General features: G+C 42.1%; 5 protein-coding genes and 1 long non-coding RNA gene across 7 annotated transcripts in view; 2 read left to right on the top strand and 4 right to left on the bottom strand.

Annotated features, from left to right (window-relative positions):
- Positions 1–787: 787 nt before the first annotated feature.
- LOC117383849 (inactive phospholipase C-like protein 2) lies at positions 788–60,793 on the bottom strand. Of its 2 annotated transcripts, XM_033981088.2 has the most exons (6): positions 60,264–60,793; positions 35,530–38,016; positions 32,426–32,629; positions 18,119–18,194; positions 4,823–4,932; positions 788–4,507 (listed from the first exon to the last, which is right to left on the bottom strand). In XM_033981088.2, exons 1-6 carry the CDS (start codon positions 60,471–60,473, stop codon positions 4,292–4,294), a joined length of 3,303 nt encoding a protein of 1,100 aa, XP_033836979.1. In that variant the 5' UTR covers positions 60,474–60,793; the 3' UTR covers positions 788–4,291. The 2 variants fall into 2 exon arrangements, 1 of the variants encoding a protein (XP_033836979.1); XR_008649011.1 differs by lacking the exon at positions 18,119–18,194 and having other exon boundaries at positions 4,386–4,507; positions 60,264–60,726.
- On the bottom strand, positions 41,295–41,964 carry LOC129456968 (uncharacterized). The gene is made up of 3 exons (XR_008649012.1): positions 41,841–41,964; positions 41,588–41,686; positions 41,295–41,418 (listed from the first exon to the last, which is right to left on the bottom strand). It is a non-coding gene; the product is annotated as an uncharacterized LOC129456968 (long non-coding RNA).
- Positions 60,794–78,897: 18,104 nt separating the features above from the next.
- LOC117384114 (cysteine-rich venom protein) lies at positions 78,898–90,101 on the bottom strand. Its single transcript, XM_055227759.1, has 7 exons — positions 90,050–90,101; positions 88,223–88,323; positions 87,578–87,668; positions 86,250–86,392; positions 80,189–80,286; positions 80,027–80,109; positions 78,898–79,037 (listed from the first exon to the last, which is right to left on the bottom strand). Exons 1-7 carry the CDS (start codon positions 90,099–90,101, stop codon positions 78,898–78,900), a joined length of 708 nt encoding a protein of 235 aa, XP_055083734.1.
- Positions 90,102–112,286: 22,185 nt separating this feature from the next.
- LOC117384111 (raftlin) lies at positions 112,287–243,733 on the top strand. The gene is made up of 11 exons (XM_055228109.1): positions 112,287–112,429; positions 143,019–143,187; positions 189,616–189,793; positions 216,091–216,199; positions 217,865–218,052; positions 219,125–219,303; positions 226,075–226,281; positions 231,351–231,463; positions 233,748–233,851; positions 236,485–236,560; positions 237,548–243,733. The coding sequence occupies exons 2-11, from the start codon at positions 143,040–143,042 to the stop codon at positions 237,968–237,970; spliced, it is 1,725 nt and encodes a 574-aa protein (XP_055084084.1). The 5' UTR covers positions 112,287–112,429; positions 143,019–143,039; the 3' UTR covers positions 237,971–243,733.
- A 3,436-nt stretch (positions 243,734–247,169) lies between these two features.
- On the top strand, positions 247,170–251,279 carry LOC117383337 (vitelline membrane outer layer protein 1 homolog). Its single transcript, XM_033980490.2, has 4 exons — positions 247,170–247,403; positions 248,464–248,576; positions 250,676–250,982; positions 251,206–251,279. Exons 1-4 carry the CDS (start codon positions 247,182–247,184, stop codon positions 251,206–251,208), a joined length of 645 nt encoding a protein of 214 aa, XP_033836381.1. The 5' UTR covers positions 247,170–247,181; the 3' UTR covers positions 251,209–251,279.
- A 1,182-nt stretch (positions 251,280–252,461) lies between these two features.
- Positions 252,462–256,917, bottom strand: part of brd2b (bromodomain containing 2b) — an 11,704-nt gene continuing 7,248 nt past the window's right edge. Inside the window, exons 10-12 of the mRNA XM_033980488.2 lie at positions 255,983–256,305; positions 254,163–254,288; positions 252,462–253,603 (exon numbers count right to left, since the gene is read on the bottom strand). Of these exons, the coding sequence (XP_033836379.1) occupies positions 253,479–253,603; positions 254,163–254,288; positions 255,983–256,305 (574 nt within the window). The 3' untranslated portion in view covers positions 252,462–253,478. The remainder of the gene's footprint in view (positions 253,604–254,162; positions 254,289–255,982; positions 256,306–256,917) is intronic.

Raw genomic sequence — 256,917 nt, 5'->3', positions numbered from 1 at the left:
TTCTGTAGCATTTCAGAAGCATCACATGATAGCGTAGTGAGGTGTCTGGTAGCCTACTTTACTTGGTTTTGACTCACACAGTGGATGCAGTCCTGGAGAAGGCTTCAAACAGTAGGGGGCGTAAGCGTCCGCTACTCTCTGACTGCTGAAATATGCAAAACAGGAAACAGGTAAAGCAAAGCAGAAACATGTAAAGCATTTAAGCAAACGTTCCTGTCTAACAAAAAGAAACACTAATTCTAAATTTCAAACTGAAGACAGAATGAATCTTTAAATGGTCTTGGTCTGGAGCCTCTGAGCCACCACACAGTCTGCACCTTCACAACAGAACTGTCCTTCAGTGGAACAAAGAAAAAAATATATGTATATTTTTTTGTCAGTTTTTTTTCTGTATCAAATATCTTGTATGCCCAGAGGTTATGAGTTAAACTAAAATATGAGATATTGTCAAAAGCCAAACACCTGTTTGTGCCTTAGTGCTAGTTCTGCTAGGACTAAACTGAAAAGAATATTACCACAAGATAAAAATACCAAAGACGGATAACTTCATGTAAATGAGGAAACTAAGAGGGAAATTGGAACATTCAAACCAATTAGTAAAACACTGAAAGATCCATTAAACTTACAACTTACAAAAACACCTGAGTTCAATTCATTATTACGAAAATATAGTGTAGTAATCATAAATATTACTTTTGAAATGATTGTTTATGCTCATTTATACTAACTCTGAAACCCCACCCACCCAGTGAAACCCCACCCAGTACAAACAACTCAGACGCCAGAATCAGGGAATTTCTTTTAGTTTTTGCACAGACATAAAATTCATAAAACATTTCTCATTTTCAAGATTACAATACCAAAAAGATGCACTGCTCTGAAAACAGAATATATACCACTTTTTACAGCTCCTATCCTCTCTGTACACGCCACACGCCTGTAAAACTGCATCTAGATACATTCAAGCTCTCATCTTCAACAATACGAAAGATAATTGTGCTTTGGAGAAATCTCTTATGACAGTCCAGCCTTGGTCCTGCTCCAGAGCCATGTAAGGTCCCCCATGAAGAGTGGACAGTCTGCTTAGTCCTGGTTTAGTTCTGTTTCAAACCTGGTTTAGTCTTATTTTTGCCCTGACTTGCACAGATAAACTGGGGGACAAGTGATTTTTGTTTTGATCAGATGCCAAGTAATGCTATGGCAACACAACACAATATTGATTTGATGCTGATCATAATGAGTTTTGTAATAAAAAGCATTAAAACTTCTCTTAAAGCTCGGCGTATAGAGTGTGTCATTATTTTTGCTCCACACCAGCTGATCAAAGCATTAAATACATTTGCACATAAAATAAAATATGAACCATGTATTTCTAAACTAATCATTATTTATTTTTGAGAAATTTGTAATCATTTTTTAATCTGGTTTATATGAACTGTATTTAGCCTGTGCTCTTACAGTTTTAACAAAGGTGCTACAATCCCAACTGAACATGTGTGTCTAGAGCCTTAACCTGCAGATAAAGACACACACACGTTTGTCTCATTCTCAGTTTATGGACGGGCCTCATGTGAAAGAACCTCCAGAATTCACTCACTGAGCTGCAGAGGCTGCACTAGCACTGATTCATAATTGTCTGCAGGTGCTGGAATTTAGGTAGTGACCATTCAGATCAGAGAGAGGCATTTTAGGTCTAAACCAACTGGATTTCAGCATTAAAACTGGCAACACAAAACATCTAAATATCAAATAACACAAACATCAAATATCAACTTGTCCATCACGTCCAATGTTTTTGTTATTAAGAATAAATCAACATTAAAATTGTTATTTTAAACTGTATTCCATGTGGAGACACAGATCATGTCTGATTAAGGACTTTAAATCTAAACCTTACATACAGTTGCTTTATTAATTATGCTTTAGTTCTGTTTTGAATCTGGTTCTAGTCTCGGTTTAATCCCGCTCTAAAGACGAGTTTGAATCTTGATTAGTTCCTATTTTAGACCTTACCTAGTTCAGTTTACCTCTTAAAATCCTCTTTATTCTCGATTCATCTCGTCTGTGGTCTGTACACATTCTGTTAAACATTTTCATAGCAATAATCAAGTTACATTTGTGTCTGTGGCCCTTTCTGACAATGAGTAAGAAGCAGTTTAAATGAGGCTAAAACAGTAGCTGCATTGGAGCTGGATGTGAATGTGAAGCAAAAAAAAACAATTAACAGTTTTTTTTTATACTGAAAGTAGTTTTAAAATAATTTCAGCAAAAATTTATCAAAATAATACCCAAAACAGATAACAGCCATCATTTTTTTATGGCAATGTTTCATCTCTTTGTTCTTATGACAAACAGACGTAAATCCAATCAGTGCTATTTTTACTCTACACAGCAGCTGGCTCTGGTTTGTGCCGTCGTAAACTCAAGACAAGTATGTTGACTTTGCATTAAACACAGAGATTTAAGCTGTCTGAATGTAGCAAATGTCTTTTTCTTTTTCCGTTCTAATTCATGACAGGTGGAACAAAGCTCTGGGTGATTTAAACTGGGGGAAAGCATCAAATTCTGTCCAGTGTGGTGTGTTACATTCAAAGAACTCATTCAGGACAACAAAAACTTGACAAAACTTAACAAATATGCACTGGAATGAATCAGAAGTTGTACACTTAGAACACATATTACACAAAATGTACTTTTTATTTATAGTTTTTAACCATGTCATGCTGTTGTCCCCTCATCAAAACGTACCTGAAGTTATAGTTTTGATTAATTTTCTTTGCAATAATGGGGAGGTTTTTTTGGCAGTTTAGTAGTTTCAATATTATCATTTATCATTATATTTCTGTAGCAGTATATCATGCTTCGAAATTTTCTATTACGATCCATCTTGTTTGTATTTTGCCAGTTTTATGGCGTCATAGGTAAAACTCCAGACTTCTTGTATACAGTTTTTAAGTCCATAAACTCGTGCAAATTGTTCTGCGGTCAAATTGTCACAGGATTTGTTTATTTCCTGATTGTTCATTCCCACTGTTGACAGTAGAGGGAGCTCCAGCACCTAAATACCTCACTGGAAACGTCCAACGTAGACATTATTTTAAGTTGGAAAATGTGAAATACTGATCCCAGGGTGACCGAAAGCAAGTTTAAAAGGGAATTAAAGCTACAAGAATGCATGATATGTGTTCTTTAAAAGACAGAGGAGTTCTTAGCTAGAATAAATGAAACAAACACTAATCCAAATGTGGTTTTGAGGTGTCACGGTTAAACGTTTCCTTCTAGATAGTTATCGAAAACCTAAGACAACATTATAGGTGTTGTAAGAAAAAGATTAAACAAAAATGAAATTGAATGATGTGATATTTGTTCTGATCAGAAGGCAGTTAAGTTTGAGTTTGTGGGACCAGGTCAAACTAGAGCAGGACCATTCTTCAACAGCAGGTTCAGAGGTCGTCCACACTCCTCCTCCATCGGCTTCAGCAGGTTCAAAGATCTTCCTCGCTCCAGAGGTTCTTCTTCAAAAGGTTCAGAAGGTTGATAGATCTTCCTCATTTAGGGCATCTCCACGGGAAGAGTCAAACATCACCTTTTATTCTGAATGTTCACAACTTAGATGTTCCCCAGAAGGTTGAGTAAGTTTTGAGGTTTTCATTGATCATTCCATCTCTAGAAGGTCCAGGACTTTCCCTGACTTAATTGTAGAAGGATCAAACAATTTTGTCACTTACACTACCACTAGTTAAAAGTTTGGACACATCTTTTCATTCATTTTTTTATTTATTTATATATTTTTTTAAATATTTGCTACTTTCTACTTTTCAGATAAATACAGAATACATCAAATATATGAAGCAAGATGTATGGAATTATGTAGCAAAAGGTAAAAAATAAATCTAAATATTTTTAATCAACTACTAAACACACTTTTTTCTATTCAAATCCTCAGAGTATCCACACTTTGCTTTATCGACAGCGCTGCACACCCTTGGCCTTCTCTCGATGAGCTTCATGATGAAATGACCTTCACAGCTGTGCCTTGTCTGATACGAGCTAAAGGTGGCTATTTAAAAAAATCTAATATCTAAAACAAGTTTGGAGTTATTTTGCGCTTACATATGAGCTCATTCACAGTTTTGATGTCTTCAGTGAGGATCTACAATGTAAGTAATAAAGAAACAAAGTGTGTCCAAACTTTTGACTGGTAGTGTAGGCTGGTTAAAAGCTCTTCCTCACTTATGTCATCTCCAAAAGAAGGTTCAGACCATGTGCTAGCTCAGATGTCCTCCGGGGTTCAGTAGGCTGATAGGTCTTCATCACTCAGTTCCTCCTCAGCAGTTGCCTTCTCGGGAATGGCCTCCAGACTTCGACGGCCCTTGTTGTCTCCGGACTGTGAGCCTCCTCCGTCGTGTCGTCCTTTGGTCAGGCTGCAGGTCAGAGCTGCGTAGTGGATCTGCTTTAAGTTCTCCTGGACCTCACTCTTGGCATGTTTCAGAAGGTCTGCCTGGCCCTGGGGGAACACACAAGGACGGGTAAATCACAAGGACATCAAATGAGAACATAAATATTACACAAGATTAATGATTTTGTGATATTTGACTACAGTACGTTCACATTTATGAAATCTTTTAAATAAGAGTAAAGTTAAATTTCTGCACTTTCGTCATGAACTTACAGTCCATTTAAGTTCTGAACAATATTTGGGCCTCAACCTAGTCATTCACAGGCACATTTACACATAATATTGGTTTGGATACATGTAAATGCCTTTTATTTAGTGTCAAAAATAGAACACATTTTCAGAGTCATGGGATTATCTCCTGACCTTGAGGATGGTGATGTTCCAGGTGAAGCTCTCCACAGCCTTGTGCAGCTTGCGTCCCTTCAGCCCCTCCTTCACCGCCAGCTCATGGAGGTTCTCGTGGAACTGCATGGCTGAGGACACAAACCACACATTTTATTATTAACCACGATATCAATAAATCACAAGCGTTTTCTCCACAGACCACATCCATCTCCAAATTCAATCTTTCTCAAACTGTGGTGCAGATTCCACTGACTGGATATTGATACTCTGCAGCTGATGGTATCAACACTCCCCAGGGGTGTGATGCTAACTGAAACCACTGCTCTGTCTGACGTTAGACTTTATATGAGCTTTATTTTCGCACAATCTGATCGTAAAGAACTGAACTACACCAGGTGAACTGATTTATGCTGTTAAACAAGTCTCTCCGACGTAAAATTACAGTCACAAGTAGCTAGCGTTAACCGACAGTTTGTCCATAAGTGACTCTCACCTTTTTTGTTCATCAATGTTTACACCTACCACAGTAAATCTTAAAACTTTTTTGGTAATTATTGCTAAAGCTGCTGGACATGTTATTGCTTCGCCAAGAAAGTTCCACAGTATGACGTTAAGCTTACCTAACTCCATAAAGTCGGTGACACAGATAGGCCACACTACTTTACACAATGCTAATCCATGTTTTTGTGTCTTTTTGACCGATAAAAACATGTGTAACTGAATGAATGCAACACAGACTTTGCTTTTGAACAATTCTACACATCCAACACGTCCTAACGTCCTTTCGGTCCTGAGGTTGCGCTGCCGTAGTGTTTGGTTTGTGAGCAGCACATCAGAGTGTGACGCACGCTTCGCTACATCTCCCATTCTCTCAGATTCTCCTCACAAAGATCAGAGCGGCTCAGTTCTGATAGGATCCATCTCCAGCTCATCCGTCAGGGCGCTGCAGCTGTCAGACCAGGAACACGCTTTGTTGTTCTAACACCACTCGACCTGCGCTAAATCAGACTACGCGCTGCTTATGCTTATATACCGTGAAATATTAACAGTAGATGTGCCTGTTGGTTTTATTTAGCGCAAGAACGAAGATTTAGACTGCCTTAAAACTTATAGAAACTTCCAAAACGTTCGTTAAGTGATGCTAACAGCTCTTTATTAACTGCCCTGCACTGGATTTTTTCTGTCTGAAAAACATGAAAAACAAACGTAGTTCATTTTAAGTGGTTCGCAGTGGTTCAAAGTTATTCCTCATTTACCTTATGCACTCTGAACATCCTAATTATTCACCACAATGAGTTTATAACTTCTCAAAACTCTCAGAGACCAGAGTGGAGTCATCTCAAGAGCTGCATGACACAATTTGCTCAAATACAAGTAAAAATGGTGCACGGTGTCTTTAAAGATGCCCCCTGTACGCTGAGTTCTTTGATCTCGACGTGGGCCTGTCAAAGTATACTCGTGGTGACAGTACTGAAGAAACCTCCCCGTCAACGCCTGATCTCGTCAGATGTCAGAAGCTGAGCAGGACTGGGCCTGGTTAGAGCTCGGATGGGACACCGCTGTGAGTACCAGGTGGAGCGACAACGGCAAAAACTGTTGTTATGTCCTTAGGTAAGACACTTCACCCACAGTGCCTAGTATGAAAGCTGTGTGTGCATGAGCGTTGGTATTGGTGGTGGTGGTGGGAGGGGCTGAAGTCAGTCTGTCCCAGGGCAGCTGTGGCTACAATAGTACTTTACCAGCTCTGAGTGTGGAGTTAATGAAGAATGGATTTAGCTACAGAATACTGAATACCTGCATTATAATGTATTCTGATCATAGACTGTATGTATAACGGGCATAGCTAACACGCTAGCCGCCACGTTCCAAACAGGAAGTGATCAAGGGCGGCTCCATCGAAAAACTGTGGCCCCTCTCTCTGTATTTGCTGCTGTCAGACTCGTCATTTTGGTCTTAAATGTTCGTATTAACCCGCTGTACATGATCCTGTTGATTTTATTTCACTATTGTCTCCGTAAATAAAGATATGAACATTAATAACAGACAAATCAGGCACCTTCTTTCTCCGAGGTCATTCCCGCTAGCGTTAGCAACAGGTTTGATTGACAGCGTTGCTAAGCTGCCGCTTCCTGCTAAACCAGCGGTGCGGGAAAGGGCGTTTCCTTGAACTACCTCGATCCGGATTGGCTCTTTGGTCGCTATGATACTCGCGGTCAGAATTCCAAATATGTAACTCTGCTCCAAATGCAAAAAATATAAAGACTTTGAGCATCTGGAAAAGTTTTGTATACGAGTAATGCGGTATTATTATTATTATTATTAGTAGTAGTAGTAGTAGTAGTAGTATTAGTATTATTAAAAAGAATAGAGACATGAGCACAACAACCTCCTGGATACACAGAATATTTGAACTAAAACTCTCCCCTCCTCAGTCCACTAAACATGGATAAAAACATAAGCACAAATGTACATGGACATAGAGGCTGAGAGCATGACTCAGAGGAAGAGTTAAGAAGAGAACTGTTGAGACAGTGCTCCCCCCTTTCGTTCCTTTCCCCTCTCTCTTTCTCAGTCTCTCTTTCCTTAAGAGAGAAAGAAAGGGAGGGAGAAAACCCTCTCCCTTTCTTAATTCCCCTTCTCTCTATTTGTCTCTCTACCATGTTCACCTTGCTCACTTGTTTGTCTCTCTCTCTCTTTTCTCACCACCTTCTAACTCCCTCTTTCTCTTCCCTATTCTCTCCTCCCTAGGGCTCTCTTTCACTTTCTCCCTCTTTGACCTCTCTACCCTGTTCTCCTCTCTCCCCTCTCTTGATCTACCCTTCTCATCTTCTCTTTCTTCTCCGGCTTCTCTTTCTTCTCTGCTTTTACCCCCATTCTTCCTCTCCTTCTCTTCCCTCTTTCTCTCCCCTTCTCTATTTCTCATCCTCTTCTCTCCCCCTTTTGCTCTCTCTCCCTGCATCCTTTCTCCAATGCTACCTCATCCCTCTTTTCACCTCTTCCCCCGCCTTTCTCTCTCTAACTTCCCTTCTCTTTCATCTCTCCCCATTTCTTTCTCTCTGTTTTTGCCCTCTCTCTTTCTCTTCCCTCTCTTTTTCTCATCCTCTTCTCTCACCCTTTTGCTCTCTCCTTGCTCCCTTTCTCCAACACTATCTCTTCCCTCTTCCTCTCTTCTAACCTCTTCACCCCCTTTCTTTCTCTTCTTTTGTCTTTCTCTCTCCCCTCCGTCTCATTCCCTCCTGTCTTTTACTCCTCCCACCTCCCTTTTTCTGTCTCTCACCATCTCTTCCTTATTCCTCTTCATCCTCTTTCGCCTACCTTCTCTCCTTTTTCTTTGTCATTCTCTCTCTCCCCATGTTGCCCCCTCTCTTTCTCCTCCCTGTGTCTCTTTCCCCTCCCTGTGTCTCTTTCTCCTCCCCGTGTCTCTTTCTCCTCCCCGTGTCTCTTTCTCCTCCCCGTGTCTCTTTCTCCTCCCCGTGTCTCTTTCTCCTCCCCGTGTCTCTTTCTCCTCCCCGTGTCTCTTTCTCCTCCCTGTTTCTCTTTCTCCTCCCCGTGTCTCTTTCTCCTCCCCGTGTCTCTTTCTCTCTCCCTGTGTCTCTTTCTCCTTCCCGTGTCTCTTTCTCCTCCCCGTGTCTCTTTCTCTCTCCCTGTGTCTCTTTCTCCTCCCTGTTTCTCTTTCTCCACCCCGTGTCTCTTTCTACTCCCCGTGTCTCTTTCTACTCCCCGTGTCTCTTTCTCCTCCCCGTGTCTCTTTCCCCTCCCCGTGTCTCTTTCTCCTCCCTGTTTCTCTTTCTCCTCCCCGTGTCTCTTTCTCCTCCCCGTGTCTCTTTCTCTCTCCCTGTGTCTCTTTCTCCTCCCCGTGTCTCTTTCTCCTCCCCGTGTCTCTTTCTCCTCCCCGTGTCTCTTTCTCTCTCCCTGTGTCTCTTTCCCCTCCCCGTGTCTCTTTCTCCTCCCCGCGTCTCTTTCTCCTCCCCGTGTCTCTTTCTCCTCCATGTGTCTCTTTCCCCTCTCCGTGTCTCTTTCTCCTCCCTGTATCTCTTTCTCCTCCCCGTGTCTCTTTCCCCTCCCCGTGTCTCTTTCTCCTCCCCGTGTCTCTTTCTCCTCCCCGTGTCTCTTTCTCCTCCCCGTCTCTTTCCCCTCCCCGTGTCTCTTTCTCCTCCCCACGTCTCTTTCTCCTCCCCACGTCTCTTTCTCCTCCCCGCGTCTTTCTCCTCCCCGCGTCTTTCCCCTCCCCGCGTCTTTCTCCTCCCCGCGTCTTTCTCCTCCCCGCGTCTCGTTCTCCTCCCCGTGTCTCTTTCCCCTCCCCGTGTCTCTTTCTCCTCCCTGTTTCTCTTTCCCCTCCCCGTGTCTCTTTCCCCTCCCCGTGTCTCTTTCTCCTCCCCGTGTCTCTTTCTCCTCCCCGTGTCTCTTTCTCCTCCCCGTGTCTCTTTCTCCTCCCCGTGTCTCTTTCTCCTCCCCGTATCTCTTTTTCCCCTCCCTGTATCTCTTTTTCCCCTCCCTGTATCTCTTTTTCCCCTCCCTGTGTCTCTTTCTCCTCCCCGTGTCTCTTTCTCCTCCCTGTGTCTCTTTCCCCTCCCCGTGTCTCTTTCTCCTCCCCGTGTCTCTTTCTCTTCCCCGTGTCTCTTTCTCCTCCCCGTGTCTCTTTCTCCTCCCCGTGTCTCTTTCTCCTCCCCACGTCTCTTTCTCCTCCCCGCGTCTTTCTCCTCCCCGCGTCTTTCTCCTCCCCGCGTCTTTCTCCTCCCCGCGTCTCGTTCTCCTCCCCGCGTCTCGTTCTCCTCCCCGTGTCTCTTTCTCCTCCCCGTTTCTCTTTCTCCTCCCCGTGTCTCTTTCTCCTCCCCGTGTCTCTTTCCCCTCCCCGTGTCTCTTTCTCCTCCCCGTATCTCTTTCTCCTCCCTGTATCTCTTTTTCCCCTCCCTGTGTCTCTTTCTCCTCCATGTGTCTCTTTCCCCTCCCCGCGTCTCGTTCTCCTCCCCGCGTCTCGTTCTCCTCCCCGTGTCTCTTTCTCCTCCCCGTTTCTCTTTCTCCTCCCCGTGTCTCTTTCTCCTCCCCGTGTCTCTTTCCCCTCCCCGTGTCTCTTTCTCCTCCCCGTGTCTCTTTCTCCTCCCCGTATCTCTTTCTCCTCCCTGTATCTCTTTTTCCCCTCCCTGTGTCTCTTTCTCCTCCATGTGTCTCTTTCCCCTCCCTGTGTCTCTTTCTCCTCCCCGTGTCTCTTTCTCCTCCCCGTGTCTCTTTCTCCTCCCCGTGTCTCTTTCTCCTCCCCGTGTCTCTTTCTCCTCCCCGTGTCTCTTTCTCCTCCCAGTGTCTCTTTCTCCTCCCAGTGTCTCTTTCCCCTCCCCGTGTCTCTTTCCCCTCCCCGTGTCTCTTTCTCCCCCCCGCGTCTCTTTCTCCTCCCCGTGTCTCTTTCTCCTCCCTGTGTCTCTTTCTCTCTCTCTCTGTGTTGTGATCCTGTGACTTGGCAGTAACCACATCCTCTCTTCTTCTTCTTCTTCTTCTGCTGTTGCTGTCGCCGTGCTGTGCCGTCGCCATGGAAACACGTGCAGACTCCAGATGCCCTGCAGGTGAAGCGGCCCTGATCAGAAGTGACTCAGAGCGCTGCTGCTGACAAGTGCGCATAACACCGGAGACTAGAGACTCTGTGCTGTCTCCACACACAGCGCTATCTAAAGGCACAGCGCCGTCTAAAGCCACTGCCTCCTACCAGCACATCCTGAATAAGTCACACATAACGGGCTCTCCTGGTTTTCCTACGCACATACTATCATATCGCTAATGTATACAAGGAACGACAAAGCCCTACGACGGGGTATTTTACTTCTATGGGGTATTAACCGCTAACACGTGACATATTTAGATCACCATGGTACTTTTTATTGTTTTAAAAATGCTAGAATCGCCAAAAACAACGTATTAACAACAAACAACAAGTGTCACGCCCCCTTCATATCGCTATCACAACACAATCATCCCACATCCCGCTAATGAAACTACTGCGCATCGGATCAGGTTTGTGAAGTTGTAGTGTATTGTTTTGTATGACGTTTTTGTATATTTATGAAGAATAATTGTGTAGGAGCATGGTTGACGTAGGTTTGTGGGTGGAGCTTTGGACAGAATCTTACAGTAAGGAGGGTTTAAATAGAGAATAGAGATCACTAGATTACTCAGACATGCATGGATGACATCTAAAACCTCTTCAGACATGTTTTTGATGAGGAAATAACATTATAACATGGAAGAAAGCGATAAAAAAGTACATTTTGCATAATAACCCCTCTTTAAGAAACTGTTTAAGTGTTTGATTTTGATTTACATAAACATGACCTATGACCCCAGATACGTATGAGGTAACATGTTCAAATCAAATATAGCTCTTACTGATAACAATTTTAAGCTGATTTAATTGTTAATTACAAAAAACATTGGACATGACGGACAAGTTGCGTGCTATAATTTGATGCTTAGGTTCTCAAGACGATTATCCAATCAGAAAACAGAATGAGCCTCACATGCGTCTCTCGTTAGCGTTGCCTGCATCCTTCGACAATCGATTGGTCGACGAAAAAGGGGGCGTGGCAAAAGCTCTCAAAGCTATTACGTATATCTATGTAGCTGACCCAAACTGCACTTACAAAACTACACCTGCAGGGGGAGTTTGCAAAAAAACCAACTATTTATGCAGAAAAAAGTGCTAAGAAACAATGCATTTTTATAAATCATGAGTTAAATCTGACTTTTTACACCAAACAGTACCAAATCTTCAGCTAACACTCGTTCACTCACTCTCTTCTCCTTTCTGCTGTGGTCCCATATAAATCCTTCTAAACTAAATTAAATGATTAGTTGACTAAGACTCACGCTCATTGCTATCTAGAGGCACACCGCTGTCTAAAGGGTCCAGCCTGAATGAGTCACACACAATGGGCTCGCCCCGTTTCCTACACAGAATGTTCTAGTATTTTTCAGAAAGCAAAACTGTGACTGCGATCTCTACAAATCTACAAGGAAGGAAACGCAAACGTGCAGCCACTTCAAAAGCCAGTACCCATTTTTTGATCATGCAATTAAAACCACAGCACGAAACCTTTTTTGTAGCCAACGAACAAGCAAACGAACAAAATTAAATCATCTTTTTTCATTATGGATGGTTTATTGTTGTTATTGTGAGCGGGCTTGCATATCCACAAACCTGACTCTTATCTGGCATGGAGATATCAAAAAAATGTATCTGTTTGCATGGAGATGTTCCGAAATATGGCTTTAAGTTTCTGTTTCAATGGAATCGTGCAGGTGATGTGCATCCGCCTCCAGAAAATGACAAAAAACTGAGCAGAGAGACAGATTTGTAACGTCATAATCTGGCAACTTGACATGTACCGTAAATTTCGGATTATAAGCCGCTACTTTTTTTCCCCGCTTTGAACCCTGCGGCTTGTACAGCAGTGCGGCTTATTTATGGATTTTTTACTGGATAACGGCCCCTGGGTTTTATTTTCACGGACAAGCCTTCTACACGTGGCAGATAAATATGGCAAAAACAACTTAAGTGCATTAAAAAAATACAACTCACCAAACCGCTGCATCAGAGGGAGCCCTGCGCTGATTATGTGATTATGTCTACTCTGCTCCGCAGTTTCTTTCAAAAACTCTAAAGGCGTATCGTTTAATCCCAGGTGCTTATTCTCCATGTGCCAAAGCAGTTTTGAAGGTTTCATTGCCTTATTTGCTTTTCCCGTATGTTACGTAGAGCGGACTGTGCGCGTGAGTCACCTGCAGCGACAAACCCAGGTTTTAAGTAGGCATTGTCTGTTAAATTTATCTTTCTTTTTCTTGGAGGTCGTAGTCTCCTCTTCTGGCTCCTCAGTTGTCCTTTTCCCCTTTGTTAAAAGCTCTCCAAAGACTTTTGTTTTGGCTCATTTTCACTCGCTTGTGGCTCTACTTTTGTGCGACATGTCTGATGTGTTATATGTGAAACGTCACCGCGGAGACAAGAGCAGATAATAAACTTGCTACTACATCAAATAGATTTCTGTGGCGATTTCCAGCAGGATTTCCATGATACATCTATGGACGAGCTTATTAGTGTGTCATTAGGGACGGGCCAAAGTTGCTCCTGACCCCTGTGCGCACAACGTCTGAAAATCAGGGCTCTTTACGCAGGACAGTGAGCTGTGTCTGTGTCTGTGTCTGTGAGACGTGAGCGGTGTTTGTTTTGAACATTGTTCCGAGTGTGACGCTTATTTTGAGCAACGAAAAATAAGAAAATATAATTTTATTTTAAGATCATAATAATCTTCCAATTTAAACTACAACAAAAAAGAGCTAACACAAATAAAATACACTTCAGCCACGCAGAGCCGCAGTATAAGGCTGAAAGAGGCGCATACGGCTCCGGAGCCGCGGGTTGCCGACCCCTGAAATAGAGCCACTGCACGTAAGCTCGACATCAATGAATCCAACTTGGTCAATGTAAAAAGACGACAAAAGTTTTCAGAGGAAATAAAAGCAGATTTTCCGTGTTGGTGCAGCTTTATTTTATAAACCTGCAGATGTGTTCATCCCGTGTTGTTGTCGTGTTGGTGCCAATTTTCAGGCACAGTTTAAAAAAAAGCGTGTCAGTGCACCGTCTTTCTGTGTAAATATCTCATGTTACAATATGAAAACCTGCGGCTTTTATTCAGGTGCGGCTTATATATGTACAAAATTGATTTTCTCTTCAAATTTAGCTGGTGCGGCTTTTAATCAGGTGCGCTCTGTAGTCCGAAATTTACGGTATTTTAATGTTATATCAACATTTTTCAAGAGTTTTTGCAGATTAGATCACAGTTAGATAAGAAAACATGAGTCCTATTATTCTAAAAATGCAGAAAAGCACAGGAGTTTGAGCAGAAATGAGCTGGAGAGGTGCTGGAGTGATGTTGGTTTTGTGACACTGTTAAATAATAAATACATTTTAAAATATGAAGACGTGCCTCCTTCTGCTTTTTGGCCCAACCATTATGAGCTCTCAAGAGGAACTGTATAAATATGCAACACAGTTACGCAACACAAGTCCAGGTACGTTTTTGAACAGAAAACTGCATCATTATCTGGTTGTACCCAATGTAAAAAAAATAAATAAAAAAATGAGATTAGCATAGCGTTGCCTTTAATAAGACTTCCTGACAAAAGAACAGTAGTGTTAGCTCTGAGCAGGCCTGACAGCTTTTGTGAGTAACAGAAGCTCGTGTGCAGGATTCCCCGCTCTGACACCTCCGCCGCGCACATGACTGGCACAATTAAATACACTGTTACTGTTCCCATGGCAACGGACTGTCGAGAGCCCAAACAGCCAGAGACGTCTCACTTGGATACCCGCGAGTGAGGCCGCCAGACGGGAACATACGTGCACGCCCCACGCTCTCATGCGCTCTCCTCAGGCTTTACTGAAGTCTGAGGGCACGTGCACGCTCTCATGCACACTCCTCACTCGGTACTGGAGTGAGGGGGCACGTGCACGCTCCTCACACTGTACTAAAGTCTGGGGGCACGTGCACACTCCTCACACTGTACTGGAGTGAGGGGCCACGTGCACGCTCTCATGCACAGTCCTCACACTGTAATAGAGAAGTGAAGAGGCACGTGCACAGTCGTCATGCACTCTCCTCACATTGTACTAGAGTGAGGGGCCACGTGCACGCTCTCATGCACACTCCTCACACTGTAATAGAGAAGTGAGAGGGCCCATGCACACTCTCATGCACACTCCTCACATTGTACTAGAGGAGTGAGGGGGGCACGTGCACTCTCCTCACACACACTCCTCACACTGTATTGGAGTGAGGGGGGCACGTGCACACTCCTCACACACACTCCTCACACTGTACTGGAGTGAGGGGGGCACGTGCACACTCCTCACACACACTCCTCACACTGTACTGGAGTGAGGGGGGCACGTGCACACTCCCCACACACACTCCTCACACTGTACTGGAGTGAGGGGGGCACGTGCACACTCCCCACACACACTCCTCACACTGTACTGGAGTGAGGGGGGCACGTGCACTCTCCCCACACACACTCCTCACACTGTACTCGAGTGAGGGGTTTGTGCCCAATAGAATCCCTGTTATTATTCTATTATTCTAAAAATATCCAAAAATATAAAACAACACAGCAAGCACAAACAAATATAATAATTTTGAAAGGAAAACTGAAAAAACAAAAACATTCCAAGCCTTCAGTACTATGGTTGCCGTGGTAGCCAAGGCCACACCCAGGGAGACACAGGATTCCCCGCTCTGACACCTCCACAGCACACATGACTCGCACAATTAAACACACTGTTCCCATAGCAACGTGTCCTTAATCTCGCACAAACCTTGAATAAATAATGAATGGGTGAAACAAAAGCAAACAGAGCGTTCTGCACCGGCATCAGAGGTGGGGACCTGCTTGTCTCCATGGAGATGTTATCGCAGAAATGTTCCACACATTTAAAAGGCCCATATTATGCTATTTTCTGATCTAGGTTATAATGTTGTTTCCTTATCAAAAACACACCTGGGGCTGTGTTTTGTTTCATTCACACACGTTTAACCCCCAAATCCTGCTATTTAAGCTGAGTTATTCTCTCTAAACGAAAACACTCTGTTCCACCTTGTGATGTCATGTGGTAATACAGGAAGCGCTCCACTGTGTTTTTAAGCTCCATACACCATCACTAGAATTATTTGGATAATTTCAGCCCTGGAATTGCCAACTTCTATTGAACTAAAGGTAAAAGTAGCTGTTAACTTGAAAACTACCACTTCATGACATCACAAGGTGGAACAGAGCATTTTGAGCTTTGGAGAGGTTGTGTAGTACATATGTTTATCTTGCATTATTCTTATTGTGAGTGTTATGAAGTAGTTTAATGGAATTACTGGATTACCCCTGCTCGATCCTCCCTGGTCTCGTTCCCGGTCCTGTTTTGCTCCGGCCCTGGCTGTCTCCGTGCCCGCTCTGGACTACCCCTGCTCGGCTTGCCCTGGTCCCGTTCCCGTTCCCGTCCTCGTTCCGGTCCTGGCTTTCCCTGCTCCCGCTCTACACTACCGCCTGGTTTGCCTCCTGCTCCTCGCTCCTTGTGTGTTTTTAATGAACTATTGACTATTGTTTCTGCACGAACTGTAAATAAACACCGTAAATCTGCCCCGAGTCTGCACTCCTTGGTCCGCACCTGCACCTGCCGTTACGACAAGGGGCGAATTTGAAGCCAAGTTCTGTACTAGGAATTCTGACTACAAGTATCAGAGAAACCAAAGAGCCAATCCGGAGCAAGAGTGTTGAAGGTAATGCCCCTTTCCGCCCACACCGCTGGTTTAGCTGAGACAGGCGCTTAGCAATGCTGTCTATTAACGTGTTGCAAATGCTAGCACCTGATTTGCCTGTTATTAATATTCATATCTTGATTTATGGACAAAATAGCTAGATAAAAATACCAGGATCATGTAAAACGAACATTTTAAGCCCATAATAAAAAGCCTGGCAGCAGCAGTTACAGAGAGAGGAGTGATGATTTTTCCGTAGAAAGTGAATTGGAGCCAAAGCCAACGGAGCCAAATCACACCCATGCTCACTTCTTATTTGGAACGCGGCGGCTAGCGGGTTAGCTATGTCCATTTATAAATACAGTCCATGCTCCCAGCCCACCCTCTCTCTCCCGTGTACCGCTGATTCTGCTGGAGCCTCATGCTAACTGTTCTGACCCACTTTAGCTCAGAACCGCGCTCACGTAACATGCTCCTCTGGGACTGTGCAGTGTCCATAGAAACAGATCAATCCTTGCGTCCATCAGCCCGCCATCTGCCACAGCCTGCTTCCACATGGGGCTTTCACATGGAGCTTCTGAACCTTCTCCAACCCACCGTGCAGAACAAGTCTGTCTAATAAACACGAGGCAGCTGACCAGAACGGCATCGAGGGGATATATCATAGGAACGCAAGATTAATCGCACTCAAATCGAAATATGAACAGACGTAATTAGCAAATTGCAAAGGCTGCAGTTTTGGAAGTGTAAAAATTTCCTCCACAAACACAATGTCCTGCCTTATTCTGTATAAAAACTGCTAATTAGTAGTTTAGATCTGTACAAATAAACTGTAAAATCACAGTACTTTCTTTTATATTACCATGTGGCCTTATATCTGTGTAATCACTCAGAGTCCAGGTCGGTTCCACAGTGGTCCATGGGCGTATTATTCTAAAGATATGGAGCTCAACAGTGACCCTGGTTCTGGAAGTAAATTTCCCATTCATTTTTCTCATAGACTTTCCAAAAAAATGACCACAAGACCTATAATTTTATGTATACAGTTGTCCCTCACTATATCGTGGTTCACCTTTCCCGGTCTCACTGTTTCGTCGATTTGTTTAGTGCAGTTTTCCATGATTTTTTTCCAGCGTACGATCGTGCATTGTGTCCTGCGTCCTGATTGGCTGAGGGACTGTAGACCATTGTCCATCAGTCTCCTCCGTGCCGTGTCTCCTGTACAGTACAGAATGTGTTCAGACAAATTCACATAAACGTTGGATCGCAGTGTGACTCTGAAGTGCTGTATGTTTTGCAATTTGTTTTCTCCTCGACCAAACCCACAATGTCGATGAAACGTTCTGCACCGACAAAGACGCCTACGAAGGTTTGAACTTTGAGAGAGTTTAAACAAGAGAGAAACGTGAGAAACTGTTAATGCCTGTGTGAGAAAAGTGTATAAAGTGTGTGGTGAGGGGGTTTTACAGCTGCAAAACATATAGAATAATTGTAAAAAATAAAGCTAACTACTTTGCGGGTTATTTTTAGAACGTAACCCCCGCGACAAACAAGGGGCCACTGTACATTAGACTTAAAATAACCAACTTATAGATAGAGTTAGACCAATATATGGGTTATATATTGGGCTGATAGTTTAATTTTGAACACTTAGACAAGAAAACATAAAGCAATACAACATATCTACACGACTCTTCTATAGATTTGTGGTTAAAAGGGCTGTGGGGGAGTTTGTAGTAAATATATAATAAAAAGAAATATATATATTGGGGAAAATAATCATAATCGGCCCTATATATCACCACTTATCTCCATTGGGTTCTCTGGATTCTAAACAATCAGAATCAAAACCTAGTGCCTTCAAACTGAATGAAAAATGAATGGAAAACTGATTTACAGAACTGGAGCGGACTTTGAAGTGGGCGGGACTGTTCAGATCTATGTCCATGTCACCACTATGTGAGCTAATACATGGTTTCCCCCAACTAATACACCGCATTTGAAGTAACTTTCCCGGGCGTGACCATACCTGTTTTCTGTATGTGCAGTATTCTGTCGTACACTGCCTCTGCGCTCTCTATCACCGCCCTGCTGGTCTGGATCATCTGTGAACAGCACAAAAAAACAAAACGCACATTTTATTCATCAACTCTCCATCAGATGAACTGGTTACCCACGATGCATCTGGAGCCCGGTGCCCTCAACCGCAAGGACAACGTGTCATTAGAGTGGGTGGGTCCAAATGACAGAGAGGAGCACGGCAATTACAGAGCAGGGTTGGATCTTTGCCTCTGAACGGGGGGAGAAAAAAAAAAAAACATGTCCGCCAAGGTGCTTAGGTTTAATTGTGCCTAAAAATAGTGTGACCCCCGCGGAGGAGCAGAGGCGAGCTGCTCCTTTGGGCTGTGGAGAGGTAGAGGAGGGAAGGACGAGTGCGGAGAGGAGCAAGGACAAACGCAAACACTCCGGTTATTCCAATGTAGTTATGCACCACACAGATACAAACAGAATAGTTTCAAGATTGCATTTCAAGAGTTAGTTCTCAGAGCAGATTGTGAACATGTCAAGAACTTTAACCCTAAAGCGTCGAATGCTATCACCGCCGATAGACTCGAGGTTGCGGACTTTCCATTACCGTAACGCCGCAACCAATTGTGTTGTTATGTAAATTCAAACGGCATCTCAAAGCAGAGGCATTGGGCTCTAAGAACTGTGCACGTTATAAACTTTTTTTTATTTTTTTAGCCATAAAAATCATGTTAAAGGAAGTATCAGCATGTACGTTTACCTTTTTTCACACAACTACCTCTATTTTACACCTCTATCCATCCTTATTTTTCCTTTTAGGCATCAAATAACTGGATGGGAGAATCTCGGCGCCCTGATTCGTCGTCTTCGAGGGAGAACGTAAGCACATTAGCGTAATGACAGTAACATATTTAAAGAGCCTCATGCCTCTGCTTTGAGATGCCGTTTGAATTTACATGAGAGCGCAGTTGGTTGCGGAGTTACGGTAATGGAAAGTCCGCAACCGCGAGTCTTTCAGCGACGATAGCATCCGACGCGCTATCAACTCCCTCCTAAAATAACGTCCAAAGCATAGACTGTATATATATAAACGGACATAGTTATGGGTGACATCGCACTCACTTAGTCCACTTCTTTATACAGTCTATGCTCCTAAGTCATTTATTCACGTTTTTCAGGAAAGACAAAAAAAAAAGACCAACGGAAAACTGTACAGCACGTGACAATCGCACAAAAAGATAAAACTAACACACGAGACATGATAAACAAACACTTATGTCAGTCGACTGTGTAACACAAAGACACAAAATGACACACGCTATTTTCTACGGCACATGTGATACTCGTAAACAGTCTGTTTTCATTTCCAGCGATATATATATTGCTGAATTAAATATAGGCGATTAACGATGACATTGAAACCAAACCATAAAGCCAAATTATGCCCAAAAAACAATTCTAAATCTACAAAGTTGTTAAAAAATATGAGCTGCAATAAATCAACAGCCAAATGCAACACTTAAGTAGTTAGTTTGTGTCTATAATGAGTCATACACGTTTATAATTCAATCTTCTACAGCTCAAAACTCATCGTAGAACAGAAAAATAAGGAAAATGTTCTACTAGTACAAGGAAAATGTCACCACGATGAATACTGATGGGCCCCAGACGTGTCCCAGACTCAAATAAACTTAGATTGAAATTGTATTGGGCTAAATAACTATTTGCAAACAGATGGCGCTATCAGACCAAGACACAGGTCAGATCTACGGACAGGCGATCCCGCTCACAGTAAGAACGCACATTTTTTAAGGTATTTTGTAGCAATAAAAACACCTGTAATTGAGTAAACGCAAAAGACTTTTAATGAATTGCATCATTCTATAAAACATTACAGCAAAAACATGTACATCTCCGTGGAGACAGAGGGAACCCTGCACCAGAAAAGTGACATAATGCACCTTTAAGATTTAATTACAGATGTTTCAGTCGGGTGCTCATTGTCCAGATTCAATTATGCGCTGAATAGATTGTTTATACTCGGAAGGGCCATCGAGCCTGTCTTCCTCTACAGAACAATTTCATTATAAATATCGTCACTTGCTCGTCTCTATGGAGATACACGAGTTTAAAGCAGGCGTATTCTGCAAAAATCGACTTTTCAGAGCTTTTAACTGTGTTATAGTTGTTTCCTCTTCTCATTTACCCTCGAAGTTGTATTTGGAGTGATTCGCGTTTGATCTTTTCCTTAATCGCTTATTTTCACGACGCCTTTTTGCCGATCTGCCCCCGTTTCCACTGCCACCTGTGCACACCCACTGTGACGTACGCACTTCGTTATCAAGTTTTATTTTCTTAATCTGTCGTACACATAGGATTCAGAAGCGTTGTACTCATTTTGGTACAAATGAAAAGAAAAAAATCTGCGGCTCGGTAGTTTGTTGCGGCGTCAGGTCCCCAGTTTTCTAAAACAAACGTCAGCAAACTTGTTTCTTTTATCATTTAAAAACACAGTGGGGCACTTCCTGTAGTACTACCGTTTCACAAAAGAACAAAAATATACAGGTTTTTTGTGTTAAACATGTGTGAATGAAACCAAACACAAGTCTTTACATTTCCTCTTAGCATAAATCTCTCGTCTGCGAGCCCTGCCACTTGCACCCTTTAGAGCGACACGGGGCTCTTGACAGTCTGGAGCATATGGCGTGTGTAAACATATGACTAATTAAGAAAAATCTATACATACGTGTAATTCATCAGCACAGGCTTCACATGTGCGCCCTCAGCTCCCACACAAAACATGCCATGTGTTCACTCTACAGCTGCCAATATTTTAAACGTTTAAATGTCTGTTCTGTTGGCACAAAGTAAAATCTAATTAAAGAGTATTTTATATTATGATTGTGGTATCAGAATCGGTATCGTGCATCGAGTCTATTCCTTAATATCAAAATCGAGTTAGAAATTTCAGTAAGGCAACATCCTACTTATTAACTTTGGATGTCACGATGAAGATTAAGACTTAAAGGTTTTCCAGTCCCGATACTGATTTCAATACTTATTTTAAGCATCAATCGATACCTTATATGAATCAATACCAGTGCTGAGATAGAAAACAGCATTTATTTCCCTTAAACCAGAAGTCTCAAACACGCGGCCTAGGGGCAAATTGCGGCCCGCGAGATGATATTTTGTGGCCCGCAGGACAATATGAAAGTTTAATGTCAGTGTGGCATTACCATTACCTCACCCAGACTCTGCCTCCTGTGGCCCCAAGCTGATTTGAGTTTGAGACCCCTGCCTTAAAAAAATATATAAAATAAGACAAAACTGATCCAAATGTGTCATGTATCGGTTATTTATCCATCTAGCGACCACAGAACATCTTTGTATAAGTAAAAATTCTGAACATTATGAGACTTTCTGGGTCAATTCTGAACAGGAAATAGTCTTATAATATCCATTTATTTATTTGTAAAGTAAAGTATGCTAAAGTTAAGAAATAATAACAGAGGGAGTGGGATTAAATAAGTTTTCTTCTTCCCACTCCTTTATGGGCAATCAGAGGTACTCTTTTTTTTGTGTGTTTTGCTTGTCTGTTTTTGTTTATTTTTCCTTGTCTCTTGTATCATTGTGTTGATTGATATTGATTGTGGCTGCCTAGGCTATGCAAAGAGAAAAGATGTCCATTTGCCCAAGACAAATAATAAAAAAAAAAAAATGTTTTATTTATTCAACCAATATTTGATCTAGCAAATGTTTCAGTATTGTCCCCCATATCCGATATCAGTATCAGATCAACACATCCCTCTTTTGTTTTTGTTTGTTTTCACCCACGTCTAACACAAAACAACTCCTCCATACGTCTGCGTTTGCTGGGTGAATAGTATCGTCATGTTTGCCGCATTAGTGTTCCTGTAGGACAATAGAGTATAGTGTTGGTGCTTCCTGAGGAGAGTTGTCCTGTCCGCGTCCCTCTGCCCCGGTACTGACCTCCCCCTCCAATCTACACAGACACACACACACACAAACGCACACACAACCACATAACCTCCTGTTCCATACCTCTTCCCCCACAGCCGTCCTGCCTGAAGCTGCATTATTCCTCTATTTTTCCCCTTACGTAATCACGGGATGTTCTGTATCTATGTGGATGTACTCATAGACGCAACCGCAATGCCCCAATAACACGTACTGGATTAAAATACAGCAATAAACAAGATCACTTTATGAGTTTTATTATGAATGAAAAAGTAAACATCAGCTGGAATTGAGGGTTCGTGGTTTATCCAACGAAATGTCGCTAAAGACTTAAAGGGCCCATATTACACTATTGTCTGATTTATGTTATAATGTTGTTTCCTCATCACAAACAGACCTGGAGTTGTGTTTTGTTTCATTTATACATGTTTAACACACAAACCCTCCATATTTAGGCTGAGATCTTGAAACTGAAAACACTCTGTTCCACCTTGTGATGTCATGTGGTGATACAGGAAGTGTGTATTTAAACTTCATACACCTTCACTAGAATCATTTGGATGATTTCAGCCCTGGATTTGGTAATCTCTACTGAACAAAAAACAAAAGGAGCTGTTAATTTGAAAACTACCACTTCATGACATCACAAGGTGGAACAGAGCATTTTGAGCTTTGGAGATGTTACAGACTAATAATAAAGTGTGACTCAAACATGTGTGAATGAACCGAAACACAACTCCAGTAAGTTTTTGAGGAAGTAACAGCATTATAACACGGGTTAAAGCTCACGAGAGTCAGTTTTGTGTAATACAGAGCCTTTAACTGACTGAAACGACTCTGTCAAAACGACTCCACAGTTCGCTTCACTGCAGGAATAGTGGCTTAATCTCATAGACGAGACTCTGACCTGTCGCTGCCCCCTCTGCTCCGCTCACTCTTGCACTGCATTGTGGTCAGTTAACCATCTATTGACCGCTAAGAGCTCCAACCACAGACTGGATTAACTGGTGAGATGGCATCTGCACAATAAGCCGAACCCGCGCCCGAAAACACAGAACGATCCACAGAAACGGGAAACGCCACTGCGCCTCCTCACAAGGCTTAAAGAGCGCACGGCAGGTTATGATGATTCGCTAATCTCGATTTAATTTGGTGGGATAAAACCTGTTGTACATATAAATTATAGTTGTACACAGATCAAGAAGCAAAAATAAGTAGTTATATTTGAGAATGTTCTATATCGATGAGATTAACACAACAGTAAGGAGAATTCTATCCAAAAGTTTACACAAGTTTTCTGAGACTTTAAACATGATTTCAATGAATTAAAGGTGTTTACTCGTATTTTTATTTGTCGCATCATAATCTCTGTATACGTTAGAGGAGTTTTGGCACTCTGTAAAACATGGTTGCTAGGTTACCGTTATGGAAGTCCCTAGTGTGATCTCACGATTTCCAACCAGGAAGTAAAATCAGATGAACCAGATCATTATTTTTTTTTTTATCAGATTTTGAATTTTAAATGCACTTTCCATTTTTTAAACTCCATGTATACTTTTTCAATGTGTTTAAAAATAAATAAATAAATAAAATGTATTAAATAAATATATAAATAAATAAATATTCAGCACAAATATGTTCACACCTGAAATTCAAATTCACAGTGAAAAATCTCGCAGCAAAGTCCCAAGACGCCAAGACATAAGCAATCGACTGTGACTGCGGAGGACAGAGGCAGGCTGTTTCCTATTGGCTGTTTTCTTGTGTGGGCGGGGCTAATAGCTAATGAATCAAAGAGATGAGGTTTTGATTAGGCTAATTCTGAACAATCAGATTGGTTCTCTGCAGCATTTCCTGGTTATTACTAAAGTAGATCCACTTACTCAGGATCGATTGCTTATGTCTTGGCATCTTGGATTTTTGCGACGAAACATTTCACTGCAAATTTTACCCTCTGAGTTTAGACTGTTGAATGTGAGGGTTTGGAAATATGTGTGTTGAAGATTTAAACAGTAATTTTGAAAACACATTGAAAAAGTATACTTAAAAACATGTTTTTTTCTGTTTCAATCCGATGGCATTTAAAACGATCTTCCAAAGGTGACCGATGAACTCTTCCGCTCCTTCGAGATGCGATGGAGACCAGACTGATATCCCTCTATATAAAAACTAAAACAGAGAGTTATCAGTCTGGACTTGGCAGGTACAACAATTATTATCATTACCTCTCACCTCAAAGTGTCACATAGTCCTACAAATGGCTCCTCTTAAGTCAGTGTTGTTTTATTCTTACAGCAATTCATCCATCAGTTTTCTTTATCGTGGAATTGCATCGTAGTAATAATGGAACCCTAACCTTTTACTTTGTACACAATAGCATTGCATACATACCACGTTTAGCATGTGAGCACAGTGTGTACAGAACTGTGTGTACATGAGCAGTGAGCTGGAAGGGTCAGACTGAGGTCCATGCAGCTGATCCTTCCCAGGATGCACCTGCTCCAGCTCCACAGGTTTGTTCACACTAGAGGAGCCAACTGTGATGTGGAGAGTCTGAACTGGAGAAGGTTTACCCGGGATAAGGGACCTCATCAGCCCAGGGAAACGTACAGCCCAATGTCACAATACAAACATGTCAAAGTCAATTTTAACACTAAGGAACATTTTTGAGACTCGATACCAGTTTTGATGTGGTGTTCTGTAGTAAATAATATAGTTAAGATCACTATTAGGAAAGGTCCGTTTGTCTTATTTAGTATATTTGTCAAATGGAACTGCAGATGGAAAGTAGAAGTAGCAAAATGTAGTATAAATCATCTTAAATAATGACTGATTGATTATTGCATTTGTGCACGGTCCCTGACAAATACAGGAGGAACTAAACTAAACAAAATTAATACTTTGTTTTGATGCTAGTTTAAGTATTGGTTATTGATTGTAGATTTTTTCTTCTTCTATCTTTCTAAAAAAAAAAAATAATACATATAAAAAAATACAAATTAAAAAACAAACAAAAAACATCCAATCTGGTGCTAATCAATAATAAAACTATACAGAAACTAGATACATATTTGCGCAGGTATCGATACTTAAAAAGTCCCATACACAGAACAAAAATTAACCTTTTCTGAATAGATTTAGAATGATTGAGCTGTATCTTTCACAAGTATAAGACACATAGACTAGTATACACCCGTGGACCACTATGAACCTCCTGGACACTGAGGGATTACACAGATATAAGGCCACATGAGAATATAAACAAAACTACTGCCATTTAACGCTGAACATCACATTCAATTGTCTAAAGAAAGAGTGTTGTTTATTATAATCAACAATCACCAAGGCTATTCACGGCACATTCACAGTTCCACACACACACACACACACTAGATCAGGACTAACTCAAGACTTAAACCGAGTCTTAATCAGGACCAAACCGAGCTCCAACGTCATATAATACTTGACCCTCTCCATAAAGGATAGTATTGTTTATTGTCCCAGAAGTATCATGAATACACAGAGAGAAATCACATTTGTCTTGCCTGAAAATACCCCCTGAAACTGTTCTTCCCCTATTATATAACTAGGCCATGTACTGTATGTATTATCATATATTTATCCGCTCATCGCATTCAGTTTAATTGCTGTGTTTGCCAGAGCCAGAGGAATCGGCCAATGACCTCCGCTGAGACGATGCTGCTTTCAAGTGCAGTTAGAAAACCAGAGCTACAGAGCCAGCCTCTGTTCTGCTCGAGCCAGGAGGACCTACTTTCTGCGTGGCCCACCCCGCTCTGGGTCCCTGCAGTACCCGACCCGGGGTAGACCAAGCCTGGGGTGCGGACCTACTAATGAGACGCTAATTGTCTCTGCATACGTGATAGGGTTGGATCAGATTTTGAATATGGATTTTGTGCAAAGAAGAACTTACTAAAAGACTGAAATATGACAAATCAATGCAAGAATCACATTTCAGAGCATGTTTGTAGAGATCTAAAGTACAGGGTTAGCAGTTTTTACGCAGAATAAGACCACATGGAGACACAGGGAGGGCATCTGACACACAGAGACATTTCAGAACATGTTTGTACAGATCTAAAGTACAGGGTTAGCGTTTTTTATGCAGAATAAGACAGGAAATTTTGTTGTTTGTTGAGGAAACAATGGCAAAAAATGCTAATTTGCTAATTTTGTCCGTTCAAACTGCGATTCTGATTCAATTATGGTTAATCATGCAGCAATACATGATTTTCTCTGCACTGGAACCATAAGAACTGGAAGCTTAACGTTCATGCAGTTGAAAAATGATGACATCAACTGCATCAAAATACTAGGACCAAAGACCCAAACCTGGTCTAAACTCAGACTACGCCACTTCTAAAATAGGCAAGTCAGGAGCAAGTGAGTTTATTTGTATTGCCCAATTTGTGCATTAAGAATTTCAAAGTGTTTTCCAGAATAAGAAAGATATCAAAATCACAATACAACAATTCAAAACATAATTAAACGCAAATAATCATCATAAAAAGAGTGTAGAATAAAAACCTTCCTGTCATATGCAGCTAAAGAGAACCTGGAGCTTGGATTTAAACATTGTCAAAGTAGAGGCCTGTCTCACGTCTTCAGGAGGACGCTGCATAAAACTGAAATGCAGCAGGAGCGGGTCCCTGAAGTCCTCAGAGAGCGAGATGGTTCATACGGCACTAACATGTCAGAGATGGAGAGACTTGGAGATCATGGAGAGACTTGTTCACCAGCAGAGTAGCAGCGTCATTGAATCATATTAAATCATGTTGAGATCAGATTCTTAACTTGGTCTAAACCAGTAAAAATTTGATCAACACTAGGGTTGCAAGATTAATCTCAAATAGAAAATTGCAAAGGTACCAGACCGTGTAGTTTAGATCTGCACAAACGTGTTCTGAAATGTGATTCTTGTATTAGTTTGTTAGTTCACATTTCAGTATTTTTGTCAGTTCTTCTGGATGTGTTTCAAATGTGAACTTTGAACCGAATCCTATTCACCAAATCATTCACCTTAAGTCAACGTCAAGGTCTGAAACTGAGCTGAAGTAGGTTTAAATCAGGACTAAACCAGGACTAAGGCCAGTGAGGAAAGGTCAGATTCCATCCTGCTTATACACAGTAGATTTTTGATAACCCTAGTTTGTCAAATCACAGGTTGAGCTGCGCAATAAAAGGCAACATGCTAACTCGCTCACTGTGTCTAAACGCTAACAGTCACTTTTATTTAAAAAAAATAAAAATAAATAAATAAAATTAAAAAATAAATAAATAAATAAATAAAAAATAAAAATAAATAACTAAATAAATAAATAAAAAAAACAGTCACTTTTATTAAAATTGGAAAACATATCATAAATTTTATAAACTGCTATTTTCTTTCCCACGCTTTGAACCCTGCAGTCTATACAAGATTTTTACTGGCAAATGGCAAACTCTAAGTAAATGCAAACGTGAGACAGACGTGGGGAAAGGTTATGCGCTGAAGAACACACTAGTTTTGATTTTGAACTGTCATTTTCCACATCATGCACACGCCCTCATCATGGAACACACACGAAAAAATGTATATAATACAGTTTTAAGTTAAAGGCAATGGATCTGGCATCAAAGAAGGAAATAGAGCCACTGCATGTAGGTTTGGCATCAACGAATCAATGGTGTGACGTTGGAGGCAGCAGCGGGAAGAACTTAGTCAATGTAAAAAGACGATAAAAGCTTTCAGAAGTGATAAAAGCAGATGGCTCGTGTTGGTGCTGTTTTATTTTCTTAAACATGCAGGTACGTTCATTCCGTGTTGATGGCGTTCTGGTGCCGTACTGCCGATTTTCAGGCACAGTTTAAATAAAAGCATTCAAAAAACTTCCGTGTACCGTCTTTCTGTGTAAATATCTCATGTTACAACATATTTGTAACATGCAGCTTATATTCAAATGCGCTCTATAGTCTGAAATTTACGTCAAAATAAACACATTTCGTTTATTTAATTAGAACAAAGACTACCAAATTATCTTTATATGTAGGATACTTCAGTTTGTGGCTTTCTTTTAATATTCATTATGCCTCGAAATCACCATTAGCGTTAGCACTGAGACACAAACATCCCTCTTTCTAAACACAAAAGTGACATCCACCCGCAGCTCCTTGTCTACTGCCTGATCTTTAAATATTTATTCATTTTAGCCTGACTCGGCAAAGACCTCGTAGAGATACAACTGGACAGGAAGTAGTGACGCTAACAGTGAGAGTTTTGGCGCTATTGTGCATACAACCCATCACAAAGACTGCAATTGTTTAGATAATATAATAACTCTAAACAACAAACATGTTCTGAAATGCTTGCGATTCCTAAACTAGTCCATCTGTTAATATTCCTGTCTTTTCTCAAACGTTAGCGCTTCTCAGGATGTGTTTGAAATGAGCACTTTGAACAGAATCTTACAATTAAAACATAAATTGCAAATCTAATCTTCATCTCAATTAGATTTCTGTGTAAACTTGCGCAGCGCTAATCTGGTCCATCTGGATGTGACGGGCTGGTCTCCATCGGGCCTGATTACCGCCTCCTCTGATGGGATGGAGCGGGGGGACGGGGTCAGCTTAACCCCGTGCAGGCTGGGGCTCTCGCTTGATACGTTTACGTTCACGCCAGGAAAAACGGACAACTGGCCTAATCCAATTTAAACTGATTTAACAAAATGCATGTAAACCAGGGAACTACGATTGAGGTGTGAGTCTCCCAGGTCCCAATAGGTCCTTTTTTTACTATCGATACTTGCTAAAATGAGTCTCCAGTTTCGATACTAGTTTTATTATCAATTAGTACAGTTGTCCTTCACTATATCACGGTTTATCTTCCGTGGTCTCACTGTTTCTCGGATCTTTTTAGTGCAGTTGTACATGCTTTTTTTTTTACAGAGAATGAACGTGCATTGTGTTGTGCGCCCTGATTGGCTGTTGGACTGTAGACCATTGTCCATCAGTCTCCTCCGTGCCGTGTCTCCTGTTCAGTACAGAATGTGTTCAGACAAATTTACATAAATGTTGGATCGCAGTGTGACTCTGAAGTGCTGTATGTTTGCACTCAGAAAAAGTCACCTGCATCAAGGGCTTCAGCGGCGCCAGGATGAAGAGGCGAGGCCAGAGGAAGTGTGACATACACATGAGTCACTATTAATCATTTCTTATGTTGTCCAACCTTATAGGTTGAGCAATTAAATTTGTTGCAATATTTCTAAAAGCTGTCATTTTTATTTACAGTCCAAGAAAACATTTATATTTTTATTTCTCAAACAAATATTTAGGCCTGAAAACAGGCCTTGATCTTTGGTTTCATTCTATAACACTGTACTTTTTTTTTTTTTTTTTTTATCTATAATCTTTTTTTTTTTTTTATCTTTTTTTAATCTATTATATCTACAAAGGTTTGAACTTTGAGAGTGTTTAAAGAAAAGAGAAATGTGAGAAAATGTTAATGCCTGTGTGAGAAAAGTGTATAAAGTGTGTGGTGAGGGGGTTTACAGCCAAAAACATATAGAATAAATGTAAAAAATAAAGCTGATACTTAGCGGATTTCGCCTATAGGGAAAACTGTATTGATTTTCGATATTTTTGACAACCCTAATGTAGCTATGATTTACATTAGGCTCAGACAAGAAGAGGCATTCAACTGCACAAGGTAAGTAACAGTCAGGAAAATGTCAGACATGTGTCTGGATGTGTACCTTGACTATTCACGGAGCAAGTGTTGTTTTGTTTAGGTTCCTCACACTAAAGTCAAAACTACCAGAGCTTCAGTGTGTTTATTTGTGCTGCAGAGAGCACATAACTTGTGAGTGACGCAGCTCCTTATCTGCTTATCTTATTTCTGCAAAAAGGTGGTCAAATGGTCACATATTTAGAAAATGGCACTTTACATGAAGGAGCCACTCACACACCAGTGTACAAAGACACAATAACAGCATTCATTTGCAGAAACTGGAATTGCCCCACCGACCTGTGGGTCAGTGGATCTGACAGGTCAACCTTTGATGTTCATGTCGAGAGAGGGATTTGAACGGTCGGCCTTCGCATCAGTGGAGAAACGTTCTACCAACTGAGCTACAGACGCCGGTTATATGTGTGATAGCCGTTTTTTTATTAGCGGTTATAGCTGCAACATTTTAGTGCCAATGCTAACTTACTCAGGGCTCCTAAACGTCTCATGGCCCCCTGTTTACACCTGTTGACTTCTTTGAGCTGCTGTGGACTGGGACGAGAGTGGTCTGACAGGTTTTGGGGCGAAGACGGTTTGAATGTGGATGTTTAGCGTACTTGGAGTTCCCTGTGCACGTAAACAAAGTGAGTGAGACAATACAACACTACAGGTTATGAAACTCACAAATGTGTTACTAGATTTACTGAATTTATCGGGAGGTCAGTGTTAGTCATATTTACAATAAAGAATAAAACAAATGGTGTGATGGATTTCATAAAAAAAAAAATCTGAAATAAATAAAAATATCAAAATTCAATAGTCCATTTAATAAAAATAACATGTTTTTTTTTTACCCAAATTTTTTGGATTATTTTCTCATGCTTTTTAAAAATGTTAAAATTAATATTGAAAGAAAAGTCCATAAAAATTATTTCTACTGTCTTAAAAACGTGAAAAGCATCCTAATTACTCACCATGATGAGTTTATAAGCACTTTTTACAACTTTCAGAGGTCAGAGTGGAGATTTGCTATGACGGTGAAGCTAACAACAACTAACATGCTGACGCACACCTCCTGATTCTTGGACAATATAATATAACAGAATTAGATGCAAACAGTCCACAGCTGATTATTTTGACCTGAAGAGCTGCTAACGTAATAAATCTGTACTGAGGCAAGACACATTTTGCTCAAATACATGTGAAGAATCATGTACAGGGCCTATAATTATTCTAAATATTCATATTAGAGCATCTCTGCTTCAAATAGGCCATCGATTCAGTCACTCAATGTCCAAGCCACACAAAGCCTCTGAATATTGATGAAAATGGTGAGTTATTTTGGGATTTATTTGACTTGAAACTTGTTTGTTTTGGTTGGCGAATTCTGTCCCTGTCACGGTAACGTTCGGGACATTTAAGTCAATTTGAAATGGATTTTGTTAGCAGACTGTGTGCTCTGCTGTGCACAACAAGATATGTCTAATGAACGCCACAACTGTCAGAGATCATAACTGAGAGTTTGTACAGCTTCAGTCACAGACAAAACACGGTATTGATGAGAGGGTTGGTGACGGAGAAAGGAGTCTGCTTGTTCTTGTATTTACTGGAATGATGAGGTAATAAAATGTACTATTGCCAACAGTTCAGACGTCTACACATGCCCTAATATTTGTGTTTTTTGGATGAATTCATAAGTTCAGATTTGAATCCCGGTTTAAAATGCGCACCCTGAACAGAATCATGACTTTTTAACTTGTTTATATCCATGGGGAAAAGCAAGACGGCCCCCAATAGGCCGAGTAGCAGGTCACTGACTGTAACAAAACATGTTTCCCAAGAAGATATGAAGAGTTCATTTACAAAAACAGACAGTGCCATTTTTAAAAGTCAGCAGATGCTTGTAGTTTACTCTTAGCAAAGTAATATTCTCAAAAGCCAAAATCAAAAAAGTATTCCATGCCTTCTTGATAAAATCCACTATACATTATTATCACGGCTAATATCGTTAGAAGAAATAAAACGATAATGCCATACCGTGGAACACATTAGGCACAGTAACAACAGATCTATTCCATTCCGACTGACAGATTTTGTTTAATGGAGACACGCATCCATTCATCTATCCATTTTCTTCCACTTATCCAGGGCCCGGGTCATGGGGGCCACTGTCTATGGAACTACGGAACGTTTATGCTAGTGATATGCAACTGCAGCATAAAAGTTCCATAGTGCACCTTTATTTAAATCTCATCACAATCACACACTGGTCAGAAAAACTGAAATTAGACTCTTGACTCTGCAATGACCAACGGGAGGTGTGGACAGGGGAAAGTAGACATGCTTTTTTCTCTAATTCAACTTTCACAGTTTTCAAGCAAATAATTCCATCCTGATTTGAAGGTTTTAGCTCGGTCCTTTCCCCATTCAAACAACATCATATTTTGATTTTATTTGCTTAATTGTCATGTTCCCAGAAGATCGCTGACATAGCTTCCAACCCACGAATCATCACATTACTCTGCCTTATCCAAACAACTTTGACGCACACATGAATCATGAGTGCACAGAGATCGTGTTAGCTGTGTGGGTAGAGGACAGACTGACCATTTCGTAAGAGCTGACCACCTTCCGGAGCACGTCGGGCAGCAGGCCCTGAGGCTCCAGGCTGGGGTACTGGTCCGACAGGTTGAAGAGGAGCAGGGGCGTTCCGTCGGGCCCGGTGAGGCGCGGGCACAGGGCTAACAGGCACTGCTTCAGGTTAGCCACCGCCGACAGCCCACACAGCTCTTTGAAGGAGACCAAGGCGTTCTGCGGCAGGAGACAGCAGTGTTAGTCTGAAGAATCGTTTCATATATCTGAGCCTGATGTCTGTCCCGTGGATATGAGGTCTGGAAATTGATACTTTGCAGCTGCTGTCGTCAACTTTCCCCTGGGGGTGTGATGCTAGCTGGATGCACTGCTCTGTCTGAAGCTCTGTGACTCAAATTAGACTTTAATTTGAGCTTTGTTTTAACACAATCCAACCATAAACAAGTGACCTAGAAGGAATTATGACAAAATAGCTGATTTGTGCTGTTAAACAGGTCCCTCTCACATAACACAAGCTAGCTAGCATTAGCCAGCATTTTTTCCAGTGAGTCACTCTCATCTTTTTGTTGGAAATCAAACATCTAAACAGAACCATGCATGCTCATATTGATCACAGGCTCCTGAAAATATGCTATTTAAATCATTTTTTCAGACATTTTTTTGGCAGTGTTCTCTAACGTCTGCATTGTGTCACCATGGTAACTGCTGAACATTCGCCCATAAACATAAATACAGAACACTCCCAGCATGATGTCACTGCAAAGTATCAGCTGGTGGTTTTCGGATTCTACAATGTGAAGTCATGATCCCAACTTTCCTCCCAGCTGATTACTTTGTACTTTGCCATGAAATATTCAAAAGTTAAATGTACAAGTGTTGAAGCTGACAAGTTCTACAATCGACTAAACCGAAGAACTTTATTACAACAACAATCTGCAGTTTAGCAATAATAATAATAACTGCCTCCATCAGTATTAAATATTATTGGCCTATAGAATGTTGTGATCTCATCTGAAAACCATATTTTTTCAATAAACACATGATACTGTGCTCCATTACAAATCTGCTAAATGTGTGTGTAAAACAAAATATGTGTGATTAAAGAAATATATTGATAGTTTAAGCTTCTAAAGTCACATCTTTGCTTCGGGAGTGGGTGAAGTCATTCCATTCATACTTACAAACAAGCTGAGCAAAGATGAGATAACTCCTGTGTAAAATACCTTCAGGGCTGTACTTCAAAGTTGTAATTTATCAAAATAATACAACACATAGATACTACAAAACACCCCAAAGACATATGACATTAAATTATGATTTTACTGCAATAGTGTTCATTTTAAAATTAAATTGTATAGTTTATATTTGAGGTTCATTCATACCAAAAGTTGTAACTCTTTGTGATTGCATTATGTCACTACAGTCCAGTGTACACAGGATGCACGCTTTACAATTTGTACAGTTATTGCACAGTAAACTTTATCGCTAGTTTCTTAGTCAGTTAGCAAGAAATGAGATGTCGATAGAGGTCAGAGGTTGATAATGTAATGGGAACAACTGACATTAAAAAAAAGCTAAAGAATGTACACTCAATTATGTACTTTAATGAATACTTTCTAATAAAAAAGTTGGCGTATGGATTTTATATAAAAGAATGTGAACATTTCAAAGTAGAAATAAGTGAATGTTTTTGTCTCTTCTAATGCTCTTTGAATTTTACACTCCAGTTTTCCAGCTCAATTTTTTTTTTTTTTTCTATTCAATTAAAAAATAAAAAATAATAATATGCTAACATGCTAATTTTCAGTATGTAACTTTTCTGGACCTCCACCACCTGCTTGTCTGCATAAAGGAGTTATATCTTAGCCTGCGGTGCCACAGTATGATGTATGTGTAATCCCTCAGTCGTCCAGGTATGATCCACGACGAAAGAAAAATTCAATTCTGTCAGCGTTTTAGAGTGAAGATGTTTCGCCGCTAATCCAAGAGACTTCTTCAGTTCTGGTCAGATCACTGGTGGACACTGCCTTATATCTGTCTGAAGGGAGGCGCTAACTACACTGAAACTAACGCACCAATTTGTTTACAGTTTGTTTGTTTGCTCGGTCTAATGAACTACACGAAGCGGGACTGTGTCTGAATCATAATAGGTGTAAGAGCAACCCTTAACGATTATGCAAAATAGGACTCAGGCACAGAGACAAACAGGTGTGTTAGTCTCAGTGTAGTTACTTCAGACAGATATAACGCAGTGTCCACCAGTAATCTGACCAGAACTGAACTGAGCGGCGAAACGTCTTCACTCTAAAACTTTAGTCCAGTCGACAGAATTGAATTTTTCTTTTTGCTATAGGCCACAGTACGACATTAAACTCATCTAGCTTTAATTTATCTACTGATGTCCACACTAATCTGACCCGTAACTTGGCCTTGTCTCCATAGAGATCACTTTAATGCCATATATAGTGGTGCATTCTAGGCAAATCAATAACATCAATCAACACACGCAGGTGGTATGGTCTCCTCTAGAAAAGCTATAAAAAGCACCTTTAAACAAACAAACACAAAAATATTCTATGTTTCATCTGGCTGAGCTGTGTTGTGCTTAAAGAGGAGGTATTTTACTTCTATGGCGTATTAGCTGCTAACACAAAAAATAACATAATATTTAAATCATCACGTTAACTTTTATTGTTCTGAAAACGCTATGTTGACTAAAGCAATGTATTAAAATGTCAGTTTTGTTTTTGGCTCTGAGTTCCCCCTCCCTTTCCTCTCCACGCCCCCTTCAGAGCGTTATCACGACACGATCAGATGCATAGCGCTGATGAAACTACTACTACTACTACTACTACTACTACTACTACTACTACTCGTTGCATCAGGTTTATCATCCTGTTATGCACAGTTTTGTATCGTGCTTTTGTATATTTATGGAGAATTGTCGTGTTGGGAGCATGGATGATGTACGTTTGTGGGTTGTGCACGGGACAGAATCTTATTGCTAACCGTAAAGAATGTGAATTTTTCCTGGGAGAGATCACTAAATTACTGAATCATGCACGGAGGACATCTTTTTGAATAATACCCCCCCATTTAAGCAGTACTTCGTTTCTCACCTGCATGTTTTCCCGCAGATCGGTCGCCTCCCTCAGCGACAGCAGGGCCGTTTTGAACACATCGTCTATGGTCTTGATGAGCAGTACTCTCATGCTGGCGTACTCCCTGCTCTTCTTCCCCTTCCGCACCGACAGCCCCCTCTTGTGCGGCTTCCCACCTCCTCGCCGGTTTGTTATCGCCACGTGGACGAACAACTGCGTGTGTGGTAGCATCTCCCCCGTTAGCGACTGCAACGGCACGTGGCGAAATCCGGGCTGCAGGCATTCGAACGGTATAGTGTACTGCCCGATAAACTCGTCCCCGATATAGTCGTCATCCAGCACCACGAAACGCACCATGGCTAACTCCGGAAGGTTTATCTGGAACTCGAAGCTCTCGTCAAATAAAGGGTTGTCGCCGTTTTGGTGCACCGTCCTGGTTCGTTGCTCGGCGCAGTCGGCAGGGATTCCATGGATCTCCACGTAGACGTAAGGGTCCACCACGTCTCCCTTAGCGCCCGAGCCTTTTGGTTTGGGGAAGTTCTGCCCACTGATGATCTTAATGTGGAGGAGCTGTGGAGAAACCCCTGGCACAGAATCTTTGGTGTTGGCACTAAAGTACGACACTTGCTCTCTCATGATAGCAGGTCGGAGGACATACCCACAGTTGCCGTTCTGGCGAAACCAACCGATGTTCAGATCCATCATGAGACCTGGAGTTTGGTAGTTCATGGCTACGATTTGGCACCCGCACTTCCAGAAATCTTGCGGATTCATATTGCTGGAGTCAATTCTCATCGGACTGGGGTAGATGCGAGCTAAAAACTTCTTGTTGTAGTTGACAAAATCACCTGGAAAGTCGTTGGCACATCGGCTGGCGAAGACCTCATTGAAAGAACACAACTCCCATGGTTTCTGGCTCTGAAAAGACGTGGGGAAGTCTTTAAACTCCACGGACTGGCACATCGTCACCAAATCAGAAAGATCCTTGGAAAGCTGGAATTTTTTGTGTATAATGGCGGGTGGTTGTTCCGTCGACTCGATACTCAAACGTTGGGACATTTCGGCTCCTTCGTCTTCGTCCGTTACCTCTCCTTCTGTCGCTATGCAGTTCATACTCAATTTTTTACCTTTCAACAAAATTTTCCCCTTTAGCAATGCCGGGGAAGGTAGGTAGGGGTCTTCCGGTTTGGGCGAATCTAAATACATTTTATCCCCAAGAATCTTCTTCAAATGCTGGTACATAACTCGTTGCTGCTTTAACGAACAATGGTTTTCCAAACAAAGTATTAATGGGAATTCTGAAGCTACGAATGCGTACTTATTAATGACGTCAATAACATTCCGGAAAACAATCTGGGATGTCATCGTATGTCCAGTGTAAATGACCGGTTCATTGTCTGGGCCGTCCCAAACATCCAATTCCACGCTTCTGCAGCCCATTTTCAAAGCGCGGATATATCCCGTAACATCCGACGGTCCCCTGAATTGGTCTTCTATTAGATACGTGTTGTGCGATGAATTGATGAAATAATGGGACAAAGGTTGGTTCATATCTTGGCAAACTGTTTTATGTTCGGGATCAAAAATATGACACTCCGGTGACATAAGGTAGTTGGTGAAACCGTCCAAAGAAAGCCAATTGTTAACTTGCCCCTCTTTTGACGGTTCATACTTGTGGATAACCTCTAAGCTAGTTTCTTCGCTAACTTGCGGCATACCCTGTTCCGCTTCGAGAAATATCATCAAGTCCTTGGTATCTAAAAATTCCTTGTTACTAGAAAACTGTACAAATAGGAAATAGATCTCTGGCCTGGTACACAAATCGTGGTAAACTTCGATGAACTCGTCTCTCGTCACGTCAGAACCAACTCTGTCCTTTGCTTTGAGCAGTTCCTTAAATTTCAATTCCGTTTTGACATTTTTGAGTCCAGGGTTTAGCTCTTTGATTAGCTGAACCGCAGTACATATGCTAATATGTTTGCTGTTGCTACTGTCCGCTTTATCAAAAAGTTGGCTCAACCAGGATGAGCGCATATTGTTCTGACTGCTCTCAATCATATTTAACGAATGCTTTCCGTAAGATATCAAATACCTCAATCCGGTTACCCATATGTTAGCGACATCCGCAGTGTTAGCCACCAAATCCAATGACTCATAATTGTCCCCGAAGATTATGGAAAAAGCGCAGTCCTCTGAGATCTGTTCGTATGTTCCGTTGGTTCTAAAGGTGTCTGTATTTTTCCCAGTCCGTACTTCTTTGATGGATTTCACGTCGATTTTGGCCTTGTCCGATTCCTTCTTGGAGGGCTCCCATCTGAGTGACTGCATGTCTGCGTCTAGGAGGAAATATCGGTGGTAGACCCGGGAGTTGGATCGGACCTTCTTGAGCTCCGTGCCCTCCACCATGGCACTGAGGCAGTCACTGGCACTGCTGATCTTCTTCTCCGTGGGCATGCTGCTGAATGACACTGTCTTCTTACGTTCTTTGCGTTGCCTGGAACCATCCTGAAACACAGAATTACAACAAGTTAGAGCTGAATTATCCACGTTTTCAACAATAAAATTCGCAGCATAGATCAGATTTTCTGTGAAGTACGCTCTGTGAATTTGTTTATAATGTATTACTTGATGGTTTGGGTTTATAGTTAAGAGATTCACATTTTCCTGTATTTTCTCATTGAAGAGGGAGTGGCTTAAGAGATGATTTAATTAAGAACTGATAAAGATTTGATGTTATTCCTTTATAATTAGTCTTTGGTACCAACAGATCATGTAATGAATGACGTTGGGGACCTTTATTGCAGCGCTATGGAACTGTAAATACAAATAAAAAAAAAGAAATATGTGGTAGATCATACACTTTCTGTAAATCATGGAATTTGCTAATTCACTAATTCATTTGTTCACTCCATACTCTGTAGCCACAGCTGCCCTACGGAACACTGAAAGAAGCGAAACTGCCAAACTGCACCATCAGCCCTCCAACTCCACCAACACTCCCTCACACGCCACATTCGTACTATTTTTCCCCTCTTAAGGAGTGTTGCAAAAGCAGAACTTTGTGACAATAATCAGACCGTTACACACTTTCGTCATCTTATTATGAATCATTTTATCGATTGCAAATTTGTAAGAAAGAGCCATGACGCACAGGGAGGGGAGCTCGTTGGCTGTGTTCCATCTGTTAAAAAAAAAAAAAAAATGCATTTGAATACTAACAATGCACCAAACGGTTTGTGAGATCTAGGAACAAGTAAAGCGTTCTCCTTTCTTAAAAAAGAAGGACCTGATTTTCTATGTAAAAATCAGATCCTCCAACTTTAAGGTTTGTAAGGTTCGTGTAAATAATCTGTATTTCCCTTCTTATCCCTAATATTGTGGGGAAAGCCTTGTATTGTTTGTGATTCCTTCATTATCTACTGTATTAAAAGTACGTACGTTCCACCACACGGCTAGTCGTATTGGTCAGCCCCTGTGTGAGTGAATTTAACCAATCACAGTGAAGTATTAACTCTCAGACGCAGCAGACAGCTTTAGTTACCTCCAAAAGTCATCCACGCTTTATAAGATTGTGGTATGAACTTTTTGGCATATGGCCCATCTCCACTGCAAACAACATGTTATAACAGGAACAGGAATGGCTGGAAGAAGAGTAAATATTATCTTTATTATTTGACTGCTCCCTTTCGTTTGATTGATTTCAGACGCTGCAACTTTGGCTTTCGGGTGGGCAATGTATAGGCAAAGTCTGTTTTAAGTTAAAGAAGGTCTAAACGCTAAACTTTTATTAACTTAAAAACGGAGTGTGTGGCTATTGCAATTTCAAGTACTACCTGACACCACACGAGACTTCCCACATCCTGTTTCTGGCTGCAGGATGTGGTTAGACCAATCACACTGCTCTTTATACCTCCAGACCCCGCCCCCTTCTCCACTCTCACTGTAGCAGCTCTATTTGCAATGTCATTTAGGTGTTTCGTCCCACTTTGATGTTTTTTTTTGGTTTTTTTTAACAGAATCACACAGAATTCTTCACTGTCAGCGACTAAACGAGGACAGGCTCATGTACGGAGGACCAACGAGACCGTATCCTGACATTTCTTAAAGATGGAATAGAGGATTTTCCGGCAATTTCAGAAACCTAAGTCCTGTTGGTCACTTTTCAAAAAACATGCATGTGCAAAATGGCTCCTCTACGTCTCTGCTCTTCTGAAGTAGACGCCGACCAGACATCAGGCACGACACGACGCGACATTTGTAGCCACAACAACATGAATAATTCTTCAAGATACCTTTTAAGACTTTCATCACGTCAGACTCTCCACCAGATAGTCACAACCAATTTTATACACAGAAACGATATGTACATTTGTGCAAAAAATCAGTTTAATTTTTTTTAAATACTGCACTTGACAGAAACTAAATAAATATGATGAACAGGAAGCATAAATAAATGTTTGATTTGTGTTCTGATAGAAGATAGAAGTGGGACTTGATACGTTTCTTCTTTCTACTCCTTTACGAGCTTGTATAAGAACAGATTGTGAGATGTGCTGTACCTGTGCTTGAAATAAATAAACAAATGAAAATGAATGAAAATATGATTGCGATTGTATCAAAACTTCTATAGAACATAAACAGTTTTCAGAATATTGTAATGTTTGCAGTTCCAGGTGCCAGGGAATGAAGCAGAGTCTGTTTTTGAGACTGCGTGCGACTAATAAAGACACAGTTTACATTTGCCATCACTACGCTATGGTAAATCTACACTGACTGAGTATTTAGCGCATTATCACTACTGTTTAGAGCACATAACATGCTTATCTCATTGATTTTGTATTGATGAAATGTTTAATTAAAATATCTAACTTCCAACAAAGTCCAAACGTGACTTTGTCTTTATAGGCTAGAATCCAAAGGCTGCACCTGGAGAAGTGTCAGCAGCTGTTGTAAAGGTGCTTCACTAATGAGCCCAGTCTCATCTCACCTCATGGATCTCACCCCTGATCCACCTCAACCAGAACCACCAAACCCACAGGCGCCTGGCTGCTGTGTCTGTGGGAACTGTAAAAACATGCCCACGCTACACAAGTGCTGTCCAAAAACTGCATTTCAACACTGCCACTGTACACGGGACAGTACATTCTGCAGGTAGGGGCGCTAAGACCTGCCAGGCGCATCTGGAGTGACACAAGGGCTGAGAGGGACGTCCAGGAGAGTGGAGACAGACACAGACAGTTCCATCTAGACCTCCTCTAGACAATATGTCGTGTGGCAACATGGTGCGCTGGGCCCTGGAAATAGGATTGTGATCCCCAGTTGTTGCTTTTGGAAGATTCAGGAACACTTCCCGGATCCTAATGGTAATTATGTTGGTTTTATTCCAGCCCGTGTCTAAGCCCTTACTTGTCCTAATAAAACATGTCTCAAGTTATGTTGTTTTCATAGCTTCGATTTAGGAGGTTGTTTGAGTTATGATTTAGAAAATTCCACACATTACTTATGACAAACAGCAATGTAAATATCATCTGTGAAGCACATAGTTAGAATACCCAGAAAAAAAATACTTTCAAAGAATTATAGATTTATTTGTTATTTTACATATCAACAGTAACATGACAGTAAACCACAGAATGATAAAAGGAAGGTACATGGCTGGGTCAGGCTTGAGCTGGTTGCCCTGTGGGGAAATGAATAAAACAACAAGCAAGTTATTTATGAACAATATTTTATTCACCAAATGTATTTGTTATAAAAACAAAAGTGACAACCACCAGGCTGGCTCTGCTGGCTCTTTGTTGCTACTGTTCCTCTATTGTTGGTGCTGGACCAGACAAGAGCCCAGGCCTCTGTGGATCTTCTGAGGCTTCACTGTGGGTCTGGGATGTACTGGTACTACGTCTTTGTCTGTTTGAAAGATACATTAAAATCAGCAAATAATAATCAATCCAAATGGGTAACTCTAATATTTGCATTATATTTACTTTTGTATACAGTGTTACTGGTTCTACCAAAAAATATAATATATTTTTAAATGAATCTCCCTTTAAAATAGCTAAATGTAAACAGAATTTACCAATCAGAGCGTGTCCTTCATAGTAGTTACACATAACGGGGCTGCGGTCTGGCCCATTGTGCGTGTGTTAGGGGAGTGGATGTCACAGAACTATAATAACTGTAAAAGATTGAAATGATAAACTACAAGTCAATTTTCTTTCAACCTAAACTGTACACAGATAGTTTGGCTTGATAATAAATAGAACAACTGTCAATTGAAAAGTAACCAGTCCACAGATATATGTTATACAAATTAAAAGATAAACATTTACCTGTCCAGGAGAAAGACCATATTGAGTTTCCAGCTCACGCCGTCGAGTAAATGATTCCCACAGAATCACTTCAGTTTTGTTTCTCTCCACTTCAGACTTTTGCTTCTTCTGAGCCACTTGAAGATCGTCTTCTGCCTTCGTCCCTCAGCCATTTTTGAACATCACAGAAATACAGAAACACACGCTACAGTGAAGGATCCAGCTGCTAACCGGGCTACAGAAACATGCTGGCCAAACGATTATGCACGGCCAGGAAATGCACCACTAGCATGTGCCGAGCACTAGTGCGCAAACAATGATTGACAAGTGGGAGGGCCAATCATTAACAGTCACACACACTGAAACGTTTGACTGTTCAACCCTTAAGTCAAGCCTCACTCTGACTCTTTGAGATAACTTAATGATTTTAGAAAGAAAAACATATATGAAATTGTAATTTTTCTGACAAGCATTACGATTAGATTTGCAATTTATGTTTTTAATTAAAATGTACACAGAGTTTTTGTGATTTGATAATTGCAACAATTCAAATTATTACCATTCAATTACAGTGTGTTACTGTGTAGTCCTACGTATAATGGTATGTATGTAAGGTTAAAGGTTTAACTTTTAGGTTTTTTTAATGCCCATTACCAACTGAAATTAGGATGGGCCAATCTGGATTTCACACATGTATCACAAGTTGAAGAAAGATCACAAATGAACTCTTCTAAAAATTATAACAAAATATATTTTCTGGTATATAAAATAATTTGGTACAGGTAACATAAGTCTTATATTTCAATTTTTACATGAAAAAGACAAATCTGATGCACTGAGGACAATACTAATATTGATCGATATCAGCTGGTACCGATACTGGAAATGATTCGACCATCGACCATCCCTGTACACTGTCCCTGTACACTGTCCCTGTACACTGTCCCTGTACACTATCCCTGTACACTGTCCCTGTACACTGTCCCTGTACACTGTCCCTGTACACTGTCCCTGTACACTGTCCCTGTACACTGTCCCTGTACACTATCCCTGTACACTATCCCTGTACACTGTCCCTGTACACTATCCCTGTACACTGTCCCTGTACACTATCCCTGTACACTGTCCCTGTACACTGTCCCTGTACACTATCCCTGTACACTATCCCTGTACACTATCCCTGTACACTATCCCTGTACACTGTCCCTGTACACTATCCCTGTACACTGTCCCTGTACACTGTCCCTGTACACTATCCCTGTACACTGTCCCTGTACACTGTCCCTGTACACTATCCCTGTACACTGTCCCTGTACACTGTCCCTGTACACTGTCCCTGTACACTGTCCCTGTACACTATCCCTGTACACTGTCCCAGGCTGTAAAAGCACGAAACATTTGACAAACATCAAAGGACAATGGAGGATGTACATAATGTGCACAAGAGTGAGCATCATCCAAACATGTTCTTAAAGCTTAAATGACAAGGAAACACGGAGCTAATTCTATTCCTTTACAGTCTGATGGATTGGACACAGCACAGAGGAGTTTTGCTCTGAAAGCCCCACTGAACATAATCCCAATAATCTGTACAAGAATGTTCCACAGGTGTTGCCCTGGGGATGGTCTTCTGTCTCATCTTGGAGTGTACTGTCTGATCATAAATGAAATGTTGCTAAAAGCAAAGACATGGAAATAGATTTTAGACGTGGTACTTCTCACAGTGTTAGTGTCATCCACAGTGAAGATGTTGAAATAGTCGACAGCTACAAATATCTGGGCACCGTGAGTGACAATAGATTGACCTAAATACTGAAACCATTGTGAAGCAAGGACAGCAAAGAACACACCTAGAATTCTCAACAACTTTTATTGGGTTTTTTTGTATTTTTTTTTTACTGAAAGTCTGCCTACTTTTTCTTTCATCTGCTGGTTTCAAACCTTGTCCTTGAAGGACAAAAACAAACTGCAGAGCATTGTTGAAACTGTTTTTTAAATCACAGGTGTCAAACAGAGAGCTGAGTCTCTGTGGGAGGAGCAGGTGTGAGCCATGAGTCTCGTGGCTCAGCCTGTCCATCCTCTGGCTCCTGAGTTTGTCATGATGCCTTCAGGGCGGTGGTTTTATGCGCCTGTAAGAAAAACAAATGGCTTTTCTAACTCTTCTGTGCCTTGTGCTATTAAATCGCTCAGTTCTGATGGTAGTGGTTTATGAAGTTATTGCATTGTAATCGAGTGTTGTATTGTCAGATCTACTTGATGAGTTCCTCTTGTAAACTGTGACACACCGACACACTGTGTGTGTGTGTGTGTGTGTGTGTGTGTGTGTGTGTGTGTGTGTGTGTGTGTGTGTGTGTGTGTGTGTGTGAACTGCTCTGAGGCTGTAAATGAACTGTCCTCTGGAACCTATACAGTTTTCTGTATCTGCATCTAACTACTGTGTAATACTCACAAAACTAATACTGTGTAATACTCACAAATCTAATACTGCAAAATACTCATAAAAATAATACCGTGTAGTAGTCATAAAACTAATACTTTGTAGTAGTCATAAAACTAATACTGTGTAGTACTCATAAAACGTGCACAGTATTTATCGGTCCATTTGTCTTTGTGCACTGGACTCATGGACTTGTGCTTATTCAACAGGTAGAACTGCACCTGTATGTGTCAGATTCAGAAACAAATAGTTTTTGCTTGAGTCATTTAATTAGTACTTAGTAGTACTTAACAGAATGCTTTTGGTTTGCTTTATTAATTTTACTACTTTCAATAAATAATTAAATATTCTATTTGAAGACAATTTATTGTGCCATTTTCTGCTCCACTGACAGAAAAAAATCCTCTCAAACAAATTAATACATGTTTAACTACTCCAGTCAACATTTAAAGTGCACTGTGTCACTTTTCTAGTAGAGGGTGTGGAGGCTGCTGGTCTCTGCTGTGATGGGCAACAGAACTTCAATGGTTAATAGTATGTTGGATGAGTGATGGGTGGTGGTGGGCGGGGCTATAGAAGCCTAGAATTTCTCAGAATATGGCATTAAAGATATCCATGTACATGGAAACTAAAAGGTGGTGCCAATAGAACAAGTGAATAGCACTAGTACTTCAATAAATGTTAGAAACATTAATTCCATAATGTGGAACATTACAAAAGCATTACCGTAAATTTCGGATTATAAGCCGCTACTTTTTTTCCACGCTTTGAGCCCTGCGGCTTTTACAGCAGTGCGGCTTATATATGGAATTTTACTGGATAACGGCCCGGGGGGGGCGCTCTCTAGCTGTAAACGTAAAAGTGAGACAGACGTGGGGAAAGATTCTGCTCTGAAGAATTCACTAGTTTTGATTTTGAACGATCATTTTGCGCATCATGAAATGGATATGATGCAGTTTTTAAGATAAAGAAACAGAAAGGAAACAGAGCAGGGGTCGGCCTTTAACACGCAAAGAGCCATTTGGACCCACTTTCCACGTAAAATAAAACACTGGGAGCCGCAAATACTTTTTGACATCTAAAATGAAGATAACACTGTGTATAATAATAATAATGTAACAGAATAATGTAGGTTTTACTTTCACGGACAAGCCTTCTACACGTGGCAGATAAATATGGCAAAAACAACTTAAGTGCATAAAAAAATACAACTCACCAAACGGCTGCATCATGCATCGCACTGATTATGTGATTATGTCTACTCTGCTCCGCAGTTTCTTTAAAAAAACAACAACAAAAAAACTCGTAGCGTATCGTTTAATCCCAGGTGCTTATTCTCCATGTGCCAAAGCAGTTTTGAAGGTTTCATTGCCTTATTTGCTTTTCCCGTATGTTACGTAGAGCGGACTCTGTGCGTGAGTCACCTGCAGCGACAAACCCAGATTTTAATTTCTGTTAAATTTATCTTTCTTTTTCTTGGAGGTCGTAGTCTCCTCTTCTGGCTCCTCAGTTGTCCTTTTCCCCTTTGTTAAAAAGATCTCCAAAGACTTTCATTTTGGCTCATTTTCACTCGCTTGTGGCTCTACTTTTGTGCGTCGTGTCTGATGTGTTATACGTGATACGTCACCGCGGAGACAAGAGCAGATAATATACTTGCTACTACATCAAATAGATTTCTGTGGCGATTTCCAGCAGGATTTTCATGATACATCTACGGACGAGCTTATTAGTGTGTCATTAGGGACGGGCAAAAGTTGCTCCTGACCCCTGTGCGCACAACGTCTGAAAATCAGGGCTCTTTACGCAGGACTGTGAGCTGTGTCAGTGTCAGTTCCCAAGCCACGCAGAGCCGCAGTATAAGGCTGAAAGAGGCGCATTCGGTTCCGGAGCCGCGGGTTGCCGACCCCTGAAATAGAGCCACTGCACGTAAGCTCGACATCAATGAATCCAACTTGGTCAATGTAAAAAGACGACAAAAGTTTTCAGAGGAAATAAAAGCAGATTTTCCGTGTTGGTGCAGCTTTATTTTCTAAACCTGCAGATGTGTTCATCCCGTGTTGATGTCGTGTTGGTGCCAATTTTCAGGCACAGTTTAAAAAAAAGCGTGTCGGTGCACCGTCTTTCTGTGTAAATGTCTCATGTTACAATATGAAAACCTGCGGCTTACATTCAGGTGCGGCTTATATATGTACAAAATTGATTTTCTCTTCAAATTTAGCTGGTGCGGCTTATATCAAGGTGCGCTCTGTAGTCCGAAATTTACGGTAAATCCATGGAGAGAAGCAGGTGGCGGACTCTAGACACTACACTAGAAAACTTGTGTGTATTTAATATTTTAAATTTAACAAATTTTAACTCTAGACTTTATTTTTGTAGAGAGTGAAATGATATTGTTGCATTGCCAGAGTGTTTTTTCCTCTCAGAATGCAGCTGATTGCAGTAGATTTAAAGCGGCCCACGCACTGATCCCAGGGGAACCCCAGAGCTCCAGGGGCCATTATCTGAACTGTTCTGGCTCACTGAAGCAGGCCTGGACTCAGCCTCCTGATTCCAACACAGAAGGGGTCACCTTCAAACCAAACAAACTACTTCACTGGTCAAACTCGAATATCTGTGTGTTCAGGCGTCACGCAGAGCTGCCCATCACGCCATAAATAAACAAAGTGCCGTAAATAAGTATAAATAAGTATAAATAAGTTACAATTATCCATTGCATACTGTCTTGCAAAGAATATAATCTCAAAGTCACGTTAGCGCGTCCTCACGTTAGCGCGTCCTCACGTTAGCGCGCCCTCACGTTAGCGCGCCCTCACGTTAGCGCGCCCTCACGTTAGCGCGCCCTCACGTTAGCGCGCCCTCACGTTAGCGCGCCTTCACGTTAGCACGTCCTCATTAGCCTGTGCAGGAGGGCTCACATCACAGTCAGATCAGTTGCAGAGGAGCTGGTCCTGACCCAGAGCTCAGGCCTCTGCAGCTGATCAATGCTTCTCATGTGAGACGTGTTTGAGCTGCACTCACTAGACCACACCATGCAAAAAATACTATTTATGCAGAAAAAGTACTAGCAAACTGCATATTTATACAACAACAGATTCAGTGTGTGAATCATGAGTTTAATCTGCCTTTTCACATTTAAATACCACATCTTCATCTCTCTTCTCTTTTCTGCTGCTGTCTCATATAAACACTTTTAATCTAAATAAAATGATTAATCCATTAATACTAGTTTTGGTCGACTAAGACTCCATCAACTGAAGCATTAAAGTTATCTCCACTGAGACAAGCAAGTGGTGCCACCAAGCTGAGTTACAGATTTGATCAGTGGGGACGCAAGCACACGCACAGTAAGAATACATGTAATAATATGCAAGAATGCATATGCAATAATATACAAGATGCATAAGCTCAAGAATCCATGGAGACAAGCAGGTGATGCCGGTCTGGTGTTTTCCACCAGAAAAATGACATAATGCAGCATTAATTGCAGGCTTTGCAGTTTTCTAATTGTGACATTAGAGTCTGTGGACAGGATCCTTGTGTGACTTTAACATAATCGGCTTAAACTGCACTTTTCGGCCGTGCTGGGCGTTATTGCATAAGTGTTTTGTAATGGAGCTGAGAGCAGAGAGAAAGAGGAAGTGAGCCCCGCATATGACAGGAAGCGGCAGGCTGAGCTCGGATGTGACAACAGGACCACCCTACAGAACACACTGCTATTTACAACAACTACACACTCAGCAGTGCTTCATCAGAACATACTATCTCCTGTGTTGTGATCACAAACAGGGCTCCACAGTTCATCGCTGCGGAATCAAGATCGCAATTTGACTTGGTGCAATTAGCAAATGACAAACGCTGCAATTGTTTAGATAAAATATCTTGGAATGTTTACAGAAAGAATCCTGCTGAACCTGTAGTTTAGATCTGTACAAACGTGCTCTGAAATGCATGGGATTCTTGTATTAGTTTATGGGTTTATTCAGTCTTATCTCTGATGTTAACACTCCCGGAGTCGTTAATAAAGTGGAGTTTTTTAAGCATATATCGCAAATCTAATCGCAAATTTATAATTTTATTTTTTTTTAACCAAGATCGTGCAGCCCTACATGCTCCTCACTATCTCTCACTCTTAATCTGATTCTTCACAAAATTGTTCAGCCCGAATTCTGACATGTTTCACACACTTTATTTTCTGTTAGGTCATTTTTTTTTCTTATTTTAAGCAAATTTGCAATTAAATAGTACCATATTTTCTGGAGTTAAGTACATAATAATAAAGAAAAAAACATATATTTCACATATAAATTGTATCTGAGTATAAGTCGCACCAGCCAAAAAATGCATAATAATGAAGGAAAAAAAAAAAAATTTCACATATAAATCGCATCTGAGTATAAGTCGCACCCTCAGAAAAAATATATATTAAAGACCTATTGAGTTAGAAAACTGCGGTGCACAACGGGACCCGACGTCGCAGTAAATATCTTCATATGTGGATAGCTGCACATCACACTGGCGAGTACTATCACACACGTATCACCGGTTAAGAAAATAAAATTGGAAAACGAAGTACAGATCAGTGAGCGTACGCCAGTGGACGTGAAAACAGGGGTTGATTGACAAAATGGCGTCTTGCAAATCACATTTATGTTAATATGTCTTCTATATATCCTCAATCATTCATATAAAACCACATGGGAATATCAAAGTACGTACCGTATTTTCCGGACAGTAAGTCACACTTTTTTTAATAGTTTGGCCAGGGGTGCGACTTATACTCAGACGCGAATTATACGTGAAATATATTTAATTTTTCTTCATTATTATGTATTTTTTGGCTGGTCCGACTTATACTCCAGAAAATACAGTACTATTTTTTGTGTTAAAATTCATTGTATTGTTTTTTTTATTCTCTTTGTGGTGTTAAGTATTAAGTCCATTCACATCAAATTGAAATGTGAGTCTCCTGGCGCTCGTGCAGGTGTTGTGTAGGTGTTGGCGAGCGTTTTGGGACACTTCTGCGATTATTAAGAGGATTTTTGCTGTCAATCATCAGAGAGTGTGTGGTGTTCCTCACATTCAGAATGAAGAGCACAGTTTAGAGGATATTACCCAACTGAATTTAATGTGAGGAACTGACTTGTGACATGTTCAGACGTTGAGTCATACGTGAGATTAGAATTGGGAAATCTACAGAGACTTTGCGATATCTCCAGTTCTGTGATAAAGTTTTGGTCTCCATGGAGATGTGACTGCTCTGCCTAGAATGTTCCACAGTGGGTTTAAATGTATTCATCTTTTTACCGTAGGTCCCCCTTTCTACAGATCTTACCTGTAACTTCCCCTGGTGGTAATATCTCCGTGGAGTTTTAAACTATACTTTGTGAAACATTACTGGCAAAACAATAACATCTCCATGGCGACACGCAGGCCCTGCACCAGAAAAGTTACACAGTGCACCTTCCTCTGCACAATTCTGTGTATTTGTTGAACTTTACTTGAATACACTTTACCGCTACTTTCATTTTTAGTCACTGCAAATTCCCACAGCGGCAGGGTGGAGTATAAGCAAGAAGGTTCCAGGTTCATATCCCAGGCTGAAGAGCTTTTGTGTGAAGTTTTGTTTAATGCAGAGATCTACAGTCAATCCTCTGTCAGTAAAAACATGTGGTTTGGAGCAGAAGGAAGAAATTAGATTTTCTTTTTGTTCCAAATGATTATTTTGAAACCTGTCTCATTTATGTTCAGAAATGTTAAATTGAAAGCCACTTTTATTCTTTGTAATAAGTTTGTTTGTGATAAACTGGATTGTATTGTGATCACAATTAGATTCAATTTATTTTATGTTAATAGGATTCTGTTCAATTCTGTTCACATTTTAAACATGTCCAGAAGAACTGACAAAAGACTGAAATCTGAACTGACAAACTAATACAAGATTCACATCAACATGTTTGTACAGATGTAAACAACAGAGTTAGCATCTTTTTTTATGCAGAATACGACCACATGGAGACACAGAGAGGGCATCTGACACACAGGGACATGTTTGTACAGATCTAAACTACAGGAGTAACAGTTTGTATTCACAACAAGCCAGAATAGTTTGTTGTTTGCAGAGGAAATTATGGCACTTACAGTCTGCTAATTGTGCCTCTTCAAATTATGACTTTGATTTGATTAATCTCTCAGCCCTAGAAGACAGGGCGGGTGAAATGTCTTGCCTAACGACACATCCCCAGCCCTGTCTCTTTCCTCTGGAGGCTGGGCTGGCTGGACACATCCTGCTGCTGTAAATCTCCTGTAAACAGCTCTGAGTGTGAACAGGGAGATTAGTGCCAAATGTGCACGTCTCCTGTCAATGACACGTCCATCAGCACAGACACAAGGACAGGCCTCGTCCAGCACACACTCACTACGTTTATACACACAACTCACAGTCACACTCAAATCATCTTAGGGTTGTCAAAAACATACAAAATGTGATACTAATCCAGACATGAGAAAACTACGGCCCGGGGGCCTCACACGGCCCTTTGAGGTTATTAATCCGGCCCGCCAAATGTGACCAAATTATATTAACATAGGTAAGGGTAAACCTTGTTCAAAGTTTTTCTTAATTTATTTAACTGAAATTTAATAAATGAATTATTAATTTAATTAATGCATTTGGAAAACAATTTGCACAATGAGCCTTGCATATTTATTTGCTACATGTTACAGGCAAAATCTCTAATGAAATATATATATATGAAATATATATATATATATGAAATATATATATATATATATATATATATATATATATATATATATATATATATATTAATCGATGCTAAAACTAGACTCTTTCTTTCTTCTGTATTTGTCAGGGACCATGTACAAATTCCATAATCTTACAAAAGAAAAGATTTAGCTACTGCTACTTTCCATGTGCAGTCCCTGGGCAGGTGAACACATATTAAAATATACATTTCATTACATTACATGATCTATCAGTTCATCATTAACATAAGGAGCTAAATAAAATAAAATTCCCATCTCTAATACATGATGTTTCCAACAGTCCAAACCAATAAAAAATGTGCAAGTTTTTACAGTAAAACTGAACAGTACAAATTAACTAAACTGATGTGGGCACAATTGATTATCTAAAATGTACTTTTTAAAATTTCTAGTGAAATTATTCAAATCTACAGACAATTTCAGAGTCTGGAGCTGATTCCACTGTCTGATAGACTAAAATAAAAAGGCAGACTGAGAAAACGCCGAGGATCTTTTTGGAATTGTGCACTTTCGGTTCCCAGAGACCAAGTGGATTGGGGAGTGGTCCCTCGTTTATCTCGGGGGATTCGTTCTAAAAATATCCCGCAATAGGCAAAATCTGCAAAGTAGTCAGCTTTATTTTTGACAATTATTCTATGTTTTTGTCTGTAAAACCCCTCACCACACACTTTATACACTTTTCTCACACAGGCATTAACATTTTCTCACATTTCTCTCTCATTTAAACACTCTCAAAGTTCAAACCTTCGTAGGCGCCTTTGTCGTCATTTCATCGACATCGTGGGTTTTGTCGGGGAGAAAACTTGCAAACACACAGCACTTCAGAGTCACACTGCGATCCAACATTTACATGACAAGTCTATGTGTCTTATACTTGTTCTGATGTAGCTCAAAATCACTCTAAAGATATTCAGGAAAGATTCATTTCTGTCCCGTGAATGTCACTTTTTTAGTATCGATACCTGCTCAAATGACTATCTAGTTTTAGTTTTGATTAGTGTTTGAGTTTTAAAACTTCTGACAATCCTGCTCATGTTGTTATTACTATTATTACTGTGAATTATTGTGGACAAAAAAAGAAAAAAACTCGTCTGAGCCCGACAGAACACTGTGCTCTGCTGATTACGGAGATGGTCCGTGGAGAGGCTCATCACTTGATTATAATCAGGTAAAACCTCTTTGTGTCCAGGCTGCTGTGTCACGCTCAAATGCGTCCCCCGCCACCTCCGCTCTGCACACATCACTCACACTAATATCGTTAATAGTAAATCAATAAGAGGTGGTATGTTAGAACAGCTCGGCCTATTCAAATCAATCAAATAAACTCCAGTATAGATTGATCTTTATTGTACTGGGAAAAAAAGCACTTCCGAGAGGAGGATCAGACACGAGAATGTTCCACAGTATACCATTAAATATATGTACCATGTATTTCATTACAGTGTTTTTCTTTCCCAGAATTACCTTGAAAATCAGGCCTTTCTTACTATGAGCGTGGCTGCGTCTCCACAGATCTGACCTGGCTGTAACTGCTTGTCTCCATGGAGATAGCTGATCATTCCAGTGCCGGCCCGAGTTTTTTTGGTGCCCTAAAGGTTAGATTCCTGATGGCGCTCCCTGACCCCACTCGCAGTAATAATTAGTCAAAAAAACTGATACTTTTACCAAGTCCTTTTTAGTCATTAGTCCATTAACTTGGGGGGAGCTCAATTAGTTTTGCATTGATTTTGCAGCAGCTTATTTTAAAAGCAGTGGGGTCTGGTGTCTCCTGGGAAATTTCTGAACAAAACAGAAGGAATTTCCTGTCATCTGGGGTAAATTAGATCAACTAATACAATTTTACACTAGTTAATTCCTGTCTATTAGTTATACATTCATAATAAGGACACTTGTGGCACAGTTGGGGCTGACCTGTATTTTACGCTCATGTTCTGTCAAAATCATATGTCCGTGTTTCAGTGACTCCGCCCCTGTTCTCAGCAAACTGTCCTCATGTTTTATGCTCAGCAGAAGTTTGGAAAGAAATGCGTTATGCTGGTTCACGCTATTGAACCTATAGACTGGAGCACATGTGTCAAACTCAAATGTGGCCCTCCACGTCATTTTATGTGGCCCTCGACAGGGTAAATTAAAAGGTATGATGGTCTTAACGTCATTTTTTCAAGAGATATGCAGTTACACAACCATATTCTTACATCTATGCAATTGAATATGCAATATTTGTAACTTGAATAAGTAATAAATGCAGAAACGGTTAATTAAAAGTTAAAAAAGTAGTTACATTTATTTTACATCTGGCCCTTTGAGGACAGCTATTTTGCTGATGTGACCCCCGGGACTAGAGACTTGGTTGGCTGATAAATCGGGTCGGCATCTGGCCTTTTAAGCATATCAGCGATTGGCCTTATATCTCCAGCATAGGCCGATATTTTCTTTTGGTCAGTCTCCTGCTTACAAAAGTACAAACAAAGCTTTATATTAACACCTTAGTATGAAGAGATAGCTACACAATTTGGGGGAAAAAATGCAAATCTGCCCAAAATATCAACCCAAAAATATCGTCAGAACTTATCGGTCATCGGTTGCTCTGGATTCAGCATCAGTCGCGAAAAACCTCATATCGCTCGATCTCTACCACAGACACGTAAATTCATCAGCTGTTTGTGCTCGTGACTCTGTGAATAAGAGGTAAATTGACCAAAAATAAAGACTAACTAAAAGCTTGTGAGATGTAAAACACTATTTCAGACTCCAAACTGTTTCCATCGTCTTTGATTTGGCGCTGTACGATGTTAACGATCCGGCTCATTCTGCTGCATTACGTCATCGAGCACACCCCCTCCCATCAGCGGACGCTTCTTTTAAAAGTTATTCTATGTAACATTTCAGGCAAAGCATTGACATCTTCATGAACACGAGTCGCGAACGCACCACCAGAAAACGTCATATTCGTCAACTGTTTAGTACTGCAATATTACTATAACTTAATACGCGTTTGACATGATATGTGCAGTTCAATAAAAACAAAATGTGTGAAAAAAAAGTAAATAAATTGTGAAACAGCTTATAAACTCATTGTGGTGAATCATTAGGATGCTCTGAGTGAATAACGTTGGACCACTGCAAACCGTTTAAAATGAGCTAGTTCTGTTTTTCATGGTTTTAACTCATAAAAAATCAGGAACAGCGCCGTTAAATCCTAACTGCCGTCATGATTTTTTTAAACGACTGTTTGCTTACAGAGAAGGCGGGACATCACTGCGTCTAAAATACAGAGTACAAACAGATGTCATGAAAGCGGATGAACTACTCTACAAATCGAAGGCTACAAATGGTGAGCCAATTTTACGCGCAAGGAAACATATATGTGCACAAAAGTGAAAGTTAAATAGGGGGTATTTTAGTTCTATGGGGTATTTACCGCTAACGCATAACATATTTAGACAACCATGTTACCTTTTATTGTTTTGAAAGTGCTATATTTGCCAAAAACTACATGTGTGCTGTAACCAAAGAACGAAATATTAGCACGTGTGACCTTTTTTTTATTGGTGGCGACTTTTTTTTGGCAGTGTATTGACATGTTTTTTAAGTTTCATTTCCGTTTTTTACGCCGCTCTTTGCTCTCCGTGCTAAGTGACCAACAGAGAGCTAGCACCAACACAATCAGCGTCCATCCCGCTAATTAAACTACCGCACATCACATCAAGTTTGTGAAGGTCCCGTGTACAGTTTTGTATCATGTTTTTGTACATTTACTGAGAACTGTCTTGTGGAACGATGGCTGACGTTGGCTTGTGGGCGGAGCTTTGTACAGAATCTTACAGATAACAGTAAGGAAGGTTCAAATAGGGCCCGGGAGAGATCGTTAAAATACTCATGAATGATTAGACCTGGGAATAACAGTGTACCTTAAGAGCTATAAGATGAATCGCAGTCGAATCAACGCCACAATTTGAACACAATTAGCGAATCGCAAAGACAGCGATTTTTGAAGTACCATTATTTCCTCCACAAACAACAAACTATTCTGGGTTATTCTACATTAAAATCTGCTAACCCTCTAGTTTAGATCTGTACAAACGTGTTCTGAAATGTCCCTGTGTGTCAGATGCCCTTATTGCGTCTCCATGGGGGGGTTTATTCTGCACAAAAACTGCTAACCCTGTAGTTCAGATCTGTACAAACATGTCCTGAAACGTGATTCTTGTTATTTGTTGTCAGTTCATATCTCAGTCCCATTATTAAAACATAAATCACTAATCTAATCACAACGCTTGTCAAAAAAATTTGAATTTGTTGTTTTTTGCCCAGCCCTACTTATTGTTCAATACCACACACATTTTACGACGTAATTACTGAAAATCAAGGCTGTCCAATGAATCACATTTTAATAAAGCTAAAGATACAGTAAATTTCTAACTGTCGATGATCACGTCTGTTCAGGAAATTAATACTGAAAGCATTTATTTTATTTGTTTGTTTTTTTTTTTTTTTCTCCTATAGACTGGTCATGATCTTGATGGATTTCGATATTAATTTCCACACCATAAGGGCTTTTAATCATCGCCATTTAACACAAAACTGCGCCAAACCTCATGCTTTTTCCGACAGACGACTGGCTGTGGGTCGCTCCGTAAAAAGACACAACATCACTGACTATTAGACGCGACTGAATCTCGATTTTGACCGTAAAGCTTCGAAGAAAGGTCATTAGATCTCCCTTTTCCCAAATTCTCATCCAAACTCATATCTTACACACGAATCTATCATTACATTATAACATGAGGAATACGTGACCGCTGATAAAGTGACGTCTCTCTACTGATACAGAGTGATTAATGGGTTGCGTTCACGTGGCATCAGGACATTCTAGTATCCCCTGTAGTTTAAACGGAGCTGGAGGACAAGGACGGAGCTGCTGTCTTATTAAAACCGGGAAAACATAAAATAAACAACCTATTAAAATTCAAATGACCCAATTATTTTTATATGTATAATACTTGAGTTTGTGGCGTTGTTTTGATACTTGTCCTCTGGTGAAGTGTTCGTTTTATTTGTGTAGTTTTTATCACGTTGTCACAAACATCCACCCGCAGCTCCCGTTCCACTGTCTTATCTTTAAATATTTATTCGTTTTAGCGTGACTCTGCAAAAAAACCCACATTGGACAGGAATTTGCTGGGGAGTTTTTGCTGTAGGCCTGCTCAATAAATCAAAAAAAAAATACAGAAAAGGAAATAATGGCTAATTCGATAATGATTTTTGCGATAACTTCAAGGTCCATCTGGTAGAAAACTTTCTTTATTTAAATGAAAATGTAAAAAAAACATTCTCGTAATTTTCCTTAAATCTTAATTAGCTTTGATTTAGTCTCTGTTAAAGTCTGACCAACGCACTAAGACAAACTTTTCTCATTAAAGGCCACAAATAAAAACACAGAAAAAGCTGAGGACCATAGACTGATCGCCAATACAGAGAATACTTCAAATCTGCGTTATTTTTACAAGTTAGACTGAATCACTAGACCTTTATTCATGTTTACATCCTCAATTACAGTTGATTAAAGTAGATTTGTTTAAGGTAATAATTGGCCAATTCATCTGGAAGCTTGAGGGCCAAGAAAAATTAGTCTGCGGGCCGAATTTAGCCCCCGGGCCACAGTTTGGGCATGCCTGCACTAAGACATACATTTGTGTTTTGAACTGAAATTATGAAGTCAAACATAAATCAGAGTGTCGCAATAAAACTGTTATGACAGCACTTAAGAGCCATAGCACACATCAGAGTCATTGGCAGCCAGCCCTAGTTTACTTTATAAAAATGTTAAATGTTAAATGGCCACATTTTTATACAGCGCTCATCTATTCACACACACACACACACACACACACACACACTGAGGAGAGGTGGGTTAAGTGTCTTGCTAAAGAACAAAACAGCAGTATTGACGTGTGGGAGCTGGAGTCGCACCACCACCCGATCCGTTCAACCAATGCTATTTACGGGAGAGCGGGATCCGAGTCGCTAAACTTCTGATTACTTAACAAACGCTCAAACAAACTGAGCTATTCCCGCCCTCGTTAACCTCGTTTATGGCTAATATCTCTGTAATGACTTGGCCTATCCTCTCGAAACAAACACGTAGGCGCTTTATTGACAATACGAAGGACTACGAGATTAATATGGCCAGTTTGTGAAGCCACTCCCAGACAAATAACGATAAGGTTCAACAAAGCAGGGGATCTCAAACAGAGTCGCACAGGCCCCTTGCCCTTCATCTGAAACCGTGACATCATCAAAGTCTAGAAGATGAACGCGCAAGTCGATATCAAAACAGAAGTACGTGCGGCGTTGGGGCCATCGCTCGGTCTGTTTGTGGCATGTTAGAAAATGACAGTATAATAACAGAGATAGTGATTTACCACAGCACTCTATATGTAAATGCTGTGGTCAGGAAGCAGCGCGTTTCGCTCTGACACGGAGGCAGGAGATCCACGGTAATCTTGGTTTAGATACACTGTAGGTTTTACTCACGGTTTAGTCCGACTTAAAGGTCCTATATTACGCAAAATTTACTCTTGTGACATTAAAGCCATGTTAGAATGTTGTTACCGTCTCAAAAATAGACCTGGAGTTGTTTTTTGTTTCATTCACACATTAGTCTGTTACATCTCCAAAGCTCAAAACGCTCTGTTCCACCTTGTGATGTCATGAAGTGGTAGTTTTCAAGTTAACATCTACTTTTACCTTTAGTTCAGTGGAGATTGGCAATTCCAGGGCTGAGATTATCCAAATGATTCTAGTGAAGTTGTGTGAAGTTTAAAAACACAGCGGAGCACTTCCTGTATCACCACATGATGACATCACAAGGTGGAACAGGGTGTTTTCTGTTTGAGAGAACTCTGTCTCTCCGTCTGAATATGCAGGGTTTGTGTGTTATGCATGTGTGAATGAAACAAAACACAACTCCAGGTCTGTTTGTGATGAGGAAATGAGATCATGACAGATTAGAAAATAGCGTAATTTAAGGTTTGGCTTGATCCTGGTTTGGTCCGAGCACAGACCTGGTTTTGAATCCTGAAGCAGTTCTGGTTTAGTCCTTGCACAGATGTGGTTTCGTGCATGTTTGGATTTGGTTTAGTCCAAGTTTAGACCTGGTTCAGTTTTGGCCAGGCCTTGTTCAGTGTTGGATTTTTGGCTTTGGTTTGGTCCAGGTTTGGGTGGGTTCACATTTGTGCATAGACCACATCAAAATTGGGAATAAATTGGGAACATTTTTTTAACTAGACCAAGACTAGAACAGGACCAAAATAAACTCTGATCTAGGCTAGGCCCTAACAAAGACAACTGTGAACGCACCCTTAGACCTGGTTTAGACCTGATTTAGGGTTCATTCAAACATTTATCCTGGTTTGGTCCTGGTTAGAGCTCAGTTCCAGACTGAAGTAGACTTGGTTTGGTCCTGTTATAGTCCTGGTCTTTTCCAGGTTTAGTTTCTGATTTAGTCCTAGTTTTGATGTGGTATGTGGCGTTTAAATCCTGACATGGCTACTGGTTCAGTCGGTTAATCCTGGTTAAGAGCATCTGATTAGAATTTGGTTTAGTCTTAGTCTGGAATGGCCTGGTAAAGTCTGTGTTTACATCATAGTTTAGTCCTTGTTTACACTTGAGCTAAGCTACTAATTTAAGACCTGATTAAGGTACTGGTTAACTGCTGTTATTTGTGTTTACGACATGTTTATAGACTATGGAATTTAAATTTGGTTTAGTCCTGGTTCATGGAATGGCCTGGTATAGTCTGGGTTTATACTGAACCGTAGTTTAGTCCTGGTTTAGACCTGATTTGGGCTAATGGTTGAAGTTCTGGTTTTGGTGCTGGTTAAATCCTAGATTATTCAGGACATGTTTATTATATAGACTGTCTGCTTTGAATGTGGTTTTATTCTAGTTTGGAATAGTAAGGTATGGCCTGGATTTACACTGAATCATAGTTTAGTTCCAGCATAGTCTACGCTACTAATTTAATTAAGCCCTGCTACTGGTCAATTGGTTAAATCCTCGGTTATCCGCTCCCTAAAGTGAACCACACCGTCCCATTTGAGGGTCTGATCTGGGACGGTACTAGCGGCCGGCGGGGGTTAGCACGGTACGGATCGCTTCAGCTAAGGCGTGGCTACACAAGGAAAGGAGATGATTGGACAAGAGAGAACGCACACTCAAAAAGGCAAAAAAGCAGATGTAAACGTAAAACAATAATCCGTCACCAAACACTCACTTGATCTTGTGATAAACTGCCGCGTTTACAGTTATGACAACCTAAATGTTGAGTCGAAATGCACCGCAAAACAAAGCAGAAACGCAACAGCTGTTTCCTGTTTATGGAGGCACGGCGCTCGCGTATAAAGATTGAAGATATGATATTTCCAGTGCATAACGCATCTAACCTGAGCCAAACCCACTTCATCACAGAGACGCTAAAAAAAATTGTGAAATAAAAGCAGAAAAACCTGACGATAAACCAGAAGTAGTATTGTGTTGTGGTTTTAGCCTCACCTCACAGCGCCACAAACATGTAATTACAAAGCCAATTTCAGCAATTCACAAAAAGACATCTAGTAATTCAGAGTATGATTCAAATATGACTTAGATTTGATTTATAAAGAGCACATTCGTAACGTTCGGGTGACGTCAAGTGTTTCACGAAGCAGAGCCCTGTCCCTGGACCGGGAGCTGTGCCCAGAGCGTGGAAACACAACCCGCACCAAACCGACCTGTGCCAAGGCGGCCCAAAGCGAACCGTGCCAGTGGAAGAGAGGCTTATTTAAATATGGTTTGATCTTGGTTTACTGAATAACCTGGAGTAGTCTGGGTTTACACTGAGTCACGGTTTAGTCCTGGTTTAGACCTGACGAGGGGGGTACCACTTTAAGTCCTTGGGTACAGGTAATCCCCCTGATTAAGACCTCTTTATAGACCTGATTTGAATTTAGTTTTAGTCCTGGTTTGGAAGAGCCAGGTAGCTCGATGTGTTTATAGTGAATCGTGGGGTAGTCCTGGTTTGGACCTCAGCTAGGTTAAGTTTAAGTCCTGGTTTATACACTCTAAAATCGGTTAAGTCCTTGTTTTATGGAATAAGCTGATATTTGCATTGAATCCCAGTTGAACCCTGGTTTCCTCTGTACAGTGACAGTGCTGTGGTGCATGGTGGAGCCTCTCACCTTAATAATGCTGCTCCTCCGCGGCAGCTCGGCTTTGGCATCCCCGCTGCCGTTGGCACCCTCCGCCACTGTGTTCTCGGTTATCCCGCAGTCTCCGTTCACCAGCGGCGCCTGGATCTGCCTCCTGCCGCCTCCCTCTTCGCTCGCCACGGCCGTATCCCCAACACCATCGCCCGGAGAAATCCTACCGTTCTCCCCCAGTTCCGCCATGGGTGCCCGTTTAGCGCATACCTCGACGCATGCACGGCTTCAGAGCGGGGTCTCCCTCTCGGCTGGACGGTCCATTTGCACGAAATAACTCCGTATCACCTCCCGGAGCTCGGTGCTGTTATAAAACGGGGTGCTGGAGCGGCGCATTGGGCTCTGGGAAAAGAAGGCACGTCAGAAAGCATTAGAATACATGCCACTCTTAACACGCGCCATGTATCCGTGTAGAGGAGCAGAGCGGAGCAGGCGTTCACTCCGCGTGCGCACGGAAAGCGGATGTTAACTCGCAATCACACGCGCACGGTCATAAATTGCAGGCTGACAGCACACGGAGGAAGTGCGCTTCAAACACGGCCCTTCGCCGCTCTTTTCTCACACAAACTGCATCTACAGTCCACTCCGCGGTCCCTTCTCCGCCCTTTACAGCGGAGGGACGTTAGTGCGGCTCAATAAACGCGCACTCAGTGAGAAAGCGCTGAGTTACCGCCGCGCAAACTCCCGTCATACAGTAGTAGTTACGCATGCGTTGTGCGGTTACAGTCTGAGAGATACTTGCCTTTCGTGGCGCCGCTCGGGTCCATGGTGGGATGGGGGGGATGCTCCCCGCTCCCGGTGATCCTCTGCAGATCTGGGGGCTGCCTTTGCTCCGCGCACCGCTGTGGATGTGCGCGCGGGGCTAGTGAGGCTAACTACAGCTAGCCGGCTAAGTTCAGCAACAGTCAATGAGCTGAAGTGAAGTTGTCTCGTGCCTCAGTCGGAGCGCACAGAGTCAGTGGCGCAGGGAGAGAGCGAGGAAACACTGATCTGTCCCACTGTAAGAGTGAAGCGCACGGGCTCAGACAAACTCCAGGCGCGGCTTCAAACAAAGCGCGTAAAGTCCGTGTCCACAGGGCTCTGCGCACACTGCGCTGTCAATCATGCGTAAAAGTGTTACCGCTGAGAGACGCCCACTGTTCAGCCCCTACAGTCCACACACGCACGCGCGCATAGGCACACGGGCATGCGCGTGCCCGGAGGGGCGTGCACCTTGTGAAACTGTGGTTGAGTCTAGTGTCATAGTGTCATAGGTGACCTACTTAATACCTCTGTAATTACATGGGGATGGTTAAATGTGCTACTATGTACTACTATGTGCTCCTTATGAGACACCAGAGCAGAGTCAGGTCTCACATCAGACACAGACTGGAGCCTCTGAGTGTGAGGCCAAACAGGAGAAACATGTGGTTTGATCTATGAATAAGTCACATAATCACAGATGCTTTGTTTAAGATACGTTAAGAATATTTCAATTTCTTAAAGGTGCACTAGGTCACTTTAATAGTGGGAATCTGTCACCTGTTTCATGGAGATGTTGCTTTGCCCGAAATGTTCCAGAGTATAGCATTAAATGCATTTAATCAATTGCAGGTGTTTTCTTTGTTTGTTTTTTTAAGGTTCTATATTACCCAAAGTGGATTTATATGAGCTTCAAGACACATTCACACATGTTTGAGTGACCCTTTATTATTAATGTCCAATCTCCAAAGCTCAAAATGCTCTGTTCCACCTTGTGATGTCATGAAGTGATAGTTCAATTTAACCTTTAGTTCAGTAGAGATCGACAATTCTGAAATGATCCAAATTATTCTAATGAAGGTGTGTGGAGTTAAAAAAACAAAAAACAGTGGAGCACTTCCTGTATTACCACATGATGACATCACAAGGTGGAACAGACTGTTTTCTGTTAAATATATATAGTGTACACACACACACGCACACACCCCCACCCACCCACACACACACACACACACACACACACACACACACACCCACACACACACACACACACACACACACACACACACACACACACACACACATATATATATATATATATATATATATATCAATAATAATAACAATATTAAAAATCTCAACTATTTAATGACTATTCGTATGTATTGTTTTTTTTTCTCTCATTTAATTTAACAGCTCAAAGATTACAAGATTGTAAAGTGAAAATCTATTGTAATGTCATGTGATGCTGCCATCTCCTGGTGACTGCAACATACTGCAAAGTTTAAGAGCAACTTTGTCTCTTGCACATGGTGTTAATTGGAATTTCATATGGAGCAGAAGATGCAGAGGAGAGGGCCAGAGAAGCAGAGGATGAAGAGGAGCGGTCCAGAGAAGCAGAGGATGAAGAGCAGAGGGGCAGATCTCATAATAGTAAAAGAACATGTTAGGCCAATACAACAAATGGTCAACAAGGATCTTTCTAAATAAATGAACATATGAAATAACTTAAGAGCCATTTTATTTGTGATTAAAACACTGATGTATTTGTAATTTCCATGTACGATACTGACCAGAACTCCTAAGAACAAAAAAGCTTTGTAGAGCCTCTTTAAAGCCCTGCTCATATTGGTAAAATCAGCCTATACAAGGGCTGTGTCTCAATTCGCCAAATGCACAGTTCGAAGATACACTTCGAAGTACTCCCCTAAGTACCGATCGAAGTACCCGGTCGAAAATGTGTACTCCTCAGTGTAGTGTATCTTGTCGAAATGGGACATGCCCACGGACCATACTTCCATCAGTCTCTTTGCGCGTACGTTACATGCATTACGTACGTTATTTTTTATTTTTTATTATTTCGTCGCAGCCGTTTCTTTCTGTTTAGATTGAATATCAATAGGGAAATATAACGTTCAAGGTGATTTTTTTCTCAATTGTAGCTACTTTAAACTTTAACAAAATATACCTTGTGAAAACGTAATAACAGAGACAGAGGTAACAGTATCATTTTTACATTCATAGTCTATAAACCAGAGAACACTGATTAGTTGTACATAAAGTGGGATATTGCAGTTTAACGATTCGGTATTTGCGCAGATTTCATTTGATCTGTGGCTGAACCACTTTAATACCAGTGGCGTGCGCTGTTTACCTTCTATGCCGTGCCAGTTTATTTCATTTTATTTTTGTAAGGTATTTTCTAGCAGTACAGCAAAGTAAATGACACATGTCACCAGGGGGCGCACACCTATGGAATGCACCTGAACTCATGAAGATGTTGTGCAGACCTCCCACCCACACACACACACCCACACCCCCAAACAAACACACACACACACACACACACAGGGGGGACTATGGAAACTATGGAATTACTATTAACTAGTCACCTGGCAAATCCATGTATTTTTAAACAGGATATCGGCCTCTACCTGGCACCACTCCCTTGTTATGTCTCGAGCCAAACAGTAGGCTACTGTGCAATCAGATTTGTTTATTTTAGTGATGCTTGAAACAAAGTTGCTCATTGGTCACCTATCAATTTGAACACAAGGAAAATTCTCTCACCTCAAAGTTTAGTGTGTTGCTCATTGAAATCCACCAAGACACAGGCAGAAACATGCAAACTCCACACATAAAAGCTCTATGTGCAGTGTACACAAATGCTACAATAGTGACCTCTTAATCATGAAAACCAGGTACTGGAAGTTAATGTATTATTAGTTTGTAACTGTTATATATATTTCACAAGAACTATTCCACTGAACAAAGTGCATTGAACACAAAGGACAAAAACACTCATTTGACAAGAATCACAAAAACAACATGTATGCTTTAAGAATATTATATTATTTGAAAGATGTTTTAGTTCATGTTTTAGTTGATGGGGGAAACCGGAGTACCCGGAGGAAACCCATCCAGACACGGGGAGAAACATGAAAAACTCCTCACAGGCTTTCCTGTGAGGCATGAGAGTTGCCACCGTGCTGCCCAAACACAAAAACACAAAAACAGAGAAGAGGGGTTGGTCTGGTTTGCTGCAGGAGGAGCCCTCGTCACCACCCGCTCTGTGGGAACAAACACAAGACGCAAGAAGAGGGGGAGCAGAAAACAAAACATCTTATACCTAACATTTTATTTATGTTTTTTGTTTTATTGCTTCACACTAAAACACAAGAAGTAAACACACACTATTTACATGCTATTTACAACATAAATCACAGAATGATCACTAAAACACACAACACTATACTTAATTTAACATCAGGCATATTTTTGCAGATTTCTTAAGTTTTTTTATTTTATTTTTTTTTTATTTTTTTTTTTGTTTCACACGAAAACACAAGAATCACACTATTTACAACAAAACACCTATGTACATTATGATACAGTCATAGTTAGTCAGTCATATGTCATAGTTGGCATCTGTGGAGTGCCAGGTCAGAAATGATAGAATACGGGACATGAATGATCTGAGGGTCCCTGCAATAGCAGCCGAAAGCGTAGCAAAGGGAGCAAGGAGAGCCTTAGCACGAGGAGCAGAGAGGGCCTTAGCAGGAGGAGCAGAGAGGGCTTTGGTAGGAGGAGCAGAGAGGGCCTTAGCAGGAGGAGCTGAGAGGGCTTTGGTAGGAGGAGCAGAGAGGGCTTTAGCAGGAGGAGCAGAGAGGGCTTTGGTAGGAGGCGCAGAGAGGGCCTTAGCACGAGGAGCAACGCGGGGCTTAGCAAAAAGAACATGGCGGGTGTCAACAAGGCGAATAGGGAAGGGCTTAGCGGGGGGAGCGGTGCGGGGGTTGGCAGGGGGAGCAGGGAGGGGCTTAGCAGGGGGAGCAGGGCGGAGCTTGGCAGGAGGAGCAGAGCAGGGCTTGGCGGGAGGAGCAGGGGGGGGCTTTGGACGAGGGGCGAGAGAGGCAAGGGGTCTCATAGGAAGACGATCCAGGAGAGGCTTAGGGGGAGGAGGCTGGAGCTTAGCCGGAGAGGCCGGTGGGAGCCTGAGCCCCCAACGAGGAGCATGGGGCATGGCGGGAGTGGCAAGGAGGGGCATAGCAGGAGGAGCAACAAAATGCTTGACAAAGGGAACAGGCCGGGCCTTAGCAAGACGAATAGGGAGGAGCTTAGCAAGAGGAGCCGTGCGGGGCTGAGCTATGGGAGCGGAGGGGGGGGTGGCAGGGGCAGCGGCGATGGGCATGGTGGGGGCAGCGGGGAGGGTTGTGGCGGGGGCAGCGGGGAGGGGGATGGCAAGGGCAGCAGCATTTGGCATGGAAGGGGAGGTAGGTAAGGAAATAGCGGGAGTGGCGGTGAGGGGCATGGTGAGAGGAGTAGGGAAGGGTATGGGGGGAGCAGCAGAGGTGGGCATGGCGGGGATGGCGGGAAGGGGCAAGGCGGGAGTGGTGGGGAGGGGCATGGCACGGGCAGCAGGGAGGGGCATAGCCAGAGAGACGGGGAGTAGCATGGCCGGGCCGGCGGAAGTGGGCATAGTGGGGGACGCGGGGAGGGGCATGGCGGGAGTGGCGGGGAGGGGCACTGTGGGGGTAGGCATGGCGGGGGTAGCAGGGTAGGGCATAGCACGAGGAGCAGAGAGGACCTTAGCAGGAGGAGCAATACGGGGTTTAACATAAGGAACAGGGTGGGCCTTAGCAAGACGAATACGGAGGGGCTTAGTGGGAGGAGCAGGGAGGGGCATGGCGGGGAGGGGCATGGTGGGAGCAGCGGGGAGGGGCATGGCGGTAGCAGTAGGGAGGGTTATGGTGGCGGTGGCAGGGAGGGTCATGGTGGGGACAGCGGGGAGGGGCATGGCGGGAATAGCGGAGGTGGGCATGGCGGGAAGAGCAGAGGTGGGCATGGCGGGAAGAGCGGAGGTGGGCATGGCGGGAGCAGCGGAGGTGGGCATGGCGGGATTGACGGGGAGGGGCACGGTGGGGGTAGGCATGGCGGGGGTAGCAGGGTAGGGCATAGCACGAGGAGCAGAGAGGACCTTAGCAGGAGGAGCAATACGGGGTTTAACATAAGGAACAGGGTGGGCCTTAGCAAGACGAATACGGAGGGGCTTAGTGGGAGGAGCAGGGAGGGGCATGGCGGGGAGGGGCATGGTGGGAGCAGCGGGGAGGGGCATGGCGGTAGCAGTAGGGAGGGTTATGGTGGCGGTGGCAGGGAGGGTCATGGTGGGGACAGCGGGGAGGGGCATGGCGGGAATAGCGGAGGTGGGCATGGCGGGAAGAGCAGAGGTGGGCATGGCGGGAAGAGCGGAGGTGGGCATGGCGGGAGCAGCGGAGGTGGGCATGGCGGGATTGACGGGGAGGGGCACGGTGGGGGTAGGCATGGCGGGGGTAGCAGGGTAGGGCATAGCACGAGGAGCAGAGAGGACCTTAGCAGGAGGAGCAACGCGGGCCTCAGCAAGACGCATACGGCGCAGCTTAGCAATAGGGAGGTGCATAGCATGAGCAGCACGGAGCGGCATAGTGGGAGTGGCAGGAAGAGGCATAGCAAGAGCTGCAGGGTTGGGCATAGTGGGAGCGGAGGGGGTGGGCATGGCGGGGGTGGCGGGGGCAGTGGGGGTGGGCATGGCGGGAGTGGAGGGGGTGGGCACGGCAGGGGTTGTGGGGAGGGGCATAGCCTGAACGGTGGGGAGGGGCATGGTGGGAGCGGAAGGGGTGGGCAAGGCGGTGGTGGCGGGGAGGGGCATAGCATGACTAGCGGGGAGGGGCATGGCACGAGCACCAGGAAGGGACATAGCGGGAGGTGCAGGGAGGACTTTGGAAGGAGCAACACGGGGTTTAACATAAGGAACAGGGCGGGCCTTAGCAAGACGAATACGGAGGGGCTTAGCGGGAGGAGCAGGGAGGGGCATGGCGGGGAGGGGCATGGTGGGAGCAGCGGGGAGGGGCATGGCGGTTGCAGTAGGGAGGGTTATGGTGGCGGTGGCAGGGAGGGTCATGGTGGGGACAGCGGGGAGGGGCATGGCGGGAAGAGCGGAGGTGGGCATGGCGGGAAGAGCGGAGGTGGGCATGGCGGGAAGAGCGGAGGTGGGCATGGCGGGAAGAGCAGAGGTGGGCATGGCGGGAGCAGCGGAGGTGGGCATGGCGGGAGCAGCGGAGGTGGGCATGGCGGGATTGACGGGGAGGGGCACGGTGGGGGTAGGCATGGCGGGGGTAGCAGGGTAGGGCATAGCACGAGGAGCAGAGAGGACCTTAGCAGGAGGAGCAACGCGGGCCTTACCAAGACGAATATGGAGCAGCTTAGCAAGACCAGCAGGGAGGGGGATAGCAGAAGCAGCAGAGGTGGGCATAGTAGTAGCAGAACTGTGGATCTTAGAATGTGGAGCAACGCGGGCCTCAGCAAGACGCATACGGCGCAGCTTAGCAAGAGTAGGGAGGCGCATAGCATGAGCAGCACGGAGGGGCATAGTGGGAGTGGCGGGAAGGGGCATAGCAAGAGCTGCAGGGGTGGGCATAGAGGGAGCGGAGGGGGTGGGCATGGCAGGGGTGGCGGGGAGGGGCATGGCGGGGGCAGTGGGGGTGGACACGGCAGGGGTTGTGGGGAGGGGCATGGCAGGGACGGGCCTGGCAGGGGCAGCAGGGAAGGGCATAGCTGGAACGGTGGCGAGGGGCATGTCAGAGGCAGCGGGGAGGGGCATAGCCGGAGCGGCCGGGAGGGGCATGGCGGGGGTGGGCATGGCAGGAGCGGAGGGGGTAGGCATGGTGGGGAGGGGCATGGCGGGGACAGCTGGGGTGAGCATGGCGGGAGCGGAGGGGGTGGGCATGGCGGGAGCAGAGGGGGTGGGCATGGCAGGAGTGGCGGGGAGGGGCACGGTGGGGGTAGGCATGGCGGGGGCTGCACGGAGAGGCGTGGCAGTGGCAGCGGGGAGGGGCATAGCGGGGGTAGCAGAGTAGGGCATAGCACAAGGAGCAGAGAGGACTTTAGCAGGAGGAGCAACGCGGGCCTTACCAAGACGAATACGGAGCAGCTTAGCAAGACCAGCAGGGAGGGGGATAGCAGAAGCAGCAGAGGTGGGCATAGTAGTAGCAGGACTGTGGATCTTAGAATGTGGAGCAACGCGGGCCTCAGCAAGACGCATACGGCGCAGCTTAGCAAGAGTAGGGAGGCGCATAGCATGAGCAGCACGGAGGGGCATAGTGGGAGTGGCGGGAAGGGGCATAGCAAGAGCTGCAGGGGTGAGCATAGAGGGAGCGGAGGGGGTGGCGGAGGTGGCGGGGAGGGGCATGGCAGGGGCAGCGGGAGTGGGCATGGCGGGAGCGGAAGGGGTGGGCACGGCAGGGGTTGTGGGGAGGGGCATGGCAGGGACGGGCTTGGCAGGGGCAGCGGGGAGGGGCATGGCAGGGATGGGCTTGGCAGGGGCAGCGGGGAGGGGCATAGCCAGAGCGGCCGGGAGGGGCACGGCAGGGGTGGGCATGGCAGGAGCGGAGGGGGTAGGCATGGTGGGGAGGGGCATGGCGGGGGCAGCTGGGGTGGGCATGGCGGGAGCGGAGGAAACGCGGGCTTCAGCAAGATGCATACGGCGCAGCTTAGCAAGAGTAGGGAGGCGCATGGCACGAGCAGCACGGAGGGGCATAGCCGGAGCGGCGGGAAGAGGCATGCCGGGGGCAGCAGGGGTGGGCATGGTGGGAGCGGATGGGGTGGGCATGGTGGGGGTGGTGGGGAGGGGCATGGCGGGGGCAGTGGAGGTGGGCATGGCGGGAGCAGTGGAGGTGGGCATGGCGGGAGCAGTGGAGGTGGGCATGGCGGGAGCAGTGGGGGTGGGCATGGTGGGAGCAGTGGGGAGGGGCATAGCCAGAACGGTTGGGAGGGGAGTGGTGGGAGCAGCGGGGAGGGGCATGGCAGGAGCGGAGGGGGTAGGCATGGTGGGCAGGGGCATGGCGGGAGCAGCCAGGAGGGGCATGGCGGGAGCAGCGGGGATGGGCATGGCGGGAGCAGCGGAGAGGGGCATAGCGGGAGCAGCGGGGGTGGGCATGGCGGGAGCCGTGGAGGCGGGCATGGTGGGGGTAGCGGAGGTGGGCATGGCGGGTGTGGCGGGGAGGGGCACGGCAGGGGCGGCAGGGAGGGGCACGGCAGGGGTTGTGGGGAGGGAAATGGTAGGAGTGGCAGGGAGAGGCGTGGCAGGGGCAGCGGAGAGGGGCATGGCGGGAGCAGCCGGGAGGGGCATGGCGGGAGCAGAGGAGGCGGGCATGGTGGGGGTAGCGGAGGTGGGCATGGCGGGAGTGGCGGGGAAGGGCACGGCAGGGGCGTCAGGGAGGAGCACAGCAGGGGTTGTGGGGAGGGAAATGGTGGGAGTGGCCAGGAGAGGCGTGGCAGGGAGAACCGTGGCAGGGGCAGTGGGGAGGGGCATAGCTGCAGCGGCGGCGAGGGGCATTGCGAGGGTAGCAGGGAGGGGCAGAGCAGGAGCAGCAGGGAGAAGCATAGCAGGACTAACAGGGAAGACCTCAGGAGGGGGAGCAACACGGGGTTTAGCAACATGAATACGGATCACCTGACCAACACGAGCAGGGAGGGGCGTATCAGGAGCAGCAGGGAGGGGCATAGCACATTGAGCAGCGAGGACCATATCATGATGAGCAGAGAGGACCTTAGCACAATGATCAGAGAAGACCTTAGCACGATGAGCAGGGAGGACCTTAGCAGGAGGAGCAATGGGGGCCTTAGCAAGACGATTACGGACCAGCTTAGCAAGATGACCAGGGACGGGCATCGCAGGAGCAGCAGGTAGGGGGATAGCAGAAGCAGCAGAGGTGGGCATAGCAGGAGTAGCAGGGAGAGGCATAGCAGGAGTAGCACTGTGGATCTTAGCATGTGGAGAAACGCGGGCTTCAGCAAGATGCATACGGCGCAGCTTAGCAAGAGTAGGGAGGCGCATGGCACGAGCAGCACAGAGGGGCGTAGCCGGAGCGGCGGGAAGAGGCATGCCGGGGGCAGCAGGGGTGGGCATGGTGGGAGCAGCGGAGGTGGACATGGCCATGGACATGACGGGGAGGGGCACAGCAGGGGTAGGCACGGCGGGGGCGGCAGGGAGGGGCATAGCAAGAGAAGCTATGTGAGTATGTGTGTGTGTATTTGTGTAAATGTGTATGTCTGTGTGTGCAAGAGTGTGTGAGGACTTAGCTCCTGATGTGAGGACGTGTGCAGGAGGTCTGGACGGAGTGCAGGAGTATGTGTGTGTGTATTTGTGTAAATGTGTATGTCTGTGTGTGCAAGAGTGTGTGAGGACTTAGCTCCTGATGTGAGGACGTGTGCAGGAGGTCTGGACGGAGTGCAGGAGTATGTGTGTGTGTATTTGTGTAAAAGTGTATGTCTGTGTGTGCAAGAGTGTGTGAGGACTTAGCTCCTGATGTGAGGAAGTGTGCAGGAGGTCTGGACGGAGTGCAGGAGTATGTGTGTGTGTATTTGTGTAAATGTGTATGTCTGTGTGCAAGAGTGTGTGAGGACTTAGCTCCTGATGTGAGGAAGTGTGCAGGAGGTCTGGACGGAGTGCAGGAGTATGTGTGTGTGTATTTGTGTAAATGTGTATGTCTGTGTGTGCAAGAGTGTGTGAGGACTTAGCTCCTGATGTGAGGACGTGTGCAGGAGGTCTGGATGGAGTGCCAGAGTATGTGTGTGTGTGTATTTGTGTAAATGTGTATGTCTGTGTGTGAAAGAGTGTGTGAGGACTTAGCTCCTGATGTGAGGACGTGTGCAGGAGGTCTGGACAAAGTGCAGGACTATGTGTGTGTGTATTTGTGTAAATGTGTTTGTCTGTGTGTGCAAGAGTGTGTGAGGACTTAGCTCCTGATGTGAGGACGTGTGCAGGAGGTCTGGACGAAGTGCAGGAGTATGTGTGTGTGTATTTGTGTAAATGTGTATGTCTGTGTGTGCACGAGTGTGTGAGGACTTAGCTCCTGATGTGAGGACGTGTGCAGGAGGTCTGGACGGAGTGCAGGAGTATGTGTGTGTGTATTTGTGTAAAAGTGTATGTCTGTGTGTGCAAGAGTGTGTGAGGACTTAGCTCCTGATGTGAGGAAGTGTGCAGGAGGTCTGGACGGAGTGCAGGAGTATGTGTGTGTGTATTTGTGTAAATGTGTATGTCTGTGTGCAAGAGTGTGTGAGGACTTAGCTCCTGATGTGAGGAAGTGTGCAGGAGGTCTGGACGGAGTGCAGGAGTATGTGTGTGTGTATTTGTGTAAATGTGTATGTCTGTGTGTGCAAGAGTGTGTGAGGACTTAGCTCCTGATGTGAGGACGTGTGCAGGAGGTCTGGATGGAGTGCCAGAGTATGTGTGTGTGTGTATTTGTGTAAATGTGTATGTCTGTGTGTGCACGAGTGTGTGAGGACTTAGCTCCTGATGTGAGGACGTGTGCAGGAGGTCTGGACGGAGTGCAGGAGTATGTGTGTGTGTATTTGTGTAAATGTGTATGTCTGTGTGTGAAAGAGTGTGTGAGGACCTAGCTCCGGATGTGAGGACATGTGCAGGAGGTCTGGACGAAGTGCAGGACTATGTGTGTGTGTATTTGTGAAAATGTGTATGTCTGTGTGTGCAAGAGTGTGTGAGGACTTAGCTCCTGATGTGAGGACGTGTGCAGGAGGTCTGGACGGAGTGCAGGAGTATGTGTGTGTGTATTTGTGTAAATGTGTTTGTCTGTGTGTGCAAGAGTGTGTGAGGACTTAGCTCCTGATGTGAGGACGTGTGCAGGAGGTCTGGACAAAGTGCAGGACTATGTGTGTGTATTTGTGTAAATGTGTGTCTGTGTGTGCAAGAGTGTGTGAGGACTTAGCTCCTGATGTGAGGACGTGTGCAGGAGGTCTGGACGGAGTGCAGGAGTATGTGTGTGTGTATTTGTGTAAATGTGTATGTCTGTGTGTGCAAGAGTGTGTGAGGACTTAGCTCCTGATGTGAGGACGTGTGCAAGAGGTCTGGACGGAGTGCAGGAGTATGTGTGTGTGTATTTGTGAAAATGTGTATGTCTGTGTGTGCAAGAGTGTGTGAGGACTTAGCTCCTGATGTGAGGACGTGTGCAGGAGGTCTGGACGAAGTGCAGGACTATGTGTGTGTATTTGTGTAAATGTGTATGTCTGTGTGTGCAAGAGTGTGTGAGGACTTAGCTCCTGATGTGAGGACGTGTGCAGGAGGTCTGGACGTCTGGAGCAGAGCTGGCCTTTGTCTCACACAGATCTGTGGAGAGACACATTTGTGTGAGACACTGATGCTGCAAACAGGGCTCACATTCAAGAATACAGCAAACCCAACAGAAGGGGCCTAAATGACAAAACTGTATAGAATCAGAATCAGAATCAGAAGACTTTTATTGCCATAGTCTGTGAACACAGTTCACAAAGTAGGAACTTGATACGGTGAAAAAGTGCAACATAAACACACTGAATAAATACAAATACAAATAAGGGCATGCACAAAGTTAAAAAGATATGCTTAAAAAAATCAAATGAAATACTTAAAGGGAGAAAATATGTACAATAGCAGCATCAGAACAACAGTGCAAAGTGGCTTATTAAAGTGACCGGTGTTATAAAGTGTCCAGTATAGTGCAGATATTATAAAGTGTTCATGAGACAAACAGCAGAGGGGAAGAAACTGTTCTTATGGCGAGAGGTTCTGGTCCCAATGGACCGTAGCCTCCTGCCAGAGGGAAGTGGCTCAAATAGTCCATGTCCAGGGTGAGAGGTGTCAGCTGCTATATGGCCTGCTTGCCCCAGAGTCCTGGAGACGTACAGGTCCTGTATAGATGGAAGGCTGCAGCCAATCACCTTCTCAGCAGAGGCACAATGCGCTGCAGTCTCTGTCTGTCCCTGGCAGTGGCCCCAGCGAACCACACAGTGATGGAGGAGGTGAGGATGGACTCAATGATGGAAGTGTAAAACTGCACCATCATCTGGACTGGCAGCTTGCGTTTCCTCAGCTGCCGCAGGTGGAACATCCTCTGCTGGGCTTTCTTGATGAGGGAGCTGATGGTCGGCTCCCACTTGAGATCCTGGGTGATGCAGGTGCCCAGGAAGCGGAAAGAGTCCACAGTGGTGATGGGGGAGTCCGTCAGGGTGAGGGGAGGCAGGGGGGCTGTGACTTTCCTGAAGTCCACGATCATCTCCACTGTCTTCTGGGCGTTGAGCTCCAGGTTGTTGCTGCTGCACCAGGACACCAGCCGGTCCACCTCCCTCCTGTAGGCAGACTCATCGCCGTCCGAGATGAGGGTGGTGTCATCCGCAAACTTAACCAGTTTGACGGAGTCGTGGCTGGAGGTGCAGCAGTTGGTGTACAGGGAGAAGAGCAGGGGAGAGAGTACACAGCCCTGTGGAGATCCTGTGCTGATAGTCCGAGTGTCCGAGACATTCTTCCCCAGCCGCACGCGCTGTCTCCTGTCTGTCAGGAAGTCAGTGATCCACCTGCAGGTGGAGTCAGGCACGTTGAGCTGAGCGAGCTTGTCCTGGAGCAGAGCAGGGAGGATGGTGTTGAATGCAGAGCTGAAGTCCACAAACAGGATCCTGGCATAGGTTCCCGGGGAGTCCAGATGCTGGAGGATGAAGTGAAGGGCCAGGTTAATGGCGCCGTCCACAGACCGATTGGCTCTGTAGGCAAACTGCAGAGGGTCCAGGAGGGGGGAGGTGAAGGACTTGAGGTGGTGCAGGACCAGGCGCTCAAATGACTTCATGACTACAGACGTCAGCGCCACAGGTCTGTAGTCATTAAGTCCAGTGATCCTGGGCTTCTTGGGGACGGGGACAATGGTGGACAGCTTGAAGCAGGCTGGGACGTGACATGACTCCAGGGAGGTGTTAAAAACGTCCGTGAAGACAGGAGCCAGTTCCTCAGCACAGTGTCTAAGGGTAGCACCAAATCACCAGGGCGACCGTACGTGGCGCCATCTTGGATCAGACCAAAACGCTTCTCACGTTCGTTTCTAAAATTTCAGTTTATGCCAAAAGCTGAACACAGATAGCAAAACAGCAATTGTTGAGCTCTTTTCATACATGTTAAATTAGAAGATACTGTTTTGCTATGTTTTAATAACCCCAAATGCATGTGAATGTTTTGAAATAATACATTGGTAGTTGGCCTTACCCAGTTATTTTGGCCTCTCAGTGTCTAACATGTCTGCAGTACTAGATCAACAGTGATTTTGATCAACAGTATTTTTGATTGATTTATCTAACTCTTATGTATTATCCTGAACTAATATAGTGTATTTTTCATGTTTTAGGTCAACTATATTTGCAGTGAAGACATGTTACAGTGCTTTTATGCACAGAGGTACCCAGTTAGTGAGTGCCTCTCTATTTCAACATACACATTCATCTGACACACTGTATGGACCTCTAAAGCAGGGGTCACCAACCTTTTTTAACCTGAGAGCTTTTTTATGGGCACTGAGTCATACGAAGGGCTACCAGTTTGAGACGCTCTTCTGAAATAACACATTTTCTCAGTTTGCCTTTAGTTATACATTATTAATAATGATAAATGATAATCATCTATGTGAACACACTGATCATGTTGCAAGACACTGATCACATTAATGATTTCTCAAAATAATTATCAACAATGAGCAAGGAGGGAAACAGATATCAGTATTCAGCACTTTAACTTTACTAATCTTAGTAATTGTTAAATTTCCAGATGACACTTATATCACTACATCTCATAGGAAAAGTGTCCCATTTTCACTATCCATTGACAAACCTTTTTAACAAAACATAAATAATACACATTGCACCATGTTTCATAACGTTATCAATTATGTAATGTTAAAGAAAAATAAGCTTACATATTTTTAAAGCCTGTTGTTTACCCAAAGCTGCGTTTAGCTCTGGGCTTGTTCTGCCCATAGTGTGCGTCCCCGTGGGGAGCGCTCGTCCCCGTGGGGAGCGCTCGTCCCCGTGGGGAGCGCTCGTCCCCGTGGGGAGCGCTCGTCCCCGTGGGGAGCGCTCGTCCCCGTGGGGAGCGCTCGTCCCCGTGGGGAGCGCTCGTCCCCGTGGGGAGCGCTCGTCCCCGTGGGGAGCGCTCGTCCCCGTGGGTAGTTAGTGTGGAGCTTTGTGAGACGTAGTGAAGTGTCCCTCCACATTGTGCCGCTTTGCCGTCACCACAGTCGCAGATGAGATACGCGCAGGTTATTTTTACAGTCTTAAATTGTTGTGAAAGTGATCTCTTCTCTCTCTTATTCAGCGCATCCTCACAGCGCTGGCAAGCGGAGCACTGGTTTTGTCACGTGCACAATACTGACCTTTGAACTGAGTAGGTCAGACTTCACCTTAACTTATCTAAACTTCACGTATAATGAACATAAGTTTAAGATATTGTCATTTTTAAATCTATATAAACGCAAGAGTGATTAAAAAAATAGCAACAGAATAAAATTAAATTTTAGATGCAGCTCATTAGTGAGTTGTGCTATTTTTAGAACCGGTCTGCGGGCGACTCATGTGGGGCTTGGGGGCGACATGGCGCCCGCGGGCACAGTGTTGGGGACCCCTTCTCTAAAGTGTCCTGTACAACACTGTATTCTCAGCTGCTGAAAGGCAACAATGCAAAAAGCATTGATAAAATATTGAATAATGCATAAAAAGTGGTATTTTCAAATGACAGAGCACAAAAATAGCACAACGAAATCATATCTTAAAGAGTAGTGCAAGAAACACAAATGTTCAAATAATGTAGTACTGTCAACAAAAGCTTGTAATCTTACTCACAGTGAGAAGATAAAGTAGCCAAAACTTTCACTCAAGTAAGAGTACTGTTACTTCAATAATAGGTAAAGTAAAAGTAAAAGTATGTTGCTAGAAAAGCACTGTGAAATAACTACCCCGAACTTGAACGTGGAAAGTCACAAACCTCACGTTTTTTCTCCCAGAAGTCTTGTAGTCTAGAAGTCTAGGTGAAAATGTTCAGAAGTGTAGGTGAAAATGTTCAAAAATGATGTCTCTTTCCGAAGAAAATGTCGAGTAAAGTTCGTAAAAACAGTTCTCTTGTCGCAGCCGATGTTTGCAAAGTTTGCATAGATACGCGAATGTTTGAAACGCGGGCTTGGCAACAACACGTACGCACGTACACACGTACGCACTGACGTCAGCACGCGCGCATCCTTGCGTCATCTATAACAGCCTGTAAAATATGATCTACCGATTTAGCAGTTTTTCTTTTTTTAATCAAACTAAGATTTCATTTAGTTATCACAGGATTACTGTCACTACTAACTGCTTCTAGTCCACTTTCATCTAGACTACTGCTCTTTGCTCCAGTAGGCCCTCTCCCAAAAAGAGCCAAGTGCGTTCATCCGCTGATAGCTAACAGTATATGTACCAAGCTAACAGTATATGTAGCCATGGTAACAGTACATGTGCAAAAGCCACTCCCTCTGCATTATAGCGGCTGCACCGAGAATGGATTAGCCCAAAAATTAATTCAGCTTATGAGTAAGCCAAGTACGTTTTACATTAAAACTAAATTACTCAAGTTGTTGTAAAAAATACATAAATAGTTACTCAAGTAAATATAGTATTAATATCTGCTGTATTTGACTACTGAGCACTACAGCCTCAGCCTGTACTTCCACCGCTGACTTTGAGCGTATGATACGTACATTACGTACATTATTTTTAATTATTTATTATTTAATAGTAGAAAAGTCAAGATGTCGTCGTCACAGCCGTTTCTTTCTGTTTAGATTGAATATCAATAGGCAAATATAACGTTCAAGGTGATTTTTTTTCTCAATTGTAGCTACTTTAAACTTTAACAAAATATACCTTGTGAAAACGTAATAACAGAGACAGAGGTAACAGTATCATTTTTACATTCATAGTCTATAAACCAGAGAACACTGATTAGTGGTACATATAGTGGGATGTGGTTTATATAGTGGGATATTGCAGTTTAACGGTTCGGTATTTTGGCCAGTGACTACACCACTTTAATAGATAGATAGATAGATAGATAGATAGATAGATAGATAGATAGATAGATGGATAGATGGATGGATAGATGGATAGATAGATAGATAGATAGATAGATAGATAGATAGATAGATAGATAGATAGATAGATAGATAGATAGATAGATAGATAGATAGATAGATAGATAGATGGATGGATGGATGGATGGATGGATGGATGGATGGATGGATAGATAGATAGATAAAAACTTTATTAATCTCCAAGGGAGAAATTCAGGTGTCCGGCAGCAAACACACACTTGCACAAAGTACTCGTCCTATAGAAATGACAGTTCCTATCAGGCAGATCTGTTAAACAGCCTGATAGCTGAAGGGACAACGACCTCGAAAAGTGCACTGTCCTGCAGCTCAGTGAGAGGAACCTGTTACTCCGTGAGCTTCTCTGTGCAGACATAGTGTCATGCAAGGGATGTCTGGAATTGTCCAGGATGCCCTGCATTAAAGCCCTCATCCTCTTCTCAACCACAGCTCCCACAGAGTCCACCCTCCTCCCGATCACAGATGCACACTTCTTTATCAGTCTGTCCAAACGATTGCAATCCCTTGTGGTTATACTGCCACCCCAACAGACAACACCATAGAAGACAGCACTTGCCACAACAGACTGATAGAAGAGGAACAACATGTCAGCACACACATCAAAAGACCTAAGCTTTCTTAGGAAAAACAGCCTACTCTGTCCTTTCCTATACAGAGCCTGAGCCTGCTCTGACCAGTCCAGTTTGTGGTCAAGGTGCACACCCAAGTACTTATAGGTGTCAACCACCTCGATCCTTTCTTCGTCAATGATCACTGGCTGGTGGGCGGGCTTCCAACCGAAGTCAATGATCATCTCCTTGGTCTTTGAGGTGTTCAACGTAAGACCATTTCCCTGCTCCAGGAGGTGAATCTGGTGATGAGCTAATAACAGTAGAGGGCGCTGTTTCCCTTCTATGCCGTGCCAGTTCTTTTCATCTTATTATTGTAAAGTATTTTCTAGCAGTGCAGCACTACATCAAACTAATATCTTGATTTACTAACATGAAGGTAAATGACACGTGCCCACGAGGGGGGCGCAGACCTATGGAATTTACCGGAACACATGAAGATTTTGTGCACGTCTCAGGACTCTATTCTATCCTTTCTGGAGAGTTTGTTGCTTCATTGTTCACATTACCTGTGTGGAACTCGTCTTTGACGCTTACAGTAGATATGAACATTCATACATTCTTATTGCAATAATAACTACTAATGATAATAATGTTTTCTTATTGTCTAGCAATAACTGCACATTCCTTTATTCCATATAACTCCCCTCCTTTTTAATCATCAAACACACAGCCCGTACATATCTTTATTCAGATTTAACAGTTTCATGTCGCACTGTTGTAGATGAGGTAAACCAGTACGAAAATTTGAATGTGTATTGCGCAGCAGACTTTATTTTCTTCTCTTTTTTGCGTAGTTGCGGTGCATGATGGGATATAGCAGTGCGTGAAGCGTGCATGGATGCACACTTCGGTTACGGCTGATCTCCATGGAAACGCTGGAAAGGGCAGGGCACGTTTGTCGGGCGCATTCAGTCGGGTGCATTGAAATGGGACAGCCCTTGTCCCACTGGAAATTACGTAACTGCCCTTTGATGCACACTTCCAATGGTGATTTTAAGGCCATTTTGGCGAATTGGGACACGGCCAAGGTCGAACGTGCCAGAGTGCTCAGTGGCGCATTCATCTGGCCACAGGGATGATCTGCGTGGGGCACATGCACAGGGCAGGGCAGTTCTTGGTGACATAAGTGTTACAACTGCCGATGGAGTTCTTCAGAGCGCGGCAGTTCGTGAAGACGTCTACGTACGGGCAGGGGTTAGCTGCAATCACACGGACAAAGCATGTTTAAAAAGGAAATTCTAGTTTAAACGTGTGTGATTCTGGGCCAGACTAAACCAGGTCTAAACCAGGACTAAACACAGACTAAATATGGACTAAACATCAATCAAACAAACTTTATTTGTATAGCACGTTACAACAGCAAAAACTGAACCAAAGTGCTTTTCAAGTGCATTAAAATGTAAAAACAATGACAACAAAAATTCTATATACAAAACAAACATGGACTAAACCAGGAATAAACCAAGACTAAACATGGACTAAATTGGGACTAAACACAGACTAAACACAGACTAAACATGGACTAAACATGGACTAAACCAGGACTAAACATGGAGTAAACACAGACTAAACACGGACTAAACCAGGACTAAACATGGACTAAACCAGGACTAAACATGGACTAAACCAGGACTAAATATGGACTAAACCAGGACTAAACATGGACTAAATTGGGACTAAACACGGACTAAACACAGACTAAACACAGACTAAACATGGACTAAACCAGGACTAAACATGGACTAAACCAGGACTAAACATGGACTAAATTGGGACTAAATACGGACTAAACACGGACTAAAGATGGACTAAACCGGGACTAAACATGGACTAAATTGGGACTAAACACGGACTAAATTGGGACTAAACATGGACTAAATTGGGACTAAAATTGACTAAACATGGACTAAACCAGGACTAAAAATGGACTAAACATGGATTAAAAACGGACTAAACCAAGACTAAACATGGATTAAACCAGGACTAAACATGGATTAAACCAGGACTAAACATGGACTTAATCAGGACTAAACATGGACTAAACATGGATTAAAGACAGACTAAACTAGTCCTAAACCAGGTGTAAACCAGCTCTAAACCAGGTCTAAACCAGGTTCAAACCAGGTCTAAACCAGGTCTAAACCAGATTCAAACCAGGTCTAAACCAGTCCTTCAGCGTGATACTGACTGCAGAGTTTGTTGACGCAGTGGTTGGGGCACATTCCACACGGTTTTCCCTCAGTGTAAGGCCCCCAATTTTTGAAGTTCCCTCTGTGCAGAAACAAAAACAGGTCAAATCAGTGATAATATAAGTAAAATCTGAATTAGCGGTGGTGTGTTTTGAACGTACGCGCGGTAGTAGCGGCAGCCGTAGAAGTAGAGTGGTGATCGAAAGTTGTTACATTTGGCCATGGCACATCCGACCTTGTATGAAGTGTTCCAGATCAACTGTGCACAGACAGAGCACAGTCCTGGTCAATGCAACCACAGAAAACATATTAACAACTTAGAATCAAATCAAATCAAATGTTGAGGTGTAATTATAAGCTCCGCCCCTTGTTTACAGATGTTATTCGAACGGAGAGAGTCAACATCATCTTAGACCAGGGGTGTCAAACTCATTTTCACTGAGGGCTACATCAGCAAAATGGTTGCTCTCAAAGGACCAGATGTAAATGTAAGACAGTATAAATGTAACCAAATATAATGTAAAATAAATGCAACTACTTTTCAATCTTGTTAATTAACCATTTCTGTATTTATGACTTACTCGGGTTACAAATGTTGCATATGGATTTGCATAGATATGAAAAAACGTCTGGGTAACTCTATCTCCTGACGAACTGATATTTTAAGACAGTCATACCTTTTAATTCACCTTGTCGCGGGCCACATAAAATGACATGGCGGGCCACATTTGGCTCGCAGGCCTTGAGTCTGACACGTGTCTTAGATGAACAGGTATATTTAAAAAAAAGTAAGACTAGAAACAGTAAAAAACGTCATTGCATTTCTGTTTGAGCGGTTAGTGTGTGGAATCAACTTGATGATAAATTACAAAGCTCATACACAATAGAACCATTTAAAAAGAGGTACAGTATAAAACATTACTTTTTGAAAATTACAGGACTCAGGAATGATTTACGTGAACTGCCGTGGTTCGTAGTTTTTCTTATGCTACATATTGAGTCATTTGTTGTAGAACTGATGCTGCTTTTCTTGCAATTCTTGTGCGTTATAAGTCATTTTTATTTCAGCCTAAACTCTTTCGGTCATGATAGAAATGTTATGTACAACCTCATACAAGTTGAATAAAGTTTGATTTTGAATGTAATGAACCAATAAAATACTTACTTAACCAATCATAGCCGACCGATGGGCCTGATCATAGAGCTTCACGGTCCCGCACACTTCGAAGTTAGCCCCAATTCCCCGATTAAGTCAATTTCCCATATATTTTTCCCATATACTTTTGGAAAAATTCAAATATTAAGAGTTCAAAGGCTAACCAGCTACAGTACGTGCTAACTAACATCTATAACACGGTTGTTTTAAGTCCGGAAAGCACATTTAAAACGCAAGATTCTGTGAAATGCTTCAATAACTTTGCAGTTTATAACGTTTCAGAAGCAGATTTTAAAATTTTAATACATTTTCACTTATTCATTTTACATTTACAATACATTTCCAACTTTGTACACATTTTTTTTGGAGTCTATGAGAAAAAATAATGGGAAATTTACTTGCAAAACCAAACTAATAACCAGCACATACAGTAGGTCTGTCACGATAACAAACTTTGAAGTAAATATAGATGATAAACGATAGTATTGAAACCAAACTATGAAGCAGAATTACCTCCAAAAACAATTCAAAATGTGCAATATTGTAAAAAAAAATGTGAGCAGCAATAAATATGACAGAAAGCAACACTTAAGTAGTTAGTTTGCATCTGTAAAGAGTCATAGAAGTTATTCATTCAAACTTTTACAACTCAAATCTCATCGTAGCGTAGAAAAATAACCAAAAATGTCCCAGCAGTACAAAGAAAAACACTGATCTCCCAAAATGACTGTTCCATCTAACACAGGGGTCACCAACCTTTTTTAACCTGAGAGCTACTTTATGGCACTGAGTCATACGAAGGGCTACCAGTTTGAGACGCTCTTCTGAAATAACACATTTTCTCAGTTTGCCTTTAGTTATACATTATTAATAATGATAAATGATAATCATCTATGTGAACACACTGATCATGTTGCAAGACACTGATCACATTAATGATTTCTCAAAATAATTATCAACAATGAGCAAGGAGGGAAAGAGATATCAGTATTCAGCACTTTAACTTTACTAATCTTAGTAATTGTTAAATTTCCAGATGACACTTAAATCACTACATCTCATAGGAAAAGTGTCCCATTTTCACTATCCATTGACAAACCTTTTTAACAAAACATAAATAATATACATTGCACCATGTTTCTTAAAGTTATCAATTATGTAATGTTAAAGAAAAATAAGCTTACATATTTTTAAATAAATCTTGGTTGTGTTGTGTGGCTTTTTCATCGGTGTCATGAAAAAAGTCTGTTGTTTACCCAAAGCTGCGTTTAGCTCTGGGCTTGTTCTGCCCATAGTGTGCGTCCCTGAGGGGAGTGCGCGTCCCCGTGGGTAGTTAGTGTGGAGTTTTGTGAGACGTAGTGAAGTGTCCCTCCACATTGTGCCGCTTTGCCGTCACCACAGTCGCTCGGCAGATGAGATACACGCAGGTTTCTTTTACAGTCTTAAATAGTTGTGAAAGTGATCTCTTTATTTTCTACCATGTTTTGGAGTAAGAAACTGCATTCAGCGCATCCTCACAGCGCTCGCGAGCGGAGCACTGGTTTTGTCACGCACACAATACTGACCTTTGAAGTGAGTAGGTCAAAGTTCACCTTAACTTATCTAAACTTCATGTATAATGAACATATGTTTAAGATACTGTCATTTTTAAATCTATATAAACGCAAGGGTGATTTAAAAAAAAAAAAATATATATATATATATATATATATATATATATATATATATATATATATATATATATATATATATATATATATATAGCAACAGAATAAAATTAAATTTTAGATGCCGCTCATTAGTGAGTTGTGCTATTTTTAGAACCGGTCTGCGGGCGACTCATGTGGGGCTTGGGGGCGACATGGCGCCCGCGGGCACAGGGTTGGTGACCCCTGATCTAACATTTACTGAACAAAGTCGTGTCTTACAGGCCGGAGTCTTATGCTGAAGCTGACATTGTCTCAGATTTACATAAGCCCTTTCCCTCCACACTCGTGTAGTTGTAGGATTGTTTACTTTAACTGCTGGGCGAGTCTGGTGTGTACTTTGAGCGGGTTACTTGCAGGTTGTTACACCAAAGCAGCGCTGGTTTCACTTGGGTTCACGCGGTAACACACGTCTAATTAGGGCTGTCACGATAAATACTGTATCGACTTATTGTTCGATACGTGACAGATGGGAAAATCATTTGTGGGGGTCGATATTTGCCATGGTACGTTTTCTTTGCAGTTGGTTATTTTGGTTTGGTTTCAATATCATCAATATATCTCATTTCAAAATTAGTTATAGTGACAGGCCTACGTCACATGATCTGAAAACCCGCTCCAGGTCGCTGCAGTGTGTGGGAAAAATAGACTTTGTGTGTGTTCTTTTCACAGACCTACACACACATCATCAGTTTAAAGACTTAAGTAAGTGCGAGTACAAGGCTACATGAGTTAGATATGCATTTGAGCAGGTAATGATGCTAAAAAAGTCAGATGTACAGGACAGAAATGAACCTTTCCTGAATGATCTTGCGCTGTATCGAAAAAGACCACATAGTATACGCCCATGGATCACTATGGAAGACTACAGGATTACACAGATATAAAGCCACATGAGAGTTTTGGGTCTGTTCCTGAGTATCGAAATTCAGTTCGGAGTCGGAATATGTTTTGTGGACTACCCCATTTGACTCGCACCACCATCACCAGTAGGGACTCCGCTTCCTCAGCACCACCGTCACCCCTGACCTCCAGTGAGAGCCCGCCATCAGCTCCGTCATCCAGAAGGCTCAGCAGAGAAGGTACCTCTACGTCCTGCAGCGGCTGAGGAAAGTCAAGCTGCTGGTCCAGATGATGGTGCAGTTCTGTACGTCCGTTACTAAGTCCATCCTCACCTCCTCCATCACGGTGGGGTACACTGAGGTCACAGGGACAGACACAGACTACAAAAAAGATTTGGTGGGAACGTGATCGGCTGCAGGTTTCCATCTCTCCAGGACTCGGGGTCAGATCAAAGCACATTCCCGGTTTGAGAATCTTGTTTACTGACAGTGACGACAATACTTATTCTAAGAAATTCTTGTTCTTTTTTCCCCTATAGGCGTGTACTGTCCTGTGCAGCTCACTATTCAAATTTACCCATGAGTAATAAAGATGATAGAGTTGCTTTGGGATGCACGCTGCTTAAACTGCTCTCTAAGCTCTCACCACCACCTCTCCCCCGACTCCCTGCAGACTCCCTTCAGGACCTGACAATTTTTTTTTGGCCTATATATATATATATCCATTGTATTACTATTCTACTTGATTTTAGCAAGTAAATGTACATGACAGTAAACTCAAGAATAAACATTAAGCATGTGGCCAGTGTGGACACAGTGACAGAGCTGACAGAGCTGACAGAAGCTGTAGTCAACAGTTTTAGACACTTAAACCCACACTGTAAGTCTATGTACAAATAGTCAGCCTCATGCCTATCAACACACACTTTTTCATACTCTCAACAGTGTGGACAGCAGGTCCTCTTACAGGCCAGAGTCGTATCCTGGAGAAGTCATTTTCTCATATTTGCATGAGCCTTTCTGTAGAAACACAAACATTTATTTTATGCCTGTGCACCAGACACAGCTCGGCTAAAGTGAGAGCTCTGTGCCTGCACCGTTCACTCTGCTGTTATGACACATCTCCTACTTTCCACCTATAACCTCGGACAAAACACTGGACCAAAGTTATGAAAGCTTCATCAGCTCAGGAGATCAGTGGTGTCTGCTCTTATCTGACTGAAAAAGAAATAGGAAGTGTGCTCACCAATCAGTAACACAGAAGTTTTCCATTTGTTTATAGCAACAAGAGAAGAAAGAGGAACCAGCGCACACTGCTGTGGCTCGCTCACTTTGTCAACATTTTCTCAAACTCGATTACTGTGAAATTGTATTTCTGACCCATGGCCTGTGCATGCCAAATGATTATTCATAAATGAATGTCTTATATTACTCTATATTACATTATATATTCAGATTATAAAAGTCTATTTATATATTTATTCCATCACACAGTTTGGTTTGTAAAATCAGAAGTGTCATGTATTCAGCACCAACCCTTAGGCCTCATTTTGACAGGACAATAGGACAGAGCAATGAGAACTGGGACTGGGCCTTAGTCTCAGTCTGGCACAAGGAGTAGCTGTAGTAGTAGTAACAGTAGCTGTAGTAGTAGTAACAGTAGCAGCAGTAGTAGTAGTAACAGTAGTAGTAGTAGTAGTAGTCGTCAGCATAAGGTCATAGACTAGATCTAATTATGATTAAGACCATTATAAAACACTATAAAAACTAAAACTTGGTTCTATTCATGTGCGTTTTTTCTTGGCAAATCTAGAACGATATCTCTTGTCCCCTCGGCCTTTATTATGTCTCGAGCCTGACCAAATATGATCGTCCAATCAGATTAGTTTATTTCAGTGACGTATGTGAAACAAAGGAGCTCATTGGTCACCCATAATTTACAAAAAATAAAAAATAAAATAAAATAAAAGAAGATTCTTTCAGATTAACAGTTTAGAGCTTTGCTCATTGATTCTGTAGAAATCTGCAATATTTTTCAGATATTCATTGATATTTCAGAACTAGATTTGTTTTTGATATTAGATTTAGTATCAGTTAATACAGTATTAATGATGCTTTTGACAGTCTTATTTTGATGTCCCATGTACAAATAGATCAGATCTATAATAAATGACAGGATCTAGAGTGAAGCTGTTCACATAAAACTCTGTTTTTACACATGTTGATGGCTCCAACCTCAAAGCAATAGCTGTTTGCTAATATTAAGACTGTGAAAACACGCTTTGCACTGAAGGAAAATTATCAGAGTGGAAACGTTTTCTGGAGATCAAAGTTACAGAGTCGGTGGAACAGAGTTTTTGAGAAGGACACTGACTAAATATGCAGGAGCACTCAAATAAACATGACTGAAACAGAACAAGTCCAAGTATATTTGTTCATGAAGAACATTATAACATTGTTACAGGCTCCAAATGTCAGTATAACATAGAACAGGCAGCAGTGTGTGTTTGTGCTGTACCTGGGTGTAGTGTCTCGTCTCTTTGCCGTTCGTGGAGCCGTTGGGGTACTTGAAGTTCTCGACTTCATTAAACCAGGTTGTGATGATGGAGTTCCAGTTGTTTGGCCTGGATGAGAAGTACATGTTCTCCCCAAGCCTGTATCCTGCTCCGGGGAAGAGAGGGAGCGGACTGGGTCACTGCGTCTGAAAATGTTTGTTTTATTGTTCTGTGCCTATGTGTCGTATTTTATGTACATCTGTTTTTGTTTATTCTTGTTTATGCGAAGCACTTTGGGCAGCTTAAGTTGTATTTTAAATGTGCTATATACATAAAATAAAATTGAATTGAAAATGTAACTGTACTCATCGAGTTGGTCTCAAATGACCATGTAGAGTCTGTATTAGTTTAAGTATCAAGTCGATCATGATGGATGCAGCGCTGCAGGATTAATCAAAATCACAATTTGAGTGAATGCAATGGGCAAATCTACAAATAATACAATACTTATTCTGTATTTACATAAGCAAACACTGTAGTTTAGCTTTGTACAGACATGTTCTGAATGTGATTCTTGTAATCATAATACTTGTCAGGTTTATTTTGTAGATAGATCAGATTTCTTTCCCTAAATCATCAGCTCTACCATAAAAGTATTTAGGATCATGTGTCATTATAATCCGTAATGCAACTTTTCAGCAGGATGTAGCACAGGCTCGTCTCCATGGAGATGTTTTTGCCTTGTCTGGACTCTTTCACAGTATGGTGTTACATTTTGCTACCTCCGTGGAGACGAGCAGGTCACAGCAGCAGGTGACATGACAGAGATGGAGACAGGAGCCTGTGCACCTGTGATTCTCAAGTTTTTTTTTTTTTGTAAAATGTAAATGAACAATTGTAAGATAAATATGTTTGCATGCAATTCCGTGGAACATCCTCGGCAAAACACTATAACTTCCATAGAGATAAGCAAGTGCTGGAGCCCCTAGAAAAGTTACACAGCTGCTTTAAAGGTCCTATATTACAAAAAAATGATGAAAAATGAATCTCTGAAGTTAAAAATGCTCTGCTCCACATTGTGATGTCATGAAGCGGTAGTTTTCAAATTAACAGCACCTTTTACCTTTTGTTCAGTAGAGATTGGCAGATCCAGGGCTGAAATCATCCAAATGATTCTAGTGAAGGCGTGTGGAGTTTAAAAACACATTGGAGCACTTGCTGTATTACCACTTTTAACCTGTTGCATCAACTCGAAGCAACTGGATTTAAGTTGACCTTCTTGCTGTTGTTAATCTGGCACTAGCAGGTTCTTGAAAACAACCCTCACCCCAACCGACCCTGACCTACGTACCGTCGAGTAAACGTGTGGAGGGCGCTGCGTGTCTCAGGGTACAACCATCAACCCAGGTCTGAGATCCAGCCGCTATCTCGTCACTCCAGCTCTGCTCAAAAGACACTCAGGTAAGTTCATTCACTGTCAAAGAAGCATGTCAAAGAAAGCACAGAGGTGTTTGGGCTTAATAGAGAGGGGCATTTTAATTCAAACTGTTACAACACGAGATCAGAGCACGTCCATAGAAAAATTATATGGATTTCTTCTTTTTATCCTGACTATGGGGGTCGATTGTATCCAGCACAATTCAGAAATAGTGGTTTTCAACTAGAAGGATGCACCATAATGTCATTAAGAAGGCTGTAAATCATAAGGTCAACACATACACTACTGTCCTGTCATACTTCAGGACAATCAGTGTTCAGCCGTGTGTGGTGACATTTCAGTATCTGCTCTGAATTTAAGAAGGAATTTTTTGTGTTTGTGTCTTGTGTTGTGGTGCTGTGTCTTGTGTTGCGGTGCTGTGTCTTGTGTTGCGGTGCTGTGTCTTGTGTTGCGGTGCTGTGTCTTGTGTTGCGGTGCTGTGTCTTGTGTTGCGGTGCTGTGTCTTGTGTTGCGGTGCTGTGTCTTGTGTTGTGCTGCTGTGTCTTGTGTTGGACTGACCATTTGCAGCATGTCTTGAGCGGCCGGTTGGACATTCCTCCTGAAGTGGTTGTGAAGGTCAACTATCTCATTCTGCACTTCTGTTTTGTTTGTGCAGAGATCTGGAGACAAGAGCGTGCACGTGAGGCAGTGTGCACGTGAGGCAGCTAAACATGCACGTAAGGTAAAAGTGTGCACATGTAGCTAAACGTGTGCACTTGAGACAGCTAAACGTGTGCACGTGAGACAGTTAAGCGTGTGCACGTGAGGCAGCTAAATAAATTCATGTGAGGTACCTAAATGTGTGCATGTGCAGTGTCTATGTGCACATGAGACAATGGTGTCTATATAAGGGCTGGATAGAACAAAGGTTCTGTTGCCATGGCAAAAGTGGCGGCCATCTTGTGAGTGGAGCAAGAGCAAAATTGTGATTGAAAATAATGTAAAACCAGTGTTTAAACTCCTAAGACCTGAGCTCTTGCATGACATGCTTTATTAATTTATCTTTGTTATTTTGGCTGATTGGAACTGATGAGTGTTAAAACAAAGAATGATCTTTTTACATTATGAGAAAAATAATGATAATAATAATAATAATAATACATTAATTAATAATAGAACTATGCTTGTGTGTCAATACACTATTCTGTAAAATAATAATTTATTTCCTAAAATGAAACATAAATAAACATTGCTAACATTAGTATAATAGAACATGAGCAATAGATAAAGTATAAATGCAAAATAAAAATTATCAAAATAATAAAGGTAAAATTAAAACCACATCGACTCTCTCTGGTCTCTTACATAGCTCACTGATGGAGATAGCTATACACGTGCATGAGACGTAGCTTTACTCGTGTATGTTAGTCAGGTAAATGCAGAGGTAAGCTCATAAGAACATCACAAACACAATATTAAGCCCACAGATTGTGGCATCCTGCTCTGCCTCTTTGTTGTGTTCTGGATCAGAGGTTGTAAAGGAGACTTACCCTGTAGTGAGATCAGCACAGCAGCAGCGTCGACCAGACGAAAGATTGAAAACATAAACAACAGAATGTGATAAGCTTTGGCCATAGTTCAGTATTTATATTACATTACAAAGTCTTACAGAGTAGCTTGAGTCCTCAAACTGATACTGACAATATCAAAAGTCAGTCTCCAGCCTGTTGCAGCAAAACGAGAACGTGGTCTGGTACAGTTTGACTTATGGCTCATAAAGACATTTATATTAGAGAAAAGCAGCATTAGCATAAACCAACACACGTTCTGTGTATTCCACTCCAGTGTTGGTCGGATTACCTTGCAAAACGAATCTAATTACTGACTACTGCTTGCTTCTTCTAAAAGTAATCTACTACTACTCATTTTAAATGTAATTACTATAAATTACTTTGAGAAAATGGAAACATACAGCTCAGGAGCCAACTGATAATTTCTGTTATAGCACCTCATTTTGCAGAAATGTAGTTAATGTAGTGTACAAAGTGTCCAAACTGTAGCCTGGGGGCCATATGGGGCCTTCAGAGCAGTTTTTGTCAGCGCTCAACATGACTGACATCAGGTTACATTGTGATACAGACCTAAAATAAATGCTCGACGTCTCAGTGGAGTAGTGGATCAGCTCTGGTACATGAACCGTCTGATTGAGCTACTGTATTCACCACCTGTTTGTGAATCTGTTTAGATATGTGGCCCTCAGTGAAAAGGTTTGGACACTGTTTGTATTTTTGTGTTTTAAAGTCACAGTGTGGTTTACTAGAGAGAGCCTACATTTATTATGTCTGTATTGACATAGAGTATGGTTCACACAGAAGAGAAAAGGAGGGGATGGACATACCGGGACACAGGCAGACAGGACCTGCTGCACCATGAGGAGGAACACCGCGATCACAAACATGTTCTAGAGCTACAGGAGAGCTTCAGGAGAATGCCAGGAGAACACTGAAGAACCAGGAGCACTCTGAAGAACAATGAGAACACTGAAGGACCAGGAGAACGCGGATGGACCAAGAGAAATCTGAAGAACCAGTAGAACACTGAAGGACCAGGAGAACTCAGAAGAACCAGGACCAATACATGTGGAGATCTAGAAAAGAGGCAGGTGAGTTAAATTTACTTCAAGTATCTTTTTTAAAATAGTGTTTACTAGTTTTGTTTTTGTTAAAGAATCGCTTTTATGCAAAATCAACTTTTTATAGCGTTCTACCATGTTATAACGATGTTCCTTTATCAAAATCATGCATGAAGAGGTTTTCGATGTCATCCATGCATGTTTGAGTATTTTAGCTGTTTCCATCCAAACCCTCCTTACAGCTGTAAGATTCTGTCCAATGCTCCAACCACAAGCCTGTGTCAGCCATGTTCCCCCATGACAATCCTCCATAAATATACAAAACCATAAAGCAAAACAATGCACTACACTGAAGAACATTTAATAGAGCAGAATTATATCCATGTATTTGTAATGAGTTATATTCAAAAGTACAGCACAAGTCCCAGTCTTCCCTATCAACGACCGTCTCACTCCTGTTTCTGCTTCTTTCTAAACCTGCAAACAAATCACAGCTCTGCATCTCTGGCTCTGATTGGACAGATCTCAGAGGATGTGCAGATTGTGGTTTTAAACTGTTCAATTTATATAAAGAGCTGATCTAAAATGCAGTGAAAAATCTGTGAAAAAGTAACTGGTCACTGGTACTCTGAATATATCATGTACAGTACATTTACACTAGTACAACTATGCAGTACTCTTTCCACCACTGCATAAATCTATATACTCTACGAGCTTCAGACAAATAGGAAGCCACATAATAACTTGGGATAGGTGCGTTGATATTAACACATGAAAATATAATAAATGCATAAATCAGATGGTAGTTATATCCAGACTTTTACGTTATACGATTGAAAATAGATGGATAGATATATTTAAATGATGAAATATTTAAAAGGTCAACTGAATATAAATCATTTTGTCGTACAGTCAAACCATGCTCACTCAAAAACATATATTTTACAAATCATTAGCTCAACATCAAATAATAAAAACACCAAAACAAGACAAAATTTACTCAAGATCAACATTCAATTTTCAATTTCTTGGACTGTTTCTTTGCAAATTATAATTTAACATCACCATATAATTTCTAATGCAAATGTGAGTTAAAGATTTGTGAAGAATGGAGTAATCAAAAGTTTGTAGAGGTTTGTGCCATACCTGAGCTGCTTCCGTCTGTCCAGCTACAGTGACCAGGATCCATGTCTTTATATCCCGTCATCTTCTCCTCCTCCTCCTTCAATCCATCTGTGTGCTCTCCTTCCCCTCTTTCCCCCCCCCCCCCCCCCCCCCCCCTCCGTCCTGGTTTATGTGTGTGTGTGTGTGTGTGTGTGTGTGCGGTGTGGGTACGCGGCAGGGGTGTTCTTTATTTAGGGGTATAATAATGTATAAATATTGTCATCAAGATAATGCAAAAAAAAAAAAAGAAAAAAAAAAAGAAAACACTAAGCACAGTTACAAGCTGGGCTGGCTCTAGCTTTAAGGAGGCCCTAAGCTGAATTTGTCTGTGGGGCCCCCGACAGTGGATGGCTCCTAGCTCAACTACTGGTGATTCACATTTGACAACATTATGATGTGTGTCGTAATGTTTCCTAGATTTCCTACACTCATCTGTACGAGTCATGTCAAGGCAAGGAAAGTTTATTTGTACAGCACAATTCATACACAAGGTAATTCAAGGTGCTTTAAAGAATTAAAAAAAGACATTAAAATAATAATACAACAAATTGAAACATAAATAATCACAAATAATCATCATAAGATTAACATTAAAGGAGAAAAGTGCAGAATAAAACCCTTTCAGTCGTGCCATCTTTAGTCTGTTTGATAAGATAAATCAGCATGTGGTGTGGTGTCTGACACTGGGCCTGTCTTACTGCTGATGTGAAACTATTAGAGTGTACATGGAACAAGTACAGTGTGTATGAGCCTCTGATGGTCCCAGAACAAACATGAACACGCATTTTCTTATCAAACATTCACAAACTTTTCCTTTGTCATCAAATAAACAAAAGAAACCACAATTTATTTTGAAGGCTTGGGTAAGGTGAGGAAATTGAGTCACTACCTAAACTCCAGCACCTGATACAAGCCCAGGACAACCATCATTTTGATCTTACTAAACACCTTGAGACGAGATTTGGACAAATGTAAATAACAAGAGTTAATACCTGTGACAAGCTGCACTTGTGAGATTATGTCACAAAGGATGGTAAGGACGCCAGTTTTCCTGGAGCCAACTTCAGACATGCAGCTCATCTCACTGTAAAGAGAAGTTTGTGCAAAAGATCGAAAGAATAGAGATCAGGGTTCAGACAGACAGCCTACACCCCAAATGTTGTAGTTCTGTGTCAAAAATGCATTGCCAATGTAAAATAGTTACATCTATTAGATAAGAGTTTCACTTTTGAGTCAACCTATCAGAACAAAACAGAAATTAAATATGAAGCATGATTTGCAATGCAACCATTGGAAAATAGATTTAGCACTTTATTTAAAAAAAATAGCCATTGAGGTAAAATAAAAAAATACTTAAGCCAGTTGTTTTCATTCCTTAAGAATCCTGTGTATATGGGTGCATGGACTGTTCAAGGCTCACTCTGCAGAGAGAGAATTTTCAGGAATTGTCAAAACCCATTGGATTTTCCTGATAATGACCTTTTTGAGAGGTACTCATTCTCTCGTGAGGGAGTGAGGGAGTACCTCTGTGTGCTTTTAGAGCCGTACATTGCTAATGCCAGTGTAACCCGTGTCAAATAATGTCCCACTTCCGGTGAGGAGTTGGTTGTTGCGGGACAATTTCCTTTTTTAGCGGTGACGTCAGACGCCAACATCTCTCATGCTGCTCCTGCTGTGGCTGATTGTGGCTGATTGTAGCTGTTTCTCGCTGTTTCTCGCTGTTTCTCTCGGCAATCTCATTGAAAAAATACATAAAACTACATTTGACCCGACGGATACTTACCGCTATCACTATCCGCTCTACGGTAAGTCGATCCGTTTATTTCTTTTGGTTTAATCTCTACTTTATTTACGTTTATGCGAGAACCGAACTTTTTGCCATAAAGGCTCGTGTTAAGTTAGTACTTTATTTTGATTCAATTTGACCCCTTTCGTTGCTTTTGTAACTTTTTGAACTTTGCACTAATATAGTCACGATGTTTTGAATGGAACGTTCTGATGTGATGCGCAGCATTAGAAGCTCCATGTTTTTTTTTTTGTTTTTGATTTTTTTTTTTATGAATTAGGCTGAGATGCCCATAACATTTGATTTATTGAATCAACTTTGAAAGTGCACTTTACCTGACTTTACCTTATTTTATCTTACTTTGCTTTTGAAATCAAAGCTAGTTTATTGGAATTATTATTTAATTGTTATTGACAAGTTAATTTTGATGTAACAAAGATTATTTGGTTATATATTGCTAAGATGTATGGCATGTATTTATTTATTGAATTTATAGTAATAGTGAATTACTTTAAGCAAATTTATTTTAATTGTATGCTAATTTTATTTTAGGTCAGTTTTTTCCCTCTGCACTGAATTGAACCATGACAACCTCACAATAACCTGGATGGCGAGCTACCCCTTTTCCTTCATAAACTGGTAGGAACAAACGAACCTTTTTATTTTCCCTGCTTCTTGGATTACAACACGTTTTGGATTATAAAGACATTACAAACGATTGGGATAACACAACCTTTGGAATAAATACTCGAGCCTGGAACTGGAATGGGACTTTTTTTTTTGGTTCTGTTGCATTTCATTTTGTCTGGTTTCTTTTGTATTAATTATATCTACTTAATATATAAAGTCATTTCATATATATATATATATATATATATATATATATATATATAATCCACAGTATATATTATATTATCATATACCTGCCCTGAGTAATTAATATTGAACTTAATACATATTATTTTTGACTAAGATCTTTTGTTTGTTGTGTTTATTCACACATTGGCTCCCTACCGTACCTACATCTGGTCAACAATGCCGTCAGGTCCTCATTAGCCCCTAGTTGCGTTACACCAGTAATTAAAAGACCAGTCCAAACTGTCTTTTGGCACAGAAACGTTCCTGTATTCCATTAGAGAGGCTGTGAGTCTCCATAAGAACACAATCTGTCAAACAGTGTGGTGCAATGGAGATGCATTTAATCATTTGCTGCACTGTATTTGTGGTAAATATCACAGAGGGATCTTATATCTTATAGCATTGCAGACAAGGAAATTATATGGCGATTCTCAGATATATGCATGCGCGCACACACACACACACACATACACACACACACACACCTCCTCCAATCAATCTCAATTTACCGGTCAATCTACGCTACTCTACCCCACCCTCACCTATGGTCATGAGCTCTGGGTAATGACCGAAAGAACAAGATAGTGGATACAATCGGTCGAAATGACTTTCCTCCGCAGGGTGGCTGGGCGCACCCTTAGAGACAGGGTGAGGAGCTCGGAATAGAGCCGTTCATGTTCCACTTGGCTCGGGCATGCCTCCTGGACACCTCCCTGAAGAGGTGCTGTGGACATGTCCCACTGGGAGGAGGCCCCAGGGAAGTCCCAAGACATGCTGTACGGACTATATCTCTTGGATGGAGACCTGGAGGAAGTGTCTGGGGTAAGGGAAGTCTGGGAGTCCCTGCTTAGACTGCTGCCCCCACGACCCGGCCCCGGATAAATGGAAGAAGATGGATGTTTGCCAGATGGTGATCATTATAATTACATCTGTGCAAAGTGATGTGGGTCTGTCCTTGACTCCAGAATATTCTGTGAATCGTCCTTATCTCATAAACTAAGTGAAGAAAAAAAGTTAAATAACTCCATAAAATATATATTTTAAATTATATTTTATTATAAAGCCGATTTTGACCCTGATTAAAACCAAGCTGTAACTGCTTTGCTAAGATCTGAGTTAGACGTGTAAGCTTGTTATATTATCTTTGCACAATCCAAAAAGATCTGGCCTTTCACTTATGCATAGTCAGAGTTTAAAAGTTGGTCTTGTATCTGGGTCAGCGTAGTGGGTCATTATAACAAGCAAACTCCCCCTTCAGCCGGCAGAAGACTCCACAAAAAGGCAGTAACTGAATACCTACTTTAATTGTAAGTACACTGCTAGTCAACTTTGGACACACTTTTTCATTTTTTGTTTGTTTACTTTATTTTTATGATTATTGCCTTCAGTGAGAATCTACAGTTGACATTGTAGATTCTCACTGAAGGCATCAAAACTATGAATGAAACATGCATAATGGAATATTTAAACTTTGGTTTGCACTTTTGGCATTTCTCGACTTTGACAAGGCACAGCTGTGAAGTGAAAACATAGACTGTGTATATATATATATATATATATATATATATATATATATATATATATATATATATATATAAAAATAGACATAGCAGCACGCTAGCCTCCGTGTTCCAAATAAGAAGTGAGCAGGGGTGCAAAGTGTTTCCGTCAAGCTCTGGTTGCAATTGACTTTCTTTTGAAAAGCCTCCATAACTGCTGCTGTCAGACTTGCTATTCTGACCTTAAAAAGTTCATATTAACCAGCTCTACCTGATTCTTTTATTTGGTTATTTTATCCCAACATTAAAACATGAATGTAATTTTTATTTATTTGTTTATTTTAATTGTTCAGTCATTTAACTTTTTTCCTTTACTTACAGTTTGTGACATAAAGACATACCGATCTCATCTGTGTTTTATTGGAAAAACTCACTTGGTTACGTATTTATGCTAATTGTCCCCAGTATCTTAATCAGTTAGCACCAGTAAGATCGCTGTATTCGCACTCACTGTCTCACTTTTCCAAGAAGGATGTAGATCATTTCAGTACAAGGGCCTTTCTGATTGGAATAAATTGCCCGTACCCTAAAGATCTCTAACATCTTTTAACTCATTCAAATCCTTTTTGGTTTCATACCTCAAAACTCGTATTCATGCTTTTAGTCTGTCCTTTTATTCTCATTTTGTATATCCCATTACTGTTGTGTATAGTTTATTTTATACATCATATACTGTAGCAGGATTGGTCTGTCTGTGTGTAAACTTTAAGTTTTGTGTTCTGTCCTGTGTGTAACTTACTTGTTTTGAGCCTCATCGAAAAAGAGATGGTACGTCACAAGGGGCATTCCAAAAAATTTATGAATTAAATAAATAGTGTTTTCCATTTCATTTTGCCATGTACCCAGTGCGTGTGTAGCAGAATGGGGTGTGCACATCTTGGCCAACAGATGGCGCCACTCGCTACTATAAAAAATTCCCCAAATTTCTTGCTCTTCGTCTCATACTAGCACTCCCTCTTTTGACTGTTCTGAGTTCTTTGCCAGTGTCGTGGTGCATCGTCCCTCCGCTGTGAGGTCTTTCGTGGTGGTCTGGCTGCTTGCAGTGTTGAGGTCGTCAGTGTAAAAAACTTAATATGAAACACATAATGTAACCATTTAAACAACATGCAGAATATCAGTAATGTGAAGGAAATATCTTGCCCTTTATGATGATTGGACTCTGCCTGGTAAATCCAGACTGATCTCAGTATTTTTTATACAGACTGATATCAGTCCAACCAAATGTGATCGTCCAATCAGATTTGTTTATTTCAGTGACACATGTGAAACAAAGGAGCTCATTGGTCACCTATGATTTACAAATAAAATCACATTTTTCTCACCTCAGATTAACAATTTAGTGCTTTGCTCATTGATTCTGCAGAAATCACCATGTTTTTCACTCCCCTGTGATATTTTTTTTCCTTTATTTTTATAGATGGATCATGTGTGTCCCTGATTGGCTAATCCACCTGTCAGTCACATCTAGGGAGATTCATCCGTGACCAGACTCACATCTTCGTAGAGAAGAAGTGTGTGTTCTGGATCCCAGGTATAAACAAACTCGGTTTTATAAAATTTTCTGGGTTAGACCCCAGTGGCGTCGTTGTCGTCTAATGTTAAAACTGACTTTAAACTTACTCCTCTGCATATTATATTATTAGCTGTTTCAAAGGATGGTCTTTGCATGGTTGGCTCATTCAATTTAATGACATTTTTCCATGAGAATATTATGTCCTTCTCACCCCTGAATAAACAGAGGTCATTGTTCTCTGCCCCAAAGGCCTGTGAGACTCTATCACTCTGGACAGTGTCAGTGTAGCCTCCAGCTCTAGTGTTTGAGACTTGGAGTCTTATTTGACCATGAGCTCTCATTCACAGCACATATAAACCTGAAATATCCTGCCTAAAAGTGATACTGAAAAACATATCGATGCATTTGTTACATCAAGCCTAAATTACTGTCATTTCCAACAGGCTGCGTGTCCTAAAAACTCTATAGAAAGCTTTCAACTGGTTCAAAATGCAGCAGCCAGGCTCTTAACAGGAACCAAAAGAACAGAAAACATCACTCTGGTGCGAGAAAAAAAAAAAACTGTAAATGTATCTTGCACAGGGTATAATTTGACAAAGACAACAAAAACATCAAATTTTATAATAGACTTCTTCTCCCGGACTCCCACATTTCTGTCGACGGGCCTGGCTCTATGTACAGCTGCTACAGTGGAGCACACCATCCCACAGCTCCATGTGCTCCACCTCATGCCTCTGTTTGTCCTGTTTATTTAGGATGTTAGATGTTTAGGCTGTGGTCAGTGTCAGTAACGGCTAAGGTTGCGCTTGAAAGTTAATTCTGAGTATGAGCCCACAGAAAATGAAACCGGATGAGAGCAGGTATCGAGCAGGTTATACCATATGGAATTTATTATGACGATTTAAAGTCAGGGTATGTAGGTTTTGTAATACCTGGCAACCCACAGCTAACATAGTGCCCCCTTGCAAACAAAGTGTATTTCAGTATGAGGTGTGTTTTGCACAATCCAGTCTGAAATGGGTAATTATCTACAAACATGACATGTATAATACTGTTTTTCCAGCCCAGATAAAGAGTGAACGTGAGTGTCTGTACTGCATCAGCGCCTCTCTGTGGTCACTGAGAGCAGGACTAAAGCTTCTGAGCTGCTCTGTCAAATGAATGAAAGAGCACAGACACATGACCACAGTCTGACATAGAAAACTGCATTTTGCTGAGATGAAATGTGATTTAGGAGCACTGAATCTCTGTTTGGGACCTATGTGAGCTGTTTTGCTGTTTTGTAATAGAGAAGTGTGTTAAAGTGATTGAAAAACTGTAACTGGGGATGAAAAACTTCCACCAGGGGGCATCCAGGGCACTGCTGGACAACATCATGTGTACAGTGCACTTTGGACTAGAATTTTAACTGAGGATTATGACACCCCATAATCTGAACAGCACCAGTAAAAATAAGAGGTTTTGTTGTGTAATGTAATAAAATATTTGATTACAATGAAACCACATCATGCCAACAAAGTGCTTTGGTAAAGAGCTGAAACAGCACAGCCCCAGACCAAAGATCTCTTGTTCTCTTTTCTCTGTTTTGTGTTAATAATGCCCGGACCCAGCTCCGTCTGATGAACCTGATCATATAAATACAATGTAAAATACTAAACTACTGCCTCATCTTAAGAACAGCATGATCACATCCATCAGAAGTTTTACCACTAGGTGGCGGGGTAGTTCTATGTGAACATGGTGCCTCCTTCACCTTATCTGTGTCAGACACATTGTTTTTACTGATTCAAGACTATTCTAGGGGTGTTTTGTATTACTGTTTTTATGATATTCTGCAGACGTTTGCCTGTGTTACGCAAAATCTCCTCTTGTGAGCTTTAAGCCATGAGCGGTGTTACCTCCTCAAAAACAAACCCGGGGTTGTGTTTTGTTTCATTCACACATGTTTTGAGTTTTACCTTTTAGTTCAGTAGAGATTGGCAATTCCAGGGCATGAATTATCCAACTGATTCTAGTGAAGGTGTCTGGAGTTTAAAAACACAGTGGAGCACTTCCTGTATTACCTCTGACATCTCAGTTTGAGAGAAGAACTCAGCCTAAATATGCAGGATTGTGTGTTAAACATGTGTGAATGAAACAAAACACAACTCCAGGTCTGTTTGTGATAAGGAAACATTATAACATAGATTAGACAATAGCGTGATGTGGACCTTTTAATCCTTGAATAATCCCGGTTCAGATCTGGTTAAATCCCCCCTCACCTGAAATAAAAGTGGTAAATTGCTGCTGCATTTTTTTTTAACCTCTAACAGCACTCAAATCGATTTGTATCAAGGAACCACTCACACATTCACACATTCACACACCAGCGTGGCAGGTGAAGTGTTTTGCCCAAGGACACAAAAACAGTTTTCACCTGCGGGATCTGGAATCCAACTGCCGCCCTGTTGGACGGTGTATTTGACTGTCCTACCATCTCCTGAGTGGGATTCAAACCACCAACTTTCATATCAGTGGAGACACTGTTGCCCAACATTTTGCTCCTAACAGGGATCTCAGGTGGTAAAGATATTTCAGGCTTGACAGGTGTATTCTGCCATTGTGTCCTTGGGCAAGACACTTACTTCACCCTGCTTGCCTGAGTGTAGCACAGTTGATCACTAGAGAGGATGTGACCACAGAATTCCTGCCACGTCTGTAAGTCCGCCTCAGGGCAGCTGTGGGTAAACGCACCGCACCACTAAGTGCTGAGTGAATGAACCGTTTAGCCACATAAACTGTCTTCTCTGTGATGCTAACTCCACTCTAAACCCTGAAGCAAGTCCAGTATTGATTTATGAACAGCTCTTATGGATCCACATGTCTAAAGAATAAGCTGAGACTGTGGTCTCGTGCTGCGTGCTAATGGAGAGACAGTGGGGGGCGGCTTATGCAGACAGCGCCCCACATTCACTGCTGTTTGCACCACTATTAGCATCGCTGCTAAAGTACATGTGACAGATTAGACTAATTTCACTAAAACGCATTTAACATACTCAAGATTTTATAAATGTCATAAACATGATCTTCAAACATGAACTTATTCTTAATGACAAAAGCAATGGGCACAATGTCTAATTTATTTATATTCAAGATGATGATACAGTGATAAAGCAGAATGAGCCTCATGAGTCTCATTTGAGTTGCCAGTTTCAATGCTGAAATCCAGTTGGTTTCCAGTTGACTCTCTGATCTGGTCACTACCTGAACCCCAGCACCAGCAGCCTCTGCATCTCAGTGAGTGAATTCTGGAGGTTCTGAGCTTTCACATGAGGCCTGTCCATAAACTGAGAATGAGACAAACTTGTGTCTCCATCTGCAGGTTAAGCCTCTGGACACACAGGCTCAGTTGTGCAGTAAGAGCACAGGCTGCATACAGTTCCTTTAAGCATTTTACTAAAGATTGTACTTTATTTATTTTTTATTATGGTGAAGTTCATAGTAATTTCACAATTTTTACATGGAAACAAGCCCCAAACATGTTATTATCAGACTAATGAAAATAAAGGACAATGCCTTTTGTTATTTTGTTAAATCAATATTTAATGTTTCAGAAAAATACCTTCCCTTGGTGTAAATTGTCTCTGCATTTTAGATGATTTTTGTGTTGATGACATAAGCCTCATTTCCGCTGCACCTTGAGTGTTTCCGCTGCATAAAGCTCATTCTCAGTGCTACTTCCTGTATTTTTGGACTTTTCTTCTCATCCCCCCCAACAAACTGCCACTTAACTGATATAAAACTACAATCTAAATTGACCACAGGTACTATCCCACCAAACCGAGTCATAATTAGACAAACAAACCCTGTCACATGCACTTTAACGCTGTTGTCATAATGTTAGCTCCGTTTACTTCTGTGTGGGGAGCGGGCTTAAATAAAACATGTGCAGATGCATGGGGTCGCGACCTCTACATGAAATATGCATATGGCGAGCGAGCGGAGGAGAGGGCTTTATAGTCTGTATCCATAATCAGAGAGAGGCGGTGCTGACCCCTGCCTCGTGCGCTTGTAGTGGGTGAAAGACGGTTTAGACCTGCTCCAGACCTGCTTTAGACCCACTGCTCAAAGATTGTACTGAGTGGTACTTGATATGAAATGTTTGAGAACGAACAGCCTAGAACGAATAGCTCGAGGACGACTGCTTCTTTTAAAGGTGTACTATGTCAATTTTCCGATGCTGTTGCTTTGCCAGGAATGTTCCGCAGTATGGCATTAAAGCTGTCTTATTATGATTCAGTGTAATTGTGAAGGAAGTGATTACAGACCAGGGAGAGAGTTGAAAGAAGTTTTATCTCATGAGATGAATGAAGGTACAGAGAGCAGGTACATACAAAGGAGCCATCCAGTACTTATACCCCAAGAAAAGTACTATCTGTAGAAGGGTGGTCCTTTTTACACGCTGTCTGTACAAGGTCATAAATGGATATACTGTTAGCTGTTTACATGAAGGAATACACCACTAAAAAGATAATAGTCACTGAAAAGACGTATTACCACACCTTTTGTCGACCGAAAGATGAATACCTGTCATGTAACTGAAGCAGCAGGTTCCACTGTAGACATCTTAAAATAAGTATGTGTCGCATTCTTACTGAGAAACAAGTTCACCTCAGTGTTTGTAGCACACAGTTTTCAACATAAGGTTTAAGAGTAAAGAGTAATAAAACCAAAAAAAATCATGCTTTCATTCAGTTACGTGTGTTCTGGTTGCCAAGAAAACATTGTAATGATGTGATATTTTGTGTTTAGCTCGGCGTTGACACCTTTTCTTGTTGTTATGTGTTGTTGTTGTGTGTTGTTAATGTAACTGCTTTTGTACGTGACACTCGGTTGCTACGACGACAAGTTGCTTGAAGGTTCTATTCGTGGGTTAGCGGTCTGCGTCTGTCTGTGGAGACTGGCTCTAGTGAGTTGAGACTGCTGCTGTTTTGCTCTTGTACAGTTATAGTTATAGTCTGCAGTCACAGTCAGGACGCTACAATACCTTGAAAAAAATGTGTTTTTATTGACCTGTAACGCAGCCTGGTTATGGCGGCTGCTCGTCTCCATGGAGATAGCTTGGTTTAATGCCATACTATGAAACATTAGAGCACTTTTATAGTAGTTAAGGTGGGTCAGCACTGGCAGCAGAGCTTGGTCCAAGTTGAAATCAATCCCGTGACCTTCGGGTTGGGGGACCACTGCTTTAATCACTGAACCACTGTCACCCATTGCAGTAACATAACCATAACTATACCATTAAAGATTTGTCCAGTTGACAGATTTAATTTAGTCTTTTGCTGTAGATCAGACCTGGACGACTGAGATATTACACACACATTCAAGGACGGAGCATTTTTTTTTGTTATTTTTTATTCCCTGTTTAAATGGCTTGGAAAACTACATTACAGAACAAATATAATGCATTTATTGTATAGTTATTAGTGGCGTACCTTCGCTTTAGAATTGCATGATCTATAACTTAAAAAAAGAAACCCATCATTTCATAGCCTCAGTGCTCAATGTACCTATGTAGTGCAGCTTGCCATCTAATGACAGCAGAGGGAATTACCACAACAAAAAAATAAACTAGGTAATGAGGAACATGTCTGTGATTTAACGACAGAAATGCTTAAAAACACTCAAGCGATGATTTATGGACTTAAAAACTGAGGAAGGCTTCTATCTATGATGTAACAATCCTGGGGAATTTCATTGGAGTGTTTTGTGAGGCAGAGGCAAAGGACTTTTAGAGATTATTATTGCAACCAGCGTGAATGAAGCTAAATACAACTGTAGGTTTATTTTTAATGAGGGAACAATGTTATAATATGGTTAAAACCTCAAAAAAATAAGTTAAGGTGTCCAAAAGTAGCCTGAGGATGCCATACACTTTAAAATGTGGACTCCAGGTGTCCAAGTGGCAAATCCAGCTTTTCACTTTGAAGTTACCTTGACACCAGATGTGATTTGGGTTGAAACCACCCTTTTTCTTCCTTTGTTTTTGTGGTTGATTTAATTAGAGACAGATATAAAACTGTAGCGCATCAGTCCAGTGCAGGCATCATAGTGCTTTTACTTGGACAAAGCAGCTCTTGTTTCTTGTCAGGCTTTTAACTCAAGAACACTAAAAGTACTGCAACAACAACAAACAACTATGGTCCCACTGGTGGTACACAAGCTCCTTCAGGTGGTACTCACACAGCTCTTCAGCTTGTGTTTTTAGTTCATTTTATCCACTTTTCTGTCCTCCTTTGGGTGTTTTGTTTAGAACTACACTGGAAAAGATGTAGTGCACTTTGAGACGTGGTTTAGCCCTAGATTAGACCTGGAATAGTCCTGTTATAGACCTGGTTTAGATCTGGTTTAGACCTGGTTTGGATCTGGTAGAACTCAGAAAGCCAAATCTTTAATGTGATGGTACTTGATGTGAAAAGTTTGAGAGTCACTGTATTAAATTAGTGATTCTTGAGATTTGGAACAAAACGGGTTTTGAAAATGACATTTTTCAATACCGTTCTACAATTATGAGAGTTATATATCTGTTATAGGTCTGAGCTGTGCAGAAACACAAAGAAACAAGTTCTGAACAAAAAAAAATCTTAAAAATGCCATATTTCCCCATATAATTCAATTAATATCAACTCTGCAAGACACACAAAAACACATTCAATTAGATTTATTATAATCCAACTAAAATCTGAACTTGTGATCTCTGTTATAAGGGTCATTTGTGGCATTTCAGGGCATTGTGTCAAATGAAAGTATATCTGAAAACTTCAGTGGAAATTGCAGAGGTTTATGAACATTTGAGTTTTAAACATTTCTATTACGAAAAATATTTTGCTATTTCAATATTCTAAAATACATTTTATATAAATAATGGACACACATGGATCAGACTGTGCATTTCAAAGCCCTTCACAACTTAAACAAACTATAGTCAAACAAATAATAAACACATCTGTCAAATGCATGGATGTGACAGAGTTGACAAAAAACTGAACACTGCTGAAAACTGATCAAATATGTTTAAATCCAGATGAAACAGGTGCTCCAGTGACAATTATTTCACTTTCAATCATCAAACTGACTATAGCAGAGGAAAGTCCGCTCCCCTCCTTCCTTGACCCCCTGTCTCTGTCTGCATCCCTCCTTGTCCTCCTTCTCCAGTGTTTCCATGTCCCTCTCTCTCTCCTCTGTCCCTCCAGTTTTATTCAGATATCAGGGATTTTACATGTTTTACTTTGCATTAGACCCTTTGAAACACTAGTGTCACAACATGATCGGTCTATAGCAGGCTCATAATATAAGTCACAATGGACAATCTCTTCAATTCTACATTTTTGTTCAGTAAACTGGGAATTAAATGTTTAATTTGTTACTTAGTTTGTCGATATGTGTCAACTCTGTCACAAATTAAATGTAACGTTATAAAATATGTTAATTTACGTTGTATGTCTGTGTAATCCCTGTCGTCTACGTTTGATCCATAGAAACGATGGATAGCAATAGGAGGGCCATTAAAGGTTGAATATGGTTGTTAAGGCTGAAACTGGAGACAATAGCTGTTTACAGTTTCAGTGTAGTTAGCCCCTCCCCTCAGATAGATATAAGGCAGTGTCCACCAGTGACATAAATCTGAGTTGACGACTGACGGAGTTGACAAAATTGCACATTTTTCCCTTGTTAAACATATATGGTACACTCCAGCTAATTTCTTACTGTTCTATTTACGAGCAGCCTTAATGACCGCACTCAAGGTTTTGACGCACTCATTGGTCTTAAGTATCAAAGTGTGTAAAAGTGACCAGGCTGTGTGTGGTAGTGCTGTGTTCAGTGGAGCGAGGGTCACAAACACGACCCTTAAAGATTTAGATCATAATATTACTGATTTAATGAGACTTTTCAGATGGAGTTCACAAAAAGATGCAAGTGTATTCACATCCACAGAGTTTTTAAATGTTTTTTGAGCAGGTGACACACTAAATAACACTGACTTCAAAATTTCTATTTCCATTTCCATCCAAATTTTCCAAAAACAACAGAAATATTTTCAAATAAATAGCTCCAGTCAACACAACTCCCTTAGACTTAACTTTCTAAGCACACCTATTATGATATGATTTGAAAACACTTTTCTACAAATTGCTATGTTTTAGAGAAGACCTGTTTTGTCCCGACTCTCAAGAATTACCAGAATACAAAAGCTAACAGCTAACATCCAACCCTCACTCATTCACTCATTCAGTTTCGGTCAGTTTTCTTTGGGTAGTGAGTTCCACAGCTCTTATAGAAACAAACTGTCAGTCCAAAAGACATCCATATGAGCCAACGTCCTCAGATACTCTTAAGTACATGTGCTTAAAAGTGTGTGTAAGCGCGTATGTGTGTGTGTATATGTGTGTGTGATTGTGCTGATGTATTGACTATGTGCCAGGTTCTGCTCTCTCTTCTCTTCCCTCATTCTTCTAAAGTAAGTATCGATCTGTAGTGTCCACTGAGCCCTGAGCCATGCCCCCTTCAGTAGCGTCCGGCACAAGTCTCAGGCTGCACTACTGTTATTTACTACAACAACACAGTAACTTTCCCAATAAACCATTAACGTAACATGCACAAAAGGTTAAATCCTCCAGCTAAGGTAGTCCTGACCAAACCTAGCTCAAGGCAGGTTGCAGGTTGCTGTAGTGATGTTGAAAGATTCAGTTAAATGTACTGAAAATCATAATCTTTACCATAACGGTCCAATACAGCGACCGCATCACTACGGACTCTGCATCAATCCGCTTGTCGAACTCACGCTCCATCCTTCCCTCATCCTCATTCATGAAGACCCCGAGATACTTGAACTCCTCCACTTGAGACAGGGACTCACCGCCCAGCTGGAGACGGCAACCCACCTTTTTCCGGTCGAGAACCATGGCCTCGGATTCGGAGGAGCTGATTCTCATCCCAGCTGCGTCACACTCGGCTGCAAACCGGTCACGTCGAGAGGAGCAGCTGAGGTGGATCAGTCATTTGCTCAGGACGCCTCCCTAGGAAGGTATTCTGGGCATGTCCCATCAGGACAAGGCCCCGGGGAAGATCCTGGAGTGACTATGCTGGCCTGGGACCACCTTGGGGGTCCCACCGGAGGAGCTGGAGGATGTGTCTGGGGTGAGGGAAGTCTGGGAGTCCCTGCTTAGACTGCTGCCCCCGCGACCCGGCCCCGGATAAGGGAGAAAACGAGTCTGATGGCTGTATGATCTCGTTCAAACCTCCGCCCACAAGTCTACGTCACCCATGCTCACACACTGCAGATTTACATAAATATACAATAAATATACAAAAGCAAAACAAAAAAATATATATACTACGCCTTCACAAACCTGATTTAATGTGCTGTAGTTTCATTAGTGAAATACACAGCGATTGTAATGGGATAGTGCTCTGAAGGGGAAGTGACTTAGCGCAAGGAACAAAGGACAGGGGGACCAAAACTGAAACATAAAAGGTAAAAAAGGTAACATGGTGATCTAAATACTTCTGTAACACCCCATAGAAGTAAAATACCCACTTGTTATACTTTTATTTCCTTGGAGTCATGCAGGTGACGTGCCACCTCCAGAGAGTTAAAGGGACACTGTTTAAGGTTTTTTTTGAGGTCACTGCAGGTGTTCAGGTCTGAGTGATTCAAACACATTCTGAGAGAAGTAAATGGACTGGAGTCATGATGCACAGATACTGGTAGATAAAGTATGAAAATAGGCCATTTTCTCCCCTTTCATTTGTCTTAAAAGGGAACAAAGCAGTTTCTATTTTAACATTATTTTAAAACACGGCAAAGAGATTTTTTTTTGTTTTTGTTCAAATGCATGTTTAATCAGATTTTAATTGGTTCCATTTGTGTGTGAAAATCCTTTGCAGATTCTTATATATATATATATTTTTTTTATTTTCTTAAACTTCAAACCAGTTCACTTTTATTCAGTAGGCCATTTAAATATACTGTATATTTAACATATATTTAGCAGAAAAAAACGTTAGCTTTTCTAACCCATAACCCCCACACTGGACAAGGAGACCACATAACCACTCTGCTCTTATATGGATATGTAAAAGCCTTGAATGTTTCATAGTGTGGCATTAAACTTATCTATTTCAATGGAGACACGCATGCACTGCCACCAGGACAAGTTACACATCAGACCCGTGGAGGGGCGAGCCTGCACACAGTGAGAATGCATGTTTTTAAGGTACTTTTGAGCAACACTATAAAAAGTTTGCAGTAGATATAACAGTAATTTAGAGGCAGCTGGACGCCAGACCAAAGAGTCTTATTGAACATAGTCCAATTTTCAATGTGCCCTGATGAATAAATGCAGCAGTAAAAGGAGAATAACTCCCTCATTTGTAATGTAATCCACGGCTTGTTCTGGACCTCAGGCTGATTCAGGAATGGCACTTTGCTCCGGAAATGTCACAACAGAAAGTAAGATTTAATCATTAAAACTTTCTCAGAAGTCAGAAATACACAAAGTTCATATAAAAAGTACAGTTTACAGATACTCACTCACTAGGCTGCTAAGGCTCCAACTCAAAGCAGCGGCACCGATCGATCACTTTAACAGCAGACCTGTCAAGACACAATAAAACAGAATATCATTTACAAAGTACACACAACCAGACTATAAACTGCTTTTCTCATTTACATGCACTGATGGTTTAACCTCTTCACCAAAACTCCCAACTGTCCGTCTCACTAGTGTAATACAGACTTACAGTAGCATTGGCTGTTTCAGTGAGAGCCAGTTTGAACATGGCTGATAATATAACTCTTTTTTACATTTTTGTTTGCTTTATTTGTCGATGAATCATGACTGCTTTTCTCCTCATAACTCCTCATTCTGACATAGTTGAACAGTTCAGTTCATTATTTAACTTTGCTGAACTCAAAACTGTCGTGTTTCTAGTCATATATTGTAAGAATCTATCCTGTGATTGACCATTTTTTCTCTAATAGTTGTAATACCCTACTACAGCAGCATAGACTGAATAAAGAAGTGGACTAAGTGAGTGTGACGTCAGCCATAGTGTTCAGCTCCAGTCAAATGAAGCTCATCGAGGCTACAGGATGTAGAGGAGAATTTGGAGTTCCTTATTTGGAATTCTGACTGCGAGTATCATAGCAACCAAAGAGCCAATCTGGAGCGAGGTGATTCAAGGTAACACCTCGTTCTCAAACACATCGCTGGTTTAGCAGGGAGCAGGCGCTTAGCAACACAATCAAACATCTGGGAAAGAAGGCATCTGATTTGTCTATTATTAATGTTCATATCTTTATTTACGAATACAATAGGGAAATAAAAATACCAGGATCATGTAGAGTGGGTTAATACGAACGTTTTTCCAGTGTAAAGTGAATCGGAGCCAGACTCAATGAAGTTGAAAGTGCGTCCATGAGGATTTCCTATTTGGAACATGCGGCTAGCAGGTTAGCTATGTCCATTTATATATACAGTCTGTGTACAGTAGCCTATCCATCCATCCATTGTCTTCCACTTATCCAAGGCCGGGTCGCGGGGGCAGCAGTCTGTGCAGGGACTATCAGGCTTCCCTCACTCCAGACACGTCCTCTAGGCATTCCCAGGTCAGCTGAGAGACATAGTGGGGGTCTTCTCCGGAGTCTCCTCCCAGTGGGACATGCCCTGAGCACCTCCACAGGGAGGCATCCAGGAGGCATCCTGAACAGATGTCTGAGCCTCAACTAGCTCCTCTCAACGTGTACGTCTACTCCGAGCTTATCCTATCCCTAAGGGTGCGCCCGGCCACCCTCCGGAGGAAACCCGTTTCAGTCACTTGTATCTGTGATCTTGTCCTTTTGGTCCTTACCCAGAGCTCATGACCATAGGTGAGGGTAGGAACGTAGACTGACCGGTAAATCAAGAGCTTTGCCTTTCGACTCAGCTCCTTCTTTACCACAGCAGACCAATACAGCGACCGCATCACTGCAGACGCTGCACCGAACCACCTGTCGATCTCACGCTCCATCCTTAACCCAATAGGGAACAAGACCCCGAGATACTTGAACTCCTCCTCTTGAGGCCAATACCCTGTCTGTACTGTAGTTTTTAAGGTAGCATTACCATAAATATTTACAAGTAGTAGTAGTCTTTATCGTAGCCTTACTTTAATTTGCACTGTACCACACATCTTACTTTAATATTGCAGTAGTTTACTGTGCCAACTAATTATTTCCCAGAATCCTTTGCCAATGACAGTAACCTAGTGTAAAATCATCTTATAGTACTGTGAAAACGACAGTGGCCCTTTACAGTGAATAAACAAGTGAAGTGTAGCTGAAGAAAGGCAGGATTAGTAAGTTTAATGTCACACTGTGGGACATTTTTGGGCAAAGCAATAACATCTCCATGGAGACAATCAGTAAAACCACATAAGTTACATAGTGCTTCTTTGATGTTACTTTTGTGCTGGCTGTGCGCAGTTTCCTTGTCAACACAGACTCATGTGAAAGTGTTTGGGAAAGAGGCTGCTCCAGAGCTGTTGGCTGTGTCTAATTTCACAGCAGAGATGGTCCAAAAACCAAAATGAAAAATGATTACAAAAACACGCATTGGCAATCAGACATAGAATGCAATTTGAGATGTTTTTTTTGCCTTTTTCTTTCGAGGCAATTTTCCAGAATTTCCAAAGAGGCTGGTTTACATGTATCTTGTGCTAAAAAAAAACTGTAAAAATGGGGATTTTACACTGACTATGTTTACATCCACGCGAGGTAAACCGGGAAACTGGCTCATGGTCCACTTTAAATATCAAAATGTGTAGCCCAGTGTAGAGTCTGATTCAGGAGATACATTCAACAAACTACAGTCCCTCAGGGTGGACTGGCTCCTGTTGTTTTATTGTTTTGGTTTACGACATTAAAGGCTCATGTTACACTATTTTCTGATCTGTTCTAATGTTGTTTCCTCATCACAAACAGATTTCGTTTCATTCACACATGTTTAACACACAAACCCTGCGTATTTAGGCTGAGTTGTTCTTCTCTCAAACTGAAACACTCAGTTCCACCTTGTGATGTCATGTGGTGATACAGGAAGTGCTTCATTGTGTTTTTAAACTCCACAGACCTTCACTAGAATCATTTGGATACTTTCAACCCTGGGATGCTCCCTCCCTCTTTCTCTCTCTCTCCCCTCCCTCCCTCTCTCCCCCTCCCCCGTCTCTCCCTCCCTCTCTTCCTTTCTCTCTCTGTCGCCCCCTCCTCTCCTCTCCCCATCTCACCTCGTTTCTCTCTCTCTATTGTAAACCCTCTTTCCTCCCATCCTCTCTCTTTCTCCTGTAATGAGAGGAGGGGGACCTCCTTCTCTCTCTACCTTTTCCCCCTCTCTCCCTCTTCCCCCTTATATCTCTCTCTTCCTTTTCCCCCATCCACTCCCTTCCTCTCTCTCTGTCGCACCTCATTTCTCTCTCTCTCTCTATTGTAAACCCCCTTTCCTCCCCTCCTGTCTTTCTCCTGTAACGCTCCCCCTCCTTCTCTACCTCTCCCCCTCATCTTCTCCCCTTCACTCTCTTTCAGCCCCTCTCCCTTCATCTCTCCCTCTTCCCCCCCGTATTTTTCTCTCGCTGTCTCTCCCTCTTCCCCCTTCTGCTCCCTCTTTCTCCCCCCTCTCTCTCACCCTCTTCACCCTACTCCCCCTTTCTCCCCCTCTTCCCCCTCACTATCTATTGTAAAACCACCCCCTTTTCCTTCCTTTTTCTCTCTTCCTTGTCCCCCTTCCCTTTCTCTCCCTGTCTCCCCTTGTTTGTCTCTCTATTGTAAACGCCCCCCTTCCTCTCTCTCTCCCAGGAGAAGGGATCTCCCTCTTTTCTGTTCCCCCTACACTCGCTGCCTCTCTCCCCCCTCTTCCAGCCTCCTTCTCTCTCTCCCTCCCTCCGTCTCTCTCTCTTCCCCCTGCATTCCCTCTCTCTCCTGCCCTCCTCTTTCTCTCTCCCTCTTCCCCCCTCCACCTCCCTGCCTCTCTTCCCACTGCATGCCCTCCCTCTCTCCTTCCCTCCTTCTCCCCCTCTCCCTCCCTCCTTTTCTCTCTCCCTCCCTCCCTTTCCTCTCTCCCTCCCTCTACCCCCTCACTCTCTCTCCCTCCTTCTCTCCCTCTCTCCTTCCCCCTCTCCCTCCCTCCTTCTCTCTCTTCCCCATTCTCTCTCTCCCTCCCCCCTCTCCCACTCTCCTTTTCTCCCTCCCTCTCTCTCCCACTCACCCTCCCTCTCTCCCACTCACCCTCCCTCTCTTCTTCTCCGTCCCTCTCCCTTCCCCCCTCTCTCTCCCTCACTCCCCCTCTCCTTCTCTCTCTCTCACTCCCCCTCTCTCACACCCCCTCTCTTTCTCCCTCCCTCCCTTTCCTCCTCCTCTCTCTGTCAGTCGCCTGTCAGCCTTCTCTCTCTCCTTCTCCCTCCCTCTCCTCTCTCTCCCCCCTCTCTCTTTCTCCCCCTCTCTCTTTCCTTCTCCTTCTCTCTCTTTCTCCCCCTCTCTCCCTCCCCCTCTCTCTCCTTCTCCCTCTCTCTCCTTCTCTCCCTCCCCCTCTCTCTTTCTCCCTCCCCCTCTCTCTTCTCTCTCTGTCAGTCGCCTGTCAGCCTTCTCTCTCTCTCTCTCCTCTCACTCCCCCCTCTCTCTCTCTCTTTCCCCCCTTCTCTTTCTCCCTCCGTTCCCCTCCTCTCTCTCTCTCTCTCTCTCTGTCAGTCGCCTGGCTCCACCGCTGCGCTGCGTCTGTCTCCTCTCTCCTCCTCCTCCTCTCTCCTCTCCTCCTCTCTCTTCTTCCTCTCTGTTTTCTGCTCTGTGTTTTCCGCTCTGTGCTCAGAGTCGTTCCGGAGGCTGTGGCGCACGGAGCAGACACGGAGCTCCTCTTCTCCTCCTCCCCGCTCGACGCGCACCTCTCCGCCGCTTCCTCTCTTCCTCCTCCCCGCCAAAAGCACAAAAGGATCCGGGCGCACGCGGGAGCACGGAGCCGGTATGTGACAGGCGCGGGGGGGAATGCCATAAACCCCCACACCTTTTTTTTTTTTTTTTTTTTTTTTTTTTGTATTTTTTTTTGTTTTGTTTTTTACCGTTTGACGCTGAGGAGGAGCAACAGCGCGCGGGGACCGGACCTGTGGAGCGCGCGGACCGTCGTTACCGTGTTTGAGGAGAGTAGAATGCGCGTGTCGGCGGAGGGCTGACCCGACCGACCACTGAACTTCAGGACTTTAGGATCCGGAGGTAAGATGAGTGCGGAGATGTGATTGTGGCGCTAACAACATGTGCAGTTTTGGGTTTTTCCGGAACATTTTAAGCCAATTTGAACCAACTGCAATTAATGTTCAGCTCAAACCAACGTTCATTAACCTAATTAAGCAACCGGCTGCAAAGGATCTACATTTGAGAGTGAATTTTGACGTTTTTTGGCGTTTTTTTTGAAGAACATATTCCACTGGTTGATGCAGAACCTGAAGAGTGTCCTGCGTAAAACTGTCTCCTGGAGGTGGACAGGTCAGACACTTGTGTGAGGATAAAATTAACACAGAATTATGAGATAAACAAGTCATTTTGTGTCATTTGTGTTGCTGCAGTGAGTTTGTTTTGGGGTTTTTTTCCCCTTAAAGCTGCACTATAACTTTTCTGGCTGTTAGTGTTTATGATAGGACTACTAAAATGTCAAACTCGATTTTCATACTAAGGATTAAACTCGGTTTTGATGTACCATGTTACCATGTTAATAATAATAATAAACACAATAATGTATAAAAAAATAAATAAAATAAATAATAATATAATAATAATCACAACAATATATAAATAAAAATGATGATAATAATAATAATAAACACAATAATGTATAAAAAAATAATAATCACAACAATATATAAATAAAAAAAAATAATAATAATAATAATCACAATAATATATAAATAAATAAATAATAATAATCACAATAATAATAATAATAATAATCAATACCAAATAAATAAATAAATAATAAAATAATAATAGTAATGATAATAATGATAATAATGATAATAATAATAATAATAATAATAATAATAATAACACTCTTTCTTTAGACAATAGAATGCGATTTTCAACATTAAATAATAGTACTTTCTTTTCTAGTCCCATGTGTCTTATATCTGTGTAATCCCTCAGTCGTCCTGGTAGGTTCATAGTGGTCCATGGGTGTATACTAGTCTATGTGTCTTATACTTGTTCTGATCCAGCTCAAGATCATTCTAAAGGTTCATTTCTGTCCTACGAATGTGGCTTTTTTAGTGTCTCTACCTGCTCAACTCAGTATCTGGTTTCGATACTAACTTTATCATCGATTAGTATCTGATTCGTTCATTTATTTCATTAATTAGACGCGCTAAAAATACCTATTGTGAGTGGTCGTCTCGCCACAGGATTGATCTGTAGCCAGTTCAGTCAACAGAGATAAGTGTAATCATGCCTTACTGTGGAACTTTCCGGGGCTAAGCGATAACATCTCTAACAAGTGGGAGACCTTCCGCTAAAAACAATTACACAGTGCACTTTAAAAAAAACAATGTTAGTCTGTTTTACTTGAGTTTTTGGCTGCTTTTTCGTGCTGGATTTGAAAATGTTGCAGCCGCTCCAGAGCCACGCACTTAAAGCCAGTTAAGTTCTGACATTGACTTGGTTTGTTTCTGTTCCGGTTTAGTCCCGCTTCAGTCCAAACTTTGATGTGTGCAGAGTGTGTAAATGTCCACGCTCCCTTGTGTAAATGTCCACGCTCCCTTGTGTAAAGTTAACACCTTCGAGCGGCTACTAAAGGTGCACGATGTAACTTTGTCCAGCACCTATTCCTGTCTCCATGAGGATGTTAAAGAAGATGTATTGTGCTTCTGTTTGCTATATATTTATGACACCCGTGGATCATTTTATAATTTGCACATTTTAAATCACAATATTCATCTAAAACAACTTAATAAAATACGAGTCAGCTGATTTGTGCGTTAGAAAACTGCATCGCCGTAAACGTCATCACAACAAAGAGCAGTGCGGCTGACAGACCCTCTTATACCAAAATAACTACGTGACACCGCCGAATCCCACAGGCGTCATCGATTAAGAAAATAAAAATGAAGAGCGTAATGTAAGTACGTCACACTTGTGGCGGTGAAAACGGGGACCGATCGGCAAAATGGCGTCTTCAAAAATAAGATTGCACAAATATGAATCACTCCAAATACGACTTCGAGAGGGTCAATTTGTGAAAGGAAAATGGCTACAACGTGGTTAAAAGCTCTGAAAAGTCGAGCTGGTCACATAGTAATAGGTCTGCTTTTTAACTCTTTGACTGGAATGTTCCACAGTATGGCATTAAACGCACCCATATCTGTAGAGACGAGCGGATGACGCCGGCAGAGTTGCTGTTTAACGTCATAGTTGGTGTCACGATTATCCGTCTACTAAGCGATTACGTCCACCGTGTCCCAAAAATGGACAAAGAAGAAAGTAGCTCATAAAGTGAATCAGTAATATTTTGTGACAGGTCTGTTTACGAGACAACGGTAGAAAAAAGACGAGTGACTTTGCTCCAGTGTTTGAGAGGCAAAACGAGCGCACATATCACACCGATCAGACAAATGAAGAAGAGGCTTGGGATGAGCGGCGAAACGTCTTCACTCCTACGATTTGTCCAGTTGACAGATTTAAACTTCATCTTTTGCTTTACTGTATTTCACACTGAACTAAAACTGTCAGAAGTATCGAAAACCAGATACTACGAATACTAATACTAAAACTAGCATCAAAACCAGATACCGTATTTTCCGGATTATAAGTCGCACTTATACTCAGATGCGATTTATACGTGAAATATGTTTTTTTTCTTCATTATTATGCATTTTTCGGCCGGTGCGACTTATACTCCGGAAAATACGGTACTCATTTGAGCAGGTATCAATGCTAAAAAAGTCACATTCACAGGACAGAAATAAACCTTTCCTGAATATCTTTAGAATGATCTTGAATTGTATCAGAACCATAGACTATATACAAATTGATGTAGCTAACCTGCTAGCCTCTGCGGAAGTGATTATGGGCGCACTTCCGGCTCCACCGATTCTGTGAGCCTCGTCGTTTTGGTTTTAAAATGTTCGTATTAACCCGCTCTACATGATCCTGATGCTTTTATTCCACTATTTTGTCCGTAAACCAAGATATGAACATTAATAACAGACAAATCAGGTGCTTTCTTTCCCTGAGGTCACTCCTGCTAGCGTTAGCAACAGGTTTGGAACAGGTTACCTTCAACAGTCTCGCTCCAGATTGGCTTTGGTTGCTATGATACTCGTGGTTGAAATTCGCTTTTTACTTTATCATTGTGGTATCGGAATCGGTATCGAGGATCAAGTCTATTCCTTAGTACCGAAATCGAGTTTAAAAGCCCTAAAAACAGAGAACAGATCACAGATTCAACTCATTTATTACAGAAATAAAACCGAGCCAGTGGTCCTAGACAGTCTCCATCTGGTTCAGGGTCATTTCACTTTTAATATTCATCATTTCAAGACTTTACAGACTTGAGTATATAACAGTTGAAATAAAGTACCACAAAGCGGGACTGTGGCTTGGTGGCAGAGTGGTTAGCGCAGGCAGCAGCAAGTAGCGTTTACTGGATTTTGTCACAATGAATCACGATGAATGTTCTACCGGTGGATTTAGACGCAAAGCCGAAGTGAAGCGAACATCTGTAAATCTGAGACGTGTGGGGTTTGGCGTGATCGGAAAGTAAGTGGTTATGAAGTCAACTGTAGACCTGCTGCCACGGTTTAGACTAGCTCATTTCGAAAACCACATGTCAGGATGTGCTGTTGCGATGAGTAAGCTATAGCACAGACAGCTTTGGCATGAGGAACAAAATCAAGGGTGACTTCCTGTTTATGAGCGGAGGAGTGGTTAACACCTCGTGAAATACCATCTCTGTAGTTGACAACCTCTCAGCAACAATGATTTATTTTTAATGCATGTCACGTAATTACAGAATCGTGTTTAGATCAAATGTGTACCAACAGTTATGGGCCAATGACGTAACAGCAGCAATAGCGGTCGTAAATATGTCATTAAACGTCTTATATTACGCAAAATTGACTCTCATGAGCTTGGAATCATGTTGTCATGCCGATACCTCATCAAAAACAGACCTGGAGTTGTGTTTTGTTTCATTCACACATGTTTGAGTAACCCTGCGTCATTCGTCTGTAACATCTCCAAAGCTCAAAATCCTCTGTTCCACCTTGTGATGTCATGAAGTGGGAGTTTTCAAGTTAACAGCTACTTTTTTTTTTTTACCTTTAGTTCAGTAGAGATTGGCATTTCCGGGGCTGAAATTATCCAAATGATTCTTGTGAAGGTGTGTGGAGTTTACAAACACAGAGAACTACTTCCTGTATTACCACATGATGACATCACAAGGTGGAACTGAGTGTCTTCTGAACTCTAAATATGCAGGATTTGTGTATTAAAATATGTGAATGAAAAAAAAAACACAACTCCAGGTCTGTTTTGTGATGAGAAACATTATAACTAGATCAGAAAATAGCATAATATGGGCCCTTTAATAGTTATAAGCCTTTCTAAATAGCTGTAGTCTACATTTACTAACCAGACTGGTGTCTTGCTTAAGGACACAATGGCAGTACTAATGGGAGTGGGGGGTTAAACCATCAGGTTAATGGGCAAACACGGTTAATTACTGCGCTAATCTAACCCTGCAACAATTAGTAGCATTGTAATGTAAGTGTACATATTTGCTTGCTTTGCTCTCATTGGAGGAAATAAGTTGTTGATAATGATTGACAGGTGGTTTGTCCAATCACCTGCGCAGCTCTGGTTCTCACACTGTGGTGCTCTGATCACTGGAGGCGTGGGTTTGGTACTGAGAGTAGTTTTTGTGGGTACTTTAGGCATAGTTTCGTCCTGTAATTGTCCATCTTTAGACCTGTTTTAGAGTTTTGGTTGGTTGTATTTTAGAGTGGATGCAATATCGTGAACGTTCAGATGTTCCGTACTGTAAAAACCTAGAGTGCGTTAGTTTCAGCGTAGTTTGCTCCTCCGCGCAGACGGGCCGTGACTCCGTTTCCAGCCAGAACTGAAGACGGTTAGAAGAATTGTGGAATGTAAAATTTTTCTTTGGAAATGTTGTTAAAATGTTGCAAATAGAGTTCAGCAAAACACAATTGGGATTTGCGGGTAATTTAGTCCTTTCTATTCTTCCTATTTCTTTGATAGACTTAAAGATGCACTGTGCAACTTTACTGGTGGAAAGTCAGTAGTCACCTTGTCTCTTGATGTTATTACTTTTCTGAAATGTCCCACAGTATGACAAATGTTTATATATCTTGCATTTATTTTCGAATGCTTCAGAAACCTTGAAAAATATGCATTCTTTTTCTGAGCATTGCCGCTTCTCCACAGAACTGACCTGGCGTCAACTCCTGCTGGTCTTCAAAGACGTAGTTAAGTTTAATGCCACACTGCGGAACATTCCAGGCAAAGCAATAAAATCATCACAGAGACAGAGACGAGGTGGCTGACCTTCCACCAGTAAAGTTGTTTTTTTATTGGAACATTGTAGTTGGAGTTGGAGCCAAACTATCTACTGGCTATTGTTATTTTGATATTAAAGCCCTAGTATGTCACTTTTTCTGTCCTTACTGTGAGTGCGCTTGCATCTCCACAAACCTGACTCTTACTTGACTTGGACGACGGCCTCTTCCTGCTTACTTCTACGGAAATTTAGCTCCTTTGTCTATAATCTCCCACATTTTCCACATAAAACTGAATGTTCCTACGTCTGGTTTTAACTTTTTATCACTGTGGAATCCTGCCTGAAAGTTACACACTGTGCCTTTAAGAGTTTTGTCAGTACCAGCTCGTATTTTTAGAGAAGTTCAGTGTGTGGCTAATGAAAGTGCGTGGTTAAATGCTTGGGAAGTGTAAACCTTAACATATTGCACTACTTTCCGCGTTTGTCTTTGAGGCTTTTCCGTGTTTACTTCCCCCCCCCAAAAAAAAACTACAACACCTCATGTTTTTTATTTGAACTGAACATACAACTTTTGCTCCAACCGCAACTACAAATCACACAACAAACACGTCGGTTTTTTGGCTCATCCTCGTCTCAGATTCTACGTGAGAAAAAAAAAACCCTCCTTTCTCTAAACTGGTCTTAAGACTGGTCCCAAGACCGGCCTCATGCCCCGCAACACGTGTGAAGGAGAGACCGGAGAGGAGCAAGAATGCCAAATATGTCTCCCTGGATCCAATCAGGCTCGGAACATGTCAGGCCGTTCTCCGTCGCGTCACCCCCACCACCATCCCGCCATCCCGCCATCTCCGAAAAGGATGTGATTACGGCGTCAGGAGCGTGTTTACGGAGGAGAGGGAGGAGAGAAAGTTAGCCCGCTGAACCAAAGAGCGGCTAATCAGTTACAGATGAAGACTGGAAAAGGGGAGGGGGGGGGAGGTGTTGTTGTTTGCATGTTCCGTCTGTGTCTGGGGGTTAAGACAAGGTGATCCGCTTTTTCTTATCGACTTGAAAGAGGAGGTTGGTGTAACGGCGTTCCCTCGTCATTATCTTGTTGCGCTTTGATGTATATTGTTTTTTTTGGGGGGGACGATGCGATAACAATTTGCACGATACTGCGTCTTTAGAAAGGACAGACGTGAAAATGAGACCGACTAAATGACATCTGAAGGAGCTGCAGAGTACTGTTACTTAAATACAAATATTTCACAAGTTGGAGTAAAAGTACGCGGCTAGAAAAGTACAGTTTCTTTGAAAAGTTACGCACGAGAATGTAACGTGTAACTGAGGACTAGCCACCAACTCTGAGACTAATGCTAATGCTGCTAATGCTAATGGTTATTGTTACAGCTGAAGTTTGAAAAGGGAGGTGTAGATGTTGTTGTTTGCATGTTCTGTCTGTGTCTGGCGAGTTTAAAACAAGTTGTTTCTGTTTGCATGTTCTCTCTATTTCTGGGGAGGTTAAAACAAGGTCTTAACGTTTGCATGTTCTGTCGGTGTCTGGCGAGTTTAAAACAAGTTGTTTCTGTTTGCATGTTCTCTCTATGTCTGGGGAGGTTAAAACAAGGTCTTAACGTTTGCATGTTCTGTCTGTGCCTGGGGAAGTGGAAACAAGTTGTTGCTGTTTGCATGTTCTCTCTATGTCTGGGGAGGTTAAAACAAGGTCTTACCATTTGCATGTTCTGTCTGTGTCTGAGGAGGTTAAAACAAGGTGTTGCTGTTTACATGTTCTGTCTGTCTGGCGAGTTTAAAACAAGTTGTTTCTGTTTGCATGTTCTCTCTATGTCTGGGGAGGTTAAAACAAGGTCTTAACGTTTGCATGTTCTGTCTGTGTCTGACGAGGTTAAAACAAGTTGTTGCTGTTTACATGTTCTGTCTATGTCTGGGGGTTAAGACAAGGTGTTGCTGTTTACATGTTCTGTCTGTCTGAGGAGGTTAAAACAAGTTGTTACTATTTGCATGTTCTGTCTGTGTTTGGGGGTTAAGTCAAGGTGATCCACTTTCCCCTGTCAACTTTAAAGGGGAGGTTGTTATAACTGTTCCCTCGTCATGATCTCGTTGTTATTTTGGTTGGTTGATTCATATTTGAGTAAGACCGTACTGTTTTGCATTTGAGGTTTGAGTCCTCAGACGATTTCAGTTTTCACCTACCCCCTAGCCCCGCCCACCGCTCTGTAGTTACTTGCGATTATTGTATGTAGAGTTGAAAAAGTGAATAAATGACAATCCACAGTTTGACAAATTTGAACAGGACGTATTTTGCAGCGCTTCTGTTATTATGAGTCGTTTTAGATCAGTATTGCGATTTACAATGAACAAAACTTGAAGTGAATGATCGTTAACAAAATAGCATGTTATGTCTTCTTTAAACATGCACCATAGGCTAATCCTCCAGCTAGGTACTCCTGTTTATGAATTTAACTGAAGTTTCAACCTTGTTTTATAATAGTAGCTTGTAATAGACTTGATTCTGATTCCACAATTATAATAAAAAAGCTCTTTTTTTAGACAATAACATAAAATAATAGTACTTCACTTTATATTGCCGTGTTGAGATCATTCTAATACTGAAAAGATCACATTTTGTCTTGTACTTGCACCTATTAGTATCTCGTTTTAGTAGTGATTTTTTGTAATACTTTTGGCCACCGTAACTAAGAATATATAATTGAGTGTTAATCCAATTACTTCAGAATGTTGTAATGTGGAGTAATTGTTTCCAGGTTTACAGATTGTTGTTGTTATGCTCAAGTTGATGTTTTTTTTTTTTTTGGTCTTCATAGGGAAACATGTCCTCTGTTTGATCCATCCTTAAATACCACTGGGATTAAACCTGTCTGGAGCAATTCTCAGGGACTGATCTGGAGCCAGGATGTTGGTCAGGAGTACCTCATTTAAAAAACAAAATAATAACAAATGTTTTAGCTTTGAAAGGCCCTGTACCTGATTTGTTTTCATGCATTTGAGCAAAGTCTGTTTTGCCCCAGTAGCTATATTACATAAAGAGCTCTTGAGGTCAAAATACGTCCGCTGTGTACCGTCTGCATCCAGTTACAACGCATTTTATTGTCCGATGTTCAGGAAGTGTGTGCTGGCATGCTAGCTGTTGTTAGCATTAGCGTATCCACTGTGGTTTCTGAAAGTTAATTTATCACGGTGAAGAATTAGGATGCTCTGAATGCATAAGGTAAGTGAGGAATAACTTTGGACCACTGCAAACTAGTACAAAAATCCGGTGCAGCGCCTCACACTAACGTACAATATTACTGTACATCCAGCTGATCGGATTAGTATTCATTTTGCCGACTTACTGTGCTTCCGAACTCCCATTGTTTATGCAGAACGCAGGGAGGCTGTATCTATATGCATGCCTATACGCTGATTTTGCATTTAGATGACTGTTTGCCTTGAGTGGGAATGCTTGAGTGGACTCACTTAAGGCAAATCAAATGCACAGAATAAAGTTTGGACTGCTGCATAGAACCAAGGACACCAGAGGGTCACGGCGTTGGCAGAGGTGGTACAGCAGCCAGAAACTGTACTCGAGTAAGAGTAACGTCGCCATCCATCCATTTTCTTACGCTTATCGGGAAAAAAAATGGATGGATTTCCCTCACCCCAGACACGTCATCTCACCTCCAGCAGAGTAACGTTACTTCAAAATAAAATGACTCGAGTAGAAGGAAGTTACTCTGTCTACTACTACTTTCGTACAAGAGTAACTGCGAACATTAAAGGGCTTTCTGTTTCAGATATGTTTACTAAAGCATAAGCCCCATCAACACTAAATATGGAAGTGGAGAAGACGGTATCTGCTGCTGAGCTCTCTATAAATCTGCCAATGAAAACTTTTGCTGTTGATAGAGAAATGCAAGAGACACCCCCAACTTTCGTGATGTGGGATTTGAGTTGAAAACACTGTGTATTACGTCTGGTACTTCTATACAGGAGCATGAGTGACGTAGGCTTGTGCAGGATATTACAGCTAATCATAAGGAGGGTTGGAATAGGGCATGGGAAAGATTGCTAAAATACACAAATCTGCATGTTTTTTGATGAGGGAACAACATCATAACATGGTAGAAACATCAAAAAAGTCGATTTAAAAAGAATAGACACGAACACAAACAAACAAATGAGACAAACTAAATCATATTTGAAGGATCGCTGCAAGAAAAGCTCTCTGAAAAGTCAAATTTCTTGTAAATGTAACTGAGTACTACCTCTGGGGCTAATGCTAACGCCGTGTGCTATGTTGAATGTACACAGAGCCAGTGTTGCTGTGATGGTATGGTTCTGTTTTCCTGCGGTGAAAAAATGTGGAAGTAATTGTGTCTGGGCAGGGCTCCTGAGGGAGGTCCTCCAGAGGTCAAAGGTGAAGCTCTGGCCTGAGGGACGGTCAGAATGAAAGTTCAAAACAGTACACTTTCTCAAGAACGTGCGGGGGTCTCTAAACGTAGATGTGGAGTCAATGATGTTTTGTTGTAGCCTGACTAGCTACAACTTTTTATTCACATTGTAAACTGATGGACCACTGTAAAGTACGATTATGTCCAAAGCTCCGCCCACAAGCTGACGCCACCCATGCTCCCACGTGGCGATTTTTCATAAATATTCAAGGATACAAATGAATTCACTACAACTTCACAAACCTGACGCAATGTAGAGTAGTTTCATTAGCGGGATGCATGCTAATGAAACTACCGTGCATCTCATTGGGTTTCCCTGTAGAAATAAAGATAAAAAAGAAAGAGAGTGTGTTGTGATAGCGCTCTGATGGGGGAGTGACTTAGCATGGAGAGCAAAAGGAAGTATGGTTTTATTTTTTAGTAATAAAAGATAAAATGGTGGTTTAAATATGTTATGTGTTGACAGTTAACACCCCGTAGAAGTAAAATACCCCCTTTTTTAATCATAATTCTTTAGCCCAAATTGGTTTACCGCAATTTTGATGTGATTTGATCTAATTAAAAACAAATCAAATTGGCTTTCGATAATGGTTTCTTGAACATAATCAACACGGACTTTTAATCATTACCACTCAACACTGTCTGTTCCAAACCACATGCGTTTGCTGACAGAGGATTGGCTGTAGACCTCCATTAAATAAGACACAAGCTGACTGTTGGTGATTAGAAACAACTGAATCTTGAACTTGATTAAAATTCGATTAAACTCACAGCACTAGATTGTGTCAGGGTTTATAGAGTTTGCAGCACACACATCTGTAAACAAAAGTGATTATCAAACGCACGAGTGCACTGGACCAATATTTAGCACATCTTCTTCTGTCAGTCAACACACACCGCTGTAGTTTAGCTCACGTAACACAATGTGCATCGCAAGTTGGTAAAGCTGAAGTTGTTATTTAGATTTAATCAAAAGCCTCGCTCCTGATTGGCTTTTTGGTCGTTCTGATGCTCGTGATTGGAATTCCAAATATGGAACTTGGCTCCAAATTCGCCGCTATACCCGCTCTAGCCTCGATGAGCTTCATTTGACTGGAGCTGAACGCTGTGGGTGACTCCACACTCCCTCAGTCCACTTCTTTATACAGTCTATGAGTGAAACTTTCTGAGACAAAACCAGGACTAAAAGGCTCATTTTGTTTGGACTCAATGTATTATCCAGACTATAAGTCGCATAGTTTGGCCGGGGGTGCGACTTATACACAGATGCGACTTATATATGTTTTTTTATTCATTATTATACATTTTTGGCTGGTGCAACTTATGGTTTTTTTTCTTCATTATTATGCATTTTAACTTCTGGTGTGACTTATCCTCCAGAGCGACTTGTATGCTTTTTTTTCTTCATTATTATGCTTTTTTTTTGCCTGGTGCGACTTATACTCCAGAGCAACTTATAGTCCGGAAAATACAGTAATACGGAAAATCAGCTTTATTTAAAATTCTTTTAAAAACTGTAATTTTGTCAGATAAAGGACCTTGGTGCTAGTGCGATCTATTGCACAGCCTTAGTTTTAGAACTTGAAATCACCGACACATTTTGTCAACCAAATCAACAATAGAATTTGAACTAAAAATGTTAATATTTTTTTTTCTATATATGTTTGATCATATTGCATTGTTAAATATGCTGTCTACACTAGTTTGCGTATGGTCTCTCATTGAAAACTAATGAAATAATAGATTTAAAAGCTATGGTAAGACGCTACTGCATTTTTACCCAGTGCTCTGTTTCTACTATATCTAACCATTATTTAAAACTATTTTGCATTTCTCCTTGGGTTGAGTTGAGTCAAAAAATGTCTGTCTGGCAAAGCGATATAAAAAATAATCAAAAACATATTTCATTTTCATCCAGGCTTCCTTTAGGCTCCCACGTATCCCACCTTTGAGCCCTCTAAACCGGCATCTATACCAGGGCTGCCAAGTTTCAGCGACTCAACGTGCACAAGAGGATCTGAAAAAAACACCCAAAACCCGCAGAATGCACGGCGCAGCTGGATTTTCCACTGTATTTATTAAAATAGCGCGCCCCCTCCGCTCTCTCATGCACAATTAGAGGGTTCACTCAGCGCAGATGGCTTTGAATATGAAGATTTGTCAGTGAAATTCAGGACTTATTCTAAAATCAATACATTTTACTTGGAAAATACCTCTGGCCAAAACTGCAGCCGGTATTTTTCTCGAAAAGCCGCCCAAATCCGTAGGAAAACCGCGTATCTGGCAGCGCTTGTGTTATACTGTCTGTGCGAGGGAGCAGAGCAGGTGTAATGGCCACTCCAAACAGCAGAGCAGGTATCGATCTGCTCGTGTGATCTCAGACTGACCACAGCAGAGTCTGGGCAGGGGACACGGACTGCAGCAAATTATAAAACAACCTCTTTGTATTTTTATTAAGCACGGACACGACAAATACTGTAACGGCAGGATAGTCTTTCTCTCAGTGACACCACCAAAGATTTTCGGTGTGAATGCTAACGATGTGCCAAAGGTTTTTTGAGAAATGGGAATTAAGGATAAGGTTAGCGCATAATTTATGAATCATTTGTCACTTCAGTGCCACCGAAGCAACCTGTCAGGAGCAGCGGACGCCAACCACCAATCTCCACATCTTGAGATAGTTCTTAGCTGGAGGATTTGACCTTTTGTGCCTATTTTGGGTTGACGGGGGAAACGGGACAGAGGGAGAACACGCAAACTCCACACACAGAAAGGCTCGGAGTCGGAAGTACTTAGCGTGGAGTCTATGGGTAACGTGAAACAGTTCAAATACCCAATTCCTCCTGTCACGGTTTGAAAATCAGACCCAGGTTGAAGTAAATGGGAACATTTATAGCTGTCTATTCAATTATAGCATTCGGGATAAAGACTTTTCAGAAGCTTTGGGTGGCGTGCAGGGGGAAAACACGCAAACTCCACACGCACACATACCTCAAACGGTCTGGAAATGAAAGAATCCCAAAAATTCACCTCCGTCAAATCCAGAAGTTAAGCAGGACTGGGTCTGGTTAGTACTTGGGATGGGAGACTTCTGGGAACAACAGGTGCGACAATGTAGTTCGAACATTGCAAAACTGTTGCTGTGTCTTTGGGCAAAACACTGATTGTAGACGTGCGTGTAGAAGCCGACGGTGCTGATTGGCGGCGGTCTACGAGGAAAACGAATGGTCAATCTCCAATCTGCTTGATCGCTGTAGATATCTGTTTTTTTGTGTGTTTTTTTTCTATTTTTAAACGCGTATATCATCGGCACCATTTGGAGTAATATAAAACAGGATCACAAATCATGATAACATCTTGTTTTCCTCGGCCTTCCTCCTGTCTCCTAACTAACAGTGAGCTTACGTCTCTCCGCCGCAGTGAATGAACCCCAATAGAATACAAAACACTCCGCTATTGTTAAGAACACATTTAGTTAGACAGGTTTATCACTGAAATGCACCTTTTTGAAATGTGAAACAGTCTTCGTATTGTTGCCTGCTTCACTGCCCCGGACAAAATGATGTCTGAAAAATGAAGCGAAAGATGGAATATTGAGGCGGAAAAGATGACTAGTTGGATGAAGCGTATACGCGGAGAGCAGCGGAGACGGCGGACAAAAGACCCACAAGATTGGACCCTATTATTCCGAAGAGGAGCAGAGGAGATGTGGGGTGGTGTATGTGCGTTTGTGTGTGTGTGTGTGTGTGTGGATGGGGGGGGGTCGGTTCCCATGGCGATATCCGCGTGTGCCGACCGTCAAACCGTGCGGCACGAGGTATTCCGAGGTCTCCTTCAAAATACACAGCCTTGAGAGGAGCAGGATCCCAGACAGTCTATTATAGTCGGCTGGACCAATCAGAGGTGTCGGCCATGTTTGAAAAGACGTTTCGGAGTGGACATGGATAGGACGATATTTTTTTGTTTTGCTGTCTATGCTGTTTCGATCAGGACCTGTAGCTGTAAGAATAAAAAATAAAAATAGTAGGTGCAAATCATGTCATTTACCGTAGTTTCGACTTCAGTGTTAGCGTCACTACTTCCTATTTATATCTCTAAGGGTTTTTGCCAAGTCTGGTCTGAGGAAACGCGCCAAAGTTCTTCTCGTGGTTTATTTTCCGAACACAAGGGGCGACTGTAGGGCCGTAAACCACAACAAAACAAGAGCGAAACAACAGCGGCCTCAACTCACTAGGGCCAGTCTCCAAAACGGACCAGTAACTCGACAATAGGACCTTCACATCAACGTGTCGGCATAGCAACCGAGCGTCACGTACAAAAGCAATTACAGTTAACAACACATTAGCAGAAACGAGAACAACTAAAGGTGTTAATTGTGAGCTAAACACAAAATATCATCATTACAACACACGACCCGTCAACAGTTTGGACACATTTTTCCTTGATTATTTACATTGTAGATTCTCACTGAAGGCGTCAAAACTATGAATGACACGTATGGAATGTAGCAAATGTTAAAAAAAATCTACTCAAAATAAAAAAAAATAGTCACTCTTTGCGTTGGTCAGTGCTTTCCACTTTTGGCATTTGGTACACGGCCACATTTTATATAGCGCTTTTCTAGTTTCAAGGGACTCGAAACGCTGTACGTCACAGAACCACTCACCCGTTCATACACACATTCATACACACATTCATACACCAGTGTGCACAGACAATGATGTTTATGTTGAGAGCGGGATTCAAACCGCCAGTCTTCGGATCAGTGGACAAACGCTCCACCGGCGGAGATACTGTCGCCCCAGTTGTTGCGCCTGACGAGGCACAGCTGTGAGGTGAAAGCCGTTTCAGGAGACTTCATCACGGACTTCATTGAGAGAAGGCCAACGGTTTTCAGCGCCGTCGACAAAGCAAAGGGCGGCTGCTTTGAGGATCTGAAAATAAAACGCATAGTTGAGTTATGTACCTTTTACTACATAATTCTACATATCTTGCATCGTATATTTGACGTCTTCTGTGTGTTTATAAAATGCAGAAAGTGGTTAAACTTAACTTCCTGAGACCCGAGCTTTAATCAAATAAAATAAAAATAAAAAAGTAAATAAAAAAAAAATAATAATAATAAAAACAAATAAAAAAAAAAATAATTAAATAAAAATAATTACAAAAAAATATTCTAAACTCTTAGAAATATTCAAAATTGAACATGTTCTTGTTGCTGTTGTTCTAAAAATTTGCACTGTGGCCTAAACAATCCAAAATGTGTTGTCCACAGATGAGGACACCAGGTCTCAGGAGGTTAAAGGAAAAAATACATCGAAAAAAGAAAGAGTGTCCAAACCTTTGATGGTCGTGTACAGACTTAAAGATCAAACTAACGAGGTGCATCCTTTACCCGAGGACACCGTGTTTATAAAAGGAGGTGTTTGTGTCTCAACGCTAAGGCTAGTGCTAATGCGTCATCATGAATATTAAAACAACCCCATAAATGGAAGTAATCAACAAAATAATCAGGTAGAGCCAGATCGGATCAGTTTACCTGCAGAACGGACTGATTATATGAGTCTTTAGCCGCCGTACTGACTCTTCATGTCACTGCATCTCAGCCAATCATGTCGTTTAGCCTGCAGTACTGACCTAAATAAAGTAATAGTAATAAAGAGTATGTGCTTGTGATTTTATCTTCAGTATCGCCCTATCATAGCAGTTTAAATATTAATAAAAAACAGGACTGGTTGGTTAAACAAATGGAAGAAAAAAAAATATGATTGGTCAGTACAACACATGAATAAATACATTATAACTGGTTGATTGTGAAAAAACATAAAAATGAACCAAAAACAGCTGAGGAGGCAGATGTGTAACTTTTTGTGGTGGAGGATCCAGCACCAGCTTGTGTCCATGTTATCTCTTTGCCTGGAATAAATGCACCCATCTTGCATTTTATTTACTGTTTTATTGCTAAAAACTTGAATTCCAGACATAGCAATAACATCTTGGATAGACAGAGCTGGGCAGAGTAGCCAAAAACTGTACTCAAGTAAGAGTAACGTTACTTCAAAATTATGTCAGTCAAGTAGAAGTTCAAAGTAGTGATCCAAGAAATTACTCAAGTAAGAGTAAAAGAGTAAAAGAGTAGGAGGAGCGGTAAAACCTTTGTTACTTGTAGACTTACTAACAGTGGGAAGAAGAACCAAAACTTTTACTCAAGTAGAAGTACTGTTACTTGAATCCAAATTTTACTCAAGTAGCAGTAAAAGTACAGTGCTAGAAAAATACGCTGAGAAGTACAATTTTGTTAAAAAGTAACTTAAGTGTACTACTCACTTCTGTGGATTGGTGGCGTACCCTTCACCAATAAAGTTCCATGACTCGCTTTTAATGGCTCGGGGTTGAACGTTGGTGTTAATAGAGTTTTTTTGCAGTTTATCAAACAGCGGGTATGCGTATATTCCGTCCGAGGTCCCCCAAACAGACAGCCTTGAGCGGACAGCCCCCCTCACTTGAATAATTCTGCCATTCTTCTGTCCTTGGATGCGTTGGAGCGTCCTGGGCACGTTTGTGAAGCTCTTCATTGCGAGCCCTATCAGCGCTGAGGGCCGTGTTCTGGAGATAAGCTAATATTAGACAGTCTTTGTGTGCGGCACAAAGGAGAAAATGCTCCAATCATAATTGCAAAGAGTGTAATTAAAAAGCCATCCACTTGAGAGATGAAACAATAAAACGTGCAGACAAAGCAGCCGCCGGACCATTAGCCTGTGTACGAACCAGTGTAGCACGAGGGGGAGTGGGCACTTCAGGGGCTGTTTTCACACGTAGGTTTAGGTCTGTTTACTTCACTGTTGGGTCAGGCCTTGGTTTGTCATGTATCGGCGGAGTTCGGTTGATCCAGCTGCATTGTCTGCATCGCTCACTCATACAAATACGTGATCCTAGCACTTTTTAAAAATCCTATTCCAGGCACTTTTACTTTCACTTTGCATGTTCTCTCTGTGTCTGTGTTTCCTCTGAGCACTGCGCTTTCCGACATCAACCCAAAACCCGCAGAATAGGCACGGACTGTGTATATAAACGGACATAGCTAACCTGCTAGCCTCATGGGCACGCATCCGGCTCCATCGATTCACTTTATTTCATTAGGAAACTGTGGCCATTCTCTCTGTAACTGCTGCCGTGAGCCTCGTCATTTTTGTCTTAAAATGGTTGTTTTAACTATTTAAACATTAATATGAACATTATTAACATGCGCCTTCTTTGTCTGAGGTCGCTCCCACTAGCCTTAGCAACAGGTTTGATTGACAGCGTTGCTAAGTGCTCCGTGCTAAACCAGCAATGCGGGCGGGAAGGGCCGTTACGTTCATCAGAATCACACAAAATGGCTCCACATTTGCCCCTATACCTGCTCTAGCCTCGATGAGCTTCATTTGACTGGAGCTGAACGCTGTGGGTGACGTCACGCTCACTTAGTTCACTTCTTTATACAGTCTGTGACAATAGGTCAAATCCTCCAGCAAAGGGAGCTCTGACCAAGACTAGCTCAAGATCTGGAGATGGGTCCCTGCTCCACATGAGGAAGTAGCCCAGTGCTAATGAAGGACGGGTCAAATGAGAGGACAGATTCTCCTACAGGGACGATACACTGTAGCTTAACCTTAACGTCAAAACTAAAGATCTTTTATGTGGACTCAGCGTGGCGGTGGGAGGACAGCCTAAAAGGGCGGAGTGTAAAGTGTGAGTTTAAATCTGGAGAAAGCAGTGAAGCAGTGAGTTTGGAAAGTGTCTATAAGTGAAAGGGAAGTTTGTTTCTGGCATATTTACTATTGTTGCAAAAGAAAGTAGATGAAAAACAGAACTATGTCAGTGTATTGACCTTTGTGCAGCATGACTCAGTCCCGGACTGTTGAGCTAAGCTAAAGTAAAAATACACTTTTGCAGCGATGTTGAAACTTCTGATGAGTCATATCCGTGTCCATTCCAATTTTTTTTTAAGAGAAAAAAGATAACCACAAACACAAATGTTCATATTGTCAGCATAAAGCTCTTGTCCCTTGTAGACTTTCTCACAGGGAGAAGAGTAACCAAAACTTTTACTCAAGTAAGAGTACTATTACACTGTACAATATATTACAAGTAAGAGTAAAAGTACAAGATCTGAAAACTGAGATGAGAAGTATGATTTTAAGTTATTCACGTAAATGCACTTCCAACTGATCCAACTGATCCTATTAAAACTGTGAAATTAATTAAATTTTAATCAAGATCAAGATTCAGTCATTTTGAATAATTAAAGGGGCAATCATGGAAAATGGATTTTTTTTTTTTGCTTTCTACCATGTTATAACGTTCCCTCATCAAAGACATGCCTGAAGAGGTTTTAGACGTCATCCATGCATGTTTGAGTAATTTAGCGATCTCTGTGCAAAGCTCCGCCCACAAATCTACATCACCCACGCTCCCACACGACAATTGTCCATAAATACACAAAAACATGATACAAAACTGTACACAGCAACTTAACAAACCTGATGTGATGTGCAGTAGTTTCATTAGTGGGTTTCGTGTTGATTGTGTTGCGATAGCGCTCTGAAGGGGGAGTGACTTAGCGTAGAGAGCAACGGGAGAGAAGACTCAGAGCGCCAAAAAAACGAAAGTGAATCCTATAAAACATGTTATTGGTGACCACAGCATTTTCAAAACTATAAAAAGTAACATGGTGATCTAAATATGTTTTGTGTTAATACAGCAAAAATAATAATAGAAGCAAAATACCTCCTCTTTAAAGCTCAGTGTGGGTCTTTTTTTAATTTTGGAGGAAGAAATTGAACACATTTATTAAAAAAAGTATTAAAAAAATGTCAGTTGTCAGATCAACTATTTTGCCGTCATTTTGTTTATCACCCGTCTCTATTGTGACATCAGGCCGGGAGGGTTCTGCATGTATGCCTATGGCGGAATGTTCATCTGTTACTATGGTGACACAATACAAAGTGCATTTAAACAACACGTTTTCAGGAGTCAGTGATTATTACGAGTGTTCACTGTGTCTAATTTTCAACAAAAAGGTGAAAAACTGTTGGCTAATGCCGGCTAGCTCGTGGCTGTAGTGTTATTTACCACATTGTGTTAAAACAAAGCTCAGATAAATGTCTAACAAAGCCTCAGACAGCGCAGTGCCTACAGTTAGCATCACACCTCCAGTGACATCAGCTGCAAAGTGTCGATTTGATACTGTAAAAAAAGTCGCTGGCTCTTCTGCTGACAGTTCAGATCACAAAGACGCGTGTCCACATGTTGTTAACACAGAGCAGCCTACGCTAACCACACAGTGTAACACATCCATCATAGATAAGCTAACGCCGCGGCTGCGCTAACCGTACCAGGCCCGTAACAGATAAAGAGACTTGAGCGATTGGGTTGTAGTACTGTTGCATATACTTGAGTAACTTTTTAAAGAAATTGTACTTTTCTAGCAGGATACTTTTATTCCTACTTGAGTAATATGTTTATTGAAGTAACAGTACTCTTACTTGAGTAAAAAGTTGTAGTTCCTCTTCCCACTTTGAGAAAATCTGCAAGGCAAGTTTATTTGTATGGCACAATTTGTACACAAGTGCTTTACAGGATATAAAATACATTAAAATCATAATACAACAAATTGAAACAAATAATCATCATAAAATTAACATTTAAGGAGAAAAGTGCAGAATAAAAACCTTTCAAGTGACAAAAGCTTCAGATTTGATGATTAATTATGATTTGGTTTGTCTTATTTTTGTGTCTATCCTTTGAAAATACCAGATTTTGTGTATTACCTAATGTTATCCCTCAAATTATCGTAACCTCAAAGTAAAAATCAGATGTTACGTCCCAACAGTTACACTTATTTGATTAGTACTTTTCCCAAATACATTTTTCCCCCTAATTTCTTGGACCGCTACTTCGCAGTTCTCCTTGAATAATATTATTTTGAAGTAACCTGACTCTCAAGATACATTTTTTTGCTACTCTACCACCTCTACGACAGCGCGATACACAATAACAACAAAACATTTGAGCCAGACGTGAGAGCTGTATGGAGTCAATGCGTTTATCAAATCAAAAAGTCCCAAACCGCATTAGGACAAAGCTGAAACGGGAGGGCCAAGAAGAAGGGATCGTTGGTAATTCGGCGTGGAGGGAAATCAATGTCCTGTTGAGATTTGGTGAGCGGTTATTTTTGTGCGTGCCAGGCTGGGTGTCCATCTGCCGGACTGTGAGGAGCAGCGCCGCGGAGAAGCGGGGGGGACGCTTCATGGTGTAACGCGCAGTGAACAGTAGGAATTATACGTGTGAACAGACCTCTAAGGACACGGATTATGCGAATTGACTTTTTTGGAGTTTTTAAAGAAGACGAGCTCCGTGACACCCGTAGATTATTATAATGTGGATATTTTAATCTGTTGATCTGAAATGGCTTAATAAAAGAAACAAGTCCGGTGTCCAACGGGAGCTGACGTCACCGTAGCAACAAAGCGCCGCATGCTGACGCGGATTCTACGGATAGCTGCAGATCACACCTAGCAAGTAGCGGATTTATGTTTTTTTTTTTTCATTTTTGCTACAGTTACTACACGACGCTGCTTAATCCTACGTGTGTCACTGATTAAGAAAATAAAAGCACACCTGATAGTATTTTGCTGCTTTCACGCTTGTTTCATTGCTACGTTAATCCAAAATTGTCATCTCTGAGCCTCAAAAATTTGAAAGGTTTTGATTTTGCCAGTTTTGTTGTGTCACTGATAAAACTCCAGACTTCTGTGCTGCGTTTAAGCCCACAGACCATCGCCGGACTTCTGTCAAATTGTGTTCATAACAAGCACGTGGCTCTATTAGCATTGGCATTAGCACTGGCTTAAGGGCTTTTTTTGTTTACTTTCATTGTTCCTTCCCGTTGTGGACAGCAGAGGGCGCTCCAGTGTGTAAATGCCTCATATGAAATGGAGGGGTAGTTTGTAAAGTATATTTTCCAAATGTTTACCTTATTTTACATTAGAAATTGTGAAATACCAATCCCAGGTGACCAAAAGCATGTTTTAAAAGAGAATTAAAGCCACAATAATATGTCTTTTATTCCAGTCTTGTATTTAACAAGATTTGAACAGATCGTTGATATTTTATGCTAAGCCTGATTTATGCAAGTTTTAACTCCAAAGAATGGGGCTAGAAATAGATTTTTTTTACGCCAGCTTTCACTCATATCTACTTTAATCAAATATGACAAAATATGTGCAGTTTTGGCCATTTTACACATAAAATGGCCCAAACTGCACATATATATAATTACATCATGATGAACTTGTAATATATAATATTTCTTACTACGGTAGTTTCTTACATAACTGTATCAGATTGATATTTATAAGATTTTCCCTATTCACCTGCAGTGTCTAATCTTTACTCTTTTATCTTCTTAAGCACATTTTCAATTTTATAAAGCAAAAGTCATTTTATTTCCAAAAGATAAGAAATTCACATGATTGAAGCATAATGAAAAAATGTATGTGTGACAATATATTCAAAGACACAGAAGGAGGTTTATCTGGAAGAGCATCTGAAATAAAATCTCAATTACAGACGATGTACCTGATTTTAAAACGGTTAAATCCATTTTTACCTGTTTAAAATGATCTTTAGCTCATTTTAAACCGTTTGCAGTGGCCCAGAGTTACTCCTCACTTACCTTATGCATTCAGAGCATCCTAATGATTCACAACTTTTCTAGAACAGAGCGGAATGTCTGCATGCTAACACCCACTTCCTGATTATTAGACACGAAAACGCTTTATGATCAGAGGCAGACAGCACACAGGGGACACATTTTGCTCAAATACATGGGGTAAATTGGACACAACCTGCTGGTGGATTACACGCTCTAAACAAGGACAGAAGCCCAGGAAACAAATCTTTTAGACTTGGACAAAGAGCTTAATTAATCATGTTTGTCAGTCATTTTAGACCTAATGCGAAGTGTCAATGAGTGGCCTCCTGTTGTAGCATTTGTTGCCGTTTCTCATTTCTCTGGGCACTTTATTTTAAATCATTTTTATAGCAGCAAAGAATAGAGGGATTTCTGTGGACGTAGTATTTTAATTCACATCTTGAGGCGACAGGAGCTCGGCCGGTGCAGCGCTCGGCCTCCGATCTGAAGGTTTCCAGTTCAAATCCCGCTCTCGTTGTTGGTTGAGGAGTCACGTGACCCACTGACCCACAGGTTGGTGGTGCGATTCCAGCTCCCACAGATGAATACTGTAGGTGTGTCCTCGGGCAAGACACTAAAACCACCTCGTCCCCAGTGTCTTCTTGCACTTGTGTGTGAATGTCCGAGTTGTTCCTTGATGTGAAATACTTGGACTGCCTTGATTTTGAGTGATGCGTTTTAAAATATGACGTATTTATTGTACTTAAGTATTAGTACCATCTGATTTAAAATTGAAAGTTAATGTTCAAATTGTCAACGTAAAACTTTTGTCACTTAAACTTACTCACAGTGGAAAGAGCAACCAAAACTTTTACTCAAGTTAAGACTGACAACGTGTCTGAAAACTACTCTGGGAAGTACTTTTTTCTCAACACGTTACTCAAGTAAATGTGTTTGATTGAATGCAAACCTGTGTGTAGAAAACAGAAGTAAACCGCCCATGGACCTGCCTCTATTCCTGCACATCCGTCACGTTGCTGTCAGCTCTAAAAATATCCCTCCGCGCTCCTCCCTGGCCTGGAAAAACAACTGCCACACAAATAGATCCCGCTCTCTGTATCGTCTTGTACGTTCTCCACCACCCCGGGCTGCGCTTGTCTCCCCGGGCCTCTAGGGGCAGCACTCATAAAAGATGTTAGCAGAGACCGGAGGCGCTGTGTGCGGCAGGGCCTGACTGACAGCTCAGTTTAAGTAAATCAAAACAAGATGTATGTCTGTGTGTCTTCTGCAGTACTTTACAAGCAGACGGGGTAGTGTAGCCAAAAATGTTACTCAGGCTAATATTAGTCAAGCAGAAGTACAAAGTAGTAGTCCAAGTATGAGTGAAAAAGTATTTGAGAAAAGTACTAGTAACTTAAAGAGTAACTATTGCGACGTAACATCTTATTTATACTTAAGTTAGTTTAAGTGAAGGACAAAACATGAAATAATGCACAAAATCTGGTGCAGACAGACACAAAAATGAGACAAACTAAATCATATCTGAAGGAGCTGCAAGAAACACATTCAAATCATTTCATATTGTCGACATAAAACTTTTATCACTTACTCACAGTGGAAAGAGGAACCACAACTTCCACTCAAGTAAGAGTACTGCTGCTTGAATACAAATATTACTCAAGTAGGAGTAAAAGTATGCTGCTAGAAAAGTACTCTGAAAAGTACAATTTCTTTAAAGAGTTACTCAAGGGAAAGTAACTGAGTACTACTAACCTCTGTTTACGTTGTGAGCCTGGTCTTTGTGAGTTCAGTTGGGTGTGATTGACAGGTGGATTAGCCAATCAGGGACAAGCATGGTCCATCTGTATCAAAACAAATATGTCTGCTCATGAGGAAGGAAGAAAATCTGATAAAAGAGCTGAAAGTTCCATCACGAGTCTGAGGTGAGAGAAATTTTAATTTTGTTCGAAATGATCGGTAACCAACTCGCTCCTTCATTTCACATGCATCACTGAAATAAACACATCTGATTGGACGATCATGTTTGCTTCTGGCTCAAGACGGAATGGAGGAAATGGGGACCAGAGTGATATAAATCTGCATAAAAAGTACAGAAATACATCTGTCTCCCACAACAGAATCAAAATGTGCCCACAGCTTTAGATGCAGCTGTTCTGCTCTGATGAAATCTTATACTTGTCATGTACAACTTTTGACAACCGATGTACTTACTGTCCTTACTCACCAACGTGACTCACAAGTGTAGGTGGGAATTACTGATTTCTACTGTATAAAAAATGTGAAAAACAGAGCGGAACTAGTTTTTAACAGTTTGCGGTCGTCCAAAGTTATTCCTCACTTAACTTATGCATTCAGAACATCCTAATTACTCACTGCAATGAGTTTATAAGAACTTTTTGCAACTCTCAGAGACCAGAAGGTGAAAGTAAAGCGCAGAACAACTAGCATTCAACTGCACGTTTCCTAATTCTCGACCATTAAGACGCTGTATAATTAGACGCAGACAGTACACATTAGACTTATTTTGACTAAGGATCAGTTCCAGCTTTTTCAGTTTTGGTATAAATTTTGATATTATAGCTTTAAGTATTTGCTGATGTCAACCGATACGAGGGCAGAGTGTAAAAATAGCATTTATTTCTGTAAAACAAAAATGAAATAAGACAAAACTGATCCAAATGTGTTACGTATCTGTCATTATCTCTCGAGTAACTAAATATAGAAGTACTTTTTGGGCCAAATACAACCAATAAATAGTTTTATTACATCCGGTTATGTAGCTAAACACAATACTGACCGATATCTGATTCAGCAAGTGTTTAAAGATGAGATATATGTTTAATTTTAACCTCGAGAGCTGCTTATACTGGGGCTGGACAAAATTTGCTCAAATACATACAAACATTTGGGTCAAAACATTTCAGATTTAACATAATATTGTCTGAATATTGCAATAAAAAGAGGTTCACTATGTTATTCACATCGCTTTTTTAAGTTTAATGCCGTACTGTGTAACATTCCAGACAAACGCTCTACCATCTCCGTGTTACATCACCCAGAAAAGTTACACAGTGCGCCTTTGAATTTATTAAAAAGGGGAGTATATTGCAAAATTGACTTTTTCGAGCTTTCTACTAAGTTATACTGTAGTTCCGTCATCCAAAACATGCCTGAAGACGTTTTATATGTCATCCATGCATGTTTACGTAATATTGTGATCTCTCCCAGGCCTTTGCAAGTCCAAAGCTCCGCCCACAAGCCTACGACACCCACGCTCGCACACGACGATTCTCCGCAAATATGCAAAAACACGATACAAAACCGTTACATTGGAGGAAAGCAAGCGGGTTGTGTCGTGATAGCGCTTTGAAGGGGGAGCGACTCAGCATGGAGAGTGTAGAGAGGAAAATGAAATCCATTGTTAACATTTTCAAAACAATAAAAGGTAACGTGGTGATCTAAATATGCCATGTGTTAGCAGATAATACCCCATAGAAGTGAAATACTGCGTCTTTAAGCCAAAATCTGAAATGCTGACGAGAACAGTCATGACAGAGTTTGGTTTTGACAGTTTTTAGTGATATCTTTTTCAACCCTAAACAGCTCACATTGTAATATTTTGACCGTAATTGTGAAGATAAAAAAGTCAATGGAATAATGGCATACAGTCACATTCAGATGGATGGCGGCGTCTGGCAGCGACTGTGGCATCGCTCTGCTCCGGCTCTGCTCGTCTTCATTAGCTCGTGCGGCCCACATTAGCCTGCTATTCAATTGAAAGCCATTACACTTGACATTAAGCGCTGGGAGACACACGCCACTATAAAAGATGGAGTAAAGCTCATGTACGAGAGAAAATGAAGTGGAGCTGATGTAAACACAGACCGGAGGGCGCATGAATCAATAGTCTATTAGTGGCGCTGTACGCGGAGGGACGGGCGGGCTGGTCGGACGCACGCGCAGGGAGACGAACGCACACATAAACACACACGGACAGGGACATACGCACAGACAAACACATACAGGGACATTAGAGACAGTGGAACTATGTCCGCGTGACAGCTTCATCTGTCTGCTACTTGTGTGTGTGTGTGTGTGTGTGTGTGTGTGCGTGTGTGTAGTGTGTGGTGTGTGTGTGTTGGGGTGATGCACTGCTAAATAGGCTCTCAGTAGTTTACATTATGCAAAATTGGCAGTCATACTTTATGTCATGAATTGTCATCATGTACAACAGTGCGTATTAACTGTTGTAGAATAAACCCCAAGAGAGAGAGGAGGGAGTCACACAGTAGGAGCTCGGAGTAGAGCCGCTGCTCCGCTACGTCGAGGAGGAGAAGTGGAGTCGTTCCGTGAATAAGAGGTGGACTGACCAAAGACTGGCTAAAAGCTTCTCTGTGATTTCGTGCTGTTTGCTGTTCATGATCATGATTCAGATGCACGTGAGCAGGGCACACGGGGCGTCCCTCCCGTCGCCGTGTGCTCGTAGTATTTGTAGTATTTGTAGTATTTGTAGTATTTGCCTGTGCAGCTCAAGCCACATGACAAACCCAGAATCCATCTCTGTTTTATTTATACACAGGGAAATCAGTCCGCTCCCCGTTCCCTCCGTCGCGTCTCGAGCCGGAACCAAACATCTTTGTGCAATGAGATTATTATTTTTTAAACGAAGGAGCTCATTGGTCACCCATCGTTTTGAACAAAATCACATTTCCCTCACCTCAGATTAACAGTTTAATGCATGAATTCACTCACTGATTCTGCAGAAATCCACAATTTTTTTCACTAGCACATATTTTTTCCCCCGCATTTATATTTATTTTGATACAGACGCGTGTCCACCTGTCAGTCATGTCCATCTAAACTCGGGGGAGATTCACCGTTGACCAGACTCATATCTTTTGCGTCTGAAGTACTGGAAAAGTGTGTGTTCTGGATCACTTTTGTCTTGTGAAAAACGTACGTATAGCCATCTATGCGTATGTTGTGATCCAGAACACACACTTCTCCAATTACGTTTCAAAGCAAAAGCATAAGTTTATTTCATTAATTTATTTTTTTGCACAATCCTGTAGACCTTTTCTGTCAGTGTAATCAGCCTGATATCCTGAGACTAAATGCATATATACCGGACAGATTTCTCACACTAAGACTCATATTCTGAATTCACGTCTGTTTTACTCATGGGACATTTTTTTGCAGCGTTACACGGACATGCTCTAATTGCCTCTCCTCCTGTGCGTTATCTACCCCCCTCCACACACCCCTCCTCTCCTCCGTCCTGCTGCCCCAGCTTCCTCCTGGCCCCGGCTGGATCCTCACCTCTTCCATTCTCGGGGCTCTGCTCATTAGCTGAGCGCCGCCTGGTCGTTTCCTCCTCCTCTTCCTCCTCCCCCCCTCTACCCCCTCCCCCCTCTCATTTCCTCTGTCTATTGTAGTCCTGTGGAACCATGTCCTGCCTGTCACATCCTGGACACCCGTCTTCTCCTCTTTTATAGAGTCTATATTATGTGCTGTGTTGAATCCTTCCGATTCCATGAAGGCAAAAAGTCTTTAAAGAGGAGGTATCATGCAAAATTTATTCTTCTTTTTCCTTTTTTTAGTTCTTTCATCAAAAACATGCTTAAACATTTTTGACGTCATCCATGCATGTTTGAGTATTTTAGCTCTCCCATACCTGATTCAAACCCTCCTTATGGTTAGTTGTAAGATTCTGTGCATTGCTCCGCCCACAAGCCAATGCTCCCACACAACAATTCTCCATAAATACACAAAAACATGATACAAAACTGTACAACTTAACTAACCTGATGCGATGTGCAGTAGTCTCATTAATGGGATGCAGCTGATTGTGTTGTAATAGTGCTCTGAAGGGGGAGTGACTTAGCACAGATCTAAATATGTTATGTCTTTGCAGTTAATACTCCAAGTTAAATATTCACTCTTGAACTCCAGATCTATGTCCAAATGACTGTAATTTAAACATTTTGGTACAGGGAGTGTTAATGAAATGAAAATACAAACTGACTTTTTGTGGGGCAGATTATGCATTTTAGCGCAAATTTACTGGATGATTTCAGTCATGTTGACATGCAAGTGAAGTGTTTCAAATGCGTTACCTGGGCAGCCAAAACCTCACACGCTTTGACCAAACTTTACAAAGACGTGTGGTCTGGAATACATCCTGTTTCCCTAATTTCAGTTAGGTGTGATTGACAGGCGGATTGACCAATCAGAGAGACATGCTCCGGTAAAAACAAACAATCAAAGCTCCAAACTCTTATTTATCTGAGGTAAAAGAAGTTATACATTTTGTTTTGAATTTTGAATTGTGGAGAGAAGATGTTTTCTGCATTTTAGATACAGTTACTGTGGTTGGACGGCCCAAAGTTAGGGCGGAGCTTTGTCGCACTCTAAGGTCCGATTCCAGATCCTTCTGAATTCATACAGAATGTAGAAGGGACGGACTGGTCAGGCAACCGAGTATGCACGAATAACTGATAGTCCTGGTTTATGTCTTGGTTTAGTCCTTGAATAGTTAGTCAGGGATTGGTGCAGAAAGAGTCCAAAACTATAATGCAAAGTTTAGAGCACATGAAGTGATATTAGTTTGACTGAATCTTCAGTAGCTTCATTACTCTCCCCTTTAAGACTCCAAACCTCACCCCTCCACTCAGTCTCCCCTTTAGTCTTTCAGTCCTTACCCAACCCCTCACTCTCCCCTTTAATCCTCCAAATGTCGCCCCTCTTCCCCCTCGTTCCCCCCTTTAGTGCTCCAGATGTCTCCCCTCACTCCCCCTTTTAGTCCTCCAGATGTCGCCCCTCGTCCCCCTCGTTCCCCCCTTTAGTCCTCCAGACCTCTCCCCTCACGCTCCCCTTTAGTCCTTCAGACCTCTCCCCTCACTCTCCCCTTTAGTCCTCCAGATGTCTCCCCTCACTCCCCCTTTTAGTCCTTCAGATGTCGCCCCTCTTCCCCCTCGTTCCCCCTCTTTCCCCCTTTAGTCCTCCAGACCTCTCCCCTCACTCTCCCCTTTAGTCCTCCAGACCTCTCCCCTCACTCTCCCGTTTAGTCCTCCAGATGTCACCCCTCTTCCCCTTCGTTCCCCCCTTTAGTCCTTCAGACCTCTCCCCTCACTCCCCCCTTTAGTCCTCCAAATGTCGCCCCTCTTCCCCCTCGTTCCCCCCTTTAGTCCTCCAGACGTCTCCCCTCACTCCCCCCTTTAGTCCTTCAGACCTCTCCCCTCACTCCCCCTTTTAGTCCTCCAGACCTCTCCCCTCACTCTCCCCTTTAGTTCTCAAGACCCCTGCCCACACTCCCCCTTTAGTCCTCCAGATTTCATCCCTCCTCCCCCCTCACCCTCCCCTTTACTCCTCCAGACTCCGCCCCTCCACCTCTCACTCTCTTCCACACATTTCCCCTCACTCTCCTCTTTAGTCCTCTAGACCCTGACCCTGCAGCCTTTGTGATTTGATAATTGTGCTAATTCTAATCTTTTTCCTTTTTTTTTTTTGAGTCAAGTGCATAGTGAAGGCACATAGTCCTAAAATGGGCTGAAGTACGTCCCTTGACACCATGTTTGTCTTGGTTCATTTGTGCGCTTCACCTTTGACTCCGCCCAAACTACAACGCCGCTCTGTGATTGGTCTAAACCACTGGCTAACCGGTTAAATCGTAGAACCAGGAACCGGGCCGGATATCGTGAGAATCCATCTTGTTGGCCAGGTTACCAAAATACAACTTAAAATGACGTTTCAAACCCAACATGAACGCTCACAATACTGGAGATGTATGACCTTTGTGCCTTTGGGCAGGACACGCTTGGCTCTCTCCCGGTTTTACTGCACAGTGTCTGGACCGGGGCCCGTTGGTAATCAGCCTCGGCACAATGGAGCGGTGAAGGGGGGAGGAGGAGGAGGAGGAGGAGGGCATTCATCCAATCCAGCCAACGCCAGTGTAATCAGGCTGACTATGGAACGTCACCTGCTACACACACACTCTCTTTCTCTTTCCCTCTCCTTTGTTTCCTCTCTTTTTCTCCCCTCACACTCTCTCACTCCTTTCTCTCATCCTCTTTCTCTCTTTCCGTCCCTTTAGGTAGCGTTCTTCCTCATATGTTTTGCTGTGGCTCACATTGTCTCGCTGCAGTCCACACATTGTTTACAGAAGACACGTCGTATTACCGCGCTCAGGCCTGACTCATGCTCCCGGCTCGTCCAATGAGCTGTCCCCGTCCTCGGGTCATGAGCTGCACTGAGACTGTGGCTTGAGCTTGTGTTTTTATGGTATTTACTGCTGTGTGCGCTTAAACTGGAACTGGAAGTCGTCATGTTGATCGATCTGAAGGTTTATTTATTCATTAGAGTATTTACAGCAGTCCGCAAACTGCATCTCCACCTCTAACTTATTGTCCCTGTTGTCCCTCTTGTCCCTTCTCTCGCTTTTGTCCCTTCTCTCCCTCTTTCTTGTCCCTTCTCTCTCTCTCGTCCCTGCTCTCCTTCTCGTCCCTGTTGTCCCTGTTGTCCCTCTTGTCCCTTCTCTCCCCCTCGTCCCTGCTCTCCCTCTTGTCCCTGTTGTCCCTCTCGTCCCCTCTCTCCCTCTCGTCCCTTTTCTCCCTCTCGTCCCTTCTCTCCCTCTCGTCCCTTCTCTCCCTCTCATCCCTCTCATCCCTGTTGTCCCTCTTGTCCCTTTTGTCCCTTCTGTCAATCTTGTCACTTCTCTCCTTCTCGTCTCTTCTCTCCCTCTTGTCCCTGCTCTCCCTGTTGTCCCTCTCGTCTCTTCTCTCCCTCTTGTCCCTCCTGTCCCTCTCGTCCCTTCTCTCCCTCTTGTCCCTCTCGTCCCTTCTCTCCCTCTTGTCCCTCCTGTCCCTCTCGTCCCTTCTCTCCCTGTTGTCCCTCTCGTCCCTTCTCTCCCTCTTGTCCCCCTCGTCCCTTCTCTCCCTCCTGTCCCTTTCGTCCCTTCTCTCCCTCTTGTCCCTCCTGTCCCTCTCGTCCTTCTCATCCCTGTTGTCCCTCTCGTCTCTTCTCTCCCTCTCGTCCCTTCTCTCCCTCTTGTCCCTCCTGTCCCTCCTGTCCCTTCTCTCCCTCTTGTCCCTCCTGTCCCTCCTGTCCCTTCTCTCCCTCTTGTCCCTCCTGTCCCTCTCGTCCCTTCTCTTCCAGGCTCGTCACACGTAGAGGACCATGGGCTGTGGTCTGAAGAAGCTGAAGCCTGTGTCCGAGGAGCACAGTCCGGGGAAGATCTACTCCACCCTGAAGAGGCCCCAGGTGGAGACGCGGGTGGGACCGGCCTACACCTACCGCTACCTGGACTTCCTCATCGGCAGAGACGGTAGGCCTGCAGACAGCTGTGCACGCTGGGACACTGAGGGGGGTGGACGTACATATTTCTGTCAGTCTAGGCTTGTGTTCTTAGTTAATAGACTTAAACATTTGCAGTTTTTTAGTAAATGCCCTTGGAGGAAAGTTTTTTATTTGTATTTTTTTTTTTACTGTAAGAGTTTATTGCAGAAAATCTGATGCAGGTATCACAGCATTTAAATCTCAGACACCAGTCCCCAGAAGGGCTTTTAAAACTGTTCAGATTTCACCAAAAAGGAGTGGGATTAGTTGTAGAAAAAGCAATAAATACAGTGAATTTGTGAAAAGAATCTCATATTTCACTTTTTCTCTGCTCCTCTCTCCTCCTCTCTGTCCCCCTCTGTCCCCCTCTGTCCCCCTCTGTCCCCCTGCCGTCCCATACTCTCTTTCACACAAACGTTGACATTGCTGCTGTTGTAGAGTCTCAGGAACTGCACATTCTCATAGTGTGAAAACAGTACTGTACTTCTGCAGTATATGATACATTTGACCCATAAAATCACTTTGACTTAAACGTCTTGGTCCTTGGTACTGGGACATTATGTGTGGAGACGTCCCACACTTGTTTTTTATGTGTTTTCTTTGTCTAATCACATTAAATGTATCTATCTCTGATTTAAAGTGTGTTTGACAGGTTTGGATGATTCTCTAATTTGGACTTTGGTGAGACAAAAAAAAAAAAAAAAAAAAAAGTTTTACACAAATCAAGAAGCAATTTGTGAAGAAAAGTTGAAACAATGTTGAAAATTACAGGAAGTGGAGGGTTCCGTCAGGGAGTGCCACACTGATGACATCACACTGGGAGAACTCTGCCCAAAAGTTCAGCACAGTTTACACAAGAAACATCTTTTACCGACACAACATGATTTCAGCAAAATAATATAATTTCTGTGTACATTAGATGAGTTTCGGCAGCATGTTTTCTCGGTAACAGTTATGCAATGCGGTGTGATGTCATAATTTTCAATCGGGAAATACAGTTTTAATCCCAAAAATGGCAAAAGTGGGGAAAAAAAGTGTGGATTTTTCGCAAAAACTTAAATAGAATGGTGTGTTTTGGTCATAAACAGTGGTCTAACCTGTCATGCGCACTTTAAGCACAGGGGATTGTAATGCTCTAAATGACATAACACACGCATTCTTACATCGAGTGGGGTCGCCTCCATAGATCTAATCTGTAGCTTGACCTGGCAGCATCACCTACTTGTCTCCGTATGGAAGGTAAATATCGCTTTGTAACATCCCAGGTTAATCATACTATCTCTACGTAGTGGCATTTGCTTGAAAAATGTCAACTATTTTAACCGAAATTCATGAAACCCTCAGTCCAAATCTAAGTCTCGCCTCCTAAAAGTGTCCGGAGCCGAGGCTGTGGTGATTATGAGCGTGCTTGTTCATCCAGATGGTCCCAGGGTCAGACGGAGAGCACGGTCCAGCTGGATCCTGCTCGTGTTAACACAGAGCACGCGTTGGATCTTAATGACTTACATTATGAAGATCTGTGGGGTGGCAGAGTGGTTAGCCTCTCTGCAGGGCTGAGGCTGTGCTGTCTCTGTGGCGTCTCAGTGCTCTGATGGTACACAGCTTTCTTTGGACATTCCATTAAACTTTATGTAGAATTATTCCACTCCCAATGTCATAGGCTGGAGTCTAACCAGTATTTACAGTCAAATAGTCTCTCTCAAAGGTTTGAAGTTAGAAGTGCTGTACCTGATTTTAGTTCTAGTTAATTTTAAACCATTTACAGTGGTCCAAAGTTATTCCTCACTTATTATGCATTCCAACCATCCTAATTATTCGCCGAGATGAGTTTATAAGCTCTTTTTACAACTTTCAGAGGCCAGAGTGGAGTTTTGCCATCACTCTAACGCTAACAACTACTCTTTACATTGTGCATTTAGCAGCTAAGAAAAGAAAAACATTGCTGAGAATCATGCAAACTAACTGCATGACGCTTCCCAGACGTTTCTTTCTCTGTCATGGGCCATTTTCAAGAGTGATCGTAGACCTTATAAAGAAGTGGACTAAGCGAGTGCGTCAAAATGAAGCTCATCGAGGCTAGAGCGGGTAAAGCTGTGAATTTGGAGCCAAGTTACATATTTGGAATTCCGAATTACCGTAGCAGCAAAAAGAGCCAATTCAGAGCCAGACTGAATTGGGAGAGAGCGTTTAGCAACAGGTTTGATTGACAGCATTGCTAATACTAGTTGGAGTGAACTCGGGAAAAGAAGGCATTTGATTTGTTCGTTATTAATGTTTATATCTTGATTTACAGACAAAATAGCTAAATAAAAATACCAAGATCATGTAGAGCGGGTTAATACGAAACTTTCAAGCTCAAAATGAAGAGCCTGACCGTAACAGTTACAGAGAGAGGGGCCACAGTTTTTCAATAGGAAGTGAACTGGAGCCAGAATTGATGGAGGCAGAAGTGTATTCACGCTCTCTTTCTATTTGTCTATTCTTTCTAGTCTGTCATGGTGCAATTTCACAGCAGCAGAAAGTCAAAACATGCTCCTGACTGATGTTTGAAATCAGGAATCAGGGAATTTGAACTCAGGACATTCGAGCGTAGACAAAAAACATGTATTTTATTTCTCATTTTTACACAATTTGAATGTTTCTCCCAGTTTTTAAAGTTTGGATGATTGGATTTTATTAATGAAACATGATTTTATTTTGCAATGAAAAATCACGCGATGCAACGATGACAACAAACAATGAAATTATACTTGTAAGGTTGAAATAGTAACTGTACATTTCAATGCAAGACCAGCTGATGGGACACATATAAATGCACAAATCCATCACCCCGTTGACCATGTGACACTTGACCTTCCTCCACACTCTTCTTCTTCTTTTTCTTCTTCTCCGTCAGAAAGCACAGCCTGACATGACAGCGTCGCGTGTTGCTTGTTCTCCTGGGCCTCTGCCTCTGCTCACATATTGACGCGTTCCCGCTCACGTCGGCTTACGCTAATCATATAGAATTATCCCACTGGCCCATGCACTGTTCCTCTGACACACACGCAGAATGTGACAGCCTCTACAGCGCTGAACGACGGGGAAAAATATACGTTCAAAGGGCTTTCTCGGGTATTAGGAGTTCAGAAAGTTCAGAGGTTTGAACGTGCAGTTTGTTTGATGGAAGTTTGGGTGTTTGTGATTGAAGTTCGGTGAGTTTTGAACGCAGCGGTGGTGGAATTAGAACTCAATTTTGTTACTTAAGTAGAAGCAGAAAGCAAAAAATACCCAAGTAAAAGCAAAAGTATCACATGAGAAAATCTACTTAAGTAAAAGCGTTGACGTATCCGCTTAAAAATGCACTTAAAGAGTAAAAAGTAAAAGTATTTCGCGCAGATTTTGAGATTTTTAAAGCTTGAAATCAACAAAATTGTTTTCTAGCTGTTTTTATTTGTATATTTTCTTCGCTCAAACTAGGAACTTGGAGTAAAAATACACCTGTGAGCCTTTTCAGCAGGTCTCACGTAAGAATACTTTTACTTTCCAGTCCAAAAACGTAGCGGAGTAGAATGTATAGATACTGCTCTCAAATGTAGTGAAGTAAAAGTTAAAAGCATTAAGTTAAAAACATACAGATACATAAAATGAGCAATTAATACTTTTACTTTGTTACGTTCCATATATTGTATCCGAATACCCAAATGAATCACATTAATCTCATTATTTTCAGTCCATGTCACACCGGTTCCTCTTGTCCAGCCTGAGCCGTCCCTCTTCCTGTCACTGACAAACTCCCAGCAGACCTTTCACTCCGGGGTCTTTATAATAGAGTAGAGTCTCTGTGTTTGATGTGATGGACTCACTGAACCACCTGTTTCATCAGAGCAGCACATCCTTCACAGGCCCGTCACAGTAATCACTACATCCACTTATCCTTCAGTAAATGACACATGGAATTGGGGATTTTTGCAGGTCAGGATTTATAGCGTGTACTTTTTCTTTGGATAAGTGGGGATTTTTTTTGTTATTTTCTGTACTGTTGCTATGTACAGTTAGATTTGAGCTGTAGAGAGTCAAATAAATGACTTCTATCACACGTAGATACTACCTTAACGTGTCATTTTTTCATATACAGTGGTCCCTCGTTTATTGCAGGGGCTACGTTCCAAAAATAACCCGCAATAGGTGAAATCCGTGAAGTATCAGCTTTATTTTTTACAGTTATTCTATATGTTTTTGGCTGTAAAACCCCTCACCACACACTTTATACACTTTTCTCACACAGGCGTTAACATTTTCTCACATTTCTCTCTCGTTTACTCTCAAAGTTCAAACCTTCGTAGGCGTCTTTGAACGTTTCATCGACATTGTGGGTTTTGTCGGGGAGAAAACAAATTGCAAACATACAGCACTTCAGAGTCACACTGCGATCCAACGTTTATGTAAATTTGTCTGAACACATTCTGTACTGTACAGGAGACACGGCACGGAGGAGACTGATGGACGATGGTCTACAGTCCCCCAGCCAATCAGGACAAAGAACACGATGCACGATCATACACTGTGAAAAAAGCATGAGAAATTGCGCTAAAAAAATTCACAAAACATCGAGACCGCGAAAGGTGGACCACGATATAGTGCTCAAAGTGCTTTACATTAACATTCACACATTCATACACCGGTGCTCACAGACACTGGGGGTGAGGTGGGTTAAGTGTCTTGCCCAAGGACACAACAATGGCATTCATCTGTGGGAGCAGGAATTGCGCTGCCAACTAATGAAGTATTTATTTTTATTTTTTTGTCAAGAGCGGGATTCGAACCACCAACCTTCGGATCAGTGCGCAAACACTCTACCGACTGAGGTACTTTAAATTTGTTGCGATACGCTCATTTTCTCAGCCGTATTTAAAATGAACAGCTGGTCTATAAATCCACGGATCAACTGACACATGTCACCAGGCGTTTTTGAAGTTCCCATGTTTTTTTTTTGCGCTGTAAAGACACGATTAATGGGTTCACAATCTGATTATCCGATATTCATGGCCATTGAAATCTCCTCACTGTACGCTGCGTCTGTCTGACTGTTCAGGCTCTTCTGAAGTACTGTGGAAGTCGATTTTGCAGAATGGGTTTTATTATGGTTGCTAGGTAACAGTTATGTATTTACCGCTACATAAGTTATACCTGCTGCATGTGTCAAACCAGGAAGTAACATTGTAAACCTTTGCGAAATTAAAAAAATAGAAAAAGAAAAAGAGAACATTTCTTTGTAATATCTTAAATATAACGACATTAGCTACGTTTTAGTAAATGAGTAGTCGAACCTGTCACATGCTCTTTAATGTTCAGACACTGGTTTAATCTCATTAGGATGCATTAGACACCGGATCTACGCTCGTCTTCCCCACCTGTCCAGCTGTCGGACATATTGATTTACACTGGGCCGTCACGTGACCTGCTACAGATGTCCGGGGGAGGGCGGGGCTGAAGCGGGTCAAGGTTACGTCAAACACATTAGGATGAGCGGGACAGAGCGGTGCACAGGTGAACAGCTGGGGCCCGTACAAAAGCCACGTGTGGGATTATTGGTCATCCTCTGCTGGGGATTCTTATACTATCAACAGCACCGGGGAAACATATATAACGCTCAACCACTTTAATTAAGGCTGTGCAATCAAGTTTTAATTATATCGCTGCCATTAATTAAAAAAAGTTGAATAAAAAAAACGACAAAACGACTTTCTGTTCGCGGCTTTGTGTGTTAAAATAACAGAAGATTTTCAAATCCTCTTATGTGAAGTCGGCTTTAGCTGTATGAGACACCGCTGCTTTGTTTCATGCTCTGAGAACCTGTCAGGACCGTTACGAAACCGCGGCGCTTCGTACAAAAGAGCCACACTGGATATATTTAAATGGTCATAAAAAATAAAAAAAAGTAAAAAAGTTGTTACTGTATAGGGGCCAATTTGGGTGAGTTCCATAGGCCTATTTGGAATTCCGACTGCGAATATCATAGCAACCAAAGAGCCAATCGGGAGCGAGGCTGTTGAAGGTAACGCCCCCTTCCTGCCCGCATCACTGGTTTAGCAGGGAGCAGGTGCTTGGCAACGCTGTCAATCAAATCTGTTGCCAATGTTAGCGGGAGTGACCTTAGGGAAAGAAGGCAGCTGATTTGTCTGTTATTAATGTTCATGTCTTAATTTACGGACGCAATAGCGAAATACAGTGGTCCCTCTTTTATCGCTGGTGTTACGTTCTAAAGATATCGCGCAAAAGGCTTTATTTTTTACAATTATTCTATATGTTTTGCAGCTGTAAAACCCCTCACCACACACTTTATACACTTTTCTCACACAGGCATTAACATTTTGTCACATTTCTCTCTCATTTACTTAATTAATAGTGACTCACGCGTATTTCACATTTCCTCTGACCGTGCCTCTTCGTCTTGGCGTCGCTCGGCTGTAGTGTCGACCGAACGTGGACAATGGTCTACAGTCCCTCAGCCAATCAGGACGCAGAACACAACGCACGATCATACGCTGTAAAATAGTATGTAAAATTGCAGCAAAAAAATCCACGAAACAGCGAGAGTGCGTAAGATGAACCGCAGGATGACGTAGAGCGGGTTAATACGAACATTTCAAGCCTAAAGTGCACCCATGTCCACTTCCTAGCATGTTAGCTATGTCCATTTATATTTTCTTTTATTGATTCTGTGTATTTTTGTACGTAGACAACAAAGTACAATGGATTTGAAAATAACTTATTTGCCACATTAGCTTGCCCTTTTTGTCTAATGTTCCTTGTCAAAACCTGCCCAGGCGTGAACGATCATGGATTGAACTGTTTACATGACATCTCTGTAATCTGATAACTCCAGAAATCAGATAATGATCAGATTTGGGCTCGTGTAAACTTCTACTGCTGAAGACCACAGACCAGAATTGTTGCCAGTATTTTAGGTTTCGCTCATAATTTACTTTGTCAGTACTGTATTTGATTTCATGTTTGCATTAAACATGATTACATGAACCACTGCACGTTTCCATGGCAATAATCACCTCTGAGCTGTGTTTTGGTCTCAGAGGGTCCAGAGGTGATGTTATGGACCACTTCAGTCACACAAAACATCATTAACTAAACCTGGGCCTCCACAGTAAAGCAGCGCTAGCGTGTATTAGCGTGTATTAGCGTGTGCTAGCATGTGTTAGCGTGTGTTAAAGGTTAAAGGTATTATGCAAAATTGACTCTTGTGAGCTTTAAGTCATCTTAGAATGTTGTTACTGCCTCAAAAACATATCTGGAGTTGTGTTTTGTTTCATTCACACATGTTTGAGTGACCCTGCATTATTAGTCTGTAACATTTCCAAAGCTCAAAATGCTCTGTTCCACCTTGTGATGTCATGAAGTGGCAGTTTGCAAGTGAACATCTACTTTTACCTTTAGTTCAGTAGAGACTGAGAACTCCAGAAGCTGAAATGATCCAAATGTTTCTAGTGAAGGTGTGTGGAGTTTAAAAACACAGTGGAGCACTTCCTGTATTACCACATGATGACATCACAAGGTGGAACAGAGTGTTTGAGAGAAGAACCCAAACTAAATATGCAAGATTTCTGTGTCAAATATGTGAATGAAACAAAAGACAACTCCAGGTCTGTTTTTGATGAGAAAACAACATTAGAACATAAATCAGAAAATAGGGTGTCAGTGTGTGTCTGTGTGTGTTAGTGTGTGTCGGGGTGTGTCAGTGTGTCAGTGCGTGTTAGTGTGTGTCCGTGCATGTCAGTGCGTGTCAGTGCGTGTCAGTGCGTGTCAGTGCGTGTCAGTGCGTGTCAGTGCGTGTCAGTGCGTGTCAGTGCGTGTCAGTGTGTGTCAGTGTGTGTCAGTGTGCGTCCGTGTGCGTCCGTGTGCGTCCGTGTGCGTCCGTGTGTGTGTCAGCGTGTGTCAGCGTGTGTCAGTGTGTGTTAGAGTGTGTTAGAGTGTGTTAGTGCGTGCCAGTGCGTGTCAGTGTGTGTCCGTGTGTGTCCGTGTGTGTCAGTGTGTGTCAGTGTGCGTTAGTGTGTGTCAGTGTGTGTCAGTGTGTGTTCGTGTGTGTCAGTGTGTGTCAGTGTGTGTTCGTGTGTGTTAGCCCCTGCCCTGTGTGTCCCATAGGAGCAGACTGAAGCCCAGAGGCACTGCCCACATTAGCACAACTCAAAGGTTAGCCCCAAACACTGTAATTACACTGTTGGAATGAGCTAATGATTCATATGGACATTATTATTCTGCAGACGCCATCAGACTTACAATCTATTATTCATATAGAAGAGACGGGGCTTGTACTGCAGACTTATATATGGATATTTCAAATGTACAGACCATTCAAACTAGACACACTAAACAGAGTGTGATGTATAGTTTTGGTGCATAGACACTGGTAGAGACCTGAGCATTATGAGGGAGATGAATGACCAGGATGTGAGGTGGAACATCAACCGCCCCGGAGCCTAGACACTGGGGGCGGAGCCTAGACACGAGAGGCAGAGTCTAGACACTGGGGGAGGAGTCTAGACACTGGTGGAGGAGAGCGACGAACCTCGTATAAGAGATGGGGTCACTGTGGAGGAGATGGGGATGTGGAGGGTTGAAAAACATGGAGGTGAGAGGAAGCTTCTTTGGGCAGCACTGTGTCTGAGCGGCTAGCACTCACGCCTCACAACAAGAAGGTTTCAGGTTCGTTTCTGTGTGACGTTTCCGTGTTCTCGCTATGTCTGGGTGGATATTCTCCATGTGCTCTGGATTTCCCCCATCAACCCCCCCATGCATGTTTTTCAAGAATAAAATAGTCAGTATTTCATCTAAAATAGGCTGAAATATGTCTGTCGGCATCACCGTGTTTGTTTTGGTTCATTTTGCGTTGGCTTCGGTCCAAACCCCAATGCTGCCCTGTGATTGGTTGACTTATTACACGCAAACACTTCAGTTGGAGAAAAAAAAAAAGATTCTCAAGAGTTTGTGATTTTCCTGATCAAGCCAAGCTCAGGATCTGCAGCTGGCCCCGAGCACGACACTGTGGGGCACACTGCTCCTGACAGGTTAAACCAACGGGACTGAAGGATGGGTCAAATGCAGAGGACAACTTTCCCTATGGCGACAATAAAGTGTAGCTTAACCCTTGACCTTTTAAGCTTCTATAGGAGTCCTAAGTTTTAAGTAACTTTGATTTGAACAATGAGAACTTGAAACTGACTTGGACAAAAAAAAAAAAAACATACCTCCACTATAATCCTGTGAGAGTAATAGTAAATACCACGTACACTGTTCTCTGACATATGAATATTTATATGCACTTATGAGTATGATGCTGGTGCCCTGCCAAGACGCCTAATGATAAATGCTGCTCTTATGAAAAACAATATTGATATGAGTCATAATCAAGACTAATATGGCTGATGTGAAACGAAACGCACCAGGGTGAAGGCTCGGATTACTACAGTTTAGTTTATATTAACACAGCCAATGTGCACTCTAAAAGCATACTTTCCACAAATATATCCATCTACACAGAATTCATAATCATACTAAATAAGAACAATCTCTCTGAGTGGAGTTTGCATGTCCTCCCTGTGTTACTGTGACGGAGTGGTTAGCCGGCCTCCTCCTCTTAGTAAGGAGGCTGTGGGTTAGATTTCCTAGCTGAAATGGGCCAACTAAATATCCCATCGAGAATAGCTTTGAGTGTCCTTGCTAGCGTCCTGGTTGTAACCGCCTAAGGCCCTAAGTTGCTCCACAGTCCGGCACATAAACAGGACAGTGCACACATACATCTTGTTTGGACACATTTGGGGAAGAGGGTCATGCGGTTGAAGCTAGCATTGTGTTTCTCTCTGTGCTTTCACTCATTTCTCACCTGGCTTTGACACAACCGGAGCTAACCCCCCACTGAGAGCCTGCCTGATCCGTAACACACTGTACGAATGTGCGCCCCGCCGGATTTGTAACACTGTGACCCAGACAGAAGTGGAGCAGCATCATTAGCCCGGGAAGTGTTCAAAACAAGAAAACACAGAATACACTGAGAAATGTGACTTTGTCTGCAGTTATGATCTATGTTATGGATCATTATGTTCAATCTTAGACATTTGAAATCACAGTACTGATCTACGAAGAAACAAGTCCGTTAACTTCCAAATTTGAAAATTGCGGAGCCCAGTGCGCTATAAGGAGCCGATTCCCACCTGTTCCTCACAACAAAGCGCCGCATGCTGCCTCCAATTTTTTGTTAATTTCTTCCAAAATGGCTACACGATGCTGCCGAATTCTACATGTATGACCGATGAAGAAAGTGAAAATGGAGAAAAAAGTGTGTGCGTCACAGTGGACGTGTACGGTAGCTGTGAAAAAGAGGTAGATCAAAGTAATGACGTCTTGAATACAGGGGAATACAATGACTTAAACATGTATGACTCACTCTGAATAGCACTTTGAAAGAGTACATGAGAGTAGAAAATAACTATAATATGGTTAACAGCTCTAAAACGTCAATTTTGAACAATAGGTCCACTTTAAGACATTTCTGAGCGAATCATTGTAATTGAATAGACACAAGGTAGAGGTTTAATGCCGTACTTTGGAACATTGAAGGCAAAGCATTAACATCTTCATGTATGGCCACCAGAAAAGTTACATAGTGCACCTTTAATTATAATACTCTGAGCCAACAGCCTTTCCAATCACCACTGATCACTCAATGACAAACCACAGACTTAGTGAAGAAAGATTGGAGTGTCTTGCCCAAGAACACAACAGCAGAAGGAACTGCCGACCTTATGTACACAAGACTACCACTCAACACTTCAGCCACTGATGTATCATACTGCTCCTTATGATATTTGGGTCAAACAGACCAAACACACATTTATTTTAATGCATTATTTCTACCTCTAACTTGACCTATTTTCTGTGAAGAATGTACCAAAAATACCAGAACCACACCACACACTGCGCTCACACTTACACTCGAACCACAGAAGAAGAGAGGGATTACACTATTAACCACTAACACATAACATATTTAGATCCCCATGTTACCTTTTATTGTTTTGAAAATGCCATATTCACTGAAAACAATGTATTGAAATGTTTTGTAAATTTCACTTTTGTTTTTGACGCTCTGTTTTTGAGAGTCTCGCCTCAATTTGCTCTCGGCGCTTCAGAACAACACAATCAGATGCATCCCACTAATGAAACTTCTACATTGCATCAGGTTTGCCACGTTGTTGTGTATAGTTTTGTATTGTGGTTTTGTATATATATATATAAATAAATAAAAAATAGCCGTGCAGGAGCAGGGGTGGCATAGGCTTGTAGGCGGAGCCTTGTACAGAATTGTACTAACCATAGAGAGGGAATATAACCCAGAAGAGATGGCTCTTGGGCCAAACATGCATGACATATAAAAAACACTCCAGGCATGTTGTTAATGAGGGGGCAATGTTATAACATGGTAGAAAGCTCCACAAAGTCAATTTAGCAGAATACTCCCTAATAATGTAATAATGTAGCATATAATTGTACTTGACATTTACAGCCGTAGGAGTTACTGAGTACTGCATGCATCCCATTCTTCCCAGTCCATGGCTATCTCATGCCATCTAATTATAAACTGTTTTCTATCATCCGAGAATCAGGAAGTGTGTTGTTAGCATTACCTTGGTTGGACATTTTGATATACAAGGTAATTCCATTAGTGTTACCTATAATGTTTACAAAGGCCAAAACTTTAGTTATGATTAGACAAATATAAAGAATTGACAATACCTCATTTTGTTAAGGTATAAACTGTCAGAAAAAACACCTTGCAAATAAATGATTAAAATTACATTTTTGGATGGAGTTTCCTGTGTTGGTGACTAACACTCTCCAGTCAAACGTTTGGACCAGACTCTGGCTCCATTTCACTTTAAACTGAAAAACTGTGGCCCCTCTCTCTGTAACTGCTGATGTCAGATTGATCCTGCTAGCGTTAGCAACAAGTTTTATTGACAGCATTGCTAAGGGAGCATTACCGTCAACAGCCTTGCTCCAGATTGGCTCTTTGGTTGCTATGATACTTGCACCAGAATTCCAATTATGGAACTCGGCACCAAATTGTCCGCTGTAACTGCTCTAGCCTCGATGAGCTTCATTTGACTGAAGCTGAACGCTGTGGGTGACATCACACTCACTTTGTCCACTTATTTTTACAAGTTTCTACATTTTATATACAAACAGAAAACATTGAATATAAGAGGTAAGATATATGTGATAATGTAGCAAAGAAATAAAAGTAAATAACTCTACTAAATATATTTTATATTAAAATTCTCAAAGTATCCACCCTTTGCTTTGCCAAAAATATTTAGTATATTTATTTAACTTTTTTCTCTACTACATAATTCCCTACATTTTGCTTCATATATTTGATGTCTTCTGTATGTGTATAAAATGCAGAAAGTAGCAAACATGAAGAAAGAAAAACAAAAACCCTTGAATGAGAGGGTGTGTCGAAACTTTTGACTGGTGGTGTAGGTGGAGTGATTCTTTCTCAAAACTCACCACTATTTCCGGTATTTTTTGTATTTTTCTTCTCAACTTTTCTCCCATCAGAAACGGCCACTGAACCAATGTAAACCTATGATAAATACTTAGCACAAGGACAATCCACAAAACTAAATCTAAATATAAAAACATAAAAACCTTTAACCCACTGTACCGTTACTACCCCCCATTGTCATTGTGTAACAGGAAGTGCAACCACAGCTCTGTAGAGACAGGATACACAGTGTGCAGCACCTTCTGTGGCACATCGTCCAAACCAGGAAGTGAGACAGAAAGTGTGATCAACATAGAATTATGGATTACTATATATTAGGATTTGGATTTTAACCATGTTTTAGTTGTTTCCCATCACCATTTACTCACCCGAAGTTGTATCTGGAGTGACTTGTGCATGTGTGAGAAATCTTTAATTGCTTATTTACAAGACACCATATTTACAGTTTCATTTTCTTAATCTGTAATACGCTCAGGATTTAGCAGAACTCGTTTTGGTACAAATGAAAAATAATCTGCTGCTCATAGTGGACCGAGTTTTTGTTTTGATGAGGTTTATGGCGACGTCAGCTCCTTCCGCAGTTTTCTTTCTTTTATTAAATTGTTTTAGATGAATATTGTGATTAAACATGTGCAAATTTTAACATAATGATCCACGAGTTAAAGTCACACTATGTAACTTTTCTGGTGGAGGGCATGCCTTTCTAAATGAGGATGTTATGGCTTTACTTGGAACGTTTCACAATATTGCATTAATCCTTTCTGTCTTGCATTTATTAATTCTTACTGTAAGCCTCTCCACAGATCTAGCCTGTAACTTGTCACCTTCTTTTAAGGCTCTGGCCAATCAGAGCAGGCGATGTTATGATGTTATAAGTGTTTGTAGTTTGTTACATTTATGATTTTAAAGGTCTTACATCACGCAAAATGGACTCATGGAGCTTTAAGTCATGTTATAACGCTGTTACCTCATGGAAAACATACCCGAAGTTACATTTTGTTTCATTCACACATGTTTGAGTAACACTTTTCCAAAGCTCAAAATGCTCTGTTCCACCTTGTGATGTCACGCAGTGGTAGTTTTCAAGTTAACAGCTCCTTTGACCTTTAGTCCAGTACAGATCGGCAAATCCAGAGCTGAAATTATCCAAATGATTCTAGTGAAGGTTTGTGGAGTTTAAAAACACAGAACTTGGAGACCTTCCTGTATTAACTCATGACATCACAAGGTGGAACTGGGTGTTTTCTGGTTTGAGAGAAAAACTCAGCCTAAATATGCAGGAATTGTGTGTTAAACGTGTGTGAATGAAACAAAACACAACTCCAGGTCTGTTTGTGATGAGAAAACAACATTATAACATAAATCAGGAAATAGCGAAACACTGGCCCTTTAAATTTAACTCGCTAAGATCACGTGGTGACAGCTACAAGAACATCTTTAAAAATCAAGTCAGGAAAATGACACTTAATCTAATTACTACTACTAATTACGTGCGTACTTACAGTATATTTGTACTTTGCTCCCGTGCTATAGTGCGCAGCGAGGTTGAGAGAGTTCCGTCGTTAGCCGTGTTAGCAGTCTTAGCGTGTTGATGAGTGCTAGCTAACGATAGCAGCCTCTGATTAAGTCGTCAGTGATGTGAGGGGCAGCCGGAGTCGTGCTAATTACAAACTGCTGTAATTCATTTGGACAGGCTTAATTACAGTACACGGCTGAACACTTAAATGCCACACTGTCACTGACATAAATGAATGTATAGTTACTGCTATTTTTATCTGTGGGGTGGTAGTGGTGCAGCGGGGTGAGTGTTTGCCCAGAAACTAAAGGGTTGTGGGTTGTGTTACTGCATCCATGTTGTTTCCCGGGGTACGATGGGAAAGTGAATTTGTACAATCTTAAGCCAGAAAAACAAATAAAGTTTTCCCTCGTTTACAGCGCAATAGGCGAAATCCATGATTCAGCTTTATTTTTTACAGTTATTCTATATGTTTTTTGTCTGTAAAACCCCTCACCACACACTTTATACACTTTTCTCACACAGGCGTTAACATTTTCTCACATTTCTCTCTTGTTTAAACTCTCTCAAAGTTCAAATCTTCGTAGGCGCCTTTGAACGTTTCATCGACATTGTGGGTTTTGTCGGGGAGAAAACAAATTGCAAACACACAGCACTTCAGAGTCACACTGCGATCCAACGTTTATGTAAATCAAATCAAATCAAATCAAACTTTATTTATAGAGCACTTTTCATACAAAAAAAAAAGTAACACAAAGTGCTTTACAAAGCATTAAAATCAGTCCCACCCACCAAACCCACCCAGCCACCCGACAGCCCAACAACCCAACCCCAACACATCAATAATCATAACCAAACAACCCCCCACCCCAACACACACTCCCACCCCCCACCTCAACACATGTTAAAATACCTCAGTTTCATTTAAAATATGTTTAAGTGGAACAGGCTGGATAAAGATGAACCAGATGAGAGAGAGAGAACCACCAGAGGAACCATCTGCACCAGGAACAGGGTCACCCACAGCCACAGGACACCAGCCCAGGGCCCAGAGAAGAGATGAGGTCAAGACCAAACCTCCAGGGCCCACGAGCCAGGGCCCAGCAGCCACAGCCAACCACAGCTCCCGGTGCAGAGGGCTCCTCAGAGGAAACACTGGCAAATCTAAAATGATTAAAAATAATAAAATAAGTCAAAACTAATAAATAAGTCAATAAATAATAAAATAAATAATAAAATAATCAATAAATAATAAAATAAGTCAAAACTAAACAAGTAAATAAAACATAAGTAAAACATAAACACACTAGCCAGCCTAAATAAGACTAAATAAATAGAGACGTAAACTAAAATGATAAATACTAATCAAAAGCTATGCTAAAAAGATGGGTCTTGAGCCTGCTTTTAAAAACCTGAATGTTCTCTGCGGCCCTGAGGTCCTCCGGCAGACTGTTCCATAGACGGGGGCCATAAAACTGGAAAGAGGCCTCTCCATGCGTGTGTGTCCTGACTTTGGGAATAACTAGGAGCCTGCTGCCGGAGGAGCGCAGGGGCCGCGAGGGTTCATAGGATAAAAGCAGTTCTGTAAGATAAGAAGGCCCAAGACCATTAAGACATTTAAAAACCAGTAAAAGAACTTTAAAATCGATCCTGAAACACACAGGGAGCCAATGCAGGGATTCTAATACCGGTGTAATGTGGCCCCGCCCCCTGGTCTTAGTCAGGACACGTGCTGCTGAATTTTGTAATAATTGTAGACCTGAAATCGCCTTTTTGGGAAGACCAGAGAGCAGGGCATTACAGTAATCTATACGACTGGTGATAAAAGCATGCATCAGCGTCTCTGTGTTGGCCCGAGAGAGAATGGGACGGACTCTGGATATGTTTTTCAAATGGTAAAAAACAATTTTTGTGATGTTTTTAATGTGTGGAATAAAAGTCAGCTCAGAGTCAAAAATAACGCCCAGGTTTCTTACTTGTGATGATGGATTAAAAGACTGTGACTGTAATTTGGGTAAAAGTTTCTCTCTCTGGGCCTCAGGACCGATGATTAAAACCTCAGTTTTGTCCTGGTTAAGCTGGAGGAAGTTTTCTGCCATCCAGGATTTGATGTCTAAAATACAGTTAAAAAGAGCATCCACTGGGCTGGTGTCATCAGGAGACATGGAGATGTAAAGCTGTGTATCAGCTGCATAGCTGTGGAAGCTGATTCCATGTCTCCTGATGACATCACCAAGAGGGAGCATGTACAGGTTAAAAAGTATAGGACCTAAAATGGAACCCTGGGTAAATTTGTCTGAACACATTTTCTGGTGTACAGGAGACACGGCACGGAGGAGACTGATGGACAATGGTCTACAGTCCAACAGCCAATCAGGACGCAGAACACAATGCACGTTTATACACTGTAAAAAAGCATGAGAAATTGTACAAAAAAAAATCCGCGAAACAGAGAAAGGTGAACCGCGATATAGTGAGGGACAACTGTACAATAAATGGTGAATTATACAGAGCTTTTCCACCTTCAAGCCACTCAAGGACACAACAACATCATGAAAAACTTTGAGAAACATGTGTACTGTGAGCGAGCTTGCATCTCCACAAACCTGACTCTCATTTGGACTAGAGAAGGGCCCTCTCCTGCTTCTTTCAATGGAAATGTCTCTTTGGCTATAATCTTTCCCACTATGACATAAACTGTGTGACTTGGTGCCACCTAGACATGGGACGATATTAGAAGTTAAAGTTTATGTGACGATTATCATGCCCAAAATAATTGCGATTAACGATTACATCACGATAATGATTCGATTTGTGATGGATATGAATAAACAGAGAATATTATGGATGAGCAGGGTTGTCGATTGAAATTTTGGAGGCCGTGGGGCAATAATCCTCACATCGCCCCCCCTGTAATACAAATTAAAAGGAAGAGAGTCCAATTCTGGGCCCCTAAGACTCTGGGGCACAACACACCCCTTTGTCCCACCACCGACGTTGACTCCTCTCCTCGTTTTTTTTCCGGCCATCCGGGTGATATAATGGCGATTATCTTTGTTGGCGATTATCACGATTATATAAAACGCCCCACGATCGATTATTGTCAACCCTTTTTATCACAATAAACGATACTATTGTTTATTGTCCCCGACTTAGTGCCACCTCCAGAAAGTTAGTTGGCTTGGACCTCGTTTAGTTCCAGTTTTGATGTTGAGCGACTCCACATTAGGGCTGTGGAATCTTATAGAATCTGGAATTATTTAGGTACTATAGAAGTGTATGGAAACTAAATACCCTCCTCCAGATGATATGATTCTGTGCTAACTGTAGTTTAGACCTCTATAAACTCTATATTTATGGAGAATTGTCGTGTGGGAGCGTGGGTGACGTAGGCTTGTGGGCGGAGCATCGCAGGATCTTAGCGCTAACTGTACGGTGGGATTGATTAGATCCTGGGAGAGAAACAACTGAAACATGCACGGATGATTTCTAAAACCTCTTCAGGCATGTTTTTTGACGAAGGAACATTACAACGCGATACAAAGAAGACGCTGATTTTCCCTCTTTTGTTCAGTCTTTGGTCAGCGCAGACACTCTCCCGCCGCTCGCTGTCCTCACACGCATCAGTAATCACTCTACGGGCGGCAGATTTACGATCGAACCGTTCCACCAGCCGTAAAATGTGAATATAATACAAATGTAATCAGAGGACGAGCGGGACAGCACACCCCAATGTCATCCCGGAGCCAAGGCTGACAAACAGAGGAGCTCCACGCTGGGGCACAGTTAGGCCTCTCAGCATAATTACTATATTGACTTATTGTTCAATATGTGAAAACTGGAACGATATATTTTGGGGCTAAGATTTGAGCTGTAGAGTGAGATGACTTAACATCCCAAGGCTACAAATTGGCCACTATAGCTGCTCTAGCCTCGATTAGCTTCATTTGACTGGAGCTAAACACGATGACGTCACACTCACTGCGTCCACTTGTTTGTATATTCTATGGTCCCTCTTTTCCCGGGACAGTCTCAGTTTTGAACCTTGTGTCCCCAGTCTCCAAAACCATTGATTTGTCCCCAATTTGATCCCCGCCAACAGTAAAGACGAGAATATTTTGTCATTTGTTTAGCTGAAATAAAGAAAATCATGCTTGAAAATGAGAATAAGGCAAAAAATAAAAAAAAATAAAACGAAGTCCCTGAGATTATATACTGAGTTGAGAATGGACAATGTTTTTCACAGTTTTATTTATAGCAATCATCCCAACAGTCCCAACCGTTCCAACCATCGCAAGCATACCGACCGTTCCAACCGTCTCAACCGTCCCAACTGTCCCGACCATCCCAACCGTTCCAACCATCCTGACCATCCTGACCGTCTCTTTTGTACTGACCGTCCCCACCATCCCAACCGTCCGAGCCGTCCCAACCATACCAACTGTTCCAACCATCCCAACCATCCCGATCACCCTCATAATCCCGACCATCCTCATCATTCCGACCATCCTGACCGTCCAAAACATCCCCACCATCCCCAACCATCCCAACGATCCCAACCGTCCCAATCACCCCGACCGTCCCAACTGTCACAACCATCTCAACCATACCAACCATTCCAACCGTCCCACCCATCCCAACTGTCCCAATCGTCCCAACCGTCCCAACTGTCCGAACCATCCCAACCATACCAATCGTCCCAACCATACCGACCATCCCGACCATTCCAATCATCCTCATCATCTCGACCATCCCGACCATCCTCATCATTCCGACCATCTTGACCATCCCAAGCATCCCCACCATCCCTCACTGTCCCAACCGTCCCAACACCCCAGCTGTCCCAACCGGCACAACCATACAAACCATACCAACCGTCCCAACTATCCCGATCATCTTCATCATCCCAACCAGCATGACCATCCCCATCATTCCGACCATCCCAAACATCTCCACCATCCCCCATCATCCCAACCATCCATATTAAACAGAAGTAATACAATTAAAATAGTTATTAAAATTGGTTTAAAAAGTATTTTAAATGATTCATTTGAAATCTTTTGAATGTAAAAATCCCATTGTGCTGCTGTGTGTCCCTCCCTTCGGCGTCTCCTGGGGACAAACTCCAAACCAAAGCAGCTTTATTTGTCTTGACATTTCCAACACTGAAATCACAATTTAGAGCCAGTGCAGGTCATGATCTCAATCTCGTCCACGGGGCTCTCGGCTCGCGGCTCCCGTCTGTGCGCTGCGCTTTGAGTTGGCATCTGCGCTTGGAAAATTAAGGATTTCACTGTTTGGAAATGTTGTCAATAATTGTGAATTGTCAAATAGTGTTTCTTCTCAATAACTGAATGACACTGAAGCCTGACGTTCCTACCCGGGAGTGTGCATGTGGCCCTGAAGTCAAAAATCAAAATGAAAAACTAAATCCAATTGTATAATTCAGAGATTTCTAGCCAACGTGCAGGGAACGCCGGTGTGCCTTGAGCATTAGACAGGTGTGCCTTGGAAAATATGCAATTGAAGTTATTGGTTCCCCACATGGATTTAAAGAACACTTTATGCAAAATTGTCTTTTTTGAACCTTTAACCACACTTAAAAAAAACATACCTGGAGGTGCATTTCTCTTCATTCACGCTGGTTTCAGGAATCGTTTGCCTCTGAGCAGTCACAAAACACTGAGTTTGCATCAAGATTGTTGCATCAAAGGTAATATTCCTGCTCAGTTTTAAGTCCATAAATCATCAGCAGACTCGTTCTAAGCATTTCAGCGAGTTTAAACGTGGAATAGACAATTTTCCAGCAGTTTTAGCTTTCATAACCTGCTGCAGATGGAAACTAGCTTTAGCTTAATCTGGTAAAAAGCATCTCTTTTATGGTGGCCCCTGTTAATAAGGCGAGACACTGCAGGTGAATAGGAAAAATCTTAAAACTTCTGCTGTAGTTTACTCCAAAAAATATAAGATACGTGTATAATCTTGCAGCGTTTTCGTGTAAAAAATAAGGCAGCCTAAAAAACGGCCAAAATCGAACCCAATTTTTGTGACATTCAAAACAGAAACGCGATAAATAAATGAAAAAAAAAAAGTTTTGCCTGTAGTTTCTCCCTTTAAACTAAACCAACAAACTAAACTAAGCTAATCACAAAGTCAAAGTGGCCACTGGAGGCAGCACATACACAGTTTTTGACCAGAAAGGCACAGATTTACCTCCTAAAGGACAGGACAAAATACAATTTACACCTATTTACACAACATATCCACAGTTATGTAGCAGAAAAAGTACATTTAGTGTTCAGCTGTACTTTTAAGTCGATGGCGTGCTGCAGAGTTTCCAACTAAAACGTTTGCCGTGACTCAAAATTGGTTGAAAAAAAACTCATGGTCAAATGTAAACGAGGCCAAACGAGGCCAAACGAGGCCGCTCAGACCTGTGCATTGATTCATCTCCGTGTTTGCAGTTTGTGTGCTGCGTTACGAGAGGAGCTGAGTGAGACATCTGAAGGAGCCACATCCTGCGTCTGACACACTTGCGGTCAGGAGCAAACACGCTACAGTTACATCGTCTCATAACTGCGTAACACAAGCGCTCACCTCACAGCGGCAGGGAGCCCACGGGTTTAACGTTATGTGTTTGGGGATTGACTTCACACGCTCCAGCTAAATACTTTAAATACTTTCAAAATGGCTGCTTTGTTAAAGAGGGAGTATGAGACAAAATAGATTTTTTTTTTTTTCGAGCTTTCTACCATGTTTTAACGTTGTTCCCTCGTCAAAAACATGTCTGAAGAGGTTTTAGACGTCATCCGTGCGTGTTTGAGTAATTTAGTGATCTCTCTCAGGCCGTATTTGCCCACAAGCCAACGTCACCCACGCTCCCACACGACAATTCTCCATAAATACACAAAAACACGATACAAAACCGCACAGCAACTTGACAAACCTGATGTGATGTGCAGTAGTTTCATTTTAGGGATGGACGCTGATTGTGTTGTGATGGCGCTCTGAAAGAGGAGGGACTTAGCACAGAGAGCAAAGGAGAGGCGACTCAGAGTGTCAAAAACAAAAGGCCGAATGTAGCATTTTCAAAACAATAAGAAGTAACAAGATCCAACTACGCTAAGCTTCCACATTTTATTGAAAACTGAATACTTCCCATGGCAACAAGCACGTCTTTAGGGTGAATAATGCCTCTACTTTTTGAATCTGTTATAATACAATGTGCCTTTTAAAGATACTCCGTGTAACTTTTCTGTGGTAGGGTTTTCTCCATGATGTCTTTACTTTGTCTGAAATGCTCCACACTATGGCATTGAGCTTATTTATCTCCATGCAGACAAGAAAGTGACGTGAAGGATAGAAGTAGTAGTAGTACTTAACTTGACATGAATTTTTAAAGTGTTATAAAACAACATTTTTTTTAGACAAATAAAATAACTGTACTTTCTTTAAAGCTACAGTATGTGACTTTTTTGATTTTTTTGATTTTTTATTTTTCACTTTGATTGCGTTTATTGCATTGAAAAACGTGTCACAAGAGAAAGTGAGGAGAAAGAAAGTGAGGAGAGATGGGAGAGATATGAAGGGGAGGAGAGAGAAAAGAGAGAGATGAAAGGGAGGAGAGAGAGGAAAGGGAGGAGAGGAGAAAGAGAGGAGAGAAAGGAAGCAGAAACATGGGGAGAGAGGGAGAAAGTGAGGAGAAAGAAAGTGAGGAGAGATGGGAGAGATATGAAGGGGAGGAGAGAGAGGGAAATAGGGGTGAGGGAGCCAGAGGGAGGACAAAGGAATGGAGTAGAGGAAAGAGAGAGAGGAAGAAAGAGACCAGGAGGAAAGGAGAGAAATTAAAGAAGAAAACTAGGGGGGAGAAGGAGAAAGTGAGGAGAAAGAAAGAGAGGAGAGAGAAGAGAGATGAAAGGAAGGAGAGAGAAAAGGGAGAGAGGAAAGGGAGGAGAGGAGAAAGAGAGGAGAGAAAGGAAGCAGAAAGATGGGGAGAGAGGGAGAAAGTGAGGAGAAAGGAAGTGAGGAGAGAGAAGAGAGATGAAAGGAAGGAGAGAGAAACGAGAGAGATGAAAGGGAGGAGAGGAGAAATAGAGGAGAGAAAGGAAGCAGAAAGATGGGGAGAAGGAGAAAGTGAGGAGGAAGGAAGTGAGGAGACAGAAGAGAGATGAAAGGAAGGAGAGAGAAGAGAGATGAAAGGAAGGAGAGAGAAAAGAGAGAGATGAAAGGGAGGAGAGAGAGGAAAGGGAAGAGAGGAGAGAAAGGAAGCAGAAAGATGGGGAGAGAGGGAGAAAGTGAGGAGAAAGGAAGTGAGGAGAGATGCTAGAAATATGAAAGGGAGGAGAAAGAGGGAGATAGGGGTGGGTGTTTGATTCCATGGCAAAGAAAGGGAGAGGAAAGAGAAAGGAGGAAGACGGACACAGGGAGGGGAGGAGAGAGTAGAGAGGAGAAAGAAAGGGAGAGATAGATGAAAGTTAGGAAAGAGACGGGATTGAGATGAATGGGAGGAGAGGAGAAAGAAAGGAGGAGGGAGGGAGAAAAGCCAAAGGGAGGAGAAAGAATGGGAGTGGGAGAGAGAGGAGGCTGAGGAGAGAGAAAGGGAGGAAAGATGGAAGAGACACGGGAGAAGAAGTGAGAGTGACAGGCAGAGAGAGGACGGAAAACTTGTCCTTGTGTCTGTTTAAACGAGACCTGCTCAGAACCAGACTCATTATGAGACTCGTCAGGATCATCAGTTTAAAACACAAATCCTGCATATTTAGCCTGAGTTCTTCTCTCAAACTGAAAACACTCTGTTCCACCTTGTGATGTCATCATATGGTAATACAGGAAGTGTCCCTTTGTGTTTTTAAACTCCATACACCTTCACTAGAATCATTTGCATTTCTACCAATGTTACCAATCTCTACTGAACTAAAGGTAAAAAGAGCTGCTAACTTGAAAACTACCACTTCATGACATCACAAGGTGGAACAGAGCATTTTGATGTTTGTGTGAATGAAACAAAACACAACTCCAGGTATGTTTTTGAAGAAGTAAGAACATTATAACACAGCATAAAGATCAGAAGAGTCAGTTCTGTGTAATATAGGGCCTTTAATAGCCTAGCCCTGCGTAATGGCCCTCTGTTAAATCAGGAGGTCAGGGGTCGTCCCAGGACTAAACTGATGGCATTTCCTGCCATTGTGTAAATTCCAAATGTACTAACACACAGTTCCTCACGAGGGTGCTCCTTGTAGAAAACATCAGCCCTCTCTTTGTAACTGCTGCTGTCAGACTCGACATTTTGGTCTTAAAATGTTCGTATTAACCCGCTCTACATGACCCTGATGTTTTTATTTTGCTAAATCAAGATATGAACATTAATAACAGACAAATCAGGTGCCTCCTTCCTCTGAGGTTGCTGCGTTACCAACAGGTTTGATTGACAGTGTCGCTAAGCGCTCGCTCCCTTCTAAACAAGCGATGCGGACGGGAACGGCTGTTACCTTCAACAGCCCCGCTCCAGATTGGCTCTTTGGTTGCTAAAATACTCACGGTCAGAATTCCAAATATGAAACTCTGCGCCAAATTGGCCGCTATAACTGCTAACCTGGATGAGCTTCATTTGACTGGAGCCGAACGCTGTGGGTGACGTCACACTCACTTCTTTATACAGATTATGGTCGGCGACAGTATCACGATGTTCCTTCTCCAGCCTCTTTTCGGCCTCTCAGACAGAAGAGCTCTATGGGTACTTTTTCTTAGTACGAATTTTCTTATTTTTCTCTTCTATGATGAGATTTGGGCTAAAAGCAGTGGTTCTCAAATAGTGGGGCGAGATACCAGGGGGGCGCGTGTGACTCCGCGTATGACACTGTAGTACTGTACACAGCGCGCGCACAGCAAAGAGCAGGACAGAGCGAACAGATCGTGACACAGGACAGTGAACAAGAAACACTTTTGCTAAAGAGACACTATGGAAAACATTTTAACAGGGATGAAAAGAAAGGCGGATATAGACGGAGGTAAAGTCACAAGAAAAATAAGACGAGGAGGAGTCTGATGAGTATTTAGCACTTGGCTTCACCGTGACTCCGGTGGGACACGTGGACAGTATGAAGCCAAATAAGTTAAGGCGCCACCTCATTACACCTCAGTCACGCTGATAAGACGCTGGAGTTTTTTCAGCATAAACGTGTCAAATATTAACAACAATCATCCGCTTTGTAAATGTCACTTAAAGCAGCGAGCACTGAGCATCATATAAGGTGGCGTACCAAATCGCTAAATTACTTGTTTTAATTTGATATTTATTTAATTTTAATGTATTATTTTGATATTTATTTAATTTTAATTTATTTATTTGATGTTTATTTAATTTTTTTTTTTTTGATATTTAATAAAATTTCATTATATCATTTCATTTATTTTATTTATTTTTTTTTTTGGGGGGGGGGGGGTTCTTCTTTATAGGGGGGCATGATAGAAAATAATTGAGAAGCACTGGGCTAAAAGGAAGTGTTTCATTGTGCTGTATATTTCTTGCAGTTCATGCTTTTAACCATACTATAACATATTTTTTCGGGGATACTTATTGTGTCAGAGGCATACATTAATTTCAATATTACCGTTTATAATTTATATTTTCTTCAGAAATATGCCATACTTCGAAGTGTGTTACCGTTACAGTCCTACGCAGGAGTTATAACGGAACATCTGAGTCAACGCCTCTCATTTCCCTCGGTCTATAACGGCTCACTGGTCATAGAAGGACTTCACTCAGATTCACGTTTATTGTTTGTGCATAATACAAAAAAAAGAGGAAAAAAAAAACGGCGGATGACATTTCTGCTGACCGTGCTTTGATTTAACAGTATTTGCAAAACATTTTCACAATAACATGACGTGCAACAGCAGGTCAAAGAAGTCACTGTCATTTTTAAAGCAGACCTATGCAATTTTTTGATTTTTTATGTTTACGGCGACGGCAGCTCCCATTGGGCACCGCGGATTTCTAATGTTTCGTCGTTTTAGTGAATAATACGATTTAAAATGTGCAAATTATAACGTAATGATTTACAGGTGTCATAGATTATAACTTTAGAGCAAATACAACTACAATACAATAGGTCTGCTTTAAAACTTCTAACTGTGATGCAAAACATTCATGAGTTTTAGTCTAACTCATTCCTGCTGCGGACGCCATTTTAGGGACTTATCGGCTGTTAACTGTTCATTTCCATCACCCTGACAGTCAAAGATCCAGTATTTCACACATATTATGATTTCATAGTGCAGCATAGTGAACGTACAATAAGCTGATGTTTCGTAGCGTTGCACATAGAGAGTACTTCACGGTCGTGGTACATTAAATATTACTGTCTTTCTATGGCTATATACTGAACATGTACTATTACGTTGCGTGTGTGTGTCCTGCGGCGGGGTATTGTTGTTGACCGTGGCAGTCCTGTGGAAGTGTGAGAGCGTGTGTGTGGGTGGGTATTTCTCACAAAGTCTGTACACTCACATCATAGGAACCTGTCTTCCTCATGGGATAAAAACGAGGTTCCCATTACGTAAATCGTTCATTACGGTATTTTCCGAACTATAAAAGATGCTCCGGAGTGTAATGTGTAATAATGAAGAAATAAAACAAATATAAGTCGCACTGGACTATAAGTCGCTTTTTTGGGGGGAAATTTATTTTACAAAATCCGAGACCAAAAACAGACATTTTATCTTTAAAGGCAACGTATAATAATAATAATAAAATAGAGAACAACAGGCTGAATAGCTTCTGAACAACTCCGCCTGCTCCAGAAGTAGATGAACCGACACAATGGTACAAGACGAGTAGATGCTGGTGCACGAGCCTAGAGTGGCCTTGTGCGGTTGTCTGTGTGACAATAATGAAGATGTGAAATTATATATATGAATAATTTCACATGTAAGTCGTATCTGAGTATAAGTCACACCCCCGGACAAACTATGAAAAATACTGCCACTTATAGTCCAGAAAATACGCGATTATTTCTTTTTTCCCCCTTTAAATTCTCCATGGCATTAAACTTCGCAATCACCACCCAATGTTATATTTTTTGGGTGAAAGAAATCCTACAGTTGAGTAAATAAAAGATAAATAAGCTTATTTTTCTGCTCCCATGGCAGCTGAGTAGTTGGCTGCTCTTGTGGTTACCTGGCTCACACATATCATGGGATTTTAACCAACTAAGAAGTGCAGCACGTGCAGTTCAAAGGACACGGGTAAAGGACTGTTCGATTGTGTGAAATAAGCAGTTTGTTTTTCCTGTATCCATGGAGATGGAGCTAGCTAAAGAGCTAGCTATAGACCTTTGAAATGCTACCGGGCTTTTACACCAAATGTGGTAGCAAATGTGGTAGAAGATCTTTCAGAGGAAATACCCTGAGACCTTCCAGAGGAAACATTTCGAAGAAATGGACTATTTCATCACCAAATGAAAGAGCAGAGTGAGAGTGAGGCTTATAAGACTTTCCTGTTGTGTTCACCCGGCTCTTCCTGGAAGCTGCTGTGATGTTGATGATTTTTTTGCTGACCCTACCTGAGAAATTACACTGAGACCTTTGACTGGGACACAGAAGCGACAAAGAAGTGCAGTGTGTTTATGCAGCTAAACTTGAATTTCCCTCAGGATCAATAAAGTATCTCTCTCTTATACCATCCTGAGTAATGTTCCATGTAAAGCAATAACATTTTTATTAGACAAGCAGGTCACAGACACTCCATCAGAAAAGTTACAGAGTGCTCCTTTAAAGTTCAAATATGGACTGAAGTAGATTAAGGTAAGGATTTATGTTACAGTTAGACAAATAGTTACGATGGTTAAGGTTAGGATCAGTTTGTGTGCACGTGGTGGTGGTGATGGGACGATTAGGGGGGTGTTGTCCTGTCCTCCCTCTGTGTCCTCTTCTATAACAATAGCGGCTGAAGAAGAGGAAGTGCCCCTCACAAACACATCAGGGTGAGGCTGGGACTGCTGTGGATTTAACTCAGTAGTTTTTGTGGATTGTGTGGTTAATGTTAGGGCCTGGTTTTGAGGTTACGGTTAAAATAAACTCCGCCCACAACCACATTTGAATTAGAGCTGCTCAACTGGGATGTACCTGGAGGACTAAAGGTGAAGGGAAGGGAGGTGTAAGGAAGTTTGAGAGCTAGAGATGGGTTCGATTCACTGTTAACATATTCACACTTGGGAAATCTCGAAAGGTCTTTTAGTTGCATAAGCTGGAGGTGCGATCTGCTGTTCGTCTGATTGGCTGTGGTTCATTTTATAGCATCAGAAAACAAAAGGTTAAAACTCTAAAATTAGAACAAAGACGCTGTCCCTGCTCTGAAGAAGTGAAAACTCAGAATAGCTCCTCTAATCTCCGCTGCATTGTTCTGTCTCCTCCAAGTAAACAACAAAAACATTTAAAAATCCCTGTACTAGATTTTTTTTCCCCCATGTATTTGAGCAAAACGCCTCTTGAAAATAAGTTTGCCACGTGCTGTCTGCATCTAATTGCGTTTCATTGTCCGATAATCAGGAAGTGCACTGTTTATATGCTAGTTGTTGTTAGCTTTGGCCTTTTGTGATTTGTGAAAAGTGCTTATAAACTCATCATAGTGAATAATTAGTGTGTTCTGAATGCATAAGGTAAGTGAGGAACGACTTTGGACAACTGCAAACTGTTTAAAATGAACTACTTCTGTTTTTTCACGTTTTTAAGAGGGAAAAAAATCTGTCACCTAAGTTTTCCTTCATCTTATTTTGAACTATTTTGCATGTTGTACCATCATACGAATACACAAAACAGAACACACTGGAATCATTGACTGTTGCCTCGCCTATATCAGAATGCAGTGCGTGAGTGTGCTCTGGTCTCAGTTTCATGTTATATGGTGCCATTTTGAGGACAGTTGACCTCGAGATATACGGTCAAAGAGATCCAAAGGTCACTGACACTTTTAAATCTTCAGTAGCTCCTATAATTCTTAAGTTTTACTCACCAAATTATAGCAGTAGGTGAACTGAACCTTCTGAGATTTTTGGCAATATATACGGTTATAATTGTTTTTATTTATTTATTTATTTATTTTATTTATCTTTATTTATACAGGGGGACCCAATGAGACCCACTTGGGCTCTCTTTTTCATGGGTGCCCTGTTTAAAATACAACACAAACCGAAAAAAACAATCAAAACAAATAAGTCCATAAAAAACATCAATAACAAGTGCAGGTGTGTGTATAAAAGTTTGTTATCAGATTATTAAATTGCAATTGTGTCACCAACGTGTCCAGTTTTGCTTTTCCTTGGAGCATATTTCATTTTTGTGAAGCAAAACAGCTAAAAGCCTCTTTCCCATCTCAGTTCTGGCTCGTCCTTAGTCTTATGCATCATGTGATCTGGTGTTAAATGTTCCGGTATCAATAATGAACAAGCAGGTGAGGTATTCTGGCAGTTTTTGAAGTAATCCCTTATAGATAAACTTAATGCAGTGCTGTTCTCTTCTAACAGACAGTTATGGCCAACCTACTTTTTCATAGAGCGTACAGTGATGAGTTTCAAATCCATCACCTGTAACAAAGCGAAGGGCGGAGTGAAATAGTGGATCCAATGGTTTCAAAGCAGAGGCTGAAGTCTGCATAAACACCGCATCCCCATAATCCAATACGGATAGTAAGGTCGCTTGCACTATTTCTTTTCTGTAACTCATTGGGATACAATATTTGTTTCTGTAATAAAATGATAATTTAGATTTTAAGCTATTACATAATTTTGTTTACTTACTCTTGAGTTTATCACCAAGTAAGTGTCCATCATTTTCAGTTTGGCCCTGAATAGCCTGATCCAACACTTTCCACAACATTTAAAAACATTTCTGGGCTAATGGCTCTTATTTGATCCTCGATATTACGTTTTAAGTCGTTTATTGTCTGACGTTTATTCACAAACACCTTTTCTTTAAGATCGCCCCACAGGAAGAAATCAGGACTAGTCAGGTCTGTGGAGATCACATACTGCCCCCTGTCTTTGAAAACAACTTATTCCTTTAATGGCGTTTACGCTCGGGGCATCTCTGGTGTTAAAATGTCGACGGTAAAACACAGCTGGGTTTGTGAATTTGACCCATGTGACTCAAAGTGTCACTGTACAATGAGGGTTTGTTCCTCGGTGCCGTATTTGCTCAGATTAATGTGGGAAGAGTCATTCTAAATGCTCTGAAAAAATAAAGAGAGAGAGAACTGTCAGTATTTGGCTTTGAATAGTTAATTACTATGACAATGCGTCTAACTTCTCATGATTCTGGAGCCATGCATGAGAGAATGTAGCTACGCTGTCGCAAGAGCAGCTCAGGACACCAGTCTGCTGTGCATTTTTATCTCAAACACAATAACCACGGCTTTGAAGGTAGTGACGTACAGATCTCAGCCACAAAAAAAGAGTTAAAGAGGCTGTTTTTGTTAGGAAAGACAATCCTTCTTTGAACGGAATGGAGGCTTAGACATCATCTATGCCCCATCTATAACTCCATCCTCAAACCTAAAACAAAACATGGAAACAATAGCCGGTATGCTAATAGTTGTGAGAGCAGCCATTAGGGGCCTGAATGATTATGCTAAGTATGACTCACTTAGTTCAATAGAAAGAACAAGAACAAAAACTGTAAACAAATTGGTGTGTTAGTTGCAGTGTAGTTAGCTCCTCCCCTTTTCTTTTGCCGTGGATACTTAGCGTAAACTGCAAGCCTCTGATTTTGACTTCTTTAAACTGCCTTTTTTCTTGTTTTGCTAATGAATTATTTTTGAGCAGCATCTATACAACACGATGTAAAATGCTCATAAGGAGAAGCAGTATCTTTATTATGAATAGATTTGTTGGACAGCATGGCGCCACAATAGTCACCAACTGTGTTCCCCTCACACTTACACATGGCCTCCTGTCTGTAAAACCTGATTTGTACACATCGATATTTTTTGTTAAAGACAGAAAGGTCAAATCAATGAAATCACAACAAGACATTCACTTGTAGATAACACCAAAGTGTCGCACCGGCGGGGTATGGGGTAAAGACGGGGCTACAGGGGGAAAATTTAACAGTTTTTAACACTCCAGCTTCCTCTCCTGCCATTTTAGAATTTTTTTTAACTTACACTGGAGTTCCTCTGAGGTCAATTTGACCCCATTTTGTTTCAGGTTTAATAAAAATCGTTTTTTGCTCCCTGAAGCTGACCGGACTCATTTAGAGCCATTTGGAGGCAGTTTTTATGCAGATTAGTGTGAGATGGCTTTGACAGCTGACTCATGGTGTGCTCTCACAAGTGCTCCGTCCTTTTCTCTGAGACATTGAAAAACTGTTTACTCACACACTTGAGAGAGGAGGACCGGAGCGTTTGACCCACACTGACAGGGTTAGCTGAAAACTGAAATTTTCAGAGCACTCAAGCCTCAAATGCGGGAATATACAGGATTACTCAAACATGCATTAATCAATCAAAATACAACTGTGGGTCAGCTCCTGTTCTAACATAACAGTATATTTTACACATGTTAAAGCTGGACACTGTTTATGTTCTCAAACACATGGAATGGACTGGATCAAACTTGTGCTCATTTGCATACTGTAATATTTCATCATTTCAACCTGACATGAGTTATGAATCTGTCTGTCACCAATCCTCTGCTGAGAGCCATCTGACACATCATGTGCACGCTCACACACGTGCACACTCACACACGTACACGCACACACGTGCACGCTCACACACATACACGCTCACACATGTGCACGCTCACACACATGCATTGTCTCAACCACACACGTGCACACTCACACATGAACAGGCACAAACATACACACACATGCGCTGTCTCATGTGCACATTGACTCAAGTGGACACTCGAACACAAGCACACTCGCACACGTAAAAACACACATGCACACTCACTCATGAGCACACACACGTGTACACTCACTCATGAACACACACACGTGCACACTCACACGTATGTGCACACACACGTGCACACTCACATATGTGCACACACATGCACACTCACGTATGTGCACACTCACGTGTACACTCACTTGCACACTCACGTATGTGCACACACACATGCATACTCACTCATGAGTACACTCTTACACATACACACCCACATGCTGTGCCTCACGGGCACACTCACACACACATCTCACATGTGCACACTCACACACACATCTCACATGCGCACACTCACACACACATCTCACATGTGCACACTCACACACACATCTCACATGTGCACACTCACACACACATCTCGCATGTGCTCGCTCGCACACACACATCTCACACACGCACATCTCACACACGCACGCTCACTCGGGCTTCTTATTGTTCCACAGAGGAAGTGGGAGCGTGGGCCGACACCACCTGTGGCTCAGCGGGGCCCCCATCTGGTCATGTGCACAGGGGAGGTCTGCAATTGGACATAATGACTTCACAAGAACCCATGATTGATTATGGCTTATTATGGACGGGTTCTTCGGGTCCCAACGGCAATCAGGTCCAGCCCACACTGTCTGATGGCAGTCTCCAAACAAACAGATAGATTTCCAAATACAGAGGGAGGACAGTGCTAACAGTGAACGATGAAACTACAATACCACTTTGATATTAAAGGTGCACTATGTAACTTTGTATGTGGAGGGTCTGCCACCTGCTTGTCTCCATGGAGATGTTATTGCTTTGGTTGCTATATCCCACAGAGTGACACAAAACTAATCTATGTTGTATTTACCAATCACGGGTGGGCTCTCCACAGATCTGATCCACACTTTGCTGTAGCGGTGTCATCTTCTTGTCTCTTGGGAACATTAAAGGCAAAGCAATAACATCTCAATGGACATGAGCAGGTGGCCGAGGCTCCATTGAGAAAGCTGCATAGTGAAGCTTTAAAAAGGGAGTTAAAAACCTCAGCGGGTTAAGTCCTATTCAAGTTTGACATTGCACATCTGTTCACCCCATTAAAGGCAGTGTATGTGAAATACTCCGCCCTGCTCACACCAAACAAATGAATTGGCTCTTTGCACAGCAGCTCCCGACTCCCTCACTGTCGCACTTTCTGTCCAATTGTATCTCAATGAGTCACGCTAAAATGAATAAATATTTAAAGATCAGGCTGTGGACAGGGAGCTGCGGCTGGATGTCACCGACAACATGTTATACACAAACACAAATAAAACGAATATTCCACCAAAGTTTAGAAAAAGAGGTGTGTGTGTGTGTGTGTCAATGCTAATGCTAATGCTAATTTTGAGGCATAATAAATATTAAAACAACACCACAAACTGAAGTATTCCGCATTTAAAAACAATCAGGTTGTCTTTATTTTAATTAATTTGAATTTTAAGAGGTTGTTTATTTTATATTTTACACTTTTTTTACATGTTTTATGAGTTAGCATAAACTTCGAGACACAGTTCAGGCTAAACTTCAGGCTCAAACCTTAACATATTTAGCGTGTTTGTTTTTAAACTAAGGTGAGGGCAAGGTGATTTGTATGGTAGAATATGACTTTACGATGCTGGACCAATATTTAATCAAAATTCAAATGGATTTTTTCTGTATCAAAAATAATGTGTAATGTCAATTGTAATTATATAAGTGTTAACTCCGTGTTCTAACATAGTATCATTGAGCAGTATAGGATTCTCATAACGTCACAGCTGAAAATGCATTAGGCTTTGTTCAAACTAACATTCATACACCAGTGTATACAGACACAGGGGGCGAGGTGGGTTAAGTGTCTTGCCCAAGGACACAGCAACAGTACAGTTCATCTGTGGGTCGGTGGATCTGACCGCTCAACCAACGATGTTTATATCAAGAGCAGGATTCTAATCGCCCACCTACGCTCTACCAAATACCCCCAAAAATCTCAGTTCTGGCACTTTCCCAATATTTTTCTTCAAGTAACACAATAAATCAGCCTAATTATGTCGGGGTTGTGTGTTAAACTTGTGTGAATGAAACAAAACACAACTCCAGGTCTGTTTGTGACGAGGAAACGTTATAACATAGATCAGAAAATAGCTTAATATGGGCCCTTTAAATCATAGAAGTGACGCGTAAGCCATCTGTCTGTTTAAACACTGCTCACAGTGAGGCTCCAGGGTCTTGTGCTCTTTAGCAACGCACCTTCTCCCCGGTGCAGCGGCTTCACACTCGGCTGTTATTCTGAGCTCTCCCTGAAGTGTGAGCAGATGGAGAGGCAGTTGGCTCGCGCACCCACACAACACGTTTGGAGCGTTTTACACGTTTTTACGCCGAACGCTCGGATAACGGACCCATCTGAACACAGCGCCCCCTCTGACCCCTCGTACGCACCGCACGAGGGGTCAGACATATGTTAAATTAACCTGGATTGTGGAGTTGTATAGCGACTGCAGATGGGGTTTTTCAGACTCTTTTTGGATAATTTTTACTTTTACTACATCTGAGAGCAGGTATTTGTACTTTCTACTCCAGGACGTTTTGAACAGGACTGAAAAGTAAAAGTATTTTGTATTACTGAGACTTGCAGAAAGAGCTGAGGGTTTATTTTTAACTCGTTTGTGATTTGAGCAAAAGAAAATATAGCAAATAAACTAATAAAAACAGCCAGAATAAGGAGATCTGTTCAGTTGTTTCTGTTGAACAAAATTCAGCACAAATCTTTGTAAAAAACACTACATTTGAAGCTTTATAAGAGCTCAAGGTCTGCACAAAATACTTGTACTTTTTACTCTTTAAGTACATTTTAAACAGGTACTTTAATACTTTTACTTGAAGTTATTTATTTATTTATTTTTTCCGTTATCTGTACTTTTGCTTAAGTAACAAAATGAGTACTTCTTTTAGGTTTAAACTGGAATCAAACACTAGAAATACTCAGGAAACATTCTTGAGTAATCCTGCTCTAGTCAAGTCTCTGTACTTTCACAGAAGTTTTAGAAATCTCACTTTTCTCTCTCACATTCCAGATCCAAGACACTCCAAAACATTTAACCCACCTCAATCGTGGCGTCTGCATACACTGGTGACCTATTACTATTTTTGATAAATTTTGTGGTTTATAATGAACAAAATGTAAATTATAAAACTGTGTTTAGACATTGGAACTGGCAAACCAAAAAAGATCCTGCTGTCTGACTGGATAATCGCTAAATTATACCATAACTTGGACGTCATGTTTTGTAATTAAGAATAAATCCGCATTAGAATTGTTATCAGTAAAAGCGATATAGTTGTCCCTCACTATATCGCAGCCTCGCTGTTTTGTGGATATTTTTAGTGCTTTTTTTTTTTTTTTTTACAGTGTATGATGGTGCATCGTGTTCTGCGTCCTGATTGGCTGAGGGACTGTAGACCATTGTCCATCAGTCTCCTCCGTGCCGTGTCTCCTGTACAGTACAGAATGTGTTCAGACAAATTTACATAAACGTTGGATCGCAGTGTGACTCTGAAGTGCTGTATGTTTGCAATTTGTTTTCTCCCCGACAAAACCCACAATATCCATGAAACGTTCTGCACCGACAAAGGCGCCTACGAAGGTTTGAACTTTGAGAGTGTTTAAACGAGAGAGAAATGTGTGAAAATGTTAATGCCTGTGTGAGAAAAGTGTATAAAGTGTGTGGTGAGGGGTTTTACAGACAAAAACCTATAGAATAATTGTAAAAAATAAAGCTGATACTTCGCAGATTTCGCCTATTTCGGGATATTTTTAGAATGTAACCCTGCGATAAAAACGAGGGACGACTATATTTGATTTGCACATGGGAGGTGTTCTGGGCATGTCCCACCGGGAGGAGGCCCCGGGGAAGACCCAGGACACGCTGGAGGGACTATGTCTCTCGGCTGGCCTGGGAACGCCTTGGGGTCCCACCGGAGGAGCTGGAGGACGTGTCCGGGGTGAGGGAAGTCTGGGAGTCCCTGCTTAGACTGCTGCCCCCGCGACCCGGCCCCGGATAAGCGGAAGAAAATGGATGGATGGATGGACATGTTTACCTTGTATCTGGGGACACAAATTGGTCAAGTTAAGACATAGAGACTTTGGATTTGACCTGCTTGGTTTTAGGACAGAATCATTTGTAAAACAGAAAACCCTCCCTCACCCCGGGCCAGTCTGGAGTGTGGCTCTTGATCAGCGAGCCAAAACGCGTGTGTGTGTGTGTCCGTGTGTGTGAGGAAGGGGAGGGGGGTGTCTCCAGGGCAACGAGAAGCCCACTGCGAGTCCCCCTCTGCTGAGATTACAAGCGCGTCTTTTCAGCCTATTTATAAAGCTTTTACCCGCGCGCACATTATGGCTACTTTCCTCTCATCAACATGGCTCTTTCATTTAGCGTTTTCAAATCCCGCGTGTACCAGCCGCGCGCAGGTACAACACAAGTTCTTTTTTTTTTGTCTGACGAGTCCAGTAAAAGCTTTCATAAACCGACGTGAACCATTGAAACGAAAGACATTTTGAATTGCGTGTTTTGAGATCTTTTTGTGGTTTCCTGCGTATGACAGGTTAGTAGAGAAGTCCCGATCCGATGGAGCTCGACGTTCGCGCCCACTTCGAAGTTTCCTCTGGTTCCAAAGTCATTTTTTTCCAATCATTATTCCCATAGACGTCGAATAGCTGGACGCACGCTCGTTGTAATGTGATAGCGCTCTGAAGGAGGTGTGGCTTAACACGGGGAGCGAAGTGAGGGGAGAGTCAGAGCGGCAAACACGAAAGTGAAACTTGTACAACATGTTAATACGATGTTTTCCGGGAATACAGTTGTCCCTCTCTATTTCGTGGTTCACCTTCGCTATTTCGTGGATTTTTTTAGTACAATTTTGCATGTTTTTTTTACAGCGTATGATCGTGCGTTGTGTCCTGCTTCCTGATTGGCTGTTGGAATGTAGACCATTGTCCATCAGTCTCCTCCGTGCCGTGTCTCCTGTACAGTACAGAATGTGTTCAGACAAATTTACATAAATGTTGGATCGCAGTGTGACTCTGAAGTGCTGTATGTTTGCAAGTTTTCACCTCTACAAAACCCACAATGTCGATGAAACGTTCCACACCGACAAAGACGCCTACGAAGGTTTGAACAAGAGAGAAATGTGAGATAATGCCTGTCTGAGTAAAGTGTATAAAGTGTGTGGTGAGGGGTTTTACAGACTTAAAATATATATAATAATTGTTAAAAGTAAAGCGGATTTCAAATATTGTGGCTTATTTTTAGAACAGCACACCCCGATAAACAAGGGTTCACTGTTTAGCATTTTCGTAACAATAAAAGTTCTCGACATAAACATCACTGGCTGAGTGGTCAGATACGTTGACCCACAGGTTGGCGGTACAATTCAAGGTCCCACAGATCAATGATGTCATTGTGTCCTTGGGAAACGCACTTAACCCACCTCGCCCCAACTGTCTGCGTACACTGGTATATGAATGTGTACGTGGATGGGTGAGCGGTTCCTTGATGTAAAGCGCTTTGAGGGCCTAGAAGGAGGAAAGCGCTATATAAAAATGTGACGATTTACCATGTGTTAGCAGTTAATACCCTATAGAAGTAAAATACCCCATATTTAAAGGTAAGATGGAGGCTAACCAATTAAGTGCTCGCAGATTGATAGGTCTTATAGTCATTAGCGTCCACATAGATGATTAGCCCTGAGGTTTCAGACTTTTAATATACATTTTTTAAGGAGCGTCCATGGGAATAATGAATGGGAAATGTACTTCGGGAACCAAGGGGTGAGCGATGACTGTTGAGCTCCATTCCGGTACAAGTCTTGGTCTAGGCACTGGAATTAGCAAGAGGATACACCAGATAGCGTCTTCCAAACACGTTGCTGCTACTGCCGGAGCTAACACTTCGATCAGCTGACTGAGGAGCTTCTAAAACAGATCAAAACGTTAATGACAGAGGTGGCACCTGTTTCACCTTTATGGTAAGAGTGATGGAGGAAGTGCAGGACCCCCGAGGGCCCCTGGGTTTAGCGGTCACTTATTAGCAGCTCATTAGGACATGAGTGGCCCCGGGGCCCTGTGAGCTGAGCTAATCTGATCAGCACAGACACAGACAGAGGTGGGCAGATGTACTTTTACTTTGGAGAGCATGTGGCACAGCTGGGGTCAGTGTTCTCATCTTACAGTGAGAGGGTTCAGGGTTCTATTCCCGTTTAAGGTAAAGCTTTGGCAGTTTGCTTGTTCTCTCTGTGTTTGTAGCTTAACTCCCTGCGCTTCTGTTTGTAATACTGCAACGTAGGGTCCAAACGGGTTATGAATTGTAACCTCAGAGGAACTGGGAAATATGTGGAAATAGTCACTATTAATTAATTAATAGTTTAGTATGAAGGTTTGAACTTTGAGAGTGTTTAAACAAGAGAGAAATGTGACAAAATGTTAATGCCTGTCTGAGAAAAGTGTATAAAGTGTGTGGTGAGGGGTTTTACAGCTGCAAAACATATATAATAACTCTAAAAAATAAAGCTGATTCGCCTCATTTCGCCTATTGTGGGTTATTTTTTAGAAGATAACCCCTGCAATAAACGAGGGACCACTCTTTGATTCACTTTTTGCAATGTGTACATGGCGTTTGTAGGGGAAATTATCTGTAAAATCACACCGTACATACAATAAGACTGTCTAAGTTGGTTTATTACATTTCCCATGGTAAATAAACGGTCCCACTACTCACAGACTGAGTTTCTTCTGCAGTGGGTCCAAAGCAATGGGGTAAACACACTTCTCCAAGTACAGTTTGCATTTAGGTCAGTTTGGGTGGGCTTTTGGTTTTCTGACGTGACACTTTGCGTTAGTATTTGTACAGGTTAAGCTTAATGGTGCTCAGGTAAAACAAAGAATCGTGTGAGCTTAAATAGAACATTAGCTAAGGCAAAAAACCCATACATTTCTACCACATCTCCTTCCTTTTTACACGCAGGATTAAACGGGAAAAAAAATCTTCTGCTCGCTAGTGTGATCTGCAGTTATCCATAGGAGGCGCCGACAGCTACACGGCTCTTTGTTGTGATGACATTTACGACCATGTCAGCTCCCATTGGGCACTGCAGTTTTCCAGCGCAGAAAACAGCAGACTCGTTTCTTTTATTACATAGTTTTAGATGAATATTGCGATTTAAAATGTCCAATTTACAATATAATGATCCACGGGTGTCATAGATTATACAGTAGACCCAAGCACAATATGTCTTCTTTAACTTCCTCCATCTGCCGTGGTTTGAAAATGTAAAAAAATGTCCTCGGGGATTTTAAAGACACATTTCCTGTTGTAATCACTGATATTATTACTGTTCCACATCTTGTCTTGGCTTGATTACATTTATTACACATCACCACTGCGGTCATAGCACTTCCCTCGGGTCTGGCACTGAAAGTCCTCCTCACATCTCCGCTAGCTAGCTTCATGTCCCCTGCGCGACGCCTAATTGTGTTACCATCAGAAACAAGCTGCCCTGATGGCTCCCGCCGAGAAAATGAAAGAGCCAAATCACAGCCCTGAATGAGCCCGGCCATAGTTAATATTACGCCGGTGTATTTTCAGCTCCTGTTAATGCGCTGCACAGCCTGGCCAATATTAATTTCATATTTACTCATTTATTTTTAAGCGCGTGGTGATGGAAGCGTGGTCTCGGCGGGGGCCCGGGGTGCTTATGTGGCAGGGGCAGACAGGGCCAGGGCAGATGCAGGGTGCTGGTTTATTGATGAATAGCACTGGATGGTGTATTCTGAGAAGAGTTCAACAGTTCAGTTTTTCCATTTTTTTATTTATTTTTTTATATTTACTTTGAGTAATTCTGTCTTTCAAAGGAACTGTTTGTAGACTGCAATCTTACGTGTTTTATTACAATCACAACTGAACCTGTGTGTCCAGAGCCTTAACCTGCAGATAGAGGATAAATTTACCGTTTTTTTTATTCTCAGTTTATGGACAATTTAGATAGTGACCATTCAGATCAGAGAGACATTTTAGGTTTAAACCAACTGGATTTCAGCTTTGAAACTGGCAACACAAAATGAAAGTCTCATGTGAAGCTCATTCTGTTTTCTGATTGGATAATCGTCTCAAGAATCAAAACACACACTTTGTCCAACATGTCCAATGTTTTTGTAACTAAGAATAAATCAGCATTAGAATTGCTGGTATATTTGATTTGAACATGTTTATCTCGTATCAGGGGACACAGTTTGGTCATGTTTGTGAAATTTTAAATAAAAAATATTACGTACATATCCTTTAAGGCTATTTTGCTCTCCAGATTTCAGAACACTCTGTTAAACCGTGTGACATCATTAAATAGTAATCCAGGAAGTGCACTTGACCCCTGTCGTTCCGTACGGTGCATTCACACTAGGGCTGTCACCATATTAAACTTTCAAACACAATTACACAGTAATAAGGAAAAGACCCAATATTCAGCCTCTTTACACGTCCACTGTCAGTGTTCATTATGTATGTGTGTCTACGTGCACACTCAGACCAAGGCACAAGTCTGCAGAACAGAATGTATCGGACAAAATATCTTAAAAATGCGAAGCAAACTATTTCATTTTCAACAGTTTGCAGTGTCCAAAGTTACTCCTCACTTATCTTATGCATTCAGAACATCCTAATTATTCACCATGATGAGTTTATAAGCACTTTTCACAACTTTCAGAGCCAAAAATGCCTAAATCTAAGTTTGTGCTCCTCTTTCAATTAAATTTCAATTTCAAGTACTATGTGACATAACAGAGGATTGGACTGATTACCGCCAGGTGTTTCTGATTACAAACACTTGGCTGCAGGGGCTAGGTTTCAAGTGTGGGTACCTGTTAGACCAATCACACTGTTCCTTATACCTCCAGACCCCGCCCCTCCTCACTCGCTCACTCTCCTCTTTAGTCCTCCAGGCACTGCCCAGTTTAGCCGCTCTATTTGAAATGTGGTTGTGGGCGGAGTTTGTGTGTTTAGTCTCACTTTAAAATAACGGGTATCTTCAGACGACCCATGTTCCTACAGGTGGGCTCCCTATAGCACGCCATCTACCGGCAGCAGAGGGAATTACGATTGAAAAAACAAAAAAATAACCAAGGCTAACAACCTTTCCAGACACGCTAACACAAACGTGCGGTTGTAATGAACGCAATTTTAACAGCGGAAATGTCTGGTGATGATTTATGGATTTAAAAACAGCACATTTTTGCCTGTGACGAAATTAAAAAGTGAGTTTAGCGGGACAGGATTAGTGAAACAAGATCCACGAAACGAGTAGTATAGTGGTCCATGGGAGTACACTAGTCTATGTGGTTTTATACTTGTTTTGATACAGTTCATGATCATTTTAAAGCTATTCAGGAAACGTTAATTTCTGTCCTGTGAATGTGACTTTTCTAAACATCGATACTTGCTCAAATGAGTATCTACTTTCGATACTAGATACTGATTTTCTCTCCTTTTGACAACCCTTAAACGAGAGTGAATGAAGCTCTTGTAAAGTTGAAAGCAGACTGCAGCAGTGCCCTATTTCCTGCGCTAATCCTTCAGTCGCTAACACTCCGCTAACCCTCTGCTGCCGCGGATAGACCCGGGTGGGACGCAGACATGGGGAGAGTATTTTTAGCGTGTGTGATGGGCCCCGGGGGACGGCCGATCATCTCCTCTTTCTTCAGTTTGTTCTGAAATTGCACAATAAGACTGGAGGGGCCCACAGCCAGCTCCTCTGATTCACTGCTTATTGGCACGTCCAGGCTTCCATATATATATACCCCAATGCTCCTCACACGACGACTTTGGCTTGTTTGATCAAATAATTACCTCGACTTGGCCTGTCTGCAGTCAAATCTGTTAGCGCTTGATTTTTGGCGGGTTTTGGAGACTCATAGCCATGTTGTGTATGTATTTATATGTACAACCTTAGCATTTCAATCTATAGGGACTAAAAAAAAAAAACACGCTGCAGTAAACCCACCACACTCTACGAGATTTAAGAGTCTTACCCGAGACAGGAAACGCAGGCCATAGACATTAGGAGAATTGTTAAAGAGAGGACATTTTGCTCAAAAGTAAAAAGTCAAAAGTTACTCCCCCTCATTAATGAAACTACTGCACATCGCATCAGGTTTGTAAAGCTGTTGTGTGTTGTTATGTATCATGTTTTTGTATATTTTATGGAGAATTGTCGTGTGGGAGCTTGGGTGACGTAGGTTCGTAGGTGAAGCATTGGGCAGAATCTTACAGCTAACCACGGGGAGGGTTTGAATAGGGCCCAGGAGAGATCGCTAAAATACTCAAACTTGCATGGATCTAAAACCTGTTTTTGATGAAGGAACAATATTATAACATGGTAGAAAGCTCCAAAAGGTTGATTTTGCATAATACCCCCTCTATAAAGAGTTTAAATGTTAGTACAAAGACTGTAGAGAAGAGACCGCACACTACAAGCTCAAAGAGAAGTCATTGTCAATTTGATGATTCTGGTCTGTGGTTCAGTCTGTGTCTGAGGTAAGGAGCTCAGTCAGAGGGGAGGAGCTCGAGAGGAGCCCGCTGAGGTGGCTTGGGCATCTGTTCCGGGTGCCTCCTGCTGTCTTAACGACTGACAGAGGGACCAAAGATACAGAACTCAGGGAACAGTTTAACAATGTTTATTTACTGATTGAAATGTGCAAATGAAGGTAGATGGATCAGACAGTTGAGAGCTGGGTTGTTTGCAGTAGTCCTTGGTCGAATCGTGGGCATTGGGGTCAGAGACAAAGTAATCGGAGGGTGTGGAGAGCTGGGTCGGAGGCAGAGGAGCTGAGCAGGTCCAGGGAGCGGGATCTGATGAGGAGTAAAAAACGTCCAACTAAGAGAAAAGTAACAAATACAAAACATGAGACTACAGTACTACAGTGGATACGCGGATGATCTGGTGCTGAGTGTCAGGTCCTAGGTCCCTTTGTCCCTTTGTCAAATCCTTTAGAACATTGTTAATATCCACGTGCATTTATTTTTGGCCACTTGAAACTGGAGTGGACCTCCCTAATGTTGCCAATCGGAGCGTTGCTTTCGGCTGCTTCCAGGTTGATGAGAAATTAAAATACTTAATTGTTAGCTGCAGACAGATACATGATTAGCATTTGATTAGCTTGATCTCTCATTAGACAAAGATGTGAGGATACAGCAGGAAAATTATACCTTTACTCACCAGAAAGAGGTATTATCTTTCTTCAGAAAACAGCCTCCTCCTTCTCGCTGCTTAAAATCTGCACTTAACTGTCTTCACATGAGTGCTCTGTGGCTTTAACGTGAAGTTGGACAGCCGACTGTAAACCAGAATTTGACTTAATTTGGGGTAGACTAACCTGTCATATGCACTTTTTATCAGCCTATAACCAACTGTCAACAAGATCAGTATCCAGCGGGTAGAATCTAAGCTCTGTTGACCACTACGTGCTTCGTAAATCACTGTGTAAATGCGACTAAACAGGGCGTTTGTGTAGTGCCAGGCGTGCCCGGGGAGCCTGCTTGTGGCTTGTCTCCGCTGCAGTTGTAAATGCTCCGCCCAGACGGTGACCTCCTCCTGACCCTCTCCTCACACAGACTCCGGACAACCCCTCTCCACTCAGCTCAATTACAGCCTTCTGTGGCCTTTCCCACGGCAATACAGGGTCGAAACAGTACCCAGTCTGACCAATAAGCATCAAGTGATCTCTCAGATGGTGGATATTTCTTTCTTAATCCACTTTTTTCGCAACTAAACTGTGCAGATGGTTTTTGAATAGCATTAGCTACAGTTCCTACCTGTTGTTTTGGTAATTTTAGTGTAAATATTTGCAGCTTTCTGGTCATAAACGCCTACATTTAGATGTGTGCTGTGTTCAATAGCCTCAATAGCCTTTCAAGTAGTTGGTGACATCACAAAAGACTGCCCTGATCACAGCCAGGTGTTTCTGATTACAAACACTTGGCTGCAGGGGCGGAGTTTGAAGTGTGGATAGCTGTTAAGCCAATCACAGTGTTCCTTATACCTCTAGACCCCACTCCTCCTCCCCCCGTCACACTCCCCTTTAGTCGTCCAGGTTCTGCCCAGTTTAGCAGCTCTATTTGAAATGTGGTTGTAGGCGGAGTTTAGGTGTTTACTCCCGCTTGAATCAAACCCAAATACATCTAGACCGAGTAACACTTTTCCAAAAGCCTGCTGTGTTTTTAAAGTGGCTGGAAAGTTCCACAATGAAGCATTAAACTGACGTATGTGGAGAGGCAACATCGCCCACAATAAGAATGCATGTTTTTACTATGTATTTTTGCAATAAAAACACTTGTAATTCATTATATCCTAAATAGACATGTTTAATGCCTCACTGTGGAAAATTCCAGTCAAATATCGACTCATGCTCTCCCATGTATTTGAACAAAATGTATTTGGCCCCAGTACAGATCTATTGTATAAGCAGCTCTTGAGGTCAAAATGAGTCCTCGGTGTACCGTCTGCTTCTAATTATAAAGTGTTTTATTATCCGATGATCAGGAAGTGCGCGTCAGCATGCTAGTTGTTGCTTATAAACTCATCCCGGTGAATAATTAGGATGCTCAGACTGCATAAGGTAAGTGAGGAATAAGTTTGGACCACTGCAAACCGTTTAAAATGAAGTAGTTCTAGTTTTTCACATTTTTAGGACAGTAAAAATCAGGTAGAGCGCCATTAATGTCAAATTCAGTGATTTAAACTCCTGCGGATGTATATTTTGCAGTGCTCTCTTGTCTCTGCTCCAGCCTGAGTGTGTGTGTCTATGTGTGTGTTGTGTGTGTGTGCGCGTTTCCTAATCGAATCAGTGTGAGACAGTCTGGCCCCGGGGCCCTTCCCGCACGGCCCTATTAGCATGTGTCTGATCACTGATGGCCACTGACAGAACACAGCTGTCTGCTCCGGGAACACGACGCTTCTCATTTGTAAGAGAGATACTGTGTCTTTTGGTGGTGGTGAAGAAGAAAAGGAGGAGATGGAGAGGAGGAGGACGTGATGTTCTGCTGCTGCGGTGGAGACGGGCTATAGAAAAGCTAACAGAAATGTCAGGATTAAAAATGTGTCTTAAAATTCAATGGTATCATAAATGTAGCATCAAAGGTTCTATGCAACTGCTACTTTCCCCTGTATATTTTTGACTATTGTGGCACTGTAGCCTTTTTCACCGCGCTTTCATTGAAATGTTTTTAGCTCGATTTCCAGACTAAATGGCTCTGCTTGAGTTCTGACATTTGAGGTTTAAAGTTCTGATCACTCATAGAGCACAGTGGAAGCAGGAAATGGGTTTTTGCTCATATAAACCCTCCGAAAATCTACAAAATCACTGCACAGAAGGTTTTCACGAACATCAACAATAATATAATAATGCAATTTCGACATTAACATCTAATAGAACCATATAATACTAAGTAGGGACCATAGACTGTATACATAAATGGACATAGCTAACCTGCTAGCTGCTGCGTTCCATATAGGAAGTGAGCACGAGCGCTTCCGGGTCCATCTATGGCTCCAGTTCACTTTCTATTGAAAAACTGTTGCCCCTCTCTCTGTAACTGCTGCTGTCAGGCTCGTCATTTTGGTCTTAAAATGCTCGAATCAACCCGCTCTACATGATCCTGGTGTTTTTATTTCACTATTTTGAACCTAAATCAAGATATGAGCATTAATAACAGACAAATCAGGTGCCTTCTTTCCCTGCTAACATTAGATACAGGTCTGATTGACAGCGTTGCTAAGCAGGGAGTTCACTTTTTATACAGTGTATGGGTGTAAACAATTAGTACTTAGCAATTAGGATAGAGGGACTAATAAAATAGTTTGGAGACAGATGATTTCGGGTGATGACAGGTGACGACAGGTGATGGGTGCTCCTCTGACTGATTGCTGTGTTTAGTGAGAGTTTATAGTAAAGCGGATAAGACTATCAGCCTGATGTTGCACTGACAGAGCTGAGCTGTCCAGGCCATGCAGCTGTTCAGTAGAGCTACAGTCTGTCTGAATGCCTGCAGGGTTTACATATGTACCAAAACAGACTGTATACACAATTAGGATGTTTACCAGAAGCTCGTATGCAAAAAAAAAAAGTGAAATACAATGCAAATGAGTTAAATCAGCACTCCTTTTGTCTGGTTTTGCCTTTAGCTAATGTCACGCAGGGCAGTCAGAGCAGATTACACATTGTTATCGGGGCAGTTTGCGCAATTTTGGTTCTATCAAATGGTTTGCATATGGCTTTTCACTGACTTTAACGCAAAGAAATAGCCATGAATCTAACATCGGAAAGCTGAACGTTTCCTAAAAACTTTCTCAGTACTGATGTTTATATTTGTTTACATTAGCAAATAGAAGCTGTCCAGATTCATTACAGGTGAAAGTAGTGATGCAGCGTACATAGGAAACAACGACCACGCACCAAACGTTTTGTAAGGTCATACCGAGCGCACGATTTCCAGTGCAAAAATTGCGACAATAAACATTTGACATCATTTGTAAGTAGCTTTATAACACTCACCAACGTCACGATGTCTCTCCCCTCAAGAAACATCCACTTGTGAGTCATACTGGCTCCTATGCTCCACAGAAAAATAGAGTCAGTGGTGCTGTATTTTGTCTTTTTGAGTCTTTGCCTGTTAGAGCTGCAGGATTAATCGCAATTCGAATGGATGCAATTAGCAAAACGCGAAGGCTGCAAGTTTTGAAGTACAATAACAACACAATCTCCTGTCTTATTCTGCATAAAACTGCTAACCCTGTAGTTCAGATCTGTACAAACATGTTCTGAAATGTCCCTGTGTGTCTCCATGGGGTCTTATTCTGCATAAAAACTGCTAACCTTGTCTGTTAGTTCTTCTGCAAAGACAAATGGTAAGATAATTGTTAACATGACATGTAAAAAAAACATATTTGAATTTCATCAGCGAGAAGAAATAGTGAAGTGAAGGCCTTGGTTTGTTTTGTTTGGCAACTGAAGTATGCACTCACACAGATGGATTGTCTGAGAGATAAACTTCCAGATACCAAACAAAAGTGAAGCAACTAGAAGTACGAGATGAGACAGAAAGGGTAAACATGGCAGAACAGAGACTGAGCTTCATCATCATCTCTAAAATTTGTACTTTTCCAAAAGCTCAAGAGAGCTTAGTCAAGGTTAAACTGATAAAATGTCTCTTTTTAACACAAAAATGACGCCTTGAAAACCTATTGCAGATCTATTATTACGTCACCTGGGGCCCAGCAATCACACATCTGTCTTAACACAATGCAGAGTCCATGTTCGTGCGACCCCTGAACTCCTGTGTGTCCTCGCTCTCCTCAGGTGGGACGTCCACTCTGCGCCTGTCCTCTGTGCGGGAGGTGCCGGCTCAGCTGCAGGAGCTGTACCAGCAGGGCTTTGTGCTGGCTGCGCTGCACCCTTTCCTCCAGCCCTGTGGCCCGGGCGCAGACAACCCAGAGCACCAGCTGTACCGGGCCATCCTGGTCCGCAACGGCGACGGGTGAGTCAGTCTGAACAAAGTGGCGTGGGTTTACTGCTGATGTAACTGTTACGGTACTTTTATGGGTGTTTAGAATTGCAAAGACCTCTGTATTGATACTTTGCAGTGACATCACGCTGGGGGGGTTCTTCATGTATATCCATGGCAGAATGTTCAACACGTTTTAAGAACTCAAGTGAAAAATACAAAATGGATTTGAACAAGTCATTTTCAGGAGTCTGTGATCAATGTGAGCGTTCATGGTCCTGTTTAGGGATTTGATTTTCAATAAAAGGTGAGAGTCCTTGTCCCTGTTATCTTGTGCCTGTGTCATCAGCGATATAATACTCCCTACAACAAAAGCATAACCAACACTATTATAATGTCCTGAGGGTTCATGTCTGGGTCCTGTACTGAAGGTAAATGATCTTCTGTGTTAGAAATCCAGCCTCATGTTCTCTTTAATTCTCGGGCTACTACATTTTATTCTACAACAATGTTAGCTAGCTTGTGACGGTAATTTTATGTGTGAAAGAGTCGTTCAACAGCACAAATCAGCTCACCTGTTGTAGTCCCAACCAAATCAGTTCTTTTTGGTCAGATTGTGTTAAAACAAACCAAAAAGAAGCCCAAATAAAGTCTAACTTGAGTAACAGCTTCAGACAAAGCAGTGCCTACAGTTAGCATCACACTCTCTGGGAATGTTGATGACATCAGCTGCAAAGTATCAGTGCAATGCAAACCACTGCATTTATTGATACTTTGCAGCTAATGTCATCAACGTTCCTGGAGGGTGTGATGCTAACTGTAGGCACTGCTTTGTCTGCACTAGTGCAGTAAAAGTGAATGAATTACCGTCATGCACAGACTGTATTTAGAAGTTGCCTAAGGGGCGCCGTACTATTCAGCTCCAGCCAATTGAAACCAATCGAAGCTAGCAGTTATAGCAGCTAATTTGGAGCTGAGTTCCACATTTAGAATTCCAAATGTGTGTTTAATGACGACGAAAGAGCCAATCGGGATCATGGTTGTTGAAAGTACATAATATATACATATACATCTGTACCGGGAATACAGTTATGAAATATGAGAGGTTTTCAAAGGAGACAGCACATTTTAAGGCATCTGTTTCTAAAGGTCTAAATGTTTAGCATCACTCTTAATCTTGGCTGTGATTCCTCATGAAATAAAGTAAAATTAGTCATAACAGATGTATTTTAAATCAGCTCTTAGGGTAAACATAAGACCACTCTGTGCTGTTTGCATCTTATTATACATTTTTTTAACCTTCCGCAAACCAGGAAGTAATGTGGTTAGCATGCCAGTTGTTCTTATCATTACTATGACTCCATGAAAATTTAGGATACTAGGAATGTCTTAAAAAAGTAAGGAATAACTTTGGACCACTGCAAAATGTTTAAAATGGACTAACTCACAGAATAAATCAGTACAGTGCCTTGATGATGTGGTTGATGTTGTTTTTTTATGTTGCTGTTGGTTGTTTATTGTCAAAGCAGAAGAAGTAAAGACATTTTACTTTACAAAGTTAGCGCCTTGTCAGTGTCACTCCACACTTCCTCTCCACCCTAGGATTCTGACTTCATGGATGTTGCTGGGCTGTGTTATGCTCAGGTCAAGAGTAGAGTTGGTTGTGACTCAGCAGATATAGCTCAGTACCCAGGGGCCCGAGCCTCTGCCCTGTCTGTCTGCCCCAGTACTCCCCCTTCTATAGCCCTGCTCTTTGGCCATGTGTGGGGCCTGCGGCTACGGGCCCTCCTCAGGGACCAGGCCAAGGGCAGGCTGCTGTAAACAGTTTGACCGCTGAGGAGAACTGTAGTCTGGCTCCATGCATACTGGATATATCTCCAAGGTAACACGTGTCTGATTAGCCTTTAGCTCATCAAAATCCTATCTGGACGTTGATAACCTTCATTCTCGCTTATTTAAGTATTGCTAAAAAGTAATCTCATATCTGCTCTTCTGAGGATTTTCACACATAAATTGCAGAAAAGGTAAAACAGTTTTTGTACAATCCATGCCAGGAACAATACCAAGTTCTGTTGAGCCAAACCCCTCCGGTAACAAATTTGAATAAAACATAATCCTACACACAGCTGGTAAGCCTGGCATATTGATAATATCAACTGGTATTTAAAAACATTACATTTCATTGCCAGACACCCATATTATTGTGGAGGGAGCCTGACACTTACAGACCAATTGCATAACAGCACTGATAGTTATGGACCAATGGTGTAATAGCACTGAAATATAGTGACCGATGGTGTAACCCGACTGACAGTAATAGACCAATTGCATAACAGGACTGACAGTTATGGACCTATAGTGTAACGGTGTTGACAACTATGGAGCAATGATTTTAAATAGGGGGTATTTTACTTCTATGGGTATTAACTGCTAACACGTACCATATTTAGATCACCGTGTTACCTTTTATTGTTTTGAAAATGCAACATTTGCCAAAAACAATGTATTAACATGTTGAATACGTTTAACTTTTTTGACACTCTAAGTCCTACTTTTGTGTATTTATGGAGAATTGTCTGGGAGCATGGGTGACGTAGGTTTGTGGACGGAGCATTGAACAAATTTTACAACTGACTATAAGGAGGATTCGAATAGGGCCCAGGAGAGATCACTAAAATAATGACATAAAAACTCCGGGCATGTTTTTGATGAGGGAACATTGTAGAAAGCTAAAAAAAAAGTAGATTTTTTACGGTACTGATAGAAATGAACCAATGATGATATAAAAGTAGTGACAGTTAATGACCAATTGTGTAACAGCACTGACACTTACAGATCAATTACGTAACAGCACTGATAATTCTGGACTAATAGTGTAACAGCACAAACAGCTAAGGACCAATGGTGTCACAGTGCTGACAGTTTTGAACTAATGATGTAACAGTGCTGACAGGGAGGGGTGTAGCATCAAATTGTGATCCCTGGGCATAAATCATCATGGTGGGCCACATGTTGACTAATGAACAAAATGTCATTACAGATTTTTTAATGGTCCTCCTCTCCTTGCACTGGGTCCTCGGTAAACAGTACGTTGTACCCAACCAGTTCGACACCTTTGCTGACAGGTATGGACCAATGATGTAACGGCACTGACATGTTGTGACCAGTGGTGTAAAAGCATTGACAGATTATGGACCGACGATGTAAAAGTACAAACAGTAATAGATCAATTGTGTGGACAGTGGACAGTGATGGATCAATGGAGTAACAGAGCTGACATGTAGGGGCCAATGGGGTAATAGAGCTGACATGTAGGGGCCAATGGGGTAGTAGAGCTGACATGTAGGGGCCAATGGAGTAACAGAGCTGACATGTAGGGCAATGGAGTAACAGAGCTGACATGTAGGGGCCAATGGGGTAGTAGAGCTGACATGTAGGGGCCAATGGAGTAACAGAGCTGACATGTAGGGGCCAATGGAGTAACAGAGCTGACATGTAGGGGCCAATGGAGTAACAGAGCTGACATGTAGGGGCCAATGGAGTAACAGAGCTGACATGTAGGGGCCAATGGAGTAACAGAGCTGACATGTAGGGGCCAATGGAGTAACAGAGCTGACATGTAGGGGCCAATGGAGTAACAGAGCTGACATGTAGGGGCCAATGGAGTAACAGAGCTGACATGTAGGGGCCAATGGAGTAGGGCAATGGAGTAACAGAGCTGACATGTAGGGGCCAATGGAGTAATAGTGCTGACATGTAGGGACCGATGGTGTAACAACAATTTTGGGCTGTGAATATAAACTGTCAGAAGCTGCAGCCACACACACACACACACACACACACCCACACACACACACACTGTAATATCAATCCAAACGTATGGGATAAAAATACAAGTTTTTAAAAGTTCTATACCATTTCTCAGTGATTGTCCAAGAGTTCGTGTGTGTATTTCTTCCACTCTTGCAACGGTCAGCAGGGATTGGCTCTGTCATTTGGACCACTCGTTCACACTCTGTATCCGAGGACTTGTCAGAACACTGCGGCCTTCACTGATTGGAGGGATTTGTGGAAGAATACGGCCATTATGTCGGAACGCGGGGAACAAAAGTGCAAATCAGGCTGACAGCGGGACTCACCTTCACATCAGAACAAACCGCGGCTCGCAGGATTTTTATCCTGTCAAACCAACAGTAGAGTGTTTTAAAAGGTCAAATTGAAAGCTGAAAAATCGAAAGAGGCCTGCTAGGTGACGTCATACAGTTGAGAGGAAGCAAAAAAAAGTGTTATTATTACATTGATTCTTTAAAACTTCAAAATATTAGAAAACTGTTGTGTTCTTTGTAAAAATATAATGAAATTTGACTTTTTAATGTGTAAAACCAGAGCCTTATGTAGATTAGATACGTAGATTGCTCCATCTGACCCTCTCTTCATCCTCTGCTCCTCTGACTCGATCCTCTGCTCCATCTGACTCTCTCCTCTGGATCCTCTGACCCTCACCTCTGCATCATCTACTCTGCTCCTCTGTACCACATATTCACTGTCTCTCCTCTTGGGCTGGGCAAGAATCAATTGTTTAATTAAAAGTAAACTTAACTAACAATCTTCCATTTCACTATTTTGCAATTTTTCAAAATCTTGGTTATTAAAAACACAAATGAATTCCCCAGCCCTACCCTCCTCTGTACCATAAATCCCCTCTCCCTCCTCTGTACCTTCTCTCATAGAGCAGTGCTTATTACATGTACATTCATAATTACAAACTTCTGACCCCCTCTTTGTACCAGAGCGTAGTGCCTGAGGAGAGGAGGAAATTGGAGTTATTATTGAGGCCAGTCTCAGAAGAGGGAATGCAGTCCGGTGTGTAGATGCACCACTGGTTTCAAAGTGGTTTTAAATGAAACATGGTGGAAGTCGTCCAATAGTGGAGCAGTCACCAAAATCATCAAACACAAATTTGACTTGAGCTTTTAACCATATTATATTGTTGTTCTCTTGTCAAAACATACCTGTAGTTGTATTTTGCTTCATTCATGCTTGGTTCATTATTCCATGAATGCAAAGTCATCTTCTCTGAGCTTCAAAAATGCTCTGTTCACATTTTGGCAGGTTGTTGCATCATAAGGTCTCTGGACTTCTCCTGTGCTGTTAGGTCCATAGACCATCACCAAACTGGTTCTGTCAAACTGTGTTCACAGAGAACACATGGCTCTGTTAGCAGAGCATTCACATGGGATAAGAACTTCATATACTTTTAATTTTCATTGTAGTTGCTGACAGCAGAGGGAGCTCCAGTGTCTAAATTTGAAAACAGAGGTATAGTTTATAAAATATGTAGACATTATTTTTAAGTTAGAAAATGTGAAATACTTATCCCAAGGCGATTAAAATGTTTGAAAAAGAATTCAAGCCACAAGAATGCATCATATATGTCCTTTTAAAGGAACCTGGGCACACCTGGGCGCACCTGGGTCACACAGTGGCTGGTGGTGCTAACTAGGCCTCAAAATGTCTCTTAGTGTTCATAAATGAAGTTGTTAAACTCATGGAATCATCTTCAATCCTACATAACTTTTGAGAATAAATAAATGTAAATCTTTATGAACATGGTTCAGTCTCTGTGGGTGATATGACACAAGATTTATATCACACATTTAATAAGATCACAGACTGAAGAACCAGAGTGGGACTTTTAACAACCAAAGTGAAAGAGGTGCATGGTGAAGCTCAGTATAAAGTCAGTGAACCAGGATTCAGAATTCACCTGAACTCTTACTCTGTCCTGTAGTAGAAAACACAGTGAGGGGGTTTTGGCTGTGAGCACGCCTGGCTCTGAGAGGGTCCACCACCGCCAGCTCCAACCCACAGACCTGCTGCTACTGCTACTGCTGGAGTGGAGGAGAGAGAGGGAGGCATAGGGAAGGAAAGGAGGGAGATAAGTGAAAGAAGGAGAGAAAGGAAGGAGAGAAGGGGGCTGAGAGGGGGAGAAGGAAGAGAGAGAGAGGAAGGGGAGATAGGTGCAAAAAAAAGACAGTGAGTGAGAGAGCAAAATACGAGAGAGAAAGAAGGATGACAGAGGTGAGAGGGAGGGTAAGAGATGGAGACAGCGATGAAAAAGAGAGTGTCCATTCCCTCCAGGGAGCACCATGAGTTAGATGACTGAAGAAAAATAATATTGAAACCAATTTAAAGAGGAGGTATTTTACTTCTATGGGGTATTAACTGCTGACACATAACATATTTAGATCAGCGTGTTATCTTTGATGTTTTTAAAAATGCTATATTTGCTGAATATTAACATGTTTTATAAGTTTTAAGCAAGTAAGTTTTCTTTTTGAAGCTATGAATTCCCTTTCCCTTTACTCCCTGCGCTAAATCAGGCCCAGCAGAGATCACTAGATTACTCAAACATGCATGGATGACATCTAAAACCTCTTTAGGCATGTTATTGATGAGGGAACAATGTTGTAACATGGTAGAAAGCTCCAAAAAGTCGTTCCTCTTAGATGCCCCTGTAGTTGTAGACCATAGACCAAGCCGAGTCCTGTGAGAGGCCTCATTTTGACATTTGCACACACAGTAAAGATATGTACCTCTGTCGATGGACTTTTATTCCTCCCAAAACCTTCGCTCGTGCCTATCCGAGGGTATCAGAGCGCTGAAAAACTGGACCAAACAATAAACATTTCAAATCAAACTATCATATCTTCAAAGTCCTTCAAAACAGGAAGAAGTGACGTGCCTGGAATCCATGAATAGGTTATTCTAATTCTCTACTGACATTTACAGGCTGGGAATGTTAGAATATTTCTTAATTAACCTTCAGTCTGTGTAAACAAACCAACCCTAATCAAATATGTTTTCTAAGTTACAAAAACATTGGGCATGATGGACAAATTGTTTATGCTGATGCTGCTCACTTTGAATCAACCAGACAGAGGACTCTCTCTGATCTGAATGGTCACTACCTAAACCCCAGCACCTGCAGACAAACATGAATCAGTGCTAGTGCAATAATCTGACCAGAATTGAAGAAGCGGCTTGGATGAGCAGCAAAACTTCTTCAACGTTTGCTCAGTTGACAGATTTGAATTCTCTTTTGCTACATGCTCTTTATCCATTTCCAAAACATTTGATCTATTTCCTCCTTTTTTTAAACAACATCTGCATTCTTGTGGTCTTAATTCTCATTTAAACATGATTTTGGTCACTCTGGAATTAGTATTTCACATGTTGTAATTATAATGTCTGCATTTATAAACTACACAGCCGTTTCATATTGAGCATTTATGAGGCTGGAGCTCCCTCTGCTGTCAGCGATGGGAATGAACAACGAGAAAAATAAACAAATCACACCCTTATCCCATGTAAATGCTAATAGAGCCATGTGTTTGTTGTGTCCGCTGATCGTTTATGGGCTTAAAGATTGTGTAGGAGGAGTTTGAAGTTTTATCTATGACGCAACAATCTGGGGAATATGCAAATGGGGCGTTTTTGAGGCTGAGAGAAAATTAGTTTGGATGAATGTAGTAATGAAACAAAAGTGAATGAAACAAAATATAACTCCAGGAATGGATTTTTGACCACTGACGTATACGTTGAGTTGCTGCCCACATGTCGAGTCTTCAAACTTCTTGTCTCGAGCTAGTACGCTAACCACTCTGCTACTCTGCACTCTTTAGTTTAACCACGCTTAATGTGCGTAGAAGTGCTGTGCCTCGTGTGCCCCGCAGGAACAGGCCTGTTTAAATTGAAAGGAGAAGATGCAGAGAATGTAATTTGATATTAGCATGATTGAATATGTCCGACTCTGTCTTGTGTGCTGAACCGATCCAATTATTCCTCTGTGCAAAGAATCCCATTTTCATAAGCCACCCGCTGAGTGCTTACTAATATTCACTTGTGCAGGAATAAAAGAGAAGCTGCAGCGCTGACGTCTGTGGGTTGCCGTGGCAGCGCAGGATGGTAAACAACTCATTTATGGAAAAACAGACAGAGGGAACATTAAACTGATTGATGTATTTCGGAGACTGTTGTGTCTATTAGTTACAAAGGGCTCATGTGTTATCTCAAAGTTTTTCCAACATTACGCAGGTCCAAAGGTGGCCAGACGAGGCTTCGGGCGTTTTCACACCTGTTAATCGAAGTGTTTAACTGCTTTGATTGGGGATTGGGTTCATTTGAGGTGGATTATGTTTTCAACCAAGCTCAAACGAACCAAAAAAGACCAGAAGAGAATTTGCCTGAGGTGGTGCAGCATCGCAGGTTGTGCAACAAAGTAGAAACCACGTTCACCCATTGGCCAGAGGAAAGTCCCTATCTGATCTGTTATCTGTCAACCAAAGTTACATCAGGTCTGAGTGATGATTGGATGTTTCTGATGTGAATTTTACAAATATATGGCACATGTTCGCTCCACTTTGGGTCATCGGGGGGCAGCTGATGAGGCGCTGAAGAAGGAGAAAGTTGCTTCAGGGATATGACGCCCGCAAGATACGAACGGACAACTTTATTACCATTGTCCAGATAATTAAGACATGGATCGAGGTAATACAGGACTGTACAGACCACGAGATACGAGGATAAACACGTGTGAAAGTTGTTTTTAGTCACAGCACTTTACTAAACTCTCCACTATTATCTTCCATCACAGTTTTTTTGATCGGGCCAAAAACTGTGATATTTTTTGTCCAATTACATAAAATAACAGGTTTTCTTCCACACTACATCTCGCGGTCCATTTGTCTCGTGTTGAGTCTCAAAACTGGACAAATTTGTCGTGCTCAGTGTCGTACAGAAGCTTATTCAGGTCAGAACGTGTGACTTGGACCATATCGAGGCTGGTTAGCGTTAACATTACGAGTGAGTACGGTTTTTAGTCCGCACCAAATGAAACTGTTTTGCGTTTACACCGGCACAAACAAACTGTAGTCAGACGTAGGCGTTCTGAACTTGAGTACGCTTAAAGAGGACCAAATGGTGTAGGGGTCAAAGCCTACAACACGGGACATGCGACGGATTTTGGATTCTCAAGACGAGCATCCATTCAGAAAGCATAACAAAAACTTGCATGTGGCTTATATCTGCAGGTGGACTGGTACTAGCGACCCATGTTCAGTTGTAGTATTTGTTTGCTTTGTTTGTATAATAGTACTACTTTTTTAAACTGTAAGAGCACAGCTTACATACAGTTCCTCAACCTCAAAAAACACACAAGACCCATGGCCTTTTGACTCCGCTGTCTGAGCTCCTGTGCTGTAGACTCTGCACATTCTTCACATTCGCAGCTGTCTGCAGGATAACAGAGCGTGTGTGCGTATGTGTGTGTATGTGTGGGTATATGAAAGTGATGGAGCCTTTATCTCCAGGCCCTGTCGCCGTGGAGACAGCTGCTCACATCAGGACCAGCCCAGGGGAGGGGAGCAGACCCCCAGAGACCAGGGGCCCAGACAGCAGGGTCCGGCCTGTCATTCTGAGAGCAGACAGTCCAATAGGGTCTTTAGTCGCACCTAAAGCATCAACATTTGAATGCAAAGGCAAGAGAAAGTTTGTTGCTACAGGGGAACGTTTTTATCACTAGCTCAACTTAAAGAGGGGGTTTAATGCAAAATCGATTCTTTTAGAAGCTTTTTACCATGTTATAACTTTGCCTCAACAAAAACATGCCTGAAGATTTAGTTTTAGATGTCATCCATGCACGTTTGAGTATTTAAAATCTCTCCCAGTCCCTATTCAAACCCTCTGTACAGTTAGCAGTACGATTCTGTGCAATGCTCCGCCCACAAGTCTACATCACCCACGCTCCCACACGACAATTATCCATCAATTTACAAAAACATGATACAAAACTGTACACAGCAACTGACTGTGGTGATAGCGCTCTGAAAGGGGAGTGAATTAGCGCAGAGAGCAAAGGTTGGGGGTGTCAAAAGCTTCAAAAACGTGAAAAGTGAAATTTATAAAACTTGTTAATGCATTTTTGCGTTTTTGGCGAATACAGCATTTTCAAAACAATAAAAGCTAACATGGTGATCTAGATATGTTATGTGTTAGCGGTTAATGCTAACTGTTTTGCTTCATTCTCGCTTCTTTCATTAATGTATATGCACAAGATCCTCAGGCAGTCCATAAAACTATAACTTTCAAGACACTCAAAGGCTTAGTAGCTTTAGTAAAATACATATAGAATTGCAAAAGAGACAAAAATAGTAATGCTTTGATTTACATGAGAATATTTAAAGCATTAAACCTTTTTTATGTCTTTTTTAGTGATGCAGATGATAATTAACAGATGCAGATGAGACAAAAAACATCACAAAAACAACAAAACAGACAGTAGACAGTACAATACAACACAAGACACAGTACAACACATCTGTGTCCACAGATACGAGGTAAACACGTTCAAATCAAATATCATTTTTACTGATGACAATTGTGATGCTGATTTTTTCAAATTACAAAAACATTGGACATGTTCATATTATAATTTGGTGTTTCTGTTTTCAAGAAGATTATCCAATCAGAAAGCAGAATGAGCCGCACATTTGTGTTGTCAGTTTCAAAGCTGAAATCTAATTGGTTTAAACTCTGATCTGAATGGTCTATAACTAAACCCCAGCACCTGCAGACAATCATGAATCAGTGCTAATGCAGCCTCTGCAGCTCAGTGAGTGAATTCTGGAGGTTCTGAGCTTTCACATGAGGCCTGTCCATAAACTGAGAATGAGACAAATGTGTGTGTGTCTCTATCTGCAGGTTAAGACTCTGGACACACAGGTTCAGTTATGATTGTGATAACTTTATAAAAACTAAGAGCACAGGCTGCATGCACCTCCTTTCACATTTGACTAACAAAAGATGCAAGTCTGAGAAAGCTTGCATTAGGTGTCACCTTCTGCTTAGTAACAGAAAAGAGTAAAACCTTTTTAAAAGACAAATTAGCAGCACAGCTATTGTCGATACGCCACTGACACAGAGTGATGCTAAAGTGGCTGTATCTGATTTTCTTTTCTGTATTGTTGAGCTAAATAAGCTGCTCTTATCGTAGAAATGAGAATTCTCTGTGCCAGCATTTTATCCTCCAAGAATCAGGAAGTGCACTATTACCATGTTAGATGTTAGAATTACCAGGACAGCAAAACTCTGGTCTCACATTTGTAAGTTGTGAAACACATAGATAGATTATTCCAATTAGATGGAACAGTGAGGAATAACTTTGGAGACTGTGGAGACTTAACACATGTTTAACACACAAACCCTGTATATTTAGGCTGTGTTCTTACCTCAAACTGAAAACACTCTGTTCCACCTTGTGATGTCATGTGGTGATACAGGAAGTGCTCCACTGCATTTTTAAACTCCACACACCTTCACTAGAATCATTTGGATAATTTCAACCCTGGAATTTCTACTGAACTAAAGGTAAAAGGAGATGTTAACTTGAAAACTACCACTTCATGACATCACGAGGTGGAACAGAGCATTTTGAGCTTTGGAGATGCAGACAGACTAATAATAAAGGTTATTCAAACATGTGTGAATGGGTATGTTTTTGATTAATTCACAATATTATACCATGACTTAAATCTCACAAGAGTCAATTTTGGATAATATGTGACTTTTAAGGCATGATACTGAAAAAACTCGAACAAGTCAAGTTGGTTTAAATCGTTATATCAGAGGTTCTATCACGTTTATGTCACGTGTATGGCGGTACCTAGTTCTCCGTGAGCCCATAACCCCCTTAAGCCCCTCCCACCTCCGCAGCACACATATCTAACACGTACACTTCACATAGAGAAGTGTGAATGGAAACGTCTGCGGCTTGTGTGGACTCATCTCATCTTCCACCTTTTTCAAAGTACATTCACAGCACAGAAACAGAACTGTGTCGGGTCTGGCCAATCCTTCAGCTAGGTACTCCTGATCAGACCCCGGCTCAGGTTTGGAGAGGGGTCCCGGGGTGCTAGGTGCTGCTTTTTCTCCCCATCGTCTCTGGTAGTTGGGAATATGAGTTTGCACAAAAGTATAGGGCACGATGTATCCAAGAAGTATCGCATATAAATCCACATTTTAAGTTTGAATTGAGTTTGTACAATGTGTTAAGTCTAAAAGTACACGTGCGTTACCGCTAGCAACAGAAACACGTGCATGTGCGAGCAGCCGCTAACGGCAAAAAACACGTGCGATGTCACTGTGCTAAATTAGGTCTCAAGTTTCACTCATAAATGGGGAGAAAATAGTCGTTTGCTTTCCGTAACTTGGATTATTAATGATATGAAGCACAAGAGGAGAGAAAAGAGCGGAAAGATGGTGAGGAGCTGCGGCTGGATCAGAGAGAGAGGAGGAGGAGCAGAGACTGCACCGCACGCACAGAGGGAAAGAGACTCTGGAATTTTAGTCAGATGATTTAGATTTAAGTCCAAACTTGTGAAGTGTGAGGAAACATAAAGAAGAGACGTGCTGTGACTCCTTTTCACCATCACACGCTCGTACTGCCACAGGATTAGCTGTAGACCTGTCGATTCAAATGCGCTTGCCTTATCATCGAGATCGACCGAAGTTTAGATGGCGATCTATCGAGCTTTTGATTTTAGAAACAGCCGTACATTTGAGAAAGTGTCTGGGTGAGTCCTTAGAGGCTGTGTTTGTGCTGGGATTTTGTATGGGCCTGAATCTAGATGGACTTTTACATTTTTGCAGGACTGATCATATGAAAAATGAATAACCAAACTATACTATTACCTTTACTTTTGTATTGCAATAACTGTATTATTGAGATTTTTTTATTAAACAAAAATATTTCAATAAACACAACAAGCTAACAAATCTATGACTAAAATTGAAGTTTTATTATTATTATTATTATTATTATTATTATTATTATTATTATTATTATTATTATTATTATTATTATTATTATTTTATTTTTATTTTATTTTTATTTTTTTATTATTATTTTTTTATTATTTTATTTTATTTTTTTATATTGTCAAATAAAAGAAGCAGGGTAGTAACAGTATTTTGTCCTTGTTTTTACTTCCTGTCACCTGTCACTGTTACCCTGCTACCTTAACCTCGTTCTCCCTCCTTATAAATCCTCCTCTGCCCCATCTCCACCACAGCAGCAGAACCATCAGCCTCCTCAGCCTCTGCGTCTCCTCCTCTTTACCACCATCAGACTCACCATCAATCCCCGTTGGAGATATTTTCACTACCAAATCTATCATTCTCTGACATAACTACCTGAAAGCGCGTGAACACCAGTCGGGCTAAATGCTAATGCTGTTAGCGCTTCTACATTTGCTTAAACAGCTCCGAGCTAACAACCGTTTGTCACTCCCCCATCCCATACCCCCGCCCCCCCGTACCCCACACCCCCTCTATCTAAATCCCATCACAGGCAGAATGGATGGGACGACCGTAAACGCAAAATGTCAACTGTCAGACTGGCTCCTGTTTAATTCGGCTGTGTGGAGAGGGTCAGATCTGAGCGATGGGACAAATTTGTCAAAAGAAAAACACGGGGAGGGCGGAGGCAGAAACGGGAGGGGGTTACAAAAAGGAGCGGGGCACAAAGGGAAGGGGGGGACGACATGGAGGTGGGTACAAAGGAGAGGAGCACAAAGGGGAGGAGGGTGGAAAAGGGAGGAGTACAAAAGGGTGAGAGGGGGGCAGAAAGGGAGTGGAGGGCACAAAGTGAGGGGTCGCAAAGGGAAGGAAGTAGAAAAAGGAGAGGGGCACGAAGGAGAGGACAGTACAAAATGAGAGGGGCACAAAGGGGCAAAGGGCAGAAAAGGGAGGGGTCAAAAAGGGGTGAGGTACAAAAGGAGGGTGGCAGAAATGGATTGGAGGGTACAAAGTGAGGGGCCACAAAAGGGGAGGGAGTAGAAAATGGAGATGGGAACAAAGGGAGGGAGGAGCAAAAAGGAGCGGGGCACAAAGGGAAGGGGGGAGAAAGTGGAGATGGGCACAAAAGGGAGAGGGGCGCAAAGAAAAGGGAGGGGTACAAAAGGAAGGGAGCAGAAAGGGCGTGGAGGGCACAAAGTGGGGGTCACAAAGGGGAGGAAGTACAAAAGGAGAGAGGAACAAAGGAAGGGGGGGCAAAAAGGAGTGGGACACAAAAGGGAGAGGAGCACAAAGGAGAGGAGGGAAGAAAAGGCAGGGGTACAAAAGGGTGCAGTACAAAGGGAGGGGGGAGCACTAAGGATGGGTGGCACAAAGGAGAGGAGGGTGCAAAAGGAAGGAAGGCCCAAAGGGAGGAGGGCCCAAAGGGTGGGGACGCTTTACAGTATATTACTCATTTATTAGGTGGTGGTAGCTACTATCCAGCCAATAGTAATCACTCACCTCACACACCAAATTTTAACTAGACAATGTGGGTGAAGTGTCTTGAATTAGGACACAACAATAACAGCTTCCACTAAAGCCACAGCTGCCACTGTCTCACATCTAAGCACCAACCAGGCCCGGTCCCGCTTAGCTTCTGAGGTCTGACGAGAGTGTTGTGCTAGCGTGACAGGAGCAGGGGGTGTAAGAGCTGTAGGTCATGCACTGTTGTGTAAGTCTGCTCCAAACTTTGCCTGAGACAGACTATTGATCTGTATGGAAACACTGTCTTGTACGCAGTCATTCATATGGGACAGTGGAAAAACAGAGTACAGTTAGCAAGGCATTTCCGGAAATCCAATTCATTCCATTCATTTTTCCCATAAGATAAAAAAAAACTATTAAAGGTGCACGATGTAACTTTTCTGGCGAAGACAACAGCATGGGGATGTGATTGCTTAACCTAGAATGTTCCAAAACTGGCACATTTTGGCACTGGACAATAAGACTTCTTCTGCCACATTGAATCAGATGCCCTTACTGTCACAATCTGCACTTATTATATGACAGTCTGGAGTGGGCATTGGGAGTGAAGAAGTGCCTTGCCCAAAGACACAACCTGAGCATTAAAAGGAGACAAATTATGCTTTTTTTTCTATGTATAAATTCTGGATTTTGGACATTTTAAATCACCATATTGCTCTGAAACGACCTAATAAGAAACAAGTTCGATGACTTCTGGTGAAAGCATGGCAATGGTGTTTAGGGCTGTATTCCTTTAGTCGCTTAGTCGATTAATCGGTTGATAGTGGCTCGATTAGTTGAGCAAAATTTGCATTAATCGACTGGGACAATGGCAGAAAAGAGAAGGTATGGAATGAGTTGGCTAATGATTTGGGAATTATGAGTTCAACCTGCGTTTTAACATATAAATAGACATTTTTCCCTAGTATCCTTTTGTTTTTCTGCATTAATAGTTGTTTTTGCATGAACTCCCCCTGCAGGTGTAGTGTTGTGAGTGCACTTTGGGTCAGATACAATGAGAAACATAATAATAGTTGTCATAGTTTTGAGAGCTTTTGCCTAATCGATCGTCAGGATGCGTTTTAAGTCAAATGAGGATTTATTTAGTAGACAACAGCCCTAATCTAATGGCGTCTTGCATGCAGGAGAATACAAATTACTCAAACATGCATGAATCACTCTAAATAGAACTTTAAGTGGGTAAACGAGAAGGGGGAAGTCAATTTTGCAGGATAAATCCCCTTTTATGATTAGTATTATTGCATATTTATTGTGTTTGTGTGTGTGGAGCTGTCCGTCTGGGGTAGTGCTGAATGCAGAACGCTGTACAGACGTGACAGGGGCTGGAGCTGAGAGACTCTACACTACACGCAGCTGTTCATCATGGAAAAAATACAAAAAATAAAACAGCTGGGTGCAGACTAATGATCCAAGGAAAGATTTCTATTGTGAGCTAGAACGATAATGAAATAATGCGTAGGATTTTCACACTTATGTCCACAATGTTTAATGCAGGGTGACCTTCTTTATATTTACTTTTCATGAGCATTTAAAGTGAGACTGAAGACCTATAACCACACTGCAAATAGAGCTGCTAAATTAAAGGGGAGAGTGAGAGGGTGGGAGGAGGGGTGGGGTCTGGAGGTACGATTAACACTGTGATTGATCTGATGGTTATCCACATTTCCAACTCCGCAGAAACACCTGTGCTGTGATCACGACAGTCTTATGTGATGTCACATAGTACTTGAAATTGGAGTCACGGTTGGAGGCTTTGTGGCCGATGCCTGAGCAAGATGGAGACAGGTGGAGGTTGCAGGTTGGCAGGTGCGGTGAGCTCACCCTGGATTTTATGTTCTGCGCAGTCGCCAAAGTCGTCTGACAACAGAGGACTTAATGTTGAGTCCCATTTGCCTTATTTGAGAATTAATGAGCAGAAAAATGCGAAACGGAACGTGTTTACAGCCATTTATGCGCTCACTGTCGAAATACACCCAGACGCACACCCTACCTCTTGTCAACTGGTGGAGCAAACACGCTGTTTACGCTTCAGTGCTTAAACAAGGACGTGCGGTTTTGCGTGGGACTGCAAACTCCGGTTTTGATAAGCGGAAACAACGATCAGCTGTTTCATCTTTTGCTGTGCGCTGTACTGTTGGCGTGTGGGGTTGTGCATGTTAACCCTGGACCTGTTGGCGGAGAGCTAACCGGAACTAGCGGCGTTTCACCTCCATGTGGATCTGCTACAACCATGGGCGCAGTGAGTTACCCGTATGGGCATTCAACACAAACACACGGATTGATAACTTGTTTGTCAGCAACTTGTTTGTCCCTGCACTGAAGCTAAATACACACGGGCCCTGGCGACTCCGACTTAGGCGCTCCGGTACAAACATCAAGCAAAGAAATACTTCTGGAGACCGTAAAACACCAGGTAAATGAACAGAAAAGCGACGTAGGCAAAATGTTTACGTTACATGACTCAAAATCTGCTGCTTCTAAGCAACAAAAATACAGACTATTTCAGACCATAAACCACGCCAAAGTGCTGTGGGATCCAAAAGTTAAACCTAAAGGTGTATTTGCGGGGAGCCTATATATAAGAAGTGTTGTGCCTAAGGCTGAACAAGTTGAACAGCTGTTGATACACTCTAATCTTGACTTTTTTTTGCCTTTCTGAGATTTGGCTGCAACCCTCAACCTCAAATATTGCTATCTGTGCCCCGGGCTATAATATCTACAGATGTGATCGTGAACGTGGCAAAGGAGGAAGAGTAATGTTCATTAAGGACAGTTTTCAGTGTTCACTTATTGAAGCAGTGGGAGATACGTTGGAATGAGTGACATTTGCTGTCATTGTGTTGTATAGGCCCCGTTCAACCAATGATGCATTTTATGATCATCTTACTGATATTTTGAAAACGTGTAATACAAAAGAGATTCTCCTTATGGGGGATTTTAATGTTAATTGGTTAGATAAACATGGCAGAAGAAAACTAAAAGAAATCACTCACAGATTTAACCTCACACAAATGATTGGAAACGCAATCTGGATTACAAAGACATCACAAACACTTATAAACTTAATTTTCACAAACAAAACTGACTGCATCACAAAGTTTTATAATCTAATAACAGGCCTATCTGACCACAAGTTAACAACTATCAAAAGCACGCTATAGAAATTTAAATAGACTAGAATCAAATGAAACTGTGTCATACATCCCCAGACATTGAGTCATTTGATAATGAAGGTAAATTGGAATGACAGTGGATTATAAAGATAGAAATGAAACATCCAGTGATTTCATACAAATGTTGCAGCAGCTCATTTCTAAATTCTCTAAAGTAACAAAGCCAAAGCTTAAAGGAAAAACTCCCCTACCCTGGATAAATGATGACCTGTGGAAACTGATACGAACCAGAGTCTGCTATTAAAAGGTCTTTAAAAACTGGGCTTACAACCAATCCACTATTATATAACAAAAAAATTATATAATCAAAAAAAAGTAATCGAGCAGTTTAGAAAAGCTAGAGCAACATTCTTTCTTAATATCATCAAACAGGCCAAAGAAAACTCTAAACAGCTTTGGCAACAATGGATAAACTAAGTGGAAAAGGGAAACCAAAGTGCAGGACAATAGAGCTTCAAATAAATGAGATTTACTTAACATTTCAGCAATTATTGTACAGATTATGTGAACAAAATCACACAACAAACATCTGGATCTATCCATCTTTTCATAGCACCTGCCCCTTCCTCCAGTACTACCCTTTCTGTAACTGTATTGATCAGGCTAAAACTGATAAAATTATACAATCCTTACCAAATTCGAAGGCCAAAGACGACTGGGGACTTGACAGGACACTCATCAAAAAACACAAGGAGACATTCAAAACAACTATAACGCAAAGTGTTATTAAACCAATCAATGAAAATGTGTTCCCCAGTGTTTTCAAAACAGCAGATGTAACACCAATTCACAAGTCTGGTAGCAAAAGTGAGATAAAGAACTACAGGCCTGTTAGTATATTAACTGTAGTATTAAAAATCCCGGAGAAAACAATTAAAAAACAGTTAACATAGCATTTAAACGACAATAATTTCTTACATCCTATGCAATTTGGCTTTCACAGCAATCATTCCACCAAAGCTGCCTGCTGCTACCTGACAGACAACACTAGAGCTAGCCTGAACAGAGGAGGCACAGTGGGTGCTGTGTTTCTAGACCTACAAAAGGCCTTCGACACATTAAACCACTCTGTCCTCCTGTCCAAGCTCAGTACCATCTTTACATTTATGCATGGCATTGGTCAAATCGTATCTCTCCGATCGGGTAGGAATAAACAATTTTATGTCTTCTTTGCAGCCCTGTGCAACAGAGGTCCCACAAGGGTCAATTCTGGGACCACTGTTGTTCAGCATTTATATCAATGACCTCCCTGACGTGTGCAAAGATGTAGACATCATCATGTACGCAGATGATGCTGTCATGTAGACGCATGAAAGGGATGCACAGCAAGCGGCCACCACATTATCTTCAGCTCTGGACAAAATTGGCTCCAATGTTCACGTCTGACACTAAACATTAATAAAACAGTCGGTATGCACTTTACCAAAACTAACAGAATCAAAGATATGCCCAGCATCTTTGATAATGAAGGAAAGATGAATATTCTAACAGAGAGAAAGTACCTAGGGATTAATTTGGACCAGACTTTGTCAAAAAGCATATAAAAAAGTATGCAACTCAATCCGATACAACATCTCTTCCCTAAGACACATGAGAAACGGTAGACAGTGGAGGCCGCTTTCACATATTTCAATGCCATGATTATCTCACACATGACCCGCTGTGTGTCCTGCTGGTCTCAGGCCAATGAGAGAGACTCAAACCTCTCACATCCATCTATAATCAGGCATTAAAGGCACTTAGTTAAAAACCCTTCGTTATCACCACTGTAATATCCTAAGTAAATACAAAAAGTTCAGTTATGATAATTAAATTTTGTATTCAAATCTAACAAATGTATTCAAACCTATTAATAATGCAACTCCACCTACACTGAAAAAAATGTATTAAACTTTGTTCTGAACGAACGGGGAGGGGGGTATGGAGCTGTCCCTGCAGGGGTAGTGCTGAACGCTGTAGTAGTGTGCCATGAGACAGAGGTGACAGAGCAGCTAGTCATGCAACATAGCACTCTCACAGACTTCAGACTCTTAGATCCATCATGGTCATGGGAGTTCAGTAGCACAAAAAACCCAAACAACTTCTAAATCCGATGTTTTTAGATGGAACGGAACAGTGTTTGAACCTTGGCACTTAGAGGCTATCACGCTGTGGCCAATACGTGCGAGCTGTTCAACCAAATTGCGTCGATTAGAAAGGAAAGAACAGTGAATTTGTTACGTTAAATATCTCCCCTGTGGCACTAAATGCTCACCACTATAGAGATGAGGAGCAAGATGTTAAAGTGCTATAAATGAAGAAGTAATTTAATGAACAGGATTGTAAAAGGTAAAGCAAATTCAAGCAAATATATAAGCAAAATAACCCAAACTAAGAAACCAAAAATAACAGGGTTAACCGGTTTTCATGTCTACAAAAAAAGTCACTTAGGTCTATTAAAAAAACACAACTAAAGTGACAAAATAAGGGACACATAACACAACGAAGGTATGAGTGTCCCCGAATAAACATGAGTCACATAAACCTACAAGAGTGACAAAAAAAGAGACACAAAACAGGATTAAACTAGTGTCGCTCACACGGAAAGTTAGACACAGATAAACGAGCAACAAACTAAATGAAAAACAGACAAAATGGCAGACTGGTCACAAAGGCCAGCAACCACGAACAGGTGTGAAGAATCTTCTTTTAAATATGAGAGGTGGCTGCAGGTGAGACACAGGATTGGCCAGGTGGATAAAAACAGTCCTCCAATCTGCAGCGAGGGCTCACACAGCCGGGACTCTGTGAGGGAAAGAGGACAGATTCAAACACACACAAAATATAACAGACAGATGCTAACAAAAGAAAGAACGTAAGATCTTTGGCTGCAACAAGGAGGCGGCTGGTTGTTCTGCTGCCGTGCTGATGGGTCAGAAGGAAGGGACAATGAGGAAGAATTACTGCTTCATGTATTTGATGACGTGCGTTGGATCCCCAAGGCGTCTGATACAGATTCAGGAAACTTTATTTAATCCCCAAGGGCAAGTCGTAGCCCCTCAGCTGTGCATTCAATCGTCAACAGTGTATAGAACACACACATGGCTGAATTTTGATGTTCTGAAACTTTGGCAGAAAATGTAACTACAGTGTTTTGAGTGGAGGCAAAACCAAGAATCCAGCCATCCAAGGATAGAATATGGAACATTCTATGGGTGCTGGGGAGTTGTATGGGTGCTATGTTCCTGGGTAGATGCAGTATTGTATGTGAGCTAAGAGACTGGGTGGATGAGACGTTGGTTGGGTGCTACGAGGTTGTATGGGTGCTGCGTTGTTGTTGTGGGGAAGTTGTATGGGTGCTTGGAAGCTGGATGCATGGTAGGTTGTATAGCAGGAGGGTGACGAGGGTAGAGGATGTTGGTTGGGTGCTGCGAGGTTGTATGGGTGCTGGGAGGTTTATGGGTGCTAGGTGACAGGGTGGATGCGATGTTAGTTGGGTGCTGCGAGGTTGTATGGGTGCTGGGAGGTTTATCGGTGCTAGGTGACAGGGTGGATGCGATGTTGGTTGGGCGCTGCGAGGTTGTATGGGTGCTGGGAGGTTTATGGGTGCTAGGTGACAGGGTGGATACGATGTCGGTTGGGTGCTCGGAGGCCAGGTGACGAGGTCCGAGCCGACAGCTGCTGCGTCGCTCTGCATGATAACCTCCATCTGACACGCTCCGCACACGGCCGGCCTATTTTTAACTCTGCACCCCCACCCCCTTACCCCCACCCATCTCTCCCATCATACGCCCCCCCCCCCATGCCCACGCCTGCTGTGTCTCCCTCTCTCTAATGATGCGCCTCCTCTTTAAATGGACATATTTACTCTGCAGATGAAGTGGGCAGACAGTTAGTACTTTGACCTTCCATGGATTTATTGCACTTCTAAAGCCCCCTGTGCTCACATGTCATTAGAAACAGGTTCCTCTCAGCTGGCGTCCTTGTTCATAAGAGGTGGTAACGTGCAACTAGTGATTCCTTATTATGTCCGATGCCCTTCCTACTGTATTTCAAGTGCATTTTGTTGATGATGTGATTTTTTTCCCATGTTATAATGTTGTTCCTTCGTCAAAAACATGCGTGAAGAGGTTTTAGACGTCGTCCATGCATGTTTCAGTAATTTAGTGATCTCTCCCAAGCCCTATTCGAACCCTCCTTATGGTTAGCGGTCAGATTCTGTACAAGGCTCCGCCCACAAGCCTATGTCACGGATGCTCCCACATGACAATTCACCATAAACATACAAAAACGTGATACAAAACTGTACACGGCAACTTCACAAACCTGATACGATGTGCAGTAGTTTAATTAGTGGGATGCCTGACACTCTGATTGTGTTGTGATAACGCTCTGGAGGGGGAGTGGCTTAGCACGGAGAGCAAAGAGAGGGGGGGGGCTAAGAACATCAACAACATCAAGCGAAACGTATTAAACGTGACCTGTATCTTGGCCCGGTGGTGCATGTGTTCTCTCCACCGAGGTATATTAATGTCAAATTAAATACATTGAAACATTAAACATCTCCATGGTGACAAGCCAAAAAGTTACTCAGTGCACCTTTATCCAAACATGAATAATGTACAAGGACACTGAAGCGTTCCTGTTCACTCTCCCACGCTCTCACACACCAACATGACATTTCCCTGTGAAGAAGCATGTGGGAGGGCCGGGCCATGCTGGAGGTTCAGGGTCTTCATGAACATCAGCAGAACTGTCACGCGGCTCCCGTCAGCTCCGCCCGGGTCTAATGGACACGTCTTCACAGAGTCCAGAACACGCTACGCAAAGGCTGGATAAATTATGAACTGCTCTGGGTGTTAAACTGCATTCACTATTTAACTTTTCCGTTGCTCGTCTGCTACCTGTTTTTCTCCATTGCTTTTTCCTTGAAACGTCTTAATCTCCATGGAGACAAGAAAGTGACAGCAGGCCAACCACTGGGAACATGTTACACAACAAGTCTGCAATTTTTACATTTGGTGAATTATAATCAAAGTAGAACTAAACACTACTACGTTTTGCTACTAAACTGTGTACGTGTTGTTTTAGTACAGTCTACAGTCCTGAGTCCTTTTTGGCCATTGCAATTTACAGTATTATGTGACATCACGCAGGACTGCCATGTTTACAGCCAGGTGTTTCTGATTATAAACACCTGGCTGTAGGGGCGGAGTTTGAAGTATGGATACCTGTTAAACCAATCACACTGTTCCTTATACACCTAGACGCCGCCCCTCCTCCCTTCCCTCATCATTCTTTTGTTACTCCTCCAGGTACTGCTCAGTTTAGCAGTACTTTTGCAATGTTTTGTGGGAGTTTAGGTGTTTAGTCACACTTTAAGAAACTAATTTGATTATGAGGATTTGATATTAATTAGTAAACAAAGTGTTAATAGATCCCTGACTCTAACATCAATAGAAAAAAAGCATTCAAAAATAAAAGAATGTAAAATATGTACAAATTGTCAGCAGGGGGTGCACATAGTTAGCTTTTATTGCACTTTTTCAATTTTTTTTATCTGTGTTATAAAGTTTTTTCCTCGACACAAACAAACCTGAAGTTGTGTTTTGTTTCATTCACACATCTCTCAAACTGAAAACACTCTGTTCTTCCTTGTGATGTCATTAAGTGGTAATAAAGGAAATGCTCCACTGTGTTTTTAAACTCCACTAGCATCATTTTCCCTAACTTCCCTCAAGTCAGAGCTTTTGTTTCAGCCTCATTGAAACTGCTTCTGCACCACACTGACAGATATTAGAGACTTTTTACTGACAATTTCAACTATACAAAAGGTAAAAACAAAAAAAAAAATCAAAAATAAAAGCAACAACTAAATGACATCACAAGGTGGAACAGAGCATTTTGAGCTTTAGGGAAACAATAGGGAGGAAGGGATGAGGAGAAAGTGCAGTTTTCCCGGTGGAATTCGTTTCATTAATCAAACCAGTTGCATGGGGAAAAAATAAGACAAATCTTGTGGAGTTTGCCTCGGGATCCGTAGAATTACAAATAATGTAACTTTTCCCACTGCGACCGTCTGTACAGTAAGTAATGATGTGTCTACTACTGCAAAAAAAAAAAAAAAAAGTACTTTACCCCCAGAAGCCCTTTTCAGACAATTCTCATTCTCACCACGCGCTTAGAAAGACAAATCATCTGTGCAAACATAACTGTTTTCATACAAACATACATCTGTGGGGTCTCTTTTGTGATAGTGCTCTGAAGGGGGAGTGACTTAGCATGTGGAGCGAAGGGAGAGGGTTGTTAATATGTTGTTTTTGGCAAATATAGCATTTTCAAAACAGTCAAAACAAACATGGTGATGTAAATATGTTATGTGTTAGCAGTGAATACCCCATAAAAGTAAAATACCCTCTTTAAGTAACAGCAGTACTACTAAAGTGAACTACTTCAAACAACGCTACTGTACACAACTTAAAAAAACCCCAAAAAAAACATGTGTTCTTCCAGTGAACAGGCACTCCTCTCCGCAGATCTGACCTGTGTCTTTGACTGGTCGTTTTCTCCACAGAGGCATTTAAAGAGTAGAGAGGCATGTTAATGGTACACATAGAAACATTAATCTCCATGGTGACAAGCAGAAAAGTTACAATTTTTTTTTAAAAGAACCGACTCTTTTTCTTTCTAATTTGTATGCATTTTTATCCTGAACCAACAGAAGGATCAACAGAAGCACAAGTGAGAGAGAGATTTGTGCAACAAAAAAAAAAACTTAAACAGTAAAAGAACCTTTTTTTTTTTTAATGGCTCTTTGAAATGAACAGATCGCAAAGATTCGGATCCCATAAAAGAGCCAAAAGTCTGTTTCTGCTACTGCTCTTAACTGTTCCATTGGTACTGGACAAAACACTATGCTTTTTTAATTTTTTTTATTTCACTTTTAATTTCAGAAGCAACAGGGCTGGGTGTGGTTAGTACTTGGATGGGAGATCACTGAGAATACTACAGTGGGCAGCAATGGAAACTGTAGTTGTGTCCTTAGGCAAGACACTTCATCCACCTTGCCCAGTGTGAATGTGGTGTAGTGGTGGTGGTGGTCAGAGGGGCCGATAGTGACTGATCCAGGGCGGCTGTGGCTACAATAGTATATTATACCAGTGAGCGTGGAGTGGACGGACAGTGCACTGTAAAGAGTCTTTGCATTATTTTATTTGATTTATTTTAAGTCACTCTTTATTTTTCTGGGTTTTGTTTGTTAATGGGCCAGAGGCGGCACATCAGTCTTTCCGCTGGTTCTTCTATTCCCTCAGATACAGTGAGCTTTAAATAACATCCCACCCCCCAGCACTGATCCCTGAGGGGCACAGTGTGTTCGTGTATTTGCGTGTGCATGAGTGTGTGTTTGATGGGTGTGTACTGGGCGGTGGGTAGGGGGTACCTATGCACCCCTCCCTCAAGCCCTCATGGACAGATTTCTGGAGCTTCCATTGTTCAGAGCCAGCTGTGTGATGGATACAGCGTTACACTTATTCATATTGTGACATGGAAATGGTGTCCTACATTCTTTCAGAGGACATCGTGAGGAATGCCGCTGGGACGTCTGACGGCTCCCAAATACATGAAGTATGGACGCTCGTTTCATTAACATACTTTACTAATGTATTTAACTAACAATTTATTTAACAAAAATGTGTACCAGAGCAGCAGGCTGTCTCTAATACATGATTAAAAGTGAAACAAATAACCAAACTGTGGTCGGTGGTGTTCATGGAGACCACAGCGGTCACTCTGACATAGCATCGTGTGAATGTGTGTGTGTGTGTGTGGTGTGTGTGTGTGTGTGTGTGTGTGGTAGCGGCTACAATATTGACTTTAACTAAAAAACCGAGCCAGCAGGACTAAAACAGAGTCTGAGGGACACTGGGGGTATATTCTTGTTTTTGTTTAATAATTGAATGTTAGCTGTTAGTCATTTATTCTGTTCAACACAATCGATCTAAACTTTACCTGTGGCTCCAGTAATTCTTTTATTCAAACTGCTAATCCGTCCTATCGCTAATTTAGGCAGTTACACAGAAATGACCTTATTCTATCCTTTACCTGGTCACAGTTGGTTAGTTCTGCTTTAAACTTGGTGTGGCCCCCTAACGTGTGAACAGGTCATAAATCACGCTTGTTTTTATTATATATTGATGTGAAGTGGCCCCCATGCCCCGGGTTAGGAAACACTGATCTGATCTGATCTGATCTGCTGTGCCCTGTCTCCCTGTGTGAACCTGCAGGGGGCGCACAGGACCAGCTCCAACATGCAGGGCAGGGCAGGGCAGGGTTAGACTGTCAGTATCCACACATCCACAACCTGTTTCTGTTCATTCCAGGTGAATAAACAGATAGAGCCAGATGTAAATTCCTCATTACCTCCTCATTTTGGATATTTTAGTTCATATTTGAGTATTGTTATAAAAATCATATGTCTTATTTTTTGCGGGAAAAGTCCATGTTTGATTTTTATAGCGACTTATTTGTCAAAAATCATGTGCGCGATGAAGTTACAGTGTCCCGAGTTGATTACATTTTGGTACAGATTGGACCATGTCGTTGCGTCTGTGTGAAAACTTTTTTGCAGAAAGAACAAACTAACCATAAAAACTCAAACTGAAAGAACTGAAAGAGAGTTTTGCCTGTAAGTGTCTCAGTTTTTGACTGTACTTGCCCACTGCCTCGAGCTCTTTTAATACACCAACTTTAGTTTGTGTCTGACTCCTGTCCTGTGTGTGTGTGTGTGTGTGTGTGCAGGGTGGAGCGGGGCCCTTCTCTCGGGCCTCAGTACCGGCTGCAGCTGGAGGACTGTCTGTCTGCTGACCAAGAGCCCACTCCAGAGCTGATCCAGGGATATGTCAAGAAGGTGAGAGCGTTACACTGACAACTACACACAGCACACACGAGGGGCCCGACACACAGGGGCCCGACACACGAGGGGCCCGACACACAGGGGCCCGACACACGAGGGGCCCGACACACGAGGGGCCCGACACACAGGGGCCACATGTTCCACTCATTTTGAACTAAACACAAGATGCTCTGTTTCTTATTTGAGTTTATAAATAATACAGTATTACAGTTAATTCCCAGATAAGTAAAAGGAGTAAAATGTAAAAGTATTTTGCACAAGTGTTGTTCATTTGTTAAAGTGTAAATGTGGTGATACTGATTAAAAATGAGACAAGGTCAAAAGCAACAACATGAATCAATGTCTTATTTTTCTGTTGAATTTTGTGTATTTATTTGTGTTTTGCTCAAAGTCAAAGCTTGAACTTGAAAACTTTAAACAGGATTTTATCACGAAATTGGTAAAAATAACTCCTCAAATTATATGAAAAGTACTTTTTACTTTTCAGTCCTGTTCAAAAATGCACTGGAGTAGAAAGTACAGATACTACTCTCAAATGTAGTGAAGTAAAAGGAAAAAGTATCGACTGTAAAATGTACTTATGTAAAGCACAGATACTTAAAAATTGTACTTAAGCACAGTACTTTACTACATGTACTTTGTTACCCTCCACTATTGGTAGTACGTATTTGGTAAATATTAGATTTTATGACCAAATAAACAAATGTATTCCTATTAAATGTCACTCAAACACATTAAACCAGAGCACATTACGCCAGATGCCCTCCCTCACATCTCCTCCGCTCAGTCGTGATAGCGTGAATATGAGGAAGTACAGATATGAAACAATATGACTGCAAATGGGAGGCCCGCTTCTCCTGTTTCATTTCAGAGTCAATAACCTGATTTTGATTTGACTCGTGATGGTCAGCGGAGAGAGGGAGAAAAGAGAGGGAGAACAGGGGAATAAGGAGGAAAAAGAAGAGGAGGAGAAGACGGGGACAGGTGAGAGGGAGACGGAAATAGAGAAAGAGAGGGAAACAGAGTAGAGACTAGAAGAAGTGTAAGGGAGAGAGGGAGGAGGGACAGAGGGTCAGGGGGGAGAGAGAAAGAGAGGAACGGTGGAGAAAAGAAGGGACGAGGGGAAGAGAGTTAACGTGGCGAGACAGTTTCAATCTGAGAAACAATCCAGACCATCAGACGTCCCTGAAGCCACAGAAATGCACAAATCACAGGGGCCCTCGCAGTCCCACAAACAGCGAGGAGGTTACAGGTTCAATCCCCGGGTCTCTTAAGTCTTTCTGTGAGGAGTTTGCATGTTCTGCCTGTGTCTGGGTGGGTTTTCTCAAGGCACTCACTTAAAAAAAAGCACTATAGGTCAAATCCTCCAGCTAATGTAGTACAAAAATGCATCAAATGTGCAGTATAAGTATATAGCCTGGGATCTTACAGTTATATAAAAAGGAGCCTCACATCTTGGGACAGAGGTTAACATTGATATTTTGAAACTGACAAGAGACCGAATAGATTCTCATACAAAATACCTTCACCTAGAACAAAAATAAATACATAAATAAGGCTAAATTCAATGGTACTTTTCAAACAAGCATTGGTTTCGTAGCATTACCCTTGTACTATTGTGGTATTTCACTGTCCCCCGCTCTCTCCTCTGCCCCTCAGCACATCCAGGACGCCGCAGACCAGGGCATCATGTTCGTGGGCTTCATCCAGGAGGCCTACAGCGCCCCCAGCAGGAGAGAGACGGACACACCCCCCCTGTCCCTGTCTCTGCACTCCAGCCCCAGCTCTGTCCTGGGCTCCCTGTGCAGCAGCGGGCCCTCGGACACCCCACACAGGGGCCCCCACACGTAAGCCCGTCACGATAATACTATATCAACTTAAAGGTCAATTGATACGTTGCAGTGACGTCACGTTGGGGGTGTTCTACGTGTGTATCTATGGTGAAATGATCATTGTCAAAAAAGTTTTAAAGATACAAAATGGATTTAGCAGCACATTTTCAGGAGTCTGGTCAATATGAACGTTCATGGCCCTGTTTAGATGTTTGATTTTCAACAAAAAGATGCGAGTGACTAACTGAAAAACTTTTGGCTAACGCTAGCTAGCTTGTGACTGTAATGATATGTGTAAGAGACTTGATTAACAGCATAAATCAGCTCCAGTTAAGTGAGCTCTTTATGGCCAGATTGTGTTAATACAAAACTCAGATTAAAGTCTAACAGAGCTTCAGACAGAGCAGTGCCTCCGGTTAGCTTCACCCCCACCACAGAATGTTGATGACATCAGCTGCAAAGTATCAATATATGATAGATGAAACAATATATTTGGGGCTCAGTATTTGTTCATATTTTTGTTGCAGTTGTTTTTTTTTATGTAATATGTAGGATTTGAGCTGTAGGGGGACGAAAAAGTCACTTCCAGAACTAATTATTTGTTAATTTTCTCATGTATTTGTTGTAGCTCATCCCTATGTTTAAAGGCCCATATTACAAGATTTTCTGATCTATGTTATAATGTTGTTTCCTCATCACAAACAGACCTGGAGTTGCGTTTTGTTTCATTCGCAAATCCTGCACATTTTGGCTGAATTCTTCTCTGAAACGGAAAATACCACGTTGTGATGTCATGTGGTGATACAGGAAGTGCTCAACTGTGTTTTTAAACTACATACGCCTTCACTAGAATCATTTGGATCATTTCAGCCCTGGAATTTCCAATCTGTACGAGATATAGACAGACTAATAATAAAGGATTACTCAAACGTGCGTGAACAAAACAAAAATATAACATGGCTTAAAGTTCAGAAGAGTTTTCCTGGTTTATTTTGGCGTTGTTTCAGTGGCTTAAAGTAGTTTCGAAGTATATTCAGATGTTCCTCTGTAGCTAGATATCATGCTTCAAAATGTGTTATCGTGACAGGCCTACCCACACGGCCCCCCACAGCCCCCCTGATGAGGACAAACCAGGAGGAGAAGGAGGAGGAGAAGGAGAAGGAGGGGAGGAGAGCGCCCCCTGTGGCTCAGAAGAGGGAACGCCACGTCTCAACAACAACACCACCACGACCAAGGACAGGCCACACCCACAGCGCTGCGGCAACGGTGAGGACACAAAATTGGAGACAAAATCTTCCAGTTCAAATATAATATCTTTCCATTTTAGTTAAATGGACTTTTCCATTTCGGCACATTTCTGAAACAACCATTATTACCCAATTATAGTTCCTTTAAGGTACTTTTCACCATTATACAATCTTTGCACATTTTCATACATTAAAAAAGGAAAAAAGGAAAAATTAAAGACTAAACTATCTACAAGAACAGGGGAGTTTACAGAAAAAAATGCAAAAATCTGAAGTTTCAAAGTTGACTTTTTTGAGCGTTTAACCGTGCTGTAACTTGTAACACTGTCCCATCATCACAAACGTACTTGAACTTGTATTTTTTGCCAGTTTGATGCATTCACCTTATTCCCGAAGTTGCCGTGGGCGCCGCTATCATCATTCGAGTTGCATTACTGCTGATCTTTACAGTACATCAGTTCTATACGGAGTCCAAAGCCGTTTTAAAGCTTCCCAGTTTCACACAAATCGACTTTACATCAGATTGTAGCACTGAAACTTTGCTCATATCCACCTTAAAAGAAGCACAGTTTAGAAGCGTTTGGAGGCAAAAGTGGGCGGGAAGGGAAAAGTTCAATACTATTTAGTAAATCTGCACCCTCTGAGCACAAAAAAAAAAAAAAAAAAATAGCAATTATGATTTTGCCAGAATTGTTACATCATAGGTAAAAGTACATCTACTTATAATTCACAACACATAGCCCTAAGCCTATTGAGGCATTTTTTTTCTTGTTTTTTTCATAAAGCAGGGTCTGAGTAAACAGGGGGGTAACTTGTGTATTCTGGTGTATTTTAGATGTAACATTAGGGCTGAATGATTTGGGGAAATTATCTATTTGTGATTTTTCTGACAAGCATTGAGATTGTAATTAGACTTGCGATTTCTGTTTTAATAATGGGGTTCTGTTGAAAGTACACACTAAAAAAAACATCTAGAAGAACTGAAAAAAGACTGAAATCTGAACTAACAAACTAATACAAGAATCACATTTCAGAACATGTTTGTGCAGTTATAAACTACAGAGACGAGGTATTTTGTTGTTTGTGGTGGAAATGGTTCTTAAAAACCTGCAGGCTTTGTAATAAGCTGATTACGTCTGTTCAGATTGAGTTTTTGTTTTGATTAATCTTGCAGCTCTATGTAACATTCTTATTACCTTCAGTCCATTTGAATTCATGTGAGTTTCCCCCATAAACCCAAAACCTGCACAATAGGTCAAACCCTCCACCTAAGGCAGTCCTGACCAAGACTAGCTCAGGACCTGGAGATGGGTCCCCGGGTGCATTTTGACCTCTGCAGATGAAAACACCCTGGGAGCAGAGGGGTCCCATTGGAGCTGTAGCCCGGGGGCCGAGCAGAGCGACGTACGGCTCTGATTAACATCATCACAATCCATTCTTTTGAACAGAGCAAAGGACAGGCCTTACCGGGAGCACCGCGGCAACGGTGAGTGTCGCCATGGCAACCGGCACAACTAAAAATAACAGCAACTGGGTCAAAGAGAAAAATCCAATAAATCAAGAGAAAATTGAGAATAGGGCAAAGCCACGCTGGGCCGGGGCAGAGACTGGAGTCAGAGCCAGAGAGGGATCAGGGGAGCCACTCTGACCACAGGGGCTTCTGCTGATGCACTGATACAGGGGTTTTCAAGGCAGAGATGCCAATGTCCCCTATGGTCTGCCAATGTTTTGATGCCAATATATTAAAATATAATAATTTGTTTGAACCTACATCAGTGGACCTCTCCTGGAGACCAGCTCATCTCTAACCAAACTCATGTGCTCGTTTTCTCATCAGTGTCTGCAGCGCTCTGTCTCTGATCGGGACACTTATTCAGTGAGTGCAGTGAGTCAGGAGCAGCTCTTGTTATGTCATGTCAGGTCCTACACAGAGAACACAACCTGCTGTCCAAAGTCTGTCCTCTGTTGCCATGGAAATGTCCAGTGTCACCGGTGGACTCAGGTGTGAAGAAAAATCTAACTGGACTGCAAAGGTTTAGATGAATAGCCTTATTCTCTTTTTCATGTAACTTGTGTTACTTTCTCATCTCCATGGAGATGTTATAGTTTGTACATGTTTGACCTGGAGTTAGATTTTTTATTTTTTTTAATAACCACAGGTAGAGAAGTGGAGCTCATATAAGTCCATTATGCCCCCTTTAAAATATTGATGTGGACTCCAATAAACAAACACCAAAGTACAAACTAGTCACAACTTCAGATCCAGATGAATATAATGAGTCTTTGAAAATCACTTTCATGTTGTCCCAGACTAAGCTCTCCTGGAGGCTGCAGAGGCTGAGGCCTCAATGTCATCTCCTGTCTGAGGATTTACATAATCCTTTATCAAATTCTGACTCGGAATTTATTTTTAAAATGCTGTCTCCAATGTTTGATCATATCCAAAAGTCACATATTGTGTTGGTTTTGTCACAGTACTGACTCAGGGTATTTGATATTTTGTTGTTGGCTGCAGCGGGTAAAACTTGCCCTTTGCAAGGTCCACTAGGCTACGGGACGTGTGGCCTCTCAGATGCATTTCTTCCTCAAAAGAGAGTTCAGAAAGAAACACTTTTAGTGGCACAGCTTTAGCCTTCCACAAATACACAGGTCTCCAGAGCTGCACAGAACATGGTCCAAAGACTGTTTACCTCCACCTTTCTCCCCCTTGGAGGGCAGATAATTGCATAACACATTACAGATAGCACCACATAGTGGCAGGAGGAACATATATATATACATATATATACATATAACCAAACTAATCAAACCAAAATGGTCCCCATTGTCTATTGTAGACTTTATTATATAAATGCTATACAAAACATCAGAATCTAGTTTGTCATGTTGTAAATGTTTGCATCACTGCACTATCACGACACCATCATGACTCTATTACTCTCCTGTCTGACAAAAGAACTGTTACTTTACTTAATATCTCTTGCAATTATCAAATTAGAGGTGTTTGTCGTGTGGAAAAGTATCAAACATGTATTTTATGTGATCTGACCTATATCTTCTCCCTAGATATAGATGACTTTAATGTTATATTGTGGAACATTCTATGAACAAAGCAATAATTTCTCCATGGAGACAATCAGGTGACTGTTATAGCAGTGGAGTAAAATGTATCTGGTGTGAGACGTGGTGAGACGTGGTTTGCCTGAGTGTGAATGTGTCGCCTCAGTGTAAGATGAGCTTATCAGGCCAGAGCAGAGGAGATAAGACAAACCACAGCCTGGGGCAGGGACAGGAGCAGGGACAGGAGCAGGGACAGGAGCAGGGACAGGAGCAGGGACAGGAGGAGAGACAGGGGGAGAGACAGGAGGAGAGACAGGAGCAGGGACAGGAGCAGGGACAGGAGCAGGGACAGGAGGAGAGACAGGAGGAGAGACAGGGGCAGGGACAGGAGCAGGGACAGGAGCAGGGACAGGAGCAGGGACAGGAGCAGGGACAGGAGGAGAGACATGGGGAGAGACAGGGGGAGAGACAGGAAGAGAGACAGGAGCAGGGACAGGAGGAGAGACAGGAGGAGAGACAGGGAGAGAGACAGGAGCAGGGACAGGAGGAGAGACAGGAGCAGGGACAGAAGGAGAGACAGGAGCAAGGACAGAAGGAGAGACAGGAGCAGGGACAGGAGGAGAGACAGGAGCAGGGACAGGAGGAGAGACAGGGAGAGAGACAGGAGCAGGGATAGGAGGAGAGACAGGAGGAGAGACAGGAGCAGGGACAGGGGGAGAGACAGAAGGAGAGACAGGAGCAGGGACAGGAGGAGAGACAGGAGGAGAGACAGGAGCAGGGACAGGAGCAGGGACAGAAGGAGAGACAGGAGCAGGGACAGAAGGAGAGACAGGAGCAGGGACAGGAGGAGAGACAGGAGCAGGGACAGGAGGAGAGACAGGAGGAGAGACAGGAGCAGGAACAGGAGCGCGAACAAGAGGAGGAACATGAGCGTGAACAAGAGGAGGAACAAGAGGAGGGACAGGAGCGCGGATAGGAGCGGGGACAGGAGCACAGACAGGAGGATGGGAGCAGGGACAAGAGCACGGGCAGGAGGAGGGACAAGAGGAAGGACAGGAGCATGGACAGGAGAGCAGGGACAGGACCGAGGACAGGACCAAGGACAGGAGCTGGATGGGTGCAGGAGACCAGGACTAAACCAGAACTAGACCAGAGTGTTTTTGAGCTTAGAAAAGTTATTTTGTGAAAGAGTCTCCTGCTGTTACTCTGGGGAGCCCTTGTGTTTTAAGTTTCTGTACGTGGCCTGTGCTCTTACTGTTTTAAAAATCTTCTACAATCACAACTAGACCTGTGTGTCCAGAGGCAGAGGACACAGGCCACAGCAGAGCACAGCACCCAGCAGATGTGGGGACGAGTTCCAAGACAGAGAGAATATTAGTGGCAAAAAAAAGCGGTTCTTAAACAGAATCAGGAACATGTTTTAGTTTGATATTTTAGCCCCGGCCACTTAGTCTGTTCAGCCGCTGTGATACTGCACCATGACACACAAGCAGCAAATCCAGACTGAGATCTCTTTGTATATTTTTTATACAAAGTGACGTGTCGTGTCTCAAGCTAAACGTGACCGTCCAATCAGATTTGTTTATTTTCAGTGACGCATCATTGGTCACCCATTATATGACATGCAAAATGTATCTTTTTTGTGTTCTACCATGTTGTTCCCTCATCAAAAACATGCCTGAAGAGTTTTTAGTTGCCATCTATGCATGTTTGAGTAATCTAGTGATCTCTCCCAGGCCGAGTTCAAACGCTCTTTACGGTTAGCTGTAAGATTCGGTACAAAGCTCCGCCCACAAGCCTACATCACCCATGCTCCCACACAACAATTCTCCAAAAATATACAAAAACATGATACAAATCAAGTCTGTAATATCCCACAGTATGGTATAAAGTCGTCTTGTTTATAGAGACGAGCAGGTGATGTCACTAAGCCAAGTTACAGGTCAGATCTGTGGAGCGGCACGCACATTTTCCAAGGTATTTGAGAGGTATAAAAACACCCATAATAAAAAAACAAAACAAGATAAACACATTTATTTCCACAATACATTTCAGGTGAAGCAATAAGATCTCCATGGAGACAAGCAGGTGGCAGACCCTTCACCAGAAAAGTTACATAATGCAGCTCTACAAATAAAGCGCTGAAGATGAGTCCATAAGTGCCAGTTACGTCCTTGCTCGTTAGTCTGACTGAGGCTTGATTCTTCCCTGACAGCAGTAAATGAATGATAATCCCCAAATCCCTATTGTTTAAACGCTGCAGAGATAGTGCTAATTAGTCCTGGTCCAGTTCTGAAAGTGCGTGGTCAGCATGGAGAGCGTGCGTTGTCCTCCCCTGTACGTCTCGCAGCAGCTCACTGTTACAATTCTGCTTCAATTTGTTTTGTAGAGCCCAAAATCGCAAAAGCGGCCGTCTCAAAGGACCAAAGAGCTGATTTAACCAACACAAAGTTAGAAAATCAAACAGTGAAACACACACGGGTCATAACAGGACTGAACAAGGACTGAACAAGGACTAAACAAGGACTGAACAAGGACTGAACAAGGACTGAACAAGGACTAAACAAGGACTGAACAAGGACTAAACAAGGACTAGACCAGGACTAGACCAGGATTAGACCAGGACTAAACAAGGACTAAACAAGGACTGAACAAGGACTGAACAAGGACTGAACAAGGACTAAACAAGGACTAAACAAGGACTGAACAAGGACTGAACAAGGACTAAACAAGGACTGAACAAGGACTAAACAAGGACTAGACCAGGACTAGACCAGGACTAGACCAGGACTAGACCAGGACTAAACAAGGACTAAACAAGGACTAAACAAGGACTAAACAAGGACTAGACCAGGACTAGACCAGGACTAGACCAGGACTAAACAAGGACTAGACCAGGACTAGACCAGGACTAAACAAGGACTAGACCAGGACTAGACCAGGACTAAACAAGGACTAGACCACGACTAGACCACGACTAGACCACGACTAAAAGAGAACTAGACCAGGACTAAACAAGGACTAGACCAGGACTAGACCACGACTAGACCACGACTAAAAGAGAACTAGACAAGGACTAAACCAAGACTTGACCAGGACTAGACCAGGACTAAAAAAGAACTAGACCAGGACTAAATCGGGACCAGACCAGGACTAAAACAGGGCTTTGTTCTTACAAATGCTTCTGATTGGGGTTTGTTCTTCCAGAAGTACTTTTTCAGTTAAAAAAAACAACTTTTTACATGAATGAGACCCACTGTCACTTAAAGAATTCAGGTTCAACAGGATTTTCATAATTTCTAACGCCAGCATGTTCCCTCACTGAATACATCTCTGGGTATTTGAAAGGACAGATGTAATTAGCCTCTTAAGTCTACCTGCTCCTGTGGATTTGTGCATGAGTCAGTCTGAGTGAGCCAGCACTTTTCAGGGCCAGTGCTGGATCCTTGAGGTCCAGAGGAGAGCTGCCAGGGCTGGCTGTGGTTAAGGAGACGAGGACCTGCAAACACTTAGATGCTACATGTGGACTATGGCCTGGTAAACTGTGAGGGAGCTAACCACCCTCTTTTCTCATGTTATGATAAGTAGAGCTTAGAACACTAGTCAAGCTCCATCACTACTCTAGTCTTACTTGACCTAACTTTGATTGACCTGCTCTGTGTGTGATTTAATCTCAATAACCCTTCTCCCTGGTCTTTTAGACTAACCCGTCTCCTCCTCTTGTCTTCAGGTCTGGAGCTGCTGGCGCTGTACAACCTGCCCCCGGAGCGAGAGCCTGCGGTCAGGTACTACACAGTGAAAGTCCCGCTGAGGGTCCAGAGCAGCACAGAGGGAGTGGTCAGCAGCCTGGAGGGGCCCTGGCTGGACCATTTGACCCAACACTTCACCAGCGGAGCCTCACTGGTGCATGGGCACTTCCACCTGGGACAGCACACCGGTCAGTACTGGCCTTCTCTGCTGCTTTTTCACTACATTTGAATTATAAGTATCAGAAGAGGATAGGGACAAAAAAAATACTTATTGTTAAATACACACAAAGAAGAAAACTGCCTGAGAATGAGGCAATACCACCCTGACAATTCCTGATTTCATCACATCTCAGAAGCTAAGCAGAGCTGGGCCTGGTTAGTATAAGGATAGAAGACCACTGCAAGCACCAGGTGCCGTAGGTTGCATGGTACTTGTGGAACGTCTCCATGCCTATATGAACGTGGTGTGTGTTGGTGGTCTGATGGCACAGATTGGCAGCCTCACTTCTGTCAGTCTGCCCCAGGGCAGTAGTGTCATCCATCACAGACTATGAAAAGAATGAATAATGCACTGTAAAGTGATGACGTCATCCCTCCATCATAGTTTTTTTAGGCTTCTGTTTCCAAGACTCCTTCTGCCATGAGGGCAGAAAAGTCCTCCTAATCCTACACTTCATTACACAGCACAGCTGGCCTGGTATCAGTGCGACGATCAGAGTGAGCTGTGAGGCGTTCACTGTCCCACATGAACCAGCCTGTGGTGCATTCACTGTCCCACATGAGTGATTACGACTGGTGTTTACTCTGAGCTGCTGTTGACAGAAGCCCAAGTTAATCTAATGAGAAGGAAAATGGCAATAGCAGAACTTCATTCCAAACTCTTATAATATTCACCCTTTAAAGGTCACTATGTAACTTTTGTGCTGGAGGGTCTGCCATCTCCATGGTGATGTTATTGCATTGTCTGGGATGTTCCACAGTATGACATTAAACATATCTATCTTTGTGGAAACAAGCATTTGACACCACCAGTTCATGTTACAGGTCAGATCTGTGAAGAGGCCACCATGCTCAGAGTAAGAATACATATTTTCAAGGTAATTTAAGCACCTGTACTTGAATAAATGCTAGAAAGATCAATTTAATACCATACTGTGGAATATTCCAAACACAGAAACAAGAATGATGTTAATGTTATTCTTTATTGGCAACTTTCTTTTTACATTTTTAAGCATAAACTACCTCCACTCACAGATCTGCCCCTGCCAGACAATCACAGCTCCCTTTATCTCCAGTCACCTTCATATAAACACACTCTCTCTCCTCTCTGTCATCTTACAGGGCAGAGATATGGAGCTAGAGGCTTTCAGAATGTTCTCTGCAGTGGACACAATCCAAACAGTGCAAAACCCTGTCCTCCTGTGTCTCTTCTGGCCTTCTCTCTGTCCTTTCGTCCCTCCTGTCAATAAGACATGTCAGGCCAAAGTTATTGAGTAATCAGAATCCCATGTTCAGAGTGGGATCATATAAAGTCAGAGCGAGACACCAATTTACACAATTAAGTCCACGAATTTACTACATTTACTTATTTACAACGTAGATTGAAACCTGAGGGATTATACAGACGTAGATTAAAATGATACAAACTGTAGAAGACATTTGAGGAGCTGTTTACAAAAATGATCACAAACCTTCAAGATCTGTATCATTTATCGTTTATACAGAAACATTATAAATAAGATTCTAAAATGTAATGACTTCATAATCCCACATGGGGGCAAGAACCACATTTCCCTGTTCATTACGTAGTACTTTCCCATAAAATATTTTGAAATATCCAAAAAATAAATTCCCAAATGTTGAACCCATTGAACTCACTGTGTTAAAACAAAAATCTGCACGTCAGCCATTTTAATTTTAGCTGCCCCATCTAAATGAACCTGAAATCCAGTTATATCATTGGAAGTTAACACTGCAATTTATTTATTTTTCTTATTTTAACTATGTTTGCAGCTTTTAAACTGTCTATTCAAATTTTACATGGACTCAAAATAATTTTAACCTTTTTTCTCTTTTGTTTCCACAGATTAATATAGCTGATCATAAATTAGTTATTCACAGTGATGAGTTTATAAGCGCTTTCCGCAACTCTCAGTGACCAGACCTGAGTTTTCCCTTCACTGTAATGCCAACAGCTGGCATGCTAACAAGCACTTCCTTATTATCTGACAATAAAACACTTTATATATAATTAGATGCAGACAAAACGTAGTGGACTTATTTTGAGTTCAAGAGCTGCTTATGCAATATATCTGTACTGAGGCAAGACACATTTTGCTTGCAGCCATTTTAAATATTTGCGTCTCTTTTTGGAATGAATTGTTACGTATCCAGTGGCCCGTGAGCCTCCAGTCTGCAGCCCACATGGAGCACCAGTTTCCTTCTTATGCTAATGCCATACTTGACGTCTGATTGGACTTAACTGTGCGTGTCGCTCTGAGTCTCTGTAGTCTAAACACAATCAGGATTTATGATCTCTACACAGGAGAATGAGGAGTGCAGCTCTGTGTTACCATAAGCAGATATTAATATGACGGCACCATAAAACCACACGTCACTTTAAAGAAGACGTATTACACCCTTTACGTATTTATTATTACAAGAGGGGGTGTTATGCAAAATCGACTTTTTGGAGCTTTCTACTATGTTATATTCAAAAACATGCCTGGAGAAGTTGTATATATCATCCATGCATGTTTGAATAATCTTGTAGTCTCTCTCAGGCCCTATTTGACCCCTCCTTATGGTTAGCAGTGCGATTCCAGGCCTCTTTTACCAGACTTAGCTCATAAGCTTAAAAGCATGATACAAAACAATGCGCTACAACTTCACAAACCTGATGCGATGTGCAGTAGTTTCATTAGCGGTATGCAGGCTGATTGTGGTGTGATCTCGCTCTAAAGGAGGAGTGACTTAGCTTGAAGAGTGAAGAGGGGGGGGGGGTCTCAGAGCGTCAAAAACGAAAGTGGAACTTGAAACTCAAATGTGTTAGCGATTAATACCCTGTAGAATACACTTTTATGCTATACCCCCTCTTTAAACTGTAACATGTGTACATCATCATTTTACATTTTGTTCATTGTAAACCACAATGTTGATCTAAAATGACTTAATAACCAAGACAGGACCATAACAAAAGATGAAGTTTAAATCTGTCAACTGGACTAATCGTTGTAGGAGTGAAGACATTTCGCTGCTCATCCAAGTCTTCAGTTTTGGTCAGATTGCTGGTGGACAATGATTTATGTCGATCGAATGAGCAGCAAAACGTCTTCACTCCTACGATTTGTCCAGTTGACTGATTTAAACTTCATCTTTTGCTATGGATCAGACCTGGACGACTGAGGGATTACACAGACATCAAAACAGGACCATTGTCTTCCTGTTCCAAACTGCAGCATTGATAAGCTCATTGTCTTCAAACTGGAATTTCATGTATAAGCAGCAGATTTTCATGAATACAGTTTGTATTGTTGAAAAAAATGTCTGTTTGACATTTCTGACTGTAATGTAAAAGCCTCTGGTGCCCTGCCTTTGGATGACCTCCATTGTAAATCATGAGCTGTGAGTTCTGTCAGTGTGGCTCCATGTTTAAACTATGTCCACAGAGGGGACGGGGCCATCACCTCTACTATGGGATCGTCCACAGAGGGGGCGGGGTCAAGACCTTTACTATGGGACGGGAGCTATAGATGTGTGAGCTTCACTTATAAAACTCTAAAACAAGCTGCTATTGTTGTAGCATTCACTCCTTAGCGTGCCAGGAGAAGGTACCTGGGGCGTTTTCTGCTAGTAACCTTAACATTTGGTATTCTCATAAATCATGAATACGTGTTTCTTACACCGTCTGTTCATCTGTAAATGTGAAATACCAAGGATAATAGGATACCAGGTGATAAGGCATAACATAAATCTTTAAACACCTATTCCGAGAACTAGCAACCCACTTTTCCTTCCGTTTGTGTTGCCTGACCTTGATTCTGAGCCATGAGATGTTTAACTGAGGAGTCCAAGTCATGAAGTTTGAGCCCAAGCCCAAAGTCAAGTCATTATCAGAGTCAGAGGGTCTTTCCACATCCTGGTAGACCCAATCCCAATTCTCTTTTCTAGCTCTACCCCTTTCCCCTTAGCTCTAGCCCTACCTCTTCCCCTACCCCTTTGTCTCTTCTGAATGCGCAAAACAAAGAGGAAGAGGTAAGACAAAGGGCTGAGGGTTAGAATTGGGATTGGGCCTTTCTCTTTGGGCCTTTCTGTGAACCCTCATACTTCAAACCATCATATATAAATACATTCATCATTTTTAAGTTTAGTCCTTAAGCCCAGACCTCAAGTTGAGTTACGAGTCACTGCTCTCACAAACTAGTAGATTTTGCTTTCACGTTAAAACAGCAGACGAAAAACATACGTGCTCGGTGGAGAGGCTGTAGTTTGTCATCGGTGCTGATCTAAAACTAGTGTGTAAATATCCAAACTGTCATAGTGACTGACGGGGAGAAAAAAGATTCAGACTCAGGTGAAAGTTTGAACAAAGTTTATTTACAGACACGGAAATGTGAATGAAGGTAGATAGAGCAGACGGTTGAGAGCGGTGTCGTACGCAGGTCGTGGGTCTCAGGGTCAGAGGCTGAGGTGTTCGTACCGGTCGTGGAGAGCTGGGTCGGAGGCGGAGGTGCAGAGTGGTTCCAAGGAGTGGGATCTGGCGAAGAATGAGAAATAACTGAGCTGAGTACTGAGATCATCAACGCGAAACTAGACAGAGCCGTGCAGAACAGTTCCACGGTGGATACACGGACGATCTGGTGCTGAGTGTCGGATCCTCAGTCCTTTCGTTCTCACAGGTGCAGTTTGATTGATGATGCGTTGCAGGTGTGTGTGGGAGGAACCAGAATCTCCGCCCAGATCCAGCCGAAACACAGAAGGGAGGGGGAAGGACGCAGGGCAGACTGGGAACTTGACACAAACACATGTCTATTGATATTTGCCTGGCTGTTTTTTTTTTGTCGTTTCGATCTTTGAGAATCGAATCAGGACACCTCAGTCATAGTTCTGGGTTTACTTGCATTTTGAGATTTCAGTTAGGACCAGACCAGTTATGCAGTATTTGTGGCGTGACTGTAAACGTAGTGCTCCATGTGTTCAGTGCCTAAGCCCGCTACTTTGTCCTCTCTGTCTCACTCATCCCCTGGTGTCTCCTCAGATCTTCAGTCCAGAACTTTGGAGAGCGTGTTCATCTTCCAGGAACCCGCAGAAGCCGAGGCCAGTGCCCAGGCCTATGACGCCATCGTGGTGGAACAGTGGACTGTCATTCATGTGAGTGTCATGGAAGAAACGTATGATTTGTGTAAAAAGTACGTGTGGAAAAGTTACTAACAGGTAGAAGTGGTGGATAGAGTAAGTATCATAGGACTGCCCCGTAAAAAGACACAGGCAGGAATCGGCTGTTAATACATCATTTGGGCTCTGCAATTTTCCAACTCACTGGACTTGTTTCTTATATTAAGTCATTTTAGAGGAATATTGCAATTTAAAATGTTCAAATTATAACATAATGATCCACAGGTGTCATAGATTATAACTATATAGCAGACAAAAGCACAAAATGTCTTCTTTAAAAAGCTTTTATCAGACAGAGAAGTGAAGCGAAGCCATTTCATCCCAGAGCATTACGCAGTCACATCAGGCTCTTTCCTCTTATATAATTAGATTTTTGTGCTGATTTTGTCACAAAGTGCTGCTTTTAGAATATAGAAAAAGAAGGTCGCTCTACAATAATCAGACTTATTGAATCAACGTTGGTGCCAGATGGTGGTGTGTCTAATTGACGCAGATTCTGGCAGTATCTTTATGGACCTTTAAAGGACCACCTATTGCTTTTGCTAACTCAATTTTCAATTCAGTTTTGTGTTTTTTTTTTTTTTTTTTATAGCAAAAAAATCACAAGAGCATTCACCTCGCAGGACTTAACAAAAAAAGTGGATTTAACTAACAGAAAGTTTGAAAAAAAACGTGAAACAGACTAGCAGAGTGAACGACATTCACAGGAAACAAGGAAATAGGAAATGTTCCACAGCGCCCCCTGTCCTTCGACCAAAAAAAACATGACTCACTGCATATTAGGGTTGTCAAAAGTATCAAAAATCAGATACTACTCATTTGAACTGATAACGATACTGAAGAAATCACATAAACTGGTTACATTTAAACATTTCTTGACAGTTTTAACTTGAGTTTTTAGCGTGAGACCACATGCTAAAATAAGCAAACACTATTATTTATTTAGTATCGAGATCAAGTTTGACGTTTTAGTATCGTGACAACACTACTGCACATCTCTATTCCCTGTTCACGAATAACAAAAAGTACAGAGACAGTGGATATGTGGAGTGCGAGCTAGCTAGCATGTCTTTCTTTCAGCAGAACGGACCACGTGTGCGTGTTAGCATTCTTTCCAAACCGTCCTGCTCCTCTGGACTGGGGACAATCATGGAGGCACATAAGTCTGGTCACACTCAGACAAGCTCCAACCATGTTCCATTCAATTACACAGATATCATCTCCCACCTGCAGCACACACAGCGACCACAGGGAAAGAGCGAACGCTAACCGACTCAGCGCGGAGACGGCGGGTCGAGGTATTCTGGATCCCAAACAATAAAGAGAGAGGGAGAGAGTTTAGCAAAATCTAGTATTATGGTTGTCAAAAGTATCAAAAATCGGATACTTATCGATACTAAAACTTACTATAGAAACTAGATTCTCATTTGAGCAGGTATTAAAACGAAAAAAGGGCAGAAATGAACCTTTCCTGAATAGTTTTACAATGATCTTGAGCTGTATCAGAACAAGTATAAGACACATAGACCAGTATACGCCACCGTGGAATCTACTTAGACGACTGAGGGATTACACAGACAGGTAATATAAAAGAAAGTACTATGATTTAATGTTTAAAATCACACTCTATTGTCTAAATAAAGAGTGTTTTTTATCATCATCACGGTATCGGAATCAGTGTTAAGTATCGAGTTTATTCCTTAGCATCGAAATTTTAGTATCATGACATCTACTACACATCGATTTGACCAAAAATGATGTTCTGCAATTCAACGTATCTTATCTCCATGGAAACGAGCAGGCGCTAGCGAGCTACAGGTCGGATCAGTTGAGTCGGAAGCAAGAACACTGTTTTTATGTCACTTACGGCTTCACTTCTCCGTCTGAAAAAGCTGTGAAAATATAACCATTTGTGAGAGAACAGGGCTAATTTTTAAATGCCAACTTCCTTCTTACTCTGAAAATCAGGTATCACAGCTCTGCGATGGCAAAGGGATTAGCAACGGTGAAGAAGGGGAGATGGAGAGGCTGAGGAGGCTGATGTTTTTGCCGCTGTGGTGCACAATTTGCGTCGTAACATTTGAATGAGTTGTTGTGTGTGATAGGTTAAACTAAAACAGAGCGAAATCAGAGTTAAAAGCGATTCGACGGTTTTGCTTCCACATTGAAAACTACAAAATGATTAACTTTATAGCTGACCCTTGAACTCCCTGCTGACACATGACCTCCGTGTTGACCTCTGCCCTCTCTCTCTCCTCAGGGGCTCCAGGTGAAGGCGGATTACGTCCCTCTGCTCCAGTCCTTGGCCTCATTTGGCTGGAGACTCACCTGTGTGCTGCCCACCCCCGTCATCAGGACCAACAGGTACTACCCACAATGCACTGGGCTGATCTTACCGTGGGTCTATTCAAATATCTGGATAGGGTGTTGCTAGCTTAAAGGCTAAACTGGCACCAGGTACAAATATAGCACTCAAACTATTGATATGCAGTTCTGTCCTCTGCTTATTTTATTGTCATACGAGCGCCCTCTCCTGGTCTTAGAGGGAAATGCTTGTAGGATCAAATGCGAAGGACAATATCGGGACAGTAAAGTGTACCTTATGTACCTTATGTATTGATACTTTGCAGTGACATCAAACTGGCGGGTGTTCTACATGTATCTCTATGGTAGAATGTCCTGCAGTTAACGTCGATACTCAGTGCACACGTTAGCAAATACGCTTTCTTTTAATTGTCTGAAAACTCAAGAAAAAATACACAATGGATTTAAACAACACATTTTCAGGAGCCTGTGATCAATGTTGTGTTCATGGTCTTGTCTTAGATGTTTGATTTTCAACAAAAAGGTGAGAGTGACTAACTGAAAAACTGTTGGCTAATGCTCGCTAACTTGTGATTGTAATTTTATGTGTGACTTTAACAGCACAAATTGTCTCACCTGTTCCAGCTGAGTCAGTTCTTTCTGGTAGACTGTGGTAAAATTAAACTCAGATTAAAGCAAAACACAGCCTCAGACAGATTAGTGCCTGCAGTTAGCATCACATCTATGGTGACCAGACGTCCTCATTTTCCCATATCCTCATTTTGTGATTAAAAAAGCATCTCGGAGGAATTTCTGAAATAAAACTCAAAGTCTGGGATGCTGTCTTCTTTCTGTCTCAGGACAAACCCCCGTCTCAGATAAAGAGTTTTTTGAGAATGACTTCAGTGAGATTTATCTTTGGCAGGTGCATTCATTAATGAGTGTGTTTCAGTCACACATTCAAGACATGGAAAGGCAAAACAACTCCACTGTGGAAGTGATGAGCATTCTAAACTGTGTCCACTGCATCGTCCCTGAACGCATGCCAAGCAACTTTGTCCCTCTAAAAGTCAGAGCACTACTGTTCCAACAGCAGCAGAATGGATTTGGTAAAAGATGGGACCATTTCAGAGCTTAAGTCCAGGGACTTTACAGTTAATTTTCTGAATGTCTGGACAAATGGATGGCACCCATGGATGAGTTCTCTTCTTTCATACGGATGAGTCTTAAGGAGATGTCTGACTGGAGTAATGTAGAGGGCTGTGTCCAGTCCAAGTTCAATGAAAACACAGATGAACGCTTTACTGGCCACCAAGCATAGGAGAAATGGGTCGAATATTTTGCAAGATCCAAAAGCACTGAATGTCAAGAATGCAGTTTTTGTTTTTTTGTTTTTTTGTCTCGCTGATGCAAAGCCATTGGACAAAGGAAAGGAACCAATTGACTGAGACTTGTTTACACAGTACAACTTTAAGCACATGTCCTGCAAAGACTTTGATTCTTATTTCATTAATGACCTGCTGAAAATGATACATTCTTGACCAATTAGACAGACAATCAAGATGTTTTTGTTGTTGCTCTTGTTGTTTTTTCACACTGCAGAGCATCTTAGACTTTATACATAAGTTAACAATGATTGGTGCTGTATTGTTGCCGTTGAAATGTTAAGCAGTTGAAATTAACGCTTAATAGAAATAAGCTAAAGTTAAAAATAGTCTGCTTTCATTCGATGTGTCCTCTTTTTTCACCATCACCGTTCGGTCACCCAAATCACACCCCCAGGAAATGACATCAGCTGCAAAGTATCAATTGGTGTCATGAGCAAAGTGACATGTCTTGCCTAAAGACACAAAGGCAGTGTTCAGTTCCAACGGTGGAAGCTGAACAAACCAACATTTAAGCTAGTAGGTAAACATCTGCATCCCTGTGGAACTGCAGGTGGAAGTATCAGACTGCAGTTTTATATCCTCCTTCTCTGTGTGTAATGGCCTCTCTGGAACTCTCCTCTCAGGTACAGAGCTAGTGTAAAAGTGCAGATTTGTGGAGGTGTTTGGCTCCCGCAGCCTTCATAAAACAGACAGTATCGACTGCAGCAGACAGCAGAGCAGGGCTGTGGGTCTCTTTAAGCCATGTTCCAGTACGATAGGAAGGGAGAGGCTTATCAACACCAGGGATTTTTGTCATAACAATACGGGAGAAGTAAAGCGCAGAAACACAATGGATTAACAGATTATTCACTCCCTCTTACTCATCCTCTGCATACTCTGACCCACTCCTCTGCTATATCCGACCCTCTCCTCTGCTATATCTGAACCTCTCCTCTGCATACTCTGACCCTCTCTTCTGCTATATCTGACCCTCTCTTCTGCTACATCTGACCCTTTCCTTTACATCCTCTGACCCTCTCCTCTTCATCCTCTGACCCTCTCCTCTGCATCCTCTGACCCTCTCCTCTGCTCCATCTGACCCTCTCCTCTGCTCCATCTGACCCTCTCCTCTGCTCCATCTGACCCTCTCCTCTGCTATATCTGACCCTCTCCTCTGCATCCTCTGACCCTTTCCTCTGCTCCATCTGACCCTCTCCTCTGCATCCTCTGACCCTCTTCATCCTCTGACCCTCTCCTCTTCATCCCCTGCTCCATCTGACCCTCTCCTTCATGCAGTTAACCCTCTGTTGTCTGCTCTCTCCTCAGCGACGGCAGCCTCTCCACCAAACAGATTGTATTTCTGCAGAGACCCGTCTTGAGTCGGAAGAAGAGGGACTCTAAGGTACGGCCATGTTACCCTGCCTCACAAACCGAGCTGTTCATATTTTCATAAAAAGCTGTTCTTACATGGACACCCAGCATTAAAATACATAAAATGATAAATAGTCACATAATTGATTCATTTATTTACTTTACCTCGGGAATCACTCACCCATTCATACAGCAGTGGTTCACACACATTCATAGACGAGCGGTGCGAGGCAGGTGAAGTGTCGTGACCAAGGACACGCAAACAGTGGCTGTGTAATCGCTGTAAGATACTGTTTACGCAGCAGTCCTCATCCTCTATCAAGACCTTGTTGACATTGCGCTCAGGATTCGTAATACCTCAGACTGCAGGCTACGGAGGAGAGTGAGAGGGAAGAGGGACTAATGTCTGGAGGACTAAAGACGAGAGTGAGGGGGTGAGGTCTACAGGACTAAAGGGGAGAGTGAGAGGGGAGGAGGGTCTGGGGTTATGTATAAGGAACAGTGTGATTGGTCCAACAGGTATCCACACTTCAAACTCCTCCCATGCATTGAGGTGTTTGTAATCAGAAACACCTGGTTGTAATCAGGGCAATCCTATGTGATGTCATGTAGTACTTGACATTGCAGTCGCCACTGAAGGCAGCACACAGTAAGATTTAGAATGTTTTTTGAACTTTTTTTTCTGCACTGAAATTTCCAAAACGGAGTAGGAACAGCAGACAATGTCATGTACACAGTTTAGTAGTGAAATAAAGTGTAGTGTTTAGTGCCATCTTCATCCTCGGACCCAAATTAAAACTAAGAAAACAATACAAACAGTTCACACCTAGAGAAGTGCAATGGGCTTAACTAATAACACATATCCTTACTGTAAACCACTTGAATGCGTTAGTTTCAGTGTAGTTAGCTCCTCCCTTCAGACAGTTATTAGGCAGTGACTTTCAGAACTCTGTCCACTTGACATAATAATATTTTTGACTCACTTTTCACTCCCTAACTCTAATCTTTCTCTTTCCAGAAGCTGATCTTCAAAACCAAGAGTAAATCCAACAAAAACTGCATCAAAGACTCGGCCAAAAACAAGAAGAAGGGCAAGAAGTCAGACAAAGAACCTGAGGAGGCAAAAGCAGCGGACAGGACCAACGACCAACCGGAGACAGCGGGAGGGGACACTACTGAATGTAACACAGAGCCGGCGGCAGGAGAGCCAGGGGACATGTCCAGAGAGGGGGACAGGGACGAGGATGAGGGGACACCAGCAGAAGCAGTGCAGTTGGAAACCAAAGACGTGGACAAGGAGAAGGAGGAGAAGGTGGAGAGGCAGGTGATGGGAAACGGACTGGACACTGACCCGGAGGACCAATCAACAGCCAGCAATGAGATTATTATGAAAGAGGGGCGAGTGGAAGGGGCGACCGTGACAGCAGGAAGTCAGGAGTAGAGTTTGGGTGGAGAGCGTTGGTGCCCCCTACCTCTGAAGAACCATTGGACGTTCCTGGACAGTGTTCGTATGTCAGTATCACTCTCGGTCTGTAGCGTCTGCTGTGCTGGGCCGTGACAAAGACTTGTAGCGGATTGTATGACTGCCCTAGTGCTAATGCCCTGTGTTGTGAACATTTTGCTCCTTAAACTGTGTGTGTGTGTTTTTCTTATCAAAGTAATGGTTAGGTTAACATGGCCACATCTCCTGGGATGATATCTTTTTTTTTTTTTTAATCAGGGTCTTTACCTAAAGTGGGAGTAAACACCTAAACTCCTCCCACAGCCACATTTCAAACAGCTGCTAAACAGGGCAGTGCCTGGGGAACTAAAGAAGAGAGTGAGGGGGAGGAGGGGCGGGGTTTGGAGGTATAAGGAACAGTGTGATTGGTCTAACAGGTATCTACAGTTCAAACTCCGCCCCTACAGCCCGGTGTTTTTAATCAGAAACGTGGCTTAAGGTCATTTTCACACTCCCACTATGTCGATTGTAAAAGAACTTTAGCTCTGAGAGCAGTGCATGGGGAAGTGTGAACCCACTCTGGACCACAGTAAACAGCTGGTCCAAGAGCGCTTCAAACAGGAGGTCTCAGAACGGCTCCACCCGCACCCTGGAGTGGAGCATGTGTGGTGTGAATGGGGCTGACCTAAGCAGTGTGCACTGCAGTAAAAGTGCTTGGTAAAAAGCACTCGGCGCTGCAGAGCTTCTGTTTGACACGTTTGTCTGACGATTGGATCAGCTTAATCTCAGCGACAGTCTCCTCCAGCCTCTGTCTGCGCAGGTGAGTCTGCCTCTGTCTGCGCAGTTGAGCCGTGTATTGCGTACGGTTCCAGGGAAGCAAGCGTGTGCATGTGTATTTACGAGCTGTGTCCACTTGAAGCATGTAGTCATGGAAATAAGTTCTTTGATCAGCTGATGGACTCTCGTGTGGCTGATGGTGTTTGAGGTGAATGATGTGCAGTGTATGTGAACAAGACCGACCCAAAAGTGAAGTAAACAAAAGTAAATCTAGAGCGCACTGGGGTCTAAACATGTGTGAAAATGACCTTAATTTGGGCCGAGGCACCTGATGTCACCAACTATTGGAAATGCCAGAGGTCACTGAAACCAGCAGGAAACTTAGATTTAGGTGTTTTTGACCAGAAAACTGCAGATTTGCCTAGTTTGCACTAAAGTTCCCCAAAAAATGACTAGGAACAGTAGACAGTGCTATACAAACACCACATACACAGTTTAGTAGCAAAAAAGTAGATCTAGTGTGTAGGTCAACCTTAAGTCATAGGAACCTCAACATTCCTTTGAAAACACATTTTTAAAATGAATAATTTATGGATATTAGACCACACCATTATAAGTGCTTTATATGACTGTTCTGGTGGTGGATCTGCCAACTGCTCTTCCCTATAGAGATGCTATTACTTTGTCTGGAATATTCTATCTGTCTTACATTTACTAAATAACAGGTGTTTGTATTACTCAGAAATACCTTAAAAACAGCATTCATTCTATGACTGGGGTTGCCTCACCACAGATCTGAACTGTAACTTGGCCTGGTGGTATTTCCCACTTGTCTCTATGTGTAAAGAGAAGATTAATACCATACTATGGGATATTCAAAGCAACTCCATGTCCATAGAGACAGGCAGGTGGCTGACCCTCCACCAGAGTTACATTAAATTAAATTTAAATTAAAATCTGGCCAAAACAACATCTGACACTTAAGATTTAACCGGTGTTTAATATTGCCTGTGAGTTTCAGTCATAAATACAACGTTGTCTCTAGGCCAGTGAGCCCTCCTCACAAAAGGACTGTACCTCCCCTCCCTGACAACAGAGGGAGCAGTTTGGAGCCCACAGGGAATGGAAAAGAGGTCATGCCCTCAATTAGACAATATCCCCTGTACATTTTCAGGAAGGAGGGATGGCCCAAGTGGTTTTGTTTTGCGATAGGCAATCTAAGAGCTAGAAGAGATGTTTACATGCAGATAAAAGCTGTCAACCCTGTTCTCAAAACACTTTGGATTGTGAATTAGATCATCTAACAACACAGTCAAAGTCAACAATGACTCAATTAACTGAACATTTTACAACAGACAACAAATATAGTTTCCTCATAAACAAAAACATATCCGGAGTTTTATTTTGCTTCAATCAATCTTATTTCATTAATCCTATTTATCAAATCCTCTTGCTCTCAAGAATATTTTTTTCCCAGATTTTGATGTCTAAGATAGAAATTCAGTCCCTTTCTGCTGTCAAACTGCATTCAATACAACTGCGCACCTATATTAGCATGCTAGCCTTGTTGCTTAAAAAGCTACTTTTTCCCATGGCAATTCCCACAGTTGCCAGTAGAGTGTGTGCAAACACCAAATCCAGATTTGGAAGCACATACATAGATATTATTTTATGTTCTAAAAATGAAATGCCATTAAAAAAAAAATTTTTTTTTTGTTTTTTTTGTTTAGAATATTTCTATGTGATGAGACATTTAAGATGGTCTGTGTCCCTAGATCTTGCTAAAATTGTATCTAGCATATTGTTGTGAAAAAAGAACACAGGACCCAGAACAGACCCCTGTGGAACACCCGCTCTATTTTTTTTAAAAGCACTTGACTCAGTTGCCACAGAAATTCTGTTGTCAACCTTAACTAAAATCAAATAGAGGTTTAATCCTCACTGATGTCTGTCCACTTGCCCTCAGAGAGTTTGTGGATCCTTTGTTGCCCATTCCCCATCGACTCTTCATCACAGGGACTCCACATTAAAATATTGCTGATCGAGGTGGGAGGGGTGTGGAGATGGGTAGAGGGGGGGCTGCAACAGGTGGAGTTCGCTGGCTTGATAGTGCACTGATGGATTTTGTCAGCAGGGATTCACAGTACTCTCACATCTTTACACAATAAAGCCCTGACAGCAGAGCCTGAGTGATGTCAGAGAAGGCACATGTACCGAGAAGGATCTTCATGAAGGATCATCAGTGAATGAGCTGTTAAAAAAAAAAAGAATTCAACATGACATATAACCATCACCCATAAAAAAAACCCCCAAAAACATCTATTTTGTAGCCTGCTTACACTACACCACTATTCTTAGAACTGACCCTTTGAATGGTCTCCTGAGTCCTGATTAGCCCTGGACAGACACTCCAAACATTTTGAGAATGTTTATGATCACATATGATTGGCTATTTAGTTGGAACAGTGCATGGTAGCAAACATATGTGACTTACTGGATCTTTTTACGTGTCAATGGTGCTGTAGAAAGTAGTTAATGAAAGTGTTATCATAGACGAAGGAAATTATACATCCAATTTTGACAGTACTTTGGTGATCAAAACTGGAACAAATTGTAAAACTCGCACAAAATATTACATCAAACACAAGTATCACTAAAGCAGCAGTTCTCTTGAATGAAACTGAGCTGGACAAATGGACAGCTGGACATGGATCGCCTTCACGCTCTACAATTTGATGATGTCCTAATTTCAGATGACGGGCAAGGGCCTGTATAGCTCTATGGGAGATTCACTATTTTTACAGAAATATCCTAAATAAAAATCAACAAACTGAACTTTATATATATTTTTGGGATTGACTCCACAAACCTGTCATATTAATCTTATGGCTAAAATTCTATTCAACTGACAACAATGTAATTTTGGGATTTAAATAGTGTCTGATACTGTTCTTTTGTTTATTTTGCTGGCAGAGAAGTCATTGAACTTTGTGCCAGTTTTTGTTTCGTGTGGATAGGCCGAGTAAATACAGAGATATTAACTATAATCCAAGTCAGTAAATCTGCAATGTGACAGCAAATTCCACCATACAATTCTGACCTATCTCTGGCTCAGCTTTAAAGTACATCGAGGCTAGAATATTCTGATGTCACTGGTCTCCTTTTGAAGATGAATGATGGAGGAACTGCATATGTTGAACTTTGCTGAAGACTTGGGAGGCTTTAGTCCTTGTAGTCCTCATAAGGGCCTTGTCCGGGGTCCGTTCCTAGGGTCAGATCTGACGGCTGTATTCTCAAGTGCTTTCTCTCTTGTGGATGTGAGGGTGGCGGAGGTTCGTCGTGTTCTTGTGTAGCTGTGACCAGTGTAGCCTTATCGCGCCGCCGTACCTGCCCTGGCGTCCGAGCTGCAGTGACATGCGTCCTGTGTTTGTCGGTGGTGGTTCTCTATAGTTGTGTTCTATGTTTTACACTGGAAATGTCCGCCGTGACGGTATGTGAAAAGATGTCTCCAGTCCATCCTGTGACAGTTGTTTAAATGGTCAGATAGTTCTGCTGTGGGCCCATGTTGTGCTACAGTCATGTGCATTAAAGCATTTTGGTCACTACCGGATTTGTATCAAACGCTGTCGTGATGGTATTTAATCTTGTGTTTTAGCCGCGGGGCTCCGTAAATGTTCATCATTCCATTCAGCAGCGTGGATAAACGTTCCATGTTGTCAATTAAAGCTAACTATGTCCAACGAGAATCGGTTAAAACTGGAATACCTGATTTTCATGACATTGAAGGAGGAAGTACGTATTTAAATCTGTCTAACTTGTCCCGAGCTTTCACAAACCCTTTAGCATGTAGTTTATATCCCCATTCATTCATTTTTGGATATTTTTACAGTATAGACTTTGGAGGAAAACACAAAATGTATTCAAAACCGTCAGCTAGCCACCCGAGCTTTCATTTCATAATCACCTGATTGCAGCAAAGTTCAGTTGTTGTTTTTGTAACACAACAAAATGAACCTTACCAGATGCTGTAAGTACATCTAAAAATGAAATGAACTGATTCTCTTTGGAAATGCAGCAGCGAGCTAGCTTTGATTGACATGGAACGCTAACTGCGATGAAAACGTATTCATCAGGGAGTCCGTCTTAGCTACATAACGTTTTACTGTTATGGAGGCCATTTTGAGGACTCAAAATGAATTTAAATGAATGGTTAATTACTATGGCAACAGTTTTTCACCACGCTAACATAGCCTATTTACCGCAGCTAACCTCCAGCAGGAAATCTGGGCAGTTAGCCACATTTTGCATTGAAGCCAAGGTGCATCAGCATGAATTGCAAATGAGGTAGTGACAAAACTTTTTTCTTTTTTTTTTTTTTTTTTTATGTTGCCATGCTAATAAGTGCTATTATGCTAACATGTGACCTAGTGTGAGGTCATTACTGCTGGTTGCTCTGGGGTTAGCAGATGGACTCTTGTACGAGCACACGACTATAACCACTGAAGACCTGCATTGCATTCATCACAGCATAACCGCACAAGTCCTTTTTTTTTTTGGCAAAATTGAGTTTCTGTCTCATTCGTGTCGTTTGCTCCAGATGGATTTTCAAACAAAACAAAAAATAAAAGACTATGCTACGAGGCTAACCGTATCTGTGCTGTTATATTTCACATTCAAAAACATGATGTAGCCTTACCTCACGCTGTTATTTTGGCGGCTGCACTGTCTAAAATCGGAATAATCACCGTCATAAACACATTTTACATTTCAAAATGACTTTAACCCCGTCGTGTCTGCTCAGAGCTAACGCTTCACACAGCCAGAATCTCGTGCTTGTGTCCGGGTTATCTGTGAGGTCAGTGTGCGTCACCTCGGCCGCCATCTTGAATGTTCCATATGTGACCACGTGCTCTTCACGCGTTTAGCAGCAGGCCTATATTTTTGCTTGTATAATTTATATTCATTACATTTCCACACTGTTTCTGTTTGCATCATCTGTACAATTTGTATATTAAAATGATTTATATTTAATGTGTGAGTGTATTCTGTGTTTTATTGTGAGGTGTACAAGTGGGTCACTGAATACTTAAAGACAGAGTATTGCGTTATTGTTTTGAAAATGGTATATTCAGTGAAAACAAAGTATGGTAGCACTTATTAGGTACTTACGGTGGTACTTAGAATCAGAATCAGAAGACTTTTATTGCCATAGTCTGTGAACACAGTTCACAAACTAGGAACTTGCTTCGGTGAAAAAGTGCAACATAAACACACTGAATAAATACAAATACAAATAAGGGCATGCACAAAGTTAAAAAGATATGCTTAAAAAATCTAATGAAATACTTAAAGGGAGAAATATATACAACAGCAGCATCAGAACAACAGTGCAAAGTGACTTATTAAAGTGACCGGTGTTATAAAGTGTCCAGTATAGTGCAGATATTATAAAGTGTTCATGAGACAAACTGCAGAGGGGAAGAAACTGTTCTTATGGCGAGAGGTTCTGGTCCCAATGGACCGTAGCCTCCTGCCAGAGGGAAGTGGCTCAAATAGTCCATGTCCAGGGTGAGAAGTGTCAGCTGCTATACGGCCTGCTCGCCCCCGAGTCCTGGAGACGTACAGGTCCTGTATAGATGGAAGGCTGCAGCCAATCACCTTCTCAGCAGAGGCACAATGCGCTGCAGTCTCTGTCTGTCCCTGGCAGTGGCCCCAGCGAACCACACAGTGATGGAGGAGGTGAGGATGGACTCAATGATGGAAGTGTAAAACTGCACCATCATCTGGACCGGCAGCTTGAGTTTCCTCAGGTGCCGCAGGTGGAACATCCTCTGCTGGGCTTTCTTGATGAGGGAGCTGATGGTCGGCTCCCACTTGAGATCCTGGGTGATGCAGGTGCCCAGGAAGCGGAAAGAGTCCACAGTGGTGATGGGGGAGTCCATCAGGGTGAGGGGAGGCAGGGGGGCTGTGACTTTCCTGAAGTCCACAATCATCTCCACTGTCTTCTGGGCGTTGAGCTCCAGGTTGTGCTGCTGCACCAGGACACCAGCCGGTCCACCTCCCTCCTGTAGGCAGACTCATCGCCGTCCGAGATGAGTCCGATGAGGGTGGTGTCATCCGCAAACTTAACCAGTTTGACAGAGTCGTAGATACTTGACTGGTAATTATGGTGGTAATTACTGTGGTAATTCAGTTTCATTTTCGATGGAGTCTCCCCTCCTTTTGCTCCTCAGGCTAAGTCGCTCCCCCCTTCAGAGCGCTGTCAGGACACAGTCAGCGTGCGTCCTGCTACTGAAACTACTGCGCATCTCTGGTTTGTATCTTGTATCATGTCATTTGTCGAACAGGAGCGTGAGTGATGTGGCTTTGCGGTCTGAGCCTTGGACAGAATCGTACAGCTGATCACGAGGAGGGTTCAAATAGGGCCTGAGAGAGATCCCTAGATTACTCAAACATGCACGGATGTCTAAAACCTCCCCAGGCATGTTTTTTGATGAAGGGGCAACGTTATAACATGGGAGAAAGCTACAGAAAGTCAATTTTGCATAATACCCCCCCTCATTAAACACAATATATTTCATTTTATATCATGAAAATGCTTGCTCCAGTCGTTATTAATCATTGCGGGGGAAAAAAAAAATAGTGCTCAGTAATCAAAATGAACCAATCAGGAATAAAAAAATGTTCAAATGACGCCAGCAGCCTGGTTTTCACAGCTCTATGTTTAGAACAGATTGATTAAGGCTGAAGATGACTTACAGAAATGGATTTAGTTGCACAATACTGAACAGTGAATACCTGCGTTAAAATATATTTTGTAATGTATACTCTTACTGGAACCAGTCAGAGTACTCTATTCTGAATACGCCAAATATTTCCACACTGAGTTACATTATATAGTGTGATATAGTTTGGACACAATTGATTATTTATGTTGTAGATTCACTGAAGCATCAAAACTATGAATGACACATGTGGATGTAGTAAACAAAACATAAACTCAAAAGAACTCAAAACTTGTATTATATATAAACATTTCAAATGATCCAGCCTTTGTTTTGAGCCCTGGTTTGTTTCCTCAACACTGAGACGTCACAGATATAAAGCGAAAACCATTTCATTAGACTTCATCATGAGCTTCACTGACAGAAGGACGGGGGTTTGCAGCTCTGTCCATAAAGCTGCTGTTGCTCCTGAGAGGATTTGGACATAAAATATAAAATATATACAGTATTTACAGTAGTTATACAGTAGAGTTGCTTCACTACATAATTCCATACGTCTTGCATCATTTATTTGATGTATGCTGTATGTATAAAAGTACAAAGTAGAACGTGGCAGGTTAGAGTTTCTGTTCCAGCTGCAGGGAATGCAAAGTAAATAATGTGCATAATGGAGGCTGATGAGAGTGAATTGGGACCAGGCCAGATGAGCAAATGAGAAAAAAATATAATTGGAAACCTGCGTCTTGGGTTTTTATTTTCTTTCATGGTGACAAATTTTCATAACAACGGTTCAGTAACCCAAAAATTATTATTACTAAATTATTTCAAAAGAAAAACGATCACAAATACCGAGTCTCTGACAGATTCAGAAGAAACAAATCTTTGAAAAGAGCCGGACTGCCCATCACTTGTCCACAGATCTGAGTGGTCAGTGGAGCGGAGCGAGATGCAGTGACCTGAAGTGCACCAGCAGAACCATGAGAACCTCCACAGCTGATATTCATGGATCACTGGACGCTCTTCTACTGACACTTTTTATGTTTGACCTTTGACCAAGTGATTGTTACTATACAATTTTACAGGTATTTACCAAACTATTGTAACTCTTTATTATGAGCATATAGTAACTTTTTAAAGAAATTCTACTTTTCTAGTACTTTTCCTCCTACTTGAGTATTTTTTAATTGAAGTAACAGTACTCTTCGTTGAGCAAAAGTTGTGGTTTCTCTTCCCACTGTGAGTAGCTCTAAAGTGACAAACTGCTGCTTTATGTGGACAATATGAAATGATTTGAACATTCGTTTCTTGCAGCTCCTTCAAATATGATTTAGTTTGTCTCATTTTTGTGTCTATCCTTTGAAAAGACCAGATTTTACGCATAATTTAAGGTTTTGTCCTTCAAATAATGAGTCAGGAGTTACAGTAAAGTGACTCTTACACCAAACGTTAAGTAGTAGTAGATTTGTACTTTCACTTGTGTAATTTCTTGGACCACTACTTTATACTTCTACTCGAGTAATATTATTTTGAAGCAACATTCCTCTTAATCTAATTTTTGGTTACGTTACACACCTCTGACTGGATGTTTTTAAATATCCCAGAGAAAGCAGCCAGTCTGGGCAGCTGTGTGGACCCACTCTGTCAATGATTGTGTGTGATAAGTCTGCAGTACTTATACCCGGTGAGCGCGTGTGGAGCTCTGAAGAACCATGGCTCTCCGCACTCCTCTGACCCTCTTGACCCTTCTGACCCTCACCCTCCTGGGCTGTGGACATGCCGAGGAGAAGGTGTTCCTCCAGAGGGCAGGAGAAGCCTTCAACAGCCGCAGCTACAGCTCCATCCTCACGGTCACCAATGGAGAGCAGTTCGGCAACTGGACCTGGCCCGAGATGTGCCCCGAGAACTTTTTTGCGGTCGGCTTCAGTGTCAGGGTAAGGAGGTCCGAATGTCCACTCTGTCCTCTAAATCTAATGTCAGTTTGCACATAAAAATGTTCTTTTGCAAAGAAATGTATCATTAATTAAATTGACTTTAATATTAAGAAATAAACAGACATATTTTCAATTAAAAAAAATAAAATTGAACTGAAATAGATTATTCTTAAAATCTCAGAGTAGTAATCTATGTTATAAAGCTGTTTCCTCATTAAAAACATAGTTGTCTTTTGCAAACCTTGCATAATTAGAGTTCTTTTCTCAAATGAAAAACACTCAGTTCCACCTTGTGATGTCATGTGGTAATACAGGACGTGCTCCACTGTGTTTTTAAAATCCATACATTCTCAATAGGATCATTTGGATAATTTCAACCTTGGAAATGTCAATCTCTACAGAACAAAATGTAAAAGGAGCTGTTAACTTGAACTAACACCTCATTACATCACAAGGTGGAGCAAAGCATTTTTAGCTTTGGAGATGTTGACAGATTCATGATAAAGTGTGAATGAAACAAAACACAACTCCAGGTGTGTTTTTGATGAGGTAACAGCATTAGAACATGTCTTAAAGCTCACAAGAGTCAACTTTGTGTAATATAGGACCTTTAAAGTCTGAAGAACAGCCAAGTAACAAGACACTCACTAAGGAGCATCGCACCAGTGTTGTGTGTTAGAATAATGACTGTATTTTGTAGTTCTTAATGAACCTTACACCACCAGACTTGTCTTTGTTCTTCCAGCCTTTGGTGCCTAATACTGGACATGTTCTATTGCAGTCACTGAGAAATCCTTTGGCAGATGCAGTACATCCACATCCACATTTTTATATAGAATCTTTCCACCTTCAAGGCACTTAAAGCACTTTACTCACCACTCACCTTTTCACACACACATTCACACACCAGTGTACACAGACATATGTTCTTTCAGATCATAAACACAAGTTTCTTTTTCCGTTTGAGTCCATGTCAGTGATTCAGTGGTTAGTGACTATAATAATACTAGCTCAGGCCTGTCCATGATGCTAATATTAAAGGGTGGAGGTGTTTGTTCAGGTGGAGTCAAACCAGTATGGATCTGACGACACAGCTCTGAATGGGATCCGGCTCATCTGTGCCAAAGACGAGAGCCGCAGCTTCCTCTACACAGTGGAGTCACACGCTGGATAGTGAGTACCACAAACACACCACTGACAACTGTTATATCAGTGCTGCTATGGGTATCAGGGGTATCATTTTAGGGTTACGCCCATCCATGAATGTATGTATAGAGATTTGTTTGCAAGCAGAGCTGCTTTAAAGTCTATTCTCTGAGCCACAGGAGCCAGAGACCTGAGTACAGGACCCATGTGCTCGTACTTCCTGGTTCTAGTCAGGACCCGAGCAGCAGTGTTCTGAATGTACTGCAGCTGTCCTACAGTGAGCAGGCTGTTACAGTCGTCTAACCTACTGTAGACAAACTCATGAATAAGTCTCTGTAAGTCTGGTTATGATAGTAAACCTTTGATTTTTGCAATGTTTTTAGATGGTAAAAAGCTGCAGATGTCATTGATTTAATGTGGTATTATTACCCCTAGATTTCTAGCCTGATTTGAAGGTTTTAGAGAGACAGACTGGAGGTGACTTCCACCTCCACTTGACACTTTCTCTGTTTCTGTGGCCAAAGATGATGACTTCAGTTTTGTCTGAGTTTAGCTGGAGAAAGTTGTTTCACATCCACACACTGATCTGTTGGATGCAGTGAGTGAATCCACTGGTCCATATTCACCTGCTGCAGTGAGACATAGATCTGAGTGTCATCTGCAGAGTTGTGGTTGGACACATTATTGCTGTGTATTAATTGGCCTAACGGCAGCATGTTGAGATTGAACAAAAGAGGTTCCAGGGTTGACCCCTGGGGCACCCCACTGGTCAGGAAAATGTGAGCAGAGTCTTTATATAGTTCCTTGTAAACCCACTTCTCTCAATATCAGTCTTTACACATGGCTCAAAAATGTTACCAGTTTTAGTAGTTTTACATTTAATCTGTTTTCATGTCATATCTTAACTAACATGCATCATGTGTGTTTAATTTTGCTATCAAAAAATATATATATTTATTGCAAAGAATAAATAAAGTGGATTTAAACTTGTTTGCCATGTATAGCATGTCGGTCTGCTCTTTGGTGTTACACACCTGTTTAGGGGCCATCCACACCTCCGTCACGGTGAAGAGCCTTATCAGCCTCTCTCTCGCGGTGCTTGAACATTTCGGACAGCACTCAATGTGGCTGCCCTTTCACAGGAACACGCAAGTACTTCTTGTCTTGTAGATAGGACTTGAACTACTTTAGTGAAGTCTCAGAGATGCCCACCCAGTCCTCTAGTCTCTGTAGGACGATCCCATGACCCACAGTGTCAAAAGCAGCACTCAGATTTAACAGGATCAAAACTGAGACTTTTCCTGCATCAGTGTTTTCAGGTGGATGTCATTTGTCACCTTGATCAGTGCTGTGGTGGATCTAAAACCTGATTGGAGTCGTTCTTTTGTTAATCAATCAAGCAGTTTTCAAAAGTGAAATGACATATTTCCTGTGTAGCAGTGGGGGATTGGTCCACTTTTCAAACTACTTCACTTTGGTTACCTCCCCATCTGACCTTTGACCTCCATTATAACAGCAGCTGAGGCGCACTCGGTGTCAGGCCCAGTGATCACTTTATTTGGCTTATTTATTAGGATCCCCATTGTACCCAAGGGCCAGCTTCTTCTTGGGGTCATTTTGAAAAACACTTTACAATTTAAATTTCATAAAGACATGTCTTAAAACTACCATCTGCAAGTTGATTTGATTTTCAGTAGATGGCAGATGTGAACCTCCCCCTTCCCTCACTTGGCCTTTGTTCAGACTCCACTGTGCTCTCTGGTCTTCTTCTGTCAGGCCAAAGCTGGCACTGTCAGGCTGCAGAAACATAGACAACATCTAGTGGTGATATGTGAGAATACAACAGGTGTGAATAGGCCAATACAATTACAAATGGTAGCTTTAAAAACAATAAAAATAGTACAAAAACAGTTTGAATTCATTTACATAATTTAAATGTAAACATCTTAAATATGTACTGGGCAATTTACCATTTAATTTGACAAAAGAAAAATGATCAGAAGTAAAATGATCAGGTACTTCATATTCATAATTACTGTATGTAAACTAGACTATGAGACTGAGAGGAGAGGATGTTATGTTTAAGGTTGTGTGAGGTAAAACCTTTGTCTTTGTTCCCCCCTTAGTTTCGGCGACTGGTCGGCTCCTCAGTACTGTCCCACTGGAGTGCTGACCTCCTTCCAGCTGCGTGTGGAGCCACACCAGGGCCTGTTTGGAGATGACACCGCCGCCAACAACATCAAGTTCCGCTGCAGCAGCAATCCCACACTGGAGGGCTCAGGCACAGAGTGGGGCGAGTACGGCCACTGGAGCCAGGAGTGCTCTGAGGGAGGCATCTGTGGAGTGGAGACCAAGATGGAGGAGTACCAGTGGGGCCTGGATGACTCCACCCTCAACGATGTGCGTTTCCACTGCTGCGCCAAGAGCCCACAGGTCAGTGAGGGGACGTGAGGAGAAAACACACTAGAAGGGCAGTGTCCACCGTTACCATAGTCCAGTTTATTCAGGAGCACCTCAAACATTTATATATATATATATATATATATATATATATATATATATATATATATATATATATATATATATATAAATTTTAAGTAAATATTGTGTGTTATTCTTTTCCTGTGTTTATACTTAAACAGTGTTTGTGTAACAGTGATGACCAGAGCTGAGGTGAAGACTGAGCATGCTCCGATCGGCTCTCCTCTGTTCACTACTTTGAATAAAGCTTTAATACAATAAAGCATTGTGGTTTTTGTTTTTTAAATGTGTTCAAAAGTACAGGGCATCACATGGGGCTGTTATAACAGCTCCTCTTGGACTAGTGGTCAGAATCACAATGACTTGACATTCCTCAAGGGATATTTTTGCATTAGCGACATGCAGCCGACAGCAGAAGAAACAGGCCAAGAGTTAGCCAAAATAAAGTTCAATGTCAATATCATTGTAAAAAAAAAATATATATATATATATATATATATATATATATATATATATATATATATATATATATAATAAAATAAAATAATCTAAAACCCCCAGTGAAAATAACATTTTTCATTCTAATTTAAAGATGTTTTACAGCTATCTGCTGACATCAAGTGGCTGAATATGAAATTACAGAGTCTTATCCTAAATCACTGCAGTGATACGTGAATCTTGTTGCTATATTAATCTGCATGAATCATAAACTGACAGTGAATCATAAACTGACAGTGACATGAATGTCTGAGTTCTTTTCACAGTAGCTTCTAAGAGTGGACATCCCTGTTTCGCATGTTGGAATAGTTGACATTTTTTTGCTTTCAGACCTTTTGAAATAAATTTCAACATCTCAGAAGCAAGGCTGGGCCTAAACCTTAGACGGGAGACCACTGGAAATGACTGGTGTCACAGTGGGGCGCCAGTGGTTGTGTCATTAGGCAAGGCACTTCAACCACATTGACTAGTATGAGTAAAGTGGTGTGTGAGTGATTGGTGGTGGTTGGAGGGGCAGATGGCACAGATTTGCAGCTTCGCTTCTGACAGTCTGCCCCAGGGCAGCTGTGGCTACAGTAGTAGCTTACTACCACAGAGTTTGGATGAATGAATAATGCACTGTTTTGAGTGTTCAAAAAGCGCCAAAATTCAGTGCATTCTTCTTATGACTGAAGGAGTCCTGTACAGGTCAACTGAAGCCTCAGTCCACTGTGATAAACACAGGTGCGTCCCCCCGGGGTCAGTCATCATAGACAATAGGAACAGTCCCACTGTCGGTAAGGGTCAGTTCACACTTGAACATTTACCACATCAAAATTAGGACTAAACCCAAAACCTGGCCTAGACTAGAATTTACCAAATAATGAAATGATGTGTGAGAGTGTAAGACACTTCTGGACCAATAACCAATAATCAGACTAGAGAACAACAGTTAGAGAACATTAAGTTTTATTAAACGAATGATTAAAAAAAACAAAAAACTGTTAGAAGCAGCAGTGCAAACACAACAAGGGTCCAAACACAAGACTCGTCTGTACACAACATTCTAGGTCAGAGTCACTACAGTGTCACAGTACTCTACTGTACACTACTGTACTAGTACTACAGTACTGTGGGTGTGACTTTGTGCTTAGCCTTGGCCAGTGCTATTCTACATCAAGTCTATAGTCTGGGACTGGACACGCCTCAGACACATGAATGCAGCACTTATTTTAGTACTTAAATTAACACGAATACAACTATTGGATACACATCCAAATGCAGTTCAGTCAAAGTGAATATAAACATGTCACACAGCTCCAGAACAGAGCAGAGGGCTTCAACACGTTCTACAGACTCCTATCTGTACTTGCAGTCACTGAGGTACTCCACATGGAGTACCCTGTTCTCTGTGGTACTCCACATGAAGTACACTGCTCTGTGTAGTACTCCACATGGAGTATACAGCTCCACTCTTTGTGGTACTCCATATGGAGTACCTTTCTCCAGTGTGGTACTCCTCTCAGAGTGGAGCAGGCCCTGTCACATGGATGTGAGGTCCAGGAGCAGGCCGTCTCTTGGGGCTTGTACAGTGAGGTGGGGTGGGAGTGGGGGGTGTAGCAGCACAAACACAAGGACCAAACACTTGGAGGTTAATAACCTGTGAGCCTCGAGGAGGCCTCCACAGGCTCGCCTGGTACAGTGTTGTTCTTTATCAGCCTAGGTAAGAGATTCCTTACAGTCAAAAAAGGACAAAGTAAAGTAGTGCCTCATGTTTAACACAGGTGCTGCTCCACCCCAGGCCCCTGCCCCACCCCAGGCCCCTGCCCCTTTCCTGTACAGAACACATGAGGCTAGGCTCAGTCCTACTCGAAGCTCTGAGCTCCTCCTGAGAGGAGACACCAGATCAGCTCTGGCCAGTCACCTCCAGATAACAGTCTTCTTTATAAAAGAAAGAGCTTGAGTTTAGCCTCAGTCTGAGTCACTGGTGTCTGATGAAGACGAGGCAGAAGAGGAGGATGAAGAGTCCGAGCTGGAGCTGCTGCCGCTGAGGCGGGCCGGCTGAGGCTCAGGGTCCCCTGCACTGCTCTTCTCCACTGCACACACAGAAAGAGGTGGTAACTTTATATGTTTACAATAGACAGAAACATAAAACACTACACAAGAGAATGTGACAGAAGGTCACCAAAAACACACAAAGGGCCAAACATATAGACTCCATATTAGGCTCTAATAAAACAAAAAATACATGTATTTATTTTGTACCTGTGTATCAGATGTAGTAGAGGAGTGGTACCTTAAAGGGTTTCTTGACGATGCTGAGTTGGTCAGTACTTGTGTATCAGATGTGGTACTTGTGTATCAGATGTAGTAGTGTATGTGGTTGGATGCTGGTATCTTGGCTCTTGGAGGGTTTCTTTATGATGTAGTACTTGTGTATCAGACGTAGTACTTGTGTATCAGACGTAGTACTTGTGTATCAGACGTAGTACTTGTGTATCAGACGTAGTACTTGTGTATCAGACGTAGTACTTGCGTATCAGATGTAGTACTTGCGTATCAGATGTAGTACTTGCGTATCAGATGTAGTACTTGCGTATCAGATGTAGTACTTGCGTATCAGATGTAGTAGTGTATGTGATTGTGTGCTGGCACCTTGGCTCTTGGAGGGTTTCTTGACGATGTTGAGCTGTCCGCTGACGTCCTGTAGCCTTCGCTCCAGCTCCCTCCTCTTCTCCAGAGTCAGCTCCTCTTTAGACTTGCCCAGACTGGAGCTTTTCCCTTACACACACAAACACACAAACACACACACACAGGACAGTCAGACTTACATCACACTTATGTCAGCTTTACAGTCATGTTTAAAAGGTATAACTGTACACTCACAAAGCATCAAGTCATAATTATTATTATCATAATTAGGAATGACACAATTAGTCCCTCTTTAACCAAATAAACACAAACTTTGTCCACATTCACATTTAAATAGACTAAACTCCTAAACTGGGTAGTACCTGGAGGACTAAAGGGTAAGTGAGGAGAGCAGGAGGGGCAGGGTTTGGAGTTATAAGAAACAGTGTGCTTGGTCTAACAGGTATTCACACTTCAAACTCTGCCCCTGGAGTGTGTGTGATGTCACACAGTACTTGAAATCACAGTGCCCACTGAAGACAGCACATGTTCAGTTTTGGCTGCAAATTTACCTAGTTTGGTCTAAAACTGCCGCTAGGGAAGGACTAGGAACAGTAGATAATGCTATTAAAACACCATATAAGGAGTTTAGCAGCAAAAAAGTTTAGTTTCACTTTAATTGTGGTTATACAAGTCACAATATAGAAGTAAAAAGTTGTCATTTCAGTCTGGAGTATATTAAACCTAAATCTAAAGTGTTTTATCTGTCTCATTTAAACTTTCTCATTCATAAAGTTTAATTTCATAAAGCTGATCACATGCTAGAGAAATGCTGCTCTATTGATACTTGGCAGTGACATCACTTTGGGTGGGGTTGTATGTATGTCTATGGCAGAATATTCAGCAGTTACAGCAGTGACACAATGTACAAATTAGCAAACAGCCTGGTGAGTTTTTAAATCAAAAACTCAAGAAAAAAAAAAAAAAAGTATTTACACAACACATTTTCAGGAGCCTGTGATCAATATGAGCATTCATGGTCCTGGGGTTTATTTATGGGTTCAGATTTTCAACAGAAAGGTGAGACAAACTGAAAAACTGTTGTGCTAATGCTAGCTAGCTTGTGACTGTAATGGTATTTGAGAGGGACTTGTTTAACAGTACAAAATCAGTTCACCTGTTGCAGTTCTAGATAAGTGAGTACTTTATGGTCAGATTGTGTTTACAAAGATTAAAAGGAGACGTTTTACTTCTATGGCGTATTAGCTCTCAACACATAACATATTTAGATCACCATGTTACCATTTATCGTTTTGAAAATGCCATATTCGCAGAAAACAATGTAATATCATGTTTTATAACTTTCACTTTTGTTTTGGACGCTCTTAGTCCCCCTCCTTTTGCTCCCCGCATTAAGTCACTCCCCTTTCAGAGTACTAACACAGCACAACAAACATCGCATCGGGTTTCTAAAATTGCTGTGTATAGTTGTGTACCATGATTTTATATTTGTAACTCTTGTGTGGGAGCATGTGTGATGTAGGCTTGTGGACTGAGAATTGCACAGAATCTTACAGCTAAACATAAGGAGGGTTTGAATAGGACCTGGCGGGAAAAAAGAAAAAAAACAACATTGCATAATACCACCCCCCTTTAAAGTCTACTTATGTAACAGAGCTTCACACAGAGCAGTGCCTCCAGTTAGCTTCACAACACAAGAAATGTTTGTTGTCAGCTGCAAAATATCAATAGGCATTCCATCCTCGTAGGCCACCATAAAAGAAGCACTCAGCACTCGAGCTCTCTCTCTCGTTTTTGACCTGTATTAGTGTGCTCTGTGATACCTGTGTGGTGTGAGAGCTTGCGTGGCCGCTTCCTCAGACAGGACAGCACGTATCGCTCCAACTCCTTGAGGGTGGAGGGCTTGAGCGTCTCGAAGTCGATCTCGATCTCCTCGGGGTTGGTGTCCCTCAGCGCGGGCTCTCTGCTCTGGATGATGTGCACCACGCGCCCCAGCTTCTCCCCGGGCAGCTTGTTGATGTCCAGGCTGAGCTGCCTCTTCTCGTCATAGGTCATGGGCACCAGGTCCTCCTCCTCCTCCGAGTCGTAGTGGGGCAGCACGGGGGAGGGCAGCACGGGGGGGTACAGCGGCTTCTTGGAGACGCTTCTGGAAGACAGCACACGTAAACATTAGACAAGCCACATCAGGAGAATATATAGAGGGAAACAGCAGCTCACACGTTACAATATAATAAAGATTTACAAAACATGGTAATGAAATTCAAAGTAATTAAAAGAATTGTAAGAGTTATGTAAGATTTTGATTTTAAAACTTGACAAAACTGTCCTCAGATATAAGGTTAATATGTTCAAATCAAATATAACTTTTGCTGATTAACGGTTTTAATTTCTGAAAATCAGGTAGTGCAATGATAGCATGCTAGTTAGCTTTATTGTGGTGATGGCAAAACTCAGCTCTGGTTTCTGAAAGTTGGAGAATGCACTTTAATAATTAGGATGCTCAGAATGCATAAAATAAGTGAGGAGTAACTTTGGACCACTGCAAACTGTTTAAAATGAACTAGTTCCGTTTATCTCTTTAAGTCATGTTCGAACGTTACCCCCTCAAAAACATACCTGGAGTCATGTTTTGTTTCATTCAAACATGTGTGTGTCCCTTTTGTTATTAGCCTGTCTACATCTCCAAAGCTCAACATGCTCTGTTCCACCTTGTGAGGTCATGAAATATTAACGGCTACCTTTTACCTTTCACTAGAGA

Source organism: Periophthalmus magnuspinnatus, chromosome 16 (assembly GCF_009829125.3).
Source record: "Periophthalmus magnuspinnatus isolate fPerMag1 chromosome 16, fPerMag1.2.pri, whole genome shotgun sequence".
Classification (NCBI taxonomy): Eukaryota; Metazoa; Chordata; class Actinopteri; order Gobiiformes; family Gobiidae; genus Periophthalmus; species Periophthalmus magnuspinnatus.
The sequence above is the reverse complement of the archived record's forward strand: the minus strand, read 5'-3'. Positions and strand labels throughout refer to the sequence as shown.

Bases quoted from the DNA above. Each gene is read 5' to 3' on its own strand.
- LOC117383849 (XM_033981088.2), bottom strand. From the start codon at position 60,473: ATGGCGGAACTGGGGGAGAACGGTAGGATTTCTCCGGGCGATGGTGTT. The intron at 18,195-32,425 runs GTCAGTCTGTCC...TGCTGTTCACAG, and splicing joins TGGTCAGCTCTTACGAAATG to ATGATCCAGACCAGCAGGGC. The intron at 4,933-18,118 runs GTATGGTCACGC...TTGTGTCCTCAG, and splicing joins ACTGCACATACAGAAAACAG to CCATGCAGTTCCACGAGAAC.
- LOC117384114 (XM_055227759.1), bottom strand. From the start codon at position 90,101: ATGTTTGTGATCGCGGTGTTCCTCCTCATGGTGCAGCAGGTCCTGTCT. The intron at 88,324-90,049 runs GTGTCCCGGTAT...TCTTGTCTCCAG, and splicing joins GCAGCAGGTCCTGTCTGCCT to ATCTCTGCACAAACAAAACA. The intron at 87,669-88,222 runs GTCAGTCCAACA...TCTTTTGAGCAG, and splicing joins CTCAAGACATGCTGCAAATG to AGCTGGAGTGACGAGATAGC.
- LOC117384111 (XM_055228109.1), top strand. From the start codon at position 143,040: ATGGGCTGTGGTCTGAAGAAGCTGAAGCCTGTGTCCGAGGAGCACAGT. The intron at 218,053-219,124 runs GTAAGCCCGTCA...TTATCGTGACAG, and splicing joins CCACACAGGGGCCCCCACAC to GCCTACCCACACGGCCCCCC. The intron at 231,464-233,747 runs GTGAGTGTCATG...CTCTCTCCTCAG, and splicing joins AACAGTGGACTGTCATTCAT to GGGCTCCAGGTGAAGGCGGA.
- LOC117383337 (XM_033980490.2), top strand. From the start codon at position 247,182: ATGGCTCTCCGCACTCCTCTGACCCTCTTGACCCTTCTGACCCTCACC. The intron at 247,404-248,463 runs GTAAGGAGGTCC...GTGTTTGTTCAG, and splicing joins CGGTCGGCTTCAGTGTCAGG to GTGGAGTCAAACCAGTATGG. The intron at 248,577-250,675 runs GTGAGTACCACA...TTCCCCCCTTAG, and splicing joins GTGGAGTCACACGCTGGATA to TTTCGGCGACTGGTCGGCTC.